This window comes from Phalacrocorax aristotelis, chromosome 8 (assembly GCF_949628215.1).
Source record: "Phalacrocorax aristotelis chromosome 8, bGulAri2.1, whole genome shotgun sequence".
NCBI classification, from domain to species: Eukaryota; Metazoa; Chordata; class Aves; order Suliformes; family Phalacrocoracidae; genus Phalacrocorax; species Phalacrocorax aristotelis.
This window is the reverse complement of record NC_134283.1, coordinates 37,626,150-37,914,507: the sequence shown is the minus strand read 5'-3', so window position 1 is coordinate 37,914,507 and position 288,358 is coordinate 37,626,150. Positions and strand designations below refer to the sequence as shown.

At 42.5% G+C, this 288,358-nt stretch overlaps 1 protein-coding gene across 2 annotated transcripts; it reads left to right on the top strand.

Moving 5' to 3' along the window:
* Positions 1-54,708: 54,708 nt before the first annotated feature.
* Positions 54,709-272,516, top strand: SGCD (sarcoglycan delta). 2 transcript variants are annotated; one of them, XM_075102628.1, is made up of 8 exons: positions 54,709-54,812; positions 140,374-140,559; positions 197,847-197,948; positions 220,604-220,691; positions 222,989-223,108; positions 238,104-238,176; positions 270,081-270,204; positions 271,876-272,516. In XM_075102628.1, the coding sequence occupies exons 2-8, from the start codon at positions 140,374-140,376 to the stop codon at positions 272,047-272,049; spliced, it is 867 nt and encodes a 288-aa protein (XP_074958729.1). In that variant the 5' UTR covers positions 54,709-54,812; the 3' UTR covers positions 272,050-272,516. The 2 variants fall into 2 exon arrangements, with proteins under 2 accessions (XP_074958729.1, XP_074958730.1); XM_075102629.1 differs by lacking the exon at positions 54,709-54,812 and adding an exon at positions 129,310-129,424.
* The last annotated feature ends 15,842 nt before the right edge of the window (positions 272,517-288,358 follow it).

The following is a 288,358-nucleotide window of genomic DNA, read 5'->3' as shown; positions in this document are numbered from 1 at the left end:
ATCTCCTGTGGCCTGCTAATATTTTTTTTTTTTTTCCAAAAGGCTCCCCATTTGCTGAGAAGCATAAACCCCTGGAAAAAAAACCCTTCTTTTTGTGCATATGCTTGTTGATATATCTGTTATAAATAGGTCAAACCAGAAAAATGGTGCTTGGGGCTAAATTTGCAAAAGAACATATTATATCAAGAGTTTTCTTTGCTGTGAAGTGATTCTTAATTTGACCAGTGGAAGGCATTTGTTTTTCAACAGATTTCTCTCATGTTTATTGTCCCAGCTCAACCCAGCACTAAAATACTTTGCTGTATTTCTGTTGTTTGTTGTGGGACTACTTAGAAGTGTGAGCGGCCCTGTATGAATTGGAGAGCAATGGTTCAAAAAGAAAAAAAGCCATCTGGTTCTCATTAATTTGCTGAAATGATGAGAACATTTTGTAAGAGAAACCTCACTGTGTGTAGGGAAGGTAGGGGCAGGGGCTCTTCCATTTAGGCTAACAGCTCGGTGCAAGTGGATGCAAACTCACCTGCCAAAGAACAATCATGTTTCTAAAAATGAATTTGGGGTCCAAGGTCCTCAGATAACATTGGTCTTTTATCATTAGACTGCATTGTGGACAGTGGCGGGGTTAGCTTCCTCCCACTGCCACACGAGTGATTATGGAGGGAATAATTTTTTGTTATGTTATAAAGACAGCTAGGATCTTGCATACTCTTTGAAGAAAGAAGGTAATTTTAAAAACCACCATTTGTAGAGGTGCACATGTACAAGTGGTACAGCTTAAACTGAGGCGCACATATAGTAAGTTTTGGTTGCTGCTGGAGCAACAAGCCCTTAAATGGCAGGCTTTGTAGCTTATCACTAATGGCTGTATTTCTGATGTGGTGCCTTCCTTTTAATGCTTGGCTTTTAGGCCTTGTCTTCTGGGCTTTTGTGGGTACAGAGCAAAATTTGTTGAAACACTCGTGTGCATGCTCTTGTTCGCAGCCGGAGTGGTTTCCAGGCTCCTGCAGTCCTACGTGGCCCATCTGTTGCTGGTGCAAGCGTTAATGTACATGACTTGCATTGCACTCACTGCTGCTGGTGAATCTATCAGAGAGATTACTAGCTTGCTAAAGATGATTTTATAGACTCTGCAGCTGGTTTGTTTAAAACTAGATTACTGTCACATTTAGAAACATTTAGCACCACTGGACCAATGAGGAATAATAATTTAAAGAGGCTGACTAGATTTAATCAGTTTTTAGGAGATGAGACTTCATCAAACATAAGAGGTTGAGAAGGCTGATAGAGCTAATGAATTTGAACGTGTAATACAGGACCTGCATGAACCATAGTACATTTTCTCTGGCCACAGTCTGTTCATAATAATGAAGCGTTTGCAAAAGTTATCAAGTCAATAGGTATCAAATCCTTTGTGCAAGGAACCTGGGCAGTGGGGGGAAGAAATTACCTGAACTAAAACTAAACGTTGCCTGAGATTTCTTTCAGTATGAGACTTCAAAGAGCTAATTTTCAAGCCATTTTCATAATACATAAGAGAAGACAATTGGGAAGTTACCTTGAAGAAGAAAGATACCCTTGTGAGCTGCGCACTGAAGCAGGTCTCTGGGTGGCTGCTCTTGGTGTAGACCTCCAGCATGTGCTTACTGGGTAGCCCTGGGCAGGTGTCTTAACTTCCCTGGCTTTCAGTTCCCCATCCTTAAAATGGTTGTGCTAAACCATTCCTACTCTTTTTTGTCTGTTTTGTGTGTTATTGTTTTAGCTAGAGAAGTGACTAGCTATAGCAGGAGAGTGACTTTATAAAGAAAGGCCAACTGAGTCAGATGCTGTGCAAACATATGCTACAACAATCTCTGCCCTGATATTACCAGTCTAAATAAACTGCATTATATTGCTTCCACTTTTAACCCCCCCACAAGCCCAAAAAACAGGCACACACTCCACACCCCCATTTTTTATTCTTGCTCAAGGATGGAGATAGCACTAAGATCAGAGTTTGCAGGATGAGTAATCTCTTTTGCAGTGTATAAATTGGAGTGTTGGTGACCATGAGCCAGCACTGTGCCCTTGTGGCCAAGAAGGCCAACAGTATCCTGGTGCATTAAAAAGAGAGTGGCCAGCAGGTCAAGGGAGGTTATCCCCCTCTACTCTGCCCTAGTGAGATCCCATTTTGAGTGCTGTGTCCAGTTTTGGCCCCCCAGTTTAAGAAGGACAGGGAACTGCTTGAGCAAGTCCGGCAGAGAGCTACCAAGGTGATCAGGGGACTGGAGCATCTCCCTTGTGAGTAAAGACTGAGACACCTGGGTTTGTTCAGCCCGAAGAACAGAAGACTGAGGGGGGATCTGAGAAGGGTGAGTGTGGTGAGCCCCATCCCAGGTAGAACAGAGCTACCCAGTTTTTTTCTGAGCTCCTGGTGAACACCATGCTCCTTTTCTGTGCTCTGACAATGCAACAACATGCACATTTTACAACCAAAATTATTTAAACATCAGATGTGTTGTCTGACATTGCAAAGTCTTACCTCTTTGAGGTCATATTTTCCTCTCCAAAACACTCGGTTTTAGCCCTACTTAGTATTTTGCATCTGCAGTGTAGGAAGGTGCCAACTGTGTCAGTCTCATTTTGTTAGAAGCAGTGTACAGTCCTGTTTATTTATACTTCTCTTTATGTTTCTAATAGTCGGTAGCATGCCGAGCTGATTAATGGGCTATGGGAAGACGTCACTGATGAGTACAGACTGAATGTCTTCAGATAAAAAAGCTATGAGTTTCCTGTTGAGTTTAAAGAACAGCCTTGTTGAACCTCTGATACGCAACCAGATCCAGTCTGTAGAAGCAACCAAATCAAGGGTTAGAGGGGGATGAAATTAGTTCAGTTGACTCTTATTTTCTATGTATACACTTCTAGAAATTATTATTACCTTGAGGGTAGCTAATCTAAATATAGACATGCTTAATTTTTGTTCCCTAATTATGCAGGTTGGTACAACAACTTTCATTAGCTCATTCAAGATTTTCCTGAGATGGGCAAACAGCTTGGGATCTTGTATTTTCAGCATATCAACTTGTTTTGGTGCCTAGCAATGTAGAAATTAAGCAGGAAGAACTGAAGAGCCGTTCTTAAAATTAATACACTTGAAGGATTCAGACATTTTTAGCCGTTTTCCTTTTGTATGGGGAATATTAATGTAGGTGGAATGGTTGTTGACGGAAAATCTCAGAACAGGATTGTTGATGCTTGGGATGGTAGCTTTTCTGTTTAAAATGACATAAAATATAAGTACAAACAGATGTGAAATGCAGGAAGGAGCTACTAACCCATTTCTGATTATACTGGTTTTCTCCTTTGGGGGTGGCGGGTGGAGTGGGTAGCACAGAATGGGACTCAATCACTTGCTTGTCCTGCTGATTTGGGGTTCAAGCAGAGCTGGTTGAAGAGGAGTGGTTTATAACCAGATACACATTTCATCAGTAGGAATACTTCTTATCCTGAGTAGAGGGGCATTTCTCCAACCTACAGTCATTGAGATACAACATGTCCCTGTTGCACATCCATTTCATGAAAGTTAGAGGTGGGTGCCCTTGATCTTTTCCACCAGATCTAGCCCACAACAATTGCCTGCCTTTTCTTCATAGGGAATCCCAGGCTGTTCTGCACTGGTGACTTTCCTTGTGTGTCGTCCTGGCACAGTTCCTCCATCCAGATCTCTGCCTAAATCCTTGCCCTGGTGCAGTGGAAGGAGGCCTATGAGGAATGAAGAATAGAAAGCCGGGGAGAAGAGATGGAAACGTTTTCATCATCAGGCCTAGTCTCTACTGTTGCAAAGACTTCCGGAAACTGTTGCTTTGGTATTTATTCCAATAATCAAAGCCGGAAGGAGATCCCTAATTGGATGTATGGTTTCTTGCTAATTTCAGTGTATAAAGTGGACATGGTTATCATGGTTTAGTCCTGAATGAAGGAGAGCATCAGTGTTACTCTTCACCAACCTCAGTTTTGACATCTGCATGAATTTGTACTCTAAAGAACTTTCCACTTTTCTTTTGCCATGCAGGATGAGAATAGATTTGCTGTTGGATGCAGTTCAGCCGTGGGGTTTTGAGCTAATACTAGATTTCTCCTTTTGGGAGAATGTTTTTGCTGTACTTCCTGCATTGACTAGTCATTGCTGATATCTCCATCTTCTCCCTGCTCCCTCCTTGACTTTCTGGGAAGGTCATATGCCTGGGATTTACAGCTGGTTTTTTTGTATATGGTGACTGTTGTAGCAAAGATGAATGGGAAGGGAAGCTCTTGTATGTTCCTCTGCCTGGAAACTTACTCAAGGTTAGAGATCTCGGGTGACTTTTATTGTTACCTTTTCTGACAACAGCCTCTCAATATGAAATATAAACTAAAATATAAACCCTTGGAAGAGTGGCAACTAACTGGAGATAGAACTGAAAGGGCTGGCATGGAGATACAAATTGCTTGTTGTTTATAGTATTTGTCTACTTAAAGCCCACTTCTCTCTTGAGAGCCTGGCTTACTTAAAGAAGAATTACTACACTCTGAGAGAAGTTTCCTGTATCATAACACTGTTATAGAAACATGTTGTGAAACCAGCTGCCATGAAATTGAATTACAGGTGTTGTATTCTTCACTGCTTAAATTGCTCTGTTATATCACAAGCCTCATCGTTTTGTTTTGAACAAATAACTGCAATTTGGAAGGAGCCTAAAAGATGATGGTATAGGCAGTCAGGGGTTGTGTAAGGCTTCCTTAATGATGGAAAATTATTCTTATCCATCTAGAGTGTGTTGTCTTTGTCAAAATGCATGTGCAGTGAATGGAAAAGGAAAACTGTTTCCTCATGGCATCTTTTTCCTAAGTTTGTTTTTATACTTTTCAATGTGTGAAACAATCCCCTGTAGGTTTTTAGACTAGTCAAAGCAATATGGTCATTCATATTTAACTTTGACACAGCTCTGATACATCAAATTATGGCACTGAATGTAGTCAGATATTTCATTTCCTTCACTTTCAATTTGCTGGAATTAAGTAGATGGTTGCTCAGCCTAAAATTTCCCCGGTTTTCATGGAATAAGGTTTTAAAAGATCCTTGATGAAATATTTAAAAATAACTCTCAGTGGAGAAAACAATTATTTTTGGGGGCCAGAATTTAAAACAATTTTGTCTAGGTTTAGATTCCAAATTGCTGCTGTGCGTGTGCCCACCCTGTGCTCCGTTCTCCCCATCCCACTCCTGCCCACCTTGCAGTGGAAGCCTTTTCTCTGACGTTCTTAGCAGTTTGCCCTGGAGCTTAATGTAGTGAATTGCCACAGTTGGTTAGGAAGCAGTGTAATTCTGACAGAAAAGGGATGCTTGCAAAAATCTTGGACTTGAAAATTAACCTTGCTTCCCCTACTACCTAGCCAGGTCCTGTATTATGCCGTGAAATACACTATATACTGAAATTCAGAGGGAGAACCTTTTGTATTGTAGGGCTTAGAACAAGCTCTGTTAGTATCCTGTACTCCAACCTGTTACTAGTCTGAAGATTTGGTAAGGTGTTACATATGTGTGTTCCTCCAATTGTCACAGAGTTCACAGGAAAAATGAGACTAGGAAGGCTAGCAAGAGGTCAGCTTGTCCATCCTCTTGCCTGAAGGCAGGACCTGTTCTTCCAGGTCCTGCTTTATTCTTGACAGATGGCTGCCTAACTTGTCCTTAAAATTCCTCGGTGATCGAGATTTGCTTACTTGCTTCAAAATGTCATTTGTGGAAAGGCAATTAAATCTGCTTGAATGATCTTACTTTGCCCGTGTTCCATTAGCAATTAGGATCAGTTTTCTTGCTTGTTTCGGGTTTATTGTGTGCAGGCTTTTCGCTTGTGACTTTTTGGATTAGCAAGAGTTGCTTGACTCCCCCCTCCGCCCCCTGCTCATCTCCTGGTTTGAAATGTGATTTTTTTCAACATCTGCTTTTAGCCAATATATGTGTCAGGCCTCTGACTCTCTGCCCACTTGATTGGAGGGACTATGCAAGTCCTCTTGTATTTCAGAAATTTCAATTTCACAGCAATCCTTAAAAAGAAAAAAAAAAGGAGGGAGCAATTTTTGGAGTGAATTCTTTTGAATGCATATTTTTGCTGATAAACCTTACATAGATAATTTCACTAAATCCTTTCCTCTTGTCACTTGAAGTGAGATATGAGAAGATAAAACTGCTTCACAAAGTTCCGTGAAAAATTAATGTGTACTGTAATTTTGAAGCTGTATTGTTGAAGGGCATTTAAATGTTATGTTTTTGTTTTCTGCAAATTCTATTTTAAGAGCAACCAAACACCTAGTAAGGGCTATTTCAGAAGTTCAGTGAAGTGCTGCTGATACTAAAAGAAGAGAGGAGAAACGAGGGGCGTAGGCTGCGTAGCCTAATGAGAGTACATAAGCCTAATGATGCAAAATTGTAAATTGCACAAATTACAAAGCACCGTCCATTGCATTCAGACCTGCTTTTAGCACTCTCAGGGCAACTCCAGAGCTGCAAGGTCAGATCAGGATTTGGATGTGCTGGCAAAGTCGCGTGGCTGTTGCCAGTCACAGCACCCACAAGGCCTCTGTGTGACTTCAGCCAGCGCTTGGCACACGATGAGTTGGTACCATGTGTTGATATAAACCTTTTCAGAACTGTGCTGTTGGATTAAGTTGCTGTGGGGCAAGCTAGGGAATAAACTTGTGGGGTATTGGGGAAAGAACGGATGTTGCAGTGTGCACCCTTGATTGTCTGCTCTTGGAGGCAAACTGGTTCCTAAGTGACGATACAGCTTCAGCTTCCCCAGCATGTTAGGGAGGTGCTGTCTGGGCTTCTGCTTGCAGCCGGGGAAGTGTTTGGATAGAAAAATCAGAGCCCAGGGTTGGAGGTAATAGAAGGTTAAAAAGGCAGTTTTACAAAGGAGTGTTTACTTTCTCACTGCCTGCTCTTCCTGACCCATAGAAGCTGCCAACTGCAGTGTCAAGTCTACAGAGCGTTAATGCAACACTAGCCAGAGCAATGAACTATAACCAAAAACCTGAGGGATGTTTGTTTTTTCCCTTGGCTTTTGCCAAGAATTTAAGCAGAAGTGTGAAAATGTATTTTCCTCACTGGTGTCACTTTCTACTCCTAAAATCCATCTGTAGGAGCATGTCTGTCTTACCTTTGGGATGTTGGTTGTTCCTCCTCCTTTAGCTTGCAGGTCAAGGATGGGATAGCAGCCTTAGCTTTGGTTCTGTCTGTTTTGCTAGTAGTGAGATACCTGATAGTCCGGTGCAGCTTGCATACCTTGGAGATGTGATAACCAGGTATTTCTTCTGTTGATGCCTGACTATTCATCTTAGTAAGCTGGGATAATTCAGGGGAAGTGTTAGGTTTCTTTTTCTTTTAGAAAAGAACAAAGCATTTTGCATTGAATGCGAAATCATTTGAGATAAGTGATGAGATTACTCAGTCAAAGCAGAATAAAAACTGGGAGAGATGTAATTCATTGTTTTATTTTTTCAAGCTGCTGACATGATGTGAGCATTGCTAATGCCGTATGAAGTACAAATGATATGCAAAATTCCCTGATAACTCTCTGGGAATTCTCATCCCATCAGCAACTCTTGTGTTATCATAAATGAGACAGCTTGAAAGGCACTTGTTGCATTTTGTATTGCATGCATAAGTCATTTGCACTTCAAATGAACTGGCCTAGATTATTTTTGATGTTTTTTTTTTTTTCTGCATGGCTTTCATAAGCAATGGAACAATGCTGAATTACTACTCTCTTTCACGTTTAACAATTCAGGGATTGCAGAGTGAGGAGACATGACAAACGAGCACCTTGATGCGAGCTGCCTAGCAATTGGGATTGTAAAAACTAGGCTTCAGAGAGATAGATCAGGATGTCTGATCACCTTTGAAAATTTTTGAATGTCTGTGTGGTGGGTTGACCTTGGCTGGGTGCCAGGTGCCACCAAGTCACTCTACCACTCCCCTCCTCAGCAGGACAGTGGGGGGAGAAAATGAGATGGAAAAAAAAACCCCAAACCCCTTGTATGTCAAGATAAAGGCAGTTTCATAAAAGCCAAAGCTGCACATGGAAGCAAAAGGAAAACACAAGATTTATTCTCTACTTCCCATCAGCAGGTGATGTCCAGCCACTTCCCAGGAAGCAGGGCTTCAGTATGTGTAGTGGTTGCTGTGAAGACAAACACCATAAATAATGAATGCCTCCACTTCTCCTGCTTTCTCTTAGCTTTTATTGCTGAGCGGACGTCATACGGTATGGAGTATCCCTTTGGTCAGTTTGGGTCAGCCGTCCTGGCTATGTCCCATCCTAAGATCTTGCCCACTCCCAGCCTACTGGTGAGGGGGGAAATTGTTGGAGAGACAGCCTTGATGCTGTGCCAGCACTGCTCACCAGGAGCCAAAACCCTGGCGTGTTATCAACACCTTTCTAGCTACCGCTACAAAGCACAGCACTATGAGGGCTGCTATGGGGAAAATTAACTCCATCTCAGCCAGACCCTATACAGTGTAGGTTTTGACTGTAATTTGTTTCTTATGTTCTCATTACAGCTGGTCCTTCAGAGCTCAGAGAGTAAATGTCTGTGAAATGTGTTTCTTTGTCGCTTGGGACCCCCAGGCTCAACCCCAGTGGCCAGTTTCTGTCTGTGGGGCTTGAGAAGGGATCAGGGGAGGCAGGAGGAGAAAGGTTTCCTTCATGGGCTCCAGAGAGCACTGTAGTCACTCGCATACATGGGGGTTAGAGATGCAATCACATCCGGTGTGCCTCCTTCATGAGTGGCTTGCTGGATCCGTGCTGTCCTTTCCCAGGCCCCACTGTGCTGTGCAGGGAGTATCTCCCTGCCCATTCCCTGGCAGCTGGCAGGGTTGCCAGCAAATGCACCAGACGGGACCCTGGCCGTGCCCGTGTTGTCTGGTATGGATTGCACAAACCTTACCTCCTGGGACATTGCGTACAGCCTGGTTTTCTTCTGTATTCTTGAGACTAGCACTCTCTGTGGTACCTTGGGCGCATTCGTGCTCCCCTTCATGTAGGTCTGCTTTGGGCCTTGTACAACCATCCTGATATTATTTTACGTTATATTTTTAGGTCAGGTGGCCTGATGCAGTGAGGGAGCTGTGTTGCAGTCCATCGTGGTGGTACTTTCTGGAGCAGGAGCTGAGGGACACTTGCTAGATGGCATGAGGTGTGCAGGCCCTTCCCGGGGAGCAGCGGTCTTTATCGTGGTCTTTCTTCATAGTCTGCTGCAGGGGCTGTTTCAGACAGAGCACTCTCACAGCAACATCCAGACAGAGTGTTCTGGAAACAGAGTGTTCTCCTCCACCGAAGATACTGGGAGGAAGCTACTGTGCATCCTGCGTGAATGGTTAGGGGCCATGAGCTCAGGAGCAAAGCAGAGAGTGAATTGTATTGATGAGTGCACAGTTTGGTCTTCATCCAGGAGGTGAAATAAAGCTAATGGAGTCTCTCCAAAGCTCCAGGGCTTGATTCTCAGCTGTTGTAAATCAGTACAGTTCAGTATAACTAAGGTTGAGGATCTGACCACATGACTTTATCTTTGCAGTGTACAACAGATGATTAAGTACAAATGCATGTTGAGGTGATGTGGCCAGTACGTAAGGATGAAGCAGGAATGCGTCTAAAAGCCTCCTAATCTACAGTTTGTTCGATCCACGCCATTTATCTCTCCATCGCCATTCCAGTATCTCTGTATTAATCTGGAAGGCGCTGCTTGCTGAATATGATGAATGTATAGAAGTCCAGAAAGTCTGCGAATGCTCATGGTTGCTGTGTTAAAAATAATTATCTGGTGTTTCTAGCCCAGATGCAATCCTGGAAAGCGTGAAAAGAGCCTGGGATGTATGCTCATGGTGCTAGGAGAGGTCAGTGGGAGGTAGACGTTCACGAACTAATTGGGCTTTTGGGATTCTGTTTTAAGGAGTGCCTTCATATGAAAAAATATGCATACCTAGGACACAGTTGCTGCTCAGTCAATTGTTTCCTAAACTGACAGTTGTTTTAAGATAAGAGATGTTTTTATTTCACTTGAAGCCCTTTTTCTCCAAGTCTAAAAGAGCCTGAAAAATATTATCTCGTGGAAGAATACCTTTGGGTATGCATGTGAAAAAGGTGAGTGGTTCTGCAGCGCTAGCAGGGTCACTATGCATGCCTCGGTCTCCTTTCTGAATGCTGTTTAAGGAGAAAAACTGTCATGAAATGCAAAGGATGCGGGCGGCTGCGGGTTTTATCTAACATGGTACAAAGTGGCCCATAGTGAATTGAGTGAGGTGTTGCTACCTGGGGGGAGGCACTACATCCTCCCTGTGTGACTGGAACAATAGAAATGTTATGTGTTGACTTCTAATGACTATTCATGAGTTGTGCGTATGCTCCTGCATTTGGTGTCTGATCTTAGGCAGGGCAGAATACCTTAGCCTGCAGCCTGGAAGGGCTAAGACTTGCTGAGTACTGAAAGTGAGCTCTGCACTGCTCAGAGAATACCAATCGGGGAATGTCCAAGGTCAAAGAAACATAAGAAAATAAAAAAGAATACTGAGTAGGTAGTAAATACTGTACTTAAGAGGCTTCTCTTCTCATCCTATAAATTTATGGTCTTGGTGCCTGCACTTTCAGTCTCACATCACTGTTGTTCTGGACCCGCCTTGGTGGCTGCGTCCTGACTTTTTTCATTGTTTGTAATACTTGCACGCCAGCGCAGTACAAATGTCATTGTGTGGCACCTTCTGAAGTCCCCAAAAGTTGCTTCTTTTTTTCCCCTCCAATGGTATTACACATTCCCGGTACTCTGATGGTTTCTGCTTGTCTCTAAAAGGCCCTTCATGCTTCCCAGTGCTCTTCCACAAACACCTGGAGCTTCTGTCCTTGAGATGTCCAGAGACATTTGTGTCCTGCCATCTTAGGCAGTGCTCTCCTTTTTGGCAGCCAAGTGGTGAGCAACACAGCATGGATGCTGCTGCTGACTCTTATTGGGATTCATCTTTGGTTTTAGCTGTCTATCACTTAGAGTTCAGCCTAAACTAATTGTCTAGGTGTCCTGTACAGTGAGTGGGTAGAGATGGTTATGGATGCTGCGTATGTTGAACACTGTCTCCCTTCTCAATTTTGTTGGGGTAAGACTAATGTACTGGTTGCAGTACTGCAGTTGTTTGAAGTTTGTAAAGAGCTGGAGTCTTTTTATCCACCTGACTTGAATGGAAGTAAGACGTTTTACTGCACTAAAAATCTGAATTTGCCTTAGAGCTATGGATAATGTTAACCTTTTTATTGTGGCAAATTTACAGGGTAGAGCACTTGCTGTGAAACCAAATATTGTCCTTTTCTGGGTATTGGGCTCAGATCTTCAGAGTCTGTTTTCATGTGGGCCCAACAGTGCCTTTCTGGAAAGGAGGGGTTGGTTTCTCAGGGTTGCAGGGCTTCCACAGCGGAGTCTTGAAACTGGTGCCCCGGTGTCAGATGGCTGGAGTGAGCTCTGCGTGTGCAGGAATGAAACCTGGCTTCATTATGTCTGGGCTGAGCCCATGGGGGAAATGACTCCAGCACCAAGGGGTCCCTACCCTTCCCTTCCAGGTGAAGCAGTGTTTAATTGGATTCAGTTTCCCTAAGGCAAAATACAGAAGAAAATACAGATTATATTTAAACCAAAAAGTCCACCTTGAAACAAGATTGCTCCACTGAATATTCCCATAGCCTTGCTCAATGCAGTATTACAGTAGTCTTGTTATGGTGAGGGGAGGCACTATGATGAACAACAGAAGAATATAAAGCAAATTGCCTCCAAAGAGCAGTTACTGAGGTGGATGAGCCAGATTTGTCTTGCCGTGCTTGGCCTGTTTATTGCAATAGGTTTTGCCTGTGACATTGTTTGCAGGGTAACTTTACATCCCAGCTAATTACTCTCTTTTCTTTTCCTAATACCTTGTGTTTGGATAAAAATGCTCTATTTTCTTCTTCTTTGGATTAACAGCAAATCAGCGTTTCTTTGTTGGGTGATAGAGAAGATTTTAATTTTCTGTGCTGAAAATCACCCAGCAGCTCTTTAAATGAAAAATCTGTTTCGTAAGAAAAACAGAACAAAGCAAAAATTACCAGTAGCTAAAAAGTACTCACAGCATCTGTTGTTTAACTGTATCTGTGTTGCAAGTAACAGCAAACCATAAAAACATATCAGCATTCAACACCATTAATTTTATTACTTTTTTCATTATATTACTTTATTATTCATTCATGTGGCTCCTGCAAAAGTACAAAATGATACTAATAATACTTAATAAATGAGTAGCCAACTATGTAGGTTTATAATCCTTAGCAAAGTCTGAGATGTCTAATTTTTCTTAGAGTAAACAAAGAAATTGATACAAAATTATAGCACTTCCAGGAAAAATGTATGAGCGTTAATTAGACTCACACCTGTTCAGCCATGTAAAACTTAATTGCTCATGGTTTTGTGTTCAAAAGTGCTTCATATCTCCCTTTGTCATGCTGTTCAGTTTGGGAGCTGCATATCATTATTTTCATATTTCTTGCTTACGTGTTGCTAGAGAGATCCAGAGGTATTGCCCAATACACAGACATATGCTCTTTGAGTTATTACAGAGCAATACCGTATCAGTCCCTGAGTTTAGTTTTAAACCTGTTTCAATTTAGGCAGCCCCTCGTGCGTGTTCCCAGCCCGCTCGCCCTGCTGTGTGCAAGCGCGGTTGCAAGCACACGGGTCTGACTAGTCTCTTAAGTGCCCGCACAGCCTCTGGCAGTAATGTAGCTAATTAGCTTAAATATAACACCTGAACTTAGATGAACTCCTGAGGAGAGGTAAAGTCAGGGGCTCCCAGTTTCTTACGCTGCCTGCCAGCATCAGTGTGTGCAAGGTCTGACTGACAGTAATTTTTCGAATTTGTAAAGCAGAACAGGAGGAGACTCATTCTATGTCTTCCACTTGCAGGCAGTTCATTCAAGTGTACGATGTCTATACATGTGTGCAGAAGTACCCTCCCCACGTAAATGATGTTTCAAATGGAGACACTTAAACTTGTTCTCTGGTTTATGCTGGTCATTTGCTGCTGTCAGGGTGTGGTGTTTGGCCCTTTTTTTTTTTTTTTGCCTTTTTGTTTGTTTTGGTTTTGGGTTTTGTTTTTTTTTTTTGTGGTGGGAAGATGACATGTAATGTATATATGTCTCTGGGTTCCACAGTATTAAGTGTAAGGTCTGTATATAAATGCAGCTAATGAAATTGGGGACCATGTGGTCTCAAACCATTTAAAATAATGGCATGAGCAATCTCACTCCATTACATTTGAGTGGAAGCAGTTCACACTAAAGTGCTGGTTCCCTGAGGAGCCAGGGAGCCCTGATTGAATCTTACTCGCAAAATGGACGGTGAAGATAAGTTTGTTGCAGGGCAGATGACAGCTCTGACTCCACAAACACTTCAGTGCTCAGGGCAAGGGTTGCCATCAGCCTGTCAATACATTTTCCTTTCTTTTTCTTTCACTGCTGTCTTGCAAACTTTGAAGCAAAGGCATCTGCCCCGTGTTCGTGTTTGCCAAAGGCACTGAGGTACAGCACCCGTCTGTGGTCCCAGTAGGGTTGATCTGGGTCATGCTGGTCAGCTCTGCTCTTTGGTGCATTCTTTGAGTTTCCATCCTTCCAGCTCTATGGTTCAGAGCAGAGTTTTACCAGGAGGGTGGTTGTCCAGCATTAAAAGCTCTGTCCTGCTTTCTGGCATACTTTTATCATAAGACTAATTTAAATGTGGGGTTTTTCTTGAATACTGTGAAGCACCAAGAGGTCCTTCTAGCAAGGGAATGGCCAGGCCCAGGCCTGGGTGCCTTAAGCAAGTAACATCCTTTTTATCCTATTATAATGTGTTTCAAAATGCAGAAGTTGTTGGGAGACACTTGACAAATTAGTTTTGACACAGATTGATAAGCTGATGTGTGTTTTGCTGCTGTCTGTCCATCTGGAGTGGTGCCCATCACTGGCAGGTGTGTTCCTTTCTTGAGGCGGCCGTCCCCTTGTAACCGCTTGGCAAGCAACGCTTATTTTCTCACCACCTCTGGTCAGTTCGTATCTGGATGAGAAGCCTGAAAATACGTGATGTTCCTGTGCTTGGGTCAAGATTCACTGTGGATTTTAAGCCTGTTTTCCATTCCCTCAGAAAAAACCCTTGGGGGGTATTTCTGCACTCCGGGGGAGTTGCTGTGCACCAACCAGCAACATAATATGACCCAGTACTTGTGGAGGAAAAAATCAAATCTCTCCCAACAAGGACATAAAATATTTGAATATAAATACATCTGACAAAAGCGTCCTGTATGCATATCAGGACAGGACAGTACTTGACTATAATCATGAAGACTGACTAGAAGAAACAAGACTCAAAATTAAGTAGAACGCTACAGAAATCGGCTTGCAGGCTACTGGCCGGTATTGAGAGGAAACAGGACTTCTGCAAGACAAATTGCAGTTCCCAAATGCTTATCTAGCAAAAACACATTGAACAAAATAAACTTGAGTCTTTCCGGTGAACATTTTATGCTGATGAGAAAACTCAGTGACGTCTTCAGTGATGGAAAATAACAGGAGAGAGAAATTTGGGAGGGAGAGAGGAGTAGAGTTGGAGATGCAAATGCGGAAGAGACACAAAGCGCTGTGCAGCAACGAGACTGCAGCTTCACGTCATCCTGTGGGAGTCCCTTCACCCCCCATCTGTCCCAGCGTTGACATGGGATTGTGGACAAGGCCTCGTGTGATGTGGGAAGCAGCTGAACGGGGCAGCAAGGTGCGTCCTGCTGGACCTGTGTCCCCCTGGACATAGTGGATCATCCTGCTCTGTCTCATCATCATTGTTGCTAACTTTGCAGTTTCTGTAATGACATAAGGAAAGGCAGGCTCAGCCTTCAGAGATGGTGTGGCTGTCATTATATATAGTCTCCAGAAAAACCCTTGTGCTGATCCAAGCTCAATCTGAGAGTGCCTTTTAAGTGCAGCTTTTCCCAGCCTTCCCACAGCTTTACAGGCATATAATAATTTTGCCAAAAAGAAACATTTCAAATGCAAGGAACTCAGATTTAAGTATGACACAAACCTCAATGAGGAGGTTATTTTGCTGTACGGTTCTGTCATATTGGTGAATTAATTTATCAGAAGTGCAAGAGGAGGTCGGTATTTCTCTCCCACATAGCTTAGAAACGTATGGGCAAATTTTTATGTGAATGTAGTAGTACTTCTGAATTTCCTGGAAATGGAGCATGATGGGATTTTTGGGGAATAGTGAAGGCCTCCCACTTCTGTGTATTTTATTGGAAGTGGCACATGAACAGTGTCCCACAAACGTGGGTTGCAGAGCCTCATGTTTCATTGCCAAGCTTGAAGCTTTCAGCCTTGAGATTCACTTTGCAAGATTGGGGAGGGAGAAGGAAGGAGAAGGAACACTTGGAAAAACTTTGATATTCCGAATGTAGGTGATACAGTTTATATGTTCAGTTAGCCTGGCACATCCTTAGATGGCACATGTTATATATCGGTGTATGGACAGTGTTAAATTTGTGTGCCATTTGAAAAATGTGATTTTTTAAGTGCATAATTGCAAATTATCCCATGCTTTTATAATCAGCTTTGCCAGGGTGAAATGCAGTTAAATCCAGTGAAGTACAGTATTTGTCCTAGCATTAGCAGTTGGTTCATTTAATCATAGCTGCAATGAAGAGCTCATTTCTCTTCTCAGTTTGTTTCCAGTTTAGTTTCTTTTGCCTTTGAAGATGTGATGGTTGCTGGTTTGGGGATCACTTAGAATTCCCGACTTGTGAGAGGCATGGCAACATGCCGGGTAAAAAAAGTCTCTTGAAGCTGTGATTCAGCTCTCAGATCATGTTAGGGTTTGGATTTCAGCTGCGTTAAGGACAAGAATTTTGCGTAAAATACATTTCTGAACTACTTGTAAGGTTGGTGTGGCTTGGATCTGAGCTCTTGGTTCAAAACTACTTGAACTGCAGGCTAATAACTTTTAAAGGGATGGAAATATACTCCACTATCCATATAAAATGCTACTGTGAGTTTGAACATTTGTAATATTTGGCACACTGTGACACTGAATGCACTTTGGCATTGTTAAGTCTGAAAAATTTAGTTTGTTTGTGTTTGAGGCCAACACCTCCTCTCAGCTGGGCAGGTAATCTTGATTAAAAAACAAAACCAAACAACAAAAAGGCAAGTTCCCCCCTCCCCCCCAACCCCCATGAATGTAAATATTAAGCCTAGATCAAATCCTGAGGCTTTCACCTTTTCTGTTTGTGTGTTAGGGTTTTGTTTTGACGTGGTGGAATGGGCATAAATCAGGGCAGCAGTTTCGCATCACTGCCTTTCGGGTGGACTCGCCTTTCAGGCTGTCCATCGTGTTTTGTGGTTTCCTCCCATTTTCCTCCTGTTTCACACTGCTTGGTTTCTGATCTTCCCTCTGTCCTTCCATTGCAAGCATCTACTTTATTTTAATCTTCTTGACAGGACCCTCTTATCTGTTCTTTGCAAGCTCCATTTAACCCAGTCTGCCTTGAGCAGATTTGTATTTCTGCCTTCTGATTTCTCCCCAGGGCACACTGTGAGCAGGCCCCTCTCTCCCATCGAAATGTAATAGTTTGATAATTTCAGACTCTTGCATTTAGGGTTTCTGTTCTCCTGGAAATATGAAACCTGGAGCTGACCATGGGTGGGAAGCTCTGTTGTTACTCAGTCGTCCACTATTCCTCCAAATCCAGTCCTGGTCCCTGCCAGTCTGAGGCTTCCTCCTTTGCATTTCTTCTAGCAAAAAAACCCCACTGGTTTGTTTGGGGTTTTTTGTTTGTTTGTTTGTTTATTTTTAAAACACAGGAAGAGGAACTGAATGACATGTCACTGAAAGTTTCCAGGTAATAAATTTCCCTCTGCAATAGAACATCTCCCCCAGGGACTGAGGACAGTCCCTCTGATTGACAGTTTAATCTCAGAGGGATTAGACTCCTTGCTATATACAGCGGAGAACAAGACGTATCCTGCTAAACGTGAGTTTGGTCTCTCTGAGATTATGGTGCGCGTGAAGGGGGGGTGACGGCAGGTGGTTTCTGCAGGAGAAGGCATTTTCCAACGTGCCATAGAGGTGTTTGGGAGACGACCTGGGACCCTGGGGGCAGCAGCAGGCCCGTGGAGTGGAGCAGGGCTCATCCTGCAAATTCTCTTATCATTTTAGAGGGTTTGTTTTTAAAATCCATTGTAGGACTGAAATATTTCCACTTAGTTGGAAGAGAAGAGCCTTTAACGCACCTCAGGCGTTTTCTTTTCAAAAGCCGCTTTTGTCAAAGCGTGACTTGGCTCTTATATCGGTGAGTCTTTTTTTTTTTTAATATATATTTTATTTTATAGACTCCTACCTGTGTTGGTCAGAGTTTGCAGAGGAGCGAGGGGCAGAGGGCAGGTGAAGGAGCTGCCCTTTGCATTTGGCACTGCACTGGGGACTGGCTGCAGCCTCAAGCCTCCTACCGAATTTGTCCCTCTCATTTCGAAGGCCAGGCTGGCCACTGGCTTCGTGTGAGTGCTGGGAGCAAGTGGTAGAAAATTATTTTATAGAAGTGAGTTATTGCAGGGCTGGTGGACAGCAGCCTCTGTCTGAAGCCTCTCTTTTGGAGCATGTGAAGATTTATGGATAGCTCTAGCAAGTGCTGAAACACGGTGACGAGCAGCAGCCCAGCTGACTTCACTGCACATGTAAGCGTCTGAGTTTAAGATCTTTTTTAGCAACTGAAATGTATTCCTGGGGGAGCCTGAAGTGGTCAAAATGTTGGGTTTTTTTTTTAAGCTTCCTAAAGTACCATGTACTGAAAAGGATATATGAAATGACAGCTTTCACCTTTTTTTTCCTGTCTCATAATTTTTTCGACATATATTAGAAGGAAGAGACTGTTTAGTTTCCTTTTCTCTGTTGTGGCTGAATTGTTCACAGCAAAAAATTGCACTTTCTTTTTTAATTCTTTTCATTTGGCATATACCTTTGAATTTCCATCTTCTTTTGGTAAATACAGAAGTTTCTTTTCAAAAAGCATTTGAATGATATTTTCAAATAGGATGGATTTTCCATCTTTATATAATTAAGTTGTATGAAGTCAGAAGGAAATTGGATAGGAATAATGAACCTCGCATGTTATTTCCTCTTTTCTTCTCTGTAGGTACTTAAAAACCAAAACAAAACCCCAAACAAAATACTGCTGGAAGGGAAGCTGTAGTGTCTGATGCAGCAAGGGATAAAGACTTTAGTATAAATGAAAAAGACTTTTTTCCTCTATCAACACAAAGACGTCACTCTGAGACCCTGGCACTGGAGTTGTCTCGTGGGGTATAGATTTTGAAATTGCAGTGTAATTCCTCTCTTTTTAATAAGCAGAAAATTGTACGAGATATTTGACAAATTAACATCACCATCCAGTGACCTACCTAGGGGTGAAAAAGGAGGAAAACCCCATAAGAATAGGATGATTAATTGGTTAAAACATTATATCAGGAAAAAAACCAATGTGGTGTCCCATTTAAAGCATGTCTGAACTGGTAACATCCACACTTTTTTTTTAAATTGTGTTTTATACCACTGTAATCCATTGAAATGTATAGAATCATCTGATCTCCACTTCTAGGTGTACCCTAGTAGCTATTTTCCTTCTTTGTTAACATAAATATTAGTTATGAGGTAGCAAGTGTGGTTTAAATTTCTCTTCATTCCAGGCAAAGTATATAATTAGCTTAAGTTTATCCTTTCCTAAGGGAGAAATACTGCAGTTGGTCTTTTGTTTCCCCTCCTCATTACCCGGCGTTCGGCCAGAACCGCATGCTGCGGCCCAACAGCAGTGGGGTGTTTTGCACATGTGATATTCTGCATATTCAGAGTTGGCTAGAAATAATACCAAACTTTTGCTTTAGAATAGTAGGCAGGTGCACTGTTCTAAAACATCCACATTCATATCATGAATGCAGGCTTTCCATTTCTCCACTATGTTCCTGCTGAAAAGCCCACCCACCCAACCAAAATAATCTTTTATTTGTTTTTTAACACAGCAAGCTAGCTGAGGTGTGCTGGGTCAGTACACAAGCATATTCCTTTCATGCAGCCCAGTGACTGACTCTCTGTCCTGACGTTGAGTGACTTAAGATACTTGCACGTTTCGGGTTTCATTGCATCTTTTTTTCCTTACCTTTGCTTTCCTTCCTTTACTGGTTCTTCTAGCCTGAAAAATTGAGATTATTAACTTGAGTTTCAGTGCCCTGTTGTGTTTGCCTGCATAAGGTGTAAATTACAACAGGATTAGACTCTGAGTTACCATTAGATCTTGCTAGGCATGTGATTTGATCACATTTTATGCATGTGAAAACATGCAAAAAAAATCTTGACCTTGTAGAAGAATATGAGCTTCCTGCAATTCAGCTAATAGTAGGTACATATTGTATCATATCTGTTCCCAATTTTCTTCAAAGGACTGTTTCTCATTACTGGTTTTTGTTGTTTTGGTGACATAATGGCATAGTTGGGAGCTGTAATTTGTGGCATTTTCTTTCAGAGCAAACTATACACGGATGTTTTGGATGTTTAGCTGTACTGTTTCAAGGTAGCTTTGACAGCGAGTCGATGATTCCGTTATCCACTGTGATGCCGGCGGGAGGCTGGGTGGGAGCCTGGGACAGAAACCGAGAGGAGAGGAGGGATGGCTTAGAAGCATGCCAAACTATGGAGTACTTTGCAGCCTACGCTTATTCTCCTAGGGATACGAAGCTCTACTTATTGCTCTGCTTCACCGAAAAATAAGCTACACTGTAAAAAATGAAGATTAGTTTCAACGTGATTTGACAAATTAGAAAATTGATATAAAAATAGGGGGAAATTTTGGAAAATAAAAAGTGTTGTTTGTGTTTGGTTCCTCATCAACAGCATGAAACAAACCAAGAGGTGGCACAATTCCAATTCTGTAATAGTTATTTTCCTTTTCAGTCCTCTCTAAGACGAAATCAAAACACCACTCATTTACCTGTTCTCCAGCTTGAGCCCACGCTGGCTATGGCTTTCAGTAGATTCCAGAGAAAGTTAAACGTATTCCTGGGCCTTCATTCAACAGTTTTAATGTGCTTTGTCTTTCTTTAGTTTTTTTCCCCTGCTTGGTCCATGGACAGCCTTTTCCAGGCAATTCGGATGTTCTCGGTTTTTTGTTGTCTTAATATCCTGAAGTATATATTTCTAGGGAAATGCTGTGTCCCAGGATTATACATGGATTCACTTTCCCAAATGCAGCAGTGCCCAGCACCAGGACAAGCCATGCATGGGCATAGAAGAAAGCTGCATGTGTCTACCCCTGTTCTCTTCCTTCATGCAAACTTAGCTTTCTAGCCAAAACACTTCCATATGCAGCATCCCTGTCTGCCTTGACTATGACCAGCATATACTCCTGGGAGTGTATAGCCCCAAACAACTGCGGATTTCCTCCTCCCCCTTTATTGCCACATATCCCTGTATCAAATCACTTATTTTAATCCTTAAAGAAATATATTCAATCATTAAATAAATTAGTATAGCCCATTTTCCTTCTTTGAGCATCCTGAGGTGCACAACTAGACACCAGGTAACACTGGGTAAAGCCACACGTGCAAATTAAATACTTGGTTGTGTACATTAAAAACATTATCTGACTCTGTAAACCCAGGACATTGAGGTCTGGTGTCGTAAATGAAATGAACTAAAGCAAAGTGAAACTCCAGTTTCCACCAGAGAGTTGAGGCACCTACTTCTGCAGCTTTATGCAGTTTGGAACACGACTTTATTTTTAGCTGAATTCAGACCTGAGGGTGAATGAGTGGCAGCCACATTAACGTGATGGTCTCTAAAGGCTCTGAATGGATTTCATATCCCCTTTTGAATGATCTTTGCAGTAGTATTTATCTGGACCACGATAGTTACGATGGTTTTGATAAGAAAAAAGAGCACTTTCAGTAGCAGAATTTTTCAAAAATATGTATTCTGGATTTGAATTACTGGATTGAAATAGTATTTTCTATAAGAACGCTAGTTAATATCTGACAAAACTTTGTCAAACAACAAGTAGTTCTTTTACTGGGGAACTGGGGACAAGTGGAACACATTGCTCATAGCGTTGTACCTTGTAGCTGAATGGCATAGAAAAGGAATCATCCCTTCCCAGTGCACCCATCCTGAGCAGGGCAGGGAGCAAAGGTGGTTCTGGGAAACTCTTCTTCTGGGCTTGTCTTTGGCCCATGTGTTGGCTGAAGATATGCCATTTAATTCTGTTTTACCAGTTGGTTATCAGTATAAGCCTCAACAGCAACCCTGACTTCAGTCTGCAGAGTGGAGTACGGCTGTTCTGAATCTGCCGTTTTCAGAAGTTTGCTGCAATTAAACTCCCAAATGTTTACTGAGATGTAGGTAGATAATATTGTCTGCTATTTCAGATAATAGTCAAGATGATGAAATGCTGCAGGAGGAATTAAGGGAAAGGACAGGTTATTCTTGTTGAGGACAGAGTGGTCGGTGAGGGGGTGCGGCTGCGTCCCAGTGGGGTCGGTACCAGTCCTTTCTTCCCCTGGCATTGGTGTGTGACATGGGTCAAATGCCTGGGAAAATGTGGTGCATAAAAGCTATATGCAAAAATTACATAACCGTGATTCTCTGCCTCCTGAGGATTTGTGAGGATAAATCTGCTAAAGATTTTCAGGTGCTTATGGATACTACATTAACGGGGCCAAATAAAGCTCTTCAGATAGTAACGTGCTGGGAGCGGGAGTTGGAAGGTGACTTTTTTAGGTAGCTGAAATATAGATGTAGGAAGTTTTGCCCACACAATGAGGTCAAAATCGCTGCCCATCACAGAATCACAGGTTGGAAGGGACCTCAGAGATTATCTAGTCCAACCTTTCTAGGAAGAGCACAGTCTAGACAGGATGGCCCCGCACTCTGGCTGAATCTTAAAAGTGTCCAATGTGGCCGAGTCAATCATCTCACCTACCTAAACTGTTCCTGCATAAGGCAAGTGAAGCAGCAGAAATCAGCTTCTTCAGCTCTACCCTGTTCCTCTATCTCAGGGTAAAATAAAGCACTAAGGTATGCCGACTGCCTCGTGCAGCTGCTCATTCCTCCACCAGCCATCTCACCAGTGCAGAGGAGCCAATCTTTCTCCTTGAGAAATCTGGGTGTTAATAATTTCTGGCAAGTGTTGTGCTGAAGCAGACAATTTGTAACGCCAGCCAGGCGTGTTGAGGAGTTACACTGGACGGTGCAAGGAAAACACTTCATTCACGTTTGAATTCCTCGCCTCTTCGCACCCTCCCAGGGCAGCAGTGCAAGCCAGGGCAGATCCATTTCATGCGGCTGCTTTCCCCTGGAAATGCCTCCAGCGATGGCCTGGTGCGTGGCGGCAGCTGCTTGTTTCTGTGAGAACACCCCCTGGGTTGTAGTTTTTTTTTTTCTTATTTCCTTTTTTTAAAGTGAATCAAGGTGGTAAAGATAATTATCAGCCTTAATCATGCCCAGTGGCAGGCTATCTGGTCCCCTACTATCAGTAGGTCAATATGAAGTATAGGCTAACTGTATTCAACTGGACTTACTGAGCATGTTTGTTTGCTCTAAATGTAAGCCTACTTATTTTCGATTAGTTATATTTGAAATGAGACCTTCCCCCCTCATCTCCAATATTTCTAACTATCATTTTTCTCCACAGCGTTTTTCAGATGTTTTGCAGATGGATGTTAGAAATTGGGTTGACTGTGGAAAAAAGTGAGTTGTTATAAAGGAAAAATGTTGACTCTGTTTTTGGTACTGTTTTATTTAAAAGTCACTGGGGAAAGGAAAAGCAACATGGGCTAAAAATTCCAGCATTTTCTTGTGAGATTCTTCAGCTTAGGAAAAAAAAAGGGTGTTTTATAACTAAGTCTCACTTCAAATTACTGGCGCTTGCTGGCTGCCCAGCCAGATTTCTCGGGTATGGTTGCCCGTACCACATTAGGATCTTTCTTCTCTGGCAGACATGAGATGTGAGAGAAATTAGTATCTGTGCCATGAGAATGTTATTAAATATATTACTTGAATCTAGGAAGACCTTTTCCAGTTCTTTAGGGATGAACTCTTAGAGATCTACCCTATTGATTCACCTCTTATATCTAAGCTACTCATGGGGTAAGCATGTATGTGTAGGGTCTGGGGTAACAAGCTGCTGTATCCCAGTTAATCCACTGTATCTGCCCATGGGTGAATACAAGGTAATTCAAGGCTGCTTAATTCAGGGTTATGAAAATATTTGTAATCATAATTATATTTTTAGTGCCAATATAGTTTTTCTAGGCCAACTAGCTCCAAGGGTTTATAGAACTGTTTTAGATCTCCATTGCATTGCGTAAGTAGGATTTAAACACCCAATGAAGTGCCTTTTAGTCTTTATGTTCGCAATGCAAGGCATATTTTTGTAATAGATATTGCTGAAAATTGTTGAAAGTAGTATAATAGCTCTATTTTTAAAATACATTGTATTCTATGCAAGAAGAGATCAACATAGTGCTGTTCAGTGCTGTGTAAATATTTGTGTATGAATACAATAGTCCCTTTAAACAAATAACTCTGAGGAGAGTAGATTTTCTTTGTGCAAAGATTGTACATATAATAGTTTTCACCTACCAGTTTAGCAATGCATTCACATTGTAATTTTGTTTGCGCGGCACTGCACGTGTACAAGGCGACAGTGGCAGAGGAAGCAGTCAGCATTTCTCACTACATGAAAACAACAATTTAAACACTCAAAGGTATTTTGCTGGTGATACTTTTCCTGTCTTCCCTTTCTCTTTCTAATGCATCGGTGATTGATGGTATTGTCCAGTTTGCAGAAGGACAGTGTCTGGCAATTCATGCTTCACTAAGAGGCTTCTAATAAAGTTAGAAAAGCTGTAAAGTGAGATCAGCTTTCACTAAGACAATTAATATTCTTTCACAGCTAAATTCATTTTTTTTTAAATAATGAGATGTCTAGATACACTGTACTCTAAAATAGATGCCCTTCAGAAATCTGGAATGAAACAGTGTTTGTGTTTAATATGATACTTAATTTTTATTTCCCTCTTTATTTAGAACAAAAGTGAAAGTGACACATTGCTGTAATATTTCCAGATTACTGCATTATTCTTATGAGGTGGTAGGGTGCTTCGTATTTGCCCTGGCAGTTCTGAATAACCATTGTTAACAACTTAAATTAGAAATAATCTTTCCTTAAAGGCTGTAGAAGTAAATCTGTGCATTAGAGGCACTTTTTGAGAGCAGCATCCAGCTTTCTGCATACAGTTTCCCTGTGCCCAAGCAGGATAATACAAATGATTGATGCCTGGGCTGAGCTGTTCAGCTTTTTTAATTCTCCTCCTCCCTATAATTTCCTTTTGCTCTCACCTTATGTCATATAAGGTGGTAGCGAAACAGCTGTCCTAGGATCTGATATGAGATACGTTGTCAGCATATGGTGGTAGTCTTAAATGGAGTATGATTTGAATACCAACAGCTTGTCCTGCTGCTGCCGCTGAATACAGGTGGTGGGGATGACTGCCAGGCAGACACCGAGCGCCGCTTGAGAGAGGCACAGCAGAGCGTGTCCCAGATGCAAACCCCAATTGCTGGGATGTTTCTCCTACTCTAAACCAAGCTGATTTTTTTTTTTTTTAATTTTTTAAATTAGTATTAAAGAACAACTATTAATACTGAAAATCAGGTCTGTCATATAAGCTTTGAAGCAATTCACATCCTGAAAATAAAGTGTGAGCCTAAGCTGGTTGGTAGATCAAAGCCCAGTAGTGTCAGGGCATGTGAGCCGCTGACTTTGGTGAGCCGCCGTGAAGCTGACCGGCAGAGCCGGCAGGACACGCACAGAGACACGCAGCTCTCGTCGGCCGGTTGCAAATGAAGTGGGTTATTGTTTAATTAGCAGGTCCCTGGATACTGCTGTGGTATTTCTTCTCAAATCCTGGTGCCTGACATAATAATGCATCTTTTTGAGGTATGGAAACAATTTACATGAATATCCAAAGAAACCGAGTCTTTGGAAAACATTTAAATGAGCAAAATAAAGAGTATCCGAATCGAGACATGACTGAAAGTTAGTAAGAAAGGGACAAAGGGTCACTGAGGAGCTTAAGAACGGGACACATCAAGATTTTAATAAAGCCCTAAATTCACATTTTTGTTTTGCTGTTATTCAAAGACCCCACTTTTTGACCAGTTATGAGCTTGTTTTTAGTTAACTGGAGCCAGCTATGCTTTTGCACACTCAGCAAATCGCCGGTCTCTGGGGCCAGGAGCACGTACGTGTGGTTGATTCTTCTCACGCAGCTTGAGCGGAGCAAACAGCTCCAGTACTGCTCTTCGAGACCTGGAAATGAAAGTTGCTTTGTTTCCTTACAAGATTTAAAGGTTGTCTTCAGGTACACACGTGTGGCTTCTTGCTGAAGTTCCTGCTCCTGCGGTTCCTAGATAGTAGAAATCCATGCGGATTCGTTACCCTCAGTGGAGTGACATAATTAACGTGAGCTCAGGTCTAGCCCTTAAGGGATTCTTAAAATTTTAAGCTATTTTGGGTATAACTTTTGAGCCAATGACCAATAAAATTCGAATCCTGCTTTAGGAACAGCACAGTGACTATTTTTGTTAATTTTACTCCCATATTCCTGTAATCTAGTTGTGCATGAGTAAGCATTTCAGCGTGAATCCCGCATTGTTGATTGTTTCTGGAAAGGGATGCTGTAAGCTGGCTGAGGGAAAATGCTGAATTATTAAGTAGTTTTCTAAATACGTTACATCTCAGAATAAAATAAATAGAATGGCAGGCACAATTGTTACACTGAGGCAAAGACCTCAGATTTGCAGATGGAACAGAAATTATTTTTTCATGGAAGAACAGCATGAGTCTATCAAAAGCTTCTGTTTGATAAAACCCTTGCTGAAGTCACCAGAATTGGTTTTCCTTTGTATGGGAATGCTTTGTTATGTTGCGCTGACTTTTTTTCACCAGAAAGAACCTAAATTTTATCTCAAGCATAATATTCATGAAAGCTTTCTAAATTGTAAAGGCAAGCCCATGAAAGACACATATTTTGGTTTATCATTTTGAAGATGGGGCTAAATCATCTTCTGTAAAAGGCATGTGTAATAGGCTATGGATGGTATTGGGGATGGAGGGTTTTCACCTGTCTGTGTAATAAGATAGCTAGCTCTAATCAACTAAATCAAGCTTGTAATTGGCCGTTAAGACTCTGGATGTCTTTTACTGCCTACTGGAATTGCCATTTTGTTGGTCATATTTTCTGTGGTGCCTCGGGACTGTTGCTGGTTTGCTCTCATTAATGCACAATTTCCATTCTACCTGTCCTTTAACCTTATTTAGAAACATCAAATTTTTAACGAGAGTGCCTGGCAAGATGATGTGGTGTTTGGAACCGCTCCTAGTTCTACTGGAAATCTCAGCCGCCTGGCAAAGACACTGTTGTAAAAACAGCCAAGAGATTAAGCAGAATTAATTTACTTGCAAGGTTTGAGGTGAAGAAGAAATTTTTCTCCAGATCAGTGTCAAGAACTATTTTGAGGTTTCTTTTTGTTTTCCTTTTCTGCATAGGACCCCCTGCCCTTCTGGGATCATCTGGGTATTTTCATCCAACTTCTTCCTTCTGCTGGTGTCTGTTGGTTTTTTCTCCATGGAACCCTTTCTGGTTCAGGCCCAGGTTCTTGGTACTAATTTGCAGTTCTCCGCTGGGAGTGTTGTGTAGCTGGGAAATGGGGGCTGTATAGTGACTGTTCTGGGACAGTGTGACTGAACGTTGCTGCTTTGCAGGGGTCAGACTCAGCCTGCTGCAGTTTTGCGTTCCTGCCATTACCCTTAAACGTGGAAGTTGCAGGGGACAGCTGCGTTATTTTAAAACTATGACTCTCTCCTATCTCCTTACCATGAAATGTTGCTATTCAGGGTACTTTATGTGGTGGTGTAATTATATCAAAGAGCAGAAATTTGATGGTAATCATCATATACGTTTAATAAAAGCAGTTGTACGCTAAGTGTCAAATGAATATCAAAATCATATAATTAAGTATGGATATGCGCGTGGCTGCTAACTGTGCTTTTGATCAATTCATATATACATGATCCTCCATCACTCAATTGTATTAATTTAAGTTAATTTAACAATCTTCCCCTTAGTTAAACCTGCAATCTTGGCAACCTCCTGTTTAGCGGTTGCTGTAGACTTTTTTAAGCAGTCTAGCCAAATGTTTGCGTTTTGTTTTATTTTTACTTCTTTTTTGAGAGGGTGTGCTTAAGGGAAACACCTTATAAGGTGAAAGCTGGAAAAATCATTTAAAGTGTGTGTAGCTAAAATATTGCTCTGACCAGCTGATCTGGCTTTGAAAGCTTTGTGCTGTGTTACAAATCCATAAGTATCTTTAGTTTCACTGTTTGAAACTTATTGTTCATGGAGACTGTATGGCAAACAAGCCCATTCATACTGCTCAGAGAGTAAGTGCAGAGTTACAGAGGTGAAGAAAGCTTTATTAATCCCACCACTGGTCCTTCAGCCTAATTGATTTTTGACACAGCTACTGGGAAACCACTGGCTTTTTCTCAATTGAATGTTCCTTTTCCTGAACAGCTACTGAGAGCGCTGAAAGTGCAAGCTGCCTTTTTTTTTTTTTTTTTTTTTTTTTTTGTGAGAAGCTAAGGCTGAAACTCTACAGGAGGAATTTAGTGAACATTAAATAAAAGTAATTTAAATTATGGAGAAGTGCAATAAATCACTGTGCTTGGTACTCATTCTGAACCTCATCTCATTTAAAGACTTTTTTCCATGTTGACAGAATTAAAATATTAATTTGGTTTTCAACAAGTCTCTTTCAGCTGCACTTTATGTTTCTGCCAAAAATTTTTATAGATTTTGTCACTTTAAAAAATGTATTACCAAGGGCAAGGTTCAGAAATTAGTATCTGCTGCTACTCATTTTGAGTTATCCCATTCAGATGCAGTACAGCTCAGGCAAGCAAATCTACTCTGGATGTAGCACTACACCTGCAAGGTGGTCATGGAGCTGGTCTGGGAAAGGAGAGCTGCTTGAGGTCCAGAGAGCAGTAAAATTAATGCCATTAAAGTAAAAAAAAAATTAAATAGGGTAAAATATTTCCAGATCTTAAATCTCAAAAAATTAAAGCACTTGCCAAAGTCATACTGCATTGTGATAATGTCTGGATGGTCTTAGGAAAGGAAGCAGGATTATCCTTCTCAAAGACCTTGCCCAAGCGGTCCCTCAGGCGATACGCTGGGTATAGATGTCTTTGTAACCTGTACAGTAACAGCATTTCCAGCACAGTCAAAAAAAAGTGACAAAGGAGCCTCTTTGGTTCAGTGTTGCTGTGCAGAGCACGGGCAACCCTTTAGTCTTGTACAGCCACCAGTAGTCTCTCACTTTGTAGAAACTGGACAACTCTTCAGCTGGTGCCACTTTTTCTAGTCTTCCCAGAAGTTAAGTTATTCCTTAAACATTTATGGTGATGTAAGCTGTTATAGAAGTCAGGTTGATCTCCGTGGCAGACAAATGCAATGTCTCTACAAAGGAAATGCACATGCAGCATGGTACAGAACTGATTGCAGGCGGATGGCTGGTTAATTGCCTTCAAGTTCTAGGCTTGCTCATGCTATTTTAATGGCCTTCAAGGCTTTTTATCCCAGCATATATGGAAAATAAAATGTTGCCAGTTGTATGTGATGTAACAGTTGGTCACACAGTCCATGGAAATGGGGGGGAAGAGATGAGATGTAGAACCATGAAACTATTTTTAGCTTAGTAAAATACACTAGGTGTAAAGATTTCCATCACCACCAGGTGCTGTGCTCTGGAGGATCGTGTGTGGCCTGGGTGCACACCCAGGGGCTGAAATACAGACTTGGTTTCTGCGTCCCTGATGCTAATTCCACACGTAATGAGGACCCACTAATTAGGCCTGTTCCACAGCAGCACTTACTCTCCACTTACGTAATGAATTTTCTGTAAGTGAAAGTGTAGTACAGTAATTGTGGTGCATGATGGGCGTGTGTAGATAACCCTCCTGTTACTTTAGGAAGTGCAGTACTTCAAAGAAAACTTATCCCAAGGTGTCCCTTAAACTTTTCTTTTGTATTACCCTCTGGATTACTTTCCTATCTCCTTCTTTTGATATGTTAATTCAGTCATTTTCCCTATCAGGGCTCATTGCTCCTGCTTTTTTCCTTTTTTTTTTTTTCTTTTTTTTTTTCTTTTTTAATGTAATTTAATTTTGTGGGGAGTTAATGCTTATCAGTCTTGTTTTACTACTTGAGAATTTCTGTGACCATTTTTCTTCTTTGAAATGGAAGTCCACATACTTTCCTGGCTGAATTCTTTTGTCTTTACTAGTACATTATGTTAATATTTTTTAACAGTTTTTCCTTATTATTCTTTATTCTTCTGAAAACATAGCACTGATTTTACTTGGTTTTAGTTAGGGCTGCTTGGGTCTTATAATGCTTTAGCATAATTAAGAAACATATATATCAGAGTTCCTGACCAGAAGGTTTTTTCAGGCTCTCTTCTAACACATACTTGTTAACTTTGAAACTTTAACGAAGATTAAAATTTTCCCCCAGTTTATGAAAACTTTACTCCTGAGGGAAGCAAATACGTGTTGGAAGTGAAGCATGGTCACAAATTAAGCCTCTGGCATTAGGTGCTTCTGTCTCTTGGCCAAAAGCATCACCTGTCAGATTTCACCAAAACTTGTACAGCATGTAAGAACTGTCTTGTTTTTCATCAGCTATAGAGCAAATGATAATGAATTAATTTACAACTCATTATTTAAGCTCTTTGAGCAACAGCTTTAAATATCTATCTACCGTTGTCTCAAAAATTAGGTGTCCAGATGTGCCACCCGTGCACAGACCGGATGATGCTGATTCTGCAGGGCTAGAGTTGCCTCATACTGAATTGCAAAAATCTAATTCTTTATCCCTTTCTTACTCAGCATAAAGCTGATAAAACAGTTTTGTCGTTTGTGCTTCAGATTTAGCCCAAGTCAAATGGTTTAGCAGGAGCTTAATTATATTTACGGTAGAGTTCAGCCAGCTCTTTCAGTTTTTCAGGCTTTTTTTTCCCCTCACGGTACTGCAGAAACATGCTGGCAGTACAGCTGAAAATATCACAGCTCGATTCCTTCCCAGCAGCCGGTGGTGCCCTTATAAGTCTGATGGTGCCAATGCACTAATATAGCAGAGCTTCAGCGACCGCAGAAGAGGGGGGGAGGGAAAGCCCAGATTTAGAAATTCATTGACATGCAGCCCTTCATGTCACTGCAATGATCTCAGTGAGATGCCGCTATTAGGAGACTCAGAGGGTTTGTGTAGTCACAGTGGTGACTAAAGTGTAACATAAACGAAGCGGGTTTTAAATCAGCCTTAGCGAATACCAGTACCGGTCTATCCGTCAGCATGGAGTCACCTCCCTTGGTTCTCTGCGGGCCTGCTTTCACGGTATCGGGCGGTTTGCCTTCCTCTCTATAATACTGATGTATTTAACAATATTTTTCAGCTTGTTAAAAGTGTACTGCGTCTTTGCCTCTGGGCACTTGAATGGTAATTAACGGTATCGGTATGTAATGAGGTACTCTATATAGGTTGAAAGAGAAAGTCCTTCTTTTCCTTTTGTGTGTCTAGCAAACATCAAATGAAATTCAAACCTCTTGGGTTACTAGGTTTTTTCCCATCCTTGTCTTTGTGTTGGCATGAGTGAATAATGGTGTCCAGGGATTATCACTCACGCTGAAGGAATTGGGTGCCTGTGTTCCGTCGGTGCTGAAATTCTTCGCTGAATATCTCTTTGTATGGCTGGCTCCCCATCGGAAGCCAAAGTTGGAGAAGTCCTGAACTTTGGGGATATCCTGACCTTTCTAAACCGCATCTTTTTGATGGGCTGGAGCTAGATCCAGGAGTGGCTGTACTCAAAGGCATAGGAAGTTTGCATCTGGAGATGGATTTCAAGTCTTATCTCAGCTTGTTTTTCCCCGACTCCTCCGTGAGCTTCCCTGTGCTACTGTGTGGTTGCTCTGACAGGCAAGACAGAGATTTCGTAATTAGGAGCCTTCCATCATATGGTGTCCCTGCTGCGTTTCATCGCCAGCTGTCTTCCCGGGGCTGAGGAAGCTTTGCTTTTACCATGCTTCACACAGCATTAAACTGTGTAGAAAAGGCTAAATATTGTAGGCCAGATGCTGCTTTCCCTTTGCCTTTTATCAGCCTAGAGAGTAATTTCACTCCTGGGATGGCACTTTGCTCATGTGAACTGGTGCATGACTGTAAGAGGCTCCTGCTCCTCTTCAGTCCTGCTGGTCCTCTGGCACAGTGAGAACTGTTTGCAAAGGATTATTTCCATAGCAGGCTGATTGCATGGGACCACCTTTTCTTTTCCATTTTGGGGGTATTTTTGTGGTTTTCCTTCCAGCTGCAGGCAGAACATGTACTAGTTTTCTTTTTTCTTCTTTTTTTCCTTTTTTTTTTTTTTAAGGATTCGTTAAAAACAGAAATGACAGAGATCTTTTATCGCCACCATGTTCTTTGACTGGAGCTAACCTCTCTAGATATTTATCTAATAAACTGAAGTTTTCTGCAGTATCCACAACACCAAGAGGGATTCTTTGAAGATGAACTCCTCCTACCCGCTTTCCTTCTCCATTTCTATTTGGAGATGCTCCTTACTCTGCTTTTATCCTGCGAGGGAGGAATTTTCTGAGCCTGAAATGAAGAAGCAGCCCCTGAGGGGACTTTAATACAGAGAGTTTACAACTCAGACAATAATTTGGGTCAATTTAAATGGCATGTGGGTGTGAGTTTAAATAAATAGCTTTAACCTTTAGCTTACTGATGGAACTGAAAATAGATACAGGGTTGGGCACATTGAAAGAAATGTGTACCATTGCTGCCAGCATCACTTTGAATAAATAGATCACTCTTCAGGGCTGTCAAGCCATCACCTTTGCCAGTAAGAGGAAATAAGATTTTATTTTCTTTTTCTTTTTTTTTTTAAACCAGCAGCCAAATCTAAAAGAAGCTTTTACCTTTTTTGTTGGCTTCGTGTTCACAAGCCTATACTTTGCAGTTTGCTTCTATCAACTGCAATTTAATATTATTCATAGATCTTCATGGTTATGTAATTGTCCAGCTACACCTGTATGTAGACTCTGCCTAACCAGTTATATCCTAAAGGAAGAATTAAAGCATGTGTTGATCATTATTAGATGTTATTACCTTGTTTCAGCCAGGAACTCTGTGAACTGTTTTTTTCCCATTGTTTGTGGCTTAGGAACTAGTGGAGAGCTCATGAAGTTATTTGCTTATTTTACAGGCCAAAAAGTGGTGGATGTGCTCTAGTAAGAGTCATCTCTAGTCTGAGCTCTGTCACTGCTGTTGCCCAGATACTAGATGTGGAGCAGGGACGAGGTCCTGTAGCTTGCACCTACAGGAGGAGAGTAGAAAGTAACAAAGTACCGGCAGAACTCTTATGCTAGCATACCAACATGTATCCAGAGAAGAAATATGAAGCTCATCATTATTTTAAGCTCCTAACAACGTGAAAATCTCATCCAGAGTATTATAGTGAGAAGTACACATGGCAGCAACTCAAAATCATCCACAAAAAGTTGATTTAAAGTCAAAATTTGCAGTTAGTTGGTGTGAGGGGAAGAGAAAGTTGTTCCTTTCCTGAGGAGTGAAAAATTGGTTTAAAAATCAGTCACAACGAAAGAATGACAAACCAGATGTAATGTAAAAATTTTGTTAGGGTTTTGAAGTGTGGCCGGACCCAAGCTTGGAAATTCCTGGTTGAGCTGTGTTTTCCCCTGCCCTGCAGCTCTAGGCCCCAGCAGACGGACAGGGAATCCATGTCATACCAGAGACAGCCTGGAAATCACAGCTCTTTGGTTGCTATACCAGGGTGGCTGGGCTCTGCCTCCATGGCACAGAGCAGGAGAGCTGTGAGGACTGCAGCACAACATGGGTCTTCAGGCTTGCTGCTTTGGGAGAGGGCAGTTGTGACCTGCATGCCCCCAAACGCCTCTAAATCCTGGGACTTCTTGTATTCCTTGCCAGGACGCTTGGTGGGAGTACTCAAAGCTGGAGAAAATAGCCTGATGAGTAGCTTGGTGACAGTGAACTTTTTGAGGAAAGAAAAAGCCAGTGTTGGGTGTCAAAGTCTTGAGGAAATGTGGTTTCTGGTTTATCTTCTCCTCCCTGTACCAAGTGCTGGCCAGGCTGAAGGAAGGAAGGAAGCTGCAGGCTTGGCCTGGTTTATGCTGATAGGTTGATATTTTGGTACTAAATAACAGTGTTGTAAATGTTTGTTGCATCCTACAGCAGTAAGCATCATCAAGCAGATGAATATCCTCACTCTTCAAAGCTGGAGCTACATTTATTTGCAAAGGCCAATAGTATTAAGCAGCAGCGTATGTTGCTCATCCTTAGAAATGATGAAGCTCAGCAGCACAGTAATTGACTAGACAAATAAGATGCTGGTAAAGTTAACTAGCAACTTAAGATCTTGTAAAGACAGTGAGATGTCTTGGAGGAGTATAAAGCTATTTTCAGCCACTGATTTGCTCCTGTAGCATAAATGTAGGCATGATAAAATATGCAGATAATCTTTCATAGTAACCATCTTCTGATAGATAATAATGGCAAAGAAAAATAGAGTCATAAGTTTGGCGTGGGTTACAGTTTTAGTACCATTTCCTTCTGCAGGTTGTTACTACTGGCTATACCTGCTGAGTAGCAGATACGTAGTTACACAGCATGCCAAGGACAAATAAATGCATTTGCAACTTTTATACTTGCATAGATCATTAACCCATTACAAATGGGTTGCAGCCTGGTGTTCTGTAAAACGTACCACTGTCTCGACCCTCTGTAACTGCGTCATACCATGACAATATGAAGCTCTGTGGGAAGATGTTTTGGCATACATTTCCATAATGAAATACCTTAAATTTGCTTATGCAAAACAGTTGGAAGTGATTCACTAACGTGTGAGCAAATTTTGCAAGGAACCTCTTACAAGAGCAGCAGATTGGTCATGAGCTTGTGATTTCATATTTTGTGGGTGTGGGAGGAGCTGTTGAGTTGCCGAGGCTGGGGGAGAAATTGCGACAAGGTGCCACCAAGGACAAAAGCTCAAGAGCTGAAGTCCAAAGGGTTGGACCTCATTTCACAGCAGTGAGACCATTCAACGTGCAATGGTAAGGGCTGAAAGGGAGATGCTTGAGAGAGGTAGAGAAATTCTTCCTTTTCAGGTTATCTGCTAAGTCTCCGGTTAATCAAGATGAGGAAGAAAACAGTGCAGGTGGTTCAGCTGTTCTATAACTGTTCGCAAGGGTTTCTCACACCCTTCCCTGAAGCATCTGCTTTTGCTACTGTCTGATTCAGGTTTCTGGTCTAAACAGAGCACTTGTCTAACCTGCTATGGCAGATTCCAAATTCTAAATATCATGTAGCATAATCCATAAGGACACAGTGATATCCCCTGCCAAGGTGTTTATCTTCCGTGCCCTGGGCATTTTTGTGACTTTATGCTCATCCCCTGGAGGCTCCTAGAGTGCTTATCAGTGGAGGATTCAAGGTTCAATTCAACTAACAAATGCTGGCAACAGTGATCGCTGAAGGTCGGTCGGTGTGTTATCTTCATCTGCAATTCTGTCTTAAAAGTGGTCATGGTCAGTGTTCTCTTTCCTTGGTAACAGCAGCATTAAACACGTTCCTACTTCTGTGTGCATGCATACCTGCATGCAAGGAGCAGCCTGCCATCTGTGTGTGTATGTATGAACTCGTGTCTGTGCCTGTGTTTGGACAACTGGAGAGCAGTTTGATAAATAACATGGGCAGGTGCAGATTTTCAGTTATCTGCAGAGAATGTAAATGCATGTGTCTGTATTTGTAGCTGTAATGAGTTAGCACAAATACCAGAAAGATGAATAATGTACTTGGGAGGAGTGATGCACCCTGTAGCTTCAATGGCTGTCCTGGCTAAACTGCTTGGTGTGCAGAAATCGGGAGCCGACTTGCCCTCCGACACTGAGCACTCGGGTTCGAATGGGAAAGGTGCGTCTGGGGTGGGGAGATACTGGTTATTCATGTAACAATTTGTATAGAGTAGGCACTTTCTTGTTCGTTCCTTTTGATCTTTTTAAACACCCTAATTACGGATACAGTCTTAACAAGGATGATAAAGGGCCTCAGGGGTTATAAACTAGGAGGAGAGGTTAAGAAAATTATGTTTATATTCATTAGAATAGAAGAGATTAAGAGGGGTCATGACCAAGGTGTACAAAATCCAAAAGGTATTGAAGATGCCACCAGAATATTCAAGAGAGAAACTGTGAAGACAGGGTACGTGGAGGGCAGGTGGTATTTTGATTGGAATTGGTTGTGGGACATTTTTACAAAGGTTTTTACAGTACCTTTGTAAAATTACTATCCTCAGTGAGGATAGTAATGTAGATTGGTGGTCTATAGGAAGACAGCTTAGGACACAGATATGTTGATGGCCAGAAGCATAGGGTATGTCACATAGCTTCTTTTGAAGTGTCTGAGCAGGCTGGGTTTGGGCAGAGGGTAATGAATTAAAAAAGGGATCGAGCTTTTGTGCTTGTTTGGAACTTAAGCTGGGATGCAAAATGTGGGGATTTCCCCCTCCCAACACGTTCATGTCGAAGATGCCTTTGTGCAAACTTGTTAATTAAAGCAGCGCTACAGAGGTCAGGTATTTGGGGGCTCTACTGTACAAGGACTGGATAATCTGGGGGGAGCAGCACAGCAAAGAAACAAAACCTCTGAGCAGTTCTTTCCCATGTGTCTCCATTTCCCACTGCTGGGACAGTGCCGGCCTCTCTGTGAGCTCTTCCAGGTGAGGGTCGCATCTTTCTGTGTCTTTCATCTGTAGCCCTTTACAGGGATGAGGTCATGATTCTCAGTGCCTGTTGGGTACTGTCTTTTGCACAGTGTGTGTATGACTACCTTAAGGGGGAGACAGGGGTAGATTGGCCACTGAAATCCAAAGATGATCTAGAAGATATTTAGTCCTGCCAGTTTGTGACCCATTCCTTAAATACCTTGCTTGGAAAACAAAAAGGATGGGGCACATTCTAACCTTTTACCCAGTCATATTGCAGTAATGCCTGTATATATTTTTTTCATGTCTGCATACAGTCCACTTATCAAATTTCTTTTATTAAGTGATCTCTATGCATTTCCCCAGAATTCTGTTCAAGATTTAAAGCCAAAGCTTTGCTAATCAATGCAACTTACAGCATTTCAATCAGTTTAGCTGAACATGAAATAAATTGCTAGTTCTTGGCTCTGTTAAGTGACTACAGTCCAAGAAGAGAAAGCAGTTATTTTTAGAGTATTTTTGTTGAATTTGAAAATCTTTTGTGAGGAAGATTGCAGTGATGATTTGAGAAAATGCATGTAACTAAGTCTAAGAAAGCTGGCAAGCTCCTACCAAACTAATACTGGTTCTTGAAATTCAGTCTAGAGTTAGCTAAAGCTGGTGTAGCTGAAGTGTTTAGTGTTCAGCAATGTGTAGGGGTAGGTTGTTGGCTGTGTGTAGAGGACAACAGGGACTGTGGGTCTAGGAGGCCTCCATCCTATCCTCCAATCCTTCACACAGCGAGTAACTGCTTGAAAATGTGGATATTTGTGGCATCCCTTTCAATCAGTGCATTTGGTAAGGAGGGATAAGGAGTGAAAAACTGAGAGGCTTTTTGTTCAACCCTTTCCCCTGTGCTATTCAACCTAGCTGTGCATCGTTTGGTGGCAAGACAGGCGTTGGAATAGCAGGGTACATCTTCTGTGCTGGAGCAGTGCGTATGGGAGGCATGTGACTTCTGAACACCTAAACCTAGTATCACTATTACTAAAAAAATATTATGTGGAGCTAGCATGGCTACAGCAGGAGCTTTTCACTAATGTGAAATGGTACAAACCTGGCAAGCAAAAGATGCGTGGCTACAGAGCACCACCAGTTGTGCAACAACATAGGCTAAAATCAGAAGGACCAAGAGGGGAAGTTAGTTAGAGCTATAAAGGGTTATGGAATGACGTACAAAAGCACTGGAAGTAAGAGGAAGGCAAAAGTCCACCTGTAAGAAAGGGAAGCAAATAAATGGACTGGACAGAGAAGACAGAAATACCAAATGCCATTATTTTGCACTGCTCTTCACTGAAAGGTTAATAACTGTGTCAGATCTATAACAGTGTTCCCTGTAACAAGGGGTTATGAGCAAAGGCAAGAACAAGATAAGGAGTATTTAGATAAGTGTGATATATTTGGTTCAGCATGGCCTTCTGAAATGTACCCACCGAATTATTTACAACGACTTTCAGAAGCTTACGGAGGATAGGGCAGTTGTCAGAAGTCCAGAGGAAGGCAAACATAGTACCTGTCATCACAGAGGACAGTACAAGGGAAATAGAGGTTTGCAAATACCCAAAAAGATGCAGAGCAAGTTATTGAACTTGGACATACCTGTGAGCAGCAAATAATATCTAACATGCTTTATTAAGCCCAAACTAATCTAATTTCCTTCTCTGATTGAGTGACTAATCTAAAACAGAGGAATGCAGAAGCACTTTGTCTTTCGCCAGGATTCTGATACTCACTTAAGTGCTATGTTCTCATATCCGAGAGAAAGCTGAGCTCAAACTTGTCGCTTCCAAACTTTTTGATTAGTGGATTGGTAGAAGCTTTTAGCAGAGGTGCACGTTCCCAGGTAGCAAGGAATTCACTGGCCAATAGCTACTACTGGCTGCACACCTGACTTCAACAAAATCTTGAAGAGCAGTTTATTAAGATTTAACTCAAATGTCCTTGGATATTTGGGTATGAGAAGGATTTGCCTTGATAATTTTCATTAGTTGCTTGGATGACAGACCAGAAAGAACATTTCCCAGCTGTGGATGAGCCCCAATCATTAAAACAGAAAAGCCAATTGCACACGTGCAAAATCAAGAATTGCCGTATAGGGAGCATTGTTTCAGGAGAGCTCAGGGGATGTTACTGTGCACCCTCAAACTGATGGGTAGCCAACAGAAGTTACTGTGACACAGTGTTCAGGAAGGATGTAGGCAACCCTAGAGGGAAGCAACAAAACTGGCACTAGTACTACTGGTATTAGTCTGTGGTTTACTATACTCAGAAAATGCTGCAACTTTGCTGCAGAAGAGAGGTAACCTGTGGAAGGTGGAGGGAACAGTATTGGCACATTTGGGGCTATTTCAGAGTAGCTGCTTGAAACAGAATTATGACCTCTTGTTACCAGACTCAAAGGTGTCCAAACAGGTGGGGAGTTGCCTTGATAATGGAACCAAAATTTCAAAATCTGTATGCAAGAATGCATGATGTGGAGGGATTTATGCACTCATAAATCCAGTTAAGGTCCTGATTGAGGAAAATAGTGAAGCAACTGCTTAACTTTTTCTGTGACAGGTTTTAAGCAGGTGCTAAAAACTCTTCCCTGAATGAATTGCTTTTCTGAGTTGAGACCAAATCAAGCATATGCTTCTGTTAGAAAAAAGATATATGCAGTAGGGGAAGGGAATATGCATTAAGATATTTTTAAATATCTGTTTTTATAAATACTTCCTCTTAATGGAAATTGCTGTGTACAGCAGTATACTCTTCTTTGCTCTCTCTCTACCATCCCTTTCCCCAGTGTATTTACTATGAAAGAGTTTTGCCTTGGGCAATAGCCTGTACTATAGTGGAGTATCACATACAAAAAACTTATCTAACATCATACAAAAATGTAGTAGGTGGGTAGAGGACGCGAATCTAGACATAAGCCTCTAAAAAGTTGTCTTAAAGATAATTATTTTTAAACATTCCTTAGGCTTTTACATAAAGATTGCAGAGTAGGCATTCCAGCATCTTATACGAGCACTGGATTTATGCTCTGTAATAAACGTATCCATAGGGTGCTGCATTGTTGTAATCATAGTGAATGATAGTAAAATTACGAGAATTAATAATGACCCAGCTGGAATAATTTAGCACTGTTATAACTAAACTCTAACCTAATACTCAGTGTATTCACAGAACTATTTACAAAGCACGTTGAATGCAAGAGTCTTGGGGGAATCTTCTACAGAAAACAAAGTGAAACCCTAATTATACACAAATGCCATAGCGTATCATTAAGAGGATTAAGTGGCTTCATATTGATGTCTAAGGTATTTTGGTTGATTGTTGCTAAAAATACCACATGCTTAACAATTATCTTCTATTTGCCATCCTCTCTTCTGCTAGTTGTCTGTCATGCGGTATTATCCTTGTTTACCAGGACTGCCTTGTACTAGGTCTTTATCTGCGAGGTTTGCTGCTTCGTGCCAGACCTGATCTGGATTTTGCAGTCTGATGTGTTGGCACCAGTTGGTGCCAGACTATTAATACCTTAATAATAGTGATGGAGAGGCCAGGTTCAGCAAACACTGGGCTGAAACCAAAACAGCACAAGACTTCTGGAGATTTTTAAAATTAGTTTCTTCTATTGTGGGGTTTGTTTGGGTTTTGGGGTTTTGATGTTGTTTTTTTTTGAACAAAATACTTGGTTTTTAGTTCGAAATAACTTTTTCCTAAGAAATATATCTTATGTTAAGAATGTTCTAAAAATACAAGTTAGTTTTGTATTGACTAACTCATAATAAATTTCTGAATAATTAATATTTCTGAGACTTTGACATGTGGTCTAATTATATAAAATTTTTTTAAAGTAACAAATTTTTACATTGTAACCCCATTGTAGAAGGCCACCAAATCAGTAAGGCATGTTTAGCTCTTAGTGAAGCCATGTTGTCTGTCACTAATCTCCTCCTTATTTGCCATGTGCCTTAGCATGGTTAGTTTCCAGGAGGATCTGCTTCATGATCCTGCTGCACAAGGAGGTGAGGCTGACTAGCCTGTAGTTCCCTGGGTCTTCCCTTTGTCGTTTTTTAAAAATGGGGTTTAAGTTTCCCCTTTTCCGGTCAGTGGGAACTTCACCAGACTGCACAACTTCTCAAATATGATGGACAGTGGCTTGCAGCTTCATCTGCCAGCTGCCTCAGGACCTGTGGATGCATCTCATCAGGTCTCATGGACTTGTGCACCTTCAGGTTCCTTAGATGGTCTCAGACCTGATCTTCTCCTACAGTGGGTGGTTCTTCATTCTCCCAGTCCCTGCCCTTGCCTTCTGCGGATTGGGTAGTGTGGCTTGAGGACTTCCAGTGAAGACTGAGACAAAAAAGTCATTGAGTACCTCAGCCTTTTCCATATCCCAGATAACCAGGTCTCCTGTTTCCTTCCAGATACAGCCCACACTTTCCCTAGTCTTCCTTTTATCACTGATGTACCTGTAGAAGGTTTTTCTGTTTCCCTTGATGTCCCTGGCCAGATTTAATTCTGTCAGGGCTTTAGCTGTCCTAACATGATGCCTGGCTGCTTGGACAATTTCTCTGTGTTCCTCCAAGGCTATCTGTCCTTGCTCCCACCCTCTGTAGGCTACCTTTTTGTGTTTGAGTTTGTCCAGGAGCTGCTTTTTCCTCCATGCAGGCCTCCTGGCATTTTTGCCAGACTTCATCCTTGTTGGGATGCATTGCTCCTGAGCTTGGAGGAGGTGATCCTTCAATATTAACCAGCTTTCTTGGGCCCCTCTTCCCTTCAGGGCATTATCCCATGGTACTCTATCATGCAGATCCCTGAAGAGGCTGAAGTTTGCTCCTCTGAGGTCCAGAGTGGTGAGCTTGCTGTGCACCCTCCTTGATGCCCTAAGGATCTTGAACTCCACCATTTTATGGTCACTGCAGCCAAGGCTGTCCTTGAGCTTCACATTCTCCACCAGCCCCTCCTTGTTGGTGAGAACGAGGTCCAGCATAGCACCTCTCCTCATTGGCTTCTCTATCATTTGGAGAAGGAAGTTATTATCAACACATTCCAGGAACCTCCCAGATTGCTTATGCCCTACTGTGCTGTCCCTCCAACACATATTGGGGTGGTTGGAGTCCCCCATGAGGACCAGGGCTTGTGAACATGAGGCTGCTCCTATCTGTCTGTAGAGGGCCTCATCCACTCAGTCTCCCTGGTCGGGTGGCCTGTAGCAGACTCTAACTATAATGTCAACAGGCCCACCCTCCCTTTAATCATGATCCATAAGCTCTCATTTGTCTTCTCATCCATGCCCAGGCAAAGCTCCATGCCCCATCCCATCTCCCCTGCCTGCCACAGAATTACGTAGGTTGGAAAAGACCTTTAAGATCATCAGGTTGGAAAATACGCTTAAGATCATCAACTCTAACTGTAAACCCAACACTGCCAGTTCATCACTAAACCATGTCCCTAAGCACCACATCCAAACATCTTTTAAGTACTTCCAGGGAAGGTGACTCAAACACTTCCCTGGGCAGCCTGTTGCAATCTCTGACAAGCCTTTCAGTGAAGTATTATTTCCTAATATCCAATCTAAACCTTCTCTGGTACAGCTTGAGGTCATTTCCTCTCATCCTATCACTAGTAACTTGGGAGAAGAGACCAACACCCACCTTGCTAGAACCTCCTTTCAGGTAATTGTAGAGAGTGATAAGGTCTCCCCTCAGCCTTCTTTTCTCCAAACTAAACAACCCCACTTCCCTCAGCTGTTCCTCCTCAGACCTGTGCTCCAGACCCTTCACCAGCTTCATTGCCCTTCTCTGGGCACACTCCAGCAGCTCAGCGTCCTTCTTGTCGTGAGGGACCCAAAACTGAACACAACATTTGAGGTGCGGCCTTTCCAGTGCCGAGCACAGGGGCACAACCACTGCCCTACCTCTGCTGGCTACACTATTGATTATACAATTCGGGATGCTGTTGGCCTCCGTGGCCACCTGGGCACACTGCTGGCTCATGTTCAGCCAGCTGTCAACCAACACCCCCAGGTCCTTTCCCACCAGGCAGCTCTCCAGCCACTCTTCCCCAAGCCTGTAGCATTGCATGGGGTTGTTGTGACCAAAGTGCAGGGCCTGACACTTAGCCTTGTTGAACCCTGTACAGTTGGCCTCAGCCCGTTGGTCCAGCCTGTCCAGATCCCTCTGCAAAGCCTTCCTTCCCTCAAGCAGATCAACTTCTTGTTGTCTGCAAACTTACTAAGGGTGCACTCAATCCCCTTGTCCAGATCATTCATAAAGACATTAAGCAGAACCATCCCTAACACTGAGCCCTGGGGAAGACCACTTATGACCGGCTGCCAGTTGGATTCACCATAACTCTCTGGGCCTGGCCATCCAGCCAGTTTTTTTAGGCATGGGGCTGCATGCAGCCCCTGTGCTGTTATGGATGTGTAGTTTCAACCTGATTTAACATACTCACCTGAAATAACCCCCCCGTCGTTCTGGGGGACATTGAATTAAACTGTCAAAAAATGTGTGTCTTCAACATCACAGGTTGGATTTGGTTGTTAACAAGTTCTTCTGGCTCTTGCCAGTTCTGTGCCTTGCACCCATACATTGCTGTGTTATACTGAGCTGTGCTTCTTTTGTATTTAGAAGACTTGTATTGGCGCTCAGAGGTATGAGCATGTCTGCTCTGTTGGCATGAAGATCAGTGTCCTGCATAATTTTAGAAAAGGCAAATGTTGGATGAACTTGTGATCTCAACTCGGGTCTGTTTTATTGTCATGGGAGCTAATGCACAGACAAAGAAACCCCAGATTTTCAATTAGAAGTTTGCGTGGTGGTTTTTTTCCTTTGAGTTTTATCATAAAAAAATCAACTGTATGTCCTGAATATAGCCTCTGAGGCAGTGGGAGAAATTGATAGTTTAAGCCAGATGATTTTTCCCTGAGGCAGGTTCACACGTTCCACGTTGCTGGCTCCGCTGCTGGGCTGCAGACAGCAGCAGAGGAGTTGCAGGAGAAAATTAAGGGCAGCAAAGTTTTAAACTGTGATTCTTGTGTAAGATGAAATGCTGATCCACTGTCCTCTTGCCTCTCTTCCTTGGACACTTCTGTCCTTCCTTTGCAGTAGAATTACACCATGATTGGAAGTTTAGACTGTAATTGAGACCTAATCATCCTGTTTTGAGGACACGCGCATAAATAAATATTGAACATACTAGTTACTGTCTGTGTGAGCACTGTCTCAGGGCTGGCTCTTTTATTCAGTTTATGCTGTGCACTCTGCAGACCCGTTATTAGTAGGCCTCAGTCAAAGACGCTTTTCACAGAGGCGTGAGCAAGAATGAAGACCACAGCAGTCTGTTCCGCCTCGCGCTGATGGCCGTGCCGCTGCAGCTTTTTAGTAATCCAATCACCCTCTGGGAAAGTCACATATTTAAGGAACATAAGCAGGCAGAGAAGGTATCTGCTTTGTGCCGGAGTTGAAAGACATTGCCAAATGGAATTAGAATTTCCGTCCAGAGACCAATCAAAATTAGCTTTTTATCATATGTGAAGGTAACACTCAATTTGTTTTGTAAGCATTAGTAACTTAACTTAATCGTATTATTTTGAGGATGCATGCATAAATAAATATCAAATATATCAGTTATGTTGCATATGGAAATGAAGCTAAAACATTAGCGAGGATAGAGACTCCTCACTACTAGGTGCTGTTTCTTAACAGCCCTGCTCTTCTGGCTGTGAGCTGGATTATTTTGAGCTACTGTGTTTCCTTTTTTGGGTAATTTAACCTAGTGTAGTCCTACGTTTAAAAAGCATTTAAATGACCAGGCAAGATGAAGTCTTCATAAATTATTACAGAGCAGTGAAAGTCCATCACACTGCATAAAGGATTTCAGGTACAGAACAGTGAAGAAGATTGCTCTGAGTCACAACTGGTGTCTTTATCAAGGAAAAAATTTTTTTTTAAAATACTATATATAATAGACTATAAATGAATGAAATGTACTTATATATCAGAGCAATCCATTAAACACACACACAACCTGCTGAGAGATACAGCAGTATCATTCCTGTATAAATCAGTTCATAAACTCGTTTTTAATTTTTTGGCAGACCTAGGAAGCCAATTAGCTTGGTAATAAATATTCAGCTTTAATGGGCAAGTAAATAATTAACGTTATTGCCTTTGTAAATTTAGCTTTTCAGTTATAAATTAACATAATTAAGAGAGTAATGTTTCAGTACGCATTTTACCAGCCAAATCCAAATCAAGCAATTAAACTGTAGGTTTTCCACATCAAATGAGTTGAGTTTATAATGATACAAACTGTAGGCATAAATTTGGTTTTTTTATGCTTGGATTAATTACAAAAACGTGATGAAAAATATTCTGCAGTAGATGTAATAAAGTATCTTATTTGAAGAACCCTTAATATATACTTTAAATACTTTTTGTTGCCCTTCAACAGTGAAATAGAAAGGGGAAAGCATAACTCCCATCAGTCTCTGGCCCTGGGGTGATTGCCTGTGTACAACTGTAATGTCCATTGTAAAATGTTGATTGCTGGAGAGTGGTCACATCTCTTTGATTGCAAAAACACAATGCGTGAACAGATAAAAATTGCTCTGTAGTCACTAACTTAAACAACTCCAGGCTGACTTATACCAGCTGAGAATCTGGTCATATGCTCTTCCCCCTCTATTTATTGCTTTCATCTTTTTTGTGATGTGCATGTGCCATCTTCCTATGTCATCCTTCAACCTTAGTGAGCAGTCAGAGCAGTAATGTCTTTCTTGAGAAGAGCAGATGAGTTAGTAGGAATATGTAACTATTTCTAATGGAATGCAGGTCAGAGCTGGCGAAGTTCAGCCCTTTCAGTAGCTGTTCCAGAAGAGCAGAGCATGTGGCTGTAACTTCAGGTTGGCTCAAGAGTTCAGGAGGTTTCACCAAGATTTCTGAATTTGCTTGTGAGAGACAGTTAAGGGCCATCTGAAACCATATGGCTTCTGAAACTTAGAAGCTTCAGGGACATCACACTGTATGAACCTGGGCCTTTCTTTTTTTTTTTTTTTTTTTGTAATTGGGAATTTCCCAGAGAATTTCAGTTTCTTTGAATGGTGTCAGTTTGTTAAAAATACTACTTTTTATTAGAAACGGGCAGAACCCAGGAGTGACTCTAAAATGCACGTATAGACATGCACACACTCGCACATACATGAAAACCTGAAGTCTGGAAATTTGTCTCTAGGCAGAGAAGTCCTGAAAGCCCCCACTGAAAACCCAGAGCTATAGCCATTTCTAGTCTTGCAGCCTTTGCAGATGATAATTTAGCATGGGCTGAGCAGTATATTTATAGCTCTTCATAACGTTTCTAAGAGCAGCATTTTGCAAACTGCCAAAGGTTTGCAGATTTGTAATGAGAAGAGTTTCTTGATGCACACGCTTGCCCACATCCAAACCTGTTCATTGACATTTCTACAAGCTGTAATTTCATAGTCATTTCATGTCCCAGAACCCAGTGGGCAAATTTATCACTGGCAAAAGCCCACTGAAGTCAGTGAAGTTGCACCAGAGATAAATTCAGGTCAATGAACTTTATTTTAGTGGTGTTCAAAACGTTTGCAGTGCTATGCAGATAGATAGCTGTAGGCTTTTTTGCAGTATCCAATTGTTTAAGGGTGAGCGGACTGAAAAAAATTTACCCTTGAGATTAATTTCAGATAATTGTCTTAGATATATGCAGAACTGATGATATTATTATTTGGGTTTTTAGAAGGACTTTAAAAAGAGGCAAAACACACCAGACTCTCATGCATGATTTCTATGGGATCACATTTCCAAACAGGTTTTAACTGAACACAGTTACTTGCTGGCATGATGAACTGTGGGTGGAAGAGAGGGCATCTAATCACCTGATGGCACAGGTGCCATACATACATACATACATACATTACAGTGTCTTGTAAGCACTGCTAATCCTGTATGTCAGTGTGCGTCTGGAGAAGACAAAAATTTTTATCAGTGATAAGGCCAATTTCTGTCTCAAATGCTGTCCTGTTACGAATAGTTTTAATCTCTATTTCATTATTATAATTTGGCCACATCTAGATTTGGATGTGGTTCAGGCACATTGTATGGTTTCTTTGCCGACGGTGGCTAAATGAGTCTTTTCATCTCATGCCAAGCTCTGCCTGGACTTAGTGACATATTTCTGGCTGGGGTCTACTAATCATGGACTTCAAACGGAGTCAGCAGTCTTGAGCTGTGATTGAAGAGAATTCAGCATATTTCATAACAAGGTTATTCTAACTCACTTGCTTTTAATAGTCTACTTTTAGCTGCTTTGGTTTAAAGCACAAATCGAAAGATTGCTCTGAGACTACTGAGCACCTAATGAGACTGAAGGCAGTTCAGATACTTGCTGTTCAGGCTGGCTCGGCCGTGCAGCCTGCCAGGTGCTATATTTCTGCTCTGTTCATTAGGATTTACAGCCCACCAAGGAAGCCAGGCTTTACCGACTGAAGCAGTGTGACACTGCCTTATTTTATGGGTGGAGAGAGTATTTCAGATAGTTTGGTGACTGGTTGGAAAAGTCCGTCTAGCCTTCTCTCTCTGAGAGCAGACAGCAGGAGGTGTTTACACAGGTGAACTCAAGATCTTTCTCACGTGGAGTCTGTGGCAGGGATGCCTTCTGCGTCAATACTGGATTGCTCATTGCTTTGCACTCATTATTGATGGCTTTCTCTAGTTCAGTGTATAAGACTAGGTGGCCTGGTCCAGAAAGCATAGACTTGGAGCAGTGTGTGTGCTTGGAAAGGGGAGAAGATATTAAGGGAGTCTTGATTTGCAATTGCAAATGTGTTGGTGACTGTGTACCAAAAGGCCAACTTCTGGGGCTTACAAGTGCTCCCATTTCTTTATGGTCCTTTTTAACTTGCATCAACTTTCTCCAAACTCCTGACATTTCTCCCAGAAAGCTCTGGTATACTCCTCTAGCCCCAGATCTGCTCTGGCTCCTTCTTGGCTCTCCAGTGCACTCACCCAGCCCTTAGGGTTCTCATAAGCTGCTGCAGGCATCCGTTCACCCGTGCGTCCTCCCTGATGCTCTGCCAGACCTCTGCGTGCCCTCTTCTGTGTTCTCCTGGCTCTGCCCCTTTTGTACCAGCGTCTGAAACTAAAGCACTTAAAGGCTCTAGAGTTTTACCAGGCTTTTATGCTGGTTTCCAGCTCAGGTTGAGTCTATTTTTCTTCAAATTTATGATCCACATAGGAAAGGCTACATTTCAGAAGTTAGGTTGGTGTTTTTTCAAGTGTCAGTGAATTTGATATACTTTTCAGGCTAACGTATCAGATCTGGGCAGCAAGTGAGTCTGCCTTTGTGTGTCATTTATGGACTTGGTAGACTTTTACCTTCCCCTGGGTTGTAACAGTGTAAAACTACAGCAATGGGTGGGACTTCAGAGGGACAGTACATTGTATACCACTAATTTATCTGACAAAACTTTTCAAAGTTTGGAAAGTGATTAGAAATAATTGTTTTTACTAATGTAACAAAACTTGGCTTAAAGCATCAAAGGAGAATCACATTTTAGACTCCCAGGAAATGCATCAGAGTTCGATGCTGTGTGTGGCTTTTAAAATCAAAACATTGACAATAATTATCCGAATTCATAATGGAAAACCCTGCTCAGATTCTGGATTGACAATTGACTGACAGCCGTGTGTCCTCCAGGTGCCACAGAATCCAATATACTTGTATTTTCCTCTAACATTTGGTATACCAGCTTATGCCAATATGTTCCACAGAGATAAACAATAAAGTTACAGAGTTAAATGAATAACTTTAGAGATAAGCAACTTTAGCAAAGGACGAATGGTTTGCTTAGCAATGACATTTAACAGTAGATGGAGATACGCATTTACTTATCCATTTTCCAACAGAAAACAGGTTAGAAATGGCAGTAACACAAAGCAGAGTATCTCTGAAGAGTGACACATTAGGGCAGCAAAGACAGTTGTTTCTTATGACCAATCTTAATGCAAGCCTGTAATAAATCTCATGGATTCCAGTGAGAGCAGTGTGCCAGAACTGCGGGGAAACTTCATCTGAAGTATTCAAAAGAGAGAGTCCCTGAACCAAAATAAAATAAAATAAAAAAGAATAAATAAAAAAAGGCAAAAGGAAGGTGAAAGCATGTCTGAAGGAGATACAGAGAAGTCAGGTTTGGATGGCAAAATACAAATGCACTGAGTTCAAATGAGATTAAAGTTAATAGTGGTCAAGCTAAAACCTTTGATACAGAGAAAGAAAAGTACAGAACGTTTATAAAAAGCTTGTGCTTTCATGTCCTGATCTTGTAATATGATCCACTTATGTGCTATCAGCTGTGGTAAAGAGATCCAAAGGTATTTGAACCCTCTAGTAACAAACAGTGTTCTTCATCCTGGAATGTATCTGAATTACAGAATATACAAAACATATCCCAGAAGGGTCTCAGTGTGCTAACTTTGTGCGTGTAGAAGTTTATCTTGGAATGGATCAAAAAATAATGTTTTTCCCTGGTTAACTTGATTTATTTTGCATTGTTGCATATATTGATGAATTTTAAGGCTCACAGTTTAACTGTGATACTAAGATGAGTGACGTGGTTGTTTCCTAGTTACATTCCTATTTTAAGTTAGGGTAAGAGGAAATCCAGTTATTAAATACTATCATATTAGGAAAGGTGGTATCACACAGCTGCTTCTGATATAAATCTGTTGGCTCTTGTTGGAAGAACTGGATTTATTTCATTACTTAATTATTGTGAAGATCTGACCAGTTAAGTGCAAGCTGGTTGATACTCATTCTCTTCTAAATGCAGAAAATCAGTTAAGTGTTGCTTTTTTCCTATGAATGTTCTTCCAACCCTTTGAAAGCATTGTTCAACAAGAATATATGTATTGCTATAACTTTATCATTGCTTTCAGTTGAAGTGACAGAAGAAACAATAATCTCATGAAAGAGCTTCAGTACAAGGGCAGATGTAAATATCTGAATCTAAGGAGCCCAAGAGATCTTACTTTATAGTGTAACCAGACTGTAGTAGTAGTAGGAGTAATAACAATAAAAAACCTTAATAGTATAATGCAGTGTTAGCAGCTAGACAGACAGTAGCCTGCAACTTAATGCTTTTGAACTTGAGAAGGAGCCATTGTTAATGTAAATGCCTTTCTTCAGCATGCATGCTTTAGTTCAGATTGGAAGTATTTCCACTGAATTTCTTGGATTCCACTTCCAGAAATTATTTACTCATATGTAGAAGCAGCAAGACTTGTGCACTGTCTTAGCATTTTTTTCTAACCTGGCAAGATACTAACGATACTTTTGATCCTCGTGATGTAACATTAATACTCTTATGATGGGAACAGTTCATACAAGAAGCATGGTTAATCACTGCTGTTACTTTCTTTTTCCTGGATACCCTTAGTTTGCAATTGGATGACAAAAACCAATGCTGATGTTCAGCAACATCACAGTATTCCAATATATTAATCTTAAGTCAATGTATTCTTCATTTTATTATTGCCTCAATTTTTTAATTGAGTTCATTTCCTGAGGAACTCCATCAAGCCACCAACCTCCGCTAAATTTCCTACTTGCAGATGTTATCACTCGAATTGCAGTTCTGCTGTTTCACTATTTGTTTTGTTGGCAAGGAAGGGAAAAAAACCCTCAGAACAGCTGAGTGCCCGTAGTGCTGGCGACTTCTGTTTTATTTATGTTTTCTACTGAGCCATCGTGAATGACAAAGTATGTCTGGGACATGGTCGTGGGCAGTGCTCTAAGTGTTATAGTTGGAAAGGTGCCAAAGTTGCATTGCTACCAATTTTTTACCATTAGCCTTCTGAAAGGAGGGATTCAAAGACTCGTTTTATTCTCTTCTTCACCAGTGTCACCTTTACACTAAATTAATGTGAGATCTTTACCAGAGATGGAACTGACAGGATGAGTTATTGATCCTACAGTTCCTTGACGCGGCAGGAGCAGAGGAACAAATCCCATAAAATGTAGAAGCTGGCTTCTCTTCGGATTTGAGGAGCTGTGAGGAGTCAGGAGCATCCTTTGAGATAACTCTATACCCTTGCTTTTGGCCGAAGCTAGTGTGGTGGAATTGCATTAAACCATGCTGTCCTGAAGCTCACTAGAAAACAGTGAGCTCGATCCTGAGGATATGGCAAAATGCAGCAGCTGTTGCCTGCTCGGCTGTATGGGGACTAATGTCCAAGGCTGTAATTAGAAGATATACCTGCTAATGAATTGGTGTAATCCCCTGCTGTGTTCAGAGTCTGCTGTGGGATCTTTTCTCCTGCATTTACATAGGAGGTTGACCTTGTTAAATACTTAGCAATAAAAATGTGTTTTCCCTTGCTTGTTTCACAGCCTTTCTTCTGGCTCTACCACTGGAGCTCCTCTGTATTAGCCAAACATGTTTACCCAAGTTTAGCTATAGGGAAAGGGGGAAGTTATAAGACTATATATGAATATGTTACATATACCTGAGTGTGGTGTGCAGGTCTGCATGGGTGCATGCACATATGGGGTTTTGATTTCTTAATGGTCATACTAGCAGTAAAAATAAAATAAATATTTAAGCAAGGAGATACGGTTTCAATTATTTTTAAGTCACCAGACTCTTTAAATATTTAATCTTTTCTAAGCCCAACTAATTTCTTCAATTGCAGTTAGGTAGGTTATAATTAATTTTTTATGAGACTAGCTAACACTAATTTGAATATCTGCTATACTGTAATATTTGCTTGCAAATATGTCATTCACTTATAGATGCCTCTTTTTGCCCAATATATAAAGCTGCAAATGCTCACCAATATTGTCATACCTATCCACAAGGCCCATGCTGCACCTTAAGCTGTATGACACCCAAATACAAGGATGACTGCGCTGGGTCAGATAAGGGTCCAGTCGGCTCCTGTCCCCACCCTGACAGTGATCGATAGCAGATGCCTAAAGAAGCATATAAGAACAGGGCAAAGGTATGGCAAGGCTTCCTGTGAGAGAGCCTCCCAGCCTTCATTAATTTGTGGTCTGGGAACATCTCAAGATAGAAGTGTTGTCTTCAAATTTAATATTTGATCTGATTTTTTACATCTAAAGTGTATAGTTATTTTGTATAATTCATGCTTTCTACCAGTAAAGGACTGAGGTTCCTCCAAGGGAAATACTCTCTTTTTACTGGAAAAAAAGTCGTCTGCCTTTTCTGATTAATGAGAACATCTATATGCCTGCTTTTGTGACTTGAAGACTGATCTGATACCACTTAACTATGTTAATTTAGGAAAGCGCCTGAATATTTAATCCAAGACTCCAGAAAATGAATGTAAAAATCTGAAGTGGTGGGATAATGAAAGTAATTTGTAGTTTGTTGGCAGTTACCTCCACATGTCTGATCAAAGGAGTGTGGGGATGCACCAAGTTTTAGAACGAAAACTAACTGAAATTGTGCAATTTCTAGTACAAGTACGTGGGGCGTACCTGTAGGTTCACACTTGGTTTGGTTTCAGGTAGGTGCAGTGCCAGCTTCTACAGCAGCTGCAGACTGAAATGAATGGTTTTTTTATCAGGGATGCTGGTGTCTGTCTCGCTCTGCAGCATGGGATGGCCCTGGGGCTCTGGGCTTGGGCAGCAGCTCCCGCGGCCTGTCAGCCCGGGCTTTTCCAGCCCTCAGGGCAGCTGCTCACTAGAGCTGCCCAAAGTCAAGGAGCTCTGAGGAGCATCTCAGGAGCAGTGATGGGCTCTCCAGGTTCCATGACTGAGGAGGAAACCTGTTGCCTGCTAGGACACTGACCACCATGTCAGTAGTGGCTCACTGAATGTGAGGAGGGTTTTCTGCAAAATCACGCAGATATAGGGAACTGGACTGGCATACACCCCTTTTTGTTTTTCCCCTCCACCCACCCCCTGAAGGTTCTGAGCCAACACAAATTATAGCTCATGAGGGTTTCCTTGCATTAGTTTTTAGTAGACATTTACCTTACTATATTGTTGACTAGGAATGGTTGCTGTCTGCCTCCTTCCCTCTGTGCATATCATCAGTGTGGAGGAAGCACGTTGCATTCAGGCTGGAGCATCCTCACCTTGCTGCTTGCAGGAATCCTAGCCACAGATTTCATTTCATTATGTTGCACCATGGGGGTGAGGGATGTCCGCAGCAAGTGCTTAGGAGCAGGAGTTCCCAGCAAGAGTTGGGAACAGTGCAAAGTCATTGCATTTTTTCACGACCAAAGTTGTCTTCCCCTCCATGTCCACACCTCCTGCTAGTTCCCATCCTCCCTCATTACCGCATCCTCATAGTGCTCCATGCTTTCAGTCTGGTCAGGCAGCGGCTTAGCAGCAATATTTTCCAGCTCGCTGCTGCTGTGCTCTCATTCCCATAATGGTAGTGGTTAGAAGTGAGGGCAGTTTTGTTGGTTGTTTTTTTTTTTTTTTTGTCTTCCCCAAGAGCTGGAAGTGCATGCTTCTGCCTGTGCTGCAATTTTTGATCCACCCAGCAGTGCAGGAATCCAGACAATACAGAAACTGTTTGTGCATGCATAGCAGCATATTGAGGCAAAATGCCAACTTCTTACCAAAGCGATTTGCTTCAGATGAGCGTTGGCAAGCTGTACTAAGTAGGAGCTTTCAAAAACACATCTTTTCCAACCTGAGACCAGGCTCCTGCACTCAGCTTGCAGTGATGATATGGTCTTGTTATTGTTACTACTATTTCTCAACTCAGCTGATGCTATAGTTAATGCACAAAAATGTAGCACTGATTTTCTTTGTGGCTATTTTGTGTTACGATATAAGAGTAAAAATGAAAAAGTAATTGTAACTGTGGTTTCCAGAGATACAAGTCCCTTAAAAGTAGTAGAATTAGGTCTTGCTGCTACCTGCAGCATCAGCCATTCCTGTACCCATAAGTCATTCCGTGGCCGTTTCAGTTGGCAGTCTGATTTTTCATGGTTAGCCTGGAAGAGAACAGGAACTGTGAAGGTCCACTTCTGTCCTTCATGTCTGAGTTTAAGAGAGGCAGAAGTTCTGTAAATGTGTGCCAAGAAATGCAGGGCTAGGCTTTGCTGTCCTGACTCCTGTTGCGGGTATCTCACAAGCTGTTCCACCTGTAGAGCCTTCAGGTGTGGTATGTAACATAAACCACTTATACAAGGTCCAGAGAAGTAATTATTGCTAAATAAAGTAAATATATTTGATTGTTCTGATCTGTGTGACCATGCTTGCTATGCGGACTTTTGGTAAAAACAATAAAGAAAAAGACAGCAGTATGATGCTATCTTTCAGTGTGGACAGTTTTACACGCTGATTACTGAAATCTTCCTTCTTGCAAGCCCAGAAGCTAATGGGTTTTCTAGATAGCTGTAACCTGTTCATGAGTTCAGGTTTTTTTCTGGTATTTCATGCTGCCGCAGGCATTGTGTAGGAGACCTCTAAGGAATAAATGTGTCTGCATGTCTGTTTTTTTTTCTTTCCTTTTTCCTTTGTTCTTTTTGCATTTCTAGCAAAGTTAGAATACGTTCGTGGCCACTGTGTTGAGTTCATGTTAGACAAAGTGTCTCTAAGCCCAGTTTAAGGATGCAAACCCCCTAGTGCCTGTGTATCTGACCTAGAGAGGGTGGATCCTGCTCTTTGCTCAGTCCTCCCTGCTTTCTGCTGCTCTGCCTGGTTTTGCTTTGCAGGCTTTGTTGTCTGGGTGGGGGAAGGATGGTGCTTTGAGTGGTTTCCCATGTGTCAGGGGTTAGGGATTGTTTAATGCAATGACAGCAATGAATGTTTGAACTTCTTGGTGCTTCTCTAAGGTTTTTGGTTGCTGGCAGCGTTGCTGCCAGGTGGTTGTCTCCATCTCTTGCTTCTCACCTGGGTGTCCGCAGTGAGGCTCCCACATCCATGTTCAGCGCCAGGGCCTGACCTCTCGGAAACACCAAGAGCCTCTAGGAGTGATAGTGAGCTAGAAAACGTGGCGATGCCGAGCCCCCACCCTCCCAGAAAAGCTCAGGCCATTTATCTGTCTCTGACAATTGTTTTGGAGGCTGAACTTCAGGAACGCATTGCTGCATATTGGGCTGACAGTCACTGCTTCCCAGCAGCTCTAAGGTCCTAATGTGATTGCTTGTTTAGGAGCTTTGAATTCCTTGAATGGGCACCATTCCACCAGTGCAAAGTATTAAGACTGAGGTGAAGTCTCTGCTTTTAATATGAAAGTCCTGTTATTCTGCAGAAATGCCATAATTAATTAAAATATTCCCTATGGAGAAGTGTATTACTTTCTTATTACAATATTAGACTGGAATAAAAAGCAGCTGGGCTGCCATTCATTTCCTGGTGTAGGGACACAAAGTACTGTAAAGCAGGAATAGCTTTGCACTACAGTTCTTGAATTCAAAGATTGCCCTCCGAAGGTGCCATGCATGATGGATTGTCACCGACTCTTTGTCCTGCCTTGACATTTCGTTCCTATCCGACGTTGTCTTATGTTCTTCTCTGAAGCTGCCAAACAACTGACCCTAGAATTTAATGCCACACCTTCTTCTCTTTCCTTTTTCTGAACAGCACCTTTTGCAGCTGAGGCTCTGAAATACTGGAGGACACTGCATCTTCCTCAGGGACACGGACAAGGGGGAGCTGGAGCCTCTGGGGAGCTCAGAAAGGAATTGTGGTCGCCTGAGGAACTTACCTTCACACCAATGTTGCTCTGAAACGAGTTGTGTCCAACATTCAGGCTTGGTAAGGTATGTCATTTTCCCACTGCTCTTGTCTTTTTGCTCTTTTGTGGGTAGCTACAGATGGGTACAATGGAAAATTAGCAGCCTTCGTGTTTATTGCTGTATACGTCCGTGCTCATACTGCCTCTGTAAATAACCTTTGCTCTCCCTGAATCTGGATGGTGTTCATCAAAAGTGAAGTGTTTTTAAAGTCTTGGGCTTGAGGGGGTACATGTTTATATCAAGTGCTTTATTCAATAAAATGCTTGCTGATGGTTGTGTTTTGCTGTTGGTGATGTATACTTGGTGATAGGCAGCCGCATTCTGAAAGTCCCACTTGTTTTGACCCGCTAATGTCTGCAGTTCAGAGGGTCAGAGACAAAAAGAATAAATGACGCTGAAGTAGCCCATTTGTAATACAGCCCCATGCTTTTCTTTGTGCTTTGTATATTCTTCTCGTTTGCCAAGGATGAAAATGATACCAATTTCTTGCATAATCATATGTTGCCCCCTTTGTCGTGTAGCACTTAAAATTTTTGCATGTGTGGAGGTTCACACGTCCACGCAAGCATTGCTTCGGCTATGCTGTAACTGTAGCAAGGCAATATGCAACATATCTTTTAACAAGAAATTGAGGACCAGGACTTGTGGAATGTATCGTGGACAAAGCTTGTGCTATGGAAGCATTTAGGTTAATATAGCCTCTGATAATACAGCTGCTTTTATCTAGGCCAAGATTTTTCTGTGGAGACAAGGTTTGCTGATAAAAAAAACCCCAAAATTTAAAGTATTGGTTCTCAGATCTCAGTAGCATGGTATCAGATGATGCTATATCCTTTTTCATTTAACACATGGGTATTGACTTCTCTTCCATGACTGAACCAGCAGTATAGGCTTGTTGAGAAAAGTACAGCTGCAGTGTAACACCTGTACTTGGTGCTAGTAGAAAGGAAGAAAAAAGAAAAAAAAAAGTCAAGACTTTCCTAAAAGTCTCTAAGAAAACATGAGGCATCCAGGTAAGTGTGCATTATTCTGCTTTTGGTATGGTTGTACCAGTAGTGTTACCTCTGGAAACTGTAGGCTCAAACTCTCATGCTTCAGCAAAGCTCTGCTGGTCTGGAGACTGCCTGACCCCAGCAACTGCAGGAAAGGTTGGTGGGAACAGCTTAAATTGGGTGCTTACCTTTTAAATGTTGAGGGACAAGAAAAGTCTGTTCTAACCACAGCATATGCTGTTAATTTGTACAGGCATTTCAGGAAAACAACACTGATGTCGGGGAGTAGAGGGTTCCCATCATTAAACTGCTGCAGTGCTTGCTCTGTTTGTCTGTCTGCTGTGGCGGCACCTTGTTTCTAGAAGAGGAGGTTGTTAAACATTGCTCATGCTTTTGTTATCATCTTCACTTTTGTTTATTTCCAAGCTGCTGCTCTTGTGATTACAGTACCTAAAGGGGAAAGCTGTAGGAGAGGTATTTCATAATCAAGAGGGCTTCTTGACTCTTGTAGAGAAATATTTTGCACTATTATAATGTAGACATCACAACAATTTGTTTATTCCTGTTTCTGTATGAGGTTTGTAGGTGAAAGTTTGTAAATCTTCCTTGCAGTGAATGTATGTGTTTTGCTGGGTATGCAGGGTGCCCCAGGGCATGCGAAGATCCGCACCAGAGCAGTTGGTTGCTGGCATGACCGTAGTGCTGACCCTGCCTTGGGCAGGATGGTGGTGAGATGAGCTCCCCACGTCCTTCCCACCCAAGTCGGTCCAACTCTGGGTCTAAGATTCACGTCTCAGGCTGCAGCATGAGTAGTACTCCAGTGCAGAGGTTGTGCAGGACTTTGCAGAACCTCACAGTTTCAGAGGACAAAGAGCATTTTCCATACAGTTGTTTTACGCAAACTGTTATTTAGGCGTTAACTCTAGGTTGGACTTCGGTTATACTTTTGCATTTTACTTTGTGACCGCCAGATCTAAAAACTTGGTTTTTATTTAAGGAAAGATTGCATTTATGGAAACTTGACCTTTGTAAGACAAAAGTGCTACTTATCCCCATTTTACAGGTGGTGAATAAGGAACAGGGTCGCTTCTACGTCACTTTTAAGCAGTAAACATCTGGCTCTGATTTGCATGCAATCAAAAGTGCAAAAGGTGCCTCTGATACCCTCAGCTGGAGGCATGAAGACAGCCTTAGCTGAGCTTCTGAGTCAACAGGGCAAAGAATAAGGTTGGAATGTGGATCCATTTGAGGTCACTGCTCCCATCTAAGCCAGTTTCCTCCTTGTGTCTTGTTCTTCCAAGTAGAGGGATTTTTAATTAAGTGATTACAGTAACACCAGATGACATCAGTACCCACCTTTGCTCTGTATCTCTGCTGGAAATGGCAACATATGTCCAAATAATGTTAGCTGAACTCATTCATCTTTGCAGCAGAACGTTGTTTGCTCATGTGAGACAAGCAGATTACCTTTTAGCAGCATTTACGCAATTGTGGTGATGGCAATCTTCTTGTGCAAGGAATTATTTTAAACGGATCTGTAGATAACATGCAGAGTAATATTTTCTTCTTAAATTGGTAATTTTTTAGATTAGTAGAATCCGGTTAGTAAAATGCTCTGTTCTGCTGAAAAAGCACATTTAATAAGTATGTAAGAGAAAAATTTTAAGTAGCCATTAAACATAGTTAATAAATTTTATCTCACAAGTAGAATTGGAAAAAAAACCCTGTTCATTTAATGTGCTTTATGGGTCTCGTGGCAATTAATTGTCTTCATTACATGGACATAAATCTTCAATGTAATTCACCTTTTTCAGATGAATTGCTTTGGAACTTTTCCCTTTGCTTTGTTTAGGCTCTAATACTATTTCTCTTTTTAAAAAGCTGAATCTCAACATCACATTTATTTTTAGCATTCCCAAAAGTTCTGTAAATCAGTTCAAGCTAAAAAAATCTCTTTGTATTACAGGACAGTGCAGAGGTAATGTTGCAGCTGTGATAGTCTGATACAGGTGAAGCAGAGAGTTTGCATATCCAAGTCCTTCTTGACCTATAGCAGAGCAGTGGGCAGGTGTCCTTTTCTCACTCCCTGTATTACGTGGTCTGATAAGAAGTTATTATTTCTCTCCTTAGATCTGTCTTTCTTCTTATGTGATTTCATTTATGAAATGAGGAACAAACACTGATTTTATATGCCTCTAGGTTTGGATGTCAAAGTCCAACCTTAATGCCACTTTCCAATGGCTTGATGAGGGGTGCAGGTCTACTGGATGTGGGTGAAAATGTGCCAGTGAAATTGTCCTCCTACATTATTGAAGGACAAGTTCAGCTGGAGCGTCATGGGATGTTTTCTTAAATTCCTGAAGTTAAATTCAAAGCTTTATTTTGAATAAAGCCTTTCTTATTCTTGACTGCATTTGCACACCAAATAGGAAAATGGGACAGCATGTAGGATCTCTTTTTACGTATGTATTTTATCAGCGTGCTAAGCTTGTTTGTATGAGTAATACTTATGCAAATATTTTCTAGTGTTTCTCTGAACTGTTTTGCCAGGGTGAGGAAATAAAATGGCTATTATGTTTGCATGTTTTGTTGCGAGATCAGCAGACTGGCTGTTAACATATCAATTCCCTTGATGACACCACTTCTGCAACCCTATTCACTCAACTTCTCCTGACAGGGCTTTTATTGAATCCATCAACCTGACACATATCAAAGCACAATTTCTGATAACAAATATCTTGGTGTAAAATGAATTAAAAAGCTGATATCAGCAGCTGAACTGAGTTGAATTTCTGAAATAAAATAAGAAAGTCCAAAACTAACATGAGATTCTTAAGATATCAATCACAGAACAGTAATATAATAGTCCTTCACCTGTACTTTGAAGTACCAAGAAGTCGGGGGATCTGCCCGAAGTCATACAAATGGGCTTGTTCCTGGCCTGTCAGCCTGTGCCTCTGCCTTCTGGACTCTGGATTTTGTAGTGTTGCTTCAGAGAGCATGATAAAGTAGTTGTCTATTTCTTCTGAAGGCCTTTCTCCTGTGAGGACCAACATCCTCCCTGTAATTACTTTGCACTCTGGTCTTTGAGAAATTTGGAGACGGAGTGGTGGAAAATGCTAACCACAATCTGGATGGAGTAAAGCTTCTTCCTCTCAGAAGACAAAGTGGTTTGGAGCTCTTTGTCCTCTGCAGAGCTGCTGCTTGGCCGCTCTTGGGGGCCCTGTCTTGGGCAGAGTCCTACTGGGGTGGAAAAGGGCGTTTCTTTGGGTTGCAGTTGGTTTGAAATTACCTGGCTTAAAACCTTCTTCTGAGAATGTGTTTCCCTACCTGCTTGCAGCCTTCTCCTATCTGTCTCGCTCTCCCCATCCTGCTTTTCTATCCCCTTCATTTTTGCATCTCTTAGATGATAAGCAGCTTCAGGCAGGGCTGCCTTTGCACCGGTACTGCTCTCACTGCACCCAGGCTCACTTACCTCTTATTTTTGTCTAGCACACACTTTAAAGTATTAACTAATAATAATCACACTTTTTGCTCTGTGGCATGTCTGCTCTTTGGATAAGTATCCACTGGCAGTTTGCAGCCTAGAAGAGAGGAAGAGGAGGGCGGCCAACAGTTGATGTGGAAAATTAATTATGAACTACCATCCTCCTGCCACATGGTTAAGGCACTTCTGCTTTCCAAGCTTTACATCCAAGCTCGCAGAAAAAAAGGAGGAGAATACTGCATTTCCTTCCTTGAATAGTGGGAATGTCGCCAGAACAAAGCTTAGTGGAGAATGTCACATGTGGGACTGATCATTCAGGATGCTCTAAGAGCCTTTACTGCTCTGCCTGTAGCTGTGACACCACCCAGACAGTAATTTTTACCTTTCGTTGGACAAATGTTAGCTTAATATTGCATCCGAGTTGATAAAGGCCTGTGTGCGTGATGGGAAGTCACCCATGTCCCATATGCAGTCAGGGTGCAACAGTTTGTGTTTCTTTATAGTGGTGACTTGGTAATGTTCAGGTTCAGATAAGCTACAGCTTGTTATATTTTCATCCTTCAGGGTGACATATTTGTTTCATAATGATCCACAAAAACTGGCCTATGATGTAGAGGGCGGTGAGTTTGACAGGCACTGTGTAGCCCTGGGAATGTAATTACCTAAAGGAGCAGTTCTGTCCCTGAACAAACTCTGTCTTAAGGATCACAGAAATAATTGCTGGAAGCCCGAGCACCGTGTGTGCCTTAGGAGCTGTTCCAGTCTCGTAATTGCATGCTGGGTCCTGCTAGCTCAAGAACCAGCACAGCACAATTTAAGTGCCGAAGATGTCCTTCCTTAGATAGTTCTGTAGGATGCATGAAAGAGCCTGAAAGAGTTAGGATTTTGGAAAGCCCTGACAACTTTTGTGACTATTTGGGGTTTAGCTAAAGAAATGAGCATTTGTTGTAACTTTCCTCAATGAAGCCTTTGCTTAGTCTAAAGGATATTGAAGTGTGCAATGGAAATGGCCTTGCAAAGCCACAAGAGTAACTGGTGTGAAGTGTTACAGAGATACTTCGCTGTATTAAGTGCCTCTTTAGACTAGAAAGAGCCTGTAGGGTGTTCAAGATTTCAGTTAAGGTACTAGAATTCCCCACTTTGCACATTTTTATAATGAAAAATGCTCAAAGCTCCTGACTACTTTGATGGTTAACTGAGGGGTGATGCTCTAAAAAGTACCTAGGATTTTGTAAAGGGCCAAATTGCTGCCTGGTGGAAGTCACTCCACTCCCTGAAATCATGATGGTGTGGCTTCCAGTTTCCTCCACCTGAGCTCTAACTCCTGATCGACACAAGCCTCTTTCTAGTGCTGTCATACTGAGTTTTTGCAGGCAGGAGCCTATATTTGGAAGCACAAACCTGTTGTACAAGTTCTTTAGATGCGCTGCAAATAATTATGTATATGTTTAATGAAGGGAAGCTGAAACATACTGGAAACATTTGGAAATAAGAGAGAATGTGTGCAGCCAACCGTTAGCTGTGAATGGAGAGTTCTTGTTGGCATCGTTTAATGGGAGCTTTCCAGCTTCTAGAGTAAATATATAGAAAACAGCAAAAACTAGAAAGGCGGGGTAGCTGGAGGTGAATGGGAGGAGAAATGACTGCCTTTTGCCTCTGAGAGAAAAGGGACAGTGCAGCATTTCTGTTATGGGCTAGTGCCCCCAGCAGTCTCAGCCTCCCAGTTACTGGGAGGGGACCAGCAGAGACCCTGCTGGCACTGGCACCCTCTAAGCCAAGGTAGTGTCTTATTCCTTCACCACAGCAAATGCCGTCTGTTGTTTTCTCCCAACTACTCAGTTGATAAGAGGGAGATTTTTTCTAATTTTTTTTTTTCCTCTACTAGGTGGGGCAAGTAGCTCCATTTATGTCTCACCAGACAAGCTTGGTGCCTTTTGACATCAGTGGCCTTCCCTGCTACCTCAGGAACTGGTCCCTGATCTTTTTGGAGACTCCCCCTCTTCTTTTCCTCCCAACACTGTTGTGCTTTCCAGTCTTAATATCGTGTGAGAAGGAACTCTTTAATTTTGCATTGGATGTCGTGTAAAGACTTGGGCTGGGGGGCCAACAAGTTGATGTGCACTCAAGCTATGTTGTGACGATGCCATAACCCGCGCAGATGGAGAAGCTGAGAACCAAAGCATTCAGAGTAAAGACTGTAAAAGGCAACGTAAGGCTTAGGAGCATGCCATTACCCTGGCAGACCTCACGCCTCTGTCAGGTACTGGAGCCTCTCAGCTTCTCTCCTTCTGCCCAGCAATATTCTGGAGGGTTTGCACCAGCATGCTGGGATAAAGAAAATATAAATAAAATAAAGAGAAATCAGGAGATATTTTTTACAGACATCTTTGTGTTTTATTTATGAAGTGGGTGGGAGAAGCGGTGCTGACTGCCACTGCAGCTGAGGGGACCTTCCCAAGTGTTACTGAGTTTGTGGCTGAAGTAGGGAGGCTGTAAGTCCTTCTCTGCACAGTTGTGCTGTCCCAGGGGTGCTGCCAAAACATGGTGGACCACCATCCGGTGCCAGTGCTTACATCTCATGCTTTGATGGCTTCCGTCCTGCATTTTGACTGCCTTTTGTTCTCTGTACCAGTGTGGCCCACTGCCCTGTAACTGATGACCAACACTGCAGAGGAAGCTCACTGGGCTGCTCTCCAGTGGCCATGGTGGGACCTACCCTGAATTAACTGGTGGACGGCCCAAGTGTGGATGCTCAGTTGCGTAGTCTGGTATGCTAGAAACTGGTGCCACTATTTCGGATGAGTCCATATGAAAGATTGGCAGCAGAGGCGGTCTGGGCACAATAAGTAGCAGTCACTGTGCCTTGGGCAAGAACCATGCATGTGCTGGGTTGGAGAGCAAGCGTGCTGAGCACTGGGTGGCCTTTCCGGACAAAGGGGACCAACTGTGTGGGTATTGCTGGGAATAAGGAAGCCCCTTAGCCTCCGCATTGGGATTTGTGTTCGTGTGTGACCTCACCGTGGTCATACCTCGCCACCGTCCCCTCTTCCATGAAGGCCGTGTCCTCCCACTGGCTGTGCTGGAGCTGATCAGGGAGGGTGGCCAGGGAGGTAGGAGGAATTTAGCCACACATGCACTGCAGTTTGCTCAGAGTAATGTCTCTGTCCTCCTTTCAGGACCACTGAAAGTTTCCCCTGCAGTGCTCTTAAAAGAAAAGGTGGTGAAATAACAACAAAACAAGTCTTTCTCATTAGGAAGGCTTGTAGGCACCTCTCCTTGGCTCAGGAGCAAGGGAAAGGAGGGTGGGCAGCCCTGCACTCTGCTCGCCTTCTGTCTGGGAGGAATTTCTAGTTGTTAATGATTAATTCAAACATTTCTTGTCATGAGTACAGTGTGCACAGAGTGATAAATCTGTGGTGGGTTATAGGTTGAGGTTGCTCAGTGCTGACAATTAGTTTGAGCCACAGGCTTTGCTTTCATTGGCATTTTCACAGCATTAACCCAGACCTTGTCAATTAAAATCCAGACACATTTTGATGAGGGACATCTTCTTCTAATGATAATTGTAATAATATCACTTTTATTCATTTAAAACCTGTCAGGCAGGCCATGTTTCCTGGAAAATAACTGCCCAAGTTTCACATTGCCTAAATAACTAGGAAATATCTTTCAGTTTTCTGAGCTGACATTTCATCAAAAATAACTAAAAGCAAATGAGGCCATAGCTGTTCATCTTTGAACACTTACCAACTTCAGTCAAGGTAATTTGACTTTATCTGCTAAAATAAGCAGGTTTATTAGCCTTCACTTTGGAGGCTAATAAACATTTGGTAATTGCATAAAGTCGATGAAAGGATTTATACTATTTATTATTGGCTTATTCTAACGATTTGACAGCATAGCTCCAGAGCACGTCCTAGGCAGTGATGCATTTATGCAGCTCACCTGTCGATTAGATGGAGGAAGAAGCTTGGGTGTAAGGATTGATTAAGGAACTTGTCTGAGTTGCACAAGAAGTCTGCAGTAGAATAAAACCCAGAAATCCTGTGTCTGTTCTGGTACATTAGCTGCAGTCATTTTTTGTGTTTATGTTTCTGTAAATATTATATTTAGAACCTCTGTCAGGCCATAAAAATGAGTATTTAATAGTTGGAATGGGAGTGATATATCTGATATCAATTGAAAATCCATTGTGGTTTTATTTTAGCATGGCATGAAAAATAACAAAGTGAAAATCATGTTTAGTTTTGCATGGAAAATACTTTTCATTTTTCTGAGAGGCGGTTCATAAGCGAAATCCTATACGAAAAGCTAGGGAAGGGAAGCAAACAGCTGTAGCAAGTAAGGCTGTATCTAGATCTTGCAATGTGTTTGGTCTGTGCTTGTCCATGCAGGTGGAAAGTGCTGCACTTCCTTTTATTTAGGCATTCCCTTGTTTCTTTGCTAAAAAGTGGATCACTGGCCTTTAGCCAGGTCACATATATTTATTTCCTTTATTTGTCATCTCATTCCTTTAAAATCTGGGTTCCTCAAATAGTCAGCACTTGCATATTTAAAAACCTCATCAGTATTATAAATGGGCTTCTTCTCTGGTCCGTCTCTGAAAGATGTAGTAGAAGGAGCTCTGATTAATTAAATGCACCTCTAGGTGATACCATAATATAAATAACCTGCCTTATTTCTATAGCATAATATAAATAACCTGCCTTATTTCTATAGCAACTGGAATAATGCCAACCAGTTGTTAGTAGTTCAAAATTCAGGGCATAGCATGGACTCTGAGTAGGAGGCACAAAATATTGCATTGAAAAAAGGTTGAGGAGTAATAACTGAGAAGTAGATGGACTTGTGCTGCTGTGACTGTATTCTGGAAGTTAATAGTTGTGCTTTTAGTAAATACAAATAGTAATCCACTCCCGCTCTGGTAGGGCTCTTTTTTTGCCTTTCCAGTATGAACTGGCAAGACTGTAATCCGCATTCTGGTGTGTATAGAGATGGCGCTGACAACAGCATAGCTTGAAGGCTGTAAATATTATCACATATTTTTCCAGTGAGCCTTTGCCAACTGAGCTGTGTGTTTATGTCTCTCATTACCCTTTTTTTTTTGAGAGTGCATTTATAAGCATTAGAGGTGATCAATAAAACCTGACCTACCTTTGCAAGTTAAATAGGCCTGATTTGAAACTACCAGGCTTAAAGAGATTCAGATTTGCTAACAGTGATTTGAGAGCAAGCGAGGTTCACTTACATGTTATTTCTTTTCCACTTTTGAGGTTTGAATTGCAATGGAAAATCTGTCACATTGCATGTTTGAGCATGGAAGTTGCAGCTAACACTTTACTGAGCATGCCTTGTAGCTCATGTGGCAGCTGCCTCCTTACCTTGCTTATATCTTACTGAAAAAGTAATATAATTAATAGATATGGAACCCGGACTGTGCAGAGTGAAGTCTCCATGAACTTTCACACTAAGCAGTATTTTCTATCAGTTGCTTCTGGTCTTTGGGAGATGTCCAAGGGGAAAAAAAAATGCACAGTTTTAAAAAAAGACAGAAAATAATAATAAAGAATCCAAAGCCTTTGAGAAGAACTGAATCCTGGCTATAAAGATACATGTTCATGATGTTCCTGGCACAAAGATAAAAAATGCTCAATGACAGATTTTTTATTTTCTGTTATGCAGGTGGAGTTATTCTGAAGTTTGTGGTTTTTTTTTCTCTAGAGACCTCAATGAAAATATTAGTATATTAAAGAGTGTTCAGTATAGGCTTTTGAAAGGGAGACAGCTCTTCACAGCTCCAACTGTTCAGTTGGTTGGGTCCCTGCTGCCACTAAGAGCAGCTGTGGCGGGCAGCTCAGCGCTGCGATTCCTCCTGCTCGGCTGTCCCACCCAGCTGTACGCGCTGCGCTGGGGTGCTGCAAAGGCAACCCTTTTACCATTTACTGCTAATATTCTAATGGCTAAATTTGTTGTTTAATCCTTTGATGACAGTGTGGAAGCGGAGGCTGGAAGGGCAGCGTTCCCCTGCAGCGCAGGTCTGGCTGGGCACGGGGAAGAGATGGATTGATGCTGTACAGCAGTCTTTTATTTTCCCATCTTGTGATGTTTAGGCATTTAATTTAAGAACCTGAAAGCCATGTGGAATGGCCATGTGTCATGAAAGACAGGTTTGGTGGTACAAATTAAATACTTTATTGGCTTAACATTAGTCTGAAAGTTGTAGCAATAAGTGGGTCGTTGAGGCAAATGTGTTGAAATAAAACCTTCCAGCAAGAATGTTGTATCCTGCAGATGTTATCTCTGTTACAGAAAACTGTTTTAGGACGTTTTAAATATTTTTATGGGGCTTGTTTGTCATAGCCACCCAGCTATCTGTTGGACTAGTTTTTATTCCTTTTGTACGTAATGTGGTGCCTCCGGAGGTTGCAGCTGAGGCTGGGCATAATACATGCATTTACTGCAAGCGTGTCTCAGCTTCACAAGATAATTATGTGCCAGCCATGCCTCCTCTCCTCTGCATGGTTCAGATTCAGATCAAGAGGTGTGTGGACTAAGTAAAAGCCATCAGAAGGCACTATTGCTCAGATATTGGTGGATGGTTCTATTGTTTTACATGCGGTTTGTGTACGTTAATTTCAACTTTAGACTTCTGCGCATGCATGCGCGTGCTCTGTGAGAGTCGCTATTAGTAAACATTATTCTTAATGAGCCATTTTGTTCATAAATGGTTTTATCTGTCTCTGTGACCAGTTTGAGTCCTACTATGCTTGGTGCTGGAGAGTGACGTCGTACGTGACTGTGCTTGGCCCAAAGAGTTTTCGTGCTAAAAAACCAAGTGTAGTGGGTGAACAAGGCACATTTGCCAACACGTGTGGAGGCAACAGATGGAGCACAGCGGCGGAGATGAAGGGTGTGCAGAGCTCCGTGTGTTGCAGGGCAGCGATGATCAAAACTCCTCTTTGTTGTGGTGCCTGTACGAGGCTCACAGCAATCAGGGATTTGGTTCGCTGAGACTAACTCTTGCCTTGTTAACTACTACTTCTTGATTATTTCTGTCTATATCCATCTGCTGCCTCTTTTCTGTTAGAGCTGCAAATTCCTTAGGGTTCAGACAGCTTTTTATTTTTGTGTTTGTGCAGTACGAAATTCGGAGGTGTCCTGGCCCAGGGTTAACGCTAGGAGCTGTTAGCAGTGGCATTTACACATGAAAATAAGACATTGGGAGAAAAATTATTTTCACATTCTGATTATCTTTATTTGCATTCCAACATCCGCTGAATCTTTGAAACTGAAAAATTATTTAAATAAACGATACATGATTAAAATTATTATTAAAATGTTCCGTACCACAAATAGTTCCATGCAGGAAACACATTTTTTTTAATGTGGTTGTTTATATATATATATCTCTCTGTATTTGTCTGGCAAATAGATTTTATCCTGCAGCCTGCTGGCTGTTGCTTTCCTAGGTGCTTATTCATATTTAATGTAGCTCTCCCATGTATTTGCATACATAAATACACACTTGTTTTTAACACCTGTTGGCATCCTTTAATTATGCATTGACCCCGAGACTGTTGGCTTTGAGGTCTGTGCAGCCGAAGATATGTTATGTTTTGTTCCTCTTTCCCAAGACCTGAGCCCACTTTGCACTGACCTGCCAGCTGAAGTTTACCCTTCTGGCACAACGCCACAGCTAAGTGCCTTTCAGCGAGTTCTCGGCTATAATCCTGAGCTGATTTCTGGGATGCAATTCACCGCTACGGTTATCATATCAAAAGGGGAGTGATTTGCATTTCCCGCACGTCTCAGTGTTGCCAGCCTCGGAGGATGCTGCAGAGAGAAAGTTAACACAATTTGATAAAATAACGAAAATGAGCCTATTTACAGTGTTGTATCTTACGCTGTGGAGGAATTTGATGCAGACACAAAGTTGGCACTAAGTACAAATTTAGGCTGTGCACAGAGATTAATTTTGGGGCTTTTCTAGCTCCTGGGAAAAAAAATAGGAAGATTGTCCCTAAAGGCTGAATGTGTGGAGAGCTGTCTGCTTGCCTTTGTGCGCCTTTCCTCTTTATCTTGATTTCTTATTGTGTTGCCCCTTAAAGTCTCTCTCTTATCTAGATATTCATCCAGGCTAGTGTCTGCATAACACATTATCTTTGTTTTTATCTGACCCCCTCAGCCCTCTGCGCTTCCCTCTCTGAAAAGGCATTGAACAGTCACGCCAGCATCATTTGTACCAAGTGAAACGCTTTACGTTGAGATATTTTAAGCACGTTCATACTGGAAATGCCGTTGGAATGGCAGGGCTGCAGCGTTTGCTGCTGATTCGCATTCAGCTGCCCGTATTTGTATGCAGAAGCGGACTCAGCAGCGGCCTCACATTCATTTCCTGTGTATCAATTACTTATCAGTAACACACAAGCCCAATTAAGGAACTGGAGAGAGGTTGTAGTGCTGAGAGCATGGCCATGCCTCCCCTGCAAGTGCTGGAACATGAGTTGAAAGGTGCCTTTTCAGAGTTTGCATGGATGAGGCTGCACACAGGTGAGTTTGGAGAGGCAGAGGATTTATCTGGTGTAGGGGACTGAACTGGTGATGTTACTCACCTCTGAGCCAGATTCCTGCAGTCTGGTCTAACTTCGGCTTTATTTCCTATTTTTTATGAGCACCTTTCCTGGACATATTCACTGTGCTGCAAAGATGGGTTGTGTGAAAGGGGCACTCAGTGACAACATAGTGGGCAAAGATCTCTCAAATTTATTGCGCCGTATCTGTCTCATTTGAGGTTTTGATGTTGTGCACTTGCAGCTGCACATGTTAAAATATGTACCAATATCATAAGCCTGCCCGGGCTGGCAACAGCTCCTCTGCAGGGTTTGTAGACCCAGGTCAGGGGTTTTTTAGTCATTAGTGAGTAGAGGTCACCCAAATTCACCTTCAGGCTGTTCTGGACAAGGTATTCTTTCCGTCCCATTCCACTTTGGTTTTCTTCCCTGCATCTCAGTAAAGAAGTATCTTTTTTCATGTCTACATTTTACGCAGCTGTATAGATTTGAAGGTTTGCTTAGTTCTCCCGTGATTTTAGCAGATCTTTGAAAAGACGACCATTGAGGTTGACCACACCAGGAAAATACCCCCGTGCCACCTTGATTAGTTTGTGTGCCTGACCTCGTCTTCCTCCTAACTTTGACTACTGCTTCTTGTCATCTTGTATTTCATCTTTTTCTTCTCTTCTTCCCCCCCACCCCCACCCCGTACTGTCTATGAAGATTTGCACTGCCTGATACTATCACCTCACCATGCTGTTTGAATCCTAATGCAAGTGCCCTGGGAAGAGATTACACTCATCCTTCGAACTGATAAATCTCTTTTAATGTTTGATGTCCAAAGAGAAGACTATTTCTAATTCTGGATCCTGGAAATTAAAACCAACATGTGCACGTGTTGCTTTATCCAGATGCAATGTAAACTTCAGTGGAAATAAAACCACAGCGTGAGTACTTGGTTGGCATACAGCTAGTCAGGGCACTTTTCTGCATACCTCATCCCTGATAAAAAGGGATGCTCTGCATCTTTCTGTCCTCCTCACTTTGTTTTTTTCCTATTCTATTTTTTTAAGAACTGATTTCCTTAGGGAGTTGTTAATGTTCAGGGCTTTTTTTCCCTGACATTTTGGACAATGATGTGACAACACAAGTGCATCTATTACTCTTCTGCTGGAAGCTGACTAAAGCAAAGGACTTGATGGATAATGGCCACATTTTCCAGCAGTGCCTGATGTACATGTGAGAAGAATGACTGAGTGACCTGCATGTAAAACCAGACTATATCGGGCATGAAGGCTGAGCACAGAACCAGGTACCTTTCATCATGAATTCCTTATTTTGCTCCCCTTCTCTCTGTTGCTGGTGCTTTCTGTGTTGTGGCAGTGCAGGTTGTGGTGTGGGAATCTATAATCTCCTTCATGGGAAGGGAAGACAAAGGGCAGCAGGCTGGTATGGCATGGGGAGCTTTGAGAAAAGGAGGTTGTACAACTGAAAACAGAGCATCACTTCACCTTTGGCTGCTAAAGAAGGCTGATTCTCCTTTGCCTTGAGTAGTCAATTTACACCTGTGTGAATTGCATGTAAAACAGCACTGGCTGGAGCTTATATTTGGTGCTGCTGTGGGTGCCTACAGCCTTCAGGGAGAAGAAGAGCGAGCTGGAGGTCATTGGGGCTGGCTGGGGCTCTGGACCTGGGAGTCGCACGGCCATTTGAGCATCATGTCGCACCAGGGCTCCTTGCCCTGGCAGGTGAGACATACTGGCTGTTTGCCGTGCTTTGCTCGTTGCTGTACACCTTTTGCTGAAGCTGATAATGCTCTGCATTGTATTCCACAGCACAGACATGCTAAAGTTGATTTTGAACTTACGTGGCTGGGAGGGTGTAGGGAGGAAGGGGTGTTACAGGGGGGAAGGGATTGGGTGTTCTCCCCTCCCTGTCCGCCAGCACATTGCTTAAGCATGATCCCCCTGACCTCACCTCTCCTTCCATTTTCTCTCTCTGCAAGACCACTGTGAGAAATGATCAAGGATTCGTATAGCTTTTGTGGAACTGGAGAAGGAGAAGTGTAAGAGTGCTTTTACCAAAAGCATAAGAAGGAGGGTAAGACCAGCTGCATTTTGCACCTGGAGCACCAGGGCGCAGGGAGAGGATGGATGGCAGTTCTGCCCTCAGCTGCATTGTTCTCATGAGCAGCATGTCAGGAGTCTGTGGCAGGGTGGGAATCCCCAAACCTTTGCTGAACTACTCTGGAATATAATGAAAATACGTATTTTTTAAATGACCAATTATTAGATGGGCTTTTAGGCTCAGGGAGTAACTTACAGCTGAGGTTTCTGCAACATAGGGAAGTCCATTTCATTTGTGTTGTTGTAGCAGCTCAAGCTACAGTCTTTGCAGGAAATTGCAATGTGCCAACAGAAGAAAATAACAGAATGGAAAAACAGAGCCCAGGTTGAGTATCCATTTCTGGAAGAAATTTTCTGTTAATAATTCATCTGGCTTCTCCATGCTTCAGATTTTTCATCTTCCCAGGGGTGCTTCCTCACCCTTACCTGGGATTTTGGGAAGATGAGTAATTTGCCAGATGTGTGGCTGTCAAGGGCCACGCCAGAGACACTGAAGAACATCCCTACATCAGGCATGAATGTACCAGAGAAATCAAAGTGCCCTCTGTAGCACTGCCTGCTCTCATACTTGTTCTTCAGTTTGTATAATGCAGCAATGTCTGCAAAACTTCCTTTCCTCTATCTAATGTAGATAATGTTTACTTCAAGTGAAATAGGGTGCTGTAGTGGTGATTGGCATCTGCAAGTAATTCCTTGCATGGTTTCAACCCCCCCAAAAAAAAGGTCATGAAAATATTCTGTAAAGAAATGATGATATCCCATGTGCCTTATTATAGAACCTTTTGCCAAGAAGCTTGTGGCTGTAACAGGGAGGTTGATATACTTCCCCACTGTCACAGCATTAAAACCTAATTGCCCCCGGGTTTCTTGATTATCTCCAACACAGCTGTCACGTTGATCCTTTCAAAAAAATGAACTGACATCACACGCGCAAACTTCAAAAGGTCTTTTTTTCTGGAAACAGGCAACTTGTTATCAAGCACTCTCTGGTGTGTTTACCAAACTGGTTGGAATATTGCGCTGAATTGGGCCCCTGTTGTTTCTATATCACAAGATAAGTGATTATTCAGGTTTCCCGTCACACTTGTGCATTACCACGCTATGAATCCTGCCAATATTTTTTACTTGCTGCCTACATATGTAAGAGTATTATTTAATAGCTGTGGCTGAAATAGGGGCTGTGTGTTTCCAGGATGTATTCCTCTCTCTCGCTGCAGGAAAGGTGTCCTCAGAGCCCTCGCTGCCTCCTGTTGTGTCCCCTGCAAAATGGGAGCAGTAATGCTGTCCTTTTCATGCTGCATGTGCCAAGTACTTCGTCCTGGAACAATGTGCTGCTGCTGTTCAAAATGGGCCCATTTTCCAAGAAAAAGAAAGTAGTAATATAAGAATAGTGAAAATAGCTCATTTTCTGAGCTTCTGACAAGTACGAACTCTCTTCCCAAATAACTGTATATAGTTTTCCCTTTAATTGGAGATATTTCCAGCCTATCTTGTTCCTTAGAATAGCCACTGATTGATAAGGAGGATTTTAAAAACAGTAATCACCCAGCTCCCTGTGGCTTTTGGTAGGAGTTTAGCAGCTGATTTCCCTTTGTGGCTTTGCTATTAATCTCCCATTGACCTAATCTCCCAAGCAGATACGTGTGCTGCACATGCAGACCCCCTGGTTCCAGTGCGGTGGCCATGTGAGCTCCTGTGTAGCCCTAACCATGGCACCAGTGTGGTCTTATGACTCGATGAACCATGCTGGGCTGAGCAGGAGTGTTATGCTTGAGCTTTTTTAGTGGCTCATGGGGGAAAAATGGCTCGATTTTAGGTTCCAGCTGTTATTTTATGCTCCTGCAAGGGTTAAAAAGAGATTTTACCATGGTCAAAATGGATGTGAAAGAGAAAGAACACTTTGGAACTTTGGAAAAATGCTTTCTGGAGTATCTTGCTCCTTAGTATACAGGAGGTGTGGCTGTCAGGAGTGAGTTCAGGGCAGGGTTAGGGATAGTGTTGTTGCAGGACTTCGGCCTCATAGCCCGGTCCTGGTCTGGTGGAGATGAGGGATGGACAAAGAAACCAAGGACGCTTTCTCGCCAGGACGTGTACTCACCCGGTTTCTGGAGCCTGCTGGACAAGGCTTGAACACTGCTCTCACCGTCACGTAGTGGGAGATCACAGATGGCAAAGGTTTGGAGAGATTGGTTTAGTTTGAAAACAAGGCCTTCCCTCTCCCCCACATACTTTATTTTTGAAGGGGGAAAAGCTATCAGCCAGCTAAAAACAGCATAGTGGTGACAAGTTAGTGATGCCTAGCCTGTTCCAGAAGGCTTTGTTGTGCGTAGCACTAGGTGTTTTTGTTTGCACAAATGAATTACTAGAAAAGCAAAAAAAGCTCATAGCCTTTGGAAAGCCATGCTGAGACTGAAACAACCAAGGAGGGAAGGATGAATGTACCCCCAAACCCATGAGCGTGGAAATAGCAGCAAGATGAAAAGTGAGAGTTTTGCAGGGCGGTAACTGTGAATTAGGGAGACTGAAGTGATTGGGCTGCTGGAACTGGTGACCTGAGTTTTGTAGGAAACACAGTGCTCCTCGCCTTGCTTTAAGCCCAAGTTTTACAGCTGCGCAGGTTTGAGGGGAGCGGTTGCCATCTCCTCTCTCAAAAACCCCATGGGAATCCTTCTTGCTGGAAAATCTGTAAAGGGCTTGATTAGAGCTAGACATGCAATGACCCACATGAGACTAATTTCCCTCTTTAAGCGGCAAGATTGCAGCGGGCTGACCCGGTATCACTGGGAGGGAATCCATTGCCTGCATGGATCAGCAAGGAGCTGCGAGCTCCATGCAGGAGAGGGGTTTGCGTGGGGGTCAGAGCTGGGCTGAGAGCATGCGGTCTTCAACCAACTGACCCACCTGCTCTGCAGCTTGAAGGCAGACAGAGGGGTTTTTTTATCTTTTCTGAAGGTGGAGCGAGGATTAGTTACTGTTGGAATGAACTAACCACCCCCTGCATGCATCATGCAGGTGCACGTGCAGGAGAGGGAGGCACCGCTGCGAGCGTAAAATGCAGCAAGGCGACAGCTGGCAGACGTGCATTAGCATGATGATAATCCTGTAAATGGAAATGGTTGCAAGTGAGAAAAGATGAAACTGTGTATGTGCTTGTAGGATCCTTGTTATCATGTTATCTTGGATCTTTAGGGACAAAATAGCCACTCATGCATGGAGAGTAAACAGACACATGGTATGTATAAATAATGTGTGGAAGAGGAGCATCTGACTGCAATTTCCATCCTTATTTAAAAACCTGCTACTTAGGCAAATTATTATAATTCCAGTGACACTAACTAATCTGTCAGTAATTAGGATGGGAAATGGGAATATGTTCCGCGGAAATGATCTTGATATTTCACCAGTCCAATTGTACAGCAGTCTTCTTGAAGAATAAGCTGTCATTTGCCCGGAGTTTTTTGGAAGGCTATAATTTAGCTGATTAAAAAAAAAAATAAATCAAGAAAATTCCCCTGGAGAACTCCACGTTAGGTTGAGAACACTAAGTTTAGAATAACATAATTAGTAGTGCTTTCGCTGCTTTTACTGTACCTTGTCTTAGCGTTGCTGATTATGTAAATAGTTATAGTAATTCCATCTTTTCTCAGCATCAGCGGCGTCCTGTGAGCTCAGCCCTTCTCCAGGCTCAATGAAGCCATGCGGCTGCTGGTTTACTATAGATCTTTTGCAGCTCCCTTTGGTGAGCTCTTCTCTAGCAAGGTATAGTCATGCTCTTCCTGGATTTAAGAGAGAGACTGTTCATCAGATGATTTTCAAGAGTCTGAACTGCAGATGAACTTCTGTGTGTTTGTGGTTATAGGTTTGGTAAATGAAACATGTTGGAGGAATGTACTGTTTTGAGAGAAAAAATTTTTTTGAATGTTTCTACCTTGTCTAACAAGTGCTGGCAACACACTTACCATTGCTTAGGTAATTAAAAATTATACTTTAGCAGTAAGCCCGCTTATTTCTCAGCAAAATGGCCCTTCTGGCCTTACTCTCTTGAGCATTGCAGCTTTGGGGTCAGATCTCCTCTGGCATGCAGCACTGGGTGCGCTCCACATAGCCCAGAATACTTGCCTTTAAGTATATACAATTTGCCAAAATAACAATTAGGAGTGCTAGGAGACACGATTCAGAGAGACAGCACAACCACGAGAGACAAGGCGTTCGCAGTGCTGGGAGCATTAAACCTTGCCCCTTCTGATCTGCCAGCCCTGTAGCTGTGACTGCTAATTTTTTATCTACTCCTGAACACACTGTGGGGATCAGCTCCTCTGTCCAGGAGAACACGCTTGGTAATGCCAAGTTCAGTATTTTGCACAGAACATGGTAATCAAGTGAGTTTGTTCCTTGGCTTTGCTCTCTATGGGGAGTAGATTAAGATCACCAGACATATTTCACTCGCAGCACAAAAGAGGTTTAAATAGCTGTTTTGAAGGAATAAGGCAAATACAATTCCTACCTTACATCGTGTGCCCCTATTGAAACAGGTCATTGTCAATGAAAAATTCTCTCGCTAACCTTTAAAAATGACTTTTTCTGTAATTCTAGTTTTGCTGAGGGGTAAAGCTGTACACAGTAATTGAATCAGTGGTGCATGCAGACTGAAATTTTGCAGGATGAAATTATGGGGCTATAACGGATTGTCTCTGTTTTCCTCTCTCTGTTCTCTCTCTCGTACCTTCTTTCTCTTTGCTTCTCCTTCTTTTCTTGTTTCTTGGTGTTGGAACTGGTATCTGGAAACGTTGAGTGGTTTAGTGAGGAAAGCTGAAATTGCGATTAAGGAAAACCTGGATTTTTAATCTGTTTTGAAGTCTTCACCTCCTAGTGCCCTGGTCACATCTGCTGGCTAAATCAGGATGAAGCAAGAATCTTGCTAACAAAAAAGGAAAAACATTAAAAATAAATTTCAGTCCTCAGTAGAGTAGGGCACCTCATACAGCCACTGCCAAGGAGCCCCGTAAACACCGGGGCGTGATCCTGTGATCCCGCTGTCGGGGAGGAGAAAGGAGCACTGGGTTGCTGGGGGCTGTTCAAATCCCTGGGACAACGGTACTGAGCTGAAAAAGCTTCTTTCCCAGCAGGCCAGAAATACAGCACGTTCAAACAGCGACACACCTTCACTGGGGTGTAAAAAGAAACGGTAAGTCTGTCCGCACATAGATCAGGCACAAGTGTTTGGCTGTGCTTGCTGTGCACGCTGCAGGTCCGCGTGCCCTCACGTGGGCCAGGCAGTCATGAGTGGCGGTGTCTGCAGCAAGGACTAATTCCCCTGTTTGAAAATCAGGAGTGAGAATGTGCACAGCTGCTTCTTCCTCCTCAGATTTCAAAACCATTTTTCTTTTTTGCTTGCTGTAACATAGACGTTGTTCAGTCTCTCATTTTAGGATGTGCTCCTTCCTGATAACATGCCTGGTGACACCACCTCCCTCAGCAGCCAAAATTGCTTTGCAGTTTTAGCTTTAATTTAGGGAAGTTTGCTGGAGCATCCAAGTTGGGCCAGTAGCAGGTGTTGCCTCAGTCAGGTTTCCCTTACTCCAGACTATGGGAATGTCTCCTACATCTTTTCAGCTTTGACGTGAGTTATTTCAAATGAGCTAATCCCCTTGCTAGAATATCAGGGAAATGTACCATTGAACAAAGCTGTTAGTTCCTCTTTATTTTGATTGTTCTTTCCCTTTTATTTTGGTTGTTCTCTCATCTTTCTAAAGTCACAGGCCAAAAAGCCCACCTTAGCAGCGCCGTACTAGACCTAGGCTGACTAGTTTCCAGGCAGGCCAGAATTAAATCCCCATTTATTCAGAAACTGCTTTCTGAGTGCCAGATCAATTATGAATGTTGGAACAATCACAGTTGTTTGTTCCCTACTGATACTTGCTGAACAGCATCTCTCCGGACACTTGGGCTTCTCAAAGCCTTCACTTTGCACCTCTCTGAAATCTTTCATCTCCACGCTCTGAGGCATGTCCTACATCAGTTCTTTTTGCTGTTGGTCCGCTTGCCATTGCGCTACGTTGAGCCAACCTTTCCAGGGTTGTCCTTTGCTGCCACTAGTAATAAAACCCAGAGTATTGACCAGAAAGGCTTACACAGTGCCTAAATTCAATTCTGTTATGAAAAGCAAATTCAACCATGAGATCTTTTTTCCCCAGTATGTACTGGGAGACTGCATTAGGATTTAGAAGTAGGGCTGAAAGTTTTAGGTCCAGGCGAGAGGCTCTCCTTTCATTAGTGAATGCCTCCTACTTAAAAATAAATAAATAAATAACAAATCTCTCCTTTTGGTGTTTCTGCCTCATATGCCTGTGTCACAGCCTTTTTCCCTTATAATTAATCAACCCATATCTCATGCAGCTCTGCTTGTCAGCAGGGATTAAAGCCTGACAGTACTTAATCATCTTGTATTTCATAGAAGACTAACAATCTCCCTTTGCTTTCTCTTCCCTCCTTTCCCTTTCATTTCCTTGTCTTTTCTGGGTATGCAGCAAAGTGTCTGCTCTGACTGTCTGAAGTTCTTATACAGGGAGTGACAGGTATAAAATTCTTTTCTTGGGCTCTTTGATTCTGTGAACCCATGTAATTCCCTCATGAGATCATTTGCTGTGACATTTTGGCTGTACCATGACGTACCCTGTTAGCACAGAGGTCCACCAGACGCTGAGCCTGTAGGAGTGTGTATTGAACCATATTTTACATGACTTCTTTTTCCCCAGCAAATACACTAAAGCTGGGAGTCAAGTGGGTTGAATAACTAGACCAATTGTTATTTCATGTTCTGGGGCTATTTAGCAGTTTAAGTTGTTTCGAATATACCGTGACCAGCTTGGACACCGACTTGGATTCATTATGTTAATTTAGGTATCTCATGGAATTATGGATCTCAACATTTGACCTACTCACAGAGATCCCCTTCATAATCAAGGAATGGAAGCAGATCCTTCCTTTAGGCACAATACTTCTATTTTAAGGTATACATCTCAGGGGATCAGATGACTCATTCTAGGAAGGCTTCTTTGTCTCTGTTGACTGTAAAGGATATTTAAATAACTTGTCCAACCAGAGGTGTTTGCATTATAGATGTAGAGTGAGATGAACTGCATGATGGGTCTTAAGTCATTTGCACACCACATCGTTGGCACATCCGTGGGATGGCTAGCCATATCTGCCCCACCATGGTGTGGCACGGCAGACTGACAAATGAGCTGTGCATGGCCCCACCCTCCTGGTTTGGAGGAGCTCCAGGGGACCCCCAGCTAAGAGCTGTGAAACACAGAGGTGTGAACCTGAAGGGTCACTCGCTGCAGAGGAAGTGCTCTGTCCTCTTTCGTTTTCCCAGAGGATGGATTGCTAATTCTTCAGGCTTAAGTCAAAACAATCACTATCCTAATTTAATTAGACACCCTTTTTAGGATGGGTGATGTCAGATATTATAAAGTCTGTAAACTGAATAGTTTGAAGGTATTCTATTTCATTTGAATTTGTAGGTTAAGTAATGTTGACCCCAGCTAGGTTGTACATCGGAGATTGCCAAGAAATCCCAGATACCATCGATGCAAATGGCGTTTTGCTCTCCCCATACCAAATATCATGCCACTGAAATGCATTTATTTTCTTCCGCTTTGCTGTATTGATGGATGAAAATTGGAGGAGGAAAGGAAAGTGAGAGGGGAAGAGACTTAAAACAATAAAAAAGCATATTATTTTAATCTTCTAGGTAAACGTTTTCTTACTGCAGAAGAAACCTCTGTTTATAACAGGGTTGCAGTGCTGAGAGAGGGCATAGGAGGCAGCAGTGTAAAAACTTTGGTGGATGCTGTTGAACCCTAGATTGTTTTTTCCCATTCACTTAAGAAGGCATAACCTTCACTAATTCTTGCTGTAGGAGACAGTTATTGTCTTTCGCCCCTTTTAAAATCAGATGGTGGATGAAATGTCTGGTTACAGTTTTGGTAACAAAAGTAAAACAACAAAAAAATAATCATAGAATCATAGAATGGTTTGGGTTAGAAGGGACCTTTAGAGACCACCTAGTCCAGCCCCCCTGCAGTGAGCAGGGACATCTTCAACTAGGTCAGGTTACTCAGAGCCCCGTCCAGCCTGACCTTGAATGTCTCTACGGATGGGGCCTCCACTATCTGGGCAACCCGTTCCAGCACTTCACCACCCTCATAGTAAAAAATTGCTTCCTTGTATCCAGTCTAAGTCTACCCTCCTTCAGTTTAAAACCATTATCCCTTGTCCTGTCACAACAGGTCTTGCTAAAAAGATTGTCCCCATCTTTCCTATATTCCCCCTGTAAGTACTGAAAGGCCGCAATAAGGTCTCCCCGCAGCCTTCTCTTCTCCAGGCTGAACAACCCCAACTCTCTCAGCCTGTCCTCATAGGAGATGCTCCAGCCCTCGGATCATTTCTGTGGTCCTCCTCTGGACTCACTCCAACAGGTCTGTGTCCTGCCTGTGCTGAGGGCTCCAGAGCTGGACGCAGCGCTGCAGGGGGGTCTCACCAGCTCAGAGCAGAGGGGCGGAATCCCCTCCCTCGCCCTGCTGCCACGCTTCTTTTGATGCAGCCCAGGATACGGTTGGCTTTCAGGGCTGCAAGTGCATGTTGTTGGCTCATGTCCAGCTTTTCATCTACCAGTTCCCCCAAGTCCTTCTCCGCAGGGCTGCTCTCAATCCCTCCATCCCCAGCCTGTATTGGTACCGGGGGTTGCCCCGACCCAGGTGCAGGACCTTGCACTTGGCCTTGGTGAACCTCATGAGGTTCTTACAGGCCCACCTCTTCAGCTTGTCCAGGTGTCTCTGGATGCCATCCCATCCTTCTGGCATGTCAACTGCACTGCTCAGCTTGGTGTCATCTGCAAACTTGCTGAGGGTGCACTCGATCCCACTGTCTACATCATTGATGAAAATGTTAAACAGCACTGGTCCTGTACGGACCCTTGAGGGACACCACTCGACGCTGGTCTCCATCTGGACATCGAGCCAGTGACCGCTACCCTCTGGATGCGGCCATCCAACCAATTCCTTATCCACCAAACAGTCCACCCATCAAATCCATATCTCCCCAATGTAGAGAGAAAATCACAATCGTTGCTGAAAACTGGGTGTTTTTCTTGGTTGACTCTAAAGCGTTACAGTAGTGCAGTGGTATGAAAAGAACAAACAAATCAAAAGACAGTAAAGAACATAACATTTGCTGGTTTTTTAATTCTAACATGGACAGCTTCAGATTGAGAGACTGAAAGCCCATACCTAAAAGCAACCAAGTAGTTCTTCAATGGAATTAGCACATGCAGGAATCCCAGGGTCAGATGCTTGTTTTGTGCTGTATGGGCTGTCAAACTAATGATCAGAATAGCACTTTTTGGCCTCAAATTAAATGAAACATCAATCAAATGTTTGATTAATACAGTACGCTTAATTTTCCTTCCAGAGCTGAACGGAATGCATGTTTATAGTTTATGGGAAATAACAAAACCAGCAGGTTAAGGTAAAAGCTAACCATGGTACCGGAAGTTGGTGGGATTTTTAAATTTATGAGGTTTAAACCTCAGTTTATAAAATAAAAAGCGCGAGCAGTGGGTTGTAAACATATTTGCCAAGAAAAAAGAGCTAGAAAGATGTAAAATAAAAATTAGGAAATGATAAATGCAGACATCACCTAATTAAGAAAACGAATTTTACAAGCAGAGTGATACAGAAAGGAAACATCCATTACCGAGGAAGGGGCATTGAGGCAAAGGGCGTTTGTCATCTCAAATGACAATTAGATGAGTTTCCAAACAGAGCAGGGCGAAGAAGATAAAAATATGCGAGAGAAGAAAGTAAGGCAAGAATTATTGCAGGAATACAGAGCAGGCTTTCGCAGGTCTGTTGGCCTGATTTATGCTTTCACTGTTTTCTTAGCATACAAACATCCCTGAAAAGAAGAGCCTGTTTTGCTCTCGTTATTGTACAGTCCTGCAAGCACCATGTCGGGCAAATTTGCTCAGCAGCAGAACCTGAAACCAGCTGTGGGACCAGGCAGAAGGTGGTTCTGCAGCTGAAAGGTGAACCAAGTTGGATACGCTTGCTCCTTGCCCACTTTCCAAAGGCCTGTGGAGGAGGCGGCAGCAGCCAAGCGAGCGGTTTGCTCTGCTCGGAGCTCAGGGTCATGCTCAAATCCATGGTCTGCAGAGCAAAGCCGTTTGCAAAGGCTCAAGAACGCAGTGGTATCTCCCACAGCTCCCCCTGATCCATTTGCTATGACTTGCCCTAAAAAAATCAGTCTCCATTTCCTGATGTAGAGACCTGAATGAAGACGAGAAAATAACTGCTGCTGCTAGGCACAATTTCTATTCCCAAGTTACTTCCTCTCTATGCTGAAGTAATGCATTTGGGTAACACAAGACTGGCTCCACACCGGTGTCAGCTCCACAGGGGTCTCAAGGCAGTGGGTGCCATAGTTTAGCTTCAGGTCAAATATTCATGTTTAGAGGAAAAAAGCTTTGGTTTACAGTGGAATTGGCAGGTGGGTTGACATAAGAAATTCTTAGAAAATGTGTAAGTTGTCTGTTGTTGATGCAACTCAGATGGTCTTGCTGACTTCTGTCATTGAAGGGCTCTTACAAGCACCCACTTCCCATGTGCTTCAGATAAGTGTCTCCTGTGTCAACTTCCAGGTCGCTTCCATTTCCAGAGCCCTTTTGGACCCATTTCTCTATGGCTGGATGGCAAAGAGTAGCCCACAGCAGAAACTTCCAGCAGTCCCTTTGCACAGAGCTCCTATCCTGGGGATCTTCTAATTTTTGTTCAGGAAGGGTAATTCAAACCCAAGTTCAGTAGGAGGAAGAGAGGTGTCAGCCAGGCTTGTGTTTCGGCTCGGCTCCCCTGGGAGAGCATCTGACTGGTGATCAAACCTGAAACAGGTACTGGCACATCACAGTTAAGCTGCACGTGTCACAGACGGGGACGGGGAATGCCAGTGCTCCCCAGGTGTGCACGGACGCCTCAGGTTACCCCCACTACCCAGTAGGTACTAGTACTTGAAACTAAGTCTTTAGGTACTCTACAGAAAATCAGGCAGGGACATCACCCCATCAGGCTGTTTCAGTTTCTAGAAATACAGTCGGTTTTGAAGATTTTATTGAGACCTATAAGCAGAAGCGAATTCATTCAAGATTAATGTCAGCTGTTTGAGCATATTTATTAGAGCTTGCTTCCTGTTCTTGATGGTCTTTTAAAGTGGTTTTTAAAGTGTTGTATGAGTAAAGTGTTAATGGTGCATTTGTTTGTTACACCCTTTCCACTGGCAAAGTTTGGCAGAAATTGAATGCTCTGCAGGACAAGTGGCCGTTCAGTCACAGGTCAGGTAGGGTTTAAGCTCCAAAAGCTGAGTGATCTTGTATCAAATACTATGGCTCTGGTTTTGATCCAGCTTCTAGCGGCTCTGCACCCGTGATTAGCGCTATAAAAGAGACAGGAAAGTCAAAACTTTTGTAGTTTTACAGAAAGTCAAACCTGGCCCAACTCAACAGAGTTCAGTTACAGCCCTTGGGGCTGGACTCTTACAAACCTTATAAGCTTTGCTGGGCTGCAAGCCATGGACTTTCCCTTCTCTTGGGAGCAATATACTTAAATGATTTTTGCTTGTGAAATGCTAGAAAACTTATTTAATATTTAGTTCTTCATCCTTTTCTTTTATTCTACCTGTCTTATTAAAATAGAACAACAACAAAAAAACCACAACCAACCCCAAATCACAAAACCCCCGCCAAAAATAGTTCCCTTAGACATATAAAAAGTAGGATATGCTCAGTCTTGAAGTCAGCAACCACAAACTATCACAGCATTGTATAGAAGGGTTACAGGGAAGACCTGTGTGGTGATGTTAGGCAGGACAGCCTCTGTTTTTCTGGCAAGCAAGAACTTCAGGGTCTCTCCTTTGACTAATGGTGCTACTTAGAAAAAAAAAGTCTTTTTGAGCTATTAGACTGGAGTTGGTCTCCTCTGTGTGATACACACCGTAGATAAAGATTTTATGGTCTGTGGCTCTGCTGTTCCAATCATGTTTATACATCATTTATTTCAAATTAGTGAAACTTAGCAGGAGTCCAGAAATTTGCATCTGCTCCAACATCAGGGCCAACATAGGCAAAAATGGAGCAAAAGCACAAGGGCTGCTAGCAGCCCGGATAGTATGGGATAAATGGCATTGCTGCATTCAAGGAATACCCTTAACTCCTCTTTTCTGTTAACCATACCAACTATATGGCAAGACATACAGTAAGAGTGTGTTAGCATGGAAGCTACCTTAATCTGGGGCAGTAGGGAGAGTATTTTCAGCTGCTGTGGGTTATCGTAGCTGCCTGGAGCTGTGCTACGTTACACTGCCTGGGAATCTGCCTACTGGCATTCTGTGTCGAGCAGTAAGCTTGAACAATACGTTAATTATACGTTCCTGTGCATTTCTGGTTCAGATTTACACGCTAGCTTAATCTTCCAGTTTGGTAACAAAATTTGCTAGATGAAACATCGCTTGCATTCTTTCTATTAATGGAAACGCACACACAGTCCCCGTGTCCAAAGTACCTGTCCTGATTACCTACCACATTCATAAGTGCTACTTACAGAATTATTTTGCCTACTTAAAGTTTTATTTTGCATTTATTCTAATTGCCAGTGTTGCTCTTTTAAAAGTTGCTATTGGTGGATATTCTGGTTTAATCTTTTTTGCCGTTCCCTAGCAAGTAACAGGTTGCCTGTTTTACGAACCCAGTTTCTGTACAGGCAGAACTGTTTGCTGAGGCTGGTCCGTGCTTCCATATGGTGCACATTAATCACAGTATAGCTGTGTAAACAACAACTTGTATTTTATGCTGGATACGGTTGCCCAGCTTAGGCTGAGTGAAGGATTTCATTTTAGTAAGTCATATAAACACACCTGAGACTCTGAAAACAATGTAATGTGACTCTCCATTCTACAGAATACATCAGTTTGTTAATTAAAAGTCTGCTCTCATGGTTGATGATCATTACTTTTTGTAAAGCCCTGGAATGCTGTTAAGCAGGTCTGGAATGGTGGTGTGTGGTTTATTGTGTTTTTTTTTAAATTGTTTCCTGCCTATTTTGTCTGTGATTTCATTGTGTTGAAGAGTCACTTGCTTTTCAGTTACGGTTTTCATAGAGTAAATCTGCAAGTGTTGTTTATAGTTGAAATGTTCTCAATTGTATATTTTTTTGAACAGCTTGGATTTAATAGCTGTTTTATGTTTGGAATAAACAAGTGAAAAAAAATAAGTAAAGGGCCGTGAATCAACAAAAGGAAAATAAAAACAAAGTCCTTAGAGAAATAAGTAACAAAACTGTATACTTTCTAACCCAGAAAATTCATCACTTCTTTTGTCCATGCTTATGCTCCTGTTATTATTTTGCTTTGATTCACATGTGCTTCAGGGACTCTGTCACACTCACTCTAGGTAGAAGCTATCAGTAGAGCTATTACAAGACAGAAGAAATACAGCCTGTCTCAAGTATTCAACTGTCTTTTTTTCTACAATATTGTGAATAGATAAGCTGTAGCACGTAACTTGGGCATAAAGTTATCCAGATTTAAGAAAAGCTGGACATTAGTATAGATTAAAAGAACATCTAGGGTTGCAAAAGCAAAGACTTAACACTTGTATAGCAACCAAGAAAATTGAAAATTATAGAAGTATTCAATTTCTAGAGAATTACATAGTCTTTAACACTGGAAGTTAGGAGGAGGCATTCGCGGGGAATCGGTTACCTGATGCCTTCAGCGTTTTGTCTTCATCTTCTGTGCCATGTGGCTTACATTGTGAGCCGAGGTGGTAATGCCCTCGCTTGGTCAAGCACAACTGCAGCCTTTAGTGTACAATCTGCTTTTGTTGAAACACGCACACTGGCCAAGCTCTTGGCTCTAAAGTCAGAGAAAAAATTGATTAAACTCAGTGTTTTCCTTCCGGATATGTCTCTTATAGATAATTATGAAATTAGATAATTCATACTCATATAGACAATTATAAACAGCTTAAGAATTTTACATACCTGTATAAACAACAGCTGACGTGTCGTTCTGTACTCGTATCTTTTATACAGTTTGATGTGACCAAGGAAAACTCCTTTCTGCTGTATTCTCAGCCTTTCCCTCTCCCTTCTGCCCCAGTCACTTTTAGCAATTCTTAAGTGCAGGCACACGAAAAACATTGTTTTGATCAATAGCTTTTATGGCAAAATCCATAAAAAAAACCCAGTCCCTTTATACAGCTCAGAAGAAATAATTTAGACTACAAGCCCTGACACAACTTATGTTTAAGCCTGGCTGGAGGATGATGCTCTAACATGCAAAGTGGAGTTGTCTCACATTGACATTTAAATATAATCATAGGAGTAGATGGTTGAGAGCCCAAAATGAGACAAGAGCCACAAGCGACTGAATAAGCTGCTGGCAGAAGAGCTGATGGGAAGGACTGCAGTGATTGCAAATGAGGCCTGTCCAGGAGGTAATGTGATTAGTGTTTTCTAAGAGCAAAGCATGTTGCAGAAATCAAATGAAGCCTGGAGTGAGGTGGAGGTGGGGGGGAATCCCATAATTTCTCCAGTTTTATCTAATAACAACTTTATCATTTTCAGTTGTGGGGTTTGGGTTTGGTTTTTTTCCAGCCTTGTGCTGGGGGTGTTTGAGAGTTATTATGAGATTTGAAAGAATGCTGAGTTTTTGATCTTGCCACAACTGAAAGTACTTTATAAATGTCAGAGTTGTTGCGTGAAAATCTAGGACGCCGCTCGGCTGCTTCGCTTGTGAGACTTCGGCTAATGAGGCCACAAGAGAGCAGGCTGTGGAGCAGCCTGGTGCGGTGGCCGTGCCTCGGCAAGCCCCACGCTTCAGCGCACCTTCCACAAAGGGCACCTAATATGTAATGGCAAACAAATTGCCAACCTTAAATAACAATTTTTTGCATTACTGTGATACTTGGGGATGTTTATGCAGGTGAAGGTTTTTTGTGGTGTGTAGCAGGGTTGTGGTTACCCCTTTCTGTCCTGATTCTCAAGATGTGGGGTAGATCTGTTGAGAGCTTGTTGGACTAAGGCCCACGTGTTTGGTGGCGTGACCTATCTGCTCTTCCCAGACTTCGTCAGAGCAGGGCAAGATAACCAGGGCAAGGAATCTGGAGGGGCCACATGGAGATTGCAGCTGTGGCAAAGGTTTGTTAGCTTTGCGAAGGTTTTTAATCCAAGATAAGCCACATAAGCAATGTTGCATGGGGAACATCTCACATCAGCAGACACCAGAAAGGTCAAGTGCCTACAGTTAGATGAGAACTAGTAAGTTTTTCTGGACAGCTTTTTTGAAGTTTCATAAATGTGCAACTTTATAAATGCTCATTAAAGAGTGTGCTTTTTTAAGAACAGTTATTAAAAATTTCCATAGTCTGTTTAAGAGGAACAGGAGAGTTGTTACAGGACATCCCACCAGCTACCATTCACATGCCTGAATAACTGATTTGTATTGGAGTCTGGCAAAACAATGTTGTTGAAGGTATTGAGCAAGGCTAGTAACTTTTTCCCGATATACCATAGACATATATTGGTGACTAGTTTCTTCCTTCCAACCCACAACTTTGAAAGTGACAAGCAGCATCCTGGTTCAACAGCATACAGAATCACAGGTTGGAAGGGACCTCAGGGATCATCTAGTCCAACCATTCTAGGAAGAGCACAGTCCAGACAAGATGGCCCAGCACCCTGTCCAGAAGGTGTCCAACGCGGCCGAGTCAACCACTTCCCTGGGGAGATTATTCCAATGGTGACTGTCCTCACTGTGAAAAATTTCCCTCTGGTGTCCAGTCGGAATCTCCCCAAGAGCAACTTGTGTCCATACAAAAGTCTTAACCTGGCAGACAAATAATTTCCCTGAGTTCATGAAAACTTCACAATTGCTTTAATTTATCTGCTTAAAAGGTTTTGTACTGAGTTGTGATCAAGGATGACACCAATGTCGCGCAGACAGGGTGCTACCCAAACTGCTGTGTTGCATTCCTCTGCCAAGATCTGTCTCTGCTGATCTTGAAAAGCTCATAAGAAAAAGCCTGTGCTTGAGGGGAGAATAAAGGGACCTACAATAATGCAATTCAGACGTACAGATTAGGATACAATTTTTCTAATGAACGCAGAATGCCACTTTTTCCTCCCTAGAAATTGGGGGCTCAAGTTTCTCAGGGTTTTTGGAAAAGGCAGGTGTCAAACTGAAACTGTTCTGATGGTATCGTAGAAAACTCTGTTACTAAACTGTACTTTTCTGGAGAGAAAACAGGACTTTCCAAAGTGCTTGCTGCACAAGGTGTAGGTGTGTTTTAGACAGGAGGTTCGCTCTAGAAAACAACACCACAAATGGTTTTGTGTCTCACAAGCATGAGGCTGTTAACATGACAGTGGTCATGTAACTTTAACATTAAAATGTTTGCAGATCACATTGCAAGACAAGAATGTGTAAATACCAGTGACCTGCATATAAAATAGCGAGAATATTTTTAATAACTAAATAATCAGGCATCCCCCCTTACTTTGCTCTGGCCTCCTCGATCTGTGATCTCTTCAGGAAAGAAGGACTTCCTAGATTCTGTTTTATTTTATAAAATAGAGTTTCTGGCTGGTTGATTAATTAAATGATGGTGCATGGCTTTGTTGAGGTCCTCATTTCATGACAGTTGATTTGGAGCACTTTAACACAACATCCATTTTAGGTGTAATTTGACATAATGTCCGCTGAGAGGGAATTCAGGCATCACCTGGGATCTCGTCTGCTGGTCTTTGCTGGGCAAATTTGTTGAGTTTGGGTTTTGATAACTGGAAATGAAAGCCATGATGGTTAGACAACATCAGCCCTATTAAACTATTGCAATCTGACATCGCTGCTCTGGAATCCCTAGAGGACCAGGAATTTGGGGAGACAAATGGGATTCAATCACTCTGTCTCTGTCTCTTCTGTCTCTGGCTTTTCTGTCTCTCGTAGTGAAGGACCATGCAAACAATGATTTGGAATTTATTTTCACTACAAAATGGATCTTTGATCCCAGGGCAATACACAGTAAAAGAGCAAGAAACAAATATTACACGAGCTCATGTTAAAAGAACACCTGAGATTTCTGTTGGGAATTTTGTATGGCTTTTCAGAAGCAGAATCTCAGATGTATCAAACACTTGCAGTGTGATATTTTTAACAATTACAAGTCCAAATATGTGCAATTGCCAACAGTAGGACTTTTGTCAGGAATGACTGCACCAAGTTTAATTTAATGTACTCAGCCTTGTAATTGTTTTTTTTAATCTTGCTGTGCCAATGACAGCATTTTTTTTCTTCATAGGTTTTATGTTTTATATCCTCCACAAATCAGACATTTAAGACAGTTTTGTTTTGCAGCATCTCTGAAATGCTGGTTTATTAGCAAGCCAGTCCACACCAGATTATTTTAATATTGATAGACTGTATCAACAGTTGAGATAAAGATGCGTTCCTCACGCTGTTTTGTTAAGGTTTAGTAGGACTAAATCACAAAACATTGCTTTGCTTGGAAATTGAATCGAAAAGATCCATCTACAGTAAGATTACTTGTTTAGAGAAAGCTGCTCTTGCATTCTGAAGATTTTGGTGGCTTTCACTCGCAGTTTGGGTGCCTGAACAATACCAGGCAAACTTGGAAGTGCCTCTGCTCCAGTATCCTGCTGAACTGGTATCCTACTTTTAAAGGATATTTTAATCTTTGCTTCCCAAAGCTCTGTCTTTGTCATAAATAGGAGATAGGAAAGCCAGCTTGAATTTAGGGCTATTTATAACATTAATTTTCCGTGCAACTTAAGCAAGAGCTACTAGACCTGCTGGTGACAAATGATGCTGGTGCTTACTTGTTATTACTCGGGCTTTTTAGGCTGCACGTTATTACAAGGGCTAGTCCTGCAGACAGGGTTTTTCCTTTTTCCTTTTTCCTTTTTTCCTTTTTCCTTTTTTTTCCTTTTTCTTTTCCTTTTCCTTTTTCCTTGGTTTGCACTGATACTTGCATGTGCATTCAGGATATTACTTATTTCATTCTGACACTTTTAATACGAAACTTGCCTGATTTTTATCCTGGCCTTGACAAATGGTTACCTGTGGGATGTGAACAGACAGTGTGCCGTGTTTCTGTGTTCAGTGTTGAAAGTACCTTTCAGCCTCTTGCACGTGGACCTCCAGCAGCTTATGCTCGCTTGTAAGGAATTACAGAAAGTAGGTAGTAAAACCAAAGCTTCTGTCAGGATATTTAAATACAATCATGTGGTCTGCACTTTCTTTGGAAATTTTATAGGGTTCTGTCAGGCAAATGAGGTTGATCACTACTGACTCTGACTTCTTTTGTAGAACAGATTACTGGGTGTTTCAGCATGTAGAATGTTACATTGCTTGAAGTTACCTGATGAATGATCTGCACGATCTTATATACATGCCTTTACCAGAGATACAACTATACACCTTCAGCTTGAATTACTCAATATATAACTCTCTCTGTATTGTGTCTCTTAAAAACAAAACAAAACAAAAGCCAAAAAACCAAGCTAAATACACTGTGATAAAAAAAAATTCAATAGCTCCTTTTGGAATCTGGAATAAGAAGAAATAATGTTGGTCATACCTTGTAGACTGTGTTTCAGAATTTAGGAAAAGTCTGGCTCATTGTCTTTCATGCCTCTGACATTATTCCTTTGTTTCCTGGCAAGTATTCCACATTCAAGAAGGCTTATAAGCCTAGGGAGGAAAAAAAAAGAAGGAACAAGAAAAAAAGACAATTGCAGTGACACAGGTTAAACTAATAGAGGCTATGGTTTAGACAAGGTGCGGAAGTGTATTTACACTTCCCGTGTGCTAGTGATTGTTGCCTGGTCTGTGGCCAGTTGGATCAATATTGCTGTTTTTGAGCGTGTTTCCTGGGTGCCACCCCTGGACGTGTGCTGCTGTGTGCACGCCCAAGCGCTGGGTTCCTGTGTACGTCACGTGTGACTGGGACAGCTCAAGAACTTGATACTTCTGGACGGAAATAGTAAACCCAGAGTAAACCCAGAATGCCGGCTTCTGGAAAACGATGGGCAAAACCATGCCTGTCCTTACCTACAAAGCACTTGAGCCTTGCCCCTCTGGTCTTCTTGCAGGTTCCTTTTTAAACGCTTGAAGTTTTTATACTGTAACCCACTGGAGTAATTTTCTGTGGTCCCTATTCTTCCTTTACAGCAGACAGGGAAATGTGCTTCCTTGGAGCACAGGCGCTGAAGTTATCCACTCTCCTTGATCTAGTAACTGCTCACTGTGGGTCTTGTTTGTGGATGGAGGAATTCACATCTGCACAGAGAAATACAAATTAATGTGTTTGATCCATGTCTGGAGATGTATTTGGAAGACTAATCTTGACCATGAGAACCTGTTACATTTAGGTATGCTGACACAACAGTGGGAGAAGCCTTGTTGAATCTTTAGGAGATGGTTTTCCCAGCTGGGCTTTTAAAAATTGTTTTTTTGTGGTTTTGGCAAAAGAAAAATGTTTTTGTCAAAGAAAAATGAGTCTCAGGGTCTCATTTTGAGTCCTAAAACACAAATATTGATTTCATAAATATAGACATTGTCCTACTTAAGTAATTTCTTCAATGTATGTTGATTTTATTCCTTGGTTGTTAATGAACAGAATTTTTTACAGCAAAGTGAGATTGTGTGTTTTGCCTGATTATATCCAGTAGTGGTATTTGTTCTCAGGAGGCAGGAAGAAATTCTCAAACTATTTGATATTCTGGTACCAGTTAGTATTTAGTTGTTACCAGTTAGTTACTGAGTGTCATTGGCAAAAGGGTGCAGGACCCTCAATCTTTAGCACCTGGATATAAAAGTCTCCAAGAAACACATACTGCACTTTTTCTAAGCTGTAGGTCCATCCCCCCAGTGTGTATTTCTGTGTGAATTATAATCTAAATCTAAGAACTGGCCAGTGCTTTGCTACCTTCTGTTGACAGCTTTTGGCTTTTTGGAAATATTTTAGCTTCATGCATACCGTAGCTGTCGACGTGATTCAGAGCCTTTGGAAGGAGAGCTTCCTCTTGTATTTGTTATTTGCTTAGCAAAGCTTTGACTTTATGGCTGTGTATTTCAGAATCTTTTATACCAGGGAATCATTTATATTTCAGAGATATGGGAAGACACCTTGGAGCTTGATACATGTCTTGATTGTTTTTTAACCTTAGCCCAGTGTGATATTCTCTCTATAGAATATTCTCATGTAATCCTGCAGGGAAGAATAAAGGTAACACTGTTGCCTGGCATTAATACTGTAAATCAGAAGTACATAATGACAAGTCTGAGAAATGTACTAAAAATAATAATAAGACAGGCTTGTTTCTGAACAGTAAATGCTATTAAGCTCTGCTTTGAATTCTGACATCAGTCTGAAATTTGTACCCACTGCCCACAGTTATGTGTCAGGGGGCTGTTTGCTTCCTCTGTACTTCAGAGAAACCAACTTAACTTTATATACTAGTCCAAACACAATTCTCCCTGAAGGAGTTCCTTGGCCAGGCTGTAGGAAGACGTTTCTGAGAACCCAAAGAGAAATAATGTGAAAAACATGGCCAGCTCTGTCCTAGGGGCATTCCTTTCCTGGGGAGAAAAGCAAGGACCAGGGAGGGAAGATGGCCCGTTTCCCATGACTGCCAGCAGGAGGGTGATATTTTCACAAGCAGGAAAGCTTGAAGCAGCCTGAGCTCCTTCTCAAGCCCAGCTTACATGGAACAAGCGTGGTTGTGAAGTGATTACAGAGAGGATTTGTGGAGGAGAGCTTAGAAGTGGGGCTTTCTCAAGGATTTTGGAACCCTGTGTACAGTTTCCTCTGGTGGTTTCCTTCTGGAGGTCTTTCTCAGAATCTGTATCACCTTGGCTGGTACAAAGATATTTCAGAGATACAGTATGCCCTTCCCCATCTGGGTCAGGCTGCTCACCTGAGCCTATGCAGGGCAGTTACGCTGGGAACTGGGTGTAGCCTTCTCTGAGCGCTGGAGATTGGGGCAGGGAGACTTTCCCAGGGACGAGGGCATCACGGAGGCCAGGTGTAGGGTTTTGGACTGTTCATTCCGTTACACCTTAAGGTAGTGCCATTTGCCTCGTGGGAGGGGACATAAATGCCTAACCTATGACTGCATTCATGGCACTTGATTCGCATTTCCATTCACAGGCTCTGAGGAGAAAATGTTTGCATTTAACTCTCTTTTAAAAATCAGTATTAGAGGTATTTGATATTGCCTAAGATGTAAGGGCAAATTCTAAATTAAAATAAAGGTCCTGCAATTGCTGAAATGGTGACTAGACATTTGATTCAAGGCACTGTGGCTTTTTTCTCCTGACCCTGCTGTGCAATGCAAAACCAGCCCAAAGCAGTGTATTCACTGGCAGCTCTGATAAAGGCTATGCGTTGTCCTGCAGTATTGCAGTGGCCCCAAGAAAACATAAGGCACAAACAGATTCAGAACTTGGTATGGGCAGTGGGTAGCAGTTGCCTCGGGGCTTCTGGCAGTCACAAAGGTAGAGAGGCAGGGACAACATCTGCTTCAAAACCCTGCAATAAATATGTCTACTTTGGATGAAGCTGTGTGGACAGACTGAACCTGATGAGGGGGTTCAGTCTGAATAGATGTGATTGCTATCTAGAAAGCTGCCTGGGAGTGATCACACGAAGCATCTCAGGGTCAGATGAGAAGTTGCTTTTTTGTTCTTTGTCATGACTGTTGTAAGCCCATGGTCATTCTGAGATGAGAAAGGAAGAAAATGATCAAAGCAGATGCTGGAAATGACAATAACATAGTATGGTCCTGACAAATCAATGCTAAGTAAAGTGATAAGCTTCACACTGCTCTGGGAGGAGAGCTACCCCAGCAACACTCAAAGGCAGGCTGGGTAATTTAACCATGAGCCTCATCAACCAGCTCTTTCTATTTTCCATGCAAGGAGTTACTGTCTGAAAACTGCTTCTTAAGTATGTTTCTCCCTCTTTTGGCACCTGCTCGCTGGGGCCTGGTGGACTGAAACCTGGAGGCAAGGTTGGCTCATTGTGACAGCCCAGACAAACCTCTGACCTATTTATGCTTAATTTCCATATGAGCTTAATTAGAAGGTGGACGTGAACAATGGCTTGCATGAATTCCTCTAGGAAATTGGGTAGAAAATGGCAAGCGTGAGCAGCTTCCACCCATGCTTCAGGAGAGGGGCCTACTGACAGAGCAGCTCATGGCGTGGAGGTTTTAATTGCCATCCAGAGCTGATGATTCATAGATTTCTCTCTTTCCATTCCCTTTTCCTTGGCAGATCTTGGATGTCCTGTTGACAACTGAAGCCCAACAGCTCAAACCCCGAACTCTTTATCTATCCTTCAAAATCCTCCCAGCCTCCTCCTCTTCCCATTACTGTTGACAGCTCCACCACCACCCCGTGTCCCCACAGACTCACAACAGTGGTGTCAGTTCTCACTCCTCCTCCATCTCCAAGGTTTCGTGAAATGCTTCTGCTTTTCTGTGCCGCATCTCTTGAATGTATTTTCTCTTCTTCATTTCTGCCACTGACACTAAATATAGCATCTGTCTCTGTGGCTTTTCTGACTTTTTGTATTGTCTCTCCATATGTAAACTCAGGAGGATCTACTACAACCTGCATTTCCCTCCCCTTTCCATGCTCTTGCCCATACCAGCATTCTCCATGCACTGGTGCTTGGTGGGGGAAGAAACAACCAGTAAGGAAATAGGGAACTGATTTTAATTTCAGAGGACCACAATACTCTTGTTGTTATGCCCAGAGGAACACGGGCTCTCCTACTAATCCAAACGTGAGATTGCTTGGGTTCTTCATCTTTTGCTTCACTTCAGTGATAGATGCTGCTAAGTGTGTGTATGTGTTGGGGGTGGGAGGGGGTAGCAGAATATAGGAGGTAGTGAAATGTGAGTTGCTTTTAGCTTGTCTGAACTTCACAAATGGACATTGTTGCTTGTTGGGAGGGCTTGAAAGGTTTGTATAAATGAATCAATCTTTTGAGATATTTAAGTAAAAAATCAACTGCAAGTATTTCTGCCCTCAGTTACACACATAGGCATATTCGAATAGCCATGGCATATTCAAGTCCCACCTTATTTGCTCATCCTTAGGCCACCATATTTATTGTCAAGGATTTTCTGAAGAGAAATATGCAGTCGTGCTCATTGTAATGTATGCAGAGGAAATGCAGTGCTTCTGCGCATTTATTTTCAACTCTTGGTCAACCATAATTAGCATAATGACAACTATATTACAGTCTTGCATGGGTTTTCATTAGATAGCAGGTGTTATTTGTTTAGAAGTATCTAAATACATATTTTTCATATAAAAGAGAGGCACAGAGTAAGATCTTTGTGTTTCATAGGGTTGCCAGGGTAGCAGTAGTAAAATATAGCAAATCAACAGCGAGATCTGCAAGAATGAATACAGACCATGCCCAGAGGCTATGGAAGGCACGAAGACATATTTCAGGCTTTATCAGGAGCAAGGCAAACATTTGCACGGCCCTGAAAAAGCTTTGCAATGAACTGCCATACAATGACATAATTAAAAGTTACATTCTGTTTGAGGCTTTTCTAACACTCAGTAATCAAACACCATAATCAGAACAAATTATTGCATTTGTATTCTGCCATCCACTGAAAAAGATGCATTGCTTGGCTTATAGCCTTATCTTGATTTATTAGGTCTAACTTCAGAGACTAGCACAAAAAGTGAGTCAGATTCCCGAGGGACCTGTTGCATATACACAGTGGTGCCTTTAAGATGCATGTGCTTTTTTTGTATGCTTCCAGTTGTTTAGAACAAACTTCCAGGTTGTGTTTTAAATCCGATTGGAGTGTGCAGACACGATGAAGGTTAAGCCGAGGAAGGGTTGATCGGGACATAGATATGCACACTTCACTGAGGTTGGCAACTTCACCTCTAATATGACCTCCAGGTGCTATGAATGAAACCACAGGATTAGTAACAAGGCACATGCTGAGCTGTGAAGTCTCTTGTAACAAGATGGAGCAGTGGAAACAGCATTTCTATTCATGGTATCAAAATCAACCCTTGAAGCATAGCATTGCTAGCTGATTGCAAATAATGGAGCTGCAAAATGATTCCTGCACGGGAACATACTATTTGGCTGTGTAGCAAACTACTTTCTGTACCCGTTTCAACATGCAGCTGGGGTGTGATGACCATGAATTATTTAGTTTTGTATAGGTAGAATTTTTCTGCAAAATAGGAAAACAGTAATAGAAATCGAAAGCCAACATTTTGATGTAGAAATTATGCTGATAAGAAAAAGTAAGTTGTGCCTAGTCCAGTGAACGTTTAGGGTACCTGGTAAAGCATCAGTCTAACTCTGTCCTTTCTGAAGGACACACTGTGGCATGCACTGGCATTCATCGATATCCAGAAATTACCAGGAAGATGCAGACAGTTGTCTGTTTGCACGTGGTTTCCAATAGTTGTGTGACATTCAAATTAAAATAAACCATTCAAAATATGGAAAATGTGCTGCAACTGTTGGAAATATATGGGACTAATAGTCTACAACAGGCAATACAAACAGTTGGCAAAATAAGCTTAGCGTCAGGCTGTGGCTGATGATTCATGGTCGGCAGTTGCCGGTTGTTTGAACAAAGGTCACTTTTCCACCAAAGTCTGCCAGGCCTTTGGGGAGGGTGTTTTTACTAGGTTCTGAATTTTCTATTCAGACTGATTTCTGTTCAAGGCAGTCTGGAAGGCTAAATTAATACGTCAAAACCCAAAACTGTAGGTCAGATCCAAAGAGCTGGGACTCTAGTAGAGAAGAGGGAGTTTCTGAAGAGGACTGAGAGCTTTCAATGGGTTGTCTTTCTCCGTAATCCTCCCTCACACCAAACCATGACCTCCATTTTCAGCTCTGCGCTGTGGCTTGAGCTCCACAAGTAGAGGTTTGCGTCTGTAGCTCCCTTTCTGATCAGATTAGCACTGGTTAATTTATCTCCAGCATCTCAAAACAGGTAACTGCCTGACTTTTGGTGATGCCAGCTGTTTAGCTGGTGCCACTGTTTTGTTTTGTTCTTTGTCACCGTAACCCACCTGGTTTGGCAAGTTGAAGCCATGTGAGCCATTCTGAGGAAATACAGAGTAAACGTGTTGGAAGCTCTGCCCCAGGGGCTGTGATTTATTTGCCCCCAGGTGTTTATTAAATGGAAAATTGCCTAGCTCTTCTAACCATGTAGAATGCCCATGTACTTAGTCTCCTGCCAACAGTTCAAACAAATGTAGGCTTTAGAGGCAAAAGTTTTTTGAAGCTAACAGGTGCCTCTGAACTTTGATTTAAACTCATAACTGTCACCTGGGTTTTGACAGATGGGTAATGAAGGATCAAGACAAATGCTGGTAGGAGTCTTCTGAGATGTGCTGCTATTAGCATTTGCTCTGAGCACATTTTAAAGAGAACATAAGACTAACAATTTAATGTCTGTTAGTCATCTCATACTGGAGAACTCCTGCCAGAGGAGGTGAAATGTCTAATTCAAAATTCATGAGACAGGGGATTGGTAATAAGCAAGAAGCAAAGGGAGCCACCAAAAGATGAGCTATAGCCCTGAACTAGCAAAAGAATAGAAATGACGAGACAGATCAAGTCAGACTTCTCAGATATGGACCTACATCAGTCAAAGCTGTGTTTCCTGGGGTATGGGCTAGGATGAAACACCTGTAATGAAGTCTTTGCTGGATGTGGTGTTAGCTACAGATGCATGGGATGTGGTGGAGGAAATAAGATGTGTCTTACAGTGACAAAGTTGTCAGTAGCGAGTGGTACAGAATAATGCAAGTAAGCTTCTTAAGTCACCCCTTAGTTGTACCTCTGCTTACCCTGGATCTGGTTTTACATATTCTTTAAAACAATACTTTTACAAGGGCTTTGAGTGCGACATGCTCTGGTAGCCCCGTATTCCATAAGTAATGAAGTGCCTGTGAGGCTGGAGGGATTGTCTTCTGAGGAGGGAGTCACTCCACAAAACTGCCTCTTCTTTCTGTTAAATTTCATTGCATTTACCTTCTGTAGCTCTGAGATGTCTCGCAAGCTGCTAAATTCTGGCCCTAAACAAGCCAAGTAATTTCTCTTTGTGCCAATCTGTGTGTATCAGCAATAACATAAATCTGCATGTGCCACGGTGATCTGTGCCCAGATGTGTGAGAGGGAGCGAGCCAAGAGATTTATGCTGTTTCGTATTCTCCTTTTTACCCTTGAAAAAGCTGCACTGCCCCATTTCCACAGAGAATGGAAAGGAAGAGGCTGTCTTGGAGAGAGGGGCTGTGCTAAATTGTGTGTTCCTCCTCTCCAAAACCTGCCGGAGACTTGTTGGAAAACCCTTAGGAAGAGAAAGCTGCTGAAAGCGGTGCCGACGCGTGCTGCTGGCTGCCTGGTGGTCCCTCCCACACAGCTGCGCTGGTGGTGCCGGTCCTGCAACGCGTGGCACCAGCGGTGCCTCTCGTGCCACCTGGCACCGGGCTCTAGTGCAGGCTGGGGCAGGGGCAGAGCAACTCGGAGTGGCTGGGGTCAAGAAATACAGAAATCATGGGGGTTTGTAGTTCCAGCTCTGATCCTGGATGACCAGCTAGGTCCTCAGTCCCCAGGAGAGCATATGTGCTCCTCCCCTGAATCCTCTTTTTCCCTTCAACGAGCTTTTGTGCCTTTAAGAGACATAGGCTTTTCAGCTCTCTTCTCCCTCAGTGTTTCCTGACAGTTATCAGTGTATTTTCTAACAGCATGTCTGTCATAAAATAATAGATCAGTGTGTTAAAACCTTCAGACCCTGGGAGAAGTGTTGGAGGTCACAGGGTCACCTCTTCGGGGCTATCAGCATAATTCAGAGACAGTGACATCCGCAGATTAATTGCCCTTTTATTGATTATGAATTGACTTCCTTAATTAAGGAGAGTGGCGCTTGGTTGCATGATTGGTTTTGCCATTTTCAAATTATTAAAACAAAAGCTTGGAATTTAAATCCTTTGCCATGTACAGATCCTTCCTTGGAAAACGTTCTGATGCATTTAACAGAATTCCCTGCATATAGTTTAAATTTCCCTACACAGTTTAGATTAAATGGTGTGATTATTTGGGTATAAAAATGCAGTGATGACTGAGGACTTGGAGTTTCTGGGGCTATAGTGGCAGCAAGGGGCCCCATCTGTATGTGATACTGCAATAGAGATGCTTTCCTCGGAGAAACCAAAATAACTGGCAACTTGGAGAAAAATGTTCCCTTTTCACATGGCTTGTCAATATGTTAAGTGCTCTGGAGACAGTGCTTTTGTGCTTCTGCAGACATTAAATCCTGTACGTTTCATGGGCTGTGACAGTCCTGTTTTCAAATGTTCTAAGCATTGATTGTACTCAGGATGACGCACCCGGTGGTGGAAACGCTGCTGAAGGGATAATGCTGATGCTAGAAAGAAGAGGGTGAAGCATTTTCCTGGAGTACCAGCCTTCAGTCCTTCCCTCAGGCTATTCTTTGCACGGATGCTTAGACCACAGAGGGAACACAGAGATTTGGGACAGGAGGATAAAATCTATGGTTAAAAATGTACAAATTCCCACATAATTTCTGCCAGCTCTTCCCACATTAAATTTGAGGTGGTGGCAGTTTGGGGTGATTCTCATACGGGGTTTTCCTCTCCTTTCCCACTTGACCAAGTGCACAGGAAAGAGGTGGCATTGAAGTGAATGCTGTTAGCCTTCAGGCTGCAAGGCTGATGGAGATTTTGTTCCTTTGAAAGATTTTGACCAAACTGGAGGGGGGAAAGACAGGAATATTCTCCAGGTGACTCTTATTTACTGACTTTCCCCATGCAACAATAGCAATGTTAACAAAATTGCTGTTCTGGCAGGGTGAAGGGGGCATTTCTTGTGGCGAAGTTGAGGTCTGGGGCAAACGTGGTGCTCTGTGAAGCTGTTCTTCAGGGAAGCAACAGCCTGATGGGAAAACCAAGAAAAAAGGCTGTGTTGCATTTCCCCTCCTGGCATTTCTGAGCGTGCAGTTCCCCCAGAACCTCTGACTCAATGTGGAATAAGACTTCCTTTTGCTCCCCTTCCTTCTTCATCCTGCTGCTGTTGGGCATCCACTTGCCTCTTGTGTTGGATCTTGCATGTGCTGCAACTGCTCAGTACAAATAATTGGTATTGGAAAAGTACCACGCAGGATAATGCTGTCGGGGGTCACCTTCTGGTATATTGTAGTTGCCTTAGAGATGTAGCTGAGGAGAGTAACTTGTAGTTTTGCACTCATCCTAAGGTGCTGCCTGCTCTGAATGTAGAACAATAGAAGGCAAGGTGGACATACTAGTTAACTGGAAAGTTTTAGGAGAGCCATCACTGCAGGTGATATGAAATTGGGTGGTTTTTGCTCTTCCCGTCTGCAGGATTTAACATCAGAACAGTGTTTTACTCTCTGGGGACAGATCAGGTACAATCCCTGCTGCTTACTCTTAGTCAGAAGCAAAGTACACCATTCCCACCACTGATCCTGCTTTTAAAATAAAAAGTATCTTGCAAATGTATTATTCATTTTTAAGAGATAAATGTTGGAGATAAATAAATAATCATAGTCCAAAGAGTTTCAAATATATTCCTTACATAATAGCTTTCTGAGTGTATGTGTGTATATATATTCCACAGTAAATACATGTTCCATTTAAAATTTATTTGTATAGTCGTAATGAGGCTATTGTGATAAAAGGTGATTTGCTTCTTTAATGGTTTGAGTTCTAGCAGGGTGAGAAAACCATGGGTTTGGTCTTCACTGGGTGCGAATCAGTATAGCTCTATTGAACCCCACACTGAGGATCCAGCTCACCTGGTATCTGTTATTCTTTTCTGCCTCATATTATGTAGTTGAATGCAATTGTCCAGCCTTCCCTACCTAGACAGAACTTAAAACTACAAAGACAACAGTGGCCTGAGGTCAGCAGCTTAACTATAGCTGTTCAGGTTGCCTTTTTTTCCAGCTTCCTCCAGTACATTTCATTTTGTCAGAAGGAATCTGAAATTGGTGATCTTCTAACTGTAAGCATTGGTTAGAAATGGTCAGGGGTGCTGTGGGGAACTGCCCTTCAGGCATCCCTTGCTGCCCTTGCCTGAGCTGGGAGGCTCCCCAAGCGCTGTGTCTTCACAACATTGTTCTGCTTCCCATCCTGCTGAGCGTGCTGGGAGCTGCCCTCAGGTGGAGATTGTTGCCATACTAAACTTGATAGTGCAGTAAGAATGTGATGGTGAAACAGCATCAAGAGCATGTATTGAGCCAGAGAGGGAGCAGGTCAGGTCACCCTCCCTGGCTTTTGTCACTCATTTGGTATGCTCAGGAAAGCTGGGGCTGGATGCCCAGGGTTAGCTGGCATTTAGCACAATTTGAGGAGGAAGAGAGCTGCAGAACAATGCCAAGTGGCTGCAGACACCTTAGTAGCATCTCAGAATTGCAGCCATGACTCAGATAAGCCTGGTTCTACCTTTTGCTTTTTGAGGCTTCTCTGTCCCCTGTTCAGAATTCAGCCATAGAATTGCCAAAAATTCTTCCTGAAATGTTTTGTTCTCTGAAGATATCTTGGAGCAAACACAGTACAATCCACATGTACTGCGAAAATTCCTTGCAGTTGTACTGCATTGATGGCATGATGCATCCCAGTGCAGCATCTTCCAGAGGAAACCCAGCAAGCCCAGTCCATGTTTGAGATAGGTTTATGCAGAGAAAACCACAGGGAAATGCAACTGGACCAAGAATCTTCAAGAGGGAAACAAATCCCAGCTGAAGACAGACAGTGTAGCTGGCTGTTAAAAAGACTGTCTTCTCCATATTTATAGCTTTTCACAAAGTTATCTGTATCAAACACAAGTGAAGGTCATTACTTTGTTGAAGCTGTAAGGAAAGAAATTGTATGCACCTATCAGATATAATGCAATGAGAATGTGTCTTTTTCCCTCCCTGGTGGCTGAGCTATAAAAGATAAGCTTTCTACAGCTGCTAGCCAAAGATGACGCCTTTAGGTTAAACAAGAGAAACTCTCGCTTTTAGGCTTCAGTTCCATAAATTATTGACTTGCTTCAATAAATCTATGTGAATTCAGTAAGGCACTTAAGTACAACTTTGCCATTAGGCATATTAATGAGCCTTAAGCATGCATCTCATAAAGCAGATGTGGATTTACAGGTCCAGGTTAAAGGGTCTTCTCCCTCTTCTCCCATAGGATGGTGCAAAATCTCTCACAGGCAAGTATCTCAAGTGCTTGATGCAGATGTGCCGGGTTGGTCATGCAGCACTGTCCCCTATCCTGGCTGCCATTTGGCTCTACAGAGCACCCATCAACTTGCTCTGCTCACGGAGGGGTTATTCCTGGAGGTCCTGTGTTATGAAACACATGAGAACCATTGCACCAGTCTGGATAAAGTACAAAACATTTCTTCTTCATCTGTACTGGTAGTGGATGCCAAAATATGAGAGGTAAACAGGATGGAAGAAGTGATCCATCCCAAGCCATACTCTCCTAGTTTCTGACAGTTTGTAGTTTGCAAGTACTTTCTGAGCCAGCAATTGTATTTAGACCACCATGGACCTGCCCTCTAACAATGTGTTTAACTCCCTTTGAAAACCATTTAAACTTTCCAATAGTTCATGAGCTTGGAAAATATCCACTGGGATGATGGTTTTGCTAATTATAGTAGTTGCTGGTTATATATTTTAAACTGACACAGTTTTGTTTTCAGCCAGCCAGAGATTTGAGGCTGAGAGCAGGTAGGAAAAATGCAGGATTTTGCCATCTGCTTATACTGAAGTCCATTATTTTTGGTAAGTGGCAGTCCATTGCATTAATTGTCTCTTGTTGTATGCACAATACCTAGCGGTATTGGCATACGTTTTTTGCTAATAGAAACTGCCATACTGTAAGTACCGTGTTCTAATTGCTTTGGCCGATTTCCATCACAAGCATTAATTTATCGTATTACTCTTTGGAAATCTCAATGAATTGCTGACATGAGATTTGCCAGCTGCTGGAGCTATTGCAATTCGCCTCATGTCATGTACCGGCATTACTGTTGTTCAGGTAGAAGCAGTACAAGGGCTGAATCAAAGCAGTGTGTCTAAGCATTTAAAAATATCAAATAGGTTATTTTTATAAGGGGAGTCAGGGTGGGAAGAAGCAGTGCTAATTTGCATTGGGAAAGAATGGTAGGGGTTGGAAGGGACCTCTGGAGATCACCTTGTCCAACCCCCCTTGAGCAGGCACACCCAGAGCTGGGGGCACAGGAACGCGTCCAGGCGGGGTTTGAGTGTCTCCAGGGAAGGGACTCCGCAGCCTCCCTGGGCAGCCTGTGCCACTGCTCTGGCACCCGCACAGGGAAGGGGTTTTTTCTCATATTGAGGTGGAACTTCCTGTGCTCCAGCTTGTGCCCACTGACCCTTGGCCTGTCAATGAGCACCACTGAAAAGAGTCCAGCCCCATCCTCCTGACACCCACCCTTCAGATATTTATAAGCATCGATGAGATCCCCCCTCAGCCTTCTCTTCTCCAGGCTGACCAAACAAAAGTCTCTCAGCCTTTCCTCACAAGGGAGCTGCTCCAGTGCCCTGATCACCTTGGTAGCTCTCTGCTGGACTCTCTCCAGTAGTTCCCTGTCCTTCTTGAACTGGGGGGCCCAAAACTGGACACACTACTCCAAATGCAGCCTCACTAGGGCAGAGTAGAGGGGGAGGATAACCTCCCTCAACCTGCTGGCCACTCTCCTTTTAATGCACCCCAGGATACTGTTGGCCTTCTTGGCCACAAGGGCATGGTGGTGGCTCATCAACTTGCTGCCCACCAGCACTCCCAGGTCCTTCTCAACAGAGCCGCCTTCCAGCAGGTCAATCCCCATCCTGTACTGGTGCGTGGGGTTGTTCCTCCCCAGGGGCAGGACCCTGCACTTGCTTTTGTTGAATTTCATGAGGTTCCCCTCGGCCCAGCTCTCCAGCCTGTCCAGGACCCTCTGGGTGGCAGCACAGCCTTCTGGTGTATCAGCCACTCCTCCCAGCTTGGTATCCTCAGCGCACTTGCTGAGGGGATGCTCTGTCCCATCATCCAGGTCATTGATGAATATCTTGAACAGGACTGGACCCAGCACAGACCCCTGGGGAACCCTGCTAGTCACAGCCTCCAACCAGTCTCTGCCCCATTGATCATGACCCTCTGAGTTCTGTTGTTGAGCCAGTTCTCTGTCCACCTCACTGTCCTCTCGTCCAACCCACACTTCCTGAGCTTACCTACGAGGATGTAATGGGAGACAGTGTCAAAAGCCTTGCTGAAGTCAAGGTAAACAATATCCACTGCTCTCCCTTCATCTACCCGGCCAGTCATGCCGTCATCAAAGGCTATCAGGTTGGTCAAGCATGTTCTCCTCTTGGTGAATCCATGCTGACTACTTCTGATAACCTTCTTTTCCTCTACATGCCTGGAGATGACCTCCAGAATGAACTGTTCCGTCACCTTCCAGGGATGGAGGTGAGGCTGACTGGCCTATAATTTCCCAGGTGCTCTTTCTTCCCCTTTTTGAAGATTGGAGTGACATTTGCTTTCCTCCAGTCCTCAGGCACCTCTCCTGTCCTCCGTGACCTTTCAAAGATAATGGAGAGTGGCTTAGCAACAGCATCCCCCAGCTCCCTCAGCACTTGTGGGTGCATCCCATTGGGGCCCATGGATTTGTGAGGATCCAGTTTGCCTAGGTGATCTCTGACCCAGTCTTTCTCAACCGATGGTAAGTCTTCCTTTGTGCCAACTTGTGCTCTCTTCTCTGGGGGCTGGGATGCCTGAGGGCCAGCCTTAGCAGTGAAGACTGAAGCACAGAAGGCACTCAGTAACTCTGCCTTCTCTGCATCCCACATCGCCAGGGCACCCTCTTCGCTCAGCAGCAGGCCCACAGTTTCCCCAGTCTTCCTTTTCCGCTGATGTATTTGAAGAAGCCCTTCTTGTTATCCTTGACATCCCTTGGCAGATTTAGTTCCAAATGAGCCTTAGCCTTCCTCGTTGCATCTCTGCACACCCTGACAATATTCCTGTATTCCTCCCAAATGGCCAGTCCCTTTTTCCACATACTGTGAACCTCCTCCTTCCATTTGGGTTTCTGTAGAAACTCTTTCCTCATCCATGCAGGTCTCCTGGCTCCTCTGTTTGACCTCTTCCTCACAGGGATGCAATGATCTTGAACTTGGAGGAAGTGGTCCTTGCATACTGACCAGCTCTCTTGGACCACGCCTACCTTCTAGAGCCCTAACCCATGGGATTCCTCAAAGCAGGTCTTTGAAGAGGCCAAAGTTAGCTCTCCTGAAGTCCTGTAATCCTATTGTCACCCTGCTTCTACCATGCAGGATCCTGAACTCCACCATCTCATGGTCACTGCAGCCAAGGCTACCCTAACTAGACCTTCCTTGTCTGTTAGTATAATGTTGAGCAGCACATCTTGCCTCATTGGCTCCTCCATGACCTGCATCAAAAATTTGTCCTTGATGCTCTGCAGAAACCTCCTGTTTCACCATGTTGCTTGCCATGTTGCTTTTCCAGCAAATATCAGGGAAGTTGAAGTCCCCCACGAGAACCAGGGCCTGCGATTGTGAGGCTGCTTCCAGCTGTCTGTAGAAGGCTTCACCAGCTATCTCTTCCTCATCAGGTGGCCTGTAGCAAACGCCCACAACAGTGTCACCCGTATGTGGCTGCCCCTTAATTTTTACGCATAAGCTCTCGACTCATTCTTCTTCCACCCCTTGGCAGAGCTCGATACATTCCAGTCGCTCCCGCACATAAAGAGCAACTCCCCCGCCTCACCTTGCTGGCCTGTCTAAAAGCCCTAAAAGCCTGTAGCCATCCACGACAGCATTCCAGTCATGCGAGCTGTCCCACCATGTCTCTGTAACTGCAATCAGATCACGGCCCTGCAACCGCCCACAGACCTCTGGTTCCTCCTGTCTATTCCCCATGCTGCGTGCGTTGGTGTACAGGCATTTCCGAGAGGAAACTGAGCAGGCAGGTTTCCCTGGAGGGATGCACAAGGACCCGCTGCAGCCATGCACGCCCTTGAGGCGGTTGGTCTCCTGACTGTCGTCTCGTGAGGCAGCTCAGGCACCTTTGTCACTGCTCTGGCTGGCCTGGCTTATTCCCCCATTGGGTTTGATGGCATTTTAGTGTAAGTTAACAGTAGTTTTAGTATAAGCCATGCAAACTCTAGCAGATCTGCTAAGTTCCACTCTAACTTCATATATGGCAGAACTGCATGAAAGGAGAGGGTGATTTACATTCAAACAACAGCAATTAAGCCAGGGGTACAAATTACTCTATCATGAGACTAAGCCAAGGCCACATGTCAATGCATTAGACTTCTAGTTCATGTGTAATCATAAATCTTCAGTATGAAGGTTATAAAATTCTTTTCACCAATATTTGTCTGCCTGAAAAATCTATGAAGCATTAGAAGCAGCTTGAAGCTATGGAGAGGAACCACTCAGCTTAATTTACATGTAAAATATATACAGTAGAAGCTGCAAAAAAGATCTCTTGATGTTTTCCCATAATATAAATATTAGATGTTGTTTAGATTTCTTTCCTGTTGTTTTATGGAGGGTTTGCTACTCAGTTAGAGTTGGGTGGAAACATATTTTCTGCCCAGGTTTGTACCAGAATCGTGGAGACTGTTCAAAATGAACAGATTTAAAAATTAAATTTATTATTGAAAATGAGATTTATAAATATTTTCTCTTTGGGGAATATGATGCCTTATTGATTTCTTCAAAATAAAAAATACTGATATGGACTATTAGAAGCTGTAAGGTGGTGAATGTAATTCCTGGCAATTTTATTACTCCAACACTCTGAAAAGAATTTGCTCAGCTAATTCTTGTTCTTGCTGATAGGAAGTAAACTTGAAAGCCTCTGTATACTGATGGGGAGAATTGAACTCTTCATTCCTTTTACCGTAACAGTACAGACTGTACAAAATGATCTCTAGAGAAAGTTTTTACATGGAAACGCAATCTTGGTTTCATCTGATTGTTAGACACTGAAGAGCAGCATTGCTGGGTCCAGCAGTCTGGCTCTCTGTACTTCTGTAGAAACATGGTTGATGTTATATGATATATAGTTGTATATTTCATATATATAGAATAGATATATGTATTTATATGATATGATATTTAGTAATGATAGAAGTTGTTAAAATTCTGTAGAAGCATAGTTGATGCAATGTTTCAGAGCCCAGTCCTCAGCTCTGCAGACATACCTCTGATAAGACCATACCTGATTTTATTTCACATGGGAGTCAGTCAGGAGACATTTGCTGACGGTAGGTGTATGAAACTCATGTGAACTTGATCATAGTGTAGTTTACCATGACATTAGGTTGCAACAGAACCAGAGAAATAGGGTTGTAGGGTGAAATCCTGCTCAAGCGGCTCATGAGGGGAAACCAGAGGTATTTCTATAACTTGAGTGAGTAAATTTGGCCTGCTTATTCCAGTGCCAAGTACTACCACTGAGGTGGAGTACTTGTAATTTGTATCTTTTGATGGAGGTAGAATGACATAGTTATTGCCTGATGGTAATCCCTGCTTTCCCTGCTTATGGTTGTAACTCAATGATTATTTTTTTATATACCATATTTATGCTGAAGAAAGAAATTCCTGGATGTGTGGCACAGTCAAAATCAGCTGTGTAACAGTGCAATTCAAGTTTGTAAGTTTCTGCATGCCCTTGTAATATTCCAGTAGACTCCAGAAAAAAATCCTATTGCAAAGAAATGCAAATAAAACAAAAAGGCGTGGAAATCGCTGATACCTACCACTTATACCTAATAATGATGATTCTAGTAACAAACATATAACTAAATTTTTGGCACCAGCATTTTCACTACAGCAAAGCAACATTTTAACAGCCTTCCTAATCAGCATATGCAACAAAACAGAAACTCAGCTCAGCGCTACTTGACTTGATGCTTTTTTTTTTCCACACAGTGTTTCATAAATAACTTTAGGAAGTGAATCTGATGATGATAATAATTATACTACTGCTGTATGCAGCTAAAGACTTCTTACAGAATAACAAATAACCTGCTAGAAAATCTCTAAGAGCTCCCCATGCCTGCCTACACTAATAACACAGTAGTGCTTTGTGTGTACATAGCCTTTTTAAAGGCACTTTCATGTTAATTATCTAATTAAGCCTTACAATTCTCTTTGAAAGTAAGTAAGTATTATTATACCTATTTTATGGAGGTGGAAACTGAAAAATAAAGGCTTGATGTCATTTCATCTTATATTATACATCTTGCTGGAGGGTTTAGGTGGGAGCACAGGCACCCAAGATTCCCCTTTATGTAGCAGAGAGAAGCAGGACTCTCCAGAGGCTGATTTAACCCACCTGAGCTTTGCCTGACTTCTCTTGAGAGTTGCCCTGCAATCGGCTGGTGGGAGCATGAGTGACTTAGTGACAGTGGGCGCAGACCTAGTGTATTACTGGCTAAAATTTTGGGGGGCAGAAAAAACCCTGAAGTCAAATCAGTGAAGCTCCCAAACTTGTTTATAGCAGCGGTCTAGTGTCCAAGTTGTCTAGCATCCTTCTCAGTTGGAGAAGGTCCCAACTATTACAAGGCCCACTCATGTTGCAGGTGGCCTGCAGCATCTTAGAAATTAAGCCATTAACAACCAAAGCTTTTTCAAAAGCCTGTGACAAAGGTCTAGATTTCCCTGCCGTGTTGTGGGATTGCACTTTGAGTCCTTACGCGTAGAGAGAACGAGGAGATGGGAAGAGGGGGCTCTCTTGTTCTTCGCAAGAGGAGTGCCTAAGTTTCCATGCCTGTCAGCAGGGATCTGGCTGTGAGCAGCAAAGGATCTCTGTCGGAGCCATAAAGGCAATCCCTAGGCTAGCTTCAGCGCATGTGGAGCTAATTTTCAGCTAGAAATCTCTAGGCAATGCTATGGTATGGATTTGGTGGCACAAAATTTGGCAGTGAGAAGTCTCTCTAACCTTCCTCCTCCTGCCTGGCAAGCAGCATCTGCTCTAGCTAGCTTGCTGCACTGTTTGCAGTGTTTTGAAACAAATTCTGTAAGCATCTGTGAAAGTGTTATATGTATAGTCAATGGTGAAGTTTCCAAATGAGTGAAAAAAACCCCTAAGAACAGAGTTGCTTAACGTAAGAAAGGAAATATGTTTTGTAGGTGATAGTTTATAGTGATATCTCTTTAACGGAGCAGTCTGCAACCTTTCATGGGCCACAGTTGCAGTACTGAAGGAGCAACACACTATAGGCAGCGCCAGTCTTTGCCTGTCTTACTGTTTTGGTGGAAACTTCTTGATTTCCAATGGCTGCGGGTAGCATGGGAAGATCCTGCAGGCAAAGTACTGCTCTAAGACCACAGGTTGCGGGCTGCTGCTTTAATAGCTTTATTTCCTCTGACTTTCCTGTGCAAATTCAGTAAAGAATTCATTAAGTGATTGTGGCTGATAGCGCTTTCTTCTGTGCTTGCAGTGATTCCGACATCACTTCTATCTTTTCGAAGTCCTAATACGTAGTTAGTGAGTGACTTCACTTGTTCAGCGGAAGCCATAGTGCTGGAAATTTAAGGCTTGGATACTTAAGCAAAAATTATAACCAACTTAATAAGGCTGTGTATCATGGTTTTAGCTGGGATAGAGTTAATTTTCTTCCTAGTAGCTGGCACAGTGCTGTGCTTTGGCCTTAGTATGAAAACAGTGTTGATAACACACCAATGTTTTAGTTGTTGCTGGGTAGTGCTTATATTAGTCAAGGAATTTTCTAGCTTCCCATGCTCTGCTGGGTGTACAAGAAGCCAGGAGGGGAGGGGGCACAGCTAAGAGAGCGGATTCAAACTGGCCAAAGGGATATTCCATATCATGTAACGTCATGCCCAGTATGTTAACTGCGAGGAGCTGGCTGGGGGAGGGAGGCAGCAATCATGGCTCGGGGACCGGCAGTGTTGGTTGGCGGGTGGTGAGCGGTTGTATCATTTGTGGTTTTGGTTTTTTTTCCTTTTTCCCTTTTCCCCTTTTTCCTTTTTATTATATTATTATTATCATAATAATTATTATCATTATTGTTTTATTTTCATTTTTAAAATGTTCTTACCTCAACCCAAAAGTTTTTTTTGTGCTTTTGCTTTTCCGATTCTCTCCCCCATCCCACAGGGGTAGGGGGGGTGAGGGAGTGGCTGTGGGGTGTTTAGTTGGCGCCTGGGGCTGAACCACGACACTGTGGTTGCCCCAAGAACATGCAGTGATGGAGAAGATCCAGAGAGTCATGTCTATGAACGACCAGGGAGAACCACTGTAACAGGGAGCAACTCCCTTGGCGTGGAGGAGTCAGGCTGTGAAGAGTGGAGACACCATCCACAGAGATGTCCCCTACGGAGTGTCTGTCCCCTCCGGCAGGTGGGTTTGAGGCAGTAGTGTTTTCAGCTGCAACTGCTAAATCTGCCCGTGATGATAAATCGGAGCCCTTCGTTACAGACGCTGCTGTCACGGCCATCATGACAGTGCTGCCAAGAGAAGCCTGCCTTTATCGGCCATGAGGAAAGTCGCCCATTAAAACTGCACATTACATCAGGAAATGGGCCATTTAATGGCACTGCTTGAACCTGCCAAGAATCTTTTTTTAATCCACATTGAATTGTTTCCAATAAAGAAACTAAGACTATTACAATGATCTTATTTTTCAGAAAACTAGGCAAGTCTTAGAGGAGGGGCCTGTTGCAGAGGTTATTAGTATTTGCTGTTTCCCTGAAGACTTCAAGGGAAGTATGTGCAAAACTGAAAAGATAGCAGAGTTTTTCTGTTTCCTTTCAACTGCTTGCTGCAGGGAGAACCACAAGGACTTTCTTCTTATGTTGACTGCTATAATGATGTGCTGTACTACTGAGCTTCCAGGTCTAACTGACATGGATCAATTATTTTGAGTTTGATGGGCCACCTGCTCAGGAAACTTCTATAATATTTATAAAAGACCTGGCAGTGCTCTTCTGGCAGGAGATACTTTTATATTCCCTCCTGTTGAAATGCTGTCCAGGTTGAATTATAAAATGAATCATTGCCATGCTGGCAATGGGATGTTATTTGGGTTTTCAGGTACCACAGTATGACTTCCTCAGTGTGTAGCACTGGATGGATAATTAGCTAAAAGTATGTGCCAAAACTTGAGACCAAAATTATACTTTGCACAAAAAGGCTTTGTGTTGGGAACACTCATGTATGTGTCAATACAGGATAACACATATAGATTATTGCAGGGTATCTTCTAGAGCTTATGGGTGGTAGTGTCAGTTGTGAGAGTTGTATTTTTGCAACAGCTCAGCCAGCTTTTGTCAACATGCTTTCCATGTGACATATCATCCCCGCTTCTCAGCAGCAAACCACTCTGCTGTTCACATGCAATGGGGGAAGCACCCTGCTTCTGCAGATACCTGACTGCATGTGCTGCTTCTTTACAGGTATTTCCATACCAGTCATTGGGTGCAGACGGGGAATGTGCAGCACACTTCCTTCTTAGAAGAAATGTTTTTGTTTCTCTTCAGTTATACTTTCTGTGTGGTCAATGAGATGAGCAAGAGTATAAAGTGTGGAATTATGAATATGGCAAGTTGTTCTTACCCATGTTTTTGTAAGATTGTGTTTAATTGCTGGGGTAGAGTTTGTTACAGTTCCCCAACACGTTAGACATTTACAGTTTCTCCCAGCACTGAAATACTTCAGCACTTTTCTTGCTATGACAAGGGTTTGATTGCCATCCTTTTCCCACAGAGTTTTACTGACAACAGCATGCAGATACTTTAAATATTTTCTTTGGAAACATCTGGTTACTTTAACCAAAAGAGACATCCCTTTGGGATTCTTTTGATTCACTTAAATAACCGATATTAATTTTTTTTTTTTCTGGCTAAGAAAATAGTCTCAAAATATAGAGTCATCTCTTCCGAATGTGCCTGCTCTGTGCTTTCTGGCCTTTCAACATTCAGTCATGTAAAAGATTGTTTCGATTTCTCTGAGCAACTTTATGTCTGGAAGACTGCCTTTGCAGGGTATCTTCCTCCGCAAGGTGTAGTGGCAGGAGTGGAAAAAAAAAAATCCCTGAATACTTCAGTTGTCTCATTAAATGGGATATTTGTACTCCTGAAGTTGCAGCATGTGGAGATCAGACTCCTTTAAAACCGAGAAGTGGAAATATTTATGGGTTTAGGTCGTTTTTTAGGTTGTTCAGCTTCACTTCAAAGAAAGCGAAGAGTATATATAATGTATATATTGCTGGTTACTTGTTATTTTCTTCGGGAAAACAGCAGTGTGACCAGATTCCATTTTGGCTGTGCAATGTTAAATCAGTGCAGACCTGAAAGCACGTTAGTATTCCTGACATTTCATCAAAGCGCTGATTTGGCAGCTCTTGACATTTGGATCAGTGACTAAACTTGTTTTCTTGTTGATAGCAAGTCATCTGCAGTTAGAGCAAAACATGGCTCCTAGACCTGACAGATATTCCTTTGCGTTGAAAATAAATCCTAACATTACAAGGTCATTTGAGAGCTGTCACTGGGAAAAAGATTTTGCTCTTAACCCTTAGCTGGGTCAGTACTTCTTTACATTTCTATGGACTTTACTGAGGATCTGAAAGTGCTTTATAAATATTAGATAGTATTAGATAATCTCTCTGCTGAGTTTGGCAAAACAGTATTTCCTTCATTCTGTACTTTAGACAGAGAGAAGTTGAGTCATTGCCCAAAGCAGTCTATGGTAGAGCTCTGGATAAAATTTATGCCTCTACCAGGTTGGCCTTCTGTGATGTGGTATTTCTTAAAAGTCTGTATTAACTGGTTCTACTGACTCCAAGTTGAAATAGGATCTAATTATGCTTTATAAACAAGCTCAGAAACTGACAGGAGGGAGAGAGAATTGTTATTTAAGTTACAGGACAATATGTAATTTTTTCCAGGGTAAATCAGAAAGGGTTAGACTGTGCAGCTGTTCCCTGCGCCACCCTACCACTGGAGACTGAATGCAGGTTTGAGCAGGGTGCAACTTAGTAATGGCCATTAAGGGGTGTTACAATCCCTGTTGGCAGCACCAAGTGGCGTAGTCCTAACCTGGGCGATTATCTCAGAGGGGCTGAAGAATGACATTTCATGGTGACGCTACTAAACTCCTTCATACAGAGGCAGAAGAAGATCCTGAAATGGCTGACTTTATTAATCGTGTGATTCTAATCTCACATACAATTGCCTGCATAATTGTTGTATTTTAGGTACTCTGTTCTCTGGCTTCACCTTAATCAGCCTCCTTATTGATGCTTGATTGGCAATTTTGCAATGTTGAATGGAATTCAGCTCCGCACTGGATCATGGACCTAGAGTGAATAGTTCTTCTCAGCATGAATGTACTTTTTTCTGTAATACATCACTTTCACATCAGCAATTCTCTACATGACCCTCTTGCTTTTGATTTCCTATTTGCAATATCAGCTTTTTCAGAAAAATCAATGATGAGCAGTATAATTAATTTTTACGTGTTTTAATTAAGTTTTCAGCTGCTCCAATACTTTTCATTATCTTAGTGTGATCTCTTGCTGCAACCGAACAGTACAATGAAAAACCTGTTGATTAAATAAAATATTATTTTAAAAGTCCCCTGCAAGTTGTTAAACTAATTAAAGTTCAAGGATGCGAAGTGAAGATACCAGATATTGCACAAAGAAATGTCAGGTAGAGCGAGGTATTTAGTAGGTCTCAGGAGCCTACAACAGCTCGGGGCAGATTCTGTCTTTCCTACAACGGTTCATGTGTCATCCCATCATCCTTCTAATATCTGATGCCATTTTGGAGTAGCTGTAAGGGAGCATAGTGGGTGCCATGGTGAGATCTGAGGTCCCCAAGATGCTTCTGCAGGTCAATGTGAAGGTGCACACGGAGAGTGTGCTGGAGGGGCGGGAGGGCACTAAGAGGAAGAGGGAGCTGAAGCTGATCGAATCTTTCTGGGACATTTCCTTGGGGCAGTTCTGTTTCTTGTCTCCAGGAGCCGATGCTGCATAGTGTCCGGCATGACCAGTGCTGGTGCGTTCCCAGAGCGGGGTAGCAAATGCCAAACATGGGACGCCAAACTGGAATTTGCCTGGTAGAGGATACTGTTACCCTGGTCGTGAGGCTGAATGACATGTCTTCATGAATTGAATTTGCAGGTTGAACCGAGATCACCAGTATTAATACAGGATAATTCAGAAAGCTTTGAGTTCTTGACAACTTTTGAAACTCTGTGTTGCAGAAAAATATATTTAACCTGCTGCTAGATAGGAAAAAAATTGATGGTGCCTTGATTCTGCCAGGGTTTTTTTTAGAGGAACTCATCTTACTCTATTTCACTGGTAAATTAATCTGTTCATTGGGTTCTTGGGTGGAAGACAGACATTGCTTAGCTGTTGCCTGCTTAATTATACCCTGTAATTTTGATTGACAGTGGAACGTGCATTGAAAAGCAGCTGGAAATGTCTGTCAGCTAGTTTAGAAACTGGTGAGGAATCTCTGCCTCCTGCAGCAGCTGTTTGCTGTGCCAAACCTAGCCCAAGTGAGAGCTTGGTAGATGGATGGAGGGGGGAAGCAAGCAAGCCTTCGCCCTTATTTCAGTGGTCAAAAATGAAATGTCTAAACTGTGCTGCAGAAAACACTGGGTTCCCACTCCAAATCTGAGGGTTAAGCATGAAGAGCTTGTGTTTCTGTGTAAGGCATTAATTGGGATTCCTGTCTGCCGGAGTGCGTGTGAGGATGCTTTTACATGTTAACTCAATATTCTTACAGTGCATTTGGCTTTTATGTGTGGTTTTTACAACTTGATGCTCAGTATTTCAATAAATTGTGCGAGACTCCAAATCATGAAGGTAAAGGTGCTTTCAGTGACTTCTGCAGGTGGAAAAATGTAACAATGAACACATTAGGTTGAAAGCTGTGAGCTGTAAAAAGAAAAACATTGAACATTAATGACACTGTGTGAAGTTAGAAACCATTAAAAATGGCTGGAAGACAGTTTGTGCAGGGACAAGCTGGAGCTTTCAAGGCCAGCAGCAGCACCATGGTATTTGCCTTTTCTTCATCCCCTGTCTTCTCTGTCCAAGAAGTTCTGCTGTTGCATTGCTGTTCCTGCTCTGTCTTCTCTTGCTCTCACTGGTGTTGTGGGGGAGAAGGAGAATGAAAAGGCCAGGTTCTGTCAAAACCATAATCTTTTTGCCAGCAGACGCTATTTCCTTACTCTGGGAGTTTCATCCCAGGAGAATCTTCCCAGTGGTGAAAACAGGACATTTTTGCACTTTTCCGTGTTTGCTGAGGAGCCATGAGCCAGTGACTGGCGAGTGAATACCTGAGGCTGATGGACATGGAAGCTTGGGGAGAGGGTTAATGAACGTCACCAGCTCAGCACACTTGCCCACTTCAAGATAATACAAGTAATCATCCCTTCTTTGGGCAGCATTACTCCAGGGTTTGTTGCCAATATGGAACAGAAGAGGGGCTGTATGTCCATTTGCTGGGATGCTGCCATCAGGTCTGGTGCAAGAGGGAAAGGGGAATGTGAGCTACAGGGACAACGCTGGGGCCAGTGCCGTGACATTCTCTTTGCAGCCAAATTACAGCTCTAGCTTTGACTGCAGCTTTCCTTTTCAAAACTTTTAAATGGGCATAAAGTGCCTTACAAAATGAGCAGGATTCTCCATTCAAAACAAGGAGTGTAGCTTACTAAGTTATTTAAATATCTGTCCTTTTAGAAATGTCTGTGTTACATGACTTGGGTGATTTAATGGCTCAAAGCCAAGAGCATAATGGAATTGTGAGCAGAAAAAATTATTCTAGTGCTTCTTCCCTTTTGCTATCTGCTGATTTATTGGAAATGTCTTTCCTTCAAATAATTGTCTCATTAACCCATGTGCTGCCAGCATCCTGGGAAAGAAAAGATGGGCAAAAGAGAGGCAGCAAATGTTGTTCTGTAAAACAGAGTGGTTTTACAATGGCATGTCTCTGCTCTTCTGACATGGGCTGTTTAAGGCCTAGACTTATACTGCAATAATAATGAGATATTAATCTCCAGTATTGATTCTCTGCCCAGTTTGGGACTGCCTATGCATCCTCTCTTTGCAGTTCAGGAACATGGGTTTGGATCTTCATGACTAAATTTCATGAGTGGCTACATCCTTTTTAGTATGGCCTACAGACTTTTTAATAGGGATGGTAGCAATAGGTGAAGGGGTAATGGATTTATACTGAAAGACAGTAGATTCAGACTAGATATAAGAGAGAAATCTTTTACATTAGGGGTGGTGAGACACTTACCCAGGTTGCCCAGAGAGGTGGTAGATGTCCCATCCCTGGAAACAGTCAAGGTCAGGTTGGACAGGCCTCTGAGCAACCTGACCTAGTTGAGGATGTCCCTGCTCACTGCAGGGGGTCCCTTCCAACCCCAACTATTCTATGATTCTATGATCCTGCTAGTGCCATACAAGCACTTACAGTAGTAGAGATGAGACAAAATATGGGGAAGTAGTACCATATTAATATGGCCCTTGTGGTGCCTTATGGCTGTTATCTCACAGACAGCAAAGGACAGAAGAAGGAGAGGAACTCAGACCTGGCAGGGAGGCTTTGCTGTAACACGCTTGCTTTCAGCTCCTGATACAAAAGCCTGGCTGCCTGCAATCCTTTCTGTAGGAGACAGAAAATAAATTGCCGCTGTTGAACATTTTATTTGCACTTGCAGAATATTCATCCAAGGAGCAAAGGGAGCACCAGAGGAGTGTGATCAGGGCTCGTTTTTTCTTAACAAGCCAGTAGGAAATAATGCCAGAATCAGACACGGCAGAAGATTTTTGACAACATGGAAATTCCTCTTTGTGCATTGCCAACTAACTCCAGCTCAGTGCGATTCCTCTCACCTTGAATCAACAGCAGCTCCCAGCACTGCTACAATTTCTTAATCAGTGGCTATTCAGTACAGATTCATCATTTGAACCTTTCCATTGTAGAGGCGGACTAAGTGTGGCAGCTAAATAGCTCTTGTTTCTGTCCTTTTGGAAGATCAGAAAGAGAAAAATACTGACAGAATTTTTGGATAGTATCTTTGTTAGTTGGTATGTGTAAATTCTTCCGGAATGCTTCCTTAAAGTAATTTTTTTTTTGAGGGGGAAAAAAGATAAAGTTGATGCAAAAAAAGTGTCATTGATCTGAATAAATTTATACAGAAAATTAGATTCTTTCTAGTTGACAGAATTTCTGGAATAATTTCCTAAAGAGATATTAGGGACTAAAAGTCTAATGTATTTTGTTAGTTTTGGGTAGGTTTATGTACTGGAAGAAATGAAATTGTGTCCGAAATAACAGGCATGTAAACAGATGATGTTCTTTTTGAAATAGAAGTCTTCTCTGGTCTCTCAAAATGGTGCAGGTCCACGTTGTGCTCTGCTGGTTTCAGATACATCTTTGTTCATCTCCCACTTTCTGTGCATACGCATGTCTGCATCAGCAGATGGAGACCATGTCCATGGCACAGCAGTGGCAGATTTTGTAGCTGCTTCTGTTTCTCACTGTCTTGAGACTGAGCAGGCATCTGCTCTTTATTTTTGGTGGATATCCAAAAGGAAAGTTGAAGTATACAAAAAACAATCTAGCTTCAGGTTTTGAAAAGTACGTAGCCAAAAGACACGGTCGTGCCAGTGTTGCTTGTCTCAGTTACACAAGTTTTAGGGTTCTGTGCTGCTTACAGACTTGTGCTGTAAAATTATACCTGCATTTTTTGTCCATTTTGGCCTTTATTATGCCCAGGCTACAGCACAAATATAATTTCATGCATGTGAAGTCCCACTCATTTCATAGTCTTCTGCTTCCATGTGAAGGGTGTGTATTTGAGAATCCATAAAAATCTACACAAAGCAAGCCCCAAAACATGAGCTGAAGCCTTCACAAGTAGACTGAAAATAGTTTTCCAAGAGGTTGTAAACTTTGCAAAAGGAAGTGAACCCTGAGACAGGAGCTGGTGATTGCAGGAAAGAATTCAGACCATGTCTAGAATTTTCCTGGTAGGAGTTAAGGAATGATCTGTACGTAGACATGAGATGAGGGTTGGATCAGCAGTTGTAGAAAGAAATGCAACAGTCTTTTTAAGTGCCAGACTAAGGCAGAGTGTGACTCGCAGCCTGACTGCCTTGGGTTTGCTCACAAAGGTGAGCTGCCAGGTGAAAGGCACAGAGTCAAAGCATCACTGGCCACGCAAGTCGGCTGTCTTGATGTGACAGGAGTCAGTAAAAGTTTTCTATCCCATCTGAAATCTCCAAAAGATGAGAATATACAGATGTTCTTAGTTCTCTGAAATAACACAGAACCACTCTTGATGCTGGCTTCTGGGCTCATCTGTTTCAGCTTTCTGTCTTAGCACAAAAGGCATGGCTGAGAAGACAGAAGGGAGGAGGAGCTCCAGGAGGAGGCAACTCAAGGAGTTCATCTTCGGTGGTCGTAGAAATCTTCCTCCTGAAAAAGCAGCTGCATTGTTAAGATTTCACATAAGTCCTTGAGGTGTGTTTTGAAGCTGGCTATAAATCTGGAGCCACTTGGGACAAGAAGAGGAGTAACAACCCCTTTACGGTTATCAGGCAATCTTTGGAAACTGGTCTCCACGTACAGATAAGGACTGTGACAGTGTGGCTACTTGGAAACTCACTGAGCTTGGACTCACTGAGCAAGATAGTCAAGGCAGGTTGAAGAGGCCCTGAGGCAACGTGGAATTTGACACAAAATAAGGGTGTTTTTTCCTTGCATAAGAGAGTGGCAGCTTACAGAAGAATAATGGTATTTCAAAGTAATGTAAATCTACGTTGTGCCTCAAAGTTGTGTTGGAAGGGGAATTAAAAAGTTTTTTACGCAACCTTGCCAATTAGATTCAAGTGATCAATGTTTGCAGTCACAGATGTCCTGAAATCCTTGCTCTGAGAAAAAAGGAAAGACAGGACAAGATTTTGAATTTGGTACTTGCTAAAAAAAAAAACTTGGGGCTGTGCACAAATTGTTACTTTGTTGTATTTGCTGTTTCATTTGACTTTATTTTCTGCTACTTCCACTGACGTCTGATAGATGGCATTAGCGTATAACAAATTTCTTAAGTCCTTTTCTTATTGGAGGGGGTTTATTTTTCATCCATTTTATAGATAATAATGCTGTCTTATTCAGGCTAAGCAGTTTTAAAGCATTTTCTTTCTGCTTAGTGTTTCAGTTATGTTTTGACTAAATGCTTATATCATTCAACATGCCTTTTTCATCCTCCTTGTGCCATATAATTATTATTTCTTCTAGAGGGCATCAATCACTGAGAAAGAAAACAAACTTGAGATCTCAGCTCACTCTGAGTTTACAAGCTCTGTTATATTGTGCACTGTATATATGCAGTACCATATTTATTTCATATTCTTCAGGCGTAGGAACAGGGACAGTACTCTGAAGGAAGAAGAAAAATTTCTCACACAGAGAGAAAAGATCAGATAATCAGAGTAGTAAACAAGGGTGCTTATATATGGGGTTGAAGCCACATTGGACTGCTCTGGAGAGACAGCAGAAAGGAGATCCATAAATATATTTTGTCTTTTTTAGTAAATATAAGCATTTTTAGCTAATTTTGTGCACTCCCAGGAAAACTAATAGGACTTCCATGATACAGAGGCCATTTTGCATAGGAAAACAGGCAGTTGTTATCTCCTTCTAGGGATTTTCTTTATCTCGACCAGGAGATGGAAGTTTCATCCACAAGTAGACTATGGCAACAAGCTTTATGAGTCTACCAGTAGCTTTAGCTTCATCAGTGCTACCTAGTAGGACATCTTTTGTGCTGAGATGTACATATTCGTACTTGCTTTTGGCTTCAAGAAGCTGCTAACATTTTGAGCAAACATTTTGGTTAAGTGCTGGTCGAAAGACATTTGGAGCACTGGACCGCAGATTACTACTTTTTTTCCCCTCATTCTTCCCACCATGGAAACAAGACTTATTTTCTTCGTAAATAACCAGGCTTCCAACAAAAATCACCAGTTCCATAACTGGTTTCTTCTCAGAACAAGCCAAAGCCCATAATTCTTCAAGCTTTGCATAACAGTAGCAGAAGGGAAAACTGGAGTGCTAGGGAACTGTTCTGTGGGCAAAGTAATGATTTTAAATAATCCTCAAGAGGTATGTGTTTATGAAGACCATCCTTGCCAGCTCAGATGTGCTTGATATCAAAGGACTGAAAAATGATAGAGATATCTTTGGGATTAATTTTGTATAAAGAGCATACAGATGCAAAATATGCTAAGCACCAGATTTTATTGAATCTATCTAATTATGAGAAAATTATCAGCATAATTTTCTTGCATTTTCAACTACATTTTCTTGAGAGTGAAGTATTTAAGGTAATTTTAAAGAAATGCCAGCACATAGTTGTGACAAAGTTTATATTTAAGGAATCCTTGGGTTTGTCTTTATATAGAAATGCAAATAATTTAGGATAGACAGGGCTAAACTCTCACCAGGCCCTGGTGTTAGAGGCATTATCATGGTGCAGACCTGCCAGCTCTTACTCTCCAGGCATGGTGCCAGCCTTTGTGCTTGGACTGACTGTTCACACCTTGTGCTGTGTCCTCCAGCAAGAGAATTTAGCCCTTACTCTCACAGCTTTAAGGCTGGAAGAAGACCAACTTAGCTTAGTTTTAAAAGAAGATAAAAAGATGGAGAAAGGATAAAACTGATGGGCTTCTGATGCTCATTTAAAGAAGTCGCTGAAACAGGTTTTTATTGAAATATTTTATTCATGGGTTACTCCAGTTGTCAGTGGACAGAATTGCATGTAATTTGAGTTACGTGAAATGCTCATGTAAGCATCTATTACAGAAAGTACTTAAAACACGACTTGTGCTCAAGTGCTTTGCTTGCGCTGGGGCTGCAGCCTGCTCGGTGCATCCAATGACCCAGGAGTCTTTGGTTACACCCTCAGAGTCAGGTATTACTCATCCTTTGTAAGACTGGTGTGGCAAATGTGTTTACGCCAGTGCTGAAGTATGTTCAGGGTTCACTGCACTACCAAAGAACTGATGGGACCTGATTTTGGCCCAGTGATCTCTCATCCTAAGGTGCTTAAAAATCCTTAACTGAGATGTGTGAGACTTAAACATCACTTAAAGGTTTGTTGTTCACTGTATTGCAGTGGATGAAGAAACACAACGTGTATTCTGGTAGCCAGCTTTTTTTTTTTTTTCTAAATAGCTTCTGAAATATGTTGGTTTAGAGCATGTGTCTGAGAGATGTCTCAGTGCCTGCAAGCATTCCTTGTTGCAAAATACACGGACAGCTTGAGAGTACAGTGGCTGAGGAAAGTGTGTGGGTGTGTTTCTGTCCTTTTGCCCGCAACAACCTGTAACTTTCAGCATAAAGGTGCCATTCCTCTTAGGAAGACAGCAGCGGGGTTTTCTGAAACCTATCAAAAAAGATTGACTAATTTCACACGGGCATCACCCTCTGTCTGAAATGCGTGCCGACTTGCTGTAGCACAACAACATTCACTTGGTTTCTGTCGCTAGCAGATGGAGGTGCCCTTGCTGGAGTTTCTCTGAATCTCCCCAGTTTGTTATTTCCCCTTTCTCTCCCATTTCATCTTTATGGTGGTCTCCTATTACTATTATTTGCAGGCGGGTTGTCTTACAAGTGTTGTTGCACCTTTCCTTGTCCTCTGTCATATCTTAGACAGTTACCGAAATAGTGCTGATTGTGGACTGCTATCTGCTATAAAAATAGCACGTTGTTGTAATGTAGAGCATTAAAATTCATAGAATGTAGTCAGGCTGTTTCTTGCGCTTTCTGGACAGGCCTGTTAACCTTTGAGGGATTTGCCATGGAGTTCCAGCTGTAGAATGATAAAAATAGGTAAATGAAAAGGAGCCCTGCTGGGAGAAAGTTTATATGTTGGTATGATAAACCAATAAAACTCTGGGACTGTTCCAGACCATGCTCCCAGCAGCATCCCCTGCAAGCACACACTTTCGCTCACCTGGTCGCCTTTAAAGCCTGGGTGATTTAGGTTAAAAGAAATGCACTGGCTTTGCTGTTGCATTGCAGGGAGATTGGTTTAAACTCTGTGTGTCAGTAGGGATGGAGACTTCCGTGATGCCATGCTAAATTGCTCCCGATTTTCTATGATGATGATAAATAGCTGAAGGGGTGAAAGGAGGAGACTTTGCTCATCAGCACTAATGCAAATGCAGGGCAGTGCAGCTTCATACCAGGGGGCAGATGCTCACTTGCTAGAGCAGCGTGTTGAGAAACACTTAACCTCTGGCCTTCCCAGGTAGAAGCTGTTGCTGCAGAATTGACATCTAACCCCACTGTAACAATACATTACTTGTTACTTAAATATCACTACTTAAATATAGGTATACGTTTTCACACACAGTTGAATGTAAATGCTCTGCGTTGATTTCTTTCAGGCTGATCTTCTGCAAGGCAGGCAGTTACAAAAACACTAAGCCTTTTATTAGGTAATCTTTGCATTTGGAAACAGGTTTTGTAAGAAAGGGATTTCATTTTTCACTTTGCTTATTTCCTGCCGTAGTGGAGGGAGAGTTTACTCCAGCTCGAGTATGCCCCTAGCCCACAGAGACTGAGAAGGCAGGACATTTCTGAACAATGAGAATAAGCCACACGGGCGCTTGGGAAAAAAAGACCAAATCAAACAAGTTTTTTTTAAATTACCGGTTAGTGATTTCATAGAGTTAAACTATAATTGTAAATGTATCTCTGAGTGAGGGATGGCATGAAAACTGTGCTACTCTTTGAGAGCATCCACATAAACTTTTGTCTGTTATTTTGGGACAAAAGTGGGCACATAAAGTCCCCCACATTTTAGAAGGGAACAGCTCCCTTGCCTTCCTGACAGCTACTTTGCCCCAAAAGTAAGTCTGGGTGAAAGACACAAAGCCCTTCTCTCTCTTTTTCCCTCCTTGCCCTCACCCCCCTTGTGATTCTCATTGGACAGTATCAGAAAACGCAGGAGGGTATTTGTAGCCTGAAAGAATGGAGAATTTAGGGCAGAACTGATGTTAACATTAACCACAGCAGTGATGAAACTTCATTCCAAAATATATGAATGAGACAATATTTTCCCTGTGTCCTACTAATGAAAAAAAGATCCTGTTGCTGCCAAACTGTAGGGTCACTGCGCTCACAGGTAATCCAAGACTGTAATTATAAAGTTATAGGATAAAAAGATGGAGGCAAGAACCAAGTTGTATGTTGACTCTCAGCTCTGCAGAGGAAGGGACAGGACATTTGTTTCTCTCTTCCATACTCTTATGGGACCAAAAATTTTTACACTTATCCTTGGCGTGAGTCTGCACATTGGAGACTCACGCTAACTCTCTGACACTGGAGTGAGGGCTAAGCCTTACCAGCTGCTGAATTAGATAAATATTCAGAAGAGAACAGACCAAGTACAAATGGTCTCATCAGCTTTCTTGGGCATCGCAGCCCTTATGGCTGCTGTTGAACACACAGGAAAAACCCCTAGCACAGGCTCCAAGAAACTGGTTAGGTATGGGAAAGCGCAAGGTACGCTCTCAGAAATTGAGAGGTAACAGCTACAACAATAAAGGGATTTCCTATTTAAATGGCTTTTTACCCTTTGCGACACCCTGCCAATAACTGAAGCAGAGATGCTGAGATTGAAAAGCCATCAGGTAGATCTCTGTAGATAAATCTGAGCCTGGAATTTTTGCACAATGGTCTTTTCATGGTCCTTGGAGTAAATATCCTCACAGATATGCCTCTACCGTATTAAGTTCTCTAGCAAAGGTCAGGAGTGATTACTGACATACAAACATGCATTTATTTCTCAGGTCACTACATCTTTTTTCCTTCCCTCTGGCTCACACATTCTACACAATCTCAGTGTAGCTTAATTTTCCCATCAATATGCTTTTTAAACCTTCCCCCTCATTCTCTGTTGAGACTCAAAATATGTGAGTTTATGTGCATGTGTGCTTTTATTTATATATAAGCATAATCATTCTTTACTCTGCTACATCTCCAAGTATTTGCATACTGTCATAAGCTGCTTTATGAACAGTATGTATCTTATCACCCCTTGCAGAATATAAGCAGAGAGAAAGAATTTGCAAAATTTGGCCAAAGATTGCTCATAATTTTGATTACCAGAGCTGCTGTCTCCTTGCTTCTTATTCTAGAGTGGATGTTTTACATCAGGTTTTAGCCTGATGGTGAGTGGCTAATGTTGTCATGGGAAAAGGAGGGCAAGAGTTCTTCTTTGGATCAGATATTATGTATGAAGGTCACTGCTGCTCATCTCAGGAGGCTCACATGATCATGGAAAAGTCTTAGTGTCCAGAATGACACACCACAGCTCATTAAAACAGATGGCAATGTCCAGGGCTGCTCACAGACTGACAGTCTGCCTTGTTAGTGTTCTGCAAGGGCCCTGCTAATTGCTTTGTAAAAATACATAAATACTGCCTACGAAAATTGTTCCATAGAGCCAAATTTGGGTGCATCAGGTGGTGTTAAACTTTGTGATATAACGGGATATCTAAGTGTAAGAACAAGCAGAGCTTCTTTCTTGACAGAACAAAAATAGCCGGGAGTGCAAAGGGGAAGACCGTGATATGCACAGACTGCTGAGCGGCTCTGCTTGACCAGCAACTGCGCTGTGCATTACATGTAAGCTGCATGGCATAGCTGTACTCCAAAAATCCCCACCACAGTAGACCTAACAGAGAAACTGAAACTTTTGCCCCCCAAAATTATTATTGCTCAGGTGAGGATTTCTCTGCATTGGGGCATATATCTAACCAAAGCTTAGAGAGGAGCTGTGTGCCTTGAACCTGATTTCTGAAAGAACAAAGGGTGAGGCTGCTCAGATAAGAGTAATAAATTTGGATATTGTTAAGACTTTAATAGAAGAACAATTATTGGCCTGGCAACTGCTCTGCTCTTATATCAGTATGAAATTAATCTTCCCTGTTATTTTTTCTTTCTTGCATTTCTTATGGCAGTGGGGTAGAAGCCAGGGAAGCGGCACACCTTTGCATGGTGACACCCATCCTGCTTTCCTGTCGTGCTGCAAATGAAGAGGCTCTATTGTTTGAAAATGAAGACCTTTCCGATTATTGATAAATAACTTCTGGATGGGGAGTATGACACATGCTGGCTGAAAGAACGGGGCTCTGTAATAGTAATACTGCCTTGAACTTACAGCCCACGTAGTTTGAGAATGATTCAGGATAATTACATTAATGTTGCCGGAGAAATGAAAAGGAACGCTTTCCATTTTACCTATTAACAAGCTCTACTGGCCTTAAATTATTTCTGAGAAGAGCCTGCAAATGGCTGAAATCATCAGAATAATTACAAAGCAGTGATTGGGGCTGTGGGGAGGGCTGGATGAGGTCCTGGCTGTGGCTCTTTGGCTGACGGGTAAACACTCCTGCTGCTTTGGTGGAAAAAGGAGCATGGCACAGAGCTTTCTGATTAGGCACACTGCAGTCTGCAAATGGGCTCAGGGAGTCTGCAGGTCTTGGACCCTAAGGAGAAAATAGCCATTAGGAGTAGGTTGCTCTCAATGCAGGCGTTACACATTAGCAACGTTAAACATGAGCCTGCTGTTGTTCTGGCACGCTGGATACTTGAATTTCCGTCCTTCGCCCTCCATTTTCTACAGCTCTCCTGAGCCTGTGCAGTGGAAGATCTCTGCCTGTGGTGGTGGCTTTTTGCCACTTAGATCCTTGTCTTGTAGCAATAACAGAGATGCTGATGTTTCTAAACTTCAGACCCTGAGCAGCAGCCGTCTGGGTCCAGCCTCTCATAAAAGCTCAGTCCTTCGCCTCCTTGAGCCCTTCCCCTGAACTCATGTTGTCTTTTCAGCCTTGTGCAAGCAACACCAACTGCTGCCCTGACCTCCCATTCCTCAGCTCACCTGTAATGAATCTGGGACTTTTTGTTGTGCTTCCCTTGGTTCGTTTACGCCATTGTACTGTTTGCTAACTCCAGATGAATAGAAGGGGCAAAATTCAGCAGTCAGGTCTAAATAACTCAGTGTCACACGAAGCAAGGTCTCCACTTGAGGGTCACCTCTACCATTACTAAAGTTTCTCACCTGCATGAAATTCAGAGCATCCTTGAATGCCTGTCTGCGGGAGCCAGGAGTGGTCTTAGCTCTGCCCCTCTTTGTCTTTAGTTTCTGAGAATTAGAAGATCTTGCATCTCATAACCAGTCCTATATTTATAGCTTCTTGCTAAAATGTAGCCATATTTATGTTCTCTGAAGAAACTAGAGCAGTGGGTAAGGATGTGGGCGCTGCAAGTCTGGCTGCTTCCAGCGCACGGTTGCATGCACATTCGGTTGCTCTCCAGGCACAGTCGCAACAAGCTGCTTACAGCCGAACATACACACACACACACGAGTGCTTTTTCATTTTCTCCCATTTCCTTTTCACTTGTCCAACAAGCCCATCTCAGTCCTGCGTGTGATTACCTGATGACCTGTGTGCCTTCATTCATTCACAGCTGCAGCACTTAAATAGGATTTTGCTCCCTACCATCAAATCAGACCTTCGTTCCCTGCACAGAAGGATGGGTTTTCTTCCTCCAGTGAAGCATTTCCCTCTGACAATGTTGTGGTTTAACCCTGCAGGCAGCTAAACACCACACAGCCGTTCACTCACTCCCCCTGCACTGGGATGGGGGAGAGAATCAGGACAAAATAAAGTAAAATTAATGGGTTGACATAAAGACAGTTTAATAAGGCAGAAAAGAAAGGAAAATAATAATAATGATAGTGATAAAAACATACAAAATAAGTGATGCACAGTGCAGTTGCCCACCACCCGCTGACCATGCCCAGCCAGTCCCCGAGCAGCGGTGCCGCCCCCCACCAACTCCCCCCAGTTTATACCCTGAGCACGATGTCATATGGTGTGGAATATCCCTTTGGCCAGTTGGGGTCAGCTGTACCGTCTGTGTCCCCTCCCAGCTTCTCCCTGGCAGGGCGTGGGAAGCTGAAAAGTCCTTGACTAGTGTAAGCACTACTTAGCAACAACTAAAACATCAGTGTGTTATCAACATTATTCTCATACTAAATCCAAAACGCAGCTCTGTACCAGCTACTAGGAGGAAAATTAACTTTATCCCAGCCGAAACCAGGACAGACAACTACTGCCATTAGCTAAACAAATTTGGGGAACCCCCTCCTCCCCTCCCTTTCTCATTGCATTGCCCTCCATCCTCTCTGGATGCTCAGGGCTGGGTGAATCCATCAGGAATGCCAATAGCTGCCTTCCCAGGGCTTGCTGTTCCTGACCCAAAATAGTTAACTTTTTAATCCATCAGCTACCTTAATTCTGTACTTAAGGAGATGGAGCTCAAATGAGTCTTGGCTTCCACTTTCTACACACACGTATGCAAGATATTTGTTACAAGAGTCCAAGGCTGAGGGTGATTTAAAATAATAATAATTAGGCAGAGGATTTCTTTCAATAGAGTTAAAAATTTTTAAACATTTATATTTATTCTGTTGTGATATTTCAAGAGATTTAATGGATTGAAAAAGTAATTTGGAGGGAAATCTTCAACAAGGGATTGCTTAATTATCTCAATCAGATATTAAAAATTTTATTTTGACTTCTTCCTCTACTCCAGGTGCACACCCCCCTGCAATTATATGCTGATTCTGCGTCTTTATTTTCCCTTGATTTTCATTGGAAAGTTTTGGGAATGTTTCATCAAGTTCCTGGAAATCTGTACGGTATGATAAATTTGTGGGTTTTGTTTTGTATACAACTAGATATTATCAGTTAAACAGACTTAGGTATGAATGTTGCTAAGTCAACGGTAAATGCTAAATCTTTTTCAGCTGCTTCTAGAAAATTCTGGATGCCAAAATGCAGGACATGTATAATTAGTAGAGAAGGAACCTTCCTTCCTACCTTTTTTAGGTCTCATGTATTTCCTGGTGTAAAAATTTATGGATCCAGGTGGAATGGATCTCCTGCACAAAATAGAAGTCCCTACGTGTTGCATTCTCCAGCTGCAAAGACACTGGAACTTTGGGGGGGTTAATTTGCTTTTATCTTCCCAAAGAGCTTTAGTAGGTTTTTGTAATCCTCATAACCCTGCCAGTACTGAGAAATAAGAGCAGTTATGCAGATAGTTATGTTGACATCAACTTAAGTTTTACGCTTGCAAGGTTCATATATTTTTGGTAGCACTGGCAGTAATACAAATGATAGCTCAATAACAGAAAAGCAGAACAGTCCCTGAGCCACAGTTCTGATTCTTGAAGCATCTTTAAACCCCATACCCAAATGAGAAAGCGATAAAAACAACCTAGTCAAAGTGGCTTAGCTTGAAGGAGCATTTTATGTGTTACTTGATGACAAAATAGTTAGGCATTAATGCAGTTTACAGTAAGACACCCTGAAGTTATCAGTGAGGTTGGCCTGACAGATTTAATGTAAATATTTATAGACTTGGCCTACTAATTATGCCAATGGAAAAAATGCAGTATTAATACTGTCACCTCCCTATGTCTCTACCTGCCAGCATGCTGCCAGCTAGCATAAATATTCTGAAGATTGAAAGTATGGCACATAAACAGAAGAGATCATTTACATTTTTAATAAGGGATTAAGTTATCTCCAGCAGTAGTTTCCAGCCTGTGGTCCACAGACGCATGGGAGGCCTGTGGACTATTCCCAAGGGAACAACGAAAAATGACAGAAAAAGTTTTGTGTAGGGTACATAGAAATGTCTCTCTGTGAAATTATCAAAGGGTATGCACCTCCTTTGGCAAATGTTTAGGGGTCCATACACCAAGAAAAATTTTAAAACCACTGATTTAACATATTTGTGTAAAGAACTGAATACTTTCCAAGTACCATACTGCCACGTGGTAAATGATTTCACTATTGGCCCCGCCGGACACAGGCTACCATAAGAAGTCCTGGACCACAAAGCACTGAAGCATGTGCTTAACTCAAAACACACGTTGATCCATTGAAGTTACTGCCTGTCACCACTCGTAACTGGTTTGCTGAGTAGAGACCATGAGGAAATTTAAGACAGAAGGCAAGGTCTACTAACATCTTGCAAACAGCTCTGCAGATGCCCGATTGTCTTGTACAACTGAAATTCTAATTATGTGAAACTGCCGTTCATATTTTTTTCTGCTTCAGTTTATTTATACTAAGAGACTCCAAAGGTTTTAGGCGCCGTTGGTTTCAGCCCAAAGAGTTGGGTTGCCAACCCAAAGAGTGTTATCATTGCCATTGCGGCCAGTTTAGGAGACTCTCTTTTAGCTGCACGATAGCTCTCCTGGTTTGAGATCCAAAAGCCTGTGGTTTCTGTTCTGGCACAAACTGACTCCTCACAAGCTGTGCAAATAAATCTGAAATGCTATCACCAGTGGTTGTATGTGTGTGGCTTGAGTGTGCGTGCCTTTCCCTTGGCTTATAGTCTTAAAAACTGAGGCAGAAAGACTGGGTTGTTTCCTATTGTCTTCTGCAAAGTAGCATCGTATTCCGCACACATCCCCACTGAAGTCAGCGCAGCTGGGGTACTGGTCCAGGTTACTGGAGTCTGGCCTGCGCGCGTTGTCAGGGCACATGGGCAATATTGCTTACCGACGTGTGGCGCTCTGCAGGAGTTGGGAAAAGGGCATTTTTGGTAGCAGGGAAGGGTGCAGGTGAAAGCCACACATGGTATTACCCCAGCAGCTCTCGAAACAGATTGGTGGGTGAAGTACTGCAGGCGTTCCCTACAGGCAACCCGTGTGGGTTTTGTAAGATCTCACTGCTGGTGCGTGAAAGGCAGATCTCACCTTCCTGTGGATAAACGGGTCCTTGCTCTGGCCCTAATCCACAGCCTGTGGAAGGCAACAGGCTTCCTACCGCCTTCAGTGAGCTCTGGATCAGACCATACATAAGGGTCTCAATTATTTCCAGTCCCCAGCTGCATCTGTCTCTTGTAAACACTTCATCTGGCCACCGCACCTCTGTAAATCACAGGATAGAATAACCCAAGAGAAGTGGAGTGCACGGTTTTGAAAAGGAACATTAAGAGGGAAAAATATAACTCTCTCTCTTTAAACTGTCTCTTTTCTATATTGTTACCTTGACAACTCTGCTGCTGGGTTTCATCTTTGGTGGGACTTAGCCGTGGTGGAATAAGGGGGACATCCATGTGCGTTTCCACACCTACTCAGGCTCTACTTCACGGGCACATGCCAGGCGCAGGGCATCTCGAGCTGCAGAGCCCACGTTCACTGCCTTGACCCATGGTGCGGTCTGGAAATGATTACAGATATTAAGAACTGGGACCCATTCTGATTAAAGGTATAACATTATATCTTCTATTTCTTTTCCTTAAGCCAACACCAGAACAATGTTAATGCTCTTTAAAAGGCAATGCAAGGTGCTTAAAATATTTTTAAGGGTTAGGACAGCTGGAAAGCAGAGAGGGATGAAAGTACTCAAAAATAGTTGTATATTTTTAGTATAAGCAGATACAGGAGTATGTGTCAAGATTAGGATACAGTTCTGATGTACTGAACTGAGTCTGGAGATACTAAAAATATGCTTTCTTTTCTCACAATTTTTATAAGAGACAGAGGCAAAGGTAAGAGGAGAATAGTGCTGAAATTTTTATTCCTGTGCTTCCTTGCTTGTTGGGGTTTGGCAAAGCTGTCTGTTAACCTGGGTGCCCATGTCTTGCTCATACTAGCAAACATATGAAGCAGGGCGAGGTGTTATCTGTGGGACCGGGATCTCTCCCACCCCCTTTTTCCTCTTCCTAAAGAAAATCCCCACCAACATAATCCTTTTATTCTTTTAACCAAAATGGCTAGCTTTATAGCTGCAAAGGCAAGACGTGCAGGCTCCAGGGCTGAGTGCAGACGGGGGTGTCTTTGTCTGAATGTGTGTGTGTGGAGAAGGGGGCTTTTAATGCAAAACACATGTGTTTTCAATTGCTATCTGGAGCCAGCCCAGTAGCTGTAACTTGGCCTGACAAAGCCTTATTGAAGTATAGACAGTGTGGTTTCAAAGCAGTTAGAAAAAGAACGGGAATGCTGTTCAGGAAATTCTTCAGGCATGGGCAGGGACTTGGCTGCAATTCTACTGTTGGAAAATCTGACAGGGGCAGCTCATGAGCACAGGCCAGGCCTCGTGCTGCTCTGAAAGCTGCGCTGCATCTTCCCCCCAGCCTCCGGCACCCCTCGGGGTTTTCATCTGCCCGCCGAGGGATAGGTAAGAGCTGCGTTGCTCCTTCCCGCCGCAGCCGGGATGATTTGCTGTTCTTTTGTGCTCGTGCAAAGAGGCTTCTTGCTTTCAGACTGTTGTTTAGAGAAAAAAAGTCAAGAATGGGAAGTTGTGGCATATTTGCAAAGGGATGGGAGTAGTCTGAGGCTGGGTGGTGGTTTCTGGCTAACTTTGCTTTGGTAGTAACTCTGCAGGCAAAGAAACTCCTGCGCTGCATCTCTGGCTGCGTGAGCACTGTAACCAAATAATTCCCAACTTTTTCATTTTCAGGAATAAGTATGTATCTAACCTGAAGCCACTGCAAGGTTGGCTCTATACCATGTGTAACTTACAGATTTTGATGAAAAACACGATTAAGTTATGATAAATACATTTGTGTATACATTGTATTGTAGTTGTTTAATGAGTTGAAAGCATGTTTGTGTAGGGGTTGTTGGGCAATTCCTGGTACAACTAGCTTGTGAAGAGAGGCAGTAATTCAGTAATAATCATTGCCTTGTGATTTCTCTGCATATTTTTTTCTGTATTTTATAAAGCATGAGCAAACTGCAACAGACAGCGCAGTCAGAAACCACCTAGGGCAGATTAGAAGGAAAAATATTAATTTAGGGGCTATTCTATCTGCAACTTCTCTTCTGATTTGAGTTTCTTTCCCCAAATAACCTAAGAAACACTTATGATAAAAAGCTCGCTCTCTCTTTAGGAGCCTGCCAGATTTAGGCAACACTCTCTCATCCTTTTAGTTGCAGCATTAAAGCTTGTCTTGCCTTTGCAGAGATATCAGCACCTTATATGGCAGGCTTGTGTTTGGGTGTTAGGATAAGGCGCGTTTGTCAAGGCGGATGGAGGTGTCAGGAGGAGTCCGCCTCACGTAGCTTCAGAAACTTCCATGCCTCTGCCAGTGCCTCTTGCTTGGATTTTCACAGCAGTGTTATTTAATGTGTTGGAAATGCTTTTTAGCTGTGTTTTATGGCAGTGTTGTGTTTTTTTTTCTTTCAACAAGGAATGAATTAAGGATATTAAATTATACAGCGGGACAGCACTAAGCATTTCTGGCTGGTTCACAGGAGCAGACCCACAGTTTGCTTTGCCTGTGTCCAGCAGGACTGCACATGCAGGGCTCAAACAGTCATTCATTTTGGCAATCGAAAAAAATTCAGTGACAAGGTGAGGTTTGCCACCAAAGTGCATCAGAACCAGTATGTGTCAGGGCCAGAGCTTCCTCCCAGTAATGCTGTTGAAGCGCGTACACAGGCAACTCCAAAGCACAATGGCAGGCTCAGGCAGACAGCAAACCCTACCTGGAAAGAGTGGGATTCAGTGGTTTTGTATCCTTAACAGGAATATTACCTCGTCCAATGCAGAGTCTTTGTGATGGAAGGGAAAAAAGAAGGTGTTAGGGAGCATCTTCTCCTTGCCACCATATCCTTTTTTCTCTTGTGAAAGTAATGGTCAGCTGAAATGGGTTGGTTTGGCCCAAGTGAGGACTTTGCTGGTTTGGGGTGCAGGAAGGGCATCCTCCAAGAGACATGGATGTACTGTAGCTTCCTGGAGGCTGATGGGGGTGAAGGGAATGAGAGGAAGGACAGAGATGAGTTGTGGAAGAGGGAGGCGTATGATGAAAATGACGAGGCTTGATAAGCTCAAAGTTTGCTTTGCAGAAAATACACCTGCAGTGAAAATGTGTTAAATGAAGGCCTCATATGGTCCGGACTGCTTGAGCCTTCGCAGACTGCCATCTTACCCTGCAGACTTGGAGCTCTATTGCTTTTCTCAGCAGCTGTTAATTTAGGCACCCAGTCAGCCTATTATCTGCCTCACTGCTAGTTATAAGCTTATTTAAATTAAAAAAAAAAAAAATCAAGTTCCTGCCTCTGATCATGCAGCATCCCACCTCCCAAATCTGGTCATCAGTATTGAAGAGTCAGAGAGACAAAGAGACTGGAATACATCTGCCTTAGCACGAAGCAGTCAGGGCTGCTGTATCATAGAACTGAAGAATGTCCTGAGTTGGAAGGGACCCACAAGGATCATCAAGTCCAATTCCTTTCCCTGTATAGGACAACCCCAAAATTCATACCATGTGTCTGAGGGCGTTGTCCAAATGCTTCTTGAATATTGTCAGGCTTGGCACCAGGACTGCCTCCCCTGGGAGCCTGTTCCACTGCTCCACCACCCTCTGGGTGAAGAACATTTTCCTAATATCCAACTTGCACCCCAGGACATGGTTGGCGCTCTTGTCTACCAGGGCGCACTGTTGGCTCATGTTCAACTTGCCGTTGACCGGAACCTCCAGATTCCTCTCCTCAGGGCTGCTCCCCAGTCTGTCTGTACATCCAGGGTTGCTGTGCCCCAGGGGCAAAATCCAGCACTTGCCCTTGTTAAACTTCGTACAGTTGGTGATTGCCCAGCTCTCCAGTCTGTCCAGATCCCACTGCAGGACCTCTCTGCCCTTGAGAGTGTCAACAGCTCCCCCCAGTTTTGTGTCAGCAGCAAATTTAATTAGCATTCCTTAAAGTCCTGCATCCAAGTAATTTATCAAGACATTAAAGAATACTGGCCCTACTACAAATCCCTGTGGAACCCCGCTAGTGACTGGTTGCTAGCCCGATGTAACCCCATTTACTATGACTGTTTGAGCCCAACCCATCAGCCAATTGCTCACCCACTGCATTTCATGTTTATCCAGCTGTGTGCTGGACATTTCGTCCAGGAGGATACTGTGAGAGACAGTATTAGTATCGAAAGCTTTACTGAAATCCAAAAAGATTACATCGACTGGCTCCCCTTGGTCAGCTAGGTGGGTAACCTTGCATAGAAAGAAATTAAGTTTGTTAAGCAGGATTTTTCCCTCATGAACTCGTTCTGTCTAGGACTAATGACTGTGTTGTCTTTCAGGTGCTTTTCAATAACTCCCAGAATAATCTTCTCCATAATTTTGCCAGGCACAGAAGTGATGCTGTACCTGGTTTTGGGGGTGCGCCTGCCCCACGTCTGGGTGAGACAAGCAGTGCAGGTTTTTCAATACCTATGGGATCAGTGTGGATCACGGGACGTCCCGAGTGCCCAGCTGGGCTGTTTGCCATACCCACTTTTGACAGGACCCCGGCAGACACACTTGTGCGTGGATTTGAGTCTGGGCAGGGTAGGGGAGGCTCTTTGCAATGTCCTAAGCTGGATTTGACCAAGGGAGGTGGTGGTTTCCTCTCTAGCTCTGGCAGCTGCTCCTGAGCCTCCCCCTGCCAGAGGTGAGCTTTCTTCAGCCCCACCTGGGTCAAGTGTTCAAGCTTTGCTTTGTTATCCAAAAGGACTGAAGAGTGTGTGCATGTGTGGACAGAATGTTAGGCATCTGAAGTGAAATTGGAGGGTCACTTGGTCTTGGAAGCATACGGATAAGAGAGCCGTTAGCACACCCTAATATGTGTTTTCCTTCTCCTGGTCCTTACCAAGAGCAAACTAGAAAGCAAGTGCATCTGCGCAAATGGACAAATGGATAAGCACAGTAAGCACATCATGTGGGGGGAATTCGGTAGAGGTGAGATGCAGCAGAACAAGTTTTAACTTGTGAGAGCAAGATCACTGCAGAGACTGTGCTCTGGATCCTGGCACATGCTCAAGCCCACAGTTCTCAATTTGTGCCATGCCGGTTGGATTCCAGCTGTATAAATCCATATTACAATCCTGCTTTGCACATTGCTAAAAGCCATATCTCTTTTCTTGGTACTGTGGGGTGAGAGTGTGTTGGGGCAGAAGTCTGCAAGGTATCACCTCCTGTAGCTTGCTTTCTGATTCGAGCTCAGCTGATTATATCCCCCTTGCTGTTCCCACAGCCTCCTGCAGTCACACCTGCTGCTGGATATTTTAGTTAGTTCTCATATTTGTTCATCCTGCTTTAAGACACTCCAGTGGGAAAGAGCATTTATAAACTTGGCAGGGATGGACATAGGCTTATGATTGCTTCACATCATCTGAGTGGTGCAAAGGAACCAGCGTGTGAATGCAGGAAAGCCGGTATGATGTTTGCATGCAGCGTGAATGTATCGCTACAAATTATGGGGCATTTTGTGAAAGAAATCCTTTGTTAACTAGCACGATAAATAAGAGAGCTCACTGCAGAAACTTTTTCTTCCTTGTTAACTTTCCTTTCCATTTTCTGCTTAATTCTGAAAAAGAAAAATATTGAGACAAGTTATCAAAAAAAAAGTCTAAAAATTAGAAGAAATACTCATAAATAAGAAAACAGACATGCTTCTCCTCTTCTCAGAGAAGAGAAGTAATAGTACATCACATTGCTTACAGACTCTTGCAGCATCGTACTAAAACACCACTTCTGGTGTGGGACATGCTATTCAGAGATGGAGCTGTCTGTTACTTTGTTTTGTTCTGGCAAATTCTAATATGTTCAGAGCTTTGTTATAGTGCCCTTGAATGCAGAGCAGAAGTCCCATGTTCAGCTCTTCGTTTAAGCCATCTGCTCAAAGATACCAGTTTATAAACTGAGGCTTTTCAGTGCCCTTATCCACAGCATGTTTATTGTTGAAATGCTGTCAGTCCTAGCAACTGGGGAAATTACATGAGCTCTCAAGATGTTAGAAGGTAGGTGGTGGCCTGGAGCATTGAGAAATCTCAGTTAGAGATGTTTTACCAGAAGGTGAATCCCCAAGGTCTTCCCAGCTGCCTGTGCTGATGGAGTCCAAATTCCTCAAGATAGAAGAGGTGGGGATGGGAAAAGAGGTATTTCCTAGTGTACCAGGCAGAGCACACACCGATGGGCTGTGCAGACCAAGAAAAACTTGTTGATGTGCTTATGTTTGACGGAATCAGGCTAGATATTTGAAGAACCCTACATCTTATGTACCCAACCGATAGAAACTAATCAGAAAAGAATAAAATATTCCATAGGATGTTTCCTTCCACTTTTTGTCTCTCTGGACATGTATCATATTGCATTGATACCTGAGAAGTGGGCATTGAGTGATGATGGTCTTCCCAACTTGTAGAAGAGCTGCTCCCCATGTGAAGGGATGGGAACTGTTGACAGAAGGAGAGGGACAAGCAGAGAGGGAAGATTTCAGCTTTGGGAACACCAATGGCAGTGACAAAGGCCAAGCTGGCACAGCCATTGGGGTAAAAGAGCCCAAGTTCATGTCTTAGATGGTGCTGGTGAAAAGTGCTGTGAGATTTAACTACCCCAGAAAGTATTTCATCCTTTGGGCTGTTCCCCTGTTCTCAGCCCTTGCTGGTCAAGCTACAAGTGAAAAGTCATTTTCCAAAGCCAGATCCTTTAATGGAGACCTGGGCTGTGGTCTGACCTATGTGTGGGGCCATAAATCACTTTTGGGTCATGACACTGGTGTATTAACAGGCCTGGGGCTGTCAAGCTCGAGACAGAGAGTTTTATAGGGAGCGGAGAGGCAAAAGTCTTGTTGATAGATGGCTCAAAACACTCTCCTTCACGCCAAATTTTGTTCTCAGTCATGCTTCAGAAATGTCTGTTCTTTTGACCTGGTGGATACTGTGCACTTAAAAGACAGAGAAATTAAAGAGGATGAATCCACAGAGCATTTACAGCTAGCAAGTACAAGTACATTGCCTTCCAGTGATATGGCAGAGAGCACCTCTGAAGGTTTTTTGGTTTTTTTTTTCCCCTCATTTCAGCCCAAAAGTAATGGTTTTGTGTTTCAAAAAGCAGAGAGAGAAAGAGAAGAGGATGTCAGTGGTACGGACACAAAGAGACAGCAGATGTAGGAGTTGTAGGTCCAAGGCCCAAGGAAATTTGAACCCATCTCTGTCATCTCCAGAAATGTGTTCCCATCACCATGCTACAGGTTAGCCTGGGGTTTGGATGCTCTTAATTTTTCTCATGAAGTTGTTACACCTCGGTTATATGCAAGCAGACAGGGAGGAGAAATGCTGTGTTGGGACTTAAGAGGCTTTTGGTATGTGCTGTAGTAAGCAGTTTCGATGAGCTCTAGGGCATTTTTGGCACCAAATTTCAAGTAGGCTCACAAGAGAGAAGCCACCTTCCCAGGTTACGTCCCCTTTCAGCTTAAAATTGTTCTATTACTAAACATACATCATTTAAGTGCTGATCAAAGAAAACCCTGTGGCACAGAAACATCATTGATTTCTCTTGTTATGCTTCACCCTGTTCATAGCCCTCACTGAGCCTACAAAGTCAGCATGGCCAGGGGATGTTACTGCTCCGGTGAGGGAACCGTGTTTACCCATCCTTGTGCATGTAAAACACTTCTGCCTGACAAATCCTTAATCTGGGTTGTGTGCCCTGAGTGAGAAGCTTTCTGCTGGAGCAGGAGGGACGTGGTGGAAGGGAGAGAGGCATGCAGTAAAGATTTGCCATAACTGGTGGGGGCTGATGTGATTTTTGGAAGCTCAATGCCAGTTCTGATTTGTGATGCCTTTCAGCTGAGCCTGGTTTTAGCTTTACCAAAGGAAAGTACTGAAGCTTCTTTGCCAGAAGTATTCAGTGAGCTGCCTGTGCGGATCAGCAAACGTAGTGACATGACTCTTACAGTGTTCTTAGAAAAACAAATAAATCCTTCTTGTTGTGGACCGTACGTGAAGGTATGCTGAAGTGAAAGAATGAACAGCTTTTCTAAATAGGCTGGATTTTGTATCAGGCCCTATTTGCTGTTTTCATATATAAGGACACAGTGCACAGCTCTTCTGCAAAAACTTATTACCCATATTTCTGCAGCAGCAAGAATTCCTTGGAGAATTACCCAGGTTCCAGGCTATACTTTTGTAGTCATGGTAATGTTGTCTGTGGCGAAACTGCAAAGATTTGGCATAGTGCATTTTTTGAATTGTAAATGGGATTGTGCATGTGCTAATGGTGGTCCAATGCTGTCCACGTGTCTCTAAGCCCTCCCATGGCAGGCAGACACATTCAGATTTGGCTTTTGGAAGGAGTGCTTCTCTTTCCAATTTCTATATTTGTTTCAATATTATTTTTTCACAACTATTATGAAATTATGAGGTTGTTCCTAATGCTTTCCTGAAAAAAAAAAATCCCATTAAGCAACTAGTATCCTTCCCCTTTCCCCCAGCAGCTCAGTAATTGAAAGAAGGGAGGAACCTTACAAATGCAACCGCTGGATGTCCTTTCACAGCGGTACTTTTTTTCTGGTGCCTTAGCTCTTTTAATGTTTGAGTCAGGAGAAGTTGCCAAAATGTAAATTATGACTAGCATACTTTTCCCTCCCACACAGAGCAGATTATTGATAGCGGATATAGCTTGTTCCTTGTGTAGTTGCCTTGCAGGCCTTCTTATTCTACTTGTTTGTTTAACACACCTCAGCGTTCTCTGTCCATCATTCTGTCTTCTCTTCCTGGAGAACTATAGACATGAGCATTTTCTTTTGGTATTCACAATTCAGGGGGGAAATGCTAGCTAGAAATCATGTACAGCTTTAAAAGTAGCTGTGTGAGAGCTTGTACAGAAAGAACATGCCATCTATGATTCCCATGTTATTTTCTTGTTATAAATTTATGCTGTATTACTAAATCATGCTCATCATGCGTGTTGTGGTACTTTAGTGGCTCTATCTCTGTTAGGGCAGCTGTGAGCTAAATATTTTATCGGAACCAGAGAAATTGTCAAAATCAGGCTGCTGTCTATACACAAGTTGCTCTTTGTGGTTATGTTCTGTTTCTATAAATATTTTTGATGTCCACAAAGTTTTGCCCCAGCTGGATATGCCATTTTCTCCATCCTAGAGAATGCAAGTGAAGAAAAAAGGAAAGAGAGAGAGCAGGAAAGAGACGACGAGAATAAACAATTTTTGCAATAAAGAGATATTTTGAGCTGGATATTTCATATTGTTTCTTATTGGTCAAACCTCTTCCATGATTTGAGAGGGTTAGAGATGCAATTTATTCATTTTCTCCAAGGGAGAGGCTGCATTTAATATGTGTTCTCCAGGCTCCCCTGTTAAAATATTAGGCAATAAAATCCTTGACTGTACAGTAGTTGGGCTTATAATTTCCCCCAGGTAGTGGAAACTCTGTAATTTATTGTTGTTTAAGCTTTCCCTTTGCACGGATCGGAGTGGTTGTAGCAGTGTAAAAAGGACAGCTTTTTCTCCAGGTGTGTGTATTTGTTGGTGACCCAGCTCCTCTCTCTGCTGAGCTCTGCTGCAAAGCCCTCCACCGTTGCTGACTTGGCATCTGCAAGCAAAAATGCTGGTGAAGACTGAGTTGGATCTGTTGTAAGCAACTTGCTTTGCTCCTCCTTGGCAAAAGCTATGGGTCTGCCTGGGCTTCAGGTGGTTTTGTGGTATAGAGATAGCTGCCCCAGCTGGTCTGAACAGCAGAAGTGATTTGTGGTGACCCCACTTACACTATTGAAAACTGCTCTTTGATGCAGACACACCTTTCTTTGGTGATGTACTTTTAATGCATGTTGGCTAAACTAGCTGAGCCAGCCTGTATTAAGACAGGCTTATTTGTTGTGAGCTGTTGGCTCCTCCCAACGCGATATGACCATTTGGACTAATTAACGTTGCAGATCTTCACAGCATTAGCTGGGGCTGGGGTAGTCTGAGGTTGTAAATGAGGGTTTGTGGGGGGATGTGGGTTTTTTTTTTTTTAGACGAGCTGAGAAAGCTGGAAAAAGCAGGCGGGCTTGGAGGCGTGGACAGGTGGCTAAAACTCGCCTTGTTCCAGTTTTAGTTTAGCGAGTGCAGGCAGCACCTTCATTCAGGAGGGAGCTCAGCCTGGCAGCTGCCTGAAGATGGGCAGCAGTGGCGCTCCTTTTGCAGGCGTCCTCTGCAGCATCTAACTGTTGCAAAAGTCTGACCTGCTTTTTCTCCTGGGTTGACTGTAGCCCTCAAGCGTATAAGAGGAAAAAGTGCTTAAAAATGGAATCATTCAGAAACCGGAAAGTGATAGGAGTACCTGATTTGTTGTTATGGTTTAAAATTTTCCAGTTTTCAGCCACTGTTGTGAATTTTGAGTGTGAGGGGTTAACATGGCTGCTGACATTAGAGGAGGCGGAGATGGGCACCTCAACCCTCCAGAGGAGCATCGCTGTTGGGATGCAGGCAGGGGAGTGAGCACACCAGCCTCCCTGGGCTAAACACAGCCTTCCTGAATATGCTGCTAAGTCAGCTTTGCTTTATAGGTCCAGATCCAGAATTTAGTGCCTGAATGGATTTATTTAGCACCTGAGACTCTGTTTCAGCCTGTGTGAGGGGTGAAGGCTCATGGAGGAAGGGAGAGGTGGATGATCCCCTAAGCTGCAGGTGACAACACCAGGCAGCATTAAAAAACACAGGTCTTGGCGACTCCTGGAGCAGTGAAAGGTAAGAAAAAGGTACCTGGTTCTTCAGGTGGCCCTTGTCTCAAGCAAGTGGGCTTCAGTGCTGGAGCAGCAAAGATGCAGTGTTAACTTCATCCCTGGTGCAGAGCTACTGGAATAAAAGTTATGCCATGAAGTTCACTTGGCATCAGCCTGTAATGGGCTCTGCACCACCACTGCCTGCCTGCTGTATTTTATTAGATGCTGGAATATGAAGCTATTAGCAAAAAAAGTAAGGAAAAAAACAGGAAACTAATGGTAAACAAGCATAAGCTGCTATCAATGAGCATCTAATTTCTACCATTGTCTCATTCAGCCCTCGCGGCTCACACTCCCACAGAGAAGAACTCGTATTGTTTCCTCCTGTCATATGAATTTTGTAATTCACTGAGTACAAACGTCAGTGCCAGATACCCTGAGGAAGAAGCCCGTGATGTTGAATCTGTAGTGTAGGAATGCATTTGGTGGTTTATTTGTCTGGAGTCTAAAATGCAAAACATTCAGCAAACTATGTGTTATTAAAGATTATATGATACCATCAGTCTGTGCATCAAAGTCTGAAAACATAAGAAATCGATCCTTGGGGGAAGCCCATGAAAGCTGCTGTCCGCACCCCAAATGTGAAGGGTGAGAATGTGAATACTTTCATTTTTGTGGCACGAAATGCCTCCACCATCACAAGCCCGTGTGCCTGCAGCCGGCCGCACACAAGCGTTGTGCAGTGGCTGTGTTCCAGTACCCCATCCCAGCTGGTTGCAAGGCCGCTTAAAAGCACCCTTCTCTTTCCATCCACGGTGGGGGCAGCCGCGTCCTTGACTGCCCGGAGCCAGCCAGGTACCGGAGTGTAGGAGCAGGGACGGTGCTCGCCACAGGGCACTCTAAGCAAATTCCTCCTGAGGATGCTGGTGCACTGCTTTCCTCAGCACCAGCTTTTCTTCCTTCCCTCTTTCCTTCGTTTTGGCCCCCAGTGTTTTCCCAGTGTGCCATGCCCACCCAGTGTGTCAGAGTCCTTGTTAAACCAGCACGGATATGTGGGGATAATTTGTTAGGGATGTGGCAGCTGGAGAACCTTGTGCTTCAAGTTTACATGGTGCAGGAAGGAAGGAAGACAAACATTTTCCCCTTGCCTTTTTTCTTTGGCTGGAAGGAATGGTTTTATTTGAGGTGATTTTTTTTTTTTGGGGGGGGGGGTAATTAAAGCCTCTGAGAATTAATATTGCATCTTCAAAACAAACTGCTGAACTCAACTGCTTTTACCAAATGCATGCAAAATTTTCCCCTCAGGATCCTTAGAGGCCCTGGAGTGCCTGCCTTGCAAAACCTGGGCAGTGAACAGAGTCACTTCAGAGTGATCTTTATAGGATACCTTTAGACAGTGTGCTTACGTGTGTTTATACACATACGTAACATAAAATTCTCTTTTGGTGTGTTACCGCGAACAGTAAGCAGAAAGAAAAATAATGCAGAACCAAGATATCGAAAGAGACGCTGCCCAGCTGGTTAACTCTGAAAAAGAGAAAACAAAACCTTCTAAGAGGCAAAGATAGAAGCAGTTTTTATCACCGGCTTTGTCTTGCCGCTTAATACACGTGGTTATTTCTTTGTGATATTTCAGATGCCTCAGGAACAGTACGCGCACCGGAGCACCATGCAGACCTCGGAAGGACCCCAGGTATACAAAGTGGGGATTTATGGCTGGAGGAAGAGATGCCTCTATTTCTTTGTGCTGCTCCTAATGATTTTAATCCTGGTGAACCTTGCTATGACCATCTGGATTCTGAAGGTTATGAACTTCACAATTGTAAGTAGGGGTTACCCTTCAAAGGTGTTGGGAAGATGAGGGAGGGTGATGGTCTTTCCTCTGAGCATGAATTCAGATACAGCTTTGATAATGGGGTGTTCTAGTTGCCATGGATAGCTGTTATTACAGGGAGGAACAAATTTACCCAATGATCCTCTTTTTCTGCTGGAGATGTCTGCAGTATTGCCCAGCTGAGGAATTAGCCGAGCATTGCAAATCATGTTCCTCCTCTCTGCTATATATATACATGTATGTAAACAATACATACTGCCCTCCCCCAGTTTTTAATTATAAAGTGGTTTAAAATTAACGAAAGAGGTTATTTTGAGCTGGGGTGTGGGAATGGGTTTGGGCCTTTCTCTTACACTTTTCCTGCTTTTCTCCATGACTGGGAAGTCGAGAAACTTGATTTGCCTTTTTCTTAGGAAAAATTCGTGTTGTTCCATAATGACATGGTTCCAGAAGCTTAATGAAGAAAAGTAAAATTTCCAGATGGGTGTGGTATTCAGGTGGAGCTTATCTCTATCCCCGTGTGCTGTGGTTGGTGCACATCAGTCCGGCCAGCAGCAGTCCCTCACTGCACGGACCCCCTGGCCAGGCTTCACTTTCCAGAAGCCCCTAGAAAAATGCTGGGCAACTCTACTGGGAGTTAGATTGCATTGGGGCAGATGGTGACTTCTGGGCATGGAGCGCTCTGTGCATCACTTGAATTCTGTTCAAACTCTTTTTGAGATCTCAAGGGGTACCTTGACTTTGAATTGTCTTTTTACAGGGTGAGCTTCACCTCTCCTGCTCAAACACACTGAAAGTCAGGACATGATGAACTAGGCACAGCCCACTTCCATGGCTAGTGAGCCTTTATTTATGGCAGGTCCTAGTTTTTTCAGAAGATCATTTGGCCAAGCAGAGCGAAAATGAAATGATTGGTCCCTTCTTCTTCAAAGCAGTCATTGCCACCTTGGTCAGATGGAGCTGTTTTAAGACCATCTGAGTCTTCAGGGTAAACTAAGTTTGAGGCTTTAATCCTGGATTTACTTCATGAGAGAGCTGTAAGACTAAATTCCCATAGACCACTTTCAAGGGCTTTCCCAGCCAGGCTCTGATGTGAGCAGCATGTTTGAAGTCTCCTAGCATTTCTTTTTCTGCTTTGGTCTTGTGAAGCCCTGAACAGCTGTGTCCAGCATTATGTCATTAATGGGCCATGAGAAGTTGAGTAAACAATCTCTGACTTACTGTATCCAGCAGACAAAATGCTGTGTCAGGGGAACATGTAGCATTTATTTTCTCTAACCAGGATGCTGTCAAGGTGCGCAGAAAATTGCAATGCGTGTGTGCTTAGGGAGCAAGCAATTATAGAGCAGTAATCTACAAAAAGCTCCTGTGAGTGGGTGAAGAGTGGGCCAAACTGGAGCAATTAATGCTTAACCAGACCAGTTATTTAATCTTGGGAAATTGATGCCATTTCGATATGTATTTTGTGCTGAATTGTGGTCTTTAGATGAGTGTAGTTGAAAAGTAGGCATTTCTGAGGTGAGGAAGACTTGGTCATGTGCTGATCATACAGGCAGTGGTATGTGTATCAGCCTAAGCAGAAAATAATAGGGTTTCAGGTTCCTGCTTTTCAGGGATGCAACTTCATTTCTTTAGAATAACATAACCTTGGTAAGTCAGTCCCGTGCTTTCTGCTATTTGGTGGTGGGGTGGTCAGTCTACTACTTGAGCTACTTGGGTATTCAGGTGAACTTCGCTGTGCTTTTTCGCTCACAGCCTGCTCCTGATGCATTGCATTTTGCAGGCCATCTGCAGAAGCATCATCTCCTAGGGATACCCACAGAAACCTTCCCCTTCCAGTATTTTTGTCTGCTTTTTTTGGGATGCACTGATCTTCAAGGTCTTGTCTGATTCTGTTTCCTTAAATAGTTGTTAACCCTCTGTGATACTGGAGATTAGTCCAAGGTAAAGTATATTTGTATATGGCTTTAGTTGATTCATATCTTCTAATGTTAGCAAGTGATGAACAGCTTTTGGTGATAAAAACGCAGACGGTAGCACTGAATCCTGCAGTGGGAACTGCTTTATGGTTATAGGCATGGCCATACTAGTCGGGGTGTGCGTCTCTGACACAGCCAATTGGAAATAAATACAAGAACAGGGCATGTAAAATGTGATCCTTGCCCTGGTACGCACCCATTCATCTCCCGATCTCCTGCTGCTTCTACAGCCTCACCAGCTGCCTTGGATCCTGCTCTGCAATTCCTCCTGCACCATTCCCTGCGGCTGAGAAAACCACTTTGTTAAGTGAATTTTGAGAGGCAGACTTTTATCTCTAAATAACAAATGTAGGAAAATTCTCAAATGAGGAGATGCAAATATGGAAAAATCTTTCATTTGTCCCTGTTCTGATAAGGGGAGCTGAGAGTCCTTCTGGGGTGGGGGAATGATTTGAGTACTCGGTAAACAATAGCTGTGGCTTAGCAGGTCTGAGTTACCCCAGTGCTTGCAGAGCACTGTCTGTAGTTTTGTTCTTGTGGAAAATGTAATATTTCCAGTATCTCCCCACCCCTGAGCTCTGCCCCCAGAACCTGAGTCGGTTCAACTCCACAGGAGAGTCCTGCCACTTACCAGAATTTAATGAGTGCTCATTATAGCCAATAAGTTCTCACAGCATTTTAATGAGCACAGCAAACCTGCTCAAGGAAACTCAGGGGTGTTCTAAATGCTGATAATGGGGATTGGAGAAGAGAGAAGGAGATGAAGCAACACAATCTCAGAGGAAAAAACCCACCTTCTCATGCCTGTTGTAGCAGTACCCATCCACTTCTCTCCCACGTCAAGCCCTGAACTCCCTATCTCTCCCCTCTGCATGCCCCACTGGCTGATGAGCCAGGAGACACCTTCTGTAAAATCAAACTGTAAGCTTCCAATCCATGGCTTTTAATAAGAAAGGCATTGCTAATTTATTCTAGGTTTTGTTTTTATCTGAACATTCAAGGCTTGAAGAAATTTATGCGTGGCTATTGCTTTTTACACAGGGCTGTGAAAACAGTGTCACGTTCACGTGGGACCAGTTTGTCACTGTCCAACCTATCCTCTTGCGCAGTCATTCAGTTCTCATGTAGTATTTGATCCTCAATTTGTTTTAAATGCCTTTATCAGGCACAGGAGGGATAAAACAGGCCTGGAGGGGACCTCAAATGTCATCTGCCTGTCCTGCAGCTGGTTCCCATAGCCAGGTCCATTTATCCAGTTCATTTACATCAGCACTGCACTGCTCTGGGACTGTGGGAAGCTCTGTGAAGGTTGTTACTTCTAAACCTTACTCTGATTTCTAAGCCAAACCACATAATGAATCTACACCCTAGCCACCAATTTGGGTTGAAATACAAATCCACGCTGAAGGTGGCCTAACTTCAGGGGTTAGGTCCGCCACTAACTGAGGTGGAAACCACCATCTAGCACTCAACTTTCTGGTGATATGCAGGTAAAGGGATCTCCGCTTCACAGAATCACAGGATGGTGGGGGTTGGAAGGCACCTCTGGAGATCATCTTGTCCAACCCCCTGCTTGAGCAGACCCATTCATTCTGATCACTCTGATCTCCATTCAGATCTTGGACAAGCCTGGTAGAAATCCGTGGTTTGCACATACTGGGTTTGGGGAGAAAAAAACCTAATGCCTGCGGGCTGTGTATGTGACTCAGCCGCTCAGTCTGCAGGTCCAGCGCAGGCTTGGGCTGTATCCTGCTGTCACGCCTGCGGGGTGGAGGGCTCGACTTCGAGCTGTGCAGGGCTCAGATGAGGCCGGCACAGCCCCCGCAAGGGTTTGTACGTGCCAATCTAATTACAAGGCTGGAACCAGAGCTCTTAATGACCTTCCTCTTTATGGTCCACCTGCATTAGCATCCAGTGATGTAGCTCTTTAGCAGTAGGATTGCCTATGACTGTGTATATAAGCACATGCATCTTTTATGCTGTATGCCTATGATGTGCTGCAGATCTCTATTTCAGCTATTACTAGTGAGCTTAAGCCATTTTTTAAAAGCTTCCCGTTGTATTAGTTTCTGAATATTATAACACAAGATGTGCCTACATAAACAAAGCAAACTAATTTTAAACAGTATAAGGCTCGGAAGGCTCAGGAAATGGGCAATGACAGTGCATTGACCTCTTTCCATAAGGTTAACATACAATGTCTTGTATTTTAAACAGATTTAGGAGTCTAAAAGATTATCCATTAGAACCCCTTTATTGCCTCTTAGGCAGCAGGAAGACCTCTAAACAGGGGAGACAAGGACCGTGTCCTGTTGTGGCTGCATTTAAATGGTAAGCGTCCTCCTGCTTGTCTGCCCCTCAAACCGCTGAGGACTCTGCTTTTCCTTTGCCCCTCCGTGGTGTTTCTATCCATAGCTGCCTGTTTGTGTGGTTTGGATTGTATGCTCTTTGGGACAGAAGCTGTTTGCATATGGCATCCTGTAGTCCTGTATATTGGCACGTTCCAGTAATGCTATAAACAATAAATGGAAAAACAGTGTTTTCCCCTAATCAGCTTGCAAGGCTTGAAATTCCTGGAGAACTGTCTTCTAAGAATCATCCAAAGCAAAGGCTCCAGAATAGTCTTCGTAAGGACTATTTCTGCAGCTATCATATTCAGGAGGCCCTTCACAAGCCAAAGTAAACATCTACCTCTGAGCCAGGAGAGCATGTGCTGCTTCTAGACCTGTGCAAATCCATGCGGACTGCTTGTGCCATCTGTGTGCCATCTATGAGGAAATGCAACGTAGAGATGGGCAGGCAACGACCCATCTCATTCCATCTTCCTTGGGATGCAGGGAAGGGAAGTCTTCCCTTCCTAGCCTGGTCAGGCTGAGGCTGGGGTTCTCCCTAACCACAGCACATGCAAACTCTGTTCTGCTTCCAGAACCATGCAAGGTTTTTTGAAGGTTTGGGTGCCTTAGCATGATGTTCACCCATATTTTGTGATTTCATTTGACAGGAACAAATGACCATGATTGTTCAGATTTTTCCTTTTTTCGCTGCAGGCTGCATTCATAGCTGAAGAGGTGTGTTTTAGCATTGTTGAATGAAATGCTAGCAATTTAGAGAGACAAAACGCTGCTGTAGGTGGCACAAATGCTAAATATCATTATTATCTGGCTTGCTTTATTAAAAGTTGATAAGAAAAATGAGGTTTTAAAATTTGGTTATGAACAGTTATTTCCAATACAATTACTCCCTCTTGTGTGTAAACTACCTGCCACATTTTAATTACAGGAAAACAGTAGGGTAATAACACAGCAGTAAAGATGGATTAGAGGTAGGAAAGCTCCTTGCCCTAACAGGCAGGATTCTTTTATCAATGATTTAAAGGAACAGACTTTGTTCTAAATTTTTTTTTAATTAAAAATTGCCTCAGAATAGAGTCACTGTGCAGTTTATAGTTCCTCTTCGTGATCAGTGGATCAACGCCTTCACCATAACACTATTTATTTGCAGGGTTTTTTATAGTAAATTATAATTTCCTTCCTCCTGGATTGAGGAGAAAATGTGTTATGCTTTTCTTTTACTCTTTTTAGAGATCTGAATTTAATTCATAGAGAGTTTCTGTTTCTGTATGAAAAGCAATTAGGATTACTTATCTTTTTTAAAGATACATATAGTACTTTTTTGCCTTCACTCCTTCGGAGTTTAGAATAATATAGTCAGTTTTAATAGGATATTGCATGGTGTTATTACAAGTTTGACCCCTTCATTGTTGCATTCTCCAGAATGTCAAGCATTTGGTACTGATATCTTGCTGAGTTACAATGCATCAGTTTCTTCTAGTGCTACACCTTCAAAAACTCAAGTCTCTGATAATATTTCATTTTTATTATCCTAATACCACATTTTCTTAGCCAGCATAAGCACATAAGGCTTTCATCTTCCTTGTTACCAAAAAGTGATGAAAGGACCCCATATTTTTACCTCACTGTTGCTACTCTGTGCTGAACTGTTGTGTTTTTCAGAGGCCTGCCATGGCATTGGATGTGCTTACAGATATGTTATGGGAGCAAAGGAAGTAGTGAAATGTAAGTCTTCCAGTAGTACTGCTTAACAAGGCTGGGTATGCTGCACTGAAATCAAGTAGGTTTTTCTTTGACTATTGCACAAAGCAGCCTGCGGCATATAGAGTGTTACGACAGCAGATGGTCCGTTTCCCTCAAATATTTTAGGCTGGGTTTCATGAAGAACTAAGGCTTACATGATTGTGCTTCCATCTCAATGAAAAGGCGTCCAGCTCTCATTTCTCAATTGTTTCTAAGCCACTGTTCATAGTCAAGCCATCTGAACAGAATTATGTGTCCAGGAGACAGGAATATCTCAAGTATATTTAGTTTCTGTATTTTTCAGAGGCAGAAGGCAGCAATCTTATTTATTAGTTTCCCTGCTGTGGAAGAAGCTGCTGCAGAAGCTCTGTACTTACTACCCACCAGGAGTGAGAGAGATTATAAACGTCCCCATACCAGAAAAATCTTTAACTGGTGCTCGTTTCCTACTGGCCACTCAAGAATTTAGCCCTGAAATCCAGATACCCAGCATCTCTTGGTTAGTACTACTAATGATTTGAAGGAAGCTGTCAGAAACTCAGCAACACTCCTCTCCTCATACTTGCAGTTCAGTGCATGCATACAGGCAAAACATCATCTGGCAGATTTGCTGTATGGACCACGCTGTCAAGCTTCAATAGCCAGTCTCCTGCATACTCCACAGCAGGAAAATATACTGCTGCATTAAAAATACATTATGGCTTTGGCCCCTCCAAGAACAGAGGGACCAAAATAGATGGATAGGGGAGGAGAGTATCAGGGATTTGGGTGGTTTGAGATGTGAGGTTGAGCATTTGGTCTCTGGTGAAATGCTTCATTTCCAGGCGTTTCTGCATGTGAACAGTGTCCCATCTGCTGGTGCCCCAAATCCCTGCTGTGCCGCGGGGAGTGCAATGGGAAGTGTTGTCAGACCAGGAGGAGCTGCTCCATGGTGTGATAGCAGCAGGACCTGGCAAACAGCAAGGAGGGCATGGGTGGGCTGTGGCAGGGGGTGAGTCATAAACTCCTGATCCCAGATCCTGCTTTCTGCCACCTCCCTCCGGAGGGGATTGTTCTCAACTTCTCTTTCATCTGAAGAAATAAGATATTTCACATTAGCATTTGCCTCAGTGCCAACAAAAGATCTTCAGACTAGCAGTTCTGAAGCAGAAAGAGATTTGTCTCTTAGAGAACATGTAAAAGGTATTATTATAAATGTGTGAAAGAACAAAAACAAGCTCACTGCTAAAATGCCGATAATCAGTTAGTCCTCTGAATAGCTTACAACCTGATCCCTCCCCATATTCTCACAGTACAGTAGGAGAAATGATTTAATTTGGGAATCCACACAGAAATTATGTGCCAAGCTGAGTTATAGAGTAAGTTTTCCACTGCTGCTTCTCTTCTTCCTTGCGCTTTTTGTCCTTCTGAGCTTCCCGACATCCCTCCTGAGCCCTGCACGGCAGAGAGCAATGACCTTCTCAGCTTTAAAAACACAGCAACCTTTGCTTTAACAAAAATATAACTATTCTGAAGCACCTCTTCTGCGTGGTTGCCAGAAGGCTGAGGTGCTGCTTGGAGTAGCCTCCATGCCTCTTTCAGCTTGTCCTGGAACTGCAAAGCCATCAGCTTTTCAGAAAGCTGATTCTTAAAACGTTTCTTGGTTTTTGGACCTGAACCCCTGCTGTTCTGCATCTTGGGTTGTAGCCTAATCCGTGGAAAGGGGACGGAGGCAGCTGTCTCTTACATTGTAAACGACTGTGCAAAGCACAAAGTACTGAGCTGGAGAAACCTTCACCTTCTTTGGGTGAAGCACCAGCTTGTGGGCTAATGGCTGCCCGTTCGCTGTCATTAGCTTGTGTTTGGCTAAACAAAAGGAGTAAGTAAAAAGTGGCATATTCTCTCTGCATTTCTATGCATTTACTTTATTTACCTTCTGTAACTGTCAGAACCTGCTCTAAAGAATGATGGTTTTGAGGACAGAAGTACAGCCCTGTGGTTGTGTGGAGTCTGTCTTTCCCCTCCCCTCCCGCAGATGCTATATTATCTCTTCTCTACTTACACGCTACCATGCCTGATTTGATAGATGTGTTTAAAATACTTGCTGCTATTTCATGTGCCTGTTCTTCCAGAGCTCTGCTATGGAGATGAGCTTGAATATACAATTTGAATTCATCATAGCTTGCATTTTAGTTCTGGTCATTTCCACTTCAATTACATCTTCCCCATTACCCGTCCTGCCTTTGCTGCCGTGGTCAACAGTAAGATGGACTGAGGTAATTATTTGTATTGAGGCCCGAGTTTCTATGGGACTACACTCCAGTGCACTTGCATGAAGGACAACCTCCTAACACTGAAATGATGTGGTTGCAGACAGATTTATAGAAGAGGAATAGATTTACGCAGGTAATTCAGCCTTGACCTCGTGAGTTCTCATTACTAAGCGTCCGCCCAGCACTACTGCCCACCTCTTTCCTTTTTAAATGAGACCCAGTAACTAATCGTGAAATTATGGCAATCTGCTATATGAAATTTGTGATTATTTGCATTTAATTAAAGGCTTCTCTTGAGAAAATGAAGGGCAGCTTAACCTCAGAGAAGCCTCTACATCTCCAGTAATTGCTTCTAATTGAAGTCTTCAGAGTTCCCACCCCACCTCAAGAAAAGAAAAAAAAACGCAAACCTGAAAAGTTTACTCCCACACACGGGGTCCCTGAAAATCATTTTATCCTTATGCAATTAAGGCAACTGAGGGTCCTCTAAATGATTCTTCAGTGTGGGTTAACCAGCTAAAATTAAAGTTTAATTACTCAAAAGCTGGCTTGTGGTGTGTTTATGAGAAGTCCAAAGGCACGGTCCATCCTCCCGAACTGCCGCGCTGTGTGACTCCCGCAGACAGGCGCAGGGGGTGCAGGTGCACGAGTCTTGCCTAAGTCCTCCTGGTGGTTTCATTTCCATCATGGGTTTCTGGTTTTGTACAGTTCTTGATGACTTCCAATGGTATTTTGGTTATTCTAGGAAAAAATTACCAGCCTTTTGACCTAGTATGTCCCGCGAAGCACAGGAGAGGCTCTCTGCCAGCTTGAGGTGTGCGGGGCTGAGCACAGGCCCTGCCTCTGGGGTTGGGAACATCTCAGACATCTCCCTGCTCCTGCACCTGTACAGGGCCCCAGGGCCACAGGCTTAGTCTTTGTTGCTGCAAGAAGTGGATCTTTGTCATGACAAACTGTCTATAGTTTGGCAGTTGGTGTCGGCATGCGAGTATGGGCTTGGGCAGCCTTTTCTAGGATTCTTGCCAGTGCCTTGCCCTGGTAATCCTGGTGCATGGAGTGTGCCCCTAAAGCAGGCATGACATTTTATGAACCACCCATCTGTGACAGGGATGTTAGGAACCAGCCCTGCTCCTCTCCCCGAGGTGCTGCGGTGCCCGTTTGGTGCAGAGAGGTGAGCTGTGGCTGGAAAGGTGCCATGGGAGCCTGCGGGTACTGTGTCTGGGGAGGAGCGCAGCACCTCTCGTTAAAGCCACCACCTCAGACTCAAGCGTGTGGCACTTCAATTACACATTCTGCCTAATTACGACTATCAGCATTTCTGAGCCACTTCTGGCAGCACAGTCACGCTGATGGCACCCTTCGGCTCTATTAAAATCCCTCCTTGTATTACGGATCTGAAAACAGGCATGACAAAAATAGAAGCGTACGTTGTAGCAGCAGACATGGCCATTTTCTACTGTTTATTCTCCCCACTGAAGATACCGATGTTGAAAAACATGAGAGCTTTCTGCTTTCCTGTGTTCTTGCATTGTTCATTAATGCCTTGTACCACACAAGTCAGCAGTAATATAGATCTGATTTCTGCTTTTTATTGTCTTGAAGGTGATATTTAATGTACACTGAAACACACAAAATGTCTAGATGGACTGAAATCTTTCAGAGTGACCTCTTAGAGGGCTACAGGTGAGTCAGAATTGGAAATGTCATTGTCAGCAGTAGATTGGTCGTATTTTTTTGAAGTTGCAGCTACAGTTAAATACATGAAAATATGTGTGACCTGCATCTGTTATTTCTTAGCAGGCAAACATGCTTGGGAAAGTACACCTTTTCATTTCAGAAAAAGAAAAACAAAAGTGCTTTAGTTCTGTATGCAGAGCCCTGAAATACTTGTATTTCGTGTAGGTGCAAGTCATATAGACGTGTGTAGGTGCTTATTTTGATTCAGATTATTTAGTAGGGTGGTATTGTTTCTGACAACAAATATTTAATCTTTCAAAACAAGACATTAAAGAATTTTGTTCTAGGAAACTAGGAAATCAAATACCTTTTACAGTCTTTCCTTCCACTGCATGCTAGAAAGGGAATTCCTGCTAATTATATATCTGTGCACACAAGCCACTTCTGTGTGAAGCACTTCTTTACTGAGAGAGTTTGTCAGCAGAGACTGATAGACGGTTTGCAGCAAAGCCTTGGATCTTGTGACGGGGAGGAACCTTAGCCGGAGCAGCTGATGCTGGGTTGTATGAACGTTGGGTGGGTCTCAGCAATTCTGCTGTGGTTTTACAGAAAACTGCATTGTCTAGAAGGGAGAACGATTCAGTTCACCAGCAGGTGTAGATTGTAAGGCAAATTTTATCTTTATTTGAAGTTACTTGTCAAGACCTATTGAACAGAGAGATTTCTCTTTCTTAGTATTATAAATTATTCAGTCTCATATGTTGCCCAGGAAAAACCCTGTATGTTAGAAGGCAGATGTGTTTAATTCCTTTCTTCTTCCCAGTGGAGCTACAGTTATTGCCATTGTGCCTTTCTTCTAATAGGAAGCTTTTCTTTGAACAGTTTGCCTTGTCAGTCCTCTTTTCATTGAGCCCAGAATGAGGAGCTTTTGCATATTCGGGGCTGAAATAACAGTTCTCTGTATGGGGAGACCGAGGCCAGTAAGAGACCCCTGTGCCACTGTTGTGCTTGTGGTGTCAGGAGTCCTGCAAAACAGCGGGAGCCAGGGCATTCTGTGCTCCCTCGCCCACGGGAGCAGTGCCATGGTCATGTTTCCCATCCTCCCAGGTACCAGTCAGAGCAACTCACTGTAACTCATAAGAAATTTGCACTTACCTAAGTGAAAGGCTTTAAAATACTCCTGTACAGGAGCAGCCTGCACGAGGGAAGGGCTTTGGGGAAAAATCTGTTCTGCAGGTGAAGTCAGAGCCTAGGACTAGGAAGGCAGTTAATTCCCTTTTCCCTGGAGAGTATGCTAAATAAACGTGGAGTAGCCAGTCATTTGATGGATGACTTGGTTCTCCTCTTATAGGGGTGTAAATCCATGACATCGCTTCTGGGTTGCACAGGTATTAATAAGAGAAGAACAGGCTGGCAATGTACCGTTCCAGAAGGCAGGCTGCAAAGGAAAGGGTTTAAAACTTTGAAATATAGACAGTATCTGGGCAATTGGAAGGAAGAGTGTGTCCTCGTTTGGGGTTTGGTTTGGTTTGTTTTTTTTTTCTCCCCATAGGGAACAAAAGAGGCTGTTGCTTTGGTAATAATCTGGAGGGTGACGCGTTAAATGGATTTCACTCACCTATTAGGTTTGAAACAAATACATAGACATTGTGTGAATATATGCAGTACAAAACACAGACAAGGACCCAAGAGATCTCTGTGGACAGAAATAGCTGGCAACAGCTACAAATCTGTGCTCCAAAGTCTTACAGAAGCAGGCTCCCAGCACACGGCACAGGAGCCTGAAATGGTGGACAATTATATGTGAACTCCAGTAAATGAGAGTAAACTAGCCTGTTGTAATTTCTTTCTTTCCTTTTCCTCATTTAATGTTTTCCTGTTCTTTAAATTAATCCATTCAATAAGAAATGTGAAGTTAAATGTCTAAATTCACTGCTCAGTCACAATTACCACCGGTGTTTGTATTGGATGAGCTGGCTGAAATGCTTGCCGAAAACAAGTGTAGAGAGATGATGAGATTCATGGTGAGGAAATGACCACCATTCATCCAAAATGCCTTCAGAAACAGCACCAGGAAGGATATACACTGGTGCAATCTGTAGTTCTTGTTTTTGTTTTAAAGGTCTCTAATGAGCCATGTGTGCAATGCATTTCACCCTGGGAAATCCCACTGAAATCTGGCACTTGGATTTCATTTCTTGTGCTGCTATATTTAGAGCAGAAAGCAGATCTCCCAGCGTGACTCCTCCTGGCTTATAGAAACCCTGTGAATTGTTTTAGTAATATACACTAATCAGTTACCAAAGCTGCCGGCCCCCCATGAAAATCCTTTAAAACAATAAGAAGTGGAAGCAGAGCAATTGCCCTGACTTCCAGGCTGCAGTCACGAAGCAGGAGCCAGTCATCACGTCTGTGCCGTGGGGATGAGGGATGGATGACCTAGATGGATGTGGTGTGCTCTTTGTTACTGTGGCCTCTTGCCTGATCACTCTTTTTCTGCACCTCCTTCTTTATCCTATGGGTAAGGAGTCCAATTAGAGGTGAAACCATTGAGTTTTAATGAGTAAATTAGAATTTTTAAAAATTTGCAGTTGACGGAAGTCTGAGAGCACACACGTTCCTTCCTCACTGTCCATCCATGTTTGCCACTAAAAGTAACAGGAGGTCTGATGTATTTATTATTAATAAGTTCCTATCTTTCTTGACCTTCATTCCATTAAAAATCATTCACAGCCATACCAAGTCAGGCACTGAACATCATCTTGTCATAATCAAAGGAACAAACCTTCCTTTTCAATACAACTTTTTTCCTGCGCTGACGCCTGCCAGCCCAGCTGTACCCAGATTTCTGCAGTTGAAGCGCCAGGACGGTCCGTGCCTTGTGTTAAAGAAATGTTGTGGCACGGATGTTTAAATTCTGAAGAGAAGAGAGAGGTCATACACGCCACCGTTTGCAGTGTAATGTGTGAATATGGCGTTTTTGTATTCAGGTATTTTGAGATGTATTTCAGGTATTTCATTCCCTTTCTGTGCTTGTCCATATAAGAAAAAAAAATCTTTAAAACTTAAGAGCAATGAAACCACTACGGCTTGGTAAAAATGACATTCAAAATCTACTAAAATAAGCAGAGAACATGTCCATCCCAGCAGCTTTTTGTTATCTTTCACGGTTCTTTGATAGGGATGTAATTTTCTGTAATCAGTCAGAAAGATGGCTGGACATTTTTTCTATTACAATCTGAAGGACTTAAACCTTTTCTGGCTTACCTTAGCTATTTTTCATGTTTATATACAACAGTATAATGCATCAGCATTTTTATATGTTTCCCATATAAAAATGAGCCATGCTTATAAAGGCTGTCAGACTTTCTATTCCACAGAATAACTGGAGCATCACTGTAAGTTGACACCAGCCTAAAATTCACATAGAGATCCTGAAATGTCTTATTTTATGGCCCTGTTGCTATTTAATAGCTAAACTGTGCCCTTTTCTTAATTTACTGTCGCTATCCAGAAGTACATTAGTGTTGGGGGATGGTGCTGCAGAGGTCCCAGGGTAGCTCTGCTGCTTTCGTGGGTGCCCTGAAGTCAGTGAAGCTGCATGTTGCCTAAGGAACTGGCCAAGCTGCGATAATTAACTGGTGAGTTAGAAAGGGTAAGGAGACCAGTGTACAGTGCTTTAACCTTCTTTCAGCAGGTTTCGCCTACCAGGGATTGGAATATAAAATTATTACTTTTTGCTCTCTCCTCTTTATTTACCCTCAGGAGGCTTCTGATAGGTTTTGGCTATTAAAGACAGCAGTAAATGCCTAGCTGGAATCTATCTGGCATTCATAACCTTAAGCTATTTAGGAAATCAGAAAAGCTGAATGGATTTTTTTCCTTTTTTTTTTTTTTTTCCCCTCCTTTTAAGAGAAGAGCTACAAGAGCAGAAGGCGCTGCCTGCCTTTCAGGTGAATTCCACTCAGGATGATAAATGATGTCTGAACTGAGCCAAAATGTTCCTAATGGCCCTAGTCAAAAGGCCTATTACAGGATGTCTAACTCACTTAAATTCCTTTCTGCTTTAAATCGTTAATGATTAAGTATTTTAGGGCTAAAGTGATATGCACTTAAAGGGCACTTTGCTTTAAGGTTAGCCAAACTTAAAAATGAACACCTGAACTGACGTATTCAGACTCGCTCAAGTGACCTTCTTCTGGCAGTGGAATCAGGATATTGTGTCTACAGGTGGGTTATTTTGTGGGGATATTTGCAGGATGCCAGGAAGGTTTATAGAAAAGGAAGTGTAGGAACATTTTTGGAGCAGAAAGAAATGGCAGCTTTGGCTTGCCCTTGTGGCTTTTAAATCACATTTTTGATATTGCAGGGAGAAAGTTTATCTTTCATTATGGCATTTGGAGAAGTAAGCCATATGGAGACATAAAGAACATTTTCCCAAAGGAGAGGCTGGTAAGTTTTAAGTCACCAGTCCTGTACTGACTTACGCAGTTACTTGGTTTTAAGCACGGTTTTGCAGCAATGAAGGTGCTAAACCTGTCAAGTAATCACAAAGATTTGGACTCCGGTCCAGTTCTGCGCTCCCGCCTGCCCTGCTGCTGACCCGTGAGCAACGCCGCACGCTTTTCTGTACGGGTATGGAAATATGTAGTAGATACCTGTTCAGCGTCGTCAGCTATAGGAGCTTCTCAATTTCTTACGTTTTTAATCATAGAATCATTTTGGTTGGAAAAGATGTTTAAGATCATTGAGTCCAACCATAAACCTAATGTCTCCTGACAGAGGATCACAGAAAATTCCAAGTCACTTCACATAGTATTGGCACTTAGAGAACATGGGTACCCACAGCAGCTGTGCTCATGTGGATATTAATGCCTGCAGGTTCAATTTGGCTTTCATTAGGTTCATGGATGAGTTTATTGGACTTGAGGTTTGCCTTCCAATCCTTTTCCATGAGTGCCATCAGTATGCTGATTCAGCGATTACACACAGTCTTCTGCGTAAGCAAAATCAAGTGTGACCTTGAGATCCAGTGTCTGTGATAAGACTCTCACACATCTTCCTTCAGTCAGGGCATTGATTCAGGGCAGCAAGCAGCACACACACGAGCAGACACTAAGCCAAAATATCAGAATTGGCCCCATAATAAAATGTATGTGCATGCCTGATGTATGCACATAGAAGTGGGTAAGCTTGCAGAGAAAGCTGAAAGGTCATGTTTTCCAAAATATCTGAATTGCTCCTTGTGGTGTACAGACAGATTCCGGGCATCTAGGACCGTAACACTCCTATCTTCCATCATTTTTATTGCAGAATAAAGGATGTATTCTTTATAAATTTCAAAATACCCATTTTCCTTTCGTTTTCCCCCTTGATGATGCAACTCCCCCAGTGGGGACTTCAAGCAAACATTGTTCCCAGCTTGTTTGGGATGTTGTTCGTGTGAATTCCTAGCCCAGTGCACTGCAAACATCTGGCTCCTTCAGAATATTTCTATTCCCCACTGTGTTTCTTCCCCTTCGATATCTGATGAGTCATCAGGTCTTTAATTGCTGTTCCTCTTAGCTGGGAGTGCTCTCATTCAGTATGTTAAATATTTGATTGCCTTGGCTTTCCAGATAGAGCAGGGCACGCATTTGGATGATCAAACCCCGACACAAAACCTGTTGCCCCTCCAGACAGCAAGCTTGGGAGCTCAGCCCGAGGCCGTGTCTGGGAAGTGTTGCCTGGAGCCTGTGGGGGGGGTGGGGGGCTGTGCTGGCCAGGTGGCTCAGGCTGCTGGGAGGCAATTTTGGATGGCAGCAGCTGTGCTCAGGAAGACTTGCTGCAGGAGGTTCTGCAAGTCACCTGGGAGGCCCCTGCGTGGCCAGGAGCAAGCGAGGCGGCGTGCTGTGCTCTCAGCTGCTCCCAGGACTCTGTTGAGCTCTTTTTTAAAGCAGCAATGTAGACATACCCGCTGGGATACTCCTGTGCTTGGTGGATTGTGGAGTGTGCCTTCAGGGACTCAGTAAGATGGGATATTATAGCCAATAAAATCATCTTCTTGTAACTTTCCTGAGTATTATGCATGCATTTCATACTCAGTGAGCTGAAATAAGGGCACTTTTTATAGCACCTTCCAAGTATTTTAAATGCATGTGTTGTGTAGGGACAATCTCTTGCGTCTTGCATAAAAAAGCCTGGCTTCCAGGTAAGGCTGTTACTGGCACCACCGCTGGGCAGGGTTGGGTCTTCAGCCTTACGAGTGGCTCCCTGAGAGGAGAAATCCGGTTCAGCTTTCACAAATATGCAGTACCAGCCCACAGAAAGCTGGGACTTGCTGGCTGTAAATGCCTCCGCGCTTTGGGGAGGTATCTCTCCACATGATGCTGTGTAGGAGCGTGCAGACTCTCACATCAAGGCAAAGCATGAACATCCCGAGGATCGTCAGCCACGTAGGTTTTGAGGCAGTAGCTGCAATGCAGTCTGTGGAGGAGAATATCCCAAATGTACCTCTCTGCATCTGCCTCTGGGCCTCGTATTCCTCTGAAATCTCACTGCCTCTGCGTTTCTAGCGGAGCATGGAGTTGCATTAGGGGTAGCATAAAGAGGAACACAGAGGGCAGCGTGCACTTAGCGCACACATTCAGTCACTTCGCTTGTGGGTGGCACTGGGGAGAAGAAAGAGCTCAATCAGAATAATGGGGAGAGGAGGAGCCCTACAGCCTCACTTTGTTAATCTTATTAGCCTGGTCCTGATGCAAGAGAATCTGCTGCAATGCACACGCTCAAGCAACGGCATGAAAAAAATCGCAGAAGTTTCCCTCCCACTGAGTCAAAGCGAAGCAATCTCACTCCCACTGAAAGGATGAAATAAACGTAGCTGCTATTAGAGCAGAGCAGTGAACACCAGAAATATCATTCTGTAGAGCAGATCTTTTAAATGGACCTTTAGATTAAGAAAAATAGATGCAGAATAAAATTCTGTCCTGAAGTGAACTTGGCAGTACTGCAGCAGTGAGGCAGAGGAACCCTTTGAATAGATAAGTGGTGTTTTCCCACATTATTCAAAGTGCCGACTTGCTGAACAAGTGGAGCAGAAAGTTCTCGGTGGATGAGGAATGGGGAGAGAATAGTCCATCCGCGCGGAGCCTTGACTTCCACCAGGCCATTAATATCAAGGATGTTTATGACCTTCCAGTCAAGCAAGGGAGAATAACTCATCAGCAGTCAGGTTCAATCCAGCTAATGTTTCCAAGATTAAATGTGTACTTGCAGACTGGATCCGATTGCCAATTTTACAGTGAACCCCTTCTGTTGTTACAATTTTCAGTGTTTGGGCTGCTGCAGTTTTTGAGCTCCGTAGTGTAAGTTATGGTGCTATACACAATGAGAAAGCTGGCAAGAAATGTGGGAGTCTTCCTTCACTCTGAACAATGCAGAATAATCATGGTACAATGCCTTGTGAAAGCCATCCTTTGTTTCAGTATCTGGATTCAGCAGATGGCGTCGATGTGAGACAGTCACCCTTCTGTCCCTTCAGCCACATACAGCTCTCCAGGAGCTCAAAGCCAGTGGCCTGGCCTGGGCTATGTTACATGACTGGTGGGGCAGGCGATTAGTGAAGAAGACACCATGTGGCCCTGAGGGACAAGGTCGGCCAGCGCCATCCTGTGGTACTGCAAGGCTTTATTTTTTGAAGTATGATACAGATTTGGCCAGTATCTTCATGAATGGAAACCAGTTGATGGTCCAGTCCTGTCCAAGGTAACTGAGCACACAGGAAAGCTTACTGACTGCCAGCTTTAAGCACTGGCCAAAGCTACAGGCTTTTGCAGCAGTAATCCATACTGTGTTCTAGATTGGAAAATCAGGGGAAGAGTTTGCCACTGTACACAAACATCTCGGCTCTCAAGAGTGGATTTATAATGGCAGTGGGCTTCCAGTCACCTGCTAAGTGTCCACATTGGGGAAGATTTCCATAGAGCCAGTTTATCTGTCTCCTGTTGATAAAAATAATTGGAATTATTGGACCTCCAAAGCCGTGGAGAAAGTAATGGATGACCAGCTGCACTTCAAATGAAAAAATAATCTGTTGAATAATTACTGCCAGTCAACCCGAGCCCAGCTGTGAAATATTAATGGGTTGCTTGATCAGTCTACACAGAGCTTTCAATCATCCTCCTAGAGAGCAGCACAAACCCAGCAAACGGCTCAGGATTTGTAGTCAGCCAAATTATTGATGGGGCAGAATAAGATGTTCTAATGTGGTATTTGCTATAAGCAAGTAACAGTTATTGGGACCTAATGGAAAACTTTTTCTTAATATTTATAAGTTCGGAGATGATCTGTCTTACGCCTCTCCAAGCACCCACCATCTCGTGGCGGACAAGCAGTGGCAGCCTTGTGCTCTGCAGATCTGTGCACAGCACTGCTGTAAAACTCTGCAGCATGTGACAGTCTCAGAGAAAAAAAATATTGAACAGAGGGCTTTCTATATTTAGCACTAACCCGTGTGCCTTAGAAAATGTTTGAACAGAATGTATAGAGCTCAGAAAGACTGACAAGAAGTGAGCTGCCACCCTGATCCAGCAAAGGACTGCACTTCAGGCATGTGAACAGTCCCATTTGCTTCAGAGAGACTTTGCATAAGCTTAAACACTGCGAGATTGAAGTCTACTGAGTAGGAGTTCATAAATAAAAAGAGAAATCTCTGCACCAGATTTCTCCTCCTGAGCCCTTGAACGTAAGGGAAGTTCAGCTTCAAAACGTGGAGCCAACCAGGGAACGAACACAGGCAGCTTTGATTAGAAATGCTGCAAAGTTGGGTCGTGTCATGAGATATTGGCCTCATGCTGCACTTGTAAATGGGAATGATCATTTCTTTGGTGTCTCTTCTCTGTCTACCTCCTGGTCCCAGCAAAGCTGTTCATCTCAGTCTCCATCCTCCCACATTGCCTGGATGTGGGAATAGGACAGTGCCAAATCTCAGAGAAAAGTCTGGTTTGTCTCTGAAGAGGATTTCAAGTTTGTGATTGGGGTCTGCCTTCGCTACGTGTTGCAGAAAAGGAGGCAAATCTGAGCAAGAGACAGGATCTGCAGGAAGTCTAGCAGGTGTGAGGGAAAGCTCCTCCTGATTTTGTGCGAAGGTCGAGTAGCGAATGGAGGAAGCAGACCATACCCATGACATGTCCACCTTTGTTTCCGTCTGCCCTTCGGAGTCAGGGAGAAGACATCCCCTGTATAACGTGGAGGAGTGTGACTGACTGGGCTTTGTGGGCACAAATGGTTCTTTGTTTGGACAGTGCCAGAGTGGGATGTACATCCATAATAAATGAACACTGAGCAGGAAGAGACAAAAAGGTGTTAAAACCTGGCTGTGTCCCCAAGATGGGTGTGGGGAACTCTTCCTGTTATCAATCTATTTTGATGTCTAATTGCAAGGAGGAGGGGAGTTCCTTAGCATCTTCTGAATAGCCAAGAGAGAGAGTTAGAATACTTCAGAAAATAATTCAGGGCACCTAAGTTATGCTTCTGCACTGAATAGCACTTGGAGGAATGTCTCTAGCCACCTAATTTAAGCACATAAGTTAGATCCTAAATTTAGTTAGTCTGAATATTCCCAGTGCATCAACCTCAGAAACTTCTTTTTAAAGCTATGAAATTCTAAGCTCAAAACTGACTCTTTTCACTGCAAGTGTTGAAGGACTTAGATCTCTGTGGTGACCCTGTACAGCTTTGAATTTGGACGGTTTTTGAATCCCTGAGAAGCAAGTGGCCCAGCCATCACACAGGGTAGTGCCGGGGTTCCCCTTCTCCCTGCAGCTCTACAGCTGGCCTTCTGTGTAACCTCACATCATTTCTCTGGCCCTTTTTTCTCCTGCTCAATCCCTTGCAGATTGCCACTATGAGATATTTTGGAAGGGATGGCTTTTGAATAATAATGTGCATTATTATTATTAGGTTTGTAGTTCTTATGTTTGTATATATCATAGCAAGCATAGGCTCAGATTTCAGTATTAAACAGTATTTTCCAGCCTCACTAGTCCATTTGGCTGAATATGAGGCAAGTAGTACAATACAGACAACTTTGCTGCTCTGGGCAACTTGGGCTAACGAAGCAGAGTCTTCCAGTGTCTGCAGGCAATGTCAGAAAGCCTGTTGAGCCACATGTTTGAGACGACAACTGCTCTAGGTATTATTGCATTATAAATAGCAGCTAATAATAGTAGCATAACAGCAAGGTTCTCAGCTGATGTAAATTGGAAACTGTAATTCCGTTGAAGTTAATGGAGCTCAACTGATTTACACAAGTTGGCTGTCTGGCCCCTAGCAAATGATTCTAAATCTGATAAAATTAAATGAGATTCAAAGCTCCCTCATATAAGAGAATATTAAGCCCTATCTTTGCTGTCAGAGTTTTGCACGGCTGTCAGGCTTTGTAGCTGGGGCTTTAAGATACTGTTTTAAGTTCCTGATTTTATTATTTGATATTTTTTCACTTCTTTCTCTTTTATTTTGTTTAGTTAGTTAAATCTTTACTCCTCAAAAAGAATTAGAAATATCACCCATTTTGATGGATCATTAGGTGCATTTGTTAGTATTCACAAGTTGTTGGCAGAGATCTAAAGCTATTGAGATTTGTGCCCTTTAATTTCAGTTCAAAATGCAAATAGACATTGGAAACATCTGTTCAGCACCCGTGTTGGAGAGGTCTGCAGCCTCAGTGTTTTCCCCTTGTTCGAGTAAAGCACTGTAAATTTTATTTAATATGACTTCCTCCAGCCTATAAATTAAAAAAAAAGCAGGTCTTCGAACCTGGTGAAGGTAAAAACTGAGCGTTGGATCAGTTTATAAGTTCACTTTACTGTTGCCCAGCTTGGATGTATTACAGGCTAAGAGCTGATGCGTAGCTTGGATCAGCAAGGTGACTGGTCCTAGGGAGGGTTACGCAGTGGTCAGAAGTGCTAAGCTGGTTTAGGAGAGGTTCATCTGCTGAAGATTTCTTGCTTGTCTCAGGTCTACTGGCATAAATGCACAAATCATTCGTTGTTCCTTCTGTCAGTTCTGTCATGAAGATCCAAACTGGCTGAAACAATTAATTAATTTAATTTAATAGCAGGTTTTAGAAATCCAGACTGGTTTGACAGAACTGGGTCGAGGGATGGTTGGGTGTGCTGTGCCCTGTGTGGGGGTGGGCTGAGGAGCGGCTGAGCGTGGGTGTAAGGTGGCGACTTTGCAATCACTCGGCTTTGTGCAGAACAGCACATCTGACCGCAGCGTCTGTTCAGAGAAATATATTTAGATTTGCTGGTTTTGAAACAGAACCATAATCTAGCAATTGCCCCATGAGTCACTGTTGCACTCTTAACCCATACGCCTGAATTGGAGCAAGCAAAGTCACTTGAAATGGAAAAGCTTCAAGGCAAAACTTCCCTGAGAATTAGGATGCCTGGAAACAGGCAGGCACAGGCAGGATCTCTAAACAAGTCCCAGGACTGAGACTACTCAGATGGGTGGAAAGTGCTTCTCACTTGAGGCCATGCTGCCGTGAATCGTTTTGGGCAGCTTCCACATATGTTGATGTGAGATAAAACACTAGAAGTTTGTTTGAGAACAAGTGTAAAGCTCAAACCATAGATTTGTTTTCTTTACTACATTGCTGCGTGCTAAAGCCTCCACTAAAGCAGAAGGTAAATGAAATCATAAAGATCTTTGCTGAATTTGGTTAAAAGTGTCATATGCTTTTAAAAATTCATGACACAGACCCACAGTTGTTCACGCACACATGCAGGGTATGATCATACAGACTATGTTTGTTGTGGGAAAGCCGCATTAAAAGTTGCATTTGTCCTTGTTTGAATTGGAAGGTCTTGGTGCAGTTCTGTTTATCCAAAAACTTTCTCCATTAATTAAACTCTCCAGTCAGTCCATTGTACAAACTGCTTAGTGAATGAGTAAAAAAAACATAGTCTGATTCACATATATTTGTCCTGATTCTGGTAGAGAGCTCAGAAAATCTGCATCCTTTCAAAATACAGAGCGTTGGGTTTCCAGAGGCATAAAAACATCCCTAGAGTATTTTGCGGTAAGAAAGAAATGTCATCCCTGTGCCAGCGGGGCTCCATCACCAGCTGGAGCAGACCATGCTCTCTGGTCCAAGCAGCAGTTGCAGGAAGGACTGTTTTTCTCTTAAGACCCTCCTAATGTTATAGTTTGTCGGTGAACAAAGTTCATAATTGCTGCAAGTAAATTTAGAGTAAACTGCAATAGGATATATATATATATATAAAAGAAAATGTCCTGTTCCAGTCTAATGGAAAATGAAGCCTGCACACTCCCTAGAAATTATACATTACTGGTTTTTGTAAGACTAAGCAAAAATGCAGCAGCACTTTGTGTTAAGATCGTTGAATTACTTTGTGTGAATAAGGGTAACAAGATTTGGACAACACTAGGAGGGAGACAGGGAAATTAATTTTCTTGGTGTGCTGCCTGCAACTTTCAAACAATTCTGTGAGGCTCCTGATAAGGGCCGATGAGGCTTGTTGTGGGAACAAAATGATGTTAACCAATCTGCGAGTAAACTCCGGCTCGGTACTCCACTTGTCATTATTCAACCTGTCCTGACAAATAACACAGACAAAAGGATACTCTAGTCCCGTGATGCAGAGGACTGATACACAGTGAATCATAATCAAGCCAGGGACTCATTTTTTCCTTTTTTTTATTTTTCAGGTAAGAGAAGCAGTTACCAGCTTTTAAATGGCATCATAAATTATTTGTTCCCTTTTGGCAAAAATGCTTAGTTGCATCTCATAAAGGAACTCTTCTGGGCTTTTGAGAAATTATTTAAGACTCGCTTTAGCGTGCGTTGTTATTTTTTGTTTAGCCAAGCTCTGGGCCAAGTATAATTTACTTGATCTTAATTAGTCTAGGGCTGTGAAATGGGCGTACAGACGCAAAATGCTTTTGTGCTGTACTATCTAATTTTTGAAAATGAATCTACAAATCCCCAAATGTCTCTCTCATCCTGTACTTCAGATCAATGCAAGTCCAAAGTTTTGCTTTGTAAGATATCATTTCCTTTTTGCTAAATATACTAAATATATTCCTAAGTTAGACATTGCTTCTATTTCTTGCATACATTTTAAGAAAAATCTAAAAAAACAGATTTGTGTATAATAAAAGTATTACAAAGAATGCTTTTAGGACTTTCTCCAAAGACAGGAGAAACACATTTTCTCTTATCCCAACTGCAGTACAAGGGCTCCTCTACCATCTTCCTGAAGGAAAGGAGTAAGAAGAGGAGCCCCTAGAAATCTGAGTAAATTTTCTTAAATATATTTCCGAGTAAGTTTTCATGGACCATCAGTTAACTGTGCAGTCTCCATGAACGGGCAACATTTGGCATCCTTATATGCTGGTGGTGTTCACCAAGCTGGCTTTGGTCATCGGCTCTTGCTGCTCCCTTCCCTCTAGCCATTGCCTTGAACCGATCGTGCAGCCCTCAGCTCTTCTGAGCTGACCCTAGAGAAATTAGATACTCCATTAAGGCATGCATTAAGGAAGACATTGCCTTCTTTTTCCTGTGATAGAGAAATTGTATATTAATTCGTCTAGACCAAAGACATAAATATTTGATTTTCTTGGAGTCACTGTATTAACAAAAAGTATGCACAGTTCACTTTCGTTTCGTTAGTTAAAATAAGCTAAGGCAAAATCAGAACCTCATAAACAGAGGTTCTGATTCTATTGGCACAGCTTTAAAATACATTTAAAGTCTTGTTACTTGAGATCTGTAAACAAAATACAGTTCTTTAATTTATGTTGTCAAGAGCAAAGTAATTTACATAAGAGGTTTGATAGACTATCAGGAACAGCTGTACTTTCAGAGAGAAAAGCCTATTAGATCTTAATCCATCTGATAAGCATATTACTTCCACCAAATCCAAACTGCTTTCCTATTCTGTATAAATAATTCCATTTAGTGTAATTGATGATTTTACAGCAGGAACCAAGATAGATATTGTTGGAGGAGAATCAGCCTATTAGTCATGTTTTGGAGCTTGCTCTGGAGAAGACGGATTTCGATAAGCTCAAGCTAGTCTGAGCGATTTGCAGAGCAGATCACTAGCCAAGTTGTCATTGTGCAGCTTCTGTTCGCTCTCAAATATTGGCTGAGCTATTGTAGTTCGGTACAAGATAATAGCAGTAGCTGCACGCAGAAACCAACTTCAAAGTGATGTAGCAAGTTACCGTCATGCCTTGGCCTGGAACTGTATTATACCTTTGGAAATTGTTAGGCAATCAATGCAGAAAAGCTGCAAAAGGCAAGGTTCGTTTTGTTTCTGCAAAAGCATGATTTATAGGTACTGCAGGTTCCAGAATATGTCAGGAATATTTGGGCCCTGGTCTGTGGATACTTGGTGGGTACTCCAGCAGCCAGCTCCTCACCTGTGGTAAGGCAGGATGTCTCAACAGTGTTTTGAGAACAGTGTCCAGGGCAGATGTGAGTTGAAATGGCCTTGCTGCAGCACAACGAACCTTATTTTAGGTAATTTTTTTTGTAGTGAAAAGGTTAATGTGAAACTACTTTGTCTGTCTGTTTTGTTGTGCTCATTCCTTCTTGTCCCTGCTGTGTTTTTTTTCCTGCCTGTGTATTATCTTTTTTCCTAGCTGCATGTTTACATTTTCGCCTTTCTTTTATTGCATTCCCACAGCAAATGGAATCACACACTTCTCAGCAAAATGTGTTACTGCCTGTGCTGCTTTTGGCCGGGGTAGGGTTAATTTTCTTCACAGTAGCTAGTCTGGGGCTATGTTTTGGATTTGTGCTGGAAACAGTGCTGATAACACAGGGATGTTTTAGTTCCTGCTGAGCAGGGCTTACACAGAGTCAAGGCCTTTTCTGGTCTCGCCCCACGCCACCAGTGAGTGGGCTGGGGGGGCACAAGGAGCTGGGAGGGGGAACAGCTGGGACAACTGACCCCAGCTGGCCCAAGGGATGTCCCACACCATATGGCGTCATGCTCAGCATATAAAGCTGGGGGAAGAAGGAGGAAGGGGGGACGTTTGGAGTGATGGCGTTTGTCTTCCCAAGTAACCCTTATGTGTGATGGAGCCCTGCTTTCCTTGGGATGGCCGAACACCTGCCTGCCATGGGAAGCAGTGAATGAATTCCTTATTTTGCTTTGCTTGTGTGCACAGCTTTTGCTTTACCTGATAAACTGTCTTTATCTCAACCCAGGAGTTTTCTCACTTCTATCCTTCCGATTCTCTCCCTCATCCTACCGGGGGCAAAGGGATGAGTGGCTGGGTTGGGCTGAGTTGCCGGCTGGGGTTAAACCATGAGACTGCCAAAGAGCACAAAGCCATGTTTGTGTATGAGGACTTCTAAAGGTTCTGTTTAAAAGAGCAGGCTGTGTTTAAGCATAAGTATAGTCTATGTGTGGTGACATTTCAAGGTTATAGAAATCCAGAATTGGTTTTCACACTCAATATTTAAACTTCAGCAATGGGAACAAGTGTTGTCTTTATTGTGGTGGGCTGCCACAGCAGGTTAATGCACCTTCAACAGAAAATAATTGGAAAGGGTGGTTGCTTGAGGGAATGCTAAACGTGTTTTTAATTGTAGTATGTCATTGCCTTTCTAATTCAAATCACATATGCATGGGAGGCTACAGGGTGCCAAAGGGCCCGCCATCATGATATATTGCCCCTCAAAGCATCCCTGAAAAATAGATGTAGCCCTGTTGAAGTTGTAATAGCATTTTACTAACTCTTTAAGCAGATGAAGAATTATAACTTGATGCATACTATTTCTTTATGAAAGTAGGGGGGTTATTTGCATAAATTCCAAATGGCTTCCAGAGCAGAATGAAAGTAAATGTAATAGTTCAAGATGACATGGGGAAAGGAGAAGAATGGAATGTGGTTGAAGGTTTTGAAACAGATTTTTTTTCTTTTCCATGGTAGTGCTGGGGGTTCTGATGCCCACAGGCTAAGCAACGCTTGAGACTGAAGATTATATTTCAGCTAGGCTCAGTTCAGTTTCCAGTGAAAGACATTCAGTGAGCTTCCCCTGCAACTGTGGCAGCAGCTCAGACCCACCTAATGAGCAAAAAGTGGTTCTGGAGTAATACTCCCAAGTGGCATTCGCAAATACTCATCGGAATGCTAACCAGGGGTTGTCTCAGGAGCAGCCCATGGGCTGTTTGCAGAACATCTTGTCAAGCCATTAGTAATGCCAAATAAAAAAAAAAAAAGAGCACATTGTTCTCTTATTTCTAGGAGTGAGTTTGTCCCATCTCCCCCCATATACAGCACGCTGCAGAACATGCTTTGCTGTTTGAAATCATGGCACACACTGAATTGTGATGAGCTGGGCTTTGGTTAGGGCCGTGGATTATTCTCCACCAGAGCACAGCTGAATTGCGGGGCTGTCTTCCCTGAGACCCTGGTTCATGCTCAAACCTGAACAGTAAAGGTGAATCTCATTGCTGAAGCCATTCTGCTCACCCCTCTGCTGTCGCTGAAATGCATTTCTTTCTTTATTTGTGTATTTTGTAAGTTGAGCAAATAAAACATCGGGTATGAAGATGATGTATGAGTTCCGATCTTCAGCTAGCGAAATGGAAATGAAGTTTGATGAATTTGTATGAGAAAAATGCTTGAATGAAGACACAGTTGAGACGTTTTGGAGAGATTTTTATTTATATTGTAGCCAAAACATGAAAATATACCTTATGGAATATTATTAAGAAACAAGCTAAAATTAATCTGTGGGTATGGTGTTGTGTGTGATGTGACCATTGTGCAGTCCCGTTTATGCCTACACTGGATTTACTTGTTCCATAGATTTTGAACCGGGACTTTCAAGCACAGGGGCAGGGGGTAAGTTTCCCTCACCTACAGCTGAGCGTGCAAATATAACAGCTCCAATTACAGATGCAGCTGTGTACAGATAAGTGAGTTTTTGCCATGAAATCCTTAAAACAAATTCCATGCAAAAATAAAGGGAAACCTGATGTGGTGTCAGTCGGTGTAGTACCTGGCTGGTGGCATCCCACAGTTACAGTGTCTTTTCCTTGACAAGCTTTTGTGCTCCATCCTGCAGGGAAGGGAAAATGTGATAAAGTGAATCTGATAAGCAATCATTGCTTTATATCAGAACACATGGATGAATTTGATTGGGATGAATAGGGAATCAGAAATCAATTAATGACTGATTATTGTTTCTTCTGCAAATTGATTTCAGATTTTGGCAGCCTTTAGGAAATATTCTGCCAGGTTCAATGAGCTCACAATGTTAAAAACTAGGCAATAATAGGTAGTACTTAATTAGTCCTTATCTTTTGGTATAGTTTTAAATACCTGAAGTAGAAACAGGAGAACAAATCACACCTTTGTAGCCTTGTGCCCATTTTCACTTTTTTTTTTTAATGTTCAATCTTAATCATCTTTTTTTTCTAATTGTTTGTTAAAATGTGTGATATGGGCTTGGACGTGGAGCTTTCTCCTTTTATACGTGTGGTCACTATGTTAAGTGCTTATCTGTCTGTGTGAATTACAAAAGGGTTCATTATCAGATTCCAAAAACATGCGCAACTTTATTATACAACTCATCAGCATGTTGAGGAATTGTTAGTCCCACAGATTGCCTGATCCCTCTGACTATTGTGGGGAGGACAAAAGCGAGAAGCCTGAACTGCAGCCAGGAGGAACAGGCGAGCCACGGGGCAAGGGCCGTGTGTGCTTAGGTACTGAATGCCTTCTGCAAACGTTGAGCCTTCTTGCAATTCAGGCTAAATTGAAAATATTCTGTACAGCTGAAGATGAGATCTGTTATACCCAGAGAGATGAATACACTAAATACTAATGGGATTAATGACTCCAAAGCACTTATAAAGAAATAAAGTAAAAATATTTACTTTTTGAAGTATGGAAATTTAGAAGTAGTGTTAGGAGGGAAGGAGGGTTCACCAGAGGAGCTCAGTGAGAGCTGAGAACATGTAAATATTATCCAGCAGCTCTATAAACGAGGGAAGTTAAACATGCCTTTGGAGCTGGTAATTGCTAAATACTCTAAACTGCTTCATGAACGCTCTGAAAGGCTTTTCCTTCAGGAAGGAAAGAAGGGGTACTTCTTCATAAAGTTGCCTAAAAGCAAGCACTGTCATCTAATGTGCAACACCGTGTCCTTTATGTGGCCTAGGAAATCTTCTTTCATATGACATGAGCCAAAATCTAACCCAGCAAAACCTTATTCTAAATAAATATGTTTATGGCTGAACTGAGTAAGGTCTCAACATTTTGAACTGTAGAATATGTTGAGCACATAAGGAGAAACATGGATTCATTTCTATGGTATGTGCAAATTTCACATTTTATAAAATCCAAAGCATTTGCTTGCGTTTACACATTTGGTGAGTTTTGAAATAAGCTTTTTGGCCATTTGGGGCCCTAAGCAAGGCAATAATGCCCATGTGCCCTCTGCCCCAAACTGCCTGCCCCATGCTCTGCTTGCAGGGTCACTGCATCCCTCCCCAGTGCTTGCAGAATCACAGAGGTTGCACTAAGAGTGCCCAGGCATATTCAGGGCTACCTAGTCATAAATTGTGCTTGCTTCTGCAATTTCTAGCAGGAGCAAAACTAGAGCCTCAATCTAAATATCTTTACAAGTTTGGTGTTGCAATCCTTTTTGTGGGTTTTGTGGTGTTGTGTAGGTTATCACTGCTGCTGTATGTCCAAGTGCTGAAGCAAAATATAACTATTACTGTTGTTCATCAAGACCAACTGTAAATATGGAAACATTTATGTAGTGTGCAGCATAAAAGCAAGTAAATTCTAAAGTGAAATGGTTAGTTGTGAAAACAGGAGAAATGGGCATATTTAGAAAGGACACATAACGTCCTTCTTTACTTGACAGAGGTAGTGTTGTCTGAAATACCAGATTCATCGCCTGGTGTGCAATGAGTCAATAATCACGCACTCAGGAGAGACATTGCGTATTTATTCCAGGGTTGCACAAGCCTGGGTGCTTGGTGGTTTCCCACAAATCGAGCACACCAGGTCAAAATCACAGTAGGTATTTATACAGTTAAATGTGTTAGTAACACCTAATATTCCTGCCCCCCAGCTGGTCATTGGGTAGTTTCTTTCTCATTTCATCCTAAAGGTACAGCTCCTTTTAAATTTACTGCACATGCTCAAAGAGTAAGGGGCTTATTTGAGTAGGGGGCTTTCTGACCTACGGGCGTGATTTATAGTATTAGAATGAAGACAGTTCACCCAAAGAACAGTTGGTTCTTACCAAGTTGTCAACTTACATAAAACACCCTGATTAGTTGTCCTCCTCAAGGTCTAACTGCGCTGCGATGCCCTTGTTAAAGGATACTGAATGTTTGTTCTTCTGATTAGAGATGATTAAATGTCCTTTACTTATTAGCTTAACATATATGAAGAACATCTTGGCCTAATACAATGTTAGCTAAGTTTCTTCAACAGTAGGACATGGGTGAATGAGTCTGTTCCCAGCTTCAGTGAATGATGGCAAACTAGTGATAGGGTGAAGGAGGCTCATTCTTTAGGTGCCCTGCTGTTTGTCAAGCCCGCCTGAGACACATCTCCAGGCCTGGATGTGCTTCAGCAAAGCGTTCAGACGTATTTTCAAAAATCACCATGTGCTAGCAAAGCCCAAAGAATAGGCTGTGCAGCTGAATTCCACTTGTCCGCTGCAAATACAAGATAATTCATGTGAGCTTAACCCTCTTTAACCACAGAATACTCCTTATAGTTACCCAACTGTTACCACAATTTACAAATACGAAGAGGCACAGTAAAACAGCTTGGTAGATCCTCACGTGTGCATTTGACTGTGCTGACCTATCTGTGTGCCGAAGTCTTTATTGCACAGATTTAGACATGGGTTGATCTGGCTGCAAACGTGCAGCACTTAGGCATCCGGGCTGATTTTCTCTCAGAAATTTCAGACTGCAACCTTTGCAAGTGGACAGTCAGAGCTATCAATTACTTGATAAAAATAATAGCCTTTTTGGGACGGGGATAATGATGAAAGTAATTACTAATGCAGTTTTGACAGATTATATGGGCTTTCCAGCTGACGTTAGATACAGTTCTTCCCCGTGTCAGTATGGGTAGTGAGATATTTGGATGTGTTTTTCAATTATATCTGTCAGGCTCTCCTTTTTATCTTCTGTGTAGCCATTCACCTCAAGCAGTCTATGAATAAGAAAGAAAAAAATTAGTATCTAGTTTAAAAGGATAGACTGTATTCTCGGAGTGTCATCAGGGTTTTGATAGCACCTTTAAGGCCCAACTCCTCTTACTTAATAAATTCTTGATGTAAAACTTCACTTACTTACATCATATTAAAAAAAGTTTGGATCATTAACTTTAAGGAGGGTCACTTCCACAAGCTCATTTTTCACAAACTTTCCTTACTGTAGAAATATACGTTACATAAGTGTAGAATGAAAGTTTTTGCCCTGTGGCAAAGGGATATTACTTTTACTACTCTAACTTCAGAAGTGAGGCTATAATGCAGGGAAAAATGAATATCAATGTCACAGAACAGCCAAAATAATATTGAAGTGCTTTTTTAGCACTACATTTCTGATACACACTTTGTTACAATGACGCCAGCGCCTCAGCCCTGCACACGGGGTTGTGCCCTGTTGATCTTAAGCGCGGCTGCTTATCAGCTACGAGCACATAGAATAAGGTTTTCAATTCCGTGGGGTGGCACCGCCAGAAATGGGGTGTGCTGGAGTGCTCGGCTCTATTAGGGATGTAAGGGAGGTTCTGCTAAAGGCCATTGGAGAACGAAGAGTAATGATTTTTGTATGCTCAGAAGGAGCATGAATGCAAGGGAAAGGTGTGTTAAATGCAATGACATCATTGTTGTTTGCAGTTTGCATATACTGATTAACCTATGAATTCACTTCTCATATTAAGTGTGTTTGTGTGACCTTTTTTGCCTTCTGTTCTTCACAAATGTATTTGAATGGAGATAACATTGAGCCCTGTCAAGAGCATGGAGAAATCCGGCACCTCTTGCAGCATTCACAGCTGAGCTGGGCTGCCTGGGCCCCTTCGTGCTGCTGCTCCCTTCTCTTCTCTGGTTTTGCACTAAATACTCTTTGTCCAGGCTGGACTGGAGCAGCAGTGATGTTGGTTTGAGCTGTGTTAAGATGGTCACGGGCAGCTCCAGAGTGACTTTCAGGGACACGTTGCCCTAGGTCAAGATTTGGCTGTGCTGGCACAGCCACATCCCACCGATGGCTTAAATCCCTCTGGGCTGCCAGAGCAGGGCCAAGAGGATACAGCACCCCGTGAGTCCTGACCCAAGTTTTTAATGATGCTTCCCTTCATTGTACATTGGATTTCTTCTTGACTTATGCCCCATGGTATATATTATATTGGTCTCATCTCTTTCACAACTAAGTTGAAGAAGCTACAGAATTGATTTTTCTCTTTATGGTGACTGATGCTAGAGTCTCATCCTTTCCCAGTTTTAACATTTACATGTACATTAGGGAGCATTTAATAAAAAAGGTTTTTCCCCATTTTCAATGAATATTTTAAGAGGTGCAGCATCCATATTTCCTCTTAAGAGATTTGCATAAAATCTCACTGAAGCTACCGTATACTTTCATCAAATTTTGGAGAAGACTTCATTGCCCAGCAAAATATATGTGGTGCATTATACAGTAGTTCTAGGGTATTACCACCTGAAAATGCAGCCCATAACACATAAAGTGTACCTCCAGTCAGCCTTACTCAGCCGCCTCCTTGCCTGTCAGCTCATCTGCCCGGAAAGTGTTCAGCCAAGTTCCCACTGAGATCAGCAACAGAGTTCTAGACTACCTCAGATCACTTTGAATTAATGGCATAATGAATTTAGTTAAAATCTATTAATGTCACATTAGGCTTTTAGTCATGATTTTAAGAAATCATGGAATCAAACTGCCAAAGTTTCTCAAAGCATGTCTCAGACAAGTTTGAAAATGTAATGAAAAGTAATTAGAAATATAAACAGAAAATGCAGTGGTGTTAACGCTGCTGAGACAGACCACTGGCTTAAGGAATCAAGAATATTACACATCTGATGTGAAATTTCCTTTGCCAAGTTTCAGGTATCCAAAGAGAGAGTTGTTTTAGCACATCCCACAGTAGGCATCTGACTTGGGCAGGATGAGTCACTCTCCGGTGACTGCTTTCTATTTTCGTTGGCTATGGAGTTAACCTGAACACCTTGCTGAGATCGTGCACCTTATGCGTAGGTGACTCATGTTTTAGGAAGGTAATCTGGTTCTGATTTTGAAAGGGCAAGAGCACAGGGAATGAAATGTAACTTCCAGACTAAGGGCAAAATGCCATCCAAGTTACTTTGACTGTATCTCATCTCTTACCCCGGTAAAGAGAAAAGTATGAGAAAGTATTAAACAGCCCAACCTGATGCTGGTTTCAAAGCTGAAATTTTACTGTTGTAGTTAAAATGCCAGTGTCCTCTCTGCTGTGTACATTCAGGTTGATTTATGGTGCTAAGTTTTTTGTTTCAAATGGTCCTAAATTTTCAGATAGTTATCCTCACCAAATTTTTGCAAACTTCAGTGCTATTTGAGTGTTTGCTTTTACCTCATTCTGGACACACAGAAAAGCCAAATCCCGATCCAGACTGCTTTGCAGTTTCAGAGTGGTTTTGCCTGTGACTTTACTTTGATCACACAGATTCTGTAATTTCAAAGATCAAAAGAGTTAGATTTACGAGGTGCAAGTTGTCGGCTTGCATACGATGGGCTGTTTTGTAAATTGCAGAGGTGGCTACTGTTGACCGTTTACACCGCTGGGAATATCCTCTATGAGCTTCCTTGGATGTTAATTCCAGACTAAACTTTTCACACCTGATACTGGAAGAAAAATAGCAGCTTGTAAGGAACCAGTCCATTCACTGTGAGCTATCAATGTGCAGCACTGAGAAATGAAATACAGTATTGCCAGTTGTAATTTCAGAGCTCACAAGAAGCGAACTGAGAGCAGTTATATGAATATTATGATCCAGGAACTCTGTTATCTACTAGATGCATCCATATTGATAAGTGGTTATTCTTCTGTTCTAGCTGGCTGACATTTATGGTTTTCAGGATTTAGACTGGGGTTTTCAGTTCAGTTAAATCAGATGTCTGCAAATAAGTATCTGTTACGTTTAAGTTTCCCAGAGCCTTTCTTTCAAACCTGTTATTTTCTCTGAATCAAATGCTTAGTTCAGCAGAGCCTGAAAATGAAAACAAACTCCAAATGGCCTCCACAGGATATTTTGGGGAAAAAAAATATTTGAAAAGATAACAAACTATGAATGGGATAAAACATATGTACCAATATTTATTAGTTATCCAGAGCTTTCTAAAAAATCGTTACTACAAGAAAAGTAGTTATGGTCTGCTAAATTATACTGCAGAGGTCTTGAATTTTAGTTTAGATTCTTTGGTAGTCAGGAGGATAAATGGTGTGAGGGAAGATCATGCTGTCATGCTTGCCCATCTCCAGATTTCTTGCACATTGGGCTGGGGTTCCCATCTGTGGCAGGTGGGTGATGTCTGGGTGGGGGGTGTCGGGCTGCCTCTGCCTCACCTCCCTGGCCCTAGGTGCCAGGGGCTCTCGGCTGTGCCAGGGCACTACCCCTGCTTGCTGGAGCATCCTGTCTTGGTATACTCAAGGATGGTCTTGAAAAAAGATGCTCTAACCTTTCTGCCTCAGATCTCTCTTGTATTGATTCAACTACTGGGAAATGGGGAAAAAAAATAGTCTGTGGAGATGCGGAAAAAAATCAAATGGACCTTTAATAAAAATCCTCGGAGGCACTCTCTCACCCCATTCAGGTGTTGGATTTCTTACAATGCTTTACATAAAATAACATGAAAGTTTCTTAATATTTTGAAGGGTTTCTAGAAGAGGATAGAAGAAGAGGTATCTTCATTGAAGAATGACATTTAATGATGCAAGACTTTAAGGTCTCTGATAGTGAAAGAACAAAGCAGGTAAAAGCAAAAAGTGAAAACAGCCGGAGAGTTTGTGATAAATATTGTTGTATCGCAGCTTCAATGGCACAGCTTTTCCAGGGCCTCACATACCAAATTCACAGTGCAGACTTCAGTAATTATCACCACAGATTTGAGCAGTAGGATCCCTGAGCTTATCCAGTAAAATTTTTATTTTAGTCACATTTTTACCTCCGTATTAGTTGGAATCTGAACTGATGGCTGATGAGGGCAATCCCAGTAGGTTCATTGGGTTGTGGACACTCAGTCACTGTTTTAGATGGTTTGTAATACAATGTATTTAGAATTTATTTGATTTTCTTTTGAAATTAATTTTTAATTTATTTAGTTAGTATTTTAGAGGTGGATGGGGGTTGTTTGTATGAGAAGCCGGTCAGGAAAGAAGCAACGTGATATCACTGTGCAAATAATCGATAGCAGTCGCAGTATTAGCAGGGTCTATTGAATTGTCTTCAAGGGCCTTCTCTAATTGTCTCTGCAAACTGAATTAGCAAGATGGTTTCACTAACTTTTTCTTTTAGTGGCAGCTGCCTACCCAGTGACATATATTCATTAGCTCTGGTATGATTTCATTAACCGATGTACATTAAGTGCCTATTAAGCAAGTTGCGCTTATGTTCCTAGACAAGCAATGATGATCTTCTGGTGAGCATACTTACTAGCTCATTAGTCTGGATAAACTGGTTTTTATTTATATTTTCAATTTGTCATTACTTGTGAACTGTACCAGATGAAAGATGAATGTAAAAAGGTAATTAAGCTGGTTAGGTTTAATTATTTTTTATTTCAACTGTCTCTCAGAACCACAAACCTGGCCAGCCAGGCAAATGAGCACTAATGAATGAAGCCACATGATTAAAACATCTGTCACTGTCCTACCAGGTCGATTGAAAGCTTGGATTGGCTGCGTGCTCCAAGTACGATGATTGCTATGGAAAGCCACATAAGCCAGACTTAATGTTCTCCTAATCCTTCGCCTGTTGAGTTGACAGTGATGGGTAGCAAACATGCACCAATGAGCAGTAATGAAGACACTTTTAGAATGGTTCAGCACAGGTTTTTCAGGCTAATTAGGTAGGCAAAAATGTTAATTTAATCAAAGGAACGTGTATTCATTAAAGAAGGTGTGTAAGATAACTCAAGTAGCGAATTAGCTCAGTTGAGAGGTAGACCATAGCTACTAAACTGTCCAAATTGTAAAAAAGAATGATGTGTTTATGTACAAGTTCTTTCTTTCTCTTTTTTTTTTTTTTTCTTTTTTTTTTTCTTTTGGGGGCGGGGGGGAGTGTGGGAGGCAAAGCAGCACAGGGGGAGGTGTATAAATCCATGCTTTTGTCTCTGGGAGTCAGTGGCCTTACATCAGGAGTCTCCCTGTAGTCATTTATATTAGCTGAGGGGTTTTAGGGCTCAGAGAGAAAAAGCAGAGAGTGAACGAGGTGTTCATTCTGCATTCCAGATGGCATAAACCACATTAGCACATTATTGCTCAAATGAGCTCATTAGCTTCTTACTTCATGGGACTTTATTTAGCAGCGGTGTAGCATGGCTGTGTTTGTCTGATTTTGCTAGTTTTCCTTGGGACATGACTAATGTGCAGCTTACGACCCTGATGGAGATGTGTTGAGTGTTCTTTGGGGACAGATCAGGAAAAAGCAGGAAATAAAGATTTTCAACTGTTATGAAGTAAAATACAGTGCAGTGTCTTACCTCATCTGATGGTATCTCATCTAAACCCGATAAAAAGGAAGGGTGAGTTGCTAAGATTGCTTGGCTATTGCAGCACAGAAAATAACTAAAACATTTTGTTAGAGTTTTGTAATAATTTTAACATTCGCCCCTCCTCCTCCATCACCCCATGCACAGTTTAGATTTTGGTTTTATACAAGAAACCGAGTCTTCTTTTTCTGTCATTGACAGTTTATGTTAGGGGATTTGGACCTTCTTGTTGCATTCTGAATATGGCCCTTAGCCTGAAACCCACTGTCTGCCTTAAGCTCTCTTCATCCCACCATGCAGAGAAGCTGATGGTGATTGATGCAGCATTTCCCAGAACACGATGGTGTCTGTAATTGTACAAAGACACATGGTGACCCATGAGAAAAACATCTGGGATCAACAGACATAGATGCATTCTCAGTGTTTTACATAGCCAGTTATGGGGTTTTGGCCAGAGCAAATATTATTTATATATTTAAACTGTAAATATTTAAAATAATTATATCTAATTAATTGTGTGGTGCTTTAGATGAAAGAATAATTATCACCTATTACTATGGTAGGGTATATTTGTGGTATTTCTTTTAATGGCTGGGAGCTTTTTGTCTTAGTCCTTCTGGGAGGATGGAGAGTGTTCAGTGGGTGTTACGGGTCGATTATATATTTCTGTGTAGGATGTCTTGTCGGTTGTTTGGGAAGACGGCTGGAGAGAAGAATTATTGGCATGTGCTGGCATACGTGGATTAGTTTGGTTTATAACATAATTTTCAGTGTAATGGTTTATGGGACTATTTTAATTCTTTTAATGTTTGTTGTGTTGTGAAGCAAAGTTAACAATTATCCTTTTTATTGTTTGTTTGTTTGTTTAGTCCGTGGTTTCTGGGATGGGTCTTATAGGGCAGCAGATGGTAGAAAGGAGATTGAGGTAGGAATTAAGGTTTCTTGTTATAACTAACAGTTTTTATGGTTTGTAATAGAGGTTTCATTTCTGTGGTTAAACAGTGTAAACAGTTTTCATTAGCATCTAAATTTAACATAATTTTCAGGAAGATGCAAGTTCTGGTAACTGAAGATGATGATTGATATTGATCTAACAATAAAGGAAGAAACAATTAAAATGCTGAAAGTTAAATTTGGGAGACAGAGATGAAGATGAAGCTTTTTAATTTGGGGTAAATGAATCAGCAGCATGCATGACTTTGGAAGCGTAAATCTTTTTTTTAAATGCTTAGGAATAAATTATCATGCGGCTGTACCATGAGGTGTTAACAGAGCCCATGTAATTGGGACACATGGGCAAAGCAGTCCTGGAGAGATGTCTGAAGGAATCCAGACCGGGTTCTTGCTTCCTGCAGTGAAATATATAGATGTTTCAAACTGATCATGGTATGCGATCCTTTTACTTTTGCCTGATCAAGCGTTTTATGAAGGCCTGGTTTTCAGACAGTGGGTGTTAGTGAGTCCTAAAAAATCCAGATCCTCTGGGTTTTTTGAGTTTGCAGCCTCCACGTTTGAAGTGCCAAGTCCTAGTCATCTTTGAAAATCTTTTCAGGCTAATAAGAAACATAATTTTGAGATGGGAATATTTAACTAATTGCTTGAGTTTTAGCTAAAGACACCTAAATAATTTTGTAAATTTGGCTCTAGCTCCTGACACTTTTCAGGTTGATCTACATGCCATATGTTACATGTGGGAGCTGAGTCTGTGGTATTGGGACAACCCCCAGTGCCTCACTTGGGGAAAGGTAATGGAATTTTTTCCCCATAGGAACTGCATGGTGAGGTCTTCTGCGCTGGGGAGAAGATGCATACTGCATGGTTTTTGGGTTCCGACAGACAAGATTGGTTTTTTCTTTCTTTTTTAGGACATCAAATACATTGAAAAGATTTTCAGAAGGCAAGTGTCATTTAGCACCTGCTTCCCAAGTTGCTGTCATGGAGCGGAGGGGGTGCTCTTTGGCCGTGTACAGTTTGGAAATTTTTCCCTTCTATTGTGCTGATATTAGAGGTTGGCAAGAGCTGACCCTGATGGGAGTCTTGTGTGAAATACACTGCAAGTTGCTATCGCTTTTTGGCTGCTTTAAGACTGCTAACCATATGCTATGCAGCTCAGCACAGCCCGGTTGCGGCCCTTCCTTGGCTTGGCTTTTCTGCTTGGCACCCGATGTGCCATAATTCATTACTGTACCGGGGAGGAGGAAGGAGGGAAGAAAGTATGTTGGCTTAAAGGGAGTCCTAGGATCAGTGGCATTGGGAAGTCAGCAGGTGTAAGGGATACAACATGGGCTTGACAGCTGATGCTCATTCCAGCCCTATGAATCAAGGCCTCTCCAGCCCCTGGAGCTCAGTGCAGTGGCTGTGTGCTCACTGCGTAGCGATGCCCAGCGAGGGAGGCAGGGTAACTAGTAGGGGCTGGAGTCCTTTCTGCAGTATCATCTCTCCAGTCCCAGTGTCTTCATGCCATTGCTGTAGCCCTACCTCACTTCTCTATAGCTTTCTGCAACGTGGCCCAGGGAAGGGAAGAGTGTGTATTGCCAGTGATTTCTGTCACTCCAGTGAGTGTGAGCAGATAGTTCATTTTTGCATGGTTTAATAACTGTCAACAGAGCAAGTGATGATCTGATTCTATGATTCAGAAACAAAGAAATCTGCTGCTACTGTTATATATGTTTTGTTTTAAATACTTCTAACAAAACCACCTATTCTAATGCTTCCTTTATCCCTCTCATGTTTTCCTTCTGTCTCTTCCATTCCTGTTGCACATCAGGCAACCATTGCGATGCAGAGGTGCTTTCAGAGCTGATCGAGCCACCTCTGCCTATTTCCCAGTATCACAGAGGCCAAAACCAGGATGTTTCTTTTTCTCAGATTGACACGTGCCATAACCAGGAGCCCTGCAAGCTGCGCTGGCAGAAGTCGGGCAGGCTTCCGCACATACACATCCAAAAACCCAGTTTCATTTTTTTGGGGAGTTTAGAACTTTAACAAGTTTGCAAAATTTGCAAAGCTTCTCTCTTGGCATGGACTAAAAAATATTAGGACCAATTGGTGGTTATGATATCTGCTTTGTTGGTGGTATGATGAAATTCTCCTCTGGGACAAAGAGCTTTTCACAGGGTGATTGTTAGGTGGGGAGCTGCTGGGGTGGAATTCCCCCCTCACACCCCCAGCTCACATCAGGAGAAGCTTTAGAGTGCTGGTTGGATGTAATCACTTTAAGAGTTACCAATCATTCTTTGTTCATCTGATATAAGTGCCCAGGGGGGGCTCCATTAGTTTCAGGAGGACATATTGAGTAGAAACGTATTCAAATAACATTCACCAGGTGTAAAAATATTTATTGCTACAGCTACATCTTTGGTCTTAACTCTAACTAATTCTTTTTTTCTTACTTTTAATATGGGGATTATGTTAAATTAAAAAAAAAATTTTTTACATTAGTTCTTCTTTTTTATTAGGTTGCACCCCAAGGTCGTTGCCTTGACTTCTGTCTTCTTTTTAAATACGGTGAAGGTATTGATCACTTCAATTCTTTTAGATACATTTCAGTGTTGCAGAGGAATGCCAGTGTATCACTTGTTCACTGGTGTGCTTTACCGTAAAAAAGCTTTAGTTTCTTGCTGTGATTATTGTCTGAGATCTTTGTCAATTGTTCCTAGCTATTGTTTATCAGAATTGCTGTAGTTTGTGAAAAGAAAGGCTTTGGCCTTTCTGTCTTTCTGTTAGCAGGAGCCAAAAAATCAAAACATATGGAATGGTAAGGTACCTTTTTGAAACTTCTACAAAAAGACTGTGGAAAATCTTAAAAACACTTGAAAGTTAAGAGAAAGAGCCCTAAAATTTACAAAACATCTGCCATCATATGAGTGTCATTCTGAGATAAGTCAAATACATGCTGTTCTTTCCATCTAAACAAATGGGTTATATAAAAAAATGATGGCAGAAAACATTTTTGGCCAAGCGCAGCAATAATAATAGTAATGCAAGTGTGCCTTACTGCAAGGAAGAAATGTTATCACTACAATTACCTATACAGGAGATTTTTTTTAAATCCTAATAGGAAACAATTTAAGCATAACTGTGAAGTTATTACTTCAAAACTAGATGTAAGCAGTTATCAACAATACACAGCATGGCTTAATTAACGGTTGAAGTACATGAAATCTCTAGGGGGTCTGTCTGCACTAGTGTTTAGGGACATACTATAACTCAAGGTAATTGAATAGCAATTAACTTGAGTTAATGAACGTGCATTCTTGGGGGGACACACACAGTTAATGGATCAGCCCGGAATAAACCACAATTAAGCATACACCCGTTTGTTTTGCTGAACAAGCATCTACTGAATGTCCACGCTAGAATATATAAGGCCGTTAATTAACTTGAATTAATAGGCATTCAGGGCTACTCCCATTCCAACCGAGAGACACTCTGTAGATAATCCTAGGACAGCTGTTGATGTTTCATGGCTAAGGCAATTAAAGATATTACCACTATTAACCATGGCACAAGCTTTTGTTAACTACGGGTCTTTAAAACAATGTGAGCAATAAACAGGAGTTTGAAGTATATGAAGTGGAATTCACGTTACATTAGTGGACTAATTGAACTGAGGTGGAGACTGGCTTTCATCAAAATTTCAGACAATCCGGAGGAGAAAGTCCATTTCAGCACATGCTCCCTTTTAGCATGGTGTCAGCTTGTTGTAGAGGCGAATACTTGAACACACACTGCCATTAACAAGTCAGGGTCTGCATTTGTCAGCTGAAAGAGAACCTGATTGTCAAATGTTTTCTGTTCGCTCAGAAGATAAAAGCCAGTTTTGTGCCAAAATTCCTTGAGTGATTGTAGGGACAGCTAAGATGTTTCTTGGAACTTGAAGGACAGAAATATTTGAATGCAGTTCCAAACACAGCTAGGAACCAAAACGTGGAGAGCTTACACATTTGACTCCTTTTGAAAGATTTGTAGTGAGCTTAACAAGACACTAATAATGTACAAAGTCAATAGCCAGAGGAGAATTTAAAAAGCAAATGTACAAGTTGTTTGCATTATCCCAAAGTTAAGTAAACAAGATTGTATTTTTCACTGATTTAGGAATCTCTGCCTTACTCTAAGAAACAAGAAATTATTTAGAAAAAAAAGCAGCGTAAGATTCAGCAGAAAAAGGAATCATTAAAAATTAGTTGCTAAGCAGGCAAAGCAATTACTTTTAATGATATAGCAAAATGGAGTTCAGTTCATTCAGTGTAAATGAGAAACTGCTGCAAGATTCCTCTAGAAGTGTGGTACACCCACAGACCTGACTTGTTTGTTCAACCATGGCTACATTTATTCTTTATAGCACTTTTCTACATAAGATGTAGTTTCACTGGAAAAGGATGGTGTGTAATGAAACGATGACATGAGACCTGCAGGAAATGAAATAGCTGAAGGCGTGTATGGGTAAATTTGTACGGCACGATGCAGTTTTGTGTAGGGAGCCACGAGGTCACTTATTTAGAGCTCACTGAAGCGTTGCCCTAATGGGGTTTTAGCGCTGCTGCCACCACCTCCTTCACCTCGGGTATCTCCGTGTGGTGCTGGGCACTGCCATGCACATGTACCCGTGTTGGATTTGGAGGAGCACTCTCCCTCGGCAAGGGTTGGTGTGGTCTGCAGGTGAGGTCTAGAGAAAAATGGAGGGTTTGGAGAGGCTGAGCACTGTTGAGCTCAATGCACGCATTGGAGCAGCAGTGTCACCCTTCCCACCCATCGCCCGGCCCCAGCCCTGTCTCCAGTGCCCTTTGCCCGGGCCCTTGGGATGTGTCCTCTAAAATCATCCTGGAGAGCCGGAGAGCCCTGTGCAGCCGTGGGGCAGGTGTGCCTGCAGTCCAAGAGGGAACCAGCTTGTGCATACACCATTCAATGCCTCTGCAAGAGCTTCTGTGGCCAATTCCAGCCGAAAGAGGTTTGCACTCTGATCATCTCGAGCCATGAATTACGGTGAGGAAAAAAAAAATGTTAGCAGGGGGCCCTCTTTCGTGTCACAGTAAACAAAGCATTTCGTAGGTGAGAAAGTGTTCTGCTGAAGGTGACTTGGGTCCTCTTTGGCACACCCTTGGTATTCAAATGGGCAAAGATGGAGGCTCTGAACTAAATTCTGCGAACACGACTAATGTGTTTCATTTAGGTTACCTGCACATCATTCAAGGAGCTGTCTTTAAAGAGACAGATTAATGACTATTAAGAATTTTATACCCTGCTATTTTCTCTATTTACTGATTTTCCATCGCTTCTCCAGAAATACTTAGTCTGATGTTTAACAAGCGAAGCTATTATTATCTTAACTTACATAAGATTTTCTTCCCCTGTGATAGCAATTGAGAGGGGGAAAAAAACCAAACCACAAACCTTTAGCAGGACTTTAACAAACTCACGGCACAGTTTCATACTAGATGTGTAAGTGATATATCTGTGTTGTAGAAACAGTGCAGGGCTGCCGAGAAATAGAAGGAGGTGGCCAACCTGAGACAAAATGAAAATATTGAGATCAGAGAAATGCTGAATGAGGGACGGGTTTGAGCCAGAGAGATTTTATTTTTGGCTTTCTGTAACTTCACTCTAACTTTCAGGATTTCTGTTGAAATATTGGCCCTAGACACATCAGTAAGCCTTGAAAGTACAGGTTGTTAATGACTTTGCAGCTGAATCCCAATTTTCTTTCTGTGTATTTTTTTGCGTAGCAGAAATACTCCCTGTGTCTATATAATTAGTGTTTTAATGTTTGTTTTCGTTCAGTTGAGTCTGCCTTTTGAGATATTCCTTTAGTTCTTTCATCATTGAACAGAAATTAAAATTCTGCCTAAAATAACTCCAACTATCCTTAAGTTATGTACAAAGCATTTTCAGCTCCCAAACAGATCTTTTTAAGCTTAGTCTTAAATAAGGTCTTTAAAGTTGCAAAGACTACCACTGCCATTCCTTAAGAACTATGGGTTTTTTCTTTTTTATTTTGGAAAGGATATTGCTGACCACTAGCAAATATTTAAATAGTTTGTCTAATAGAACTATCCTGTATTTAGGCAATATCTTGTATTTTAACAAATTCTAGGACTTCTGACAAAGTTTTGCAATGTTTTGATCTGCAGCATTTGCAGCTTGCATTTGGTAACAAATGTTGGAAATAAACATTATGACATAATCTTTAAGCATTTGAGGAATAAACATGGTTTTCTAAGGAGTGTCTGCTACAGACTACTAAAGCTTGGAACAGTAATTAAAGTAAGAAATTGTTGTCAGACATCTCATAATTTAGAAATTGTTCGATTAAGCAGCGAACATTCCATAGGAGTGTCTTCTTGTGAGCCGATCCCATTCCCCATGTTAGGAATTGTAGATATTTTTCAAGGATTTCCCAGAAATACTTGGTGTATTGCGCTGATTACCAAGACTGCTAAAGTCTTTAAGGCCCCACTAATAACTGAAAGGGAAAAAAATATTTTTTTAATAAACCTTGAGTGAGAAAATAGCCATGATATATAGCCATAGCTATAGCTATAAACTATACTTTTCTTATAGGGTCAATAAAGACTGACTTGAAATAACCAATAATAGAATAATAAACTACAATACTTGTGTTAATGCCTCTCCCTTGTTAACAAGATCACTGTCCACACCATAGTTACTCTCATTAATAGTCCCATTCAGGAAAGATATTTATAGGTGATAAAAAAATTATTAAACTTTATATAGATTTATAGGTGAAAGATATTTATATGATAGATTTTATCCAGGTGTATAAGGACTTCACAAGGTATCCAACAGCTGGCATTGACTAAAGCATTCAAAAGCATATCACCAGTAATCCATCTCAATACCTTCTTTATTACCTTTGCAACTTTCTACGAGTTTTGTCAATAAGATATTGCTTCTAGCGGTGTGACTTTATTCTTACATTAATATCCCAAATTTATCATAAAGTTCTGAATTTCCTCCGGTCACCAAAATGTCCCATTGAGCCATTTAAGCTCCCTGAAACTACATTCTTTATCTGTAGGCTGGGAAAAATATTTTTTGCCCTATATCCGTGAGTGTTTTGAGATTCACTTCACTAAAGTTGTCAAGTAGGTCAGTGATGAAAGCCAAAACAAGAGAGAGAAATCTTGTTTAGGGTTTAGGTGGATGGGGAGGGTAGGAGGCACCAGTGGTGCAGAGCTCCTACCCTGTGCCACAGCCATGTCCCAGACAAGGATGCTGACATGGCAGCCTCAGTGCAGAGAAGGAAAGAAATCTTGTGGCTTCAGGCAGTCTGAAGACAGGCTGTGGATGCTCAGCCAAAGGATAGCAAAAAGGAAATGCAAATGTTTGCCTTGGCATTTTTTGCTCTATGCGTTGTGCTCTTTTAAGGGATAAAAATTCCTTCTCGAGCATTTTTGGTCCCTAGCCAAGTGCACGATTAGCGACTATGTGTCATTATCCCCCTTTTCAGAAAGAAAAGTTTTATTCAAGCAATAACAAGCACAGGCTGCCAAAATGGCCAAAAAGCTATAAGAAAAGTCTCGGTTGACCCCAGAGCCCTGTCTGGATCATGATGGAGAGCTGAGCTCCTCTTGCTGCCTCTGAGCCAGCCTGACTCTGCCTGCGAAAGGCTCCATGGAGGAGCTTACCAGTGCACTTCCAACCGGCAGCGCTTGCCGATCGAAAACATTTCACTGAGTTCATTATTTTAACATAGCCTGATTCCATCTACCATCTCCCTGTGTGCTGCGATCTGCGTGCAAGAAGCGTGCCAAGAGCCAGTCAGGGCTGCCCCGTGGGACCAGGCAGCTGCTCTCGGCGAGGGCTGCATCCTCCTCCTGCGACTTGCTTGTTTATTTTCTTTGAAAAGTTCCTAGGGAGCATAACCAGGGGCTTCTGCCAAACCATGCAGACACTCACTGGAGAATATAACATGTTCAGATTGATGGTATCACGCGCTCTGCTTGCCCTTGCTTGTTCTGCCAGGCTAGGGGGAGTGGGCATCGCTTCTTACTCATGCTGGTGTTGCTGCAAAACTGCGACCAGCTCACGTCCCAGATGCGCATGGCCTGACGGAAGGTTCAAAAGCGTTTCACAATAAAGGACAACCAGATCTGAGGCAGTATTTATATTGAAAGATTTCATTATTTAAATGATCTTGGTGCTAGTGAAAAAAAATTTTAAAACTTGAGTGAGGTTATACACAGTGAATAAATAAATAAATAAGTATGCAGATTGTGAGTCACTTCATTTGTTTGTGCTGGTGTCATGTTTTAAAAAGGAGCTGAAGAAGGAAGAAATGCTAATATCCCCAAATAAGGCATATTTCTATAATGAAGTGACACAGAGAGCTATGTTCTCTAAAGGCCAGAGCAACCACTTTTCTGTGACTTTAAGACTCTGTTTAAAAAAGTATTTAAAAAAAGGCACTGCATCTTCCTCTGTTGTAGTTTGCTGATGCCAGCTGTATATTTTTGCATCTGATTCTTGGCTATTTCACATAACCGCCTGATTTTCACGCACATGATATTGTACTCCCGACTCCCAAGAGAAACTCTTGGCATCCGGCAAAAATCCCCTGTGACTCAGTAAGCACCCACTCAATAAATAATTTGAAATTGAAAACACCCCACGCATGAGTTGTGAATGTGAAAAAATGCCATTTTGCAGTTATTTTCCTCAAAAAGTGAACAGTAGGAAAATTATCTCAGTGTTTTCCATTCACTTCACAGCTCAAGAAGTATAAACTACCATGATGATAATTTTGGAAATTATATCAGGAAGCACCGTCTTGCAGGATGCTTCTGGACTTGGGTTGATGACTAGCAAGCTCCTAGTTCCCTTGCTCTGTAATGATCATTATTTTTGTTCTAGTAAACACTTCTGAATGTGCACTAGAAAGCTGTGAAGAAGATGGGGCATTAAGCAGAATGCATCTTCTGGCAAGGAGGCAGAGAACTGCAAAGCACAGGGAGAACAGAGTATCTGAAGTCTGAATTGTTGGCATCTGAAAGTTGCTAAAATTAACCTGTTATTTCTTAGGAGCAGGATATATATAGTTTCTGAGCTGCAGTGCTGTGACACAACAAGGTGCTGGAGAGAAACCTTGGGAGCTCTTCCTTTAATGCAGCTTTCTCGTGTGACTGTTAGTGGATGCCTGACTTGTGCCTCAGTTGCCCCTAAGAGGCTGTTCAGGTGTGTAAGCTCGCATGCAGTACGGCGCGTGCCATGCACGGATGTGAGGGCACGTGATCGTGCCCCTGTGCTCGGCACTGGTGAGGCCGCACCTCAAGTACTGTGTGCAGTTTTGGGCCCCTCACTACAGGAAGGACATTGCAGTGCTGGAGCGTGTCCAGAGAAGGGCAACAAAGTTGGTGAAGGGTCTAGAGAACAAGTCTTATGAGGAGCAGCTGAGGGAGCTGGGGGTGTTTAGTCTGAAGGAGAGGAGGCTGAGGGGAGCCCTTATCACTTTCTACAACTACCTGAAAGGAGGTTGTAGCAAGGCGGGGGTCGGTCTCTTCTCCCTAGTAACAAGCGATAGGACAAGAAGAAATGGCCTCAAGCTGCACCAGGGGAAGTTTAGGTTGGATATTAGGATAAACTTCTTCACCGAAAGGGTTGTCAGGCATTGGAACAGGCTGCGCAGGGAGGTGGTTGAGTCACCATCCCTGGAGGTATTTAAAAGAAGGGTAGATGTGGTGCCTGAGGATATGGTTTAGTGGTGGACTGGCAGTGGTAGGTTAGCGGTTGGACTCCATGATCTTAAGGGTCTTTTCCAACCTTAACAATTCTATGATTCTGTGGCTGTAAGTAACTTAGTTCTGATGCTAAACACTTTGGGGCTGGGAGTTTGGGAAAGAGTAAATGATGGTAAGCAATGAAACTGTTGCTTATCCTCTGGTCCCCTGTGACTGCTCCAGGGCAGTCGCAGCCCATCACGGAGCATTAGGGCAAGCCGTGGTGGCTTGCTTGCTTTTGGCTGTGCGTCTGTCCCCCCCAGCAAGGTGCAGTGAGTGCGTGCCAGTTTCCTCCACGTGCCACAACCCGCAGCGGGTGCGGCACCCTGCCTGAGTGCCCTGCCTGGGTGACTGCCACTGCAGCCTAACAGGCGTTTTGCAAAAGCCCTTCATTGCGTACCTCTTTGCTCTGGGGCCAGATACCAGGTGGGTGTAAATTGGGGGAGCTATTTGGAATCAGTAGATGCAATCCACAGATCTGAACTCATTCTTTGCCCACCATTTGCGGTGGCAAGGGACCCTAAACATACCCATATATTTTCCTCTATGAATAATTATTTGCTGGCAATTGTTCAAAAAGCCATAGAAGCAATATACTTATTCAGCCTCTTTGGGAGTAGCGCTTTCAGTTCTCTCATTTCTTTGCTGTCCCCAGAGCCTCCCTTGCTAACAACAATGTCATATACACACTGTAGATAAGTCTGGAAGACAGTTTAAATTATTTTTTAGTATATTCTGATAGTGGAAGAGCAAAATCATATATTTTTGTGACAAATACAGCTATAAAAATTCTGTGGTGGTTCCGTAGCCATGAGGACAGCTTCTTAACAAGGGGACTATGGATTCCTCTTAACAGAGAACTTTATTTTAAAGCAAATTTCTTTTTACCTACCTGTGCAAATAAATTGAATGTGCCCAAGCTCCTATCTCTTATTGGAAGTATGAGTCTTGATTAGAAAAAAAAAAAGAAATCATTAAAATTTCCTGAAGCACTCTGTGTCGGTATAGTTGGAATCAAATTTTTGAAGTTTATTTTATTTCATGATATCTGTTTATTGTTTTGCCTGACCATCCATTTATTTTCTGTTTGAATCCTGTTGCACACTATTAAGGTCTACGTTTATCCCAGTCATCTATAAGCATTCTGAAAAGATGCCTAAGTCACCTTGGGGGAGCTCCACAGCAGCTGGGAAGAAGCACTTCCTGGGAGTGATTTTGGAGCTAGGTGGACTCTGTTGCCATCCTCTCTCCCCTGACTGCAGAGGTAGCATGGGGTGATGGTCTTCCAAATGCAGGTTCATCAGTTAAATGCCTAATATTAGCTGAATCCAGGCTCAGAAGTGATTAACTGAGCTGCACTGAAAATATACCTCCCAATCCACCTTATTTTCTCTTGGCTTTTAGAAATAGAAGAGGCAATAGTAGAGGAGAGTAAATGATGCAACTGAAAATACGGGTTCGCATCATGATTATCCCACCTTCGGAGGCTGATGTTGCTATAGCAGCAAGTATATAGTGCCGGTGCAGTGGTTTCTGAGAAGGTCAGTGCAACAGGTGCCTCCTCCAAGTATTCCTGTAGCCTGTAGATAGTCTGCTGAGATGGAATCCTCAGATGTGCCCCACAGACAGGACTTGCAAGAGTGGCCACAGCCCTGCTCGGTCTTTCTCCACCTGTGCTTGTATTTGTGTGTTGGTGTGGATCTTGAACGGGGGTTCAAAACCAGAGCATGTTTGCATGAGCCTTATTTCTTTGAACAGACCTGGTATTATGCTCTAATTAGTGCCCCTGAGTTGTTTTGGCATGTGCACATCAGACAAAAATGATCCAATAATTGGTGCTATTTTCAAGAGCTCACCTTCAGAAACGCCGTGTGAGACCTGGTACTTCTTTTCACACTCTCTGGTCTTAATCTGCCAGCTTTATTGCCAGTCGGGGGGAATTGCTAACTACTGGATTAGTCAGCAAAATCTTAATTCAGAGTGTAAGTGCAGAACACAAAAGGGATCCAGTAAGAGAGTGAAAGACAGAAAGAAATCCTTCTTCTCCCCAGAAACTTCTTCCAACAATATAAAGATGAGTGAGTTCAATTCAGCATTGATGTAACTTGGAGGAGTGATGCCATGGAGGATGTTGTGTCCAAGATATTTATAGTTAAAAAAAAAAAAACAAGAAGTGTTTCTTCTATCCTTCATTTGGTGATTGGCAGACCATCATAATGCAGGAGTATTAGACCATAATTTATAAAACCTGTTTCCGCAACCCCTTGAACTGTACAGTGAATTTATGTGCTGATTTTATTATTAAATTGCTGCATTATAAGAGTGCTTGTTCCTACAGTATAAGAATCTTTTCTTCCACTTCTGAGTGCACACAGATTTCTGCAGGATGGGACTTTTCCCTGCTAGTTAGCATAATTATGGTAATGAGCTAGACTAAAAAAGACGGAGAATTCAGGGGACGCATTTGGAATATATGTTGATGTGAAACTTTATTATTTGTGTTGGAGCAAAGAGGCAGAAAAATGCTCAAGAGAACATGGCTCATTTTATAATGCTTCAGTGCCAAAGTGCTCCATAACGGGGAGTTGGAAGGCGTGAAAGGCAAATTTTGATCCCTTCTCTGCCATACCGATGGAAAGGGAAATCATTACCCTAGAGACGAATTCTCCACATGGTGGTTGTGTTGTAGTAACAATGTTGGGATTCATAATCATTTCACAAAAAGGTCTGCTAATCTTTTTTCCTGCAAAAACACACTCTCAGATGCAGTAGCTTATTTCATAGAAGCCCTGGTTTTGTTGTACCACACGTGGTCATACTTTGAGTTAACTCACCAGCAGTTTGCTTTGAAAAGAAATACCTCCCGCCCAAAGTAGTTCCAGCAATACACAGTAAATCCTGAGCTGAGCTTTCTTCAAGCTCTGGCTGAACAATTTGTTTAGAAATTATTCCAGCACTAGTTTGGAACTGTTTCAAGGGATGGGTTTTAGTTGCTTTGGTCAGTGGTAACGTATTTGAAGCAGTAATTGGAAAACCACATTTGATCCTCTTCCTGCTTCTTAAGGCTTTTCTCCTTAACTTCCACTAAAGCCAATACATAAGTTTCTTTTGCCTTCAGTGACAGCTTCATAGGGCTCTTTGAGTAATCTGCAAAATAAATGGCATTGGCTCTGGTGAGCACTCGCTCAGCGTGGAAGGAATAGATAGAGGGGAAAGGCGCTATAGGAATGTGCACATGGAAGATGTCCCTAACACCATCGTGGCATGTGAGTCTGATGGAAACAAAGTGAAGATTTTCTGCATCACAGCTCATTGCCATAACCGTGAGATGTCCTCTCAGTTCTTGTGCTCTCCTCTTTGTATGCCCTCTTCTCATCTTCTGCCTCTTTTTCTGCAGTCATGCAGAGGAACTCGCAAAACCAGGAGTTCCCACTGGAAAACAAGGACTCTGAGCTTTGCATAGGCTTGTTTGGGCTGAGTTTTACCTTAATTGTAATAGTCTGCAGGCAATTTCCTCCACTTGCACATAATTCCTTCATAAGTTAGCAGCCACCTGACTTTCCTGTAGCTATCACAAATGACTTCACACCTGTGGAAGGAACTAAAAGTGACTACATAGCTCACACGACTTTAACAGCAGCTTCTAGAGGTCATTTGCCAGTGGGTGACCCCCACAGCTGGTCTTTGCTCATTCAACATCATGTCTCCCTGTGACTGATTACTGCAGCAACAGAGATTATATAGAGGTGTCTTCTCACAGTCTGTCACGAGTTACTGGAGGGAGCCTTCTGGAGGGAGCAGTGAGTTAGCTGCTTGCTGGTCTTGCAATTTATAATGTTGTTTTAGTGCACCAATTAGCTGCAAAGATTTTAGCCGTGCTTCATCTGTGTCCCTCTCCTTCCCTGGAGAGGGCACATATACTGTCTCACAGTGATGCAAGGCGCTTAGGGTCACCTTCTGTCAGCCACCGATGCCTCAGCGCAGCTATCCTATGCTGTGCCCATCACCTTTAAATGAAAACACTACCAGTGAGACATCTGACGGGGACGTCTGAAGTCAATGAGCGGCAGAAGAGGGAGAAGGATGGCAGTTGTGGACATGAGACCTCATAGTGCAATTCAAGGCATAAGCGTGTATCCGTGCATACATCACATATATATGATCATATATGCTGTGTGACACCACGTTGGCTTGTTTTTCTCTACTGTCTGCACAAACGTGAGTCCATACACGAGGTCTCAAAACAAAGTCTTACATCAGAGGAAGAAGCTGTCACATATTGGCTCCTTGCGCTGGAGTGTGTGTCACTCTGAACTGTGCTGTGTAACCAGCTCTAACTTTATAGGACTGCTGCTGCTGGTGGGTGTTTAGGCTCTCCTGGCTTCCATAGGAAAACATTGCTGCTGATCCGCAGCTGGATGTGGGGATCTTCATTGAGATGACAAATTAACTGCAGAAAATGAGAGGGAGGGAGGGTAGATCCTATTAGAGAAAGTAGGTGTTTGAGGCTGTGATGATCTGGCAACAATGTGCATCTTTACAGACCTTCCTTAAATCTGTAGAATCTGGAAACATTTAATGTCAAGTCAGAGGCAGAAGAACAGCACAGAAATCTTCCCAGTCGGGGAAGAAAAAAACAGGTCTCTTGCATTTGCTTTTTCTTTTTCCCTAACTTTGGATGTTTTGAGCTGGGTAATAACTTGCACATATCTGGAAGCAATGCAGAGCACAGCAATCAATAATACAAGCAACAATAATCAGGCGTTTGAGGCATCTGACATGAGCAGTCTCCAAAGATAATTCTTTCCCACAGGACATTGCCAAATATAACTTCAGTTTACTCCTAGTAAAACAGTAAATGCTTACCTGCAGTGCAGAAAGAAACCTTGCCAAGAGTTTTTCTCCTGAAACCTGAAAAGGGTTGGAGGTGCAGGAAGAAGCATGGGGAAACACCCACTGGTGCAGTGATGGCCAGCAGATGACTAGAGCTGTCTGTGTTCCCCATCACCAGGGTCCCTAAAATCCTTAGAAAGACCTTAGTAGACAAATTTGCCTTCTGTGTTCAGAAATGCCAGGAGAACAGAGGAAGCGCAGAGGAGTGTGAGGCTGAATTAATTGTTTGTAAAGAACAAAGCATCCTGGCAAGAAGGGCCACAGTGAATATGTGTTATCACCGCCTTGGTTCTTGACTAGGTTAAGCTGTGGCGCAAGCCCAGCCTGAGCTAATAAAGCTGCCTGTGGATGTCAGACAGCACTGAAAATTACCCCTGTTCTTATGTGTGAGCAGTCCAGATTTGTGTGGCTAGTGCCACTTCCTGGTATTACCACAGCAATTACATGTCTCTGGTTAGGTTGGCTGTTTTTTCTTATTCTGTTAACTGAATCTTCCTGCTACCAGCCATACAATTAAAAAAAATAATAAAGTAACCCACAACTGTTAAAAAGGAAAACAAAAAAAAAAGCTAGGCTTTACTCACATATGTATCCACAGCGCTAACCACAAGGCAGAGAAGAGCCTTGGTGACCACACAGTGGCAAAGCTGGGCTCTTCCCCTAACACTAACACCATCATTTGTAATTGGTTGTTAAACTGAGTTGCTTCTTAAGCTAATTTAAAAAAAAATCCTTTCTCATTCAGCATCACCAAAATGACATTTATGTTATTCAGGATTTTACCATTGCTCTCCCCTTCCAACACAGAGCAGTCAGCAGCAGCACATAAATTTTTATGCCTGCACATTACAAGGCACTGTATAAAAAGAGAGGTGGCGTAGGTGATAAAATTGATGTGAAAGTTTTCTCCATGCCCTACCAAAAAGCTGAATAATTCAAAGCAGGTGGTAATGGAAAGTTCCCAACTCTGTGCCTCCTCTTTGGGGCTTGCCTCCTGGAAGCTCCCACAAAGCTGGTTAGTGTATGCACAGTGAAGTCATTCACCCGCTGCTGAGGAGTCTACTAATAAAAAGGGGAGAAACAAAGATTGTTGGATGCCAGTGTATCAAATAATCAATACTTTTTTTTCTCCTTATTCACAAGCAATAGAGTGGCAGATAAGGATATATACCAATCACAGACACAATGTTTAATAAAAACTTGTGGTCTCTGTCACTCTGGCCAGCTTTCTGCCACATTTTATGGGTCACAGTCCGTGCAATTTCATAGGAACTTTCATATATATTCTCTGTAGCAGACTATGACATTTATTTGTTATTAAACCATATAATTTAGGGAAGATGAAGATGCTTATCCAAAACAACATGAGAGGTACTCTTTCATACAGTGATTTCTCTCTAATGTATCTGTATGTTGGGATCTCTATATAATTCTGCAAGCTACTTATTTTTTTCTAATGGGAAATAATAAATTAATATAATTTAATAATGATTGTACTGTAGGAGGCCAGGATGGTCATTAACTTCAAAATCAGATTCCAACCTTTGCTTGGTTTTTGACTTGCTGACCCAGACTATCACTACAAAAAACTGTCATCTTTAATCATGAGAAACATGAGCAGCAAGCAGCAGAGAGTTACTTATGGTACGAGTCAGTGCTGAGCATTGCATCCTGATCCCAAACACCAGGGAAGTCAAGAAGTAATACCTGGTGGGTGCAGCTTTTATTAGGTTTGGCAGATGCAGCAGGAGAAAAGTGAGGGGGGCTGGAGGTTGAGAAGAATCAAAGGTTGAGAAGAATAATACAGGGATGTGTGTCTCTTTCACCAGCCCAATGGTTCTGTAAGAGAATACACCTGCTTATAGGATATAAATCAACCGTATTCCTGATGTTTTGGTTGTAGTACCTGGTCCCATAGGCTTGATACCTCTTTTAGGATGTATAGGACTTGCTAGCTGTGATCTAGAAGTCCCATATGTGTATTTTTCATATATAAAAATCCTGTGGGGACTTGGGAGACAGAGGGTGAAGGAGAGAAAGGATGAGAAACACACAGAAGAGTGGAGTGGAATGCTTGATCTGTATCACTACCCAGCATGGAATATAGTTGTGAGCCATCAAAATCGCTGGTTTGCCACAGATTCAGTGGTGACTTGACAAGTCCCATTATCCATTGGTCCATGTTACTGGTAAAATATTGCCCCGCTTGTTGTGGTTTAGCCAGCAACTCAGCCCCACCCTGCCGCTCGCTCGCTCCCCCACCAGCGGGGTGGGGGAGAGAATCAGAAGGGTAAAAGTGAGAAAGTTCATGGGTTGAGATAAGAACAGTTTAATAATTAAAATAAAACAATAATAACAGCAACAACAATACTAATGCAATGAAAAGGAAAATAATGAGAGAGAGGCGAAACCTGGGGGCAGGAAGGAGAAATGAACAACCAAAACCAACAGCACGTGGCGCAGCCGCCCACCGACCCCCCGCCGCCAGTCCCGGAGCCGCAACCGCCCCCCGCGCGCCAACCGCCCCCGTTTCTGTACTGGTCATGGGTCACGTGGTGCGGAATGAACACCCCATTGGCCGGTCAGGGTCAGCTGCCCCGGCCGTGGCCCCGCCCCTCCCGGCCTCCTGCCCCCGTGGCGGAGCGCGGGAAGCTGGAAAGGTCCCTCACTACTACAGGCACTGCTCAGCGACATTGAGCCGCTGCTTAACAGCAACTAAATCATCAATGTGCCATCACCACTTTACCAGCTACAGTGAAGAGAATTAACTCTATCGCAGCCAAAACCAGCACAACGCTTCAGCTTAGGAGCGAGCCCTGGAGGTGGTCAGGATTGCATATCCACGGAGGTGGTCATTCTTGCCGCTATATGTGGCATATTCCAGCTCACGTGACCCGCAACTTTTCTTAATGAAACCAGAGAAGAGCCTGCAATGGGAAAGCCCTCAGGGCTTGTAACCTTACTGAAATATCTATTTGGGGAAAAAATTTGCAGAGTTTTTTTAGCAGCACAAAATGTGCGAGGGTCTGCAGATAGCTGTAATAATTCCTGCTCACTCAAATCACGAAGCATACCACTATCAAAATTTAATCTGGGCTCTTTGGAGCATAATCATATTTCACTCATTTTCCTTCATCCTTCTGCTTGAGATAAATGAACCCCTTCTGTGCCACCACCAACCCAGAATTCATAAGTCAGTATTTTACACCCAGGACAAGGAATGTAGCAAGTGGCACTTATGACCCATCTCTCATTCCCCTCTGTTCAACAATCAATAGCATTTTCAGCATATGTCTCTATTTAAAGTTTACTTACAGCTTTCATTTCAAAATGAGATGACAGCAGTCATTTTGTTGCCCAGCACTCCTGAGCCTGCCTTTGTTCATAAGGCACCACACTCTGGCAGAAACGATCTTTACTTGGCAGGGTATGCCCTGGGAGCAATACGTCTTGGAACAGGGGAACCTCTGGCAAGTGACCAGTGTCACTGCTGAGCCATGCTATGTCTTTGATTTTTATCCCTCCAAATTCATGCCTTTTGGCAATAGTTCAAATCTGTTTTGGTTAGCCTTTCACCTTTGGTGATAGTGAGTCCTCTTGCAGTGTTGGAGGTGCACATGCGGTGGAAGGAAGAGAAAGTAGACAGATGTGTTTTATTTTTTGCTGCTGGATTAGAAAACATGCAAGACATATATCCAAATACACGTGGTTTTCCTGGATTTTCCCAGTCTTCTCTTGATCTTCTTAGGGCTTCTACCCAAGTACATACCTCTTTCCTCTAAAATCCCTGAAACAGCTGTGAGTTAGGCACTGTGGTGGCTCTTCCAATTTGGACATGCCTAGCAGCGACTGAGAAGGCAGCTCAGTCCCCCTCAGTGAGTCCCTAAACTGCATGATGAGATGCCGTGGAGTAAGTATGGCATGCCATATTTATAGATGAGTAATTCCTCCAAATTACTACTCGTGCCATCCTGTGGCCTGCATGACCCTTGGTTTCAATGTCTCTCTCACTGTTACATGAATCCTCTTACTGTAAGTGCAGAGCTGCGTGTCCCTCATCACAATGTCCTCCCCACGCTGAGCTCCAGCTACTGTAGGTTTTGTGATTTTTGTATCCTGCCTTATCTTGGAGGCCCAAGGCGTCATATAGCATCATCCTCCTGATTCCCTAGCCTGGAGAAATGGAGGAAAAAAAAAACCCCAGGTGGAAAAATTTGTTAATGAGTATGTTTGAGGACTGTCATGGTAGTTGTTGACTACCCTACCCAGCTCTTGGTCATTTCCCAGTCTTAATTTATACATGTGGAGACATAGCTTTTGCTAGCATCAGTCTGAAATCCTAGTGATGTCAGTCAAATTTACGCTAAAAGATATTCTTCAGACCATCTTTTTCCAGAAAAAAAACCCGACTTACTTCAATCCTTGCAGTCTTTGACAATCACCCTGAATCTTAGCAATAATGTCTTTTTTGATTATACATTTTCCTTTGCAGTTCCCTCCTCACACCATGTTTTTTACACACACACCCCTTTCTAAGCAATTATAGCCTAAATGAACCTAAATCCCTCATCTTAGTAAAAGTTACGACTTTCACAAGTTAAAGGTGAAATATAGCTTGGTCCAATTCTGCTCGGAGCCAATGTATCCCTATACCTGTCTTATTGTATAAAAAACATAAGAAAAACTCATATAAAATTTTGACATATGTTTTGTTTGCTATTAGGATTTGTCAGCTGTTTCATTACATCTGGGGCACACATAACTAAACAATTTCTAAAGAAAATGGACTATTTGCAGTCGTCTGCTGGAGGCCTGCAGCCAACGCCATTTGTCAAGATTTTTGCCATGGAAGCTCAGGGAGCGGTGGGGACCAGGGAGCCTGGTGCAGGGCTGGGGAGAGGGTGAGGACCGATAGCTGCAACTGTGAAATCCGAATGAGGAGAGGACAGAAATGCATGTTACATCAGTCATTTAATGCCTGGCCAATGGACTTTGCAATGGTTGTTTGATGGGCAGGAGCATGACTTGGGAGACCCAAACGCTTGGATATAGAGGTTCAAATTGCTGGGATGTGCTTGGGCTGTACAAGGAGCAGACCAAGGGCTCTGATCCAGAGCTGATCATTGTGGGAGAGAAAAATCAGGAGTTAGCCCAAGATGGTCTGCTTGAAAGATATTCCTGTTGTGTGGTTGCTTCTCCCAAAGCAAATAGTTACATAAATATATATTCCAGTAAAGCTGTGTAGCATCCTAACGGTATTGAAAGCACAGGAAAGACTGTGAGACTTGAAACTAACCAGCAGCTTTCCACAACTTTTTGCTGTAAGGGTCGATAGCCCTAAAGAAACCCCACCAGAGTCCATGTTTTGCAGAGATTTCACCAAACAATAGGGGTCAAGTTCCCTACCACATTTTATTGCAATACTCCTACATAACCAAACCTTACTTTGTTGATTCAGTGGAATTAATAACACATTCTCCATATGGAGTTCAGTAGAATTAATCACATAGTCTTTATACGGATTTGCTATGAATGAGAAGGTATATTAATATACAGGCAGGCGGTGAATATTACAGTGAATAGTTTCCTGTTAACTGAGAGCATCGCTGCATCTCTTTGAGAAGACTAGCTTAAAAAATATCTTTTTTCTGTGTAAGTGGTTTACTGGGGGGCGTTGCAGATTGCTCTGAATAGAATTTTTTTTCACAGAAACAGAGCTAAAAGGATAACGCAAGAAATTGCATTGTCTAGTGCCTCCCAGTGCTTTACACGTTCTCCTCTGTGGGGGGAAAAAATCAGCTATTGGCAGCCTGGTGAATTAAATAATTGCAACTAATGGGGTTATTTCTTTTTGTCTGTGTTTTAGGATGGAATGGGGAACCTGAGAATCACGGAAAAGGGGCTAAAGCTTGAAGGAGATTCAGAATTCTTGAAACCTCTCTACGCCAAAGAAATCCGGTCAAGACCAGTAAGTTGTCAGGAAAGGAACAAGCACGTTTCTGTAGCCCTAACTGTAAGAAACCATGAAGTGGCAGGGTGGTGTGGTTATCAAATGCATTACTTTGGCCGCTCTATACAAATGTAAAAAAAAAGGACAGTGGGTGTCCTTTGGGTGCCTCATCGGGATGGTGTATCCTCTGGACAGCTTCAAGGTTGATACACATGGGTTTAGTTTGTAGTTAAAATGCTTCAAGGGCTGCTGAGATTTCACACTGAGGTTTTTGTCTTCTTTTGAATTAAATCATAAACAACCCTCAACTGAGGAACCTATTGTTTCTGAGGTAGAGGGATGGCAGGCAGTTGTGAAATCCAGCTCGCGTTTAACTAGTTACTCCTTTTCTGCAGAGACCAGAAAGGTGATGCCTTGGCACAAGGGCCTGACCTGTTGCTAGCTGGCACAATAAACCCGTGTTATGTGCTCAGTCCTATTTCATGTTGTGCTTTAAAATTACGGCAGTTAAAATTCAATGCTGCTAGGAGAGACTGCTTGACAAAAGTGGCAAGGATGTTAACAACTGAAAATGAGGAAGAACCCAAGTGTGATTGAAATAACATTTTCCTAGCAGCACTTCATTGACTGTCGGTGACTTTTGCTCTTTCTAATGCAATTCTGATCGTCCCGAGCAGTTTTAAAATAACTGAAATGTTTATAGAGAGTTTCCAGGATCCTTCTCAGATGATGTCGTCTATCTTGTTTCCTGATCCAAAGTGTTAATTTGAGTCAGATACCAACCTTCCATTTTGATAACAATGGCAGATAGCTAATTAAATAAAGTTAACATCCCTTTATCTCAGCATTTCAGTGGTCTTGTAGGAATTGGAACTTGTAGCATAATCAACACAACATCCAATACAATATCCAATTTAATTATTGAAGGTTGTAACCTCTGTAAGATGGCTAGGAATTGATTTGAACAAGCGTAATCATTTAGGAAGAAAACTTAATGAGAAAACGTTCATATCTATAAATGTTTTCATCCCTGAATTAAAACAGAATGGCAGACCCTTACATGTCATACACTTTGTAATATAAAATGTGTAGAAAAGGTGCAGGACTCGGTTTGATAAATAGGCCGACAAATTGTTACTTATATTTCTTTTTCTCTAGTTAGAGTGCTGGAAATAATATTTGATTACTAAGAGAGCTGAGAACCACGTCTAGCTAGTGGGGAGTTTACTTTTTACGTATTATCGTAGTGATCTACATTTTAATATGGCAGGCGGGACAAAAGGTGCCCCTTCTTGAGGTTATGAAACTAGTTTAAACAGCATTGGCAGTGTAATGAATGCAAGGAACAAGAAATATAAAGTAAGGCTTTTGTGTGTGTTCCTTGCATCATCCCGCCCCCAGGATTGTTTTTGCTGTTAGCCGGGGAAGGATGTCGTTGCAAGCCAGAAGGTCTGATCTACAGCCTAGTGAGTTCGAGCATCCCTGCTGGCTTCAGTAGATGAGTCCTGGAAACTGTATTAACTCTATAGTTACATAAACAGTGTGCAGAGTTTCTCTGGCTTCTCAGTGAAGTTAAATTGGAATAGCCTGTGCTGGCTTTCAGGTTGCTCACAGTAACGCTGGAATTACTGTTGGGCTGGAGGCAACAATAGGCAATCCTATTGATTTCAATCAACTTCTGCTTTCTTGTGCTATGTGTGAATTTGGCCTCTTCTAAGTGAATGAAAGAGTTGCAGTCAATCAAAGGATGATCGTTATGGAATATTTTAAAATATTGTTAAATAATCAATGCTAGATTTTTTAATGAACAGTAGTATGACCCAGTATTCTCTTGGGAGGGAAGCGTACTAGCAATTCCTGAACTTGATTAATATCGCTAAAATAAAGTGCCAAACTCAGCACTCAGTAGTACAGATGAACATCCATACTAATCCCGTAGTAATCTTCTTTGGGTTTTCAGAAGTGCATAATGTGGCTTTAAATATGCAAAGTGTAGCAGAAACAATATGACAAATAACAGTAAAGAGCATCCCAGAAATAAGCTGGCATGTAATATTTATTATATGTTTAATCAAACAACCTAAGATTTGTGTACAGTAATAGACAATGATTTTATATAAAGCTTAGAAGACTTTCAGATGCTGGTTATGTATAGAAGACCTTCATTTAAAAAAAAGTAATTTCACTGTCATTCTGTGTAGCAGATGAAGGGGTGTGGGTGCTGTGTGGAAATAGCAGGGGAAGAATCACTTTTTGTGCAAGTGACTGCAGTCCCATGATCTCCATGGAGAGGGTTTTCCCACTCGTGTGTCTCTGCAGTGTTGCTCCCCACGCTGCTGTGCTGTGGGCAGAGCTGGGCAATCCTGGCCAAAATATCTCCAAAACATGAACTGTGATAATTCTGGAAAGCCTGAATTTGTCACTGGTGCCTCTTCTCTGCTGCATCTCTTAAGCCCCAGGAAGGTGGTAATTGAAAGTACACACAGACTTGCTTTCCTAGGAGCTGTGCCTTCTGGTTTAAAGATAATTTCTGATTTCTACTTAAAAGTGGATTTTTTTTTCCAAATTGATTTGGCAGGACAGGAAGACCAAGGTTTAGAGAGTAGGAAAAGCCCTCAAATGTCATCCCAAGAGACTGGTGGTGTGTTAACTTCTGAGCTTCTGTGATTTGTGCCTTAAAGAGCTCTAGTAGGTACTGCCCCCTTCATCACATTCTGGACAGATTAGTTGCATTTAGCTGTGCTCCTTTTGGAGGGTAACTCATTGCAACTGAAATTACAGCCAGGAGGAACTGAATCCGTTGTAGTGTCGCATGCAATTGACGACAACCCAACAAGGGCATCTTTCTGGGAGTCCCATCAAAAATGTTAGCAGAAGGATTGGACCGATGTGGTTTGGTCCCATTCCAGAGAAGTGGCCATTAAAATCACTGATGTGAACCAACTCCTTAAAGCTGCTTCCAGCCAGTTTCTTTCTGCATCACCACTGCCTTCTCTGTCAGGAATGACACCCTCCAGGCTCTCTTCCCTTTTCCCTCACCCATTCAAGAGTGACCCCCTCAAACCCCACTCTCTCTGTTCCTGTTGTTTCCCCATACTAGTCCTGGCTCAGTAACACTCAATACATAGTGCCTCCTGGATTAGAAGCCTGTTTCTAAGCATGAGAGCTTGCAAATAAACATAATCTTGGTACTGCATGAGCCTAAAGTTTATCTGGAGATTAATGAATAGTAACTGGTGGTAGCAGTGTTTGCACCCTTGTAGTCTCGTTTTAAAGAAATGAGATAGATACAATCCCTTTTCCAGGAGTGATCATAGCATCTTAAACTTCCAGCTGAACATATTGCACACTAAACAGTGTTTTCCATGCCACTTGCATGGAACATGAGCATCTTGCTGCCTTTAATTAAGAAGTTAACTGGACCATGAAGTATAGCCTGTGTAAATAAAAGTGATTTCTACTTCGTCAAGAAGGTGTATAAGGAATCCTTGCATTTCTTTACTTGCACATAAATTGTGGAGATTATTAAAAATTGGAAGGGTCATCCATAAACCCATCTGTAGCTCAGCTGCACTGTCACTTGCAAAATGTAGCTGTCTTTCTAACTGTTGTAATTTATTGTGGTCTATCGTGTGAACCATCTGCTTGCTTATAAATCAGACAAACTTTGACTGAAAGTTGCACGCAGCAGCACAAATTGTTAATTTTATGTGCTGGAAAACAATGGCAACAGTTTTGTGGTCTTCGGTCTTCATTGCCTTAATTTGAATTGAAATTTTAAACTGGAAATCTTCCTGCCTTTGTTGAGAAGAGCTGCTAACAACCAGGTTGCTTGAAACTTACAGCAAGGCATCCAGGTCTATAAGTATCTTAAAAGGGGCAAGACAGAGAACAGGCTATGTGCGTTTTCCATTCCAATAACAACAGAAGTAAATCCTGTGCTGTGATTATACAGGAAAATCAAATGAATTACTTCTCTCAGGAGCTGTGTGACAACCAACGAGATGATAATCTCAGCTTTAGGAAGCAGAGAAGGACATTGCCATGATAGGATTAGGATGGTTTTGCCCTTTCAACGTTCATTTCAACTGCATGGATAGAAAAAATAAACCTTGGTTTGCAAATGTTTACACCTGGGCTTAAATTCTCCTACCCTGAATCCTTTAAAGACAAGAGAATGGATTTGCCTGACAAAGATTTTTTGCAGTATAAAGCTCGTGACTGAGGTCGCGCCCATTGACTCTGCTGATGATGGGTGGGTCTGGGAACACAGATCTGAACGTGGGAACCAACCCTTCTTGCCTGTCCTCTGCTACCAGAGGGAAGCTCCAAGCTACTCTATTTTTGTACAGGTATAAATGATGGCAAAATTCACTGAACAGATTTTAAGGAGATTTTAAATGTCTTTTAAAAGAGATCTCTTAGTGTATTTAGCCAGTTTCATGTTGAAGCTCTGCTTCCTTTTATTTTTAATCAACTAAAAATAGAATTTAAAGGAAGAATCCTATACATCAAAGAAAAAAAGCCCGAAGCTAAGTACAGTGTCTTTTTTTATTTTCCTTTCTTTGGGTGATGTTAGAGGTCCCTATCCTGCTCCCTGTGGCAAGGAGTGTCTCACTGAGAGCAGTGTGCTCATTCAAAGCGTTCGAGCAAACCTGATCTCATTTGAAGCCATATGAAATAACTAGTCACTACAGTGGAAGAAGGACTGGGCCGTCATTAACACTTGGCTGTGATTCTGCAAGGGCATCTGTTTGGCCTAAAAAATTCACAGTTGTGAATTAGGGCTGATAACTGCTATTCCCTTTACTGGTGTTTAGTAAGTTCCCATCAGCATAAAACCTACACTAGCAAGTGCATAAAATATGACTGTCTGTACTTTACATTTTCCCCAGCCACTATTTGAATGATAGAAATTTTAAGGGAAGCTTTTAAGAGTGATAAATAATTATTTTGCCAATGTACTTGTCTCACTGTATTCAGATCTGGAAGAAGAGTGGTATAATTTTAAAGCACAGAAGCAGTTCTGTAATGGACGTATTCTTTTGTATTATTTGCTCTGCAGGTCTACCTGCCTCAAGGCTAAAAATACACACTGAAAAACAATAAACGATGTATTTGGATTAAACAATGACATACCTGCCTCATAGCCATAAATATGTATTTCTAAACAGTATAACATACTAATTTGGATTAAAAGGTAACATTCAACCATGAGGAAAGGCAATGCAGATGGCAAGATAATTGCAACTTTGTATGATGTAGAGGAAATCTGGCTTTCAGTAAAGGCTCAGATAGATAGCCTGAAAGAAGGCTGCTATTTTTTGAGGAAGGAGACAGAATAATTCCTTTTCTTCCTTTGTCAGAGTTTACAGAGCAATAAAAGGATATTGAATTAGTTCCTGATGATTTGGTCTAGCAAAGTGCTTAAGGATTTCAGCACGCTCACTGAAACCATCACAGGGTGGAAATGAAGTTTGTCTCGCCATGCTGCCATCACTTAGCAGTCCCTGCGCACTCCCACCACCTCTTTGGCCATTGCTCCTCCCAGCATTCAGCTACTCCCTTAGTGACCAGTTCTTTTCAAAGAAGAGAGGAACCTTCTTATTTGCACATTAGGTTATGAATGAGCCTATAACAGCTCCTGGCAGCTCATGGAGCTGTTGGATTCCTGCCTCTGGAGCAGTTCAGCTGCCTCTGTGGCGTCAGGTAGAAAAAATTCACGCTCTCCAAGGCTGACTTCTGAAGCACGATGCTTCCTCTAACTGCATCTTCATAGCTTACTGCTTCTCAGTTGATATTTGGCAGTAGATGTTAAAATATTGTTTAAAAGCCGTAATAATTTCAAAAATTAACAAGGTCACTCATGATGGCACAGCCAACAAAAGAAAGCTTCTTGCAGCCATGCCTGGCCATCTCATATTCTCCCGATAGGGTTTGTTAAGCATTGGCTGTGGCACCACTCCAGATACCTTGTCATAGGTTCTCTGCCTGCGTGCTTTTGCTATAAAAGTCTCTCCCAGTTTGGTCAGTTCAAGTCTTGCTTGCCCAACAGCTGAGAACAGAGGAGAGCTGACAGTCAGTGGGACAAATGGTAAAAATAAACAGAAGTGGCCGAGGCATCATTCTGGCAGAAGCGCCCCCACCTGATGCAAAGATATTGTTGCCATCGCCGTCCAAAACAGATTTGAATCCACATATGGCGGTAGACTGTGAGCATCCAGTGTGACTTATAAAATTGATATGCTCTGCTCTTAATAAATTTTATTCTTAAGCAATAAAACCAGAGAGCCTACTTCAGCCTGAACCTTGGTTGCCCCAGCGCTTTGGGGGCAGTTAGTGGCTCAGTGATATTTCCAGTGTGCTGAAAAGGTGGAAGTTTAAGTAAATTTTACGGCAACTATGAAAACATTTCCCTCTAGCTTCATAGTAAAATTGGCCAGAAGTCTTTCCACTTTGAGTTTTGAAGGAAATTTTGTAGGCTGGCTGAAGGGGTACTTCCAAGAACACCAGAATTAAATCTTGCTTTGTCTGTTCCCTGTTGTTTGTCTGACGAGCTGGTGTTAAGTGCCACACTCTGAGAGCACAACAGGGAACTGAAGTATCCTGCCAGCTGCAAAATCAGAGTATCCTGAAGAAGAGCAAGAGAGGAAGGGCTGAAGTAAACAAAAAAGTTTGTTTACTTCAACTTTTTGAAATAACTCCACAAGTTGCATTTCAAAGCAAAATCTCGTGGAGGCTGCCTATGGCATTTTGAAAAGGATTTCATTAAATGTTGCTAACTTGTCATAAGCTCTCTTAAATGGAAGGGTAATGGCTCATAACATTTGTAAGCTTTTTAATTTCATGCAATATGAGCAGTGTAATCAACACCTATTAAAGTCAATCAGCTGTGCCAAGTGGGCTACCTACCTCGGCTTTTGTCTATATTTTCATCATGGGTACACCTCTGAACTAACTCTGGGAACAACATGCTTGTACTTTCTTGTCCTAACATCAGTGGAGATTTTGTGGCCAGAAAAGTCCAATATGGCCACTGCAGAAGTATCTGAACACATAAGCTGAATAAGCACTTTGTAGTCAGTGATTTTCACCTTCTAGCAAGGGAGTTTGGGCCATGGAGTTGACGCAGGCTAGTTAACAGCTCTGGAGCTAAACATGAAGGAGATGGAGAGTTTCCCAAATGACCTCCTAATGTATTTGACTTTTTCCCTTTGACAGGTGAAATTTCTCTGCTTGAGCTGGTTGTGTAAGGAGACGGGAGATGTTTGGATCATGTGTTTTGCTATTCTTAATCTGATTCTTATCTCCTCTTCATTTTAAACATTTGCAGCTGGACTCTGCGGTCACAAAAACAAGTGATGCGCATCACAGCTCAGAGTGAGCTGCTGGATTAAGGCTGGGTGCTCTGTGGTCTCTAAGCGTACACACTGCATTTTTGCCATGATCCCAGAAATTGCATGCATTTCAGCTGTGAAGAGGAAGACAATAGGGCTGAGTTTTGTGGTAGGGCTGTATTTCCACGGAAATGTTGCAAATCGGCTATCATCGTGTTTTCAACTGAGTCACAAGCCTTGAGACAGGTGTGTCAGCATTAGAAGCTAAGAGAACAGAATAAGCATTTCATTTAATTTATTCCCCCAAAAGGAAAACCAAAAGATGTGGAATTATTGATTTCAAAGTTGAAAGAAAAAAATGGCTGAGCTGAATGAACTTGGCAGGTAGTTTCTTGTCTTCCTTGGACGTGAACTACTCTTTTAGTGTCTGTTATCTCAGCTTTGGTTTAGCATCTTGAATTTGCATGCTGCTTCTGTGAATTAACTGGGAAGCTGCTGTGAAGCTCATTTTTCCTAATTAGCCATTTATTATGGCCTCTCAGTATTCCTACAGGCTTCTAAACCTTCAGGAGGTGTATATCATCCTTCTTTTTCTATGTTTAATCTTATATATTTAAAAAAACTGCACAGGGAGTTTACTGGGGGATTCATAAGCGGGGGACAAATCAGTCACACCTATTGATTATGGGATTTCTGTTGCTGACTTGTATTGCCGGACAGGTATTATGTTAAAAGAGAAGCGCTGCTGGTAGTTGACTACAACTGACCTGAACCAGCCTGTGGGATTGAACGCATTTGTAGAGTAGCCTTGAATTCTCAGTCCAAAACTTGATCCAGATTTCATTTTAACAAGCTGTAGCCTCAGAAAGACATAAGCCTTACAAAGCACCTGAAACTGCTCAGGGAACAACACGTTGCAATCGTGCACTGCTGCATTTCTCTCTCTCAAGGGCAAAAGCCTTGAGTTTAAGAATTTACTATGTCTAGACATCGCTGCTGACAATCAGGACTCTGGCTGCTTTGGAAAGGCTTATTAATACCAAAAAATAAAAAGAATAAAACTTTATGCAGTATGGATAGAGAGAAGATAGAGACAAATATACAAAGGAAACACTAAAAGACAAATAGCAAGATCCAATTATAGAGAGAAAGAATGTTTTTGTGATATTTCCAAGAAGCCTCAAGAGCAGAGCTTTGTGTCTTCTTACCAGAGGACAGCAAACACTTCTGCAACTCTTCTGCTGATCAAAACTATTTCAGCAGCAAAGTTATGTATTTTGTAAAGCAAGCGTTACTTGACAAGACAAGCTGTGCTGTCATTAGGAGGTGCGGCACACACAACTGGTTTTGCAGACAGTTCAGTTTGAGTGTTTGATTTGCAACAGGAAAAGCAAGCGAGACCTTCCAGGTTTCATTTACCAGTTGCTATGCCTGTAATGAGAGTTTCTTTGATTGTTCTGTTTCTAAATAACAAATATTAGATTTGGAGAGAGAAGAACTCAGGATAAAAGAAGAACTACTCTAAATTTGCTCGTGTTCTTTTAGGGCAAATTGGTTGAGGCTCTTGGGAAAACTGAGTTCCTTTTTTAAAGAAAAAGAAAGATTTCTTTGGCCATTAACATTTCCCTGACTGGAACATCTCTGTATTTGATCTCTGTTTGTCTGAGGCCGTGCTTGGCCATCTACTCCCATCTACACCAGTGTATTTCAGGAAGAGACAGTCGCACGCCAGCATTAGTGACACAGTGTTGGAGTGCAGGACACTACTGTAGGTGTGTGATAAAAATGGATACAAATCTAGTTACAGAGATAGGCTTTCTGACTTGTCAGCGGATCATTGATCTAGGCTTCAGTCCAACCAGATATTTAATTATATGCATAATTCACAGACATAAGTAATTTCATTGACATCAGTAAGGCTATTCGGATGCATAAGGTCAGGTGTACTTTGTATTCTTTGCCAGATTACGCTCTGTAATTTCTACATATACTGCATGTGTGTGGCAGATCAAAGCCACTGGCAGGAGTCCGTCCCGCCAGTCCCTGTACAAACATGGAGACAGACACACCTCTTTTCTCCAAAAGGCTTTACGTTGTCAATAGGTAGGCAGAGAGTGGGACAGGAGATAGAGATGAGAGAGCAAAAACAGCTTGCTCGTTCACTCCTAAAGCACCTGAGGATTGGTGTGAGGAGTCCTCTGTCCATGCTCATTTTAGTAGATCACGTGCCCCAAGTATAAAGGAGTGTGGTGATAGAGCTGGCAGATATTTTCAAATAAAAGCTGATACAGTAAAAAATTGTCCTTCTTGGCGGGGTAAAGGAGAGCAGTTTCCATGATGCCCATTTTTTTGTTTTGTTTCTTTTTCATTTTTTACTGCAGGCTTTCAGTATAAAATGACACATGTCCACTGATTTCCTCTTGATTTCCTGTGATTCTGAGTCCAACAAACTTTTTAGGTTTGCTTCCAGTCTGGCCTTAAAAGGTAGGATACTTTTCTGAGGCAGGTTGTACAAAGTACTAGCAGGGATTCTGCTCCTCATTTCTCTCTGAAAAGGAATAGTCTATGGAACAGAAAGAAAATTCAAGGTGTTTCAGCTCACAGTGTTTCTTCCTTGTTCATCCATCAGGCCATGATCCTTGTTTGCCATCCTGCCAAGAAATAGCAGGAGATTCCTTACATTCAAACCTTAAATTTTCCCTGAGCAGGAGCAGAGCAAAAGCATCTGTGGCTTTTGTCTTCTCACCAATGAGGTTCCCCAGTTAGCGTCAACGGTACAGTGCTGCTGTCATCCAACTTCCCCCAGAAATATCCCTCCCAAGGATAGAGAGATGCCTTCCTTTGGACAGTCCTTCGTTATGGTCTACAAGGGAAGGTTTTATTTAAACGCAGCAGTGCCAAAATTTTATTTGTAAATCACTGTTTACATAACGGTGAGTAAATTCAGGCCAAGATTTGCACGGTGTCTTAGTCAGTGCAGGTTACTTTGTTGGATTCTTAATTTTTAGTCTAAATCTATGCAGTGAAACTGCTTTTTCCTCTTTCTTTCCAGCTACAGCTTGATATTCTGCTTCTAATTCTTTTTCTCCTTGAGCAACACAATATGCTGGTCCATCGTCTCTCTCTTGATTTAGACAAGGGATGGATTTGTCGTGGGGCATTTAATAAACAAAAGTGGTTAAAATCTGAGTTCTGCCTTTCTGCTAAGAAGCCAACAGCAGCTGCAAAATATTGCCCGTGGCACCATGAATGGGTGGCTACTGATTTGGAGAGAAGCGTGCTGTTCACTGAATCATCCATATCACTCTTCACAGAGCCTGGAAAGTCTTCTTTTCCATGTATTAATGCAAGCTGAGCCTTCCTCTTGGATGCGATCTTGACAGGACTGCAGCCTAAGGCAGCACAGCTAAAGAATAAGACGTGGGGTTTTTTCCAATGAGAAGCTTTGTAAGACATCAATATTTAAAAGCAGAGAAATAAATAAAATTACAGACAGTCAGGTTGATTGAGGGGAGAAGGGAGGTCATTTGTCTGACAGAACAAGCATATCTCTCCAGCAAGGCTTTCGGTTCTTTAGGCAAAAGCTGTTGTCTTTTCTTTTGATCAGGTTGATCTGGAAGAGTGAAAAAAACTCATTGGGGATTTTTAAATCATTATTTTTGAGTTATATTTTGCAGGATAGAAGTACAATATGGGTATAGCTGTTTATCACATTAAGGCAGCTGATATTTCCCTCTGAGCAGATTCACTGTTGTGTTTTACGCACAGGTGAAGCCACACAGTGAATGGAAAATAATCCATAATCCAAATACATACTAACTGCTGTGAAAGGTCAAGAGGAAGTGATGAGCCCGAGCTGATTTGGTGACTTGGTTTCCAAAGAACCATGGCTGGAAGATGGTGGGTTGATGGGATGAACCTGAATATGTTTCCTCTGATGCTTCCTGTGGTTGAGTGTTCAAAGCCTGTCCCCTCCAGGTTTTTTGCAGAACATCCTGCACTGTTTAAATGAAGTAAAGGCCACACAGGGCAATGGCACGTATGTTGTCAATGCTGATGGCTTGAGGAACACCTTTTATTGCATGTTTACTGTCGCTTCACGCCAAATTATTTTATCTGTATTCTGCTACCTCTTGAGGCAGACTGACTTTTGCTATATATGTCTCGTTAATATCCCAACTGTTAATTATAAATTATGAACCTTGATGTTGGTACACAGCTGGGAGAGCGGCAGGTTTTTGTTTCTCTCTGCAACTTTATCTCTTATGCAGCATTCTGGGAAGTGTAGCTGAGCTGAAGAAGAAGAAACAGGAACATGCAGGCAGGACCCTTCCTGTGCCCTTTCCTGGGAGGAGCCACTGGTTGGGTGTCATCGCTGATCCATTTTGTTCCTCCAGAGTTTTGAAAGAACTTCAGGAATAAAAACACCACAAGGGAAATGCCTTCTGTTTAAAAGTGGAGACAACCAGACAGGCTGAGCCACCCTGCTGATTGCCCAAAGACTAATTTGGGGTCCTTGGGTTTTATATGCCTCCCTGTGCTCTATTTTACCTTCACATATTCTAATCTCTTCAGCTGCTTTTGCCATTACTCACCATTTCCCCAAACAACATTCCTGTCTTCTTCCAGGCGTGGAAAAAGCATCTGCTGCTCTTTCTGTGAGCCTGGTATCTCCTGAAATACCAATCCCCAGCTCCCCAGTGATGTTGGTTAGGAATGTATTTTTGCTCGTCGGCCCTGTACCATGGCAATATCTTGTGCTCCTCTCCTCTCTTCACCCTGAAGCAGATGCTCGAGAGCGTCTGTTGAATGGCAACTGCAAGATACAGTTAAATCCCAACACAGAGCACCCTACTCCCACTCATGCAATTGTCCCACTGATCAAACCTTTGCCATCATGCTATGTCTGTAGGTACATGTGTTCAGTGTAGCAACATCCAGCATGATTTAGCATCATCTTTCTTCCAGATCAATCCAAATTCATGTCGCATGCTTAGCTGCAGCTCTCATTTTACCTTTTCAAGTGTAGTACTGCCTTGGCTGTTAGACGTGCGGCCTCTCCAAGATGGATAGAGGTTTGCAGTTCTTCCTCTCCAAGATGGTTCCTGTCTGACGCTAACTCACACACGGAGTGATGTGGCACTGCAGGTCAGAGTTTGGCCCCTGTTTTGTTCCTGTGGGGAAGCCTCTGTCTAGTCATGTACACTGACAGAGCATCCTTCTTAAAGCCGAGCATTGATCATTTCAGCTGAAGAAACAAAGTGGTTAGATAAAAGCAATTCAAAACCAGCCTGTGCCATGTTTTTGTGACCCCATAACCCTGTTTCATAATTAAAGCAGATCAAATTACTTTGGTATCAGAGATACAGTCTTGGACCCAGCCATTCTTTTCTGCCCTTCACATTTATCCAGATATGCCCTTACAGAGTTAACTGAGTATATTTCTACAATAAATATTCCCACAACAAGGCCAAAATATGGTTTTCATCAATCATTTTATAGCTGCTTCAGCCCTGTCACACCAGCGTATGTGCTTACAGCAGCTCAGGGGAAAAAACATGCAGACAAACCACAAATAAAAGCAAGAATTTGAATAGAAAACCTGAATTTGCTATCACCAGGAATGGTCAGATGATCTTTCTTTGTTCCTTGTACAGTGGCAAGTGCACAGTGTCCAATGAATAAATAATTGCAGATCCAGGAAACGATATTATTACTCCCACAAAGCTATTGAAAAGGAGAGCACACTGAGCCCTTTAAACCTGTTGCCTGATGCACAGACCTGCATTTGCCTATGGAGCACAGCAAACCTGAAGGACAGGTCTTGTAAAGAAGAGCTTTATAATTGCAATAGAAACCCAGAAACAGAACCACTTTGATTGCAGGAACAAGTCCAGGCTGAACCTTGCCATTTCACAGGCCAGATGCATTGGAGAGAACTCCACTGGGTAATCACAGAAGTGAGGATGGCCTTCTGCGTCCTGCCTTCCAGCCGTAACCGTGCTGTAATATAGTTGCTTTTGCAGAGTAATTGCTTTCTCTGCAGGGCTTCTTCCTATTGATTCTGCTTGTGTGGATTTAAATTGTTTGCGGGTTGGAACTAGACTCGAGTTGGTCTGCAGCCCCGCTTTTCCGTGCTAGGCAGCTCACGTGACAGTTCTATCTAAGAGACTTTAATGATGTCTAGATAGCATCACTGCCTGGCCTGTGCGTATGTATTTGATTTGAGGAGAGAGGCTGGATCAGATAAGTTCAGAACATCAATAAATACGTGTATTTTGTTTGGTGACACTTGTTCAGTTTGAATCTTTTTCCCAGGAAGCAGCTTGTGTTGTGTCATTTTTTCAGCGTGCCGTGTAAATGCTCTGCATCTGCAACTGTCGAGGATAGTGCCATCCCATAGCAATGCCATCTGCTCTTTCACAAAGTGCTTTTTGCGTAGATAAAAAATGTGAGGTGTTACTCATAATTAGGCAAATCACTTGCTGTGATCTGTGATTGATTTGATTTCTGTTGCTGGCTACCTCGCATATGTCTATGTGTCCATAAGTATTGTCTACATATCAGCATATGGATGCAGATGAATCAGAGACTCATGAATTCTTTTTCTCAATCCAGACAGATGGAAATGTTTTCCCTTCTTCTTATTAGCAGCAGCTGAATTTCAGTAACACCAGGGGCCTCTGCTAGGATCTTGCCTGTGTTTCGTGCTGTACATGCATACATAAGTTGGCATGGCCATTTATAATCTAATACAAGAAGTAAGCGATCCGTGACATGCAGCAAAGGAGAGATACAATTTCAAAGCAATGTTCAGGGATAGCCGCGTTATTAGCCTTCTTAGAGAAAAATATCTGGATATATAATTTGGCATTATGCAGTGCAGTAACAAAATGTTTAAAAGGTTCTGTGAGCGTCGCAGAACCCGAGCGTCTGCTGAATCAGACTTCGGCAAAATATTACTGTGCCTTTCGTAGCATTAACCGTAGGTACTCTTTAATGTGTATCCACCTCACTAACTGAGCAAGATCCTGTTTCTGGCTGTACCATTGTCCAAGTAACGCTGACAGAAAGAGAAAATAACTTAGAAATTACTAGTTCTGTATAATTTTAATATTGTCTTCAAATGCCTTTTATAGATAGTGAGGTATGATTTACCAGCAGTTTTGAAAGATGTTTAAGGCAGGCAGTAGGCATACCAGAAAGGCCATAAAAATGAAAACACATGAAGAGAGGACTGCACACTTGTCTGGAGTAAAAGTTACGAGCAGTGGAGTAGCTATATAGTTGGATGATTTAGAATATTTTAAACCTCAGCAGAGCTCTCTTTCTTCCTCTCCCTCTCTTCTTGGTCCTGTGCTTATCTACAGTGTGTTCACTTCAGCAGGAAATCTGTCTCCACTGGAGTCTGACCATAACTAGGATAGCCCGAGGCAGAAAAAAGGCTATAAGTTAGCACAAATCCATAGTCCCGCTGCTACAACACCTGCTTTAGAGAAGGATCAGATCGGTGCAAACTGCCACTGAGCAGCTACTGCGGTTAGGTATTTCTGCAGAAGAATTAAAGTAAATTGAAATGGTTAGTGAATACTTGGTTGATTTTTACTGGAAGTGGTGATCAATGTGCTGAGAACCTAGGTCTGCTGTTCTCCTGTTTAAGAGCATAACGGTTTCTCGAGTCCTGCTTCCTTTGTACAAGGAAGAGCCATTCCCCAGTGGTGCAAAGTGAATCATCAGCGCACATTTGCTCAACTTTGGTGCAACACCTTTGGGTGAAGTGCTTGAAGCATTTTCAGAATTACTTGGTCATTTTACAAGTTGTGCTGTTCTCTTCATTCCAGTTGCTGTCTAAGGGTGTCTAGCCAGAGGGCTCCTGGTGCTGAGCACACTTTATGCGTCGGATTTTTTCCGAAGCCACTAATGCTTAGTTTGGTCCTACCAATACAGAAAGTTTTGTGAATGTGCAGCAGCCTTCAGACATTACAAACCCAGATTTCCCACCCCCATGGATAGGAATAGAACTCCAACATGCACGGTTGCATTTTATTTTTATGTGTATATCTATCAGTTTCATCATGTCATCTGTGGTTTTCCTTATATTATAAGTCAATGGAGTGAAAAAGGAAAAAGAACAGCAAAGAAGTCGAGGCAGATGTAAAGTCTTGGAGATTTTTTTGGTGTTGTTTTTAATGTCAACAGACATGGTGTAATTTAATTTTCAAAAGAATCTCAGCTGCGAAGCAGCTGATTAGGCATCTTGAAGAAGCAGCCACTCTCTCAAAGCACTGTGTTCATGAGATTATTACAGGTATTCTTCTAAAGACAGAAACCATTAGATTGCCAGAAATAAATCACTTTGAAGGGTACAAACCCCCTTGGGTAGCCATCCAAAAGCAGAACGCAGTCATTGAGATCTCACATCGCAGACTTGCCTTCTTTGCACTTTAAAAAGAAGAGTCGGAGATGTAATTGCTTTAACGAAGCTGTGGGAAATTTCTTTTGTTTCTATTGTTATTTAAATTAACTTCAAGAAATGCATAAAAGAGGGGCGTTTGTGGTATTGAACATAAAACTCCAACATGTGCACTAGGTATGCCATTAAAATGTGTCAAGTTGGGTGGGACCACAGTATTTTCTGAGCTTCATGGTGCTGTAAAACACATCTTTCTGCAAACATGACTCTACCTTTTTGCATAGAAGAAGGGATGACTTGAATTTTTTCTTTTAAGGATTTGACTACTCAATAAAATGTCAAAAGTTGGAACACAGCACACAGAGTAAGCTCATGATATTACGTTTATGTCTTTGAGTGCCAGTTGCAGGTCAGGGCTGTATCAGCTCCGTTACTGATCCAGGTGACATGACCTGGGCATATTACACTTGTGAAAAGTTTGTTTCCTGGAAGAAGAGGATGCAGACTACATTTTGTTATCTCTGCACTGGATCTATTGCCTCCTTCCTAAAAGCAATCATCTTTAGACACAAATACAGCACGTTCTAGAGCATTTTGTAGCATTTGTTTTAATCTGTTTGTTACCAATTCCATTCACAGTTTGCCTTCATTCTGCTGTGAAAAGCTTACTCTGCCAAATCAGAAGTTTTACTAAAAAAGGGATTTAGTTACATGAACACTATATTCAATTCTTTGAAGGACAAAGACAAGATCAAAAGAGACTCAATGATTAAACAACAAAAAAAGTATGTTCAAATCATATTAAGGGATGTTTTCAATCTAGCACTTAGGGATTTAGCCACATGATTTAAATCTTTGTGTCAGAAGGCTTCTGGGCAAAATCCTGTTCCTGCTGTAGGGAGCTAGATCAGGAAGAAGGTCTGACAGGAAGAAGAGCTATTGGGTTTACTTCTGAAATAGAAACAGTAATGGTTGGCTTGCAAGTCTGGCCTGGAGTCTAGATTTTCTGTTGACATAGATGAAGACCAGGCTGCTGTTCCAAGTGGGATCTCAGAGAAAGGGTTCACTAGATACTCCCAAGTTTGTCTTCTTCGCAGCCAAAGATAGATGCTGTCCAGTGTTTCGTCTGTTTGCTTTTCAGGAGGTACATGATGGCTGTACAATGTTCTGGTGAGGTTTGCTGTGATTTGTGGTGGTGCCAGTTGTTTGATCTATGCAGCATCTGTTACCAATTCTGAAGGTTTTTTTTTCCCCAGTTGTTTCCTCCCAACTCTCTTTTTTAAGGGGGCAGTACTGAGCTTTTCTAGCATCAGACACTCCAGAAAGGAGTTTCTGTTCTCAAGGCAGGACTGGGAAAAAGAAATGCACGATTGGGGTCAGGTCTAGTGGTTTTTTTGACTGTGCTCACAGCATGTTCTGGACATCTTTGTGGTTAGGAAACTCTGCAGTTAGTCTCATGCGGTGAGGGAATGACTGGTGCTTCCCTTTGAAGGATGAGCCAGTCATACGGCAACATGCAGAACTGGGTCAGGGATACTAATTTAAGCATGTCTGTGTCAACCAACCAAAAACGACAGAGTAAAGGTTAAAAAGCCAGCTTTCCTGGTAGGTTTCAGGACATGTCTGACAATTGCAAAAATGAGCTCACACACAGTACTGTGCCCCAAGCAGCATGTGCTGCTGGGTCTGGTTACGTTAGGAGGTGCGGCAACAATGATGTTTTTGTGTTTTTGTTAGTGAGGTTTGTCACCCTTGGTGAAAGACGTCCTGTGCCCTGAAATGATTGCTTTGTGTCTCAATTAACAGGCAATGAATACTTGCCACTCCAAAGCAGACAAAACTGAAACGTTGCCTTGTGCAGCTTTGAGTTGTCCCTAACAAGGGAAAATGCCATGCGGCAGAGGAAGTATCATTGCTGTTATTACTATTACCGCATTTAGCTGCTAGTATAGCAGGACCGATTGAACTTCACGAAAGGAATATCTTTGTTATAACCCACATGAACACTTCCTTTCTATCAGCAGCTCCTTAAAACAGCACTCAAGGGTGCAGGCAAGGGAATGTACTGCTTGTGGCTGTAGGCCAGGTGGAGAGCTTTTGCCTTCGTAGTGGGCTGGCTGCTTGCTTTACGGAAAATGAGCTTTTGCCCTCTGACAGTCCAGCTGTGTATAGAGAGCAGTGTTCGCTTTCTGTGATGTCAGTGAGAGGTACAGTTGAGCAGGAAAATGGTGCTCCGAGTGGATTCTCCATAGACTGCTCCTTGCCAACCTGGATTGTGCTTCAATATTTTAATTTTTCCCACTACTTTGTCAAGCCTGCAGGAAATGCATCATTTCCATTATTTCCACAAGCATCACTTGCACTTACTGTGTGAAGTCTTTGAATCCACAGGATTAAATCAAAGCTACTCCTTTTGACCATCCAAATCAGAAACACACTGACTGTGATGTATTATTTTAAAATTGCCTCTTAAAATTTAAAAGGATTTCCAAATATTTTTAATAATTCCCTAAAACAGTCTAAGGACATCTGTTAAAGTATTGAATTTCCTTAAAGACAGCACTGGTTGGGATTGCTTCAGCTGCAAATTAGGGTTGTCAGTCAAAGTGCTTTCCCTGGTTTAGTCTCTCATCTAGCAGAGAATTTTAGCTTCTCTTCCAAAGTGAGCCAGAGAAAGACAGCTAGTGAGCTGTTAGGGCTTGTTTTGCCATGTGTTTAGCCTAGCAAACAATCAGTCGATACCTTTTGCAAAGTCTTCTGTGTTTTCCTGGATACCTCACTGCTTAGTAAGGAAACAAGCTATACAGTTTTGATGTATTTTTGTACTTTTCACATTCTTTATTCTGCAGCATGTCTCCAGTGTTTTAATATATTGCGTAGCTGTGGCAACTTCTTTTATGTGTCTGCAAACATTGGCATTATTGTTAAGCCATTTGGTCTGGTAATGAGGGGCTGGAGTAAGAGGCAGAATGATGTATTTATTACGTAGGATTTCCCACAGAGGTGAATAATAGATTCATGGTGGGCTGGAAGTAGATAACCAGCTCAAAAGGGTCCTTAAAAGATCACAGCCCCTCCTGCCCCCAGAAATGGAGCTGCAGCCCAGAGCAGGGTGGGATCCTCCTCCATCGGTGTCCTGCAAGGAAAATGCTTGAAATACATCAGAAGCAAACAGGCAAATATGCAGAAGGGTAAAAAATCATCCTATTCCCATCAATGTCTCTACCTCAGTTTCTCCAGCCAAATGATCAAAGGAACCATTGGAAAGAAACAATAATGTAAAATAGTGTTGGAAAGGAAGTTGCATAGGAAGTTAAATCAAAGGCTGTCGTTCAGTGCAGTGCAATGAGATGGCTGGGATGGATGTGAACTGGGACTCTGCTGACACACCACCGTTAAGAGAGGGTTGTTGTAAAGAGGTTAAAGTCATAACAGCTGAGTCTGGGCATAAAGGGCAAGTCAGTGGCAGCATATGGGCTGGCAGCGTCTGCTCTTGCAGAGAGAGATGCAGGGAAACCTTGTTGTCATGTTTGTGATGAGAAGGAGAAGAACAAATGACAGAGAAAGAGATTTCTCAGTACATCAGATATCATGTAGGCAGTGAAATATGTTGGGTTATTGTGTGATGGGTGATATCAGATGTATTTTATCTCAAATGTGCTTTTCTGAAGAATTGGGTGGCACCTTTTGGAGAGAAACAGGTAGACAAAAAGAGTATTTTCTCTACTTTTCTGAACCCAGAAGAATACTTAATCCAGTTTTCTCTTCTCCTCAGCTGTCTTTGCATCAAGTCCAAGAGTGAAATATATTTATTTCTTTAATATTATTTATCTGGAAAGATTCAGAACTGGATTGTTGCATACTATATTTCAGAAATGTGGTGTGTCTCATACTTCCAATGTTATAATTAGAGTCAGACATGCTTATTTATTGCATGCTGATAGTCTGACTCTAGGTCTTTCAAGTGTTATGACAGTTGTGAGAATATTACTTCACTGCATAATTATTTTTATTGTGGTGCTGATGCCACATTGATCTAGATTTCCATTTGCTCCTGTGCATCAGAATGCTTAATTTTGTTTCATGATAACATGAAAGTTAACATGAAGGATTTTACCTTTTCAGTTACAATTTCTAACTGTTTTAAGAGGTTTTTTAATGTTTTAATTATTTTTGTTCTGTGTGAAGGAAGCTGGCATCATCACCAAGCTTGCAGGAGAGGAAACATTTTTAAAATGTTCATTGTGCAAAAGATGTCAGTGTTGTTACCTTTGTAAATAGAAGATGATGGACAGAAAATCTGCAGAATTTTCAGCAAAAAGGAGTAATTTTTTCAGCTCTTTTTCATTTGTTAATGGAAGAAGAATTATGGAAATGAGAGCGGGCATTGCATTAAGTGCTTGAAATGTTCCTTCCCTGCAGACCAATAAAAACATAACTCTTCCATTAGGGAAATTTTGATTTTTGAAGGCTGCATGAATCTGAGCTCTGAATCAGTGAATGAGATGACTATGCTGGGGTAAGCGTTTCAAGATCTGATTATGTATTTAAAGTCTTTCGTAGGTGGATACCAGCTCTTAGCTTGTCTTTTAAGACTTCTTTGGAGCAACTTTTTCTGTGACTCTCTTTATATTAACCACTTGGCTTATCTTGTAGTACTTCTGTAGTGGGATCTCCTGTTATGCAGATCAGTAAGAGAGTTTCAAAGCTGGGGGATTTAATAATTTTTCCTACCTGAATCTGGAGTAGAAGGTTTCCTGGCCTTTTCAAAACACTCTAGCTGCTTGCACAACTCCACAAACAAAAGTCAAATAGCGAAAGTCAAAAATGTGACCTTTCTGTGCTTGATACGGCATGTTTGTAGTGGTTATAGTCGCACCTATGACTATAGATTATGCAGATTGTAGCTATCTGCCTTTAAAAATATCCTTCATCTCTAAGTGTGAAATGAAAATGTAGCAGCAAACTGCTGTCGCTGGGGGTGTTCAAATTAGATCCCTGATCAGGGCTGCGGGGAATTAATACCAGAGCAAGTGGGTATTCAAGTGAAGCCATCTTTTTTCCTGTTCTATTAACCGTACAATAGTAATCAACATTAATTTCTAGGTTCTAGAAGAATACAAATAATAAAAAAGAGCATCATTATCAGTCATTACCACTGCTCCTTACTTCTAACTTATTAATCATGTTTCAGTTTCAGATACTATATTACTTAAGCTTTCAAACACATCACAGAGGTATATATGGATGATTTCTCCTCATTTAGTGTATGAGGAGACAGAGACACCAAGAGCTTGGGAAACTTGGCCGTGGTCTGGAAATGGTTAAGTGGAATTCTTTCTTTTTATTATTTTTATTCAGTTGTAAATAGTCTGAATGTAGCCATAATGGTCTAGTTACAATTGATCAAACAAATCTCATTTCCCCCTTCTTTGCTGAAGGGCTGATCCCATGGGTGCACGCAGCACAAATAGTTAAGGCACCAAATGTAATCATTGTGAATATTTGTTCACACGTGGGGCTGGTTTTGTTTGAGTTTTTTGAGGTTTGTTTCTGCAAACACTGCTGGGAATCATTTACAAATCACTAGAAGTGTTCCTCGAAGCTCCAATCCATCACAGGACTCCCATGAGTGCATTCCTGTGCTTCTGTTATGTTTTATATACAGTCATCTAGTCTTTCTGCCATGATCCAGAAAAATGGCATCAATGCAAATATTATTTGTGTTCCTTATAAAATCAAGAGGCAAGGAGAACATGCCTGACCTCCACAATCCTCCATTGCCATCCTGATTATTCATTCCTAATGGAAGGATTTTGAAACACTGGAAAGAGACTTTGGTGTGGGAAGCACGTGGACGTAAAATTTTCAACTCCTTGCTGGTTTTCTTGGGTTTTTGTCCCCTCTGCCAAACCGATGCCTTAGTCAGTTGATGAATTTAATCAGCTGCCTGCTTTAGACACTGGCAGTGAATTTCCACCTTGCACATTAGACTCTTGGCTGATGTAAGCTGGGGCCGCCCTGTGCTAATAGCCCCTGAGAAACCAACTGCGTGGACTGGGAATGCCTGTAGAAAACACAAGTTCTCAAGTGTCTTGGATGCATTTGCACACAGAAGGAGCCAGATGGTTTTCTCTGTGGGTTTTCTTTGGCTTCACTCTGCGGGAGTAATACCTGAGATGGATGCTGCCAGGTAGCTGTGTGGCTCCTGTGTGTTAACAGCTGCTTTAACTCTTCTCTCAGAGGTATATTTAAAGAATAAAAATGGAAAGCTGGTAGAAATCTGTGTGGTTGAGTGGGGAAGACTTCATGTCCTGTGTATCTCCAGACCAGATGGGACAGGTCTAGTCCCAAGCTGGCATCCCAGACTGGAATGTGATGGTGGTGCATGCCAGATGGTTCATAAGTGCTTTGAGATCAAAGGCACTTTCTACACGTTAATAAGGTTTTCTCGTTCACAGCCCTTGGGCACGGCTCACTCATGTGGCTGTGTGGTATGCCGACACAGTCACCCGAGGGAGTCATCTGGAGCTGTGTGAAATATTGCAGATTTGACTCTGAGACGCACTGCTGCAGTCAGCCGCCCTCCGAAAACACCATGACCTTCAGGAAGCTTAGGTCAGGTCCCGTATCACCTGCACATTTTCAGATAACAAGCTGGTTGGCTGATACTGGCAATAAAGCTAACCATCCCTAAAACAACACTAGCCTCTGGTACATTATCTGGGTCAAAGGTGTGGACTATGGTTTTATCCCAGACAATAAAAATTGATGCAGGCTAGCCTGCACCTCAACCACACACCCAGCCTTGGGGCCATTAACAGCAGCCCATCAGAGTTAGGCAAAGCTCCAGGTGTCTCAGGCAGGCTGGTCTTGGGCAGCCATCCCTGTCTCACGTTCTTGATCTCATGGTCTCATTCCAGGGCAACCCACTATACTTCCAGTCTGCCAGAAATGTGACAGTGAACATCCTCAATGAGAAGACTAAAGTCCTTACTCGCCTTGTAACAGGTAAGGAGGGAGAAAAGCTGCGTGGAAGAATTAAGAAAGGATGAAAGTGGGTGTGTTGTGGGATGCTGCGTTGGCTTTAGCACACAGGAGGGGAGCCCAGGTGTCTTGTGAAGTACAAATGAAAACTTTGCTCCACTTTGTAGAAACAAAGCTAGAGACATGAAAGCCGTGCTGGAAAGGCAGCTGGCTGGTGCTTTCTGATAATGAAGCAGACCATCGTTTTCATTTGAAAGCCAATCCAGAGACAGAAAGGTTAGTTGTACAACTTCAGGGTCAAGAAGAACATATGCAGGGTGACATTTCTGTTGTAACAGGCACAGGCTTTTCCTGAGACACTTTTTAAGTTGCCTGAGATCTTGGGAACTCTGCTGATTAACTCTGGCTGGGTTGGGATGCTTTGCAATTTTAGAGCTCTCTGTGCCTTTCTGCTGATGAAGGACACTATCCTGCTCCCAAATATGTGTGTGTTTGAAAGGGAAATGGGTGTTTCATAAAGCCCCAGTGCACAGCAGCCTTTGAATGAATGCATGTGTAATTTGGCTTGAAAGAGCCTAATGCATTATATATTCTAATATATAATATATATGATATAGGATAGATATTTATTTATTGAGATTTATCTAGGGACTGGGAGAAGTATTGCTGTGTGTCAGAGCCAGTAATCCGCAAACATGTTGTTTCTACGTGAGACTGGCGTGTTTGGTTTGCTTATATAACATCTTGGCCTCTAGTCACAGTATTAAATAATTAAATATGCAGCTTCAGTAAGCAATGATTTAAGCAGCACACATGAAAATTGCCTGAAGGGAGGAAATAAATTCAACCCCAAGCTCCCTGATTCTCACAATCAGAATGAACGTGTTTAGTTTGTTGGTTCTCTATATATTTTCAAGAGGGCATTTGGTTCACTTAAGCACCTCCATTTCACGAGAGCTTGGGAGGACGCAGTCAGTGACATCTCCCGGTGTGATCTCATTATTGAGCTCTTTTCTGCATTCGGCAGCAGCTTTGGTTCCAGAGAGGAGCAAAGACATGGACCCATGTAGTGCATGCTGCAGTGATGAGTAGGGAGGCAGTTAATTAGCAAGATACAAATCAAACTTAAAGCTCAAATGTAATGGGTTTTCTCAGAATAGCTGCAAGATTTTTAAGTGTTTCCAGGGATCTCAGCATAGCCTTACTTTTCTGTGGTACAAACCATGCACGCGGTTCTTTGTGTGCCCTGTTGCCAATACAGATGACCCGTACAGGGAAATGCTGGGTATAGATGAAGCTTGAACCTGCCTTTAAGAAAATACTGCTTTCAGGTCTTATTTCTCTTGTCTTTTGAGAAATGGGACTAGTCAGGAAGGTGGCCAGAAGTAATGCAAAGTCCAATCATCTGCCTGGTGCAGTGGCATTTTCCAGGGACGCTGTGGCTTGGACTGGCTTGCACAGGGCTGTTAGGTGCTGATTTGTCAAAAGTTTAGCCTAAGTCGGGTAATAGAGGGGTCTGTTCTTTGTAGCCTTTGAGCCACAGACCTGCACAGAATTGCTATTCAGGCAGCTGATGTTGATGGGGCTCCATGACAAACCGCATTGCCAGAGGCTTTCCAGCACTGCCGTGCACAGCAGCCTGCAGGAGAACCGGCAGAATTGCAGTAAGAGCTACAAAGGAAAGTTTTACCCATCTAAAAACTTTCTGAAATGTGGGTTAGTCTGCTGTTTGTCTTAGCCTGCACATGGTCGAAATGGTCTAAAGAAAAGATTTGCTCCTGTGGTGGTGCTTGTCTTTTTTTTTTTTTTTTAATTTTCCCCCAAATTGGACTGTGCATGACACCGATAACATTTTAATCCAAGTATGTTTCACAGGCAGAAAACCAAGAATTTTTTACAGTGCAGCATCAGTCCAGCAAAATGTGCTCAGGAACTCTTGATGCCTCTTACAGCTGCACCAACACTCTCAAATCATGGCTGGGTATATTCGTTGCTATTTCACATGTGGGTCTGTCTTTTTGTAAAGACGTCCCAGCTATGCCGAGTTCAATGGTGATTCTATGACATACATAAGCATTAACAAAAACATAAGTAGAAATAGTTGAGGGGTTGTTATTTGGGTAGAAAACAGAGCCCTTTTCTAATGAGAGGTCACCCCCTGAAAAGCACAGACCTCCCTGTTTGATGTGTCAGATGCAGGTTGTATCTGCAGAGCTATTAGGATAATCTTAGCAGATGAACTTATCAAATGTATGAAGCTACTATGTGATTTTCTTACACTTTTCACTAAAAGGTTGTGCTAAATCTCTTCTTCCCTCTAGGTCCCCAAGCAGTGGAAGCACACAGCCAAAAATTTGAGGTGAAAACCCTCGCTGGAAAATTGCTGTTTTCTGCAGATGACAACGAAGTGGTGGTTGGAGCAGAGAGATTGAGAGTTTTAGGTAAAAGATTATTCACTAAATCACTGTTTTAATAAGCGCCTTTTCTAATTTTAGAATAGTTTTGCCTATCTTCCCTTTGTGCTTGGGGAAGGCTGCTTTTGGAGATAAAGCCTTTTGCTGTCTTTATTGCTTGAATCTTTCCCAAGCAGATAATGGCCAGGAGTTTTTATCTGAGGGTTTTCTTAACTTGCACAATGTGTTATTTCCCCTGCGGGAAAAAAACCTCCCCCGGAAGTGGTTTGTCTGGCTCAGTGAAGCAGCTTTAAGAGCAGATTTGGAGACTGAACAACTTTACCCCTTGGGTCTGGGATGCAGGGCAGTGAGGGATCGCTGTAAGGATGCTTCCATGGCTGCAGTCACTGCGCATAGGGAAACCTCAGGCTTCATAGTTTTGATTGCACCACCTTTACCAGCTCCTCCTTCATTCTAAATTCAAGCACCAAGGATGAGACCTGCAGTGAAAAAGTCAGCATGAATTAAGATCTCTTACTAATTCTCTGAATAGTTTGGTGTCTGTTATTTTAGTTATCTTTCCCTAGCCACATGTGAGGGCACATTGTGCATCTCTGCGCCACCTTCAGGCTGTGCTGCGGCTGGGTTGAGCGCCCCGAGCATGGGAGCAGAGGCCAACCTTCCCAATGCCAACACTTCCCCGTCTGCCTTGAAAGACAGAGGGGGCAGCTTGAGCTCTCCTTTTGCCCACGCAGGGTCTGCCTCCCCAGCTGTCCTGCCTGCTAGGCTTTACATCAGTATTTCCTAAAAAAAAACTGGGGACTTTTAGGTTGGGGCCATGGGGTTGTTTATTGTTTGTTTTGATTTTTTTTTAATTAGAGAAAAGAACCAGTTATGGAAATTGTAAAATTTTAAAATGTGTTTAATCGTTCTATGAAATTGCCTCTTAGGAACTTGAATTCTCTAGCTCTCCAGTTCAATCCATGGTCTTTGGTTAGGCTAAGATTTGCTCGTGAATGTTTTCATGTAGGACCAGACCGGGTAGCTCAATATTGCTAGCAGTTAGTCACATAGCAGTACCTCTGTCTCTGTGGATGTGCTGATACCTGTTTCCCAATGGCTTGATTTGGATGCATCTCTTCACTCCAAATTGTTCCTTACTTATCTAGTAACTCCTAAAAGTGAAGGATCTTAGAATGATATATAGTATTTTTAATTACTCTTCTTTCTACATATTACATAGTAATATTTATTAGTATATTATGTATAACCTAAACGAGCTTAAAATGAGTGCCTCAGAGTCTAACCATCTTGAATGGGACTTTGTATCCAACCCTTAACATTTTTTGTTACCTGATGTCATGCTATTCTAGATGGCTCCTGTTTGTAGAGGCAGGCCAGGTGTTGCTCTTTGCAGGTCACTGTTGTTACATACTGGACTAGCTCAGTCACCAGCTGTACAAAGTTAGGTGACTTTTATAGGATAACTGTTGAACCTCACAAAATTACCAGTATCTTTTTTAGCTTAAAACTTTGAAAAGGACCATTCAAAATTCTTGCGGTGTTACAGAGCTGGGGAACGTTTGTCACAGTCTGTGTTCTGCCACAAACCTCCCTTCCCACTGAACCCTTCAGAGCTAATTAATTGTACAGTCCTTGTGCAGGGTAGGTGAAGTCAGGAAGCAACAGTTTTTAAGTGTTTTCTTGAAGGCCTTAAAAAGTGAGAGATTTCTATCATTGGTTCTTCAGAACAAATACAGAAACTTTTCCTTACAGGTTGCAAGTACTCCCTTCTAGATTACATACTTAAAGAAATATTGCTTTTTATTTACTTTGTACTTTGGAGAAACCAGCAATTATTTTTGATAGCTATTTTGAGTTTCTGCCTCCAGAAAAAAAAAACATCAAAAATATTGCTCACCACTGTAGTGCACTTTCATTTTTATCTGCAACTGAGTGTTCCTTGGGGTTTATTTGGCTTATGGAGATCTATCAGAAAAGGAAAGGTAGATTTATACCACTGGTGATGTTACATGGCATGTATTTCAATGACCTTGAGCTGAAATGCTTTCAGAGTTCATGCCTGGCTTTGTTTTTCTCCAGCTTTCCTTCCCCAGTCTAATTTTATCTCCAAAAGCGTTTGCCATGGCTGTTTGCCATGCTGGGAAGTGTTATACCATATGTTCGTATTTCTTCCAGGGTTTTGTCTGCACTTGAGGCTAGTCCAACTTGTAGAACACAGACAAATTCCTTTGATCATTTTTCTGGTGTTTGGGATCTCAGGTGCTGTCGGAATGTGTCTGCTGACACCTATCTATGCTACGTAAATAATCTCAACTTGTTCTTGTTATTGCTGAACACGTACTTGTCATAGAAGGAAGTGTATGTCTGCAATCTGGCTTGAAAGTCATCTCACAGAGGTTAGAGCAGCAGTTATTGGGCTTGTGGCTAGCTTTTAATCTTGTTAATGATAATTACTTTTTTTTTCTTTGTACACTCTTCAAAGTTGATTCTGAAAGTTTGTTCTACAAAGTAATGTTGAAGCCTTGTCATGAGAAAAGAGGTACTTTCTTTTTTTGAAATGGACTCTGCTCTGGGTAGCTAAAGGATTTTTCAACATTAGCAAGGAATCAAAAAGAGAGGAATACATAGAATTAGGCATTAAAAAAAATACAAGTAGGATGTGCTGCATTTGATGGTGCTTCAAAAAATTGCACAGCATGGGTAGTGCAGATTACCAGATGAAAGTGCTTTTTATTTTAATTGTATTTTGGGAGGTTATTTCTGATTTTTAACCATTGAAGGACACAGAAAGACAGAGTTGGTCCCCTCTGCTTTTCATGCATGATGTAGTATAGAGCACTTCAATGATTTTATTTAATTTAGTGAATCTGGTCAAGCCTGTTGTCATAGGAGAGATTGGAGGATAACAGGAACTTCTGTTTGAGGGCAAGGGCAGCCCTCTGAGCACTTTAGCCATGATCAGCTCTGGTAACACCTACCCAACCTTTTCCAGACACAAGCACAAATTCCCTCTGCCTTACTCAAAGCCAGCTGGGAGCTCATCAGCTGCATTGGTCCAGATGACTCAGGAGGAGCTCATGTTTGCCTACAAAGCCATGTAGAAATGGAGCCTTATGCCAAATCTGGTCTGCCCTTTTTCTTCCAGCTGATCTGCGAGTGCTTGCAGTTCCCAGCCGTCTCCTCCACTCTTGTGGTAGGATTGGATGGCAGCACATCCTCACTGTCAGCACCACTTTTATTACAAGCTTCACTCCTATAGTATTCGAGCACCTCATGGTCTTTTAAAAGATACTACAGCAAACCTCAGAGCTGTTCTCATTTCTCAGAACTGTGACTCTGGTTTTGCAAGGCTGAGACTTTTGAAGGCAAAATCTGGCACTTCTCTGCCTGCTAAATGGCATCACGGTGCTGCGCCTGGGTTTGTGTGTGGCATGAAGCGCAAACCTTCTCTGCGCTGGCAGCGGTCAGCAGTGCACTTCGGCACACACCACGTAGATGCAAACTGATGCCTCACTGGATGTCCCCTGCGGGCTCATAAATGCTTACAGTCTGTGTTATGGGAGATGAATGAGCTGGACCTAATTGAATTCATATGTGGTACATCACACAGCCGTTCTCCTTCCCCCCTCCTCCCTCCCTCCAGAAATGAAACGTGTTCGGATCGTCTAAAAATGGTGCATAAGAAATACTCTTTAGTTAAAAGAGCATTAAAAAATAACTTTGATATATATTAATTACCAATTTCATTTAATAGCATATTGAACATTATAGCATTTATAAACAAAAGACAATCATAAAGCATTATTCTGACTGTTAATTAGCTCTATTTATTCTCCAGATTAGTTTTTAAATATGCCCTCTAGATGCCACTTGATGCTAATTAACAGAGTTACATTATTATCTCTATAGAAAAGCATTTTTAATTAAATCTAAAGCACTTTAAATTAGCATGAGTTTTTACAGAAATTAAACTCTGGTCAGATGCTTAATTTAACCTTATAAGAAAACATCTGATGACATGACAGTGTCAGTTCTCCCAACGCCTTGACATCTTTTTTGGAGATTATTTTTTTGAAGTTTGTTTTCAGGGAAACTTGCCAGTATACTCCAGTGTTTAATATTTATGATGGATTTAACCGATTTTTTTTAAGGCTAAATGTTGATGAGAATCCACATGCATTGCAGTGAGCTGAGATAAAAATGCAAAAGACACATTCCTGCAGCTTACAGGCTTTTGCAGTCCTTGGTTTTGAGTGGTGGAGGAAGTTTTGCGTGGGAGGTAGGATTGCATGGGCTGGATGCTGTCCCATAACAAATCAGCCACACTTATTAACTACTCAAGATTACCATTTTGCTTTGGAATAGGGATAGGATTAATCATAAAACTGCAAGGTCCCTTTTCTGTAATAGAAGAATACAGGGATTGCTCCCAAATCACTCCCACTCTGGGTCCCTGGAAAATGTGCCTCTCACTCAGACATTTATACTACCATGGCATAAGCTTTTCTTCTAATATAGCCTAATGATAAAAATTTGGCTAAAGCTTTTCCCTCTGGCAAACTCTAACTAGAATAGCTGTGTTTAGAATGAGGTAGGATGCCTTTCATCTCCCAGTGTAAAAACTGCAGGAGCGTCTCTGCAGGAGACGTGTGACCCACCCGCCACACATTACAGCTGTCCCCAGCACTGTGGCTGGCTAAAACATACCTTTGATCTCGCCGTCCCCTTGAATGCCCTCCCATCATATAATTAGCCAGTAGCTCTATTTCTACCTTGTAGCTTTTTTCCACTGTAGCATATTCCCTCTGGGCGCTGAACCATGTGGAGCATACAAATGCTGACCACAGGTTAGACTCCCAGGAATGTGAGTTTGGGAGCATTTGTTCCAGTTTCTCTCCAGGTGCCTGGGTAGGCACCTGAAAAGAGGAGTCAGCTGTTGAAATGTTATTGCAAATTTATTACATAAGTTTGGAGTAATTAATTCCAAGGCACATTTCCAGCATTTTATTTATAAGCTGTATATTAAGGGCTTTAAAGGTTTTAGCAAAGGAACACCAATGACAAAAGCAGCACAAGCCAAGGTTATAGTCGATGAGATCACTGCATGATCGTCTTGTAAAAAGCTCTTGTAAATGGGAGGGTTTGGGTTGGGGTTTTCTGTTCTTGGGGGCAGAGGGAGAAACCTGCTCTGTATTTGCAGAATACAAAGTGCTGGGTTTCATTACCCATGGAAGGGTTATAAAAGCATTTCCAGTGTTCTTCACTTTGGACAAAAGGAGAACACAATTTAATACGAATGTGGTAAACTAATATATCTGTGTAAGCTGGCTCAGCTGGTTCTAAAGCTTAACATCTACAAACATTTTCAGGGAGTGTTGTTTTAGCTTGATCTGGGAGGAACCCTGCAGAACTGTGGCTGCAATGCCAGACTGGTTAAAGGCCTCTGCTCACATTTCCTCAATATTACAATTTTAGTAGCTTCTTGGCATGTCCTGTCTACCTTATGTTTGCTGCAATATTTACAGCAGAGTAATTTTAATGAGTGCAAGGGTAGTTATATTTCATGAAAGTAATCCACAAAGCTCGTGGATTTGACTGGTACCATTTCAGAGGGTGGTGTAAGCTAGAAATTTAACAACTTCCAGGCATTACACCCATTTTTGCTGCCTGCACCTTCCTTCAGAAGCAGTTATTTATGGGTCAGGACATGCACAGTTGCCCTTTACAGCAGCCATTATGAGTTCAAAATGGCATTTTGCTGGTTTGTTTGCGGCAGAGGGAACAACTTTTGTAGCCAAGTGTTGAAATCAGGCCTGATCAGAAGAGGAAACGGAGCTTTCTGGCCTCACCATTGAGGCTGCTGCAACTTTACAGCTGAGTATAAATACCAAGCTTGAATCTTAGTATTGTGGATTTTGTATGTTTTCCTGAAAAAAAGTGTCCTTAATACAGCCTTGGGTCAGAGGCCTTTCCCAGTTCATCCAGTTGCAAATGAGCTCCTGCTTTCTCAGGCTGCCTCGAGGCGCCTGGAGGTAACAGTTGCTCCAGAGCTCCCTTCTGCGCTCTTGGCAGGAGAAAGGAGCTTGCCACGACTGCGCTGCTCATGCGGCTTGGACAGGCATTTGACCTTTTGCAGGAGATGTATGAACTTCTTTAGGAAGCAGCTACGAATATTCGCTACGCACTCCCTATAGGTAATTAAGCAGTAATGCTAATGCAGTTCTGGAGCAATTGCCAAGCTGTTGAGTAGTCATTGATCCTGTGGAAAGGGGACAGAGAATAAAATTAGCAAAGTAGGGAAATACGCTGGAAAATTAAGATACCAGGTTTTAGCACTGGCACTAAAAAGACTGGAAACAGCCTCCACTGTCCGTAGCATTCAGTCATGGCAACAGAGTTTCATCAAATTTCTTTGCACTCATTGCAGAGTTGTGGTGCTGGAAAAAAATGCATTTAGGAAAATTAAGGAGGAGCAGAGAAAAATAATGTGGTTCCCATCAATGATTAAAGCCACAAGAAAATTCTTTTTTGCTCCCAGTTAGGAATTGCACTATTGTTGTATCAACCTAAAAGTCAGGTGTGAAGAAGTGATTTAACCTGTAATCAGCAGTGACAAGGAATTAAAAAGCTATGTAGAAAGAAATTATTTGGTTGAATTGGGTGGGGGGTTTTTCCCCAGAGGCCGGGGTGGGATTTCAGGATTCTTTCTTCCGAATAAAGGGTTTTTTCCCATTGTATAAAGGAAGAAATTAAAATTAAAAGATCTTGAGCAAACATACAGTTCTTGAATGAATAATTCTGATTGCTTTGCTGCCTTGAGGGCAATAGCATAGACACTGTTGTCCATTCCTTTTAACTCCAACTTCAAATAACATTGTCCTCCTTTTTCAAAATCTGCTCACCCAGATTGTAAACTTGTCTTTCATTGGAGGGAACAATGTGTGTGAGGAGGGAGACATACTGAGAACATTTCTGTTGTTATATAACAAAATAATACAGCTATATATTATAAGATACATAATACATAAAACACATATATATATATATATATATATTAGTAGAAAACTATACTGAGGAGTTTTCCTTGTGTTTACTTCAAAGTACCTTCCAGGCAAAAAGGATAGCATTTTTGTAAAGTGTTTAGGCTTCTAGTCCAGGCTGAAATGTGTGTTCAGATTGCGTTACATTAATCCTGTTTAAGGAAAAAGAGGAATCATCCACCGTCAGATTAATATTGATTAAATGTCACAAGGATTATGAAAGAAACATCCTGTACACTTACCAAACACTGAAATCAAGTTTAAAAATGTGGCAGATTTGTATTTTATTTCCTAAGTGTCCTCCACAGCCTTCCAACCTGATCTCTTTGAAGCTTGCATAATATTCTCCTTGATAAATTTCCACTGTGTATTCCTACTTCAGGTGCTCTCCTGAGTTTCTTTGCAACTTTGCACAAGAATGCCAAGAAGAGCTTCAAAGGAATTCAGTGATGACATTGCTATTGTTCAGCTGCAGAAAAAGTATTGAAGGACCCCAAAACTAGTCAAGAAGGAAATATCTAGAGGTCAGCATAAGTCGTAGCAACCTTTCTTTGTATGTCTTTTCTCGGTTTGGATGCAAGCCCTTCTTTTCTGTTATTCCCTTTATATTTCTCAAACGTTCAACCACTGAAGCTAGGCTCTTGAAGATCAACCTGCATCTACAGACACATACACCACTAATGACCAACATGCTCATCTTAGAGCTTGCAGCTCATCTTATTGTTTGCAAGTTTTCTAGCTTAAAACCAGGCTCCATTTATTTCTTGGGACTATGAGTCAGATAAGTGCTCCTCCTCTACCCAGCAGAGCTGGCGGTGCTGGACTCACAGGGAGTTCCCTTCTGGCCTACCTCAGCCACAGCCCAGTGCCTAAGGGTTGACTCACTCCCCATGTGCATACAGTGCCAAGACCAACATCTAAAAGATTCTGAATAAACTACATTACATTTTTATTATAAACACCTTTGTTGATGCTGCACATGGTTTCATTACATAGATTGCCCTTAAAACAACAACTCCCCAACACTCTGATAATGGAGGTAGGCAGACAGACAGACCTTTGCAATGAACTATTTTTATAGTATCCTAGAAAGAAACATGAATGAAGCTTTATGGCTTTTGTTCAGTGCACTGGCTTAACCTAGCCATGCTATTATCATTGGGCCCTGAAATGGAGCTCTTATTGATTTCAGATTTGATAAGATTCAAGGGGAGCAACAGCAATTACTATATTCATCCATTTAAAAACATAAATTAAGGATGAATAAAGCTTTTAAAGCTAGGAATTAAAAGAAGGGGGCACAAATCATTTATACCTATATTGCGTTAGGTTTACTTCCTGGACATTGGTTTGCTCAGACACCTTTCTGAGACTGTCACATATTACCTTGGTGAGACCTACAGAGGAGAGAACCTCGTCAGATGGGTGTTTTCATGAACAAATTGCTGAACGTGTCCTGATCAATGATAGTGGGAACAGAGGTAGTTTATGGAGATCTCCAGCGTGCTACACATTGCCTCTTTAGCTGTAAAAAATCATAGCTAATCCTTCTCCTTCTCCCCTCATTTGCACAGTGCTACATTAAGACAGAGCACTAAAGAGAAGATACGCTTAAGCCAGCTTAATCACCAAGTCCATCACAGGGCTCTGAGACCCCAATTTCGTTATAGAGCAGTGATATGCAACACTAAAGTTGTACTGTAGGTCTTGAATTATTACTAAAACAATACACAGAGTGGGAAAGAGATGTGATGTCTAGAAAGAAAAGAAAAAGGAAAGTGGGGAATAGCTGACCAGGTGCATCTGCACCTGAGTGGAAACCTGATTTCTCTCCTTCATGTTCCATTCACCCCCAAGTGCTGTTCGGCTGATTGCCACCTACCCTCAACAGCAGGAGCATGAATCATTAGTCTAAAAATACCTCTCATCACACTGCATTTGAGCTCCTCTCTCCCTTCCAGCAGTAGAAGCCTAGAGCAAGTTTTGTGCAGAGGGAGCGATACGATCAGTATTGTGCCACGGTAGCTGGAGCCCAGTTCTGGCCAGGCCCTTGCCTTTGCACCAGGGAAGGTGCCAGGGCAGTGTCGTGCAGCTCAGGCACTTTTGCAGCACACAGGGAAAGCAAGAGACAGCTTGGAAAGCTGAACTGTTGATGCCCACTTGCCTCTGGTTGGATTTGTTGCCAGTTAAGAAGCATGTTCTAGCTGATATTTGCTCCCACTTGGGGCATTTGTAACTCCTCTCTCCCCTGGTTGCTGGCAACCAGCCAGTATTGAGCTCACACCAGAGCCTGTGCCTTGGTCGGCTGTTAGTTATCTCCCGGTCTTTTCTCACAAAGCTCATGAGGTTGATCAACCAGCTCCCCATTTGGATGAAGAGGGCTGATGCTTCAAAAGGCACTCTTCAACAGGAGGCTGGCAGACCAACATGCACATACAGAACATGATGCTTCTGCTTTGTTTCAATGCAAAAGTGAGATAAACAAATGCCTTGTTTTATGCTATGTCTTGGGTTCGTGTCGTAGAGCAAGATGATTGCCAAAAGCCCAGCCCGCTGGCTCATTTTGTTGCTTCCGCGTTGGAAATAGTGAGGACAGATTGCTGTGCCAGGCACATGCTCTGCAGCAAGAAAGGACAGTGTCTTCCTGAGCAAGAGCTGCAGCTGTTCAGAAGATGCAACAGACCAGTGGCAATGGAGGCTCGTGTGGCAGGTGCAGAATGGGAAGAGGGAGGTGAGAGGAGCAGCTCAAAAGCTGGAGGTGTTGCTCCAGCAACTCACTTGCAGTGGTCCAAACCACAACCGGGCTTGTGTCCTGGATGTGTCAGTAGGCTTCTAAGAAACCGCTAGTGCCAGAGAAGATGCAAACTCTTATTTGGCAGACCTGTTCTCATGCAGTCTTTATTCTGAGTCTCAAATGAAAGAAGAGAAAGAAATGAAAAAAAATCCCTAAACCCTGAAATTGAACTATAAATGTTCCCTTGCCATAGGACTTTTGATTTTTGTTCTTACATAAAGTGAATGCACATAGGGGTCTTTGACATTTGTGCCCTCACACCTCATGCACTAGAAGGGGGAAAAAAAACCCACTCTTTGAGTGAATCTTTATGGTGATTCAAAACACTTTAGGTAGATCCTGTCATATGCTTTATAAGTTCCTGACTGATTGTGTGGAATTAAGTTATTGGGCAGAGAACCAGCTGATGGAAACACATTGATGAAATAATTTTTGAGGGACATTAAATGGAACTTAAAATAAAGCTGAAATGGCTTTATGGATTTTTCAGTCAAACTGTTTATGAACATTTATCGGTGGTAAATTACACAATGTCAGAAGAGGGAATAGGTAGGTATGGCTTTTAATAGAAGTTGCTGTGAGAAAGAATAATTTATTGCCATGGGATGTACAGTATCGTATGTTTAAATACAAATTATATGATTGTTTTCTCCTAACTGTCTTTGGCTGGCTCAGGTAAGCTGCCCTTAGCAGCAGCAGAGTGTCTCATAAGTTGAAAAAAATATTTTCAGTACTTTGCAACAAAATAGAAATTTTGTATTATGCATTTTTCATGGTAGATAGCAAATGTTTTAAAAACAGGTAATTCAGGAACCAGAAGCTGTGTTGTACGATGATAAATGTAATATAAATTTGCTTTATACTCCATAAAGAGAGAAGAGGGATATAGTAGCTTTGATTGAGAAGGGAGATTGTAGCAGCTAATTCTTGAACTGTTGGAGCTGTGCATTAATACCAGTTGCCAAAACTCATCATTCCTCAGGTAGAGGACAGTGAAAATAAAACTAGGGGAGTGCAAGACTAGAAGGCACTTTCTGGTCATGCAAATCTTGTCCCCTGGTTTTGAGATGCCACTTTTTATAGTCATAAATTTGTCAAATCTGTTAGATTGTCTGTCCCATCTGACTGAAAAGCTGCTCCCACTTTTATTCCTCTTTTGGCTAGAAAACACTTTTCTTCCCAAGTATATTTGGGACCAGTTTATTGCCTCTTGCTCTCATGCCAACATTGGCCTAGAGCCAGTAGTTCTTTTTCCTTCAAGTCATTTATCCTCCTAATGTATTTATACACAGCATTCATATCCTGCTTTAGCCATCATGCTGCTAAGCTAAAAAGCCAAGTCTTTCCTGTCTTCTTCTGTAGGATAGAGTTTTTATGTTCATGCAGTCATGACAGTATTTCCTCTCTGTTTGCTTTCCTCACTGGGGATGAGCTGGGGGCTACATAATAGTTCAAGGATTCACTGATGATTCTTAAAATAATGTGTTTTTTCTTATGTTCCTGTTAGACTTCCCTCTTGCCTTTCAGTTTAATGCCACGTTTGCCTTCCCTTTGGCCCTGTCCTGCTGCCATGAATCATGAGTAGCACTCAGCCTTTATCCGGGGGCGTTTCCATCCTGGGAGCATCCGACACTGAGGAGAAATTTCTACTGCTTTCTAAGCACATGACCTTGGAATTCATATTTTTAAATTTCACACTCTCTTTCTTCTTCCGCTCCCTGAGGTCAAACATTTGTTTCTCCATGACATCCCAGTTCTCATTTGCAGAGCCAGAGTAGCCCAATTCAGTGTCGTCAGCACATTTCCCTCAAACTTTCCTTCTTTTTTTGCCAAAGCCTTTAGTAAAATCACTAAATGAGGTCACTTCCTCCAGCCTAATGCCTTCACTGTCAACACCATCCAACACTGATGCTACCACAGCCTGGCCAGGGACTTCTATAGTGGCCAAGAGCTAGGCTTTGACACAAATGTCCAGTGTAGTTGAATCTGTCCAAGGAAGTTGTTTCCATTGGGAGGTACTGCGGGAGCTGCCGATCCCCCAGGCAGAGACCGAGGCTCTTCAGCATAGAAGAGAGAGGGCTGGTGGGAGTGGGCACATTTGAGGTCTACAAAATTTCTAGTAGCACAAGAAGAAGAGGATGGTTATACCCTGCTTTTCACAGACCAAGGCAGAACAAGCATCCAGTGAAATCATCAGTCAGCAGGTTGAAACCAAAGGAAGAACTTCTCCAGAGTATTTAATTCATCTGTGAGTTCCCTGCTACAGAAATGTAAACACTTAAAATGATAATTAGGTGAGGTGAGGAAAGCTTATTGGTGTCTCTCCAGTGGCTGGATGACACAGCCAGCTCAAGGAATCCCTCAGCTGCTGACAGCCAGAGACAAGAGAGGGATGTCTCAGTCGTGGTCCCTAGGCATCCCCTCGTGGCTGATGTCACTCAGTGACAGGCACAGGTGGCCCTTTGTGAGATTTGGTGTTCTTAAAACAGAATAATAAGAAATTATATTGTCAGGGAAGGAAGCCTTGTCAAGGCAGGTAGCATTCATTTCTAATTCATATCAAAGGAAAGAAACAGAAGGATTTGGAAATCTCATTGCTGTTCCCAGAGCATACGGGACTCTTCCATGGATCTGGGAATAAAAAAAAGACAGGAAAAGAGGGTTTAAGAACTCTGTGAAGGGAAAGGAAAACAAGGAGATGGAGGAAAGGAGTAGCAGGCTCTTTTGTTTTCAGCCTTCCTGGAATTACTGCATTGGAGTCTTCGCTGGCTTTGTTTCCAAGGTTGCTTCTTGCATTTAATTTAAATAACGAAAGCCTGGAAAACCTCAAGTCATTAGAAATATGCTAAAGTTTCTCCTTATTCTGCAGGCATTTTCGGTTATGTGCAGATTGTTATTTTGGGTTTTGCATAACTTAAGTGGCTGACTTAAAGTGTTGAAAAAATGAATTAAAATTACCAGCATAAAGTCATCATTTAAGCAATGCAGGTGGAAAGGGTACAAGAATATCTATGTGCCTCTCTCCAGCTGCACTTCCTCATCTTCCTCCCCTCAAAAGTCATTGTTTTATTATGCAGATATGTGCAGGCTGGGTCTTTGGTAAGTTTCATTGGAAAGCTAATAGCCAAGGCAATTGTGTGGATAAGCAGAGACTTAAATCATTTGGAAACTGTTGAGAGAGGACAGATCTGATAATAATAACCTTCATGGCTGGCAAGTTACAGCTGCTTTTGACAACTTGTAACGATGAAGGCTTATAGTAAAGTTAAGAGCTAAATATCTGTATTGTGCCATAGGATCAATTTCAATTCCCAAGTATAAAGCTTCAAACTTCAGACTGCTTTTATCATCTTCGAGATTACTTTTTCTCTAGGTTAAAAAGGAGCTGGTTTTTTTTATAAATGTTAGAATGCTTATTTTCATTCTGAATTTTTTTCTTTAATATAGTGGGACAGCTTAGTTAATTTGTTTAAGTGCAAAGAAAGTGTAGTCTTATTGAAGCCATGGGTGTTTCTCAGTTATAGCAGAAGTTACAGAAGGATATTGTATTAACAAGTTTTGCATCATCTCAAAACATTTTTTATTCTATAGTGGTGACTTCTAGACTGCACATAGGTAACAATTATAATAGCACATGTTGAGGTCTCAAACAGAATATGGAAAAGATCTCATTAGGATCAGTAGCTTGCACCAAGAGCTTTATCAAAGAAAATATTAAAGAAATAAAAAAAGGCCACTGGTGCCATTTGCATGCTGACACTGAAATTGCTGTGATGAATACAGATAATGAATGACTGATTTTTCACAATGTGTCTGAACACAAGACAACAGGTCTAGATTTAGGAATATAGGTCATACTTGCTCACTGGGTAGGTAGCTGTGTGTTAGAGAACATGAACATTAATTTCTAGCACACTGCTGTGTGTAAGGAAGTTAATACCATTCCTAGCTATGTTTTAACTGGAAGTTTCAGTGGGAGTGAGAAAGTGACGTTCTGCAGCACAGAGCATCAGTGACAGCACTTGGGGACTCCTGTACCCCAACAGAGTATTTAAAAGTTGAATCTGTTCAGAAAAAAGCAATAAGAAGTCCAGAAATTATTCAGAAAGCCATACATTTTCAGAGAATAAAAGAGAAGGTTGGGGTGGTTGGGTCACTGTCGGTAACTACCTACAGAAGGTGGAGGGTCTGCTCATGCAGGGCTGATTGGCTGGCACGCAAGGACACAAGAAGATTTAGTGGCTGAAAGCTGAAATGAGACCAATTCAGATTAGATGCACGTATTTAAATTAGAACAGTTAGCAGAAAGGCTTGCCAGAGGATGGCGCGGGCTGTCTTTGGCTTAAAACAATGAAACTGGGAGAGCACATCTTTGTAGAGAGTCACGACACGGCTCGGTCACAGCTACAGACCTGATGCAGGGATGGCTGGGTGAAGGAAATGGTCCAACCTGAGCTTTGTAGGTGGTCACAGAAGAGGATTCAGTGGCCTGAAACTTAGGAAAGCTGTTCATATTGCCTAGCAGTTTACAGCTCATGACCTAAACCACTCAGCAAAAAGGGATAGTACTGCCTTCCCCACCATCTCCAAGGGAAGGGGGAAATGAGCAGAAGTTAAATGATTTCTGGGTCACAATCAAACTGGTGGCTGGACTGGGACTAGAGCAGAGCCTGCTGCCCGTTTGTACTGCATTTCATCGGTGGACACCTCCCTCCTTTTTCCCAGGCAGGAGCACAGCCTGACTTGAGAGACCTGTGGAGTGATTGGCCCCAAATTTGGTTTTCTCCTTTGAGTATCTCTTAGAGCCCAGCAAAAGAAATAATTTCATGACATGGATCCAGGTTCATTAGTGAGGGATGTAGCTGGATTAGATGCTTGGTTACCATGGGGCTTTCTTTTCCAAATTCCCTGCATCAGTTGGGTCAGCAAACACCCCAGAGTCAGGGCACAAGCAGCTGCTTCTACAGCCAGAAATGCAATTTACAGGCAAATCCCGGTTGTAATCAAGGCAACCAATTCCAGATGATCAAGGTCTGGCATTTCCTGGGGCAGAAGGGATGTGTGCAAGAGAGAAATGGGGTCAGGTGACGGGTTAAATTGCACCTAGATATGATTTGACAATCACTCCCCTGATAACAGCTTATAATGTTTACAATTTGTCCTCTGTTTTGTTTTGTGATTTCAGGAGCAGAAGGCACAGTGTTCCCTAAATCTATAGAAACTCCCAATGTCAGGGCAGACCCCTTCAAGGAACTAAGGTAAACTTTGGAATATGGTTTAACGGTAACTCAGTGGCGACTTGTTGGAGTTGTGCATACTGCTGGGCATCATTTCTGCTTTTGCATAAGAGCTTTGGGGTTTGCTTTGGAAGGCATCACCAAGGGGATGCCATGGAAGAGAAGGGACCTGCCATGTTTACGTGTAATATGACCAAGCTAAAGGCAATCACAGCTCATGAGAGCATAGTTTCTTCTCTGTCGCATGCTCTGCTTACCCTGGGCTCAGGCTTTGAAAAGAAGTAGAGGAATCTTTTCCTGGTTGTGCAGGGAGGTGCTGGAGTCTGTGCTGAATCACACGGATTAGCAGCAGGCAAAAAGATAAAGCTCTCCAGCATTATCTGTCTTGCAGAAATGCAAAGCCTCCCTGACCTACACAGGGTCTAGGTGTGCATGCATGTAACTGCTGACACTCGCAGAGATGCCACTTGCTGACAGCAATCTATCGGGAGGGAATAAACAGCACAGCTCCTGAGAACTAGCTTTGCCCTCAAGCTAATGCTGGACATTATATTAATTTTATATTTAAAAAAAATAAGTGTGGCATTACAGGTTAGTTTGGATGACTAGTCTCTGACAAGAGACTAATCGTATGGCCTAATAAATTATTGACTGAATATCCTGATATCTTCTGGCCAAGAGGGCTGTCAGGGTTTGCCATCAATGCTCTAATTATCCTTCTTTAGAAAAAGAGAGGGGAAAGGTGAAAAAATCTCCGGAAGGACATTTCGTCCTTAGGTCTTGGGTTGCAAACTCTCCTTTCCTGGGGATGAAGCAATCTTCCAACAGCTGAAGTTGTGCAGGAGCGCTGCAGATTTACTGCTAGATGCACCGAGATGGCAGAAGACTTCTCATTAACTCTCTCTGCTCTGATACTGGGGATAGCTATGGCCCAGCTAGATCACCGTGCAACATGAAGAATATCCTGGCTGCCTTCCCTTGGGTCTCTCGGTATCTTTCACTTTCTCCCTGGAAACACTCTAATTGTTCCCATTTTGCACTCTGGGAATCATATGTCAGACAAGAAGTGCAGTGGTGGCATGATTTGGTTTGTTATGAAAGTTTGTTCTCTTTCTCCGTGCGGTGACTTTAACACTGCTTTGTGGTTTTCCGAATCTTGGTATACTTCCTTTAAAAAAAGAGGAAACGGGGTCTCTGCTCAGCCTGACGTACAACTGCCAGGGCAGCTCCAGGGTCTGCTGTGGAGGAAGGGAGCCCGAGGAGGGCAGGGTGCCGTGGTGCAGAGCACACGTACCCTCTGTTTCTCCGGGCAGAGCAAGCGTATGAAGCAGTCAGTGGGTGGGTGGATTTGTAGGTGAGGTTCAGGGGGCAAAGGGTTTCTGGCACAGCCCATGTTTGCTGAAATTTTCAAGGGGGGTAAAAAAAAGGCAAGATCATAGTTAAAGTATCTAATAGCATCTAAGTAACTTGCAAAACCAGGTCCCATTTTCAGTAGTGCAAAAGAGATCCAAGATTTAGGTCCAAGTTTGTGGTTACTTCGGACTTTTCTAAAAATGGGAGGGGAATTTAATCCAAATAAGTGTAGGGTGTCATATTAGAGGGGAGAAATGTGAATTAAAATGGCCTTAATCTGATTGAGTATGCTTCTGTTCCAAAGAGAATTAAGTTAAATGAAATTGAAATTAATTAATGGTAGTGTCCATGTGAGGAGCTGATTCAATATATCTGATCTGCTTTAAATTCAAGTTGTTATTTCACTTGTTTTATGTAGAGACCTGTTAGGTAACTGACTTCCTTTGAAATTAGTGAACTGGGTAAAAAAAGTCCTGTAAAAATCTGGTGGTTCTTTTTCTTCTGTTTGTTTTTTTTTTTAAGGGAAAATCATGGAATAGGATTTACTTTGAAAAAAAAAGTCCCGCAGGGTCCTAAAACATTTGGTGTGCTTCTGAAAATTTCATCTTGGCAAAAATAAATGTTTTTTCCACCACTCTGAGCAGAAAAGAGTCAATGGTAGCACTGTGTAGAGAAAGCAAGGTTTCCCAAGAGCAAATAGTCTATTCTTCCCCAGACCAAGAACCATCCATCTCTCTCTTTACATGTTGGAGCACTGGCTGCTTCTTAGTTAAAAAGGTGCCTTTTGGGTGCAGTACAGAGTTAATAGAGAAAATAATCTTACTCTGGGGGAAAATTTTTGGTACCTTCCTATTTTGATAGCAGAGTGCGTGCATAAGGTGTCCTTTTGGCCTATTTAAAAAGATGCTGCAGTGAAATCAGAGTGAATGAGATGGCAGCCTATGGGTCCCAAGCTGTCATAGACTGCTAGGAAAGCAGCATTGTAAACATGCACTCAGTAGCTGGCTTGACTCTAAAAGGCCTTTTTCTGTAATAAATAGTGCAAAATTTCTTTCCTCCTTAGGCTGAAGTTCTCAGTGTGGGAAAGTGCACATTCAGCTATTGCAGGCTGTCGCCAGGCGCCACCGACCTCCATCATTCATCCTAGACCAAATGGTTAAGATTAGTTACGTGATTTATCCATTTGCTCTTTTCAGTACCATACTGACTCCCACTTTTTCCTTAGGAGACTTCAGAATAAGGTGACAGCGACTGTCACTATCAGAAGGAGAGGAGGCCAACTGCTCCTGTCACCACTGGGAGTCAGACCATCTGCATGTCTTCTTTCCCTTCCTCTTCTCCTTAGCAGACAGACTGATTTCCCCTGCAAGATAGGCAGTACGCTATCGTGCTAGTCATCCCTGTTTCTTTCCTTGTTTTCCTCCCATCTCCCAAAGGCCTTCAGTCATGCCCATGTGTCACAAAGACTGACACACTCCAGGCGACAGCACACACGTTCTCAACAGACTTTCTGTCCTCATTTAGCTGACAAATGGTCTTATAAAGCCTAATTCATTTGTTAGTAACCAGCTGCTCTACTAGGTGGTCACCGTCCTGGAGAACAGACAAAGTGTGGTCCTCTTTTCTGAGTGCCCTTTTTAAGACACTTTGGTCTGCAGTGGTTTAGATGGAGAAGTTCCGGTGGCAATGTGTGCGGAGCTTGTTTGTCACGTGCTAAGCCCATTACAGAGCCGCAAGGCTGCGAAGATTGGTTTGGTGCTTGTTTGAGACAGGTCTGGGCTTTGCTGCTGAGTCTTCTCAGGAGGTGCTCTCCCGTGTTGCAGAGAGACTCGTGTCCTAAAACCAGAATCCTGTTCAGCCCAGTATCAGTTGTGGTAGAAATGCCGGAGCTCATAAATGTCTTGTTTCATGCAGGGTGTTATTAATGGTTCATGTTTTCTGTTTGGGATCTAGAATATTCTTTAATAATGACCTAAGACTAGAAATGGCTGAAAAACTATTTGATATACTTCTGTGAACATTTTAAAGTTTTTACTTATTTAAAGTGATTTTAGGCTCTTGAAAGTTTCTGTAATTGTTCATTGGGTTCTGTACTGGTCAAAAACAGTAAAAAGAAAGGCAGACAAATTCAAATTATTTTCAAATTCTTGGAATGTTTAACACTGCCATTCAGTATCATCCCAAAAGGGTTTAGGGGGCTTGGGAGCTTTGTTAGGACATCGAAATATTTGTACTCATCTGCATTGACTCTTTTTAATGCAGATCTTTGCCGTACAGTAATGTGATTGCCTTTGTATAAAGGTTGAATTAAAGATTTCCTTTTCTCACTGGATTATTTGAGTAGCACCCAGGTAACTTGGCAAGAGCCCGTCGTGAGAGCCTCTCCGTGACACTGCCAGGAATCACCTGCCTTCCTCTATTTATCTTCTTCCAAAAGGCAAATATACGCCAAGGAGGCTAACAAGATCAGCGCTTTCACTGGCACTGACACATCCTCCAAGGCGAAGGATAAGGGCTAGACTAGCCAATGAGTAAGGAAGAAGGAAAATAATTTAGGGTGAGGGGATTAAAAAGTGGGTGATCCAATATAAGAAAAATTATCAGGAGGATGTGGTTAAACTGCTAAGTGCTGGAAGCTGGGAGGGTGTACGGTGGGAGCAGATCCCTGGGCTTGGAAGGAGCATGGGTACCTCCCTGATGGCCAGGTCACGCTGGGCAGAGGCACCCGGAGCAAGGAAACGTGGTTTAGGGCATTTCTGTTCCCAGAGTTAAATAAAACAAAATCAGACAGCATGAAATTCACTCCATGAGGGGCAAGCACACACCTGGACTTCATCCACAATTATTGTAGGTTAAAAATGCAGTAAACTGCTCATCCAAGGCCAGGAAACCAAGGAGTGACTGTTTTTCCTGTAATGCACAAATATAGTTAAGGGAGAATTAATCCCTTGGGCTTGAAGGGGTAATTTTTGACCAAAGTTAATTATGAAGCACTGAAAGTACCAAACGGCAGATGAAATGTACTTGCAGCTTGATTTTATTAGTGCAATTCTACCTTACCATGTACAGTACTGAACTATCCAAATAGTCCAAGTGAGACCTATTGTAACAAAAAGCAATTTAAATACAGTGCTCGGCTAATGTAACAATACTCGTTTTGCAAAACAATAATTCTTATCAAATTAAGGTTTCTCCCAGCTGTTTTTCACAAGGCAGTAGAGACATTTCCAATAAGTACGAACACAAATAATGTTTCTGTCTAAAACCCATTACATTAATAAAGATTAAGAGAACAAAAATTAGAGGAAATGCAAAAAATGAATGGTATGAAAGAGGAAGTAATTGGTGGGAAATGGTAGTCATTTATAAAGACTAGTGTGTGATACTGAAGCACTGTTTCGTTTACAGCAGACACTTGGGGTTTTCTGGGAGGTTTCAGCAAGGGAAAAATGGTCCATGTAGCCTTGTATCTAGCTGATGTTATTTTCCGACTGATTTACCAGAAAGGATGTAATTATTTTCTGTGTTATACCAGTGCAGTCCCAATAATTTTGGTAGTCCTACCAGCTTAAAAGACAACAGACTTTTGCCTTGGGATGAGCTTTACTTTCCCCATTGTAACAAATATAACTATTTGCATATGACACAGGTGGGTTGTATTTATGTGACTCTCTCCACTAAAGTCAACACATACCTATTAGCCTACAACTAAAACGAGAGAACAGGTTCCTGGTTTCTAAACTTCAGGCTAATTTAAGTGGCCTCTGATGAGTTTCTTTTGAATGGCAGACGTCCTCATCACACTCGCTTTTCTAATCTAGGAGACCACATCTGATCTAACAATTTTCCTGTGACAGCTAAGGCTTCCTGAAATGCTTGCTCTCAGGTGAGACTTTCTCAGAGCAGAATTCACACTGATTTCACAGCCATGGCCACTTTGCTTTAGCCTTTCCTCCTGTTGACACCCCTTCAAAGCTGCTGCCTGTTCATCTGTTATGGAAGACAAGCCACAGCCCTCCCGAATCAAAGGCAGTCTTTCCATAGGCTTCTTGTGGCCAGTGTATTAAGATCTCTTTACAGCATTGGATATAAAGCTTGAAGTTAAGGAGGCAGTTGATTAATGGGGCTTTTCCATCTGTTAAAGTATTTCTATTGCAAAGAAGAGGAGAGGGGGGGTTGCTGTTCCCTTTCCTTACCCAGCAAATCTTCTCTTAATGGTCTTTACCTCTTTCACACCCAGCGCCAGAAAGAGGGGATTTAGCTCTTGGTGTCCTTTCCTTCCCTGTTTTTAGCAGGTGAAGCCTAGATATGGATCAGATGCTCAGGAGGCACACACCTGGGAAATGGCAGAGGCACTGACAGAGCTTTGCTGACTTATCCCAGCTGGATAAATCATGGCCCTGCCCTATTCACAATGCTGCTAATAGGATCCATCCATAGACAGGCAGATCCTCTTCAAAGAGGGCTAATGGACAGTGAAAGTAGGTTTGACAGGAAGGGGCGCTTGGCACGAAGGTGTTTCGAACACAATATATTGCTGAAGTAAAAAATGAGATAAGCTCAAGCTAGGGAAAAAAGAAAAAGCAGCTGAAATTTGTAGTTGAGCAGCCTGCAGTGGGGTGCATGGCTCTTCCCAGATCCGCTCACGTTCCCTGTGCTGCAGGAATGTGTGGGTGCGAGAGCATGCATGTTCCACCAGAGCTACCTGGCACTTCATGTGAAAACAGAGGAGTGGGAACAGGGAGGTAAGGAGGCATGTTTCTAAATGAAATTACTCTCAAATGGCATAGCCTGTGGGATAGAGAGCTGTGGAAATACCCCTCTCATTTTGTGGTTGGTGGGATGATACATGAGACTCCTCTCCTTCCGCATATAATTAAGCAGCATAATTGCAATGGGATCAATGGCTCCAGACAGAGACCAGTTTGTGTTTTCCTGAGCCCTGAATAAAATACAACAGCCTGGTTCATTGTTCTCTCTCTGCATTTATTCTGTAGGGATTTCCTAATGCAAACAAAGCCTTTTTTCTGGGAGATATTAATCATCAATCCTGACTGTTATCTCAGATCGAATATCTTTCTTGTATACAAGATCTGTATCCTGCCTAGGTGTGTTGTGCCCGGGATTGTCATTAGCTTTCAACAGCAGAATGTCGCTTGCTCCATAATCAGAGCATTCATCTAACCTTTGCATGCAGTTCACAAAGGTGTATGAGCCAGACGTCCTCTGGGACTTGAGAGAAACCCTATCGGTGTGACCAATCTGTACAGTCAGACACGTGCATATATCCATTTGAATTTAAAAAATGTGAGCTTTTTCTGCTTTTTTTAACTCTGTGCAGCACTCGGCTCACCTTGAGTAGAAAATAGATGCTAATAAATGTGAGGTCTTAAAAATATGAATTATAGCCATTTCACACTCCATGGCAGACTCACACTGGTGAAATGGCTTAATACTTAATTACAATGCTTGTCCTTCTCTCAAGTGCAGATGACATTCCTCAGATAGATTTTGCAATGACATCTGTGGAAATAAGTTGTGAAACTAATTAGTTATTCTTATAATACAGAATATTGACTATGCACTGATTAAAAGGATGTGGTGGCACATCTAACATGATGTATGCCTAGTAGGTTAGTCTGTTCCCTGAAGTGGTATTTTTTGGAAGGTCTTACAGAAAATGATTATAATAACCTTTAGCCTCTAGAATGCAGGCATTTATAGAAAATGTTGCCTTTCATTTACATTTTGATAATGATTAAGGAGGGCTACCATGTTCCAGAGCAGCATACCTTACTGCTTGTGCCCTGGGAGGAATACCTGGTCTGCAGGCTCTAAGGACCTTTTTTGGGGTGTCAGCTGTAACAGGATCTACAGGTTATTGACGAACTGCAGCCATAAGTATCCTAGAAGCAATCATTAGAGAACCACCCAGAGCGAAGGGCAGGCAAACCAGCATTTGTTTCAGTGCAGGATGGGCAACACGTTCACCTTGCAGCAGAGGCTGGCAGTGCTGCTGTTATGTAGGCTAGTTGGGAGATGCTGCGCCGTGAATCAGTTGGTGTGCTGGTCTGGGATGCGGCATTGGTAATGCTCTCTGAGAGGCTCAGTAACTATTGTTTTATCATAACATTTGTACTTGAGATAGAGCTATTTGTACCAAGGATATTGAACATGAAATAGAGAAGTAAATAGAAAGGTGGCAAGGAAAGCACCTTACCCACCTAGCACTGTGATCCCAATCCTTTGCAAATACTGTGATATTTAGGATATAATCGTGTTCAAAATGACTGAATAGCTCAGAAGAGAAGGAGATTTTTCCTTTGAACACTGTTCTTATCTTAAAGAAATGAGAGAAATGTAATCCACTGAGCACGATGTTTGCTTTTGGGTAGAAAAATACAGGGTTTTCTTTAATATTTCTCTCTATCCCTTTATAGTCTCTCCAGCTCTGTATCTGGCATGTCTAAAACCCAAAACGAAGAGCGAAGGATCCACAATAAAAATCTTTGCCTTACTAAGCACTCAGTACCTGCTTTTAAGGAAGGACTGTCTCCCCACTGAGACTTTGTGCACGAGCCTGGGAACCCTCTGGCAAAGAGAGCTCCCCGTGCCTGCAGCTGTGCAGAGCCCAGCATGGGAACCGCAGCTGGGTTTTCAGCTGCTGAAGAGCAGCAGTTAGTGAACCAGGTTCCTTAAAACTGAGCATTTAACACGGACTTCTCATTAACCTGGTGCAAAATAGGGAAGGACAGTTGAGATGCTTTCCTGCCCAAGTGGGGAGCTCCTCAGGGTTTTGTTTTCTTCTGCTGATGCCGGAGGGTTTGGCTGTATCAAGGCAACAATACTTATTATTTAGTGTGAGTGAGGTACTTCGAGCTATACAAGTCCACTGTGATTTAAAAGGACACTTTTACAAATACATTAATTGTACTTCAGACTGTGGTCAGGAATCAATAGCTGTTGCATAACACTATTAAAGAGAGGAGAAAAATGTTTCCATAACTATAATGGGGTCCTTTCTTTTGAAAGCAGTATTTTGTACACTTATTAAGACAAATCTTATTCACTCTGCCTACAGAATCTTTATTCTGAATTTATGTTTCATGTGGAATACAATTGCTTTCTCTAGGCCAAACAGGAGTAGCTATGTTGTTTCTTCATGACTTGATTTTATCTCTTTAATGTGCAGTGGCTGCTGCTGTTCTACTCCTCCTGTGTATTTTGCAGTATGGATTTATACCATGGGTTATTGTTGCACCTCTGGCTGTTTTGAATAGTAATAAATTCCAACCAAATAGCGTTGCTGAGTTGATACTAAAGGAATGTTACTCCCTGCTCCCGAATGGTGTTTGGACTCAGCACTGCCTCTCAGTGTGGAGGCAGCACGTGGCTAATGAGAATCCTTTCTAAATATGACTCGGCAGTCAAACCTGTGTCCCTCTTTGGGGACCCCTGCACAACCCATAGTTGCTCCCTGGTCCCCACATCATCTAGAAAGGTAATAATATATTATTAGTGTGTGAGCATTAGCTGCATGCTGCCATGCGCTTTCTGGGCCCAGCAGCGAGTCAGCTCAGCACCGTTGGACCGGAGGTGGTCCATGGCCCGTCCTGCACCCTTTGCACACTCATGTCCTGTGAAGGGAGGAAATGGAAGTGCAGAAGCTACTTGTGCCAGCAATGTGGTTCCTCTTTCTCTTCTCCATCTTAACAAAGTTGAGAGCCTGTGGACTTCGCCACCTCATTTTTAGATTCTGCTGACACTTCTGAAGCTGGCAGTCCCCCCGCTCTGATTCCCAGCTGAGTTGGCATTAGAGTGACTCACTGAAAAAAGCAGCGTTTTTTTGAGGCCAAACATGTGAAAGCACCATATTGACGGTGGGGCATTGTTGGTTTGAAAGGTAAAGTGGCAGCCACCATTTCATCCATCAACAGAGGTGGCTACTATAAATGCACACCTCAGTACATACACACGTCTTTGCTGGCAAGTAAAACAACACTGTGTTTCAGTTCAGCTGCACAGGGACACTTTGTCCTTGGATAGAAGAAGCTAAACTTACAAGCTTGTGTTTCACACAGTGTCGTGTGGCTTCGTGGTCGTGCAGGAGATGAGGAAGCAGAAATGTGATTTCAACCCAGTAATAGCCAAAAAGCAGGTGCATGGCTCTGAGAAAACCTGAAGAAACACCTTCAGAAATACAGCTCAGTTCTCTAGAGAGTAGGAGCAAATCTCCCTGGGTGGGCAGTAGCTGCAGAAGGAGAGGAGCTTTCCTCCAGGTTAGGGTAACACAAACCAGTGTCAGGCTCTTGGGACCCTCCTGGCAGCTGTTTCGCAGCTGAAACTCAGCTGCAATTCTCTCTTTCTCATGTTGAGTTGACCTCGGTTCGTTAATTATCTCTTGCTTTTTACAATACAAAAGGAAAAAAACACTCTGTCCCTCTTTGCCTGGTTTCATGTCATTAAGGACAGTTGTGGGAAGGCTGGCTGAGGACATGTTATAAAGTGGAATGGGGGAATCAAGCAAGAAGATAAACAAAAAAAGAAAAAAACCCCAACTTTTGTAAAGCAAGGTTGTAAAGCAGAGGGGAAATGGCCTCCTGGTGCGTTTGAGAACAGCTGAGGGGACTGGATAATGAGGGGATGTGCTGCTGTAAGGAGATGTTCCCTGCCAGTGAACTCGGTGAAAATCTGCTTATATTTGATATAATAAGGGCAAAAAGCAAGACAAAAAGGGTTTATGCTGCTAGTGCTGAACTGTGTGTGGCAGTGATAAAAATACGTCATGTCCTGTCCACTTCCTTAAGTAGTAACATTTTAAAAGACAGAGAAAGAAGTAAAGTAAAATGTCAATTACATTTTTTTTATTAGGGATTTGGTGTCTTAACTTTAATGAAGGAGTAATAAATATAAATGGATATTAATGGAACGTTATTAGAGCTGTTCATTTTGATAGAAAATATGCAGTATCTTCTCGTGCAATGCCAGAGGTTAAAGATTATTATTGCTTCCTAAGGTTTCTGAAATTACATTCTCTCTCTTATGACCCACAAGGTACGATTGAAAATGTGTGCATGTGAAATGGTTTGTAATAAATTCATATTGCAATAGAAGTCTCTTTAGAAAAACAGGATATCTTACAAGAATCAGCTGAGGAGTTCTGCCTAAAGATGGAAGTTTTTTTATAAACCTGAAGAATTTCATTCTGGAAACACAAGTGTTGCCAGAAGGGTCACCTGGAAAGCACAGAGAAACTTGTGAAAAGGTCCTGAGCTTTCAGCCAGTGGTTGAGACCCAGACTTCCCTGGGTTAAAAACTACCTGACTTTAACAGGCTTTAATATGGTTTATACACTTCTGATTAATTACAAATTACATTTCTGACAGAGTCTTTTAGGGTACAAAAATTAAGTCCTTCGTAATTGCTGTTCATTTCTTCTAAAGCCTTCAAACCTCTCAGTACCAGATAATCAATTCTTGTTCCTCTGGGACAGAAGGAACTCTGCTGGGAGCACAGTGGAAAAAGCCAGTCCCAAATGTACAGAGACTTGGGCAACGCATTTCTGCTCCTCGCCAAATCCAAACCTTTAGGTGTGTATCATACCCCATGGCTTAATTCACTGATACGTTGTGTGGTACAGAAACTTTGCTAATGTGGGATTACTGGTGTGGTTTTGTTGTTAGTTTTAATAGGTGAAATCCTGTAAGGCAGTGCTTTGCCTTTATTCAAAAAAAAAAGTTCCCTTGAAGTCATGAGGTAATGATGGCCTTACACAGCACTTTATGTCCCTTGATCACTTCTGTATAATTTACTTCCAGTTAATGGGGTCGTCTTGGAAACACACTGTGTGCATTTCTGCATGAGCTGCACATCTGGAAACAACCTGGGTCCCAAATTCAGCCCTGGGATCTAGTAGCTGCCTTAGCGTGGGCCTTGGCCCATCTGTGCCCTGCACACTTCCATAAATGCTCAGGTTTTGCTATATGGGATCAAACTGATTTTATCTAGAAGAGAGCAGTTTGTCACTTAGACTCAGTTCCTCATACCCATCATCAGTTCATGCCTAACTCTTTCCAAAAAAAAACCATCTTACCGAAAACATCAAGGGCAATACAGCTAAAGAGAGTAGAAAATGGAACACTAAATCTCTTCTGGTCCTTTCCTGCTCTTCCCTGTTTAGCATGTGACAAATTACCTAAAACACCCACTAAATATGTTGATTTTATAGGTTCTCCATTGAGCAGTGGGGAATCATTTAATCTCTCCATCCATTGCCATTGTTCTGAACAGTGAGAGAGGACCAAGCAATGACTTTGGCAGAGCATTTTGCAGAGCTCTGAGGTACGTGGTATTCAAGCAACGTCACACCAAGAGTCTGAATCTATGAGTCTAGAGGTTAGTTACAGATAGAAAGAATAAATCAAGCAATAAAGGATGCCTATAAAAAAGGATGCTGCCTCTTAAATGAAGACACTTCAGAGTTCATCATAAACCTCTGACATATATTCAGTCACTCTGCCTGCTGTCAGAGTCTGAAATATATTTCAAGGTGCCTGCATATTTTATGCTGTAACCTCTAATAAATACATGCACATTTTCAATGATGTTGCATGTGACTTGAAAGTGGAAGTGGTGTCAATGCAATGGGAGTTCTGCAGGCAAAGGTGCTCAGATAGACATTAAAAGTGTTTCTCTGACTCACACAGGATGTCAAAATGTCTGTGCGATACCAAAGTGAGGGCTGGTTTCATAATCATCTCTTTGAGGAAGCTGTCTTCTACCTGGGTGCCAGTTCTCTGTTTATGCGTGAAGCAAAGCGCATACTATTTCCTTAATGTCTGGCTTTCCTAGGGTAGGTGACAGCACTGGCTAGCCTGCCAGTGTGACTGAATTATTCCACAACAAATTAATTTTTTTTTTAGATTTGAATTTCCAGGAAAAAAAAAATATAGGAAAAAAAGAAACATCTTTGGCTGCGCTTTTACTTAATAGCTTCCAAGAGCCAGGCTGAAATTTTGACAGAGCCACCAAATACTTGCATATAATTGTTCTCTTGCTCCCAAGCGGAGATTATGGCTCTTTTGAAAGAATGATTACAAAAGTTTTGTAGGACCAATCCTTAAAATTGACCATCTCTTAATTTGTAGTAGCTGTCAGGAATTAACAGCGTGGCATTGATTTGTGGAGCTATCCAGGCCACTTCTGCAGAGCTTCCTTCTTTTCAGAGATGAGTATTCTGAGAAGCTGCTAGCATATGTGTTATCCATCAGGATCTGTCAGCGTCTCTCCATATGGTTTGCTGCAGTCAGAAAAATGCAAAATTCTTCTTAAAAGTGCCATTTTCTACAGTTCAAGAAGCACATTTTCTGAAAGACAGATTAACAGTAAAGCAGAGCAGGCAATAATTATTATTAGTCAATATTGCCAAAAGTAACTTAAGACATTTGAGCACCTGATTTGAGAGATTCATTTTTTTATAATGCTTGATTTTTCAGACTATGATGGTACACACTGTATAAATATCAGGGGGTCACAAGCTGGTCATTTTTAAAAAAAGAATGTTGGACAATTCTGGCATTTTCTACTTGACTAAAAACAAAAGAAAGGAGGAACCAAACTTAGAAAAAAAGAGCTGATGCTTTAAGTTTTTGTGGCCACTAGAAGAATGTGCAGACTTTGCGAATCTGACTCAACTACTTGAAAAATGATGGGATCTACTTACAGTGAAAGGCTAGCGGCATAGAGAAGAGACCAGGATGATGAGTTATCACATGAGAATAGTACGGTGTGTCCCTGTGTGTCCCACTAAACTTCTCATAAAAGACCATGTAATCTTGACTTCAAAACATATCAGAATGACCATGGTTTTTAACAGACCTATGCGTATATGTGAAAGTGCTGTATGTAGTAAGGGAGAAGCAATGCCTTGTACTTGTTCTTTTATTGGCTTATCTGTTTTCTTTTGGCATTAAAGTTGCCACAATACCAAAGTCTGAAGAGTTTAATGTATGTGAATTAGAGACTTTGGATAGTGTAAGAAGTGTATAGGCAGGTAGATTCAGTGTTACTTTCCATCTGAATAATTACTGCTTTATTCTGGGCAGTAGAACAGCTATTTTCCATTCCAAACCTTAATATACTTACGGAGACGGTGAGACTGTTGCATTTTTCAGGGTTATAACTTTGAGTGATCTATGAGCAATGTGAGATTTGACCATGTGTAAATTCCATTCTTCTGTGATGTATAAGGCCCTGATTGCCGGGGAGTTAATGAAGCTGCGTGTGGATGGGCAGCCAGCGAGCACACCATGCCGTGCTATTGAGCAAGTCAGTCAGAAATACTCTGGCAGCTTTGCCATTAGCACAGCTCAGCTTTTCCTGCTGTGCATTCTGCTAATATAAATATTCCTGAGCTGCTTTTATATATACTCAAGCCACCAGCATGCGGTCTCTACTCTTTTCCTGAAACGCTACAATTTCTTATATTGAAAGAGGAGAGTTTAGAGCTATTTGAGTTCTATTTCTGTAATCACAGCACAGAGCACAGTGAGAGTGAGAGTTGGATGTCACGGTCGCAGGACAAGCTGCATTCCTTTTCCCAAGCGCATCCAGCAGGTCCTTACCCCTTTGGAGTGGGATGCCAAAGGTCTCCCATTTCCACACCAAACCCTGTGACAGCCCTCGGTGCACAATGCAGAGCACTATAGAAGAAACCATGCTGGCTTTGGCACTGGAAGAGGGACAGCCCAGGTACCTGGCAGCTTTGCCTGGGATTATTTGGCCTCCCACATTGTATGTTGCTCCACATAGAAATGCTCTCCATGCATCAGCCATGCCTGCTCTGCAGGCCTAACTGAGCTCAAGGGCTGATGTTCCCATTCCTCAGCAGTAAGTGTGCACAACATAACCATGATAGGCCCTGCAGTAGCTTTGACATCTCCAGCAGCAGAAAGGACTGGTAAATTTGCTTCAGAAGAGCTCATGGTCTCATTTGCCAAACCCAGCACCTATAGTGTAGCCTGGTTCACTCTCTCAGTGGAAAGCAAATAGAAAAATCATTTTCACCGTGCCCAGCAATGTTTATCTTCCAGGTTGGCTGGACTGCAGTGACATTAGTGTCCCCAGAGCTTCTGAACTTAATCATTTCCAGTTGCTGCTTGCCTGCTTGAAGCGGTCCTAGTCCACCCTCCAGTGTGTTCTTCCTGCCAGTCACTATGGGAACAACAATCAAAGCTCATATTTATGGCTCTGTAGATGTCCAAGGTCACAGAACACAGGTCTAGTGGGAACAATTAAAACAGGCCTGTCCAGTTATATCTCTTTAAGCTCTCCCCACATTATACCTCTAACTAGAGCAGTAAAGTTAAAGCAGCATGACTGTCAGGATGTGACTGCTTTATAAAAGATACCCTTTAGAGGAGATAAAGATACTCTGTATACTGTGCTGTACTCTACTCATCTGTAGAAGCATCATAGGAGTGTAGTAAGCATTGCTGGATAAAACCTGCCCCCAGGTTTGACTCTGCACCCCCGCTGCCAGAGCTGCACCCTGCCAGACCCGGCCGTGCCCACAGCCCCGGGCAGGCGTTCCCACTGGAGGAGCTCGGCTCTCTGCAGGCTGCAGGAAAGCAGGTCCTGCCTCGTCCACCATGAATGCTGCTGGGATGGAGTTGTTTGAACTCTTCTAAAGTGGCAGAGTATGTTTTTACTGGTTTGGGGGGGGAGGGGTGGGTGTTATGTGGTTTCAGTGGGTACTCCGTTACTGTCATCACCTGTAAACTAAAAATTGCAAATGTTCATTTTTAGGGTAACAGCAAATGTTTATACCTGGCCACTTGCCCTATAGAAGTACACAGGAAAAAAAAGAGGACTGGGAATCATTGGAGTAAGATGGAGGGAAGAAATGCAGTGAACTTAATAATCTCTGCAGGACAGAAAATAAATTCTTCGGCAATTTCCAAGTTTTGTAAGAGGCAGCTGTCTCCCTCTCCCCTCCTGTTCATGCCAGAGTCAGGTTCTATTGAGAGACCTGTGTCATGGGACTCATGATCCCATTGTCCGTGTTTTATTGAGTCTGGGGATGAAATAGGTTTCTCCCCTTGAGTATTAATGTGGCATGTTAAGTAAGAACGAAAATCGTTTAGACCAGGAGATCCAGCAGCAGATACTGTGTGAAGAGAAGATACAGTTACCTCCTTCATATGCAGTGGGCACAGAAAGATGCAACACCCGAATTTTGAAAACAGGCCAGCAGGCAAGGAAACATCGTTACAAATCTCCACTCTTTTTTTAATGGTTCAGTTATTTTAAATATATTCCCTTCCAATTCACAGCTAATTGAGTTTGGGTAACCAGAGCATGTTTGGCTAATATTTTCTTACATAGGATTAGTTCCTAAATGCTGTAGATGAAACAGCATTTCAGATGTGTGTAATGCTGTGTAGACAGTGAAAGAGATAGTCCTTGCACCTAACTGTGTCCCGAACAAACAAGAAAAGACAAAAGGAGACTGGGCATGGCACTCTGAAATGACCTCTCTGGTGGTGTGCAGCGGTGCAGGGGCTGAGGCAGGAGAAACCCCAGGTTGACTCCCAGGCCATTGCCTCTCCGCCACTTCTCAATTGCTTTGAAAAACAAATATTCACTGCTACAATAAACTGGGATGCTAGGATGTGGCATGAACATGACAATGTGTTTTAGAACAGCAGCTCAAAAAACCACCAAAGTTTCCATTTTGAAGCTTTGGGCTCTCAGTATTAAACCAACATTCCCTGGTATGTTGCTGTACAGTCATGGATTGGGGGTGGTTGTTTCTTCACCTTCCTAAATCGCAGCCAAGTCCTGGTGAATGTTTGGATCCAACTTGAAAAGATGCATTTTGATATCTGGGCAACCTTGAATCTGATTGTGAGAAATTAAGGGAAACATTGGAAAAAAATCTGTCATTAATGTTGAAAACTCCTTATCCATCTTGGAAAGGGGGGGGGCATAGGTAACCAGCTTCGAGTGTCTTCTCCCTACTGAGGAAGTTTCTCTGAAGGAAATTTTCTACTGTATTTCTCTGATACAGATATGTAGATTTCTCTGAGCTCTGTATGGCAGGCTTCATATTCAGTGTCAAAACAAGTGGTCTGTTAGGTTGACTCGTTCCAGTGTTTTATCCCAGCAGTGATTCTGGGTAATGTTAGCAAGTGGGTACTGGTTTGGACTGGAAGGTCCAGTGTTGAACGTGGCTCCTCAGCATGGTGCGTGAATGTGACACATGTCCTCATTTCCTTGGGGCCATAAAGTGAGGACTGGGTTCACTATTGTGGAACTGGAATTAACCAATCCTGACTGCTGGAACATGGGGTATTACAAGGAATGCTGAATTTTGGTGTTCCCCGTTCTAGGGGTGAGATAGGCCAGCCTTAGCACATAGCACTTCTCTGTCTATGGGGAGCAGGTGACATTTGGAAACCTGCCAGAGTGGCAGCTTCGAATGGTAGAAATCAAGACATCTCTCATACCTTTTGCTTCAAAGAACAACACAGTGCAGACTGGGATCCACCTGGCTGGGGAGCAGCTCTGTGGAAAGGGACCTGGGGGTCCTGGTGGACAGGAAGCTCAACATGAGTGAACAGTGGCTGCTGCGGCCAAGGCGGCCAACAGGATGCTGGGTTGCATCAAAAAGGGCGTCACCAGCAGAGATAAAGAAGCCATCGTCCCACTCTACTCAGCGCTTGTCAGGCCATACCTGGAGTCCTGTGTGCAGTTCTGGTCCCCGCTATACAAAAAGGATGTGGACAGGCTGGAAGGGGTCCAGAGAAGGGCCACCAAGATGATCAAAGGACCAGGAAGCTGCCATACGAGGGTACGCTGGGAGAGCTGGGTTTGTTCAGCTTTGAGAAAAGGAGGCTCAGAGGGGATCTCATGCCCATGTACCAGTACTTAAGGGGTAGCTACAAAGAAGATGGAGACTCCCTTTTTACACAGAGTCCCATGGAGAAGACAAGGGGGGATGGGCACAAGTTGCTCTTGGGGAGATTCCGATTGGACACCAGAGGAAAATTTTTCACAGTGAGGACAGTCAACCATTGGAATAATCTCCCCAGGGAAGTGGTTGACTCGGCCACATTGGACACCTTCAAGAGTCATCTGGACAGGGTGCTGGGCCATCTTGTTTAGACTGTGCTCTTTCTAGGAAGGTTGGACTAGATGATCCAGGGATCATCTAGTCCCTTCCAACCTGTGATTCTGTCGTTCTGTGATTGATTCTGTGATTCTGTGTGAACAGAACCAGACCAGCATTTTAAAGAGAAGGGAAAAAACGTGCCCTAACTTCTGCCCTGCCTGGCTCAGTGGTCACTTTGGTTACTGACACAGATGAAAACCATGGTAGTAATTTTCACCAGGAAGGTTTTAGCAGTGGTGGCCACTCGCAGAAAATTGTCCAGATTCCACATGCACTGGAGGAACCTAAACAGAGTTACGTTCTTGCCTGTTTTATTTTCCCTCCTGCTACCTACCAAACAGGCAATCAATATATAGTGTTAACGTGGCTGCTGAGAGATACCATGAGGGTGCAGGCAATTCAGAAAAAGCAAGGAATTCCAGGAAAAGAAATTATACCTTGCAGCTTTGATCGTTGTTGGTTTCAAAGACCACAAAATAACCACAATTATTTTTTTTCTCTTGCAATGTTTCTTCACTATTACTTTGTTTGGCCATGCAAAGGAAAAATTAATGTTGATTTCAAGGTTCAATTTCCTTTCCCATGTTGTTTCCAAGGTAATTCTATTGACTGTTTTTTAAAGACAGTACTTGGGAAGCCAGTGGGGTTACCTATGTATACATGGGAGCGTTCCCACTGCACGAGGCCATCATCTGGTGAAGTTCCTTGTGGAGGTAATGACTCAGGGCCGTCCTCTGCAGTGGAGGTGGCAGTCTGCTATGAGAGGGTTTTCATGTGAGTTGGCTTGGATACTAGAAGAAATCAGCAGCAAAGAGTTGCCTGTATAACTTTGCTGTGTTTGGGAGGATTACTCCTCCTGGGCTGCTCTGAGCCATCCCCACCACCGCTCTACTGCAACAAACCCAGGGAGCACTGAACGCGCTCGCACGTGGTCACAAAGGCAGCTCATCACAGGGCTGGAAATGGAATTCCAGTGCTTCAACCACAAAGCCAGTCCTCCTGCCTGCCTGCCTCTCTTCTCTTTTTAAATCAAAATAAAATAGAGCAAAATGAAATGAAATTCCCAACTAAAAATCTGTTCTAGGAAGTGGTTATGCCACTGAGTGGTACGGAGGCTTTTCTGACATCAGGTTTTTTGGTTGTTTTTTTTATCCATTTCATTCACCTCCATTTGACCTATTCCATTAGCAGCTGTAATTTTCTCTTTGTTATCTGCCAAAAAGTCCTGTAAGGGAGGTTATTACAGTCAGAATGCAGACTTGCCCAAGGAAAGCTGGAAGGAACCTCATGGAAGTCAAGAAATGCTGAACTTTTTCTCATTTTGCTGTGGTTGACCCAAGGAGCTGGAAAACAGATTCCCATACCTTAAAACAAACAAGGCCAAGAACCTACTGCGTGGATGCCAGCGATAGCACAGTGGCACATATCAGAGAGCATAAGCAGAGCCAAGAGAAGGGATCACAGCTTCTTGAGACAAGCACCTGTGAGCAGCAGAGCTTCATAGCTCCCATTTCCCACCAGTTCCAGGTGGAGCAGGACAGGGATGTTTCTGCCCTACACAGAGGTGGATTCATGCCAATAAGGTCATCTCGCAGCACACAGTGAATTGCCACCACCAGACTCGCCTCTCTTTTAGTTAAGAAAAGTATCGTCTAACAGATATCTCTTGAAAGATTGCCAAACCTTACCTTAAAATGTTTTACTCAGGAGTGGTTATGTGCAAAAGATAAACAGGAAACAGTTTCATTTTTAGTTGAAGATAAATTGATGCTAAGAATCTGTGAAACATCCTATTCTCAGAATTAAAGTACTCTCTTTGGAGACACCTCTATACTCAGCAAGTTGTTTGTTTTTTTGGTTTGTTTTGTTTCCTGATCTCTTTCTCCCTCTGCTCCATTCCTCCCTCCACCCACCCACACAATCACTTTATTTTCTTCCCTGCACCATTTCCCAACCTATTTTCCTTTGCATATTTGAAAGCAAGAAAGTAGTTGGAAATCTCAAATAGCTGTGAGATTTTCAGTTCTAGACAATCAAAGAGCTTTGAGACTAACTTGTTCAAATACCCCCCATCCCTCCCATTGCCCTGCCAAACTCCTTGGTGCTGAAGTGGCAGCCAGCCACACGGAGGGTACTGGGTCCCTCTCTCGGTCTCTGTCCTTACCAGTCTCGCCCAATCCTTGGCTTTGTCTTGGTGTTCCTCCAGAGAAGATGTGCTCATTTTTCACTTGTTTGTATTCTCTATTGCACATTGTAAGTTGTACACAGGCAAATTTTCCAAATTGTCAAAATAGGTTACAAAGCAGTGCTATAATGGAGCGGTGTAGAGGACCTTACACCCCTAAATTGGCTGTCTTGTTAAATGGCAGGTTTCAGTTGAGCTAGGTTTGATACAGGAATGAGCAACTGACTTCCAGGCCAGTTTATGCCAGAAATCAGACTAGACACTGGTTATCACCCTATTCAGTGGTAGTATCCTGACTTAGACAGCATCTTTTGATATCCCTCTTTGCTATCCCAGCTTTGGCAAGTAGTAATAAGTGTGGGAAAAGTTAGGTCAAATTTAGTGATTGCCACTGGGTTTGACCCTGTAAAAGACATTTCTTCTTACTGGAGCCAAGTCCTGCATCTCTGTGTGTGGTCATAATTGCTTGTACAGGGAAGTGTGTGCGTGCTTGTGATTAAGTGAGGCTGCTCTGCGTCTGCCAGGCAGAAGAGCAGGGAATTGCAGCTGGAAATAGGAATTGTGCCTCTAATCAGGGAGCAAGGCTGTGAACGAGTGGTCTGGAGGATGAAACACCTCCCTGATGCTGAGCAGGACCCCAGCACATTTGAAAAGAGGATAGTGCAGTATTGTTGCATAATAATGGACTGAATTTGAGGAGTTTGGATCAGTTCTGTGGCCTTACACATGCAGACATACAACTGTATGTAAATTGTGACTGTGAAAGAGGCTACAAATTTGGCATATGCATCCCTTTAGATTTACAATTTATGCATATTTACCATTTTGTGTAGTATACTGGGGACAGCAAATGGTGCATCTTCTGCATAAAAATGAAAAATAACTGAAAACCTGTTATATCCTCTATATAGCTCTGATCAGAGGGGGGAAAAATGACTACAGATTTGTGGTTGACAAGCTTCAGAAAAGGTTTAACAGAGTGTGAAAATTGACATTTAGCAAATAGCAATTCAGCCTTCATTTTTTGTGAAGCTGCTTGAAATAAACCGCAGGTTTTAAACAAAATGTTTGGTCAGTTGTTATAATGGATGTTGCTTGTCTCATTACTGCAGTTAATTAAAAGATGGGACAAAAAGTCAAAGCCAGAGTCAATAAGTTTGTTAATAAAGATTTAATTTGGTGGAATCATTATAAATTGACTGTACAATGAATGGATATACCACAGGAGTATGAATGTCCGAAGGTCTATAAATGGGTTTTTAGAAATAGCCATCAGGTTGTAGCCAATTTGCCATGCTAAATAAGCTCTCAAATCCACTTAGGCAAGCGTGTACATGTTTCCAAGGGATATCACTACCAAGCGTATGAGGAGCGGCTGAGGGAGCTGGGGGTGTTTCGCCTGGGGACAAGGAGGCTGAGGGGAGACCTTATCACTCTCTGCAGCTACCTGAAAGGGGTTTGTAGAGAGGCGGGTGTTGATCTCTTCTCCCAAATAACGAGTGATAGGACAAGATGAAATGGCCTCAATCTGCACCAGGGGAGGTTTAGATTGGATATTAGAAAAAATTTCTCCACCAAAACGGTTGTCAGGGATTGGAACAGCCTGCCCAGGGAAGTGGTTGGGTCACCATCCCCATAGGTATTTAAAAGACATGTAGATGTGGCACTTAGGGACATGGTTTAGTGGTGGATTTGGCAGTGCTAGATTAACAGTTGGACTCGATGGTCTTAAGGATCTTTTCCAGCCTAAATGATTCTATGATTCTGTGATGCATACAGACACGCTTTTTTTCCCAGCAGGTTTTTTATCCTACCATTTAAAATCCTTTTTAAGTTTTGTTATCTCTATAGATCTCATTGTAAGTGATTTACTATTAAGTCCAGTCTTCTTAGAAGGAACAGAATAAATCATCGGAGGAGAGAAAAAGTAAATCATCACTGCAGAAAACACTGTAGGCTAAACCTGTGTGCTGTCCACGTGAGATTTGAATCTGCCTGACCCTTTTCCTTTATGTCTGACCAAATGACAGGTAAAAAGCCCGTGGCAGATAGACTTCAAAAAGAATTTAAAAATGGAAATCTAGATCAAAATTTCTTTGCTTTGTAAAGCAGTTCTGATGTAGAAGACTGCATGCGAAGTACTGAGGATAATGACTGCAATATTTGCATAGCACTGCACCCTTGCCAGTAATCCTCTCATTTGAGTATGTTGGGTTATCACAAGAAAGTGATTTCTCTGTCAGTGATGACATGCTGGTCTGCTCAGCAGGATTATTTAACACCCTGAAAAACAGAAGAAAAAGATCAAAAATTTGCATTGTGCTACATTATTCCGAAGTAGAGCAGAAGAGCAAACCATGAAAGTAGTGGAGAGTTGGCCCAAATTGACCCAGTGGTCAACCACTGACTGCACATGAAAGTCACCCTGAGGCAGAGCGCTGTATGTCTATGTTAACAAATATTTTATGGGTTGATCTGGCAAGTACCATCTCGCTAGTACCATCATTCCATTGGGTTTTATAATTTCAGGCCAATTCATGTCCTCCTGCCACCATCCAGAAGCCAGTATAAACTTCAGAAAAAAGCCCATTTAAGCCTCAGCTGTTACCTCCAGGCTGCAATATAGCTGTCCCTCTCACCGCTCCAATGGCTCGGGGTTGGTATGAGATTCAGTGGCCCCACAGACCTACACTGTGATGTGTTCATCTCCTCCGTGTTCCTGATGGCAGCACTTTGTTAGACATTAGGTAGCAAGTGGTGTCAGTGGCCCCGATGAAGAGCTGCGATGCTTTGTTTCTATTTCTTTTTCTCCTCCCTGGCTTGGTGACAGTACATAAAGATAATACCCAATCTTAGCAGCCTCATCTGTAATTCTGCTTGAAAGGGTTTCTTCCAATTTATGCCTTTTAATTAGAAGCTTTCAACATGTAATTAGAAACTTACACCAGCCCAACCTTTGCTTCTGAAAAATGCATTTGTGGTTTAGGCAATTATGGTAACATAAAAAGTAATTATTTTTCTCCATGTGTAAAATAAGCGTGCTCATTAATGCACTTAACAGGTGGAGGGGTTTATTTTGTTTCAGCTTGTTTTATTTTATTGCAATAAGTTAGGTAACAAGGTATACCAGACAAGAACAAAAAAAGCTGGGTTTGGTAGTAGATCGGGTATATCTAATTACCGAGACCGTTACTTTGCCACACTGGGAGAGCAGAGAAGCTGTCAGTGGGAGCAAAGGCATGGCCATTCTGCAGCTCCAAGCCCTCTAGTTAGCACACACAGCCACAAAGGAACTTCCAAACCGTTACTTGACCAGTTTTGACCCCGACTACATAACTTATGACAAGAGATATTTGGTGGTGAGTTTTTTGTAATAAATATAGTTGCAAGTGCTTAAGTTCCAGCTAGTGGCACCAGTAGCAGCACTATGGCTTAGTTAGAGCCCAGCCTGCTCTGTGATAATGTCATTTACTGTCCCCCTTCTGATCATGTCAGGAGAGGGGGCATCTGTCTTTGATTTTCCTCCAGCCAAAGGAAGATCTCTGCTGCTGTATTTCATAGTGTCTCATACGGCTGTTTCCTGGCAGAGATCATGTTAACATACAGGGTTATACTCTACAGGCTGAATCTTCTCAGTGCCACCTACAATTGCTATGGTTTCATTAATCGCACCCATGCTCTCAGATGATAATACCTCTGCCAAGGGGTGTAAGGTGGCACAGCGCCTGCTCAGGATGAGGCCCCCGGCCACTCAGCATCTCCTCTGGCCGCAGCCAGGCCCTATAATGGGGAGGTTTCCCACCACGTGGCACACTAATGGCTCTGGACGTGCCAGCTGATCAATTAAGGCTGAAAGATTGAGCACGGCAGGACAGAGGTAATCCTGCAGACAGCTCACCGCTCGGGTCTGTCAGGCACAGTAGGGATTCAGAGCAAGACCAATCTGCTCACAACCCACCAGGTGAGGAGAGTGAAGTTGCAGTCATCTCTACACTTGAAATAGGAATAATTCATTTTGCATCCCTGAATCCCTTCCCTGGCCACTTAAACACATCATCTTCTTAAACCACATCTGCATTTACCACACACCATTTTCGACTATGTCCCAATTTCTATGATAATTTCCTTCCTTGATTTATAAGCAACAGAATTTCTTAATTATCCAGATGATTTTAATTTTCTAAGCCATACCTCCACTTTGTTAAACATTAATCTTGTACCTTTTTCTTTGACGATCTCTACCCTTCACCCCTTCTTCAGTCCATAACAAAACTTGATCTGAATAGTATTACGCAGTACGTTTTTCTCCCTAGATTAATTTGATGTCTTCTGTTTGATCTCTGCGTTTTCTTCTAAATACCATATCTGGCTTCTTGTAAACCATTCCAGGGATTATGTAAAAATTTAAAAAAAAAAAAAAAACCACAACCAAAAACCAAACCTAAAACAGTTAGGACAACTTTGCATAATTACATCTCCTTCAGCAATTCCCATGCTGTAACGTGGTAGGCAATCACAAAGAATTTGCAATTTTATTTTGATTTGTCCATGTTTTTCTAGTTTTATTGCTTTTTAGTGCTCTGAATAAGCCTCAGCTAGTGCAAAGTGTACTGGAAGACTACAACAGGGGATTTGCACTGTGCTGGGAGGAACTGCATGCTCAAACTTTTCTTCTTGGTGAGGAATGACATTTTTCTCAGAGGAAAATGAAAGCTGTTTCTCACCTGCTTAGTGCTGCAAGCCAGTACCGTACCTACACACTCCTCTGGTTCCTCTTTGCCTAGACCCACTCAAATATTCTTTGAGTATTAGCTGAGCATTTTCCCAATGCCGGCTTTGACCTGTTTCATAATGGTTTCAAACCATTCCTGTTACTCAGTTAGCCCTCCTCGGGGAGTTGTAGTCTCTGAAGATATATTAAGACATTTCCATTATATGGCCAGGAGAGTATTGTTTCAGCATGGGCTGTGTTTAGGAAAAGTTGACTAAACACAGTACCTGCAGCTCAAACTAGGTGAAAAATACATAAACTCTTTTGTTTGGTGCTAAGCTGAAGTTAGCAAAACCAGCAGCAGATTTATTACACTACTTCTGATTAAGCGCTTCTTTTTGTATTGCAGTTGTAAGAGTTCTATTAAAAAAAAAAAGAGAGAGAGAGAGAAAAGGCAAGTTGTAAAATGAGATTTAAGGCATTAAGTTGAGATTGAATTAGCAGAGCTGAAGCAGGGAGAAATGGTCAGCACTTGATAGATGTAGCACACCAGGAGGGGAGGATGGAGCAAGCACACAGGTACCCACAGACACACGCACTCTTGCTCATTCATTCGTCTGTCAGGGACTGCAGCACTTGCAAAGTCCAAGCTTTGGATAGGTTCCCTATCCAAAAGAATATTAAAGCTTATGAATAGTTTTAAGCACAAGGCTAATTCGAAGTGTTTTCTCAAATCCTTTTTCCTTCTCTTGGCTCAGCTTTGTACAAAATCTCTTCAGCATCTGTGTTGCCCAAATGCAGAGAAGCAAAGTTGTTGCACCCTTTGCCATTTGAACCAGACTTAACCTCTGGCTCATTCAGAAAACTGTAATTTCCAGTAAAGCATCATTAGACCTCTGCTCCTGTCAGGCCTCTGACAGATTTAACTGGATTTTCCTTAGGAATTAACCATGGACTGTGGATGATAGCTGAAAGAATTTTCATTCCTTGTGCGCTAGATCATATTAGGAATTATATGAGGCTTTGGACCACCAGCCATGAAAGTCTGTTTCGGACTATGGCTGCACTGGAATTGTCACATATTAGATTTGCAGCATAAACACTGGAAACTGTATGGTGATGCATGCTCTTAAACCAAACAGTATTTAAAGCAATAGGCAGAATTTACAATTGGATGACATGATAATAATATATCCTTGTTTACTTCTGTAATAAATGCTCCTAAACAAAATACTCTGGAAACCTCCCATAAGCAAGATTTATTTCTGTTGATTGAGACTGTAATCAGATGTCCCCATTCAAGCAGTAATTGGTGTGCTTCATTAAAATGTAATTGAAAACAAGATTTATGTCACTGCTAAGCAATAAATAACAGGGATACAGATTTTCTTATTAGTCACGATCTTTTCTGTAGGCTCTCAGGGTACTTGCTGCTTTTATACTGTGCCATGTACGTCATATTTTGTCAAAATCATGGAATCTTGGAAAAAGACATCGTGCATTTTTCCCTTTTGATTTTAACCTCTCACTCTGAGGTATCAAAGACAGCTCCCTTTTTTGGTCTTTCCTGTTGTATACTAGGCTCGCTGTTGTTGCCATAATTTAGCTTATTTTGTTCTCATGAAACGGCAGTACCTTCCAGTAGGAAGGAAATCTAGTGACAAAGGGTAGAGCTCAGGGCAGAGCCTTTTGCTCTTTGGGAGATGACAAGGCTTTGCTTGAACTTATGATCAGTTGAGGTTTTCACCAGATGAGGCCAGACCCTACCGTTGTTCCTCCTCCTAAACTTTTTCTGTTCCAACACAAGCAAAAGTAAGAAAAAAATTTTTAAAGGTTTAAAAGCATTCTAGAAATAGAAACGAAGCATGGTTTCTTTGCAATTCAGTAAAAGCTAATTAATTTCTGGTTAATAGGAAGAAAAGTAGTGTTTTCTTCTATGAATAGCTATATATAAGATGACACACAAATAATGGAGGCAGAAGTATAAGTCACTGCGAATGGGTGATCCCATTGATTTCATTGAAACAAGGGAGTTAAAACTGAAAACAAATTTCAACCTGAGATACTGGTTCATTACCGGCAAATTGATGGAGTTCTACATTTACTTGCTGGCATAATTTACCAATTGTATGAGATGTAAGCAGGCGTAGTGGTAACATTGGCTAATTTTATGCTCAATGTGAAATCTTATAGCTGGTCAGATGGATACCATAAGAAATAATTAGAGTCATTAGAAATAATGGGCTACAGCTGCAGTAATACATGCTCTATTCTCAGTCCAGAGGTTTCTAAGAAAAATTAAATTAGCTCATGTTATCACACTGCTGCATCATATGCTCCTCACCTCCTGAGAGTAAACTTCTCTTTCCATTTCCATATGCAAGCACAGTTTGTCCCCCACACAGAAAAATCCCCTGTTGGGGACAAGAAATTCTGAAGCTTGGGGCCATTCCTTATTAAAAAAAAAATAAAAATGAAAATAAAAAAGTGGCAGCAGCAGGTCCCCAGCTCACGTTAACTCCTTTCACATGTTGAGGATCATCCCTCTACTGTGCTGCAGCCTTTGGTACCAGCCCTTCCCCACAGAGGTACAGACAACTTCACTTCCCTCCTGGTCCTGCTCCGTGGGCTGATGGGCTCCAAGGAATCAGCCTGTATTTGCCCAGTACGATTTGCATCAGTGCTGGATCCAGGCGAGTATTTTTCCCCTTGAACTGTTTTCATCAAACTTGATTTTTTTAAGTAAATTATGTCCACTTCATTGGAAGCACGCTGGCAGCCCCTAGCTGCTGGTGGTACTGCCTTCCCATCTGTAATATCCTCTCTTCTCCCCAAACTCAAAAGGCTATTCATAGTACTAAGGAAAATGATGCATTATCCTGGAGGGGGTGAGGACAGGAGAGGGACAAGAAAGAAATATAATCCATGCTGCTGGAGTGATTAATCTGTTTATGATGAAGGAAATGAGAACTAGAAATCTGGGTAAGTAATGATCTTTCCAAGAGAATGACTTTCACTGGAACCACAATGCAAACTCATGTGCTGACCTCCTTTAAATTATTGCTCAAGTTTTCAAAGCAAAGCAGGGATGGCACTGAAAATTTTGCTCTCTTGTTGATTTCCAGGCACACAGAATTTCCAGCAGTAGGAGAGGGGTCCACTGCGAGATGCACACATGCCATCACCTCTCTTTAAAATGTGAGATGCTTTAGTGATAGGTTTGATTAAAGGAGCTTAAGAGGCATGTTTAACACTGTCCTTTAAGCATAGTGAGCTGGAGAAAGGTTTCCCCTGCATACATCATCTCGCACGTTGATATGCAGGCTGAGTGTGCTCAGTGGGAGGAACAAGACTAACAGTATTTTTGATGAAGGTAAGAGGCTAATATTGCAGCTTTGGAAAGATCAGTTATCCATCGGCCAGACATCTATCTTTGCCTATGGTACTTACCTGGCCTAAGTTATTACAGTGTGTAACCACTTCACACCACTAATATATTTATCTTTTCACACACACACACGCACCGCCGTGGAGTTGGGAAGTGCTATTACTTCTGTTGCAGAACTAAGAACTGAGATTAGGGGTCAGATTTGTTATGGCATTTAGGTGCTCAATGGGATTTTCAAAAGTACCTATCACCCATTGTAATAAGTGGAACCTGGGTACTTTGATAGTTCTGAAAATCCTGTTACTTGTGTCTTTTCTTTTTAAATTTTGGGCTTACGTGACACCCTGGGATCTGTAGGAGAAGTTCCCATGTTGTGGGTAGTCACCCAGACAGGAGGCTGTCTCTACATACACCTACTAGGAGACTGTAGGTGGGACAGGAGCAATTTTACGGCAGTGGGAGGAAGTAACTTATCTCGGTCCTGAATTCAGCAAGCTGTAACTCTGTGGGTAGTGGCAAATTTACCTGCCTTGCACAGCTCTGTGAGAAAGGTCAGAATACGGTCCTGGAAATACTGGAGCAAAAATAAGCAGTGCCCATGATCAATAAAAAGGGCTTATGTGCCAATTGCTGGGATGGAAAATTCAAGAGCAGGAGCAAATAATGAAACGATCTATATTCAGGCAGCCACCTTTCCAGCCTACTGCTCTAAGTACAGGCTTACACCTAACCAGGAGATGTGAATCCTACTGAAAGCTCCAGAGTATCACACTGGAAAACAAATGTTGATTTTGAACAAATTATCTGTTCATCGCTAAATCATTTTCTTTCATTATTAGTCTTCAAATTGGTTCTTCTCTGGAAGACAGAATTGGGTTTAAAAGCAGAGTGTCACTTAAACACTTGCTTCAAATGAAAGTGTTCAGTAAACATTACTCAAACCCCCTAGAGCATAAACTCCTCAGCTGCTTTCTCTGGCTTTGCATAGATTTTTCAGCTCCTGGTTTAAAGACAGGTGTCTCAGGGATTCTTTCAGGATATCAGAAAACAATCAAATTAAATCCCTTACAATCATAAGCCCCTCAAATGCCAAGGAAAATTTTATTAAGACCTTTCTGTCCTCGCTTACAGTAGCATAAATCAGGACAAAAGTCCCATGCAAATAGATGGAGTTACACCAATATCGAACATGTAAGAGAGAGAAGAGTCAGACTCCAAACCCATAGCACAGGTACAAAACCATGTGGGCTGCAAGCCCAAGTTTCTCATCATTGGAAGAGCTAAACGTTACTGTTATAGTACTTGCACTCATTTCCACAGCTTTAAGGTTCTAAAAAAAATGCCTGGGCTTCAAAATTATATTTTTAATGTTAAAGGGATGGGGCTTGGTTAATTCAGCATGTCAGCAAGATTGCAGCTGCCTGAGCTAGTGCTTTAGGGTGACAGAGTGGGGTCAGCTCGGCTAACTTTAAAAAACACACGTGGCGCTGCAGGGAGCGGGGTGGGTTACAGAACAGCAGCAGAGCCCCAGTGTCATGTGCTTGTCCCACATTACACCATGGGCTATCAGGAGGTGCTCGAGAGGGGTATTTGTCAGGCAAGAAACTCTGGAGGGATAAGGATGTGCCTCATTGCATGGGTTTTCATCAGTGTTTGTAACACACTGTTATCCTGTAGGTTTTCTTTGGGTGGAGGAGGGAGAACAACTCAGTCACTTTATTAGATATAAAAAGAGAATAAAACTTTGGGACAATGTTATCTAATAGACTCCCAGGTACTTGGTAGCTTATTCAAAGCGTGGAATTAACTCCATTTGATGTTATGGGGACCTGTGTGCACAGGGGAAGATACACAAGGAAAAAGCCCCTCTTGATTCCCTCCCACCATAGGAAGTCATTCACCAATTTTGCAGCTCTTCACACTCCCCAGAAAAGTGTGGGCCTGGGAGGCTGCTCCAGTACAGGGCGGGAATCGAGAGCTGCTGCTGCTGCTGCAGATGAGTGCGTTTGCACCGTGGTGTCTGAACACTCCTTGGCACTACAAGATTTATTTCTTAGTGGGCAGAAGAGCTACAAGATTAGCAGATGAACAAATATATTGAGACAGCCAAGATATCAAAGACACTGAAGAGTCACTAAGATGTCGGACAGCTGAGTCACCTGGCCATGGTTCTTAGGAATTATTTTGTCCTCAGATTAGTTCAACTGTCTTGGGGTTTGGACACATCCTCTAGTGAATTTAGCTAGAGTGACTTAAGACATTACTGGCTTCAGTTCTCTGCTTCTCCCCCAGAGGTTCCTGCCTCTGGAGTGGAGGCAACAGGAGGGAGTATGTGCCTGCATCCCAGCCATTGCAGCTCAGATCCTGGGGGCTTAGTGCAAGCCCTTCATTTTTCAGGGTAGATAGCAGCTGGTGAGCTGCACTACCAAGAATGAGAGTGTAGCGTATCCTGGGCAGGAATCTCCAGGGAAAACGTGGGGCAGACAGCATGTTACGCCCCTGTAATAAAAACCACCAGAGTGCATGTGCCAGAGCCCTATGGCTGTGTGCTGTGGCTATTTTCACCATAAAGAAATTCTAACAGATATTGGAAAGGCAGTTATTGCAACTGCAAGGTCAGTGGGAATCATATCCCAGGTAGCACTATTTAATGTCAATCATTATTTGCAAGCTTTTTTCCTCCTCCATGCAATCTGCAATTCAATCAGGGGAAAAAAAAAGTGAGTAGCAGCAGTCTTAACCTTAGGTTCCTTGTATAGAAACCAGCCAAGGGGTGATACCAGTGGAAGGATCAGAAGAAGGTTTATGTAAGATGTAGCTTTCCTGCAGAGAACAAACAAAAAGCAGCTCAGAAAGATTGTGCAGAGGCTGCTAACCATGAGACCATGCTCATTCCTGGGGCTGTGTATGCCTCAGTTCTTCCCTGAAATTTAGATTTAGTTGAGTCAGTCAGGAAATTACAGATGAGTTTGGGGTCTTGCGGGAAAGGTGTTTGAAAAGCAGCAATATGAAGACACCAACAAGAGGGAAAGTCATAACTTGAAAAGTGCCACACAGAGGGAACTGTGCCTTTGCTTTATTGAACTGTTGGCTGCAATAAATACAGCTGAATTCCCTCAGTCTCCCATAATGTTGTCTCAGTACCAGCAGGAGTCCATTTAAGAATACACTTGCACAAATGATTATGTATGGAGAGTAGGGAAACAGCTGAAGTGCCACTACAGTAATGCAAGCAAATCCTGAAAGCTGCCCAAGTAAGCTCTGTGGTTGAGTGCTGCCCTTGCGCTTCAGTTTTGTCAGTGCTGCCTGCCCAAAGCAGTTGAGGCAGGGGAGTTTCTGTTGCAGCCTGGCTGCCTGCTGCATCTGGGGAGATCATTGGCTAGATTTTGTGATGGTACAGTAAATAAATGGTGATAAAACCAACTAAGAGGATATTCCCAAAGAGGGAGAATTGGTTTTTATTATCATTTCTAATACAGAAAGTAATGAGACACTGTATTATAAAGAAGAGACAAGTATTATACAAGACCTATGAATGGAGAATCGGCAAGGAAGACTGAACCTTGCACTTCTACATTCTAATGCTTCTTACAGCATTAACACAAACTGCCTGAATTAAAAGTTTTGGTTGTGTTAGCTAGTGCTGTAACAGGGTTGTCAGATCCCTGTGTGGTGTATCCATGGTTAGGAGGGTCAAAGCACTGCACAGGCACACCTGGCTGTGTGCAGTGGGATGTGTGCATAGTAGTGGAGACCAGGAATTTGGGGGCCTTCAGCCTTTTTTATTTTTTTTTTAATTGATTTCCTTCATGCCCTTAAACCCTTCCAAACCTCACATCTTGCATATAAGCAAGTTGATCGTGGAGGAAGATCTTGCACCTTGCGTCTTTACAGCATAGCAAAGTTGATGTCAAATGTTAGCAGATTGGTTTTGTGATGTGTTTTACCACACTCTGCAGGAATTCTTTCCACTGACTAAGCCAGACGAGGACCTGCCTGTCAGCAGGTCCTAAGGTGCCGTGTAATGGGCAGTCAGGCTGTGCAAGACAACAGCCCGAGATTAAGCGTGACTATTCAACCCACCGAGCTCTGGTAACTCCCCTTTCTCTTACAGGCTGGAGTCGCCTACGCGCACGCTGGTGATGGAGGCTCCAAAAGGCATTGAGATCAACGCCGAGGCCGGCAGCTTGAAAGCCACGTGCAGGACAGAGCTCAAGCTGGAATCCAAAGACGGAGAGGTAAGCGAAAGATGCCAAGCCCTGCAGCAAAACCAAACCAATCCACACATCTGCGGATTTGTAGCCTTCTGAGTCACTGAGCTGCTTCATTTGAAACACTGGTGTGAAGGCACTGGTGAAGCAGGCCTTCCTAGCTGAGTTTCTGCTAGCAGTGATTGAACGTATCATATGTAGACAAGCCTCACTGTGTGGCAAAGGCTCATTCATTATTTTTAAAGTGCTTGGATAATAGCATCTGTTGTTCAAGCAGATTTATGCAGCTGTAAAATATACAGTGCTCCTAAATTCTTTGTTTTCTTGTCACTTTAAAACAAGATTTACTTGGCTGACATAATTAAATATTTTATCATACATTTTTCTATAAGAAAAGCTTAATTCACCATTATTGATCTGAAAAGCTTTTGTAGCTGATGTTTTCATTTTGGAAAGAAAGGGAACATTAGGAGACACAGGTTGTTGTACTGGGGAAACTTCCAAAGAGGAAGAGAGAATAACTAAAACTGATAACAAAGAACAAAAGTAAGTTCAACAAAAGGTGTTGAGTTAAGCCTCTTCTGGTGTCTCAAAAATACATGAGCACAGAGTTGTCATCCCCTCCTGCCAGAATGATGGAAGACACCAAAGGATGTGGCTGAGGAGCTCCCGCTGGGGAACCCACCAAGGGCCTTGGTAGGAGGAGCTTCTCATTGAACACAAACCTCCCAGCAGCAGGGCTCCAACATAAGCTAACATTTTCCTATCTTAGTGGCAGGTGTAATAAATATAATAGGAATTTATTGCAATCCCTGTTATTTCTGAACATTTTCATTTTAAGACATTCCAAACCCAGAGCAGGGGTGCTAACAAAAAAAAAAAAAAGAAAAACCCTACCTAAAAAACTACAATTGAAGTCATTGAAATCCAAGGCATTTCACTACTGCAAGCAGTTGCCTCAATGTTTTAAACACTAATTTGCTTTTAAAATGCATATATTGACCTGTTTCTTTCGGGAGATTAGATGGTTGGATATTGAAACTGAAGTGGAAACTCTTACTGTGATTGGAAGATAAGAGCAAATACTCTCAGTCACCCTGTAAAATTCTGGCGTGTAGGTTATGTTACTGTGCTCTTCTTGGTAATGTTAGAGCACTCCCCTGTAGCTGCCACATGTTCGCTTTTATGTTCTCTCTTATAAGGAGAAATTCAGGTCTGTTGTGGCATTTAAGTTATTTTTAATGTACATAAAAGTGTTACACGTAGACATAAAATATACATAAAAGTCAGTGCTGTGAGTCTGTAAGCGTAAGCGGCAATAGGCTCACAGTGCCAGAAGTCCCAGTGGAGGAGCAGAGTCGTTGTGTAGACATGAACCATACACGCTCGCCCCCTAGCAGTGGGGTACCTCTGGTTGGGTTAACCCAAACTCGGAGGTGCCCCAGAAAGCTACAAGCCAAGAAACACAGTGGGTAGATTACCAGAAACAAACTGCAGGTCTTCGGTGGCTCATGGTAAAGGCAGGTCATATGCTCACCCAGATTTGTGTCAGACTTTCCCACCTTAATACACATGCCTACCCAGCTTTCGTAGCAGCTGAATTGTCCGAAGGAAGCTTCTTTAAACAAAAGATCAAAAATGACATCTGTCCACTAATTCTCTCTCTCTTTTTCTTTCTCCCCCCACCTTGGACTTTAGATAACGTTGAATTCTGCAAAAATCAAACTACCTAACTTGCCTCAAGGATCTTCCTCTTCTGCAGGGTCCAGGCAAAAAATCTACGAGCTCTGTGTGTGTCCCAACGGGAGGTTGTTTCTGTCTCAGGCAGGCACTAGCTCAACCTGCCAGATAAATACAAGCGTCTGCCTTTGAGAGACAATTTGCAGTGGGGCATCACAGGCAGCACAAAAGCCAGTTCTGGTCTCACAGATTGCAGCTGCCAACTATTTTTACTAGAACACAGAAAGCCTATCAAAGACTTTTTTTGTGTGTGCGCGCGCGTGTGTGTGAAAATATATATATAAAAAAATATATATATAAAATATATATATATATCCTCTGTGTAAAATGATGTTTCAGTACAAGGAATCCCAGGGTGACCCTGTTACATTTGTGTAGCATTTCTCTTTCCCACACCAAAATTGACTGGTACAATCTGCTGAATTGGACTTGATGCTCCCCTGGACCCTTCCATATTAATACAGTCTAATGATCACCCCTTGTTTTTGATCATGTTCTCAGACCAATGGGATTGCTGGCTGGGCAAGACCCTGGAACCAACATACAAAGGGAAGGGAAGCATCTCTGATGATTTTTGCACCATTAAATCAGTGGCATGGAAAAAAAAAAAACAAAGCACACAACAAAATAGCCAGATGAGCTGTACTGATCCCCTAGATTGAGCCAAGATACCTAAGATTAAATTACGCTCTTTAATTTTCACCTGAAGCATGGCTCCCTGTTGGGAGGCAAGGATTGCACTTGGCCAATAGAAAAGTCGAGATCTTGCTGGAATAATCATGTATTTTTCTGAAGGGGTGTCAGACTTGGCTGTATGTGGCCAAGGATGCCTTGTGCTATTCAGATGTCATTCATCATCTCTAACCCTAACCTAAAGTCATCTCTGTGCTAACGAAACTGGTGTTGCATTCAGTTCTTGGAAGGAAAAAATCTCTGAACGTTGGACTTAATAGAAAAATCCTGAACCTCCTTAGTTAACAGGTGTCCTGGACCACCCTACACAGTCTCCACTGGCACCTTTAATTTTGAAAATATTTGAGATATCATGTGAAGGTTTGAAGATTTAAGATTTGGATATTACCTACCAATACCTATAGAACCAGAGAAAATTACTTGTTCTACTCATAGATACAGAGAAACCCATACGAATTAGATGTGTATTGTGAATGCCATGCCAGAATTTTTGTCTCTTTCTTTTCAGGGTATACAGTCCAAGGTCACTTAGATTTGGTGGAGACTGCAAATATCAGAGATGCTGGCAATGAAACACACTTTTTTAAAGGATTTTTTAAAGACTGTGACAAAGCCAGATTACTGGAAAGCAAGGGCTTTGGGTGCTGCTTCCTCTAGGATTTGAGCCCCCAAAACTCTGTGGTTGAATCTCTCCCTGGGTGCATTTTTGTTTCTTTAAGTCCAGGAGTCACTTACGGGCAGGACAAAACATGAAATCTGATCTGGTAATATTACTTCCACAGTTCGAGTTTTGAAAAATAAAGAGAAGAGGCCAGATCACTGAATTCTGACCCATAATTGCATCCACATGCATGTAAAAATCCTTGAAAAACAACTGTACTAATTACTGCAAAAGCGTCCAAGCCGCAGTAAATCTCACGAGGACAGCAAGGTTTCCAAGCTACTGAGATGCTTTTGAAAATGTTACCTCATGTGCAAATATGACAGATCTATGCCCATCCCTAGTGATATATAAGCAAAGCTGGTATTCGTCGAGACATCTTCAAGAAAAATGTAGCTGACAGAATTATTTAGAAATAATTTACCCCATTTCTTTTTTACAGATTTTCACGTATTTTCTTGTGGTCTGGAGAGTACCAGGGTTTGAATTTTTTTTTTTTTTTTAATGAACAGTTCTGGCTTAATCCAAAACTGGCTGGACTCAAAAGAAAGATTTCTATGAAGTTTAGATTAGATATGTTCCTGCTTAACAAAGCAACACTCCCATAAAATTTATTCCTGAAACAGGACTGAATGATCTGCTTTTATTTCAGTAATGTTTTCCGATTAATTAATGAATTCAAACTATTTGTTAATGAATGATTCCTCTAATTGTTATGTCTTGAGTCAATGTTTGAATGCAAAGGGTCACCCAGGATAACAATTGTATTGGGACACAGGACTATACCATCTCTGTTCAAAGAGGGGAATTGTGCCTATGCCTTAAGTCAATGCACTCAGCAAGGAGAAGCACATCATATTTATCATGTTATTAAAACTAGTTTATTTGGGGGGAGGGACAGGAGGGTATCTTGGGAACTGGTCGTGCAACTTAAAACAGATATTAATGAAATGCATTAAGACTGTAGGGGCACCTAGAGTGATACAGACTTTTTTTTTTACCATGTTAAATATAGCAAAATACTGTGTGCGTTACCTCTGGGACCACAGCTGAAGTCCCGTTCATAATCCTACTTTTACTGTAGAGTTTTTTTCCCTGTTTCATTTAATACTGATCACAAACATTAGAGCAAGCATGGCCCAATTCATAAACAAATCCCGTGCGAGCAGTTGTGAAGACATGTGCTGCAGGAAGTGTACCCTGTACAGAAAACAAGTTGTATTAACCTCCCCATCCCCGAGATGGATGATGAGAAAGTCCAGGCTAGACACAGGGACTGACCCAGCAGGGATGCTCTGTCCTGATTCCCATGCTCTGCTCCCAAGAGGCTGGTGACTCAGTCCTCATCCCCACACACCCTCTGGGTGCTCTGCTGAGGATTTCCCTCCCAGTAAACTAATTTTGAGTGGCTAGTCTTGCATGGTGCTGGGCTCTTGGATGAGGTTGTCGCCTTCTCATTCAGCCATTTATTTTGGTATGTGTTTCTGCGGGGGAGCTGGTAGGGATCAACCTTACACATCACTGCAGATGCTTCTCTGAGGTGGACAAAGGGTACCTCGATTATGTCTACATAAAGGAATTCTTGTTGCTTCAATGTTTTTTACAATCAAGTTTCCATCTTAAAAAGCATAAAATGAGATGCTGTGATGAAAGATGAGAAATTGTCACTAGAGAGATTGACCCTGTATGGCAGCTTGTAAATCATTTGAGCCCCACTTGAATTTTAAGATAGCTGTTTAGATGATGCTGCCTGTTCTTGTGTTGGCCACACAATGAGTCCCCTCCTGTTCAGTGAGTGGCAAAGCAGAGCAAACAAGACTGTGTATCTGAGATCCCAGGGGAAAACCAGGCATTTCGTTTAAAAGGCAGCATGCAAGGCCATCCAGCTAGCTCATGCTTCATTGTGTGTTGTTGGGTGCTGTGTGGAGTGACTGACTCACCTGTTGGATGAGGCAAAGGCATGAGAGTCCCTTTTCCTCCTGCCTTGCCCTCACAGAAATCCCTCACAGTTGCTGTACCTGTATGGGTTGGTTTTCCCTCAATCCATTTAAACTAGAGCCTCCCTGGCTGGAATTTCATCCATATGCTCTACCTGCCATTGATAAATTGCCAAAAACAAACAAGGGCTTCTGTATTTCTTTATGAATCGGGCCTGCAATTCAGTTCAATTGAGCATTTGCTCTTTGGGGAGGTGATGTTTATCTCAAAGCGGAGTTTAATTTTACCTCCCAACACTAAGGCAAGGCTGGGGTGGGTGGTGAATTTGTTTCTGCTGAGCTCAATGGAAGAGATGCCAACAACTTCACGACCAGAGCTAGGACAGAAGCTGGACAGGTGAAAATTCAGGGCACTGACTACAGTGGAAACACTGCCAGCCCTTGGGATGGCTGTGGGACCAAACCCTGATTCATCACTGTGTGCAACTCTGCTCTGCAGCTGTGAGCATTAAAACCCCATTGAAATGCTAATCAAGGAACTGTGAAAACTGAAGTCCATATACCTTAGGCAACCGTGAGTACTGCAGTTAAAGATAAATTCGTTTATGTATTGTAACTCTTAACTTTATAGGGCTTCGGGACCTTGTGAAATTTGCTTTAGATGCAACACTTTAGTAAGCAGTCAGGAAGATGACTGTCAGTGCTCACCCGTACACCAGTACTTTATCCATATGTAGTGTATGGCTCTTCTGCTGTCACAGGTGTTAGGATGGTTTTTCTAAAGGAAAAAGACTTTGCCATTAACAAAAGCAGAGATCATACACTGATTATACAGCTGTATCCATTCTCCCAGTTTCTTTGTGGGTTCTTTTTTGGTTTGGTTTGGTTGTTTGGAGTTTTTTGTGCACTTTGTGAAGTATATTACCCAGTAGTCAGTGAAATGGGTAGCTTGAGAGTACAAAGAAATGTTAACACTACGGGAAGTCATCAAAAGGGGAAGACAATAACTACTAAAATATGTATAAGGCCCCTCAAGGTATACATTTTTTAAAAAACAAGCATGCATAGAATGATTTATATCTGTTTCTCTCAGTCATGTGCTGTCAAACAGCTGTATTTTGAGAGGGGTTTCTTTTCCTCCTTTTATCAGAATATCACATATATGCACAAACAATGAAGTTTAAGGCATAAATTTAAAAATATCATCTGCCATTTACAGTATAGCAAAATTATGTCTAAATAAAAAAACCCCTCCATAGAAATTTCTCCAAGCTTAAGAGAGATTCCTGTGGAGCTTGTAAAGATGTCAGGTTAGTTCACATCATACGACTCTGCAAATACAGATGTTCTTAAAGGAAATTAGCTTTTGTCATCATAAGATGCGCGCTCACATACACAAATACATACATGTGTATATATATACACACTCACATACACTTGTTTACAGCAAAAGCCAATTTTCTTTTTATTTGTTGCTATGGCTTTAAATTTCACATTGCAAAAGACAGTGAGAAAAAGACCAAAGACTTACAGAAATTCATCCCTCCTCTGGTTGCCCTCACACCTGAAATGCATTAACTTTAATGGTGCTTTTTCAAACTGGGCAGGAAAAATACAGGTTTATCCCCAAGCTGCATTTGATACAGTAAAGTGGCAGGAAAATTCTAACTTCATTAAAGGGGAGAAAAGGAAATAATGTGAAAAATCTTTAAATGTGTGCAGAGAGCAAGGTTACCTGAAATTTGAAATGTGAAGAAATAACCCAGAGCACTAAAAGATGTCATCCTGGGCTGAAAATATAAATAAACTAAGTAAATGCTACTGGCTGTTCGCTTACCTGCACTCGAGCATTGGCAGATCAGGAACTCCAGTAGCTGCTCAGTGACGAAGAGTATCTGTGCCGTAATGATTTTTTTTAAAAGTGCATACAGTAAAACAAAAAAGTTAGAGGTTGTGTTCTTTTTTATTTATTTTTTTTATGGCTGACATTTTAAATTTTGAAATTTCATCATCCAGAATTCACCCCAGCAAATGCAGGGCACATTCTTGCGAAGCTTTGCCAAGCACTGGATTGGTGTTTTTTGACTGCAAAAATACTTATTTTTATTGCCATTGCTGTTGAGGAACACAACCCCGGCAGCAATTCCATTTTCCCCATTTTAACTTTTTTCCTCAGTTCTGAAACTGTTGGGTAATACTTGGGTAGCCAGTGTCCTGCCACACATGGGGCTGCGGGCAGGTGGCCAGCGGCCCCCAAACCCCCATCATGTCCCTTCTCCATCGTGCATACCCCCAAAAACCAAAACCTGCATGTAGCAGAGGTACTAAGATGAAATTTGGGACTTCTAGGGAAATTCTGCGCTGCAATTGCGGTGTTTTCACAGCTGATGTAGCTGAGTTTACGGCTGTGAGTGGAGCAGGGTTAAACACTGACGTGCCGCTGATAAGATTATTCAATCAAGTGTGGAGTGAATTAAACAAGGCAGGTAGGAGGGAGAGGGAAGAAATGGCAAGAGACATCACCCTAATCACAGTAATGCAGCAAACTTCTCTGTTTACACTATTATATTTTAGATTAATAACATCCATTTTACTAAATATGGTAGCAATTATGCATAATCTTTCATGGTGCACGGTGGAATTACTGTCACTGAAACCACTTACAGCTTGGGATTGTTCAAGATTGCTAGGGTGTTGTTTCCGTCCACAAAAACCACAGTGGCTTAGATGGAAATTACAGTGAATAGCTTGTATTTAGATACTTTTAAGACTGCTATGGTTGAGAAGCCCACGGCTATGCACATACAGCCCTGAGGCTTTCTCATTTCAGACTCTTGTCCCGCCATTTGAGCTGTATTGTGCCCTTGTGAAAAGCAGCACACTTTCTTTATACAGGAAAAGATGGATATTTAAAGCTGCAGGATTTTTATCTGAAGCAAAGACAAAAATATAATGATAGTGCACCACTGAGATCTGCCATCCAAGTCACTTTAAACTAGAGGTGCGAGTCCCTTAAAAATTAATTTGCTACAAGTGTAATTCCTGCAGGAAAGTTAGCACCAGGGTCACTCCCAGGAAATGTCTCACCTTATTACAGCCCAAAGCCACGCGGTCGCTGGGATTTTCCACCACCAGCTGGTACCAATGGGCTGCCTGTTCAGAGGAAGCCAGATTTCCTTTGAGGCAACTCATTTCCATGGATTGAGTTCTTGTTAGTTTTTCACCAGTATTAAAAAATAGGAAGGATGTGTCCACTGTGAAGCAATATGTAACTGTATGTTTGTCTCGCATTTAGTTGGCTTATTCTTTCTGCCAGCAAAAGAAAATATCAGGAGGAATTCGTGCAGGTATTACATTTACGTTGTGCCCCACTACCAAATGCTTTAGGTAAAAACATGCAGCCTTAGTTAAACAGTCTTTACTTCTAAGATTAAAAAGGACTCTTTGGAGCCTTTCATCAGGTCCTACCCAAATGGAAAGTCTCACCATCTCTAACATATTGCCATTATAGGAATAGGCCCACTGCAAAGCATAGGTCATGTGCATCTTTGCATGTAACAGGAATTTTAAATTGCATTGTACTCTCACATTTTTGCCTCATTCAAAAGGCTTAACTACTGATAGGAGATAAAGCGTTCTGAAGCCTGCTACTGCTAAATGCATTATCACTTTCTAAAGCAATGCCGTTTCTTTGGTCTTTTAAAAATTTCCTCATAACAGAGTCCTTGAAACATCTTGAGGCAGGCTCACGCTGGAGAGCAAAAGAATAATTATTTGTGGGAGGTTCTATTTTTATCGAAGGCTGGATTGTAGATGAAAAAATGTTGCTGTTAGAGTTTCTCCCACACTTACTCAGCTGCAAACACCATTACCCCCCCAACACTACAGCTAGATTTCTCTAGGGTGGCTGCCTGTGGAGCAAGGAGTTAGTGCCTGCGCTAAGCCAGAGCCTGATAATTTTGTCTTCATCTGGGTCCTCCTCTGGGCTTGTGCACTCAGTATCGGTGCTATTATTGATGTAGTAGATAATGAATGAAACACTTTGGCAGTATTAATGATTTTACAGATGACATGTGTCTGCAGTCTAAGTGGTATAAATAACACTGGTGGTTGCTGTTCTGACAAACCTTGGACCACCTTGAAGGCATCAGCAGTAATCCAGAAGGTGCAGCTGAGCAGCTCTTAAAGCCACTGCTGCTTTGTCCTGGTAACACCTGTACAGGATCCAAGGGGGTGCTGTGGGGATGGTACCCCAGAATGCTGCCTCCTCTTGGGACGCCTGTGAGGTGGAGAGGCTGGTGGGTGGTTTGCGCTCTTGTTTATCTCCATCCCACTGCCACGTCCTCTGCACTAGAAATAGCAGCAAGGCAGGACGCCTGCCTTGGGAGACTGGGCTGGAGCAGTGCAACAGGGCCATTCACAGCACCACAGCACAGGGGTTCAACTCTGTAGCTGGTGTAGATCTGGATTTGGCTCCATTTAACTCACCAGTAGCCTACATGACCTGAGAGTTTGGCCCTAAAGGTTTAACAGCTTTCATGAAATCAATAGGAAGAGTTTGGCTGCCCTGTCTAAACCACAGCCTGGGTGCTCCTGGGGGCAGCCTGGGTGCTCCTGGGGGCAGGCTGGGACACGGACTCCTCACGCCTCTGGGGTTTCCCTGTCAAGCAGGTGCAGGTAAAGAGCTCAAGCCGCTGCCTGGAAGCAGAGGCATGTCCATCCAGCTTGGCTTTTTGTCACCACCACAAACCATGCTGGAGTTGAGCTGGGGGTTTGGCAGGTAATGTGTGAAGCAGGTCTCGCCGGGCGGGCACCAGGGGTCTGCCGGTCCCGCTGGTGGCAGGGCAGGGCTGCACTGTTTGCAGAGTGGCTTGCATAGGGAAGGTGCTGCTAGAGGAATTCACTTTCTTATCCCCATTTGTGGGTTAGCAGAGAGCACAGAAGTTAAGATGAACAGGTGTTGCCCTTGCTTAGCATAGTAAGAGCATGCCAGATACCTCATAAAGAGCAGATCTGAGCTATTATATACTATGTTTATTGAAGAAGGGCTCAGTTGACAGCATTCGCACCTGGATTTCTCCCTAGATCCGAGCTTTTCCTGAGCTGCGACCCAGATCTCAGTCTGGATCTGCACTGTGCAGTAGTTTGGGAGCAGGGAAGGGACTGGCCTGCTGGATCTGACTCAGATCCCTTTGGCTTTTGGGTTTGGGTTGTTTTGCCCACCTATTATTTGAATTGGTTTCCTTGTGCACAAATGCCAATAGGGTTGGCGACAGTAACACAACAAATGCTCCGTGTAGGTAGACCCAACAGCAAAACAACATCCGGTGCGAGTCAAAGCAAAATCCCATTCATCTACGGCAGCAGCATAAAAGGCATAACCCATATGCTATGGCAGTTTTCATCTGTGATGGTAAAATACCTTGTCTGACCTCTACTCTGATAATCACCAATGACCTTGATTGTGTAAACAGGACAAAATTAATTTGAAGTCTTATCACAGTTCTCATTAAGAAATACAGATTTGTTTTGGCTTTTTTTCTTTTTAATTTATGTATGTGTGTGGTTGTGTGGGAAAATATAAAGCTTTTTTTGTATCAAATAACATCAATCCTTGCACACTCTATGCAAAATTTTGTAAGCATTGCAATAATGCTATGAATTACACAAGGAACTATTTTAACTTTATTACACTTTCTGTATAAAAAAATTTGTATTTAAATGATTTCAACTGCAATCTTGTAAAATATATTAATAAAACAATGATTGTTAAGAAGGAAAGAGGCGTTGAGGGGGTTTTTTTTGTTTGTTTGACCATGGCACACATGAATCACACCTCAAACTTGTCTGTAGGACACAGATAGGATATGTCTGAGGGATATGTCTATATATCTGTACGGCCATAGCACATGCCAGACTGAATCATAGTAGTGGTGCATTTCACAGCATCAAGTCCCTGGATATATTCATGCCAAAACTGTTGTAGAGGACAGAATGAGAATCCCTGCAATGGCTGTTGGAAGAAAACCTCTTGTCAGTAAAACAAATAACAACTCCCTTTGGGGAAAGTTGAGTTACCATCTTGCTTACTGTTTTGTTGAACTTCTCACCCTTGTCCTGGCTTTAGACTCTCACAGCCAGGAAGTGTTGCAGACATTGAGGTCCTGCCTGAGCATCATAAATCTCTCAGGGGATCTCTGCCTCTCTCAGTAGAGGGGATCTGGTGCTGCTTGTGCTCCAAACCAGCAGGAACTCAAGGTTTTCCAAGGGGGACCAGAGGCAGGTGCATGTGCCTGGGAGCGAGCCCCTGCCTGTGCACAGCGTGGGGAGCACAAGCTCAAGTCTGCCTGCAGAAAAAAAAAAAAAAAATTAAAAAAAAACAGCAGCCAGGACCAACCTGCAGAACCCCTCTTGAAAACCTCTGGCTGTTTTAACGATCCATCGGTTTTAGTTTACTTGGCTAACTAATCAGATGCTCATGGGTGACTCTGCACATGCCAGGCAATCACTTGTGAGGGCATTTTGCAGGAGCTGGGTTTTAAATATGAATTTGTTCACCCTGGATTTTGTCAGTAAATGAGAGCACTGATTGAGGCTCATTATCTGAACAAATAGCAGGAATTCAATCCGGCTGAAAAGATATGTGTGCCTTCCAAGTGCACAGAGAGTACGAGCCCCATCCTCGCCACTGAGACACTGCCAAAAATCCAGGCTGTAGGGATACTTGTTTACCATTTTGTAGGGGCTACTGTTTACCAGGCTTCAAATAAGTTCACTGCGTCCTGTTCAGTGGGCACGCACAGCCTTTCTCTCGCTCACTGGGTTTTGGACTGTTTGCACTTGAAAAAAAAAATATCTTTCAGCTGAACTTCAGCTGCAGTTCTTGGCCTGAATTTGGAATTTCTAGCAAACTGACAATGAAATAATTCATGAATTAACCCCCATTAAGAAGCGTGTTGGCAGGAACTTCACAGCACCCACAGGAGCTGCAGCTCTACGTAGCTACATGGGCAGCACCCAGCACTACCACGGCAGGCAGCAGCTGGATCCTTCCCCAGTCCCAGCAAATTCCTCACCAGCTGCCTGTAGGTGTGTTGTGATTTAAGCAGTGAGTAGTTACGAAACTCAGCCTTAACAGCAGCATAGTTGCAGTGCCCCCATGCTAGCGATGCAAAGTGCAATACTTAGTAGCAACAATATATTAACTGGTTTTTGCAGCCTGGGAAGCTGTAGTTAAAAACAGGATTTGTCTTTCAAAATGGACTCTTGGGAAAATTATCAAAGTGTAATTTCTTCCCGGGTATCTCGCCTTTCACTTTTTAAGACATATTTCCCAATTTTTGCTTTCTTTCCTTTCTACCCCTATAGGTAATTCATTGTTTCTTTTTTTTTCCCCCTAAATATCAAACCAAAAAGATGAACCAAACAAAAAAGAATTACAAAAGCAGAAAAGAACCAGTGAGATGAAATGAGTCCATTTCATACTCTGTAAAATGATAACAACTTCAACATTTTAAAATTTTATGTGCAGACAGGTTTTTGTATTTTTCATCTAAGTCTAGTACAGACAAGTTGCTGCTGCTGAAGTTTGGTTGTTAAATCAGGGTGATTATTTTTATTTTTATGAACAGTGTCCAGAAATTGGTGATGAGACGTACCTGTTTTTAACACGTTTTCTCCAGTGCTGTGACCTTGATCCTTCTCTCCTTAAACTGAACAGAAAAATCCTCCTGAATTTAGTGATGAAGGTTCAGACCTAAATAGCTCCAGTGCCAAATGTATCCCAGAGGAAGATTATATGGCCTCATTTAATAGAGAAAAAGCAAGAAGTCTGGCCCGCAGCTAGAACTTGGCTCTTTTCTGCAGCTGTTTCTGAATAAAAAGCAGAGCATAGGTAATCTTTAAATATTTGATTCACACTATCAGGTTATTGTAATATACATTAGTGATATGATCTGCACTTTTTAAAATTGGGGTTTGTGAATAGCCTTTCACATAACAGCTCTGCTTCAGGCATCATACAGCTAAGCTTGTGTAACATCAGCTGTGGTATTTTCCCTTTCACACCTAAAGGGACATTGTTTTTACCCTATTTCTAGGCTTTGCTCTCAGTCTCATAAGCAGCATGGCAACACAGGCAGAAAAAACCCCCCTGCCTCCTTGCTGAGGAATGCATCTGGCCATCTGCTTTGCTCCATTCAGTGAGCACATGTAGGGAGGGGGAAAAGCACAAAACACCTTTTAAATCTCTGAAATAACCGCATCTGGCTTGGTTTTCTGCTCCCTCCTCTGCAGCATGCAGCTGCAGAGGCAGAGTTGGCAGCAACCCGGGTTCCTGCTGGGGCTGGACCCCTCCTGGGGCTCCTGGTCCGTCCCACCTCTCCTTCCTCAGCAGCCCTATTCCTGTGGCGCTGCCTGACTCAGACTGGGAAACACAAATATTTTAAATGGCAGTATAACCCACAAGTAGGAATCAATAAGAGCTCACTGCTGCTCAGTCTTTCAGCACCTTGTCAAATAAAAAATACATCTGCATTACCTGGCCTAAACTCTACCTACATCTTGAGTTTAGTGGCGGAGAGCTCCAAGCCGGCCAAAGGATGCTGAACATGACTAAGATGGGATTTTTCACTAGTTGAATATGGGTCTTACATCTGCTTTGCCAGACTGGGGAGATGTAAGGGGAAAAAAAATAAAGCAAGCACAAAAATACCCCAATACCTGCACACGCCAAAAAGTGGTGCTGTATGTCTGTATGTCTGCCACTCTTAGCCTGAGTCCAACCAATGTGCCACATCTCATCTCCTGCCCTGGGGGCTGGGGTTTTGATGGAAGCTACTGCAGTTGGGGTTGGCTGCACCATGCCGCACGGCTGCGAACTGCTGCATCCCCAGTGCTTCCAAGACCGAGGCAGGGTGATGGGGAAATGCCCCGCCCCACCCAGCACAGCAGGATGCAGCCGGGCAAGCACGCCGGTGCTCCACAGCAAGACCTTCCCTCCCTGCCATGGCAAGTCATCTGTCAGGAGGTATGAGATTCAGCTTTCACCCCAATGTGTCCTACATGACATATTTACATAGGTTTCAAAGCACTTACCAGAACAAACCACGGAGTCCCCAGGGGTGAAATAAGCAGTGTTAGAGCTGGCGTTTGACCCAGAGAGGGCCACATTTAGCTTAATGACCCTGCCAATGCAAACTGCCTTTGCAAACCAGCTCTGCAAAGCAGCTGACTGCCAAATCCAGGGTGATGAAAAACTTCTCATTGCTTTCTAGTATCAGCGGGCTTAGGAATAATAACTGACTGATTGGGAAATGTGAGCGTGTGTGTGCACAAGTGGGCACGCGTGCGTGGGGATGGGGGAGACACATTGCTGAATAATGTGTTATTTTTGTGTCACTTGTAGCAACTCCCCAAAGCATTTGGGTATTTCAATAAACCCCAGTCTCAAAAGAGAGTTTTTGCAACACAGTCATCTTGAACCATAATAACCAAATTTGAAAATAACTATCATCTGCTATAACAACATTAAAACATCTATAGTGGAACCATCAGGCTGTGAATATTATGGGAGCTCTGCAGACAAACACACACACACACAACTAATAAAGAAAACAAAAAGGAAAAAAGCACTGTCATTTCCAAGAAAACCCACAACCCACCACCTACACGATGAACTTTTAAGCACAGAATGCAACATCCAATGAATTATTTATGAATTAATTTGCAATGAACAGTTTAGCAGTCAAAGGAAACATAAACTGGCGGTGCAGCCCTGCCTGGGGTGATGGCAGGGGACGCGTGTGCGCCGTTCCTGTGGCAAGACGACATTTAGCAGTACACACTAAGAAAGTTTAAGACAAAAAATCCAATTCCTAGCAAACACTAGCCTGATGTACTAATATCCCAACATACCCTGTGACTGGCACATGGCGTTGCTTGGCCGGTGCCAGGTGGCAGACACAAGCGCTTTCTGGTCTACAGACATCTGCTGTGGAGGAGTCACCCACTGCCTCGCACCTTTCCCCCACCACTGTTTTTATGCGAAGCTAAAACACAAGTACACTGAGCTGCTGCTTAAAGGCTAATGATGGGAACAAAGAAATCAGGAGGTATAAAGGCTACATCCTGCTTTTAAATTAATTCTTTATGGCCAGGCTATAAAAGGGGCTGTCCCTGCCCAGCGCTGGAATGGGCTCTGCAGTGAGGGCTCCACACCAGCAGTTGCCTTTAGCATGACATTAAATTAATGCTTTATGGGTCTTTTTTCCTCCTGCCTAGTTGGGATCCCTGGTTTGACCGTGCAGCTGCAGCTGAGCCACAGTCCTGATGCTGGCTGTGCAGCTGCACGGCATGCTTTCAGGCTAACTGGCTGCTGCATGCCTTGTTTCTCTAATGCAAACATGGATCATGGGCGTAAACAAACCTGGCTGTTTCCTGGCAGAGCTGAGAATTGCATTCAATAGCTCCTGGGGCAAGGGTGACGTGGGAGCTAGCAGGAGAACATAGGCAGGAGAAGCCTGGGAGAAACCAAAAACAGAGCAGAGAGGTTGGCCCAGACTGGGCTGTCCTGGGCTTGCTGCAGCTCCTGTGGCATCACCAGACACAGGCCATGCTCGGTCACAACTACTTGTACAAATAGAGCAGCAAGCCGCTTCCTGCCGTAGCTCCTGGCTTCTGTAGTTTGACCCTAGCAAACACAGTGAATAGTTTATAAATGTTTTTGGATCTCTTTTTTTCCTATTTATTTCTGGAGCAACACAAGAGACCTGCCTGGTTGCAGTGGAATGGCTGAGATTGTCTCTCCCCTTAAAGCACAGTACAGCTGAGCATGGTTTAGCTCCTCTCCCACAATGACTTTTATAATGGTCACTTTTTAAAGTTATACGCAGCTCCACCGCCTTTGCTTCTGGTTGTGCCCCTGTCCCCAGGCCCAGTGTCATAGTGCAGAGTCCTGACAGCCACATAGGGCATGAGTTTTTTTAGCCGTGCCACAATGGAAACTCTGTGTCCAGACAGACAGCATTTCTCCACAGGGAGAAGAGCAGCATAGCATCCCCTGGTAAGTCTGACTTGCACCTGTGTAGGCTCTGAATGATAAGGTGAAGCCATGATGGTTTCCCAAAACAAGTGAAAAACTGCCCTTTATGTTGTTTTCCACCAGAAAAATGAAGGTAAAAGCAGAAAGATGCTGCGCTAGTTCAGAGAAGTTCACATCAACTGATCTTAGAAACCAGATGAAATATTTAAGACAACTTTGCAGTTCAAACTGTGCTCGGACTTTGGCTGTTGGGAGGAGGGTCGATGTTTCCCTCCCAAAAAGAGCAGACCAGGCAGAGCAGCTGAGAGCTGCAGAGTCAGGAGATGATTTTTCAGTTTTTCTCCTTTTTCTTCCTTTCTGCTTTCGCTGCTGACTTCTGGACCTGAAGCCTCTTCCACATGGGCTTGCTGTTTATCAAATCAAATATTTGGGTGGGACAAAACTAATGAGCACAACGTGCCAAGGCGAGACCTGTTTTTTGGCAGTTTTGCAGGACAAGGACATAGCACATACAACCTCTGTCATGGAGAGAGGTCAGAGCATGGTGAGGCAGATGGAAGCTGGTGGGACCCATGTGTCCCAGAGGTGAAAAAGGTACACAGACACAGCCACCAGCTTCCAGCAATGACTGATGGATCTTACTTGGCACTTTTTCTTCTCTCACACATGAGGGGGTGGGGATATCAACCAAACATGCCTCATTTATTTTCGTCTTAGTTTTCACTTTCTGATTTGATTTTTGGATCTCTGTAGAGGATCGCTGTTAGGGAGCTCAGTAGAGACAAGACACCCTAACTGTCCCCCGCTGCCATTTTAAGACATACCCACTGCTTTGCTCTTTCTTTCCTCAAGAAGATGACAGGAGACAGCAAAAATCACAGCAAAAATATTGAAAGCTCTGCAACCTTAGGGCAAGTTCAAGCAGTTCCCACTGAAATCAGAAGGCACTCAGTATACATATAGAGTGTCACTCCCATTTTTAAGAGATAGAAGAGCCAGCTTAAAATGAAAGGGCCAAAGTTTGGCATGGTGTGAATGACAGTTTGGATCCAGATTCATCCAAACAAACCATAGACTGATTTGGCTCAGGGTAGCTGATGCAGGCTACTCACTTCCTAAGAAATACATGACTAAAAGAGACACCAGGGCTGAAACAGGAAGACTAAATTAACTAATTAAATAATAATAATAATCTGAGGGCCACTGCCCTCGGAAGAATATTTGCATCCCTGCTTTGCATGAGGACTGCAAGGAGGACTTTAAGATAAGCCTTAGAAGGTGCAGGAATGGAGCCGGCAGGCAATTCAGGGTAAACAATACATTCAATAAATTACAATTAATTATTTGCAATTAAAAAACATTTATAAGCTGCTAAATTCCATTAATATTGCGTGGCCTATAAAGTGATCCCTAACTGCGTATTAAAGAAGGACCTCTCTTTTTATGTTTTTATCTTACCACATAAAAAATAATTAGGTGAGGAGCACACTGCCCAAACGGGCCCATCATGCAGCAGGCAGTAGGCTGAAAGCTATAATGCACGTGTTATAGCACTTTGGGCAGCAGCAGAAATCTGGATGCAAGAGGAATAAATGCAGCATGCTTGGGGTCACTGAGAAACTGGGTTTCTCCATCAGATGTGGAGCTGATCTACTGCTGTAAAGGCTTTGGTGTTATGTGCACCAGAAGTCACTGCCAGGCGGTTGTAAAGTTCCATGGACTCCAGACAATAACTGCGTCGGACCTGATCGCAATTACTCACTCAATTTATGAGAGCAGTTAGGACTTGGGGCTATTGTTATTTTACTGTCGACAGAATGGAAAGAACAAGCTTCACTGCACATGCCTGACTCTTGCCTTAGAAGGACCTAAAGAGAGACCAGAAATGTTAAATTCACCTCCTACCATCCCAAAGAAATGGAGAATTGCCAGTCACTGAGTCTGCATCAACCAAATACCCATCAGCCAACTACCAGCCACACTGTGCTGTGCTGTGCGGGAGTCCAAGGTATGTGGGCATCTGCACCTGAATGAAATAGTTAAAAGCCATCATAACAATTCCTAGGCTGCAAATCCAGAAACACTCTGGCAAATCTAGAAGCAATTGCT

Bases quoted from the DNA above. Each gene is read 5' to 3' on its own strand.
- SGCD (XM_075102628.1), top strand. From the start codon at position 140,374: ATGCCTCAGGAACAGTACGCGCACCGGAGCACCATGCAGACCTCGGAA. The intron at 140,560-197,846 runs GTAAGTAGGGGT...TCTGTGTTTTAG, and splicing joins AGGTTATGAACTTCACAATT to GATGGAATGGGGAACCTGAG. The intron at 197,949-220,603 runs GTAAGTTGTCAG...GTCTCATTCCAG, and splicing joins AAGAAATCCGGTCAAGACCA to GGCAACCCACTATACTTCCA.